General features: G+C 36.7%; 2 protein-coding genes and 2 pseudogenes across 8 annotated transcripts; 1 reads left to right on the top strand and 3 right to left on the bottom strand.

The window, feature by feature from the left end:
* Window positions 1–2,608: 2,608 nt before the first annotated feature.
* LOC119536952 lies at window positions 2,609–3,527 on the bottom strand (annotated as a pseudogene).
* Window positions 3,528–8,212: 4,685 nt separating this feature from the next.
* PRMT3 (protein arginine methyltransferase 3) lies at window positions 8,213–194,626 on the bottom strand. 5 transcript variants are annotated; one of them, XM_037839241.1, is made up of 16 exons: window positions 194,404–194,626; window positions 193,991–194,126; window positions 192,260–192,342; window positions 190,936–190,985; window positions 190,128–190,230; window positions 152,382–152,541; window positions 150,852–150,996; window positions 146,746–146,811; window positions 138,798–138,919; window positions 126,683–126,782; window positions 89,335–89,413; window positions 77,887–78,074; window positions 76,021–76,107; window positions 35,244–35,294; window positions 34,959–35,046; window positions 8,213–9,983 (listed from the first exon to the last, which is right to left on the bottom strand). In XM_037839241.1, exons 1-16 carry the CDS (start codon window positions 194,429–194,431, stop codon window positions 9,874–9,876), a joined length of 1,596 nt encoding a protein of 531 aa, XP_037695169.1. In that variant the 5' UTR covers window positions 194,432–194,626; the 3' UTR covers window positions 8,213–9,873. The 5 variants fall into 5 exon arrangements, 4 of the variants coding, with proteins under 4 accessions (XP_037695169.1, XP_037695170.1, XP_037695167.1 ...); XM_037839242.1 differs by lacking the exon at window positions 194,404–194,626 and adding an exon at window positions 194,271–194,399; XR_005217397.1 differs by lacking the exon at window positions 8,213–9,983 and adding an exon at window positions 37,076–37,247 and having other exon boundaries at window positions 34,962–35,046; window positions 194,404–194,594.
* Window positions 194,627–198,297: 3,671 nt separating this feature from the next.
* On the bottom strand, window positions 198,298–217,838 carry HTATIP2 (HIV-1 Tat interactive protein 2). 3 transcript variants are annotated; one of them, XM_037840227.1, is made up of 6 exons: window positions 217,780–217,838; window positions 217,099–217,294; window positions 215,195–215,302; window positions 206,780–206,917; window positions 199,335–199,396; window positions 198,298–199,012 (listed from the first exon to the last, which is right to left on the bottom strand). In XM_037840227.1, the coding sequence occupies exons 2-6, from the start codon at window positions 217,291–217,293 to the stop codon at window positions 198,802–198,804; spliced, it is 714 nt and encodes a 237-aa protein (XP_037696155.1). In that variant the 5' UTR covers window position 217,294; window positions 217,780–217,838; the 3' UTR covers window positions 198,298–198,801. The 3 variants fall into 3 exon arrangements, with proteins under 3 accessions (XP_037696155.1, XP_037696154.1, XP_037696152.1); XM_037840226.1 differs by having other exon boundaries at window positions 217,708–217,835; XM_037840224.1 differs by lacking the exon at window positions 217,780–217,838 and adding an exon at window positions 217,573–217,712.
* On the top strand, window positions 201,084–203,233 carry LOC119537684 (annotated as a pseudogene).
* Window positions 217,839–288,358: the final 70,520 nt, after the last annotated feature.

Below are 288,358 nucleotides of genomic sequence, written 5' to 3' on the forward strand. Positions count from 1 at the left end.
TGAACAACAAAAAAAAGATCCAGTGTTGTGTTTTGACCTTTGAATGGATATTGTAACATTCTGCATTGGGGGGGGGGGATATTAGTTTACTGAGTTATGTAGACCTTACAAATATCAAAAAAGTCCCATTTGTTGTTACTACCTCTAATCTCAAGTCTCTAAGGATTGGGAAGCCCTCAGACTCATGCTAGTAAATACACATTTTCCAAAACTCTAATTTCTGCTTGAAAGCTTGAATTTTATCATTAGCAACAACTACTGTCAGCTGTTTTACTTGAAGTGCTACGCTCACTTTGTTCTTTTGCAAGAAAACGTCTGCCATGGTTTGGGCTAGTCACTCTTTCAAGTAAAAATGATGTCCATGGAAAAGTGGCTAGTCCATATCACAACTCAAGTGCACAAGTGCTTTTCCTTGAGATAAACATTGTTTTTCGGTATGTGGCATAAGTGCTTTATCTTACTGAATATTAAGAAAACATGTATTCAGTGGTTAAGATTTAGTAAAATTAATATTTCTTTTCATTGTATGCGATAGTGAAAAATACAGCAACCACCAGCTTGGTTTGTTGCCACGACGTTGATTCGTGCTAAAGGGCCAGCGGTTTTACCTGCCATTGCTTTCCCACAATCAGTGAAAATGTCAATGCAGTGAAAAAGACAAACAGTGTGTTAGTATTATTACCAAAATAGTTTTGATCTTGTGGAAGGTCTGCAGGGGCTTTGGGGGAACAGTAGGGGTCTGGGGACCACACTTTGAGAACCAGTGATCTCAGTAAAAAAATGAAGCTAGTTTGGATCAGAGAGGCAGTAGAGGAGATAGTGAGAAATGCTTTGGTTCTGGATGTATTTTGTAGGTAGATCTCATGGGATTTTGCTGACCAGCTTGGATGTGGGTTGAGAAAGAAAGGGGTTAAGGATAACTTCAAGGTTTCTGGCCCAAATGACTGAAAATTGAGGTACTGTCAAGAGAGATGGAGGAAGACAGCAGAAAGAGGGCTTTGGGGGTCAGATGTGAAATTCAGTTTGAACATGTAAGGTTTGAAATGCCTGTTAAGACATCCAAGTAGAGATGTCATGTAGGCAGTTGGATCTGGGAGCCTGGGGTGGAAGGTACATGGGTGGGGACACACATTTAGGAGTCAGCATTATCTAGGTATTTAAAATCATAAGACCAGAAGAAATCAGCAAGGGAGATGGCAGAAAAGAGATCCCAGAAGAAAGGAGCCAACATTTAAAAGCTGAGGAGATGAGGCAGAACCAGCAAAGGAAGTGTGGAGTGGCCAAGGAGGGAGGAGGAGAGTGGGGAGAGCCGAGACGAGAGAGCGGTTCAAGAGAGTGAGCGTCATCACCAAATGCTTCTGGTAGGTCAGGTGAAATGAGGGCTGAAAAGTGATCACTGGAATCAGCAATATGTAGTTCACTGGTGAGCTTGATACAAACAATTTCAAAGGCGTGGCAGAGGCAAAAGCCGAATGAGAATGGACTCATGAAAGAATTGAAAACAAATGTTCCTACCAGACCAAACCTGGAGATACCCCCAAGTCCACTAATAGGTGAACAGATAAACAAGTGAGTAGTATTCCATTTATAAAGTGGAAAAATATCCAGTAATAATAGAGAATGGACTACTGATACACAAACAACATGGATGAATCTCAAAAATAAAAATAAAAAAAAATTTTTTTTAAAGCATTGTGCTGGGAGAAGCCAGAAAGAAAAGAGTACATACTATATGATTCCATTTATATGAAGTTTGAAAACAGGCAAAATAAATTCATTGTGAAGGAAATCAGATGAGAGGTTGCCTGGGGGTAAGGGTTGACTGCAGAGTGGCACAAGGAAACTTTTTGGTGTGAAGGAAATGTTCTAAATATGGATAGGGATGATGGTTACATGGGTGTGTATACATCTGTCAAACTCATCAAACTGTATTCTTAAAATGTGTATTGTATATAAATTATACCTCAGAGCTGCTTAAAAAAATACTTGGAGAAAATACAAAAACAGTGTATATAGACAACTCTTTTTGAGGGTTTCAACGTAAAGGGAAAGCTAGAATTGTGGCAATAGCAAGAGGGAGAAATGGAGTCAAGGTAACTTTTTTTTTTTTTTGGGGGGGGGGACTACCATTTTATTTGATTTTGCCCAAAGGAAAGTAACCAATTGACTAAGCCGTTCTACAATGGTCAGTGTTTGTTAATCAAGAAGGAAATGCGGTCAGAAGGCAAACTTTTCATTTCCTCCCAGACATGTATTCCAAGTAATCATAGAACCTCACAGCCACACATACAGAGCCCAAGCAAGAAGGCTGAAAGATCCACAGGGTGACTAGGGGCAGTGTTCCAGGAAGCTTTAATCCATCCCACGCTGTCACCCGTTGCTCACCGGGTCCCCTTCCACATTTACCTTGTGAAGTTTATTGCCCTTTGTCAGATTCAAGTCCAAGCATCTCCACTCCTGCTCCACCCCCCCGCCTCCACACACATTTCAGGCCCATCACTTCTTGCTATTCCAAGGTGGCTAATCCATAAATAGAAATACAGGCAGCTCCAAACACACACTTGTCCAGCTGTGTTTCACACGGCGTCTCCACAAGTGAGGCCTGGGCTCAAATTCTGTATAGGAAGTTCCCATTACTGTCAAAGAATTCTGCTTCCCCTTTGTATGATTTTTTGCTGCTGAAGTTCTGATCACCTAGTTCCCGCTTCCAGTTCCTCCTGCTTCTCATCACTTGGCAATCCATCACTGTCAGTTCCTCCAGGGCCCTCACAGTGGCCAGTGGTGACCTAGGGCTGCAGCTCCAGGCACAAAGCTCTCTTTCTCCAGGACTTACATTCCTTTATTCTTTTCTGACTCCTTGGTGTGTTTCTGCTGCAAGTATTTGACCCTATCATTTTTGGAGCTGTGCTATGACTCTGGTCTTTGGATGAGGCTTATTCCTGTGGACTCAACAAAGAGCTGGATGCAGAGGCCTGCAGACAACAGTTTCTAGGTATTTCCAGAGGCCTGGAACTGCTGGAGCAAAGGGGCAAACTCAGCTTTCTTAAGGGCTTTTTCAGTTTCTTGCTTCAGTTTCTGCTCCAGTGTGGGTACAAGCTTTTCAGAGTCCTTCATATGGCATTGATGCTGTTATTGACACCTTCAGCCAATCTGGGAACTGACCAGGACTGCAAATTTCCTTTCTTAAATACCGCATCCGCTCCCTGGCTTCCTGTCAGGGTCTTAGGCAGGGCATCTGGTGACTTATTGGCCTCTGAATTTTCTGGAACTGGATTGCTTTTTGCTGTTGGTTCAGGGCTCTGTGGATTAGAACCAGTGGCAGAGGCCAGACGTGGAAGCAAGATGGGTTGTTGAAGGACCTTGGATTAACCCACAGAGGCCCAGACACTTTCTCTTTTTCTTCAGTGGCAATCAGGCCAGATCTGCATGCTTAGACTTGTTTGGCACAGCACCTCCAGAAATCTAACACCTAGGACAATTGTAAGCGTGCTGAACTCTCTAAATAAGTCAATAATGAGGGAACCCATGGTTCCAAGGGAGCGGAGCTGCTGCCCCAGAACCCCTAAAAGGAGAGATGAACCAAAGGCTGCAGATACCTGGGGGGTCGCCTGGTGGCCAAGGGGGCACGGCAGGGAGCAGGGGTATGAGTCCCTGACTGAGGCGCAGGAACGGAAGCCGTACCTCTCCACCTCCTAAGACCCACGCGCCATCCCTGGGTGGTGAACCCACAGCGAGTGACACAGCCCCCCAGCAAGAGTCAGGGCACCTACCAACCAGGAAAACAGCCTTCTGGCCAGAACTTGTTTTTTCTCTTTCTTTAAGATAGGATAGATAGTAGCTTAATTGTGTGCTAATTGGAGAGCTGTACAAATCTGATGATGTGGTGGAAGGGGAGAAATGCTGAAGCAACATCTTTGAGTGATTGAGGGAGTGGGGGCCCAGGGAGGGGATGGCCTGGGCTAGAAGCATGGCAAGTTCTCCCCAGTCATGGGTGGGAAAGCAGAGGGTATGGACATAGATAAAGGTTGGTTGGGGAGTGTGGTGTGAGAACCTGTGGAAGTTTGCTTTTACTTGGTTTTATTTTCTTGGTGACACAGAAAACAAGGTCTTCAGCTGAGAGTAAGAATGTGGGAGGAAGTGTTGGAGGCTTGAGGAGAAATAGTATGAAATAGGCATTGAGGAGGGAGAGAGTGAATGGACCAGAGAAATAAGGAGTGACTTCTAGACAGCATATGAGATTCTAGACCCACTTGAGATTAGGGGTCATGAATTTGACCAAACCAATCAGCATGGTTGAGTGTTTTCCTCCAGCATCACTGAGCTGCACAGGTGTAGTCATGGAGCTGCATTTAACCAGGATTGTGGTTTAGCCAAGAGTACAGAAAAGTGAAAGAGAGGCAAGGAAGCTGAAGATCTATGAAAGGGAATGTTTATAATGATGGACTATGGGCTTTAGCTGGGTTAGGAGGGAGGTGCCAACATGAAGAGGTGAGGGACAGTGAAAATGTGATGAGTCAATGGATTTTGGTCTTGGTGGAGTTGACAGAGTCCTGGAATTGGGATACTAGATGAGATGAAAAGGTAGGTTGTTGGAATGATACTTAAAATTGAGATTATGCAGGAGACAGAATTCTGGGTTATGGTCAGTGCTAGAGAATGGTCATGGGAATGAGTGGCTAAGGTAAGGTAGAGGACAAGATCATTGGATGAGAAGTCAATGAGCCAAAAGTTCAGGATATAAAAGGTTAAACTACATGAGACATTGAAGTCACCAGTAAAACAGTAGTCAGGGAGCAGTGAGTTAGGAGCTGAAGTTTTTAAGGAATGAGGGAGAGTGATCTGGAGTGGGAAGATGATTGTAACAAGGTAAGGTGGTTGGTGTTACAGTCTTGATGACAGATTAAAAGCTGTGGAGAGAGGGGGGCAGAGAGGTTTGGGAATGAAGAGGAGAGAATGGTCTGTAAGTGGGGAGAAAAAGAAAAAAAAAAAAAAAAAAAAAAGGCAAGGAAGACATCTATTTCACATCCCAGCCTAAGGGTATGAATGGTGTGTGGGAAAGCAGTCACCATTTGAGAGGCCGCAGGGGAACCAATGTCCTCAGGAGAGAACAAAGCAATTTGGATAGAAAAGGGGAGTTTGCAGAACTGCATGGAGATTAGAGATGGGAAATTCCAGTGACTGACATGAACAGGAATAGAGGGCATTGTGAAATTAGTTCTGATGGTCCCAAAGCAATGGTTTTAAGGCTGTGGGTTTGGCAGAGAGCGAGGGTCAGGTCCTGCCAGAAGCATGCGGAGTCCTTGGGCTCCCGTACAGCCTAAGCTGACGGCCTGGCCTGGTGGGCACACATCTAGGATCAAGATTTTGCAAAAAAGTATTTCAACCATTCAGTTTGGTGCATTTTTAAAGGCATATTTTAAAAACTTATTGAAAGTATGTAACATTACAGAAAGTAGCTATTAGATGAAAAAGTCACCCTTGAGTTATCTTGCCTTTTTACCTGGCGTTTTTATCATGAGTTTTCCATGCTGCCACAAGGTCTTGAAAATAATTTTTGAGTGCATAACATTACATGAAGTGAATATATTGTAATTTACTTAATTGCCTCCTTTCCTATGGTTGATTAACTTTATTTTAAAACAATTACAACTAACTCGGTGATAAGACATTTTTGTGCATATTTAGCTACACTTGAGAACTAGATGGATGTTAACTGCTCCACATTAGCCAAGGAGATAGTGGGGCAATATAGGCAAACTACTTCTTTTGTAGTTTTTTTTTTCTTTTCTCCCAAACTTTATTGGAAAGGTCAAATGGATTACTTCTAAGACATTTTAAAAGTGCTTTGCTTATTCATCATTCTGTTTGGAAGCTCACCCTAACTTTATAGTAAGGAAATAGAATCATGAAGAGACTTAAACAGATGACCTCCAAGCTGATACGGCCTCTTGATAGCTGAGCTGCCAGGCAGGGACTGTACACATCTTCCCACGATACCTAACAGGACTGCCAGGGGACAGGGACAGGGAGGGCACTGAGGAGCCCTAAGGCACATTGAAAACTGCTGATATAAAGCAAGGTCCTGGCTCTGTCTTCTGTTAGGGAAGTTAGTTTTGAATCTAGAGGCCACTCAATGGCTCACAGGTTAGTGAGGACATTGCAAATCCTTTCTTTTAGGCTCAGAAATTATTCATTAGCCATTAATTTGTAGTTCATGGGTGAAGTTCAAGCACCTCTAGCTTTGAAAAGTTTTGTTTGCACATTTCTTCTGGTTTTATTAAAACTTTCTAAATGAAGTTAATAACCGGTACAAAGTTGCAGTTTACTGATTCCCTGGGCACTAAATGTTACAGTTTAAGACATTGGCTTCATATATGTAAATACTGTATCTTTTGAGGAAATTTAGGTTAAGTCTTGGTCAATATTCCAAGTCTTCATAAATGGAGTACCTGCAGTTGCTTAGCTCCATATTAGTTTTTAAACATAGTCCTTGTAATCTGTGTGTATCCCCAGCATGGCAATTAATGAGTTGTATAACATTCTCTGTGGTACTAGCCATCTTTGCCCCACATGGTAGCTGTTCATTCTTGGCTGCAACTCAAAGTAGATTTATTACTTTTCCTGAGTAGGTTTTCTATAAATACTACAACTTTTATCTAAATTTATTTCACTCAGAAATCACTTCCCTATCATTGCCTTACTCTTAGTGAGATGAAACATATTCTAATTACCACAGTTGATTAACTCATTAGCTTTAAAAGTCTGAAAGGGCCAGTTACAAGCTATGCAATAGACCAGGAGATGGAAACTTTTTCTGTAAAGGGCCAGACAGTAAATAGGCTTTGATAGCCACATGACCTCTGCTGCAACTACTCAACTCTGCTCTGGTAGTGTGAAAGCAGCCATACATGTAAATGAATGTGTGGCTGTGCTCCAAAAATTCTACAAGCAGGATGGGTTTGATCTGGGGGCTGAAGTTTGCCATACCTGCAATAAATAGACAATGCTTGACCTCAGGTATCTCACCAGTCTTACCTTTCATAACAAATTGGTCTATCTTGAAGGATTGAGAGAGCAAGTATACAGTGAATTTGTAAATTATTTTCAGTTTTTGCAAATGATTTATGTGGCTGAAACTCCATGACAGTGCTGCAAACTTGACATATTTTTGTGCTATTCTGCTACATGGAAAATCTGAATACCTGGATGATTTGGGCACATTCTGCAGCCCAGCAGCTTAAATAACTTTTGGCATGGCTATAATGGTATATTATCCTGTTTTAATCTCTCCTACTGAATGCTCTTAGCAGTATTGTGTTACTCCACTCCCTCCACTTGATAGAATGATTGGTGAAATTAGTATGATCTGATCTCAAATTGGTAACGCCACACAGTACATTTTAGATATTCCATTTTAAGAAGTCAGAGTGGTAGCATGCTAAAGGACACAGGTAGAACACATTGGTTTATCTAATTAAGTGATGAGAAATTAAACAACTATATGAGATTAGAATTTTTTCCCCTAAACAGGGATAATTTTAAAGGTTAAGTTGCCCGATATTTTTAAAGTGTTCTACAGTTATGGCTGCCTATTGGACTACTTTGTGCCATGCTGTATATACTCGAGTTGTTTACTTGCAACAATCCTTGCAAGGTGCTCACTTCAGAAGTAACTGTTCTATATACATGATTGTCGTACGTAGGATGAACCCCACACATTACAACATAGAAATGTTAGTTTTCACAAAGGAAAATTGTAAAAAGATGTATTTTCCTAATGGAAATAGAATCAAATCCCTGGAACAGAGCAAATTGCTATCCATAAACCCCATCTGCCACAGCATGAAAAGGTATTGTTTTATCATTGTCAAGGGTAATGAAATACTTATTTTTCACAGCAATTTAAAAAGCAGAAATTTCAAGGAAGGCTAACATTTGGGCTCTGATGTTCTCATAAAATGTTTAGTACACAAATTAGAATGTCTCAGCTGCAAAGGCTAACTGAAAAGAACAGAGATTCGCCAACTATGGCTGGGTGAATTAAAATCAACAGAAGAAAATCAAAAGAGCCATTGGGCAGAAACTCATGAAAATCATAAGCTTTTTGAAAAATAAAAATTTTAAATAGTAGGAAATATTTTTTATGCATTTAAAAAAGGAAAAACAAAGCAAATTTGATGATTTTATTCACTTAGAAAATCCCTTAAATCTTCTGGGCCTCCTTATTTAATCACTCTAACCTATTCAAATTTGTACATGAAGCCTTTCAAGACAAAATTTAAAGTACTTTGAGCTGTAATATCAGTGTCACTCATTTCCAATAACAGTATGAATTCAAATCCATGGTGAAAACAAGTGGTCTCAATACATCATTTGAAGGGGTTATTTTTCCTATTACTAAAAGTCCATTTTTCTAATAAAGACCAAAAGGATTATTTCTTTTTGATACAGATTTTGCAATTTTAAGTATTAATTTCCTTTGTAATCATCTCACCCATCCATATACTAAGGTAGTAATTACTATGTGAAGGTTGACAATTCTCAAACTGATTTGCGAATCCGCTATAATGTAGCTGCCACATATTCTTTGGAAGGCGTCTTTGAATGTACGACGATGTTACTGCCACCTACATTTGTTGTTTTCTGTGTGCCAGGCACTGTTCCAAGTACTTGAAATGCATTGTGGTATGAACTGGCATACCGCATTAATGAACGTGACTGAGATCTACAGCAAGTAAGAGGTGGAAGTGGGGTGTGCATGTAGGCACTGACCCCAGAGTTCATGCTTCTCAATGGTGTGCTGTGCTGCCTTGTGTATGTTTTGTCTTGACAAAGAACCAGCTGCTGAACTTTAAAGAGGCCTGTGATCCACCTCTCCTTAAAATTCTTTCTTAAAAAGATTCCTTTATAAGATTTGTTAAATGCTTCTGATTTTACAAAAGGCTTATTAATATATTGAAACATCATTTTGTAACACCAATGGTTGTTTCGCATTTTATTGAATGTTTTTCATTCTGCATTTTATAGTGAGTCAGTAATTGTGACATAGTTTTATAGTTATATAAGTATATTAACAGTTGTCTTTAACCTTTGCACATAAATTCAGTTTGAAAAAGATATTATATAAGCACATATTTATCTAGATCTTTAAAAAATTTTATGAAACATAGGATACATGTATTGAAATTAGATTTCCTGGGCAGTACTAGAAAACTACCTCACTCAAGAATATTTGCAGAGGGGAAAAAGCTACAAAGTGAGAACTAAAGATACACCAGACAGGGTCAATTAAGCTGTCTTCAAACATGACTTATATGAGGAAGTTGATGCTGTCTTTTCCATATTTTAGTCCCTTATGCTGTTTTAAATCTACCATACACTGATATTCAGGCAAATAATACAAATTAAAAACTACTCTTCCTCAGAGAGGAATCTACAATAAAATGAACAATGCCTTGTGTATGGTTACTAATTTAATAAAACTTTAGCCAAATAGCTAATCAATTATTATTGTTTAAAATTTATAGTAAGAAACTTATTAAAAACAAAAGACTGTATGTGTTCCCAATCTAGGCCAATTCAAATGAGTTTTCAATACAGCTAAACACAATGGAGGGGTTGTGCTTGGTTAAATTTGGTAACCAGACCTATTTGATTAATAGGCAGACCTCTAGGATCAGTTGATACCCTTCCTTAGTGGAATTCTACCAGATTTCTGCCATGTTTTCCCCTTACTAAGGAGACTCTTGAGCAAAGGATCCATTGTTCTTGCACTTATATAAAATCACCCTCCCTAGAATCCTATCCCCCCACCCCCACCCACCTCCAACCCCCACTAAAAAACTGCAAGTCAGTTGTGCTTTGGTGGCTTTTTCACTGGAGACCGTAAGTTTGAGTTGAATTATTCAATGTGAGGTTCACAATAAGGGAACGTGGATCTTTCTTATTCTTCTGAACTGCAATCTTTCCTTTCAAGGTTTCACCTATAAAAGACAGGCAAAAAATGTATTTAAGAACTGAAGGACTAGAGTCTAGTAGAGAAGTAACTAATGTTTACCTAGCATTTCTTTTTATTGTTGTTTTGAAAATGTTTCATTAATTGTTGAATGAAGCAATAACCAATCTACACAGCACAAGTGTCACATCACCTTGTGAAAGAGTGAGCAGAACTACAGGTCATGGAGGGCTGGGAGGGCAGTTTTATCAAATTCCTGAATTTGAGGCCCCAAGATGGATCTTGAGAATACAGAAAACAACCAGACAGAGTCCCTACCCTCAAAGAGTTCTTGGTCAAGGGTGAAGAGACATAGTTACACCAACAATTACACAACAGGCATGGTCTAAAGTGTGCTGGGATGAGGACTGGGGATGGTTGGAAGGCAATAAAAGGGAAGGTTTGACAAGAACTAATGAAGTATTTGAGGACTAAAGTCTTGGTTAAGCAGGTTGAAGGAGTGTACATATGATGACATTTACACAGAGTCTTCAGGGCATGGAACAGTAAGGAAATGAACATTACACTTGGGAAAACAAAATGAATTTCTATTTTATGGAGGCACATGACAAGGACCCTAGCCTTTAAGGTACTGACACTGTAAGTGGAAAACTGAATTTACACAGGTGAAACTGAACACAAAACCCTACTTTTCTGTTTATAGGCAAATACTGATTTCCTAAGAATTTATTCAGCATTCTCCAAATTTTATTTTATTCCAGAATGGAACTATGTACTTTTCTGATTATAAATATTTCTCATTTAAATTTTTTCCAAGTGTAAATTTAAAAATAACGAAAGAGATTGCTGAGATATTATTGGTCACCATTCCTAGCTTTAAATACCAAGAGTAAGAGTACACCAAATAGCATCAGGTGTTTAACAATCTGGATTGATACAATGAGACTCCATATAGAAATGATGACTCAAGAATCCATGTAAAACTATCCAAATACTAAAATACTAGTATTAGTATTTTATATTTAGAAATATTAAAATATTTATTATTTTTAAAAATGCAAAGCCCCCATATCCAGTCATAATGAATCTAAATGCTTTTCAATAAGATAGTGAAATAGCACAAGCAAAACATAACAAAACAACCTAACAGTGTATTTATTTTCAGAGTATAAAGATTGCATTATTGATATTCTATATAACGTTGTCAAAAAGTAAGACATATAGTTTAATACAAAATTAAGGTATTAGAGTAATGAAGAGAGAATGTGGCACAAGGTATACCACATTGAGCAAAACATAATGACTGTTTTGTGACTGTATATGTTAACGTATATGTTTGGCTTCGGCTTTTATACCTGACCTATTCTTTATTTTCAAGAAAATAAGCTACTTCACATGCCATGCTCATGAATAGCCTTACATGACAAAGATTACCAGAGAGTTCTACAAACTATAAGAGTTCAGGTTAATCATTAGATAATAACACTTGCCAATATTATTTAACATTTATTTTATACTACGGCCTATTCTAACACCTTTATATGATTTACCTCACTTAATGCTCACAGAAAAATCACTGTGAGGTAAGTGCATTTTCCTAACTTTGCAGATGAGAAATAACCTAAGGTTCAGAGAGGACAGGTAATTTGCCCAAGATCATACTGCCAGTTAGCAGAAGAACCAGGATTTTAAGCACAGAAGTTTGATTCCAGAGTCCATGCTCTTCCACACTACACTCTAGTGCTGCCTTCCCTATTTCTAGCTGAAAAAATGATTATTATAGTTTAAATTATGCCATGATGGACATGAAATGCCCTAAACTCTACTACCGTATGACAATTTTTTGTAAAAATATTTAGCCACTTACAAAAATATTTTATTAACATTTAAATTTATATAATAATTATTATTCTATAGTAACCTTAATATGTTACCTTGTCTATTAAGGCATTATGGGGAAGAAATAAAAGGTTGTTAGTATCTTAAACAAATTAAGAGATGCTTCCATTTTGAATATGTAGGCAATATCATGACATTTTCAAGCTTCTATCTTATACCAACCATCATACCCCAAATTTATCACTTGCTGATAATGAAACTGGAAATGAGCAGCCACTTACAATAAATTGTGATCACTGTTATGAGTAAATGACATAGAATAGTCATTAACAACCTAGCTATGAGATTTAAATTACTGATATTGAATTACTAACACTGAAGTCAACAACTATTTTTACAAATTAGTGGCTGCTGGCTCCTTCCCACTTAAAAGCAATGTGTCTGAGTGTAAATTACTTAATTTAATTGCTGCTATAAAGTAGTTCAAATGTATGAAGACATACATTATGCATATTTTAGATCCAAAAATAAAACGATCTCCACAGACCTAACATTAAGCCTAGAAGCTTACCAATACCAGTGACGTCCCCTATTACATCCCTCTAATCACATCCCTCTTTTTCCCACCCTCCAGTGATAACCAAAATTCTGACTTTTTGTTTATGATTATCTTTTCAAAATAGTTAAGGTGTATCCTTATCTATATACTGCTTAACTTTTGTAAATTTGAAAACTTTACAAATACTGCATTTTACATTTTACAAGTATAAAATTGTATTAACAGACCAGTATTTATTTATCCATTCTTCCATTAAACTGTTGCAGATTTTTTTTATTTCAAATGATGGTGCTATGACTTATGTGTATGTGTCTCTTGGGGCTCATACTACAAGAATTTCTCTAGGATGTAAACTGCTAGGTTGTAGCATATACACATGCTCAAATTATTAGATAATGACAAGTGGACCTTTAATAAACATAAAAATCTATTCAATAAGATAACTCCAAACCCTCTTATTAATATTAATATAAAAATAGAGTAATATCTTTATTTTTTATCAAAATTTGAGAGTAAACATATTTAAAAGGCAAACATAGCATTTCAAGTGAGAACAGCAAAAAATGCCAGTATCACTATATTATTTAACATTTTTCTTGATAATGTTCTATCCAATGTAATATGACAGGAAATAGAAATAACAGCATAGATACAGTGTTGGGGGAAAAAAAAGACGGAATTACTTTTCAGAGAAATAGTTCCAGAAATCCCCACTGAGTCCTCTTGTCACTTTGGCTGAATACTAACCTGTGTGAGGTGTACTGTGAAACCCCATGATTCTGGGCAAAGAATAACTCCTAGGGAACAATTAGCTGAACGATTCCCAGAGCTCACATGGGTCTCAGAGATGTCTGAATTCCATGCAGCCAGAGTAAAAGGAACTTGTTGAACACTCAGGTGTTCCGTAGTGACACCAGACAGATAATGCTTTAGCATTAATCTATCCCAACAGCAAAGGCTACTCTAAATGCTCCCTAAAAAAAGCTTAAAACCAGCTCTGTAAAGATCAAGGTAATATACAAGTAATGAAACTGCCTGCCCAAACTTCAATACTTCTGAAAGGAAGATAAAGTCCAAAGATTCAGCAACATAACATTTGCAATGTCTGTCATCCAATTAAAAAATAGTAGTTATGCAAAAGAGCAGCAAATTGAGCCCTATAACCAGAAGAAAAGTCAGTTAGTAGAAAAAGACTGAGAGAAAACATAATCATAATGAGAAGAAAAATAAAAAATAGAGGAGAACCAAATGGAACTTACAAAGCTGAAAAATATTTGAACTGAAAAAATCTACTAGAAAGACTTAACAGATTACACTATAAAGAAAAGAAAAGTGAATTTGAACAAATAGCACTAGAAATTAATCAAACTAGAAACAAACCAAACTGAACAGGAGAGAAATAAAAAAAAAAAATTAACTCGGACTCAGTAGCCTATGGAAAAGATCACAGTCCAACATAAGTGTAACTGGAAAATTAGGAAGAGAAGCAAAAGAGATGGGAACAGAAAAAATGTATGAAGAAATAATGCTCAAAATATGCCAATTTTCATAAAACTATAAACCAAAGATAGAAAAAGTTCAACAAACTTTAAGCTGGATGAACAGCCACAGCAACAACAAAACCACATCAAGAGTGGAGAGGCAAGATGGTGGCATAGAGAGATGTGGAATTTAGTTAGTTCCCTGGAGCAACTAATAAACAACCAGCAACAACTAGTAAATAATCTGGAACAACTGCTGGGGGACAACCATGACTGTCCACACATCGTACACCAACCTGGAATGGGTGTAATGGCTGAGATCACAGCATAAAATCTATAAGTAAAAACTGCGGACCTGTGCTGGGAGCCCCCTCCCCGCACGGCAGGCTGAGCTGTGAGACCTCGCTATGGGAGAAAGCAGAATTCCCAGAGCAAGTGAATATAGCTCAGCCTAGCTCCAATTGGGGTTTTAATTAACAAATGTGGACTGCTGAACAGAAGCTACAAAAGCACAGACATACACTTAACAAGCAGCAAAGTACCCTGAGGTTGCTCCTATTGGAGAGGAGGTAGGGCTGATGGAAAAAAAAAATTTTTTAAAAGGAAGGAAAAATACACAGGCTTTTAGAGATGACTGACCTTAGAGAGCCAGAAAACACCTTGCCATGGGAAAGGGAGTCCAGAAGACCGGATGCTCTCTTTGACCAACGGGCAAAACCAGGGGGCCGTGAACTGGCTCTGAAAAGGGGCTTTCTTTCCCTTTTTCTCTCTCTCAACCTGACTGGCTCAGTGGAGAAAGCCCCAGCCATTCTCAGTTTGCAGCACTCTGACCCAGACAGGAGGGGAGTTAACAGAGTCAGAGAGGCAAAAGAGCAATTCACCTAAGGGTTGTATCTTCCCTAAGAGAAAGGAGGTAGGGCCCAGCTCTAGTGCCTTCGGAAATCAGACCCCAGGGCCTGGGGGAAAACAGTCAAAACAGAAACAACATAAGCTGAGATTTAAAGGGGCCACACCTCTTTACACCAGTGGGGAGTGACAGGCTGACAGGCACCACCTGCTGGGCAGGTTAGGAAAATCACAGTGTCTAGAGGCCTCACAGGAAAGTCAGTCAATCTTCTAAGACACACCCTCAGGTAAATCTGATACTGAATACAGGCCTCTTCTGAGACCTGAGCCCCTTCTGGTCTGGGAAAATCTGACTGGGGTAGTCAAGGAAACCAGATGCCTAGACAGAACTATAGAACACACAGAAAGCTACAAATCACACTAGGAAAAATGAAGATATGGCCCAGTGAAAGGAAAAACTTACACCTCAACTGAGATACACCTGAGATATTTTTCACTTTAATGAAACAATTAATTAAAGATTTTCAAAAAAATATGCTAAATCAATTAAAAAACCAAGTCAGTGAGTTTAGGGAAGATATGGCAAAAAAAGATGCAGGATATAAAGAAAACACTGGGCAAACAAGGTAGGAATCAAAAGTTTGAAAAAACAACTGGCAGAATCTATGGAAATGAAAGGCACAAAACAAGAGATGACAAATACAATGGAGATATACAACAGCAGGTTTCAAGGCAGAATAAACCATTCAGTAACTGGAGAACAAGACACCTGAAATCCTACACACAAAAGAACAGATAGGGAAGAGAATGGAAAAATATGACCAATGTCTCAGGGAACTGAATGACATGATGAAGCTCATAATGTACATGTCATGGGTTTCCCAGAAGAAGAGAAGGGGAAAAAGGGGCAGAAGCAATAATAGAGGAAATAATCACTGAAAATTTCCCATCTCTTAGGAAAGACATAAAATTACATATCCAAGAAGTATAGTGTACCCCAAACAGAATAGATCTGAATAGACCTACACCAAGACACTTAAAAATCAGATTATCAATTGTCAAAGATAAAAAGAGAATCCTGAAAGCAGCAAGAGGAAAGTGATTCATCACATAACAAGGGGAGCTTGATAAGACTGTGCGGATTTCTCAGTAGAAACCATGGAGGCAAGAAGGAACTGCTGTGATATATTTAAGATACTGAAAGAGAAAAACCACCAACCAAGAATCCTATATCTGGAAAAACTGTCCTTCAAATATGAGGGAGAGTTTAAAATATTCTCTGACAAACAGACAATGAGAGTTTGTGAACAAGATACCTGCTCTACTGGAAATACTGAAGGCAGCACTACAGACAGATAGGAAAAGACAGGAATGAAAGGTTTGGAACACAATTTTGGGTGATGGTAGCACAACAATGTAAGTACACTGAACAAAGATGACTGTGAGTATGGCTGAAAGAGGAAGGTTAGAAGCATGTGGGACACCAGAAGGAAAGAGGAAAGATAAAGACTGGGACTGTACAACTCCATGAAACCTAGAGTGCTCAAGAACTGTGATAAAATGTACAAATATGTTTTTACATGAAGGAGAACAAATGAATGTCAACCTTGCAAGGTGTTAAAAATGGGGTGGTACTGGGGAAAAATGCAATCCATGCAAACTAGAGAATATAGTTGGTGGAACCATTGTATTATGCTTCCTTTGATGTGACAGGGGCAATGGAGCAAAGCTGGATGCCTGTGAGAGGGGGATATAAGGGAGGGGTGTGGGACTCTTGGCATTGATGATGTTGTCTGACTCTTAGTATACTTTAATTCTATTTTTATTTTTGTTGCTTTTTAGCTGTCATTTTTTTTCCTTTTTTCTTTTGTCTCTCCACCTTTTACTCTTTATCTTTCTCTGTGGAAAACATGGAAATGTTCTTATATAGATAGTGGTGATGGTGGTGAATACATAAATATGTGATTATGCAGGGAACCATCGATTGCTTACTCAGGATGGAATGTATGGTGTGTGAACAAAACGGTCTTAAAAAAAGGGGGGGTGATGAAAAAACCTTGAGGGCATTATATTGAGTGAAATAAGTCAGACACAAAAGGGCAAATATGGTATGATCTCACTGACATGAACTAATTATACTATGTAAACTCATAGACATGAAGTATAGGTTACCAGGATATAGAAAGAGTCTAGAGAATAAGGAGTGGTTGCTTATTATGAGCAGAATGTTTAACTAGGTTGAACTTAAGTGTTTGGAAATGGACAGAGGTGATGGTAGCACATTATTGTGAGAATAACTAACAGTGCTGAATGGTGTGTGAATGTGGTGGAAAGGGGAAGCTTAGAGTCACGTATGTCAACAGAAGGAAAGTTGGAGGTTAAAAGATGGGAATGTATAAAACAGTGAATCTTGCGGTGACAATGTCTGTGATTAACTGTACAAATATTAGAAATCTCTTTCATGAACTAGAACAAATGTGTGACACTATAGAAGTTAACAATAGACGGGTATATAGGGAAACAATATACCTATTGCAAACTATATACTACAGTTAGTAGTATTTTAACATTCTTTCATCAACAGTAACAAATGTACTATTCCAATACTATGAGTCAATAATGGTGAGGCGTGTTTAGGGGTATGGGAGGATTTGAGTTTTCTTTTTTCTTTTTATTTCTTTTCTGCAGTAATGAAAACATTCTAAAAATTGAAAAAAAATTGTGATGAATGCACAACTATATAATGGTATCATGAACAACTGATCGTACACTTTGGATGATTGTATGGTATGTGAACAACTCCAATACAATTGAATTTAAAAAACAAACAAACAAAAAAAACACATCAAGGCACATCTTAACTTTCTGAAAACCAGAAAAAACTTCCTGAAAAATATAAAAAAAGAGAAAAATCTTTACATCAGCTCATGAAAAAAGACAAATTGCATACAGGGGAACACAGAAAAGAATGATCTCAGACTTTTCATCAGAAACAATGCAAGACAGTGCAATGACATCTTTGAAGTGGTGAAAGAACAAAACCTATCAATTTAAGAATTTGATACCCAGCACAAATCTTTCAAAAATAAGGTGAAGTAGGAACTTCTTCAGAGAAACAAAAGCAGAGGAATTCATTTCCTGCATATCTGCACTACAAAAAAGGTTAAAGGAAGTTTCTCAGGCAGTAGGTATTTGGTACCAACAAGGAACTTGGATCTGCACATAGGACAAAGAAGAATTAGAAACTGAAATTAAAACAAAAAACCAAAAAACCCAGTAGCATTTACGATAACATTAAAAAAGCATTACTTAGAGATAAATGTAACAATATATGTGCAAAATTTATTCACATAAAACTACAGAACACTGAGAGACATTAAAGATGATACAAATAAATGGTATGTTTGTGGATGTCAAGACTCAATAATGTTAAGATGTCATTTGGACTTCATCAGAATTCATTATAAATCCTGTTCTTCAAAAGACACTGAGGAAATGAAGACACAAGCCAGGAATTTGGTTAAAAATATAAGCAACACATGTATCTGACAAATAACTTATATCCATATATGTATAAAGAATTCTTACAACTGAATAATAAGACAAACAACCCAATTAAAAACTGAACAAAATATTTAATATGAACCTCACGAAAAATTGATCTACAAATGGTCAATAAACACATGGAAAGATGCTTAACATCATTAGTGATGAAATTAATGTCAGAAACCAAAAAGAAATGGTTGACAGATTTGACTATACAAGAATGAAGTAATTCTATAAAGCAAGATACTTTAAAGAAAAAGAAAACAATATTACTTTTCATTTCTTAGAATAAAAAAGATTTTTAAAATTTCTGAATTCTGATTTAATTACTTAGAATAGATTATCAAAAGTGGGATTCCTTGGTAAAAGAAATAAATATTTTTTATATATCTGTGTATACAATGAGGAATATATTCCAGTTTTATATTCTAACCATCTTCAACACTGGGTGTTACTAAAAACCAAACCAAACAAAAAACAAAAGCAAACAACAACAATACTTTTGTTATTTAGGAAAAAAACAGAATCTGATTCTTTTGATTTGCATTTCAGTGACTATCAGTAATGGCTATTACAAATGTTTAGACATCCATCTAAAAGAAAAATCTCTTTTGCTCATTTAACCTTAGTGATTTTCTTCTTGATGTATATGAGGTACTGGTACAAAAATTTCTTTTAGTTCATTTTCCCTAATGCTTGCTGCTCTTTGACTTAAGTTGTCTTAGGAGTCTTAAAAAATGTAAGTTGGTTTGCTTACATTGACAGAAAATTGTTCTTTTATTCAATTCTTAATATAAGGTTTAAAATTGAAATGTTCCATGGTGCTTAAAAAGCAGGTTATGAAATTCTTCATTTTAGGACCAAAGGATACACCTATCAGCGTTCCATGTATTCCTCAATTTAGAAATATAGTCCCATTCAAGATGAACTGGTAATGAATACTTCTATTAAATTTTCATGAAAGGAAACAATTTTAAGCATCAGGATTAAATTAGCAAAACCTCTGGCTATTTAAAAAGTCATAACATTAATTGCCTTACATATGTATACAAGTTGACACTGCTATTTTCATATTTGAAAATAAAAATACAAGTAAAATACATATTTCTTAAATAATCTTAATTTCAAATAAGAGGGTACACACACTCATTTAAGTTAATTAAATAGCAAGAAGGGTCACAGTAATAAATTTGTAATTCACACTGCTGAACCCCCTTCAATTGTTCAAGACTGACTAATGTACCAAGGCAGTGGCTATAATCCCAGAATTGATCAGAGTAATTAATCAGTGTCAAATAGATATAAAATGACTGATGTTTTCAAGCATGTGTACTGTGGTGAGAACTGCAAAGGACATTCTCTGTGGAGCTGAGCTCTTTCACCTTGTTTTTATCATAGGCAGATGGCTATTAGTATACCACAAAGCAAGTGTTCCACTTCAGTCAAGAAAAAAATTGATCATTTCAATCCTGTTATATTGTTTTTTTAAAATACATTTGTTCCAGAGCCATGAATTTCATCTCTCCAGAAGAAAAAACACAAATCATTATTATTGCTATTAAAGCTTATAGCTAAAAGAAAGAAACAGATTTGCCACAACACATAAAAGCTTTAATGTAACACAAAGCTTAAATGTGTATGTAGAGAAAGAGAAAAAAAATAGCCTGATCTCAGTCATACTTTCAAAGCTAAATCACATGAAAAAGATCTGGATTTTTAAAGTAAAAACAGCTATATAAGGTTGTACAATAGAATAATGCCCTTATTTTTAAAAAGGAAAAAAACCACATATACCTGAATTTAAAGTGGAGCATATGATAGGCTAATCTGGGGAAGCGGTAGGGTGGGGTTGGAAATAGGGATGAAAAATAATGGTCAGTTTGTAATGGGCTTTGGTGTTCTAGTTTCCTGGCTACTAAAACAAATACCATACAGTGGGTTGGCTTAAACAATGGGCATTTATTGGCTCAGTCCAAAAGTCGAGGCATCAGCAAGGGATGCTTTGTTCCTGAACACTGTAGCATTCTGAGGCTGACTGCCAGCAATCTTTGGTCCCTGGCTTTTCTGTCATATGATAGCAACTTCTCCTTTCTCTTCTGGGTTCCACTGACTTCAAGTTATTGGCTGCTCCCTGTGGCTTCTCCTTCCAAGACCAATTTTCCTTTGCATATAAGGACTTCAGCCATATTAGATTAAAGCCCACCCTCCTTCAGTTTGGGCACACCTTAACTAATAACATCTTCAAAGGTCCTATTTACAAATGGGTTCACACCCCCAGGATCAGGGGTTGGGACCTGAACATGCTTTTTGTGGGGTAAATGAATCAATCCCAAACACATGGAAAGGAATTTGGCTTTTAACCTGGAGATATTGACTATCCAGTGAAGGTTAAAAAAAAATTTACTGGGGTATTATTTACATACACTAATATATACATTTTAAGTGTACAGTGTGATTAATTTTGATGTCATTTTCATAAACTTTTGTCTAGCCCAAGCTCTCAAAGATTATCTCATTATTTCTTAGAAGTTTTAAAAATTTATCTTTTATATTTAGGCCCATGATTGATTTAGAGCTAGTTCTTGTGTATGATGTGAGATTTCCTTTATTTCCCATATGACTATTTAGTTATAAACACCATTTATCTGACAAATACACTAGTTTAAAACACTATCCTTTTCTCATTGAATTATTACATTGGCTCATTGTAAAAATTAACTGACCATAAGTGTGGGTCTATTTCTGGATTCTCTATTTGTTATATTGATCTGTATGTCCATCCTATACCAATACTATATTGTCTAGATTAATGCAATTTTTTTTAGTAAGTTTGGAAATCACAAACCATAAGGATTCCAATATGGTTCTTTCTCAAAATTGTTTTGGGTGCTCTAGATTTTTTGTATTCCATATAAACTTTAGAATAAACCTGTCAATTTCTAAAAAACTAGGATTTTGATTATGATGGCACTGAATTAATAGATGAAATTTGGAAGAAGGAACACCTTAACAATATTGAGTGTTCAATCCACAAAGTATTTCTCTCCGTTTATTTAAGTCTTGAATTTCAAATCTTTAGGAGTATTCTGTCATTTTGAATGCAAAGGTTTTTGCAAGTTTTGTTAATTTTATCCTTGAGATTTTATTGTAAATGGTACTGTGCTTTAAAATTTTCAAATCCAATTATTCATTGCTAGTGTGTAGAAATACAACTGATTTTGGTATTTTGATTTTGTATCCTAGACCTTGCAAAATTCATTTATTAGTTCTATAGCTTTTTGTAGATTCCTTAGAATTTTTCTATCTATGTGATCATGTTATCTGAAAATAACAATGGTCTTATTTCTTCCTTCCCAATCTGTATTTCTTTTACTTTTTTTGTTCCTAATTACTGCCCGGTTAAGACTTACATTACAATAGAATAGGAGTGGTGAGAGTGGACATCCTTGCCTTGTCCTAAACTTAGGGGGAAAGCAGCATTCAGTCTTTCTCCATGAAGTGTGATGCTGGCTCTGGAGTTCATGTGGATGCCTTTTTATCAGGTTGAGGAAATTCTAGAGTTTCTAGTTTGCTTTGAGTATTTATCATGAGTGGATGTTGAATTTTGTCAAACATGTTTCCTGCATCCACTTATGTGACCATGTGGTTTTTCTTTAGATTGTTAAAATGATGGGTTACATTAAATTATTTTAAAATATTGAATCAGCCTTGCATTCCTAGAATAAAGCCCACTTGGTCATGATGTATTCTTCTTATATATTGATAGATTCAATTTGCTAATACTTTGTTGAAAGTTTTTGTATCTATATTCATGAGGGACACTGATCTCTGGCTTAATTTTCTTTTACTATCTTAGTCTAGTTTGGGTATTGAGGTAATACTGGCCTCATAAAATTAGTTCCCTTCTCTTCTATTTTCTGGAAGAGACTGCAAGATTGGTGGTCTTTAAGTGGTTGGGAGAATTTGACAGTGAAGCAGTCTGGGCCGGGAGATTTATTCTTTGGAAGGCTTTTAAGACGCTGGCTTCCTGTTTTGTAAATAAAGTTTAATTGGAACACAGCAATGCCCATTCATTTACCTACTGTCTGAGTTTTCAGTGTCTGCAGGTCCCCACTGTTGCCAGTGTTGCTGTGGCCACCACTCTGGGATTATCTGGGAGATGGGATATGAGAGGATATAGAAAAGAAAAAAATAGTAAAAAAGAAAAATGGGGACTTCCCCTACTTTGGGAATTATGAGCCTCCCTTCCTTACTGGAGCTAGAATTTGAGTATTCTTCCTGGACCTCTTTCTGTCTGTGCTGATGCCCACTTCGGGGTTTTGGGCAATCTGGAGTCCAGGTTGGGGGATACTGAAGGAAAAAAAAATTATAAGCTCACCACCAGTTTGGTGGTGCCTTGAATTCCTGTCTTTTTCACAAAATCTAGCTGCTATTATTTACTAATTTTTTGTTTTGTTTTTAATTAGAGAAGTTGTAAAATCATGCATAAAATACAGGTTCCCATATACCACCCCATTATTGAAACACCTCGCATTAGTGTGGTACATTTGTTGCAATTCACGCAAGGATTTTTTGTAACTGTATGAGTAACTATAGTCCATCATTTTTAATAGAGTCCTATGTTTTTTAAACAATTTTATCCTAGTAACATATACAACCTTAAATTTCCCCTTTAAACCACATTCATGTATTTAATTCAATGTGGTTAATTACTTTCACAATGTTGTGTTACCATCACCACCCTCATAACTAAACTTTATGATAAATTTAAAAAATTTTAAATTTTAATGTTAATAAGTGTGTATCAATATTTTCATTCAAGGTAAGATTTTGGGGGCTTTGCATACCACCTCCCCTATCTTGAGGTCATAAAAATATTTTCCTAAAATTTTTAAATAGATTTTACAAATCATTAATGGCTGTGACTTACAGTTTGAAGAACACTAAACTTCATTATAATAGCATTATAAGTCTTTAGTAGGTTTTTAAAATAGTAGCCATTCTAGTGGGTATGAAATGGTATCTCACTGTGGTTCTGAACTGCATTTTCCTAATAGCTAATTATACTGACCATCTTTTCATGTGCTTTTGGGCTATTTGTATATCTTTTTCCTGGAGAAGTATCTATTCAAGTCTTCTGTCCATTTTTAAATTGGGTTGTTTGTTTTTTTTTGTTGTAGAGCTGAAGGATTTCTTTATATAATCTGGATATTAAACCCTTATCAGATATGTGGTTTCTAAATATTTTCTCCCATTGTGTAGGCTGTTGTTTTATAAAGTCCTTTGAGGCACAAAAGCTTTTAATTTTGAGGCCCCATTTATCTATCTTTTTCTTTTTTTGCTTGTGCTTTGGTTGTAAAGTCTAAGAAACCATTGCCTAACACAAGGCCCTGAAGATGCTTCCCTACATTTTCTTCAAGGAGTTTTATAGCTCTGGCTCTTATATTTAGGTCTTTGATCCATTTTGAGTGAATTTTTTAAGGTATGGGGTCTACCTTCATTCTTTTGCATATGGAGATCCAGTTTTCTCAGCACCATTTGTGGAAAAGTCTATTTTTTCCAAATTGAGTGGTATCTGCTCCCTTGTCAAAAAGCAGTTGGTCACTGACTCTTAAAGACGATTGTAGGGCAATGTAGATTACAAGGGTGACAGTGTGATTGTGAAAGCCTTGTGGTTCACCCTCCCTTTAACCACTATACGGATGGTGAGTAGAAAAATGGGGACAAAAACCGGGTGAAAAATAGGGTGGGTGGGGGGATGATTTGGGTGTTCTTTTTTACTTTTGTTTTTTATTCTTGCTTTTCCTGTTATAAGGAAAATGTTCAAAAAATAGATCAGGGTGATGAATGAACAGCTATATGATGGTACTGTGAACAGTTTATTGTACACCACGGATGACTGTATGATATGTGAATATATCTCAATAAAACTGAATTGAAGAAAAAAAAAAAGCTCTGCTAGACCATTAAAAAAATAAAAAAACAGTTGGCCATAACTGTGAGGGTTAATTTCGGAAACCTCAAGTCTGATTCCATTGTTCTATATATCTGTACTTGTGCCAGTACCATGCTGTTTTGACCACTATAATTTTGTACCAGGATTTAAAGTCAGGAAGTATGAGTCCTCCAACTTCATTCTTCTTTTTCAAGATGGTTTTGGCAATTCAGGGTGCCTTAACCTTCCATATAAATTTAATAATTGGCTTTTCCATTTATGCAAAGGAAGTTGGAATTTTGATTGGGATTGCTTTGAATCTATATATCAATCTGTGTAGAATTGACATCTTAACAATATTTAGTCCTCCAATTCATGAGCATGAATGTACTTCCATTTATTTAGGTCTTCTTTATTTTTTTTATAGTTTTTCTGCATATAAATCCTTGACATCATTGGTTACAGTTATTCCTGGATATCAGATTCTTTTAATTGCTATTGTAAATGGAATTTTTTTCTTGATTTTCTCCTCAGATTGCTAATTACTAATGTATAGAAACACTACTGATTTTTGTATGTTGATCTTGTACCCTGCCACTTTACTGAATTCATTTATTAGCTCTAGGAGCTTTTTTGTGGATTTTTCAGGATTTTCTGATTATAGGATCATGTTATCTGCAAATAGGGAAAGTTTTACTTTTTCCTTTACAATATGGATGCCTTTTATTTCATTTTCTTGCCTAATTGCTTTGGCTAGAACTTCCGGTACAATGCTGAATAACAGTGGGCATCCTTGTCTTGTTCCTGATTTTACAGGGAAAATTTTTAGTCCTTCACCATTGAGTAGGCTATTAGCTATGGGTTTTTCATATATACCCTTTATCATGATGAGGAAGTTTCTTTCTATTCCTAGTGTTTTAAGTGTTTTTATCAAGAAGGGGTGCTGGATTTTGTCAAATACCTGTTCTGTATCAGTTGAGATGATCACGGGGTTTTCTACCCTTCATTCTGTTAGTGTGGTATATTACATTAATTGATTTTGTTATGTTGACCCACCCTTGGACACCAGGGAGAAATCCCACTTGATCATGGTACATAATTATTTTAATGTGCTGTTGGATTTGGTTTGCTAGCATTTTGTTTGGGATTTTTGTATCTGTGTTCTTAACAGATATTGGGAGAGGCGGGGCAAGATGGCGGACTGGTGAGCTGTATGTTTTAGTTACTCCTCCAGGAAAGTAGGTAGAAAGCCAGGAACTGCGTGGACTGGACACCACAGAGCAATCTGACTTTGGGCATACTTCATACAACACTCATGAAAATGTGGAACTGCTGAGATCAGCGAAATCTGTAAGTTTTTGTGGCCAGGGGACCTGCACCCCTCCCTGCCAGGCTCAGTCCCGTGGGAGGAGGGGCTGTCAGCTCCGGGAAGCAGAAGGGAGAACTGCAGTGGCAGCCCTTATCAGAAACTCATTCTACTGATCCAAACTCCAACCACAGATAGACTGAGACCAGACACCAGAGAATCTGAGAGCAGCCAGCCCAGCAGAGAGGAGACAGGCATAGAAAAAAACAACACGAAAAACTCCAAAATAAAAGCAGAGGATTTTTGGAGTTCTGGTGAACATAGAAAGGGGAAGGGCAGAGCTCAGGCCCTGAGGCTCATATGCAAATCCCGAAGAAAAGCTGATCTCTCTGCCCTGTGGACCTTTCCTTAATGGCCCTAATTGCTTTGTCTCTTAGCATTTCAATAGCCCATTAGATCTCTGAGGAGGGCCCTTTTTTTTAATCCTTTTTTCTTTTTCTAAAACAATTACTCTAAGAAGCCCAATACAGAAAGCTTCAAAGACTTGCAATTTGGGCAGGTCAAGACAAGAGCAGAACTAAGAGAGCTCTGAGAGAAAAGGCAATAATCCAGTGGCTGAGAAAATTCACTAAACACCACAACTTCCGAAGAAAAGGGGGGTGTCCGCTCACAGCCAGCATCCTGGTGGACAGGAAACACTCCTGCCCATCGCCAGCCCCATAGCCCAGAGCTGCCCCAGACAACCCAGTGTGACGGAAGCGCTTCAAATAACAGGCACACACCACAAAACTGGGCGTGGACATTAGCCTTCCCTGCAACCTCAGCTGATTGTCCCAGAGTTGGGAAGGTGGAGCAGTGTGAATTAACAAAGCCCCATTCACTCATCATTTCAGCAGACTGGGAGCCTCCCTACACAGCCCAGCAGCCCAGAACTGCCCTGGGGGGACGGCACTCACCTGTGACATAGAGAGGACCCGGGGTGCACAGCCTGGAAGAGGGGCCCATTTGCAAGTCTCAGGAGCCATACGCCAATACCAAGGACTTGTGGGTCAGTGGCAGAGACAAACTGTGGCAGGACTGAACTGAAGGATTAGACTATTGCAGCAGCTTTAAAACTCTAGGATCACCAGGGAGATTTGATTCTTAGAGCCACCCCCCCTCCCTGACTGCCCAGAAACACACCCCATATACAGGGCAGGCAACACCAACTACACACGCAAGCTTAGTACACCAATTGGACCCCACAAGACTCACTCCCCCACTCACCAAAAAGGCTAAGCAGGGGAGAACTGGCTTGTGGAGAACAGGTGGCTCGTGGACGCCACCTGCTGGTTAGTTAGAGAAAGTGTACTCCACGAAGCTGTAGATCTGATAAATTAGAGATAAGGACTTCAATTGGTCTACAAATCCTAAAAGAACCCTATCAAGTTCAGCAAATGCCAAGAGGCCAAAAACAACAGAAAATTATAAAGCATATGAAAAAACCAGACGATATGGATAACCCAAGCCCAAGCACCCAAATCAAAAGCTCAGAAGAGACACAGCACCTAGAGCAGCTACTCAAAGAACTAAAGATGAACAATGAAACCATAGTACGGGATACAAAGGATATCAAGAAGACCCTAGAAGAGCATAAAGAAGACATTGCAAGACTACATAAAAAAATGGATCTTATGGAAATTAAAGAAACTGTTCACCAAATTAAAAAGATTCTGGACACTCATAGTACAAGACTAGAGGAAGTTGAACGACGAATCAGTGACCTGGAAGATGACAGAATGGAAAATGAAAGCATAAAAGAAAGAATGGGGAAAAAAATTGAAAAAATCGAAACGGACCTCAGGGATATGATAGATAATATGAAACGTCCGAATATAAGACTCATTGGTGTTCCAGAAGGGGAAGAAAAGGGTAAAGGTCTAGGAAGAGTATTCAAAGAAATTGTTGGGGAAAACTTCCCAAATCTTCTAAACAACATAAATACACAAATCATAAATGCTCAGCGAACTCCAAATAGAATAAATCCAAATAAACCAACTCCGAGACATATTCTGATCACACGGTCAAACACAGAAGAGAAGGAGCAAGTTCTGAAAGCAGCAAGAGAAAAGCAATTCACCACATACAAAGGAAACAGCATAAGACTAAGTAGTGACTACTCAGCAGCCACCATGGAGGCAAGAAGGCAGTGGCACGATATATTTAAAATTCTGAGTGAGAAAAATTTCCAGCCAAGAATACTTTATCCAGCAAAGCTCTCCTTCAAATTTGAGGGAGAGCTTAAATTTTTCACAGACAAACAAATGCTGAGAGAATTTGCTAACAAGAGACCTGCCCTACTGGAGATACTAAAGGGAGCCCTACACACAGAGAAACAAAGAAAGGACAGAGACACTTGGAGAAAGGTTCAGTACTAAAGAGATTCGGTATGGGTACAATAAAGGATATTAATAGAGAGAGGGGAAAAATATGGCAAACATAAACCAAAGGATAAGATGGCCGATTCAAGAAATGCCTTCACGGTTATAACGTTGAATGTAAATGGATTAAACTCCCCAATTAAAAGATATAGATTCGCAGAATGGATCAAAAAAAATGAACCATCCATATGTTGCATACAAGAGACTCATCTTAGACACAGGGACACAAAGAAACTGAAAGTGAAAGGATGGAAAAAAATATTTCATGCAAGCTACAGCCAAAAGAAAGCAGGTGTAGCAATATTAATCTCAGATAAAATAGACTTTAAATGCAGGGATGTTTTGAGAGACAAAGAAGGCCACTACATACTAATCAAAGGGGCAATTCAACAAGAAGAAATAACAATCGTAAATGTCTATGCACCCAATCAAGGTGCCACAAAATACATGAGAGAAACACTGGCAAAACTAAAGGAAGCAATTGCTGTTTCCACAATAATTGTGGGAGACTTCAACACATCACTCTCTCCTATAGACAGATCAACCAGACAGAAGACCAATAAGGAAATTGAAAACCTAAACAATCTGATAAATGAATTAGATTTAACAGACATATACAGGACATTACATCCCAAATCACCAGGATACACATACTTTTCTAGTGCTCATGGAACTTTCTCCACAATAGATCAAATAAATTTAAAAAGATTGAAATTATTCAAAGCACATTCTCTGACCACAATGGAATACAATTAGAAGTCAATAACCATCAGAGACTTAGAAAATTCACAAATACCTGGAGGTTAAACAACACACTCCTAAACAATCAGTGGGTTAACGAAGAAATAGCAAGAGAAATTGCTAAATATATAGAGACGAATGAAAATGAGAACACAGCATACCAAAACCTATGGGATGCAGCAAAAGCAGTGCTAAGGGGGAAATTTATAGCACTAAACGCATATATTAAAAAGGAAGAAATCAAAAAAAAAAAAGCCAAAATCAAAGAACTAAGGGATCAACTGAAGAAGCTAGAAAATGAACAGCAAACCAATCCTAAACCAAGTAGAAGAAAAGAAATAACAAGGATTAAAGCAGAAATAAATGACATAGAGAACAAAAAAACAATAGAGAGGATAAATATCACCAAAAGTTGGTTCTTTGAGAAGATCAACAAGATTGACAAGCCCCTAGCTAGACTGACAAAATCAAAAAGAGAGAAGACCCATATAAACAAAATAATGAATGAAAAAGGTGACATAACTGCACATCCTGAACAAATTAAAAAAATTATAAGAGGATATTATGAACAACTGTACGGCAACAAACTGGATAATGTAGAAGAAATGGACAATTTCCTGGAAACATATGAACAACCTAGACTGACCAGAGAAGAAATAGAAGACCTCAACCAACCCATCACAAGCAAAGAGATCCAATCAGTCATCAGAAATCTTCCCACAAATAAATGCCCAGAGCCAGACGGCTTCACAGGGGAATTCTACCAAAGTTTCCAGAAACAACTGACACCAAACTTACTCAAACTCTTTCAAAACATTGAAGAAAATGGAACACTACCTAACTCATTTTATGAAGCTAACATCAATCTAATACCAAAACCAGGCAAAGATGCTACAAAAAAGGAAAACTACCAGCCAATCTCCCTGATGAATATAGATGCAAAAATCCTCAACAAAATACTTGCAAATCGAATCCAAAGACACATTAAAAAAATCATACACCATGACCAAGTGGGGTTCATTCCAGGCATGCAAGGATGGTTCAACATAAGAAAATGAATCAATGTATTACAACACATTAACAAGTCAAAAGGGAAAAATCAATTGATCATCTCAATAGATGCTGAAAAAGCATTTGACAAAATCCAACATCCGTTTTTGATAAAAACACTTCAAAAGGTAGGAATTGAAGGAAACTTCCTCAACATGATAAAGAGCATATATGAAAAACCCACAGCCAGCATAGTACTCAATGGTGAGAGACTGAAAGCCTTTCCTCTAAGATCAGGAACAAGACAAGGATGCCCGCTGTCACCACTGTTATTCAACATTGTGCTGGAAGTGCTAGCCAGGGCAATCCGGCAAGACAAAGAAATAAAAGGCATCCAAATTGGAAAAGAAGAAGTAAAACTGTCCTTGTTTGCAGATGATATGATCTTATATCTAGAAAACCCTGAGAAATCAACGATACACCTACTAGAGCTAATAAACAAATTTAGCAAAGTAGCGGGATACAAGATTAATGCACATAAGTCAGTAATGTTTCTATATGCTAGAAATGAACAAACTGAAGAGACACTCAAGAAAAAGATACCATTTTCAATAGCAACTAAAAAAATCAAGTACCTAGGAATAAACTTAACCAAAGATGTAAAAGACCTATACAAAGAAAACTACATAACTCTACTAAAAGAAATAGAAGGGGACCTTAAAAGATGGAAAAATATTCCATGTTCATGGATAGGAAGACTAAATGTCATTAAGATGTCAATTCTACCCAAACTCATCTACAGATTCAATGCAATCCCAATCAAAATTCCAACAACCTACTTTGCAGACTTGGAAAAGCTAGTTATCAAATTTATTTGGAAAGGGAAGATGCCTCGAATTGCTAAAGACACTCTAAAAAAGAAAAACGAAGTGGGAGGACTTACACTCCCTGACTTTGAAGCTTATTATAAAGCCACAGTTGCCAAAACAGCATGGTATTGGCACAAAGATAGACATATAGATCAATGGAATCGAATTGAGAATTCAGAGATAGACCCTCAGATCTATGGCTGACTGATCTTTGATAAGGCCCCCAAAGTCACTGAACTGAGCCATAATGGTCTTTTCAACAAATGGGGCTGGGAGAGTTGGATATCCATATCCAAAAGAATGAAAGAGGACCCCTACCTCACCCCCTACACAAAAATTAACTCAAAATGGACCAAAGATCTCAATATAAAAGAAAGTACCATAAAACTCCTAGAAGATAATGTAGGAAAACATCTTCAAGACCTTGTATTAGGCGGCCACTTCCTAGACTTTACACCCAAAGCACAAGCAACAAAAGAGAAAATAGATAAATGGGAACTCCTCAAGCTTAGAAGTTTCTGCACCTCAAAGGAATTTCTCAAAAAGGTAAAGAGGCAGCCAACTCAATGGGAAAAAATTTTTGGAAACCATGTATCTGACAAAAGACTGATATCTTGCATATACAAAGAAATCCTACAACTCAATGACAATAGTACAGACAGCCCAATTACAAAATGGGCAAAAGATATGAAAAGACAGTTCTCTGAAGAGGAAATACAAATGGCCAAGAAACACAGGAAAAAATGCTCAGCTTCACTAGCTATTAGAGAGATGCAAATTAAGACCACAATGAGATACCATCTAACACCGGTTAGAATGGCTGCCATTAAACAAACAGGAAACTACAAATGCTGGAGGGGATGTGGAGAAATTGGAACTCTTATTCATTGTTGGTGGGACTGTATAATGGTTCAGCCACTCTGGAAGTCAGTCTGGCAGTTCCTTAGAAAACTAGATATAGAGTTGCCCCTCGATCCAGCAATTGCACTTCTTGGTATATACCCGGAAGACCGGAAAGCAGTGACACGAACAGATATCTGCATGCCAATGTTCATAGCAGCATTATCCACAATTGCCAAGAGATGGAAACAACCCAAATGTCCTTCAACAGATGAGTGGATAAATAAAATGTGGTATATACACACGATGGAATAGTACGTGGCAGTAAGAAGGAATGATCTCGCGAAACATATGACAACATGGATGAACCTTGAAGACATAATGCTGAGCGAAATAAGTCAGGCACAAAAAGAGAAATATTATATGCTACCACTAATGTGAACTTTGAAAAATGTAAAACAAATGGTTTATAATGTAGAATGTAGGGGAACTAGCAATAGAGAGCAATTAAAGAAGGGGGAACAATAATCCAAGAAGAACAGATAAGCTATTTAACGTTCTGGGGATGCCCAGGAATGACTATGGTCTGTTAATTTCTAATGGATATAGTAGGAACAAGTTCACAGAAATGTTGCTATATTAGGTAACTTTCTTGGGGTAAAGTAGGAACATGTTGGAAGTTAAGCAGTTATCTTAGGTTAGTTGTCTTTTTCTTACTCCTTGTTATGGTCTCTTTGAAATGTTCTTTTATTGTATGTTTGTTTTCTTTTTAACTTTTTTTTCATACAGTTGATTTAAAAAAGAAGGGAAAGTTAAAAAAAAAAAAAAAAAAAGAAAAACAAGGAAAAAAAAGATGTAGTGCCCCCTTGAGGAGCCTGTGGAGAATGCAGGGGTATTGGCCTACCCCAGCTCGATGGTTGCTAACATGACCACAGACATAGGGGACTGGTGGTTTGATGGGTTGAGCCCTCTACCACAGGTTTTACCCTTGGGAAGACGGTTGCTGCAAAGGAGAGGCTAGGCCTCCCTATGGTTGTGCCTAAGAGCCTCCTCCTGAATGCCTCTTTGTTGCTCAGATGTGGCCCTCTCTCTCTGGCTAAGCCAACTTGAAAGGTGAAATCACTGCCCTCCCCCCTACGTGGGATCAGACACCCAGGGGAGTGAATCTCCCTGGCAACGTGGAATATGACTCCCGGGGAGGAATGTAGACCTGGCATCATGGGACGGAAAACATCTTCTTGACCAAAAGGGGGATGTGAAAGGAAATGAAATAAGCTTCAGTAGCAGAGAGATTCCAAAAGGAGCTGAGAGGTCACTCTGGTGGGCACTCTTACGCACACTTTAGACAACCCTTTTTAGGTTCTAAAGAATTGGGGTAGCTGGTGGATACCTGAAACTATCAAACTATAACCCAGAACCCATGAATCTCGAAGACAGCTGTATAAAAATGTAGCTTATGAGGGGTGACAATGTGATTTGGAAAGCCAAAAGGACCACACTCCACTTTGTCTAGTTTATGGATGGATGAGTAGAAAAATAGGGGAAGGAAACAAACAGACAAAGGTACCCAGTGTTCTTTTTTACTTCAATTGCTCTTTTTCACTCTAATTATTATTCTTGTTATTTTTGTGTGTGTGCTAATGAAGGTGTCAGGGATTGATTTAGGGGATGAATGTACAACTATGTAATAGTACTGTGAACAATCAAAAGTACGATTTGTTTTGTATGACTGCGTGGTATGTGAGTATATCTCAATAAAATGAAGATTAAAAAAAAAAAACAGATATTGGAATGCAATTTTCTTTTCTTGTGTTATCTTTATCCGACTTTCATAGGAGGGTGATAATGGCCTCACAGAATTAGGTAGGGAGTATTCCCTTCTCTTTAATTTTTTGTAAGAGTTTGAGCAGGATTGATGTTTATTCTTTGAATGTATGGTAAAATGCCCCTGTTGAAGCCATCTGGTCCTGCGCTTTTCTTTTTTGGGAGGTTTTTGATTATGGATTCAATCTCTTTACTAGTTATTGGTTTATTGAGATCTTCTATTTCTTCCTGAGTCAGTGTAATTTGTGTTATTAGGTAATTTGTGTCTAGGAATTTGTCTAGTTATCTAATTTGGCATAGAGTTGTACATAGAATTCTCTTATGGTCCTTTTTATTTCAGTGGGGTCTGCAGTCAATATCCCTCTTTTCATATCCGATTTTAGTTATTTGTGTCCCCTCTCTTTTTTCTTTGTTAGTTTAGCTAAAAGTTGGTCTGTCTTATTGATCTTTCCAAAGAAACTACTTTTAGTTTAGTTATTTTATATATTTTTACATTCTCTATTTCATCTCAATTTTTGTTATTTCTTTCTTTCTGCTTGCTGTAGGCTTAGTTTAGCTTCTTTGTCTAGTTCTTTCAGCTTTGATGTTAGGTCTCTGATTTGAAATCTTTCTTCTTTTGTAATGTGAATATTTAGAGCTGTAAATTTCCCTCTCAGCATTGCCTTTGCTGCATCCAATAAATTCCACCTTGAACAGGGCCTGAAACCCACAAAGGGAGCACTGAGCAGCTCCAATTTGCCCTGGGTAGGGGATGAGGGAGTGGCCAGGAAGGGCACCAAGAGGTTCTTCCACAGCTCCCCAAAGCTGCACTCTCTTGAACCTACCCAGCAAGTGCAGCCCTTCAACTGTACTCCACAGCTCTGAAGAAGCTTAATGTCTTTAGGTCTCCTCTGCTGCCTTTGTCCGGGGTGGGTTGGAACAATGGTCACCCTCAGAGATGGGCCCCTGGTGATCCGAAGTAGCTAACCAAAAGCAGTGATCAGGGCTCTGACTGGACAGACACACACACACACACACGAATCTTAGGGAACTGGGTTTTTACATCCCTTTCCGGCACCAGTTAACTACGCCAGGGGCCAGACCCTACTGCTGCCTGCCATGAGAGTGAGCAATGGGAAATGGTAACCAGCATGCAGAGAGAGCAATTTACTGGTATTTATTGTAATTTACCATCTTTTTCCTCTCTTCCCTGGATGCTGTACAGTGTTGTGCTGGACTCGGGAGTTTTATAATAGTGGAGTCAGACAGTTCCTGCCTGTTTAATAGTTGTTCTGGTAGAGGGACTGATTCCTGAAGCTTCCTACTTTGCTATCTTCCTACAATTCCCCTCATAAATATTTGGCTTCTTAATTTTAGGCATTTCCTTAATTTATTTAATACACTCAGCAAGCAATGCTACTGCTACATCTTTCTTAAATAGATTTGATTAGTGTTTCCCCTAACTTTCTACTCTCTCAAATCTTACACAGTGTTCAAGGATTGATTTGTATTCTACATAGCTTGGTTTTACACTTCATTGATTACTTATATGAATACCTGTAGTTCTTACATGTCTACACTCTGAGCTTGAAAAGTTAAACTTTGGTTATGGAATCTTTTATTTTAACTTTATTTTTAATTGGCAGAAATAATATTTAGACACATTTTTCTTCTTTAATGATATGCCATCTAGAATTTATGTAGATGGTAAACTCTAAGAACATCTTATCTTAGCATCTGTTATACTGTCTCAAGCACAGTGAACATATAAAAGGTGGATGTCGAATGAATGAATAAGATACTTTTCCCTCCTACTTTTTTTCCTCACCTGCTTTAACTGAAAATGGCTTTTCCAGTAGAAATATCGTTTGTTTCCAGTGTGTTTTGGTTCTCTGGGGACCCGTAGAGAACATGACCTGTATTGGTAGAGTTCAAAAATATCTGATGAAGTACAAGATTTTTAATATCATGCTACATTAATCTACTACATCAAATACATGCTCCAATTGCTTACAACAGCAAAATGCTTATGATCAAACACCTTGGGGCACAAAAATAAAATACAATATACATTGCATAATTAGTTCTCATGAGATAACTCATGAGTACTTACCCTATTTCGGCAATTCCTCTCAAAATATATATCAAAGTAACCAGCAATTGCCTGTTAAAAAAGAAAAGGAATAAAAACAATTATTAAACTCATCACACAGGCAAAAATTGGTTATACGGTCTTTTAAGACACAGCAAATGAAAACCCATTTCAAAGATTAGATACCTCTAAAACTTACGACAGTTTACTACTTTTCCTAGAAAAGATGGTATAAGTAAAAATCAAGTAATGTGACCTGGTTTTCCCCACAGAAATAACATAATAATAAGGATAACAGAGTTAAACAAATAATCAATATCTGGGTTTATTACAGGAATGGTCACGGCTAGACTAGTGAATGGTAAGAGACAATGTGCAGAGACAACCAGCCAGCCCACAGCCAATCCAGACTTGCCAACTGAGGTGCCAATATGCATGTTAAGCCTTCTTGGACCCTCCTCTAGCTCTAGTCAAGATAACTGCAGCTGCATGAGAGACCTCGGAGAGATCAGCAGAAAACCTATTCAGATAAGCCAGTCCAGATTACAGAATCAAGAACAAATAAATATGAATGACTGACTTGAAACCACTAAGTTTTAGGGTAGTTTGTTAACACAGCAATTAATAACTGAAACATACTCTTATACGCTAGCTCACTTCATTTCTTCTAATCTCATGCATCCAAGTTTAAAGCAAAGTACTACAAATATTTTTGTGTTGGGATCAAAGAAAAGAATTTTTAAGTGTTACATAATTTTTCTGAAAATAAAATAAAAACCAGTACTATATAAGGTAGTCATATAAATCAATTGTACTATGATCAGTGTTTTCATTTCAGCAAAGCCATCCAATCAACTATGTCAGCTGATATGGAGACAAAACTATTTATTTTGTCAGCAGAACATAAACATGCCACTACTTTTCAATTAGAGTTATTACCATAACTTTAACAGGCCATGTCTACATCTTTTAAATGTTAATTTCAATGAACTTCACTCTGTCAGTCATTCAAATATGGGAATAAACAACAAAACACAGGAAATTGAAGAAGGATGACTAATAGGCAATGGTAACAAAAAACTGGTTAGAAGGCCTGACCACAGAATAAAATTCTCTTTTGTTCCATATTTATATTCTGTCAGGGTCAAGGAGAACTGCTCAGGAAAAGAAAAATGCATTAAAAGCAAGGAGGAGATGAGTTAATCTGCAAAGAAAATTTACAAATTATACAAATAGTCAGAAAATTTTTAGATATAGAGCCCCTTAGACTGAAAGAAGGGAGAATGGGTGATAATTAATAATAATAGTAATTAATAATAATAAATGATGTAAGAAAAGAGAATAAAAGGAAAATACATGCAAATAATGAACTTATGGGATAGTTTGACCACTCTTTCAATTTGGTAAGAATCCTTCACAATTACATTGATGCACATAGGAAAATAACAGTGGCATGTAGCTTTATTGTGCATTTGAAATATTCCAAAGCATTAGAAGACAGTTTTAGAAAAAGCTGCTCGTATCTTCTTTGTGAATTTCACAAAAAGGAAGAAAATAATACATAACATTTACAAATTGGATCATTAAAAATCTGTTATAAACCTCATTTTGCTTGTTTATCCTATACATATATAGGTCAATACAGTTCATCATATACATGATCATTTGAAGAACAATGACTTGGAATAAAAATGAATTACTTTCTCATGTATTTTGGTGTGATGTACATAATAAGTATTTCTTTTAAAAGGACACATCATGTATGTATTCAACAGGATGGCAGCCAACGAAGTAAGAGCAGACTAGACCTTATGAGGAAGAGGGAAATTAAAAATTATCATTATCACTATCACCTGCAGGGAGTAATTTATCATTTCTGCTCTTCACTTGTATCATGTTCCAACAGCATGTGGTTACAGCAGATACAATTAGGCAGCTGGCCACAGGAGTAGGAGGATAATGTGCTTTTGATAGAGTTTATCCAAGCATGGAGATACAGTGCTTGTAATCCATGCAGCAGAATCACTGTAACAAAAATACAATTCATTTTTGGGTGGAGTATTTCTTTCAAAACCTTAATATGGAATTCAAAAGCCAACTGAGGATGAGTCTGAAGCAAACAAAGAAAGAGTAAGTAAATGATGCATACAAATAATTATTATAGCTTACATCATTGTATATAAACCAACCAGATGAAAATACAAACATAAGCTATATAAGCTCTTCCAAGTGGAGCATGAACCTTGCTAGTGATAACTGATCTTTAAACTAAGAAGACAATCAACAAATATGAAAATTATGTACAATGATTTTTTCCCAATACTAACTATATATTAAATTATGGACTCTTCCTCCTTCAATTAATTTTCTATTTTATCCCAAAAGAAAATTTGCATATTTTCTTTCTTTAATGCTTCCTCTAGGAAATAATACTCATTAAGTGTCATATACCTCTCAAGGGATACTGCTAGACTGAGTGGTGTTTAGAAATAGACCAACCAATATGGGAAGTAGCAAAACAGACAAAGGTCCAAAATAATATTTTTTTAAAAGGCACTTTTTACTGAAAAATGTGATATAATCAATTTTTGATCTACTTAAAGTTTCCTAGATTATAAATGAAACTCCTTTTAAATTTATTTAGACTCCCTTGTAATTCCAAAATTGCTTATTTAAGTGATTTTTTTCGGTGGGGGGGGGCAAAAGGGATCATCTGTTCACAGCCTACAACACAAGTACTAATTGCCCTACATTTCTTCCTAGATATAAACATATTATTGTTTTATAAAGTTAAAAAATTCAGTGATAAATACCCATATGTTTATCACTTTGTAAAACTGTTTTTTAAAAGCATAACATACATGCAGAAAAGTGTCTGTTGGTGAATTTTTCAGGCCAAATACACTGTGAAACCATCACTCAGATCTAGAAACAGAACCTCGCAGCACCTTAGAACCCCTTGGGAACCTAGCCAATCTTAGGCAACCCCTCCTCCTGGTTTCTAAAAGTACAGATTAGTTTTCCCTATTAATATACTTTAACATAGTCATACAACATGTAGTCTTTTGTGTCTGGCTTGTTTTGCTTAACATTATTTGTGAGATTTGTCTATATTGTTGCATGTCGTAGATCATTGATTTTCATGGCTGTATGGTACTACAATATGCAAATGAACAATTTATTCAGTCTACCGTTGACAGGAGTAGATTTAAGTTGAGGCTTTTATGAACAGGGCTGCTAAGAACATTCTAAGTCCATGTCTTTTGGTTAAAATATGTGCTCGTTGTTGGATATTACCTAGTAGCAGAACTGCTGGTATGCACATTTACCACTTTTGTAATCTATTCCTTCCTGTAATTCTGGCCTTCCATGTAGGCTCATTTCCTGTTTGACTGAAAAACCTTAATACCTTTACTAAAGTAAAGGGTTTGCTGAGGCAAATTCTCTCTCTCTCTCTCTCTGGGTCATATGAAAATATCTTTATTTCAGCTTCACTCTTAAAAGATATTTTAGTCGGATAGAATCCAGGGTTGGCAGTTATTTTCTTTCAGCACACTGAGGATGTTACTCAATTGTTTTGTCTTCTCCATTTCATTGTTTCTACTGAAAAATCATCTAAGAGTCTACTAATTGTTTTTTTGAAGATTATCCCAACTCCCCACCCCTAGCCTCACTAGCTGCTTTTAAGATTTTCTCTTAGGTTTCTGTAATTTTAAGGAGATGTGTTTAAGTATAGATTTCTTCTTTTTTTAAATTGAGATGTAATTCACATACCTTAAAATCAACTTATTTAAAATGAACAATTTAAAGTTTTTTTGGGATATTCACAAAGTTGTACAACTACCACCATAATCTAATTTTAGAATATTTTCATCATCCCCCAAAGAAATCCTGTATCCATTAGCAGTCATTCTCCATTCCCCCGTTATCCCAGCTCCTGTTTATAGATTTGACTATCTAGACACTTCATATAAATGGAATCATACAATATGTGGTCTTTTGTGTGTGGCTTCTTTCACTTAGCATATTGTTTTCAAGGTTTATCTATGTTGTAGCATGTATGAGTGCTTCATTTCCTTTTATTGCTGTATAGGATTCTATTGTATGGGTATACAGTATTTTGTTTATCATTTCTCCAGGTAATGAATATTTGGATTTGTTTCTGTTTTATAGCTATTATGAACAACGCTACCATGAACATTTGTGTACTAGTTTTTGTGTTGGCATGTTTTCATTTCTCTTGGGCATATACCGAAACATGGATGGATTTTTAAATTTATCCTGTTCAGGATATATTGTGCTTCCTGAATTGCAGTTCGATGTCCTTCATCTGTTTTAGAAAATTCTCAGCTGTTACCACTTCAAATGCTGTTTGAAATATTCTCACCCTCCTTTCTTTATGGAACTTCCATTTAAATATACATTAGAACTTCTCTTGTATCTTCTATTGTCTCTTGCCCTTTCTTCTGCCTTTCATCCTTGTATCAATCTGTGTTTCCTCTTGGATATTTTCTTCTGACCTAAAGGACAGTTCCCTAATTCTCTCTACACCAGTAATACAAGTTGTTAAAATCATTTTTAGTTCCATTTTAGAATGTCTATTTGGTTCTTTTTCAAATTTGCTGTATCATTAAAAAACGTTTCTGGTTCTTTTGTTTGAAATTTGAAATCTCTTTCTTCTTGAACTTAGTAAGTGCAGTTATTTTAAAGTCCATGCTTGATACATCTAATACCTGGAACATCTGGAGCTCTGTTTTTATTGCCTACTGTTTCAGCTGATTCTTGATCCATGTTGTCTTGTGTCCTTGCATGACTGATTACCTTTGATTATGTTCTGAACATTGCATTTGAAAAACCACTCGTGGAAATGGTTTGAGTGCTATAATAATTTTCTTCTAGAAAGAATTGTTTATTTCTGCAAGGAACCTGGGACACAAGCAAAACAATATCATCTTACTCCAACATCCGAATCTGAGAAATTCCTGGGCCACACAGGTGACTTGAGACTCTGCTGCAGTCCATACAAGGACTCACTGAATCTGGTTTTACTCTGTTTTTGGGTACAGTTCTTCAGGGTTCTAATACAAAAAACACTGGGGGATTGCAAAGGCCCCCTTTTTGTCTTTTTAGCCAATGTGAAGCTATCAAAAGGGCTCCTCAAGTCTTCAAGCTGCTTCCTCTAAATTGGCAAATGCCTTTAGGGTAGTAGTCCCAAATGTTAGTTTCATTTCTTTGGATTTCCTTCTTTTTGAGTCTTGTCTTGGTAATGCTCTACTAAGCTGTTCTCTCTCTAATGCCTTTAAACAGATCATATATATTTTCTCAGCTTTTGTAGTTCTTCTCAGTGAAAGGATTGTTCCAATTTATGTAGACCATCATTACAGGAGGCAAATTCTTCAAATTGCATTGTTTTTTCCTTCCTAAGGCCGTATTTCTGTAACACTCCTCTCTCTCATTCTTTATTAACTCCTCCTTACTTGTTATGTCTCAGTTTAAATGTTACTTCCTTTGGGCAGCCTTCCCTAATCCCATAGAGTAGATTACAATACATCCTTTAAATGTCCCTGCATTCCCTGTAATAACACTCCCCATACTCATAATGCTTTTGTTCAATGTCTGTAGACTAGTAAAGCCTTTAGGGCAGTCTCTCCACATCTGCGACCACCTCTATATCCTCACTGCCTAAGCACAATGCCTGGGCATTCTATCTAAACAGTGAAAACAACTGTGCAATGTTACTGAGGCATGAAATTGCCTGGTATGCTCAGAGACGCTCATCTTTTAATAGTAGCAAACTACAGGAAATCAATAAAGATTTGTTAATTGAGTGAACCAATAAATGAATGACAATGGAATATAATATGTTCAACTCCTACCAACCTTTGGGAAAAGGAAATCATGATGCCTTTTCTTCTCTTGTAACTTCCTACTTTTTCTTCAGAACTGAGGTTAGCCTCGAGACATCAGCACAAACAATTACTTACTCTTCACTAAAATAATGCATATGACATTAGGAAGGCTTTCTGGAAGAATTCATGCCTAAAGTGAAACCTTAAAGATGAGAAGGATTATTGAGGAAGAGAGTAAAAGTGTGCCAGACCAAGGTATATGCTCCTACTGTTAAATTTTATTACAGAACACTGTATTATAATTATCTATTTATATGTTGGTCTCTCCTACTAAATGAAGACCTTTGGGACCAGGGCTTATGTTTTGTTCTTTGCTGCATTTACAGTGCCTAGCACAGAACCTAACACACAGTATTAGTATTCAATACATTTTGCTTGAGTGAAAAGTGGTTTTGAAGGTATTTTGTGTGTGTGTGCTTGTCACTTGTGTTTTTCCAGATTTCTGTTTCCTCCTGCTTCCTTATACATCATAAGTTTTCTCCCTACTTGATAGCAATGTTTATTGTTCCCTTATATTCCACTTTTCATGCAGCATTCCAATGTACCTAAAAATGATCCATGTAAGGGCTCTATGCTCCATTGCTCCTTAAAGGGCAGAAATTCTATCAATGGTGTGCAAACTTTGTTTTTAACTTTCAGAAAACACATTTACCTGAACAAAATAGCAGATAACTTAAAAATCATATAAGAACAAAAAAATAAACCTCTAAAGAAGTCACAAAACTGATTTAAGACAGAAAACTATTAAAACCACTTCTGTGGGTGGGTAATCAAGCTCTACCAAATGCTACATGTCTTTATGAGCATTTAGAAGAGATGAAATATTGAAAGAAACTCTTTAATGGACAGGGAAAAGGGGGCAGGTTGGAAGTAGAAGATGTGATCCACCTTACATTCCAGAAGTGAAAAGAATTTTTTTTTCTCTTTTGAAAAGTGAGGTAAAAAGATGTTCAGCTTTTACCCCACCTTGAGCCCCTCTATTAAGTATCCAACATCTGGGGTGGAAACTAAAAATCTGGTAGTCATTTGTTTATGATTTTCACTTAGAAGCTACAATTTTTCAAAGGCAATTCTATTAGTTACCAAAAATTCTGGCTTTCTGTTTGTAATTTTCAAGTGTTTGCATGATGTAAATGCTGGACACCATTAGGAGACACAATGACTTGCATCTCTGGGACCACTGGATTCAGTTTGACTTATCCCATATCCATAGGTTTGGATGCTGGATGAAAAGAAGAGGATGAAAAGAGGAAAAAAATCAGAATGAATAGTATGAAAACAAAACAAAACAAAACAAAAATCAGCCCTTATGGACAGCCAGGACTTCACTTGTTGAAGAAAAGGGTTATTTTGTCATAGTTCCGTCTGTTGCAGTGATCTAAAAATTACAAATGTTACTCTGCAAAACTGTTGGTAGAAAGGATACGTTTTTGCTTTGAGAAGCAGTTAACTTGCATAAATGGAGCATTCTGAAAGATCTTGCTTCTTAAATACATTAAATATTCAGGTATATGGATAGAGGTTTCATTGCACACCTTTGCCTGTAAAGAAACTGGTCTTTGAGGTGGTACTTAAACTCGAATCAGTTAGGCCTATCCAATCCTGATAGAAGGAGTAAATCGTATCTTTGAAATTATTACATAATCCTAAATCCCTATAAACAAAGAGATAAGTTAAAACACAACAAAACAAACAAACCCCCCCCCCCAAAAAAAACCCTTTAAGAATGCAGCAAGATAGGAAAGTGAATAGAAATAGCAATTGGATTGACTGAGCATTTTTTATGTGCCAAAGTACTAAATGTTTATATGCATTATCTCATTTAGCACTCAAAATAATACCCACAGGTAAGTACTGGCATTACCTCAACTTTTGAGATTAAGAGACTTAACTCAGGTTCATCAGGTCTAAAGCTTTAGCTTCTAGCCATAATGCTACATTATCAAGGTAAATACTTTCCTCTTGGATTTAATTTTCATCTGTCTGAAGAGAACTGATTTTTTTAAAAACCCCTCATTTCTTTTTTTTTTTAATCTTCATTTTATTGAGATATATTCACATACCATGCAGTCATACAAAACAAATCGTACATTCGATTGTTCACAGTACCATTACGTAGTTGTACATTCATCACCTAAATCAATCCCTGACACCTTCATTAGCACACACACAAAAATAACAAGAATAATAATTAAAGTAAAAAAGAGCAATTGAAGTAAAAAAAGAACACTGGGTACCTTTGTCTGTTTGTTTGTTTGTTTCCTTCCCCTATTTTTCTACTCATCCATCCATAAACTAGACAAAGGGGAGTGTGGTCCTTATGGTTTTCCCAATCCCATTGTCACCCCTCATAAGCTACATTTTTATACAATTGTCTTCGAGATTCATAGGTTCTGGGTTGTAGTTTGATAGTTTCAGGTATCTACCACCAGCTACCCCAATTCTTTAGAACCTAAAAAGGGTTGTCTAAATTGTGCGTAAGAATGCCCACCAGAGTGACCTCTCGGCTCCTTTTGGAATCTCTCTGCTACTGAAGCTTATTTCATTTCCTTTCACATCCCCCTTTTGGTCAAGAAGATGTTCTCCGTCCCACGATGCCAGGTCTACATTCCTCCCCGGGAGTCATATTCCACGTTGCCAGGGAGATTCACTCCCCTGGAAAAACCCCTCATTTCAAGTTTGGTCTTTTCTCATTCAGTTTTCTAAAAAAGAGAGTGATGGACTGATGTGGAAAAATACTAAAGTAAGTCCTGAGCCATCTGGTGTATACAACAAAAACTTATTTTTCCAATTCTTGACTCATCTTTCTGTGAGAACTGAACCCTCTTGCTAACACATACATATACATCAGATGTCTGGAACCATTAGGTCTTTAGGATTTTTATAAGGTCTGAATGCCAATATTCATGACGGTTTCTGGCAGGGCATAAGTCAAAGGAAATCTCAACTAGGAAGATTACTTCCTTATGGGCCATTACTTCAAGATGATTGCCTGAATCCAAGAGGAAAATATCTGGTCAAACACATTTATTATCACAATCTAATAATGCTAAATTGGCAGTCTCTGTAATAAATCTGGGGTCTCTCCTGACATTTCTAAACAAGTGTCTATTACTATCTGATAACTAAAAAAAAAAAACAAACATTTTTATGCTTATTGGGGTCCTTGAGAAAGAAATTTTAATGATTCTCTCTCCCCTGAACTTATTCTGATCCTCCACATTGTGGATTTCCAGCATAACCCTATACTTATCTACAATTAAATTATGACTGTAATGTAACTTAAGAATTTCAACATTCTATTCAAATTGTCTTTCAGAATAATTTGATGCTGATGTGCTTTTATAATATAATTCAATCAGAGATTTTAGAATTAGTGTTAATGAAATTTTTTAAATGCAGAATTATTGAAAAATTACAGTCATTATTTGCAGTATGGCTTTCAAAAGGTGATCAGAAGCATAAATCACTATTTTGACTCTGTGGACAAATTATTTTACTCAACTTCAGGGTTCCTCATTTTGCAGATTTTTGCATTCTCCCTGACTAGGTTTAAATAATGGTTCAATTATGCAGGTGACTCCTCCCTCTATTCTACTCAATGAACATATGCCTCTAAGTTAAAATAAGATAGGAAACATGACTGTCTTTTTAAAAGTTAAGCTTTTCTTAATGGTATGATTCCAAGGAGAGAGTATGAAGGTAGACAGAAGAGTAAACATGAAGAATGAGTTGGAGTCCAGATTTTTAAAAAAGCTAAAAAACCTTTGGGGTCCAGTCAAGAAAGCTTCGGGATCGGGACGAATGAACAAGAGGGGATAAAGGAGAAATGACTAAAATTTTGTAGGCAATGAATAAGGTGCACCTAAACTTCAATAAAATATTAAACTATGAGGACGAACTCTGAAAATCAATGACACTGTGAACATCTTGCTTTTGGACTTCAATGAAAACTGGAAGAGGAGCAAGTTTAGAGAATTGGCATGTTGGAGGTGAAATGCTTTGAGATATGCAAGTAGTGACAGCCAGAAGGAAACTGTGAGAAAATGAATTTCTGTTGTTTTAAGCCATCCAGTATGTGGCAATTTGCTGCAGCAGCCCTAGGAAACTAATACACCTGATATCTAGTGACACTGCTAAATTTACTTACTAATTATGTAGATTCTTTTGGGTTTCCTTCGTACACAGTATTGTCATCTGTGAATAATGGCATTATTCATTACTAATTCTCATAAATTTTCTTTTTTCTAGCCTTATTGTACTGGCTAGAATTTCCAATAAAATGAAGTAAAATAAATGAAGAGAAGTAGTGCAGTGGACACATCTTTGTCTTATTCCTGATCACTGGTAGAAAGCAGCTTTTAATATTTTACCTTTAAATACAATGTTTGCTATAGTTTTTATTTATTTTTAAGATAGTCCCTCCTAGATTAAGGAAGTTCCTTTATATTTCTAGTTTGCTGTGAGAGTTTATCATGAACTGATGTTGAATTTTATCAAATGCTGTTTTTTTGGTACCTATCGAGATGATCATATGATTTTCCTCCTTTGTTTTCCAAAGTGGTGATTTATCTTTACTTTCTAATGTTAAACCAAACTTGATCCCTGAAATAAACTCAATTTCTTTGTGACAATTTTTTTTTTTTTTTTATTTTGCTGGATTCAATTTGCTACACAGCAGGCTCTCAGAGATTCCGTATTTGCAAATCTGCCCACTTGCTAAAATTTGTTACCCCCAAATCAATACTTATAGTGCATTTGCAGCCAATTGCAGGCATTAGCCATTTGAGTCATTTGACATGCATTTTCCCATCTGAGGTGGAAAAAGTTACTCATCTATTAGTTCTCATACTGTGAACAAGTAAAGTATCCTTTTCATGGTATATTTAGTGCCAAGGTTTTTGCATTTTTGTGCTTTTTATTGGTGATTTCATTGTTTTAAATGATCCCCAAGTGTAATGCTAAAGTGCTGTCTAGTGTTCCTAAGCACAGTAAAGCTGTTATGCACCTCTGGAGAAAATATGTATGTTAGATAACCTTTGTTGAGTACTATGTATAGTGCTGTTGGCTGTGAGTTCAATGTTAATGAATCAACAATACATATTAAATAAGGTGTCTTTAAACTGAAAAACACATAAAACAAGGTTATGTATTGGTGGGCTGACAAAAATACTGTGACCAGGGGCTTGCATGGACCTAACCCTGTATTTCCCCTAGGAACAATGGTTCAGTATTTGCTAATCCAGTGTTCCTGGCAACTTCATAGAACATAACTACCACAAATAATGAGAACTGATTGTATTTTGTTTAGAAGTTTGCATCTTTGTTGATGAGTGATAGTGGCCTGTAATTTTCTGTTCTTTAATTATTCTTGTCAGATCTTGGTATCAAGATAGTGTAGGTCCCATAAAAGGAATGGCAAATGTTATCTATTTTTCTAGTCCGTAGGAGAATCTGTAGAAGAATGGTGTTATTTCTTCCCTAAATATCTAGAAGAATTTACCAGTGAAGCTACTTGGGTATGAAACATCCTTTATTGGGAGGCTTAAATTACAGATTTAATTTCTTAAATACTTACAGGCTATCTCAGGGCTTCTCTTTTCTCTTGAGGCAGCTTTGATAATTTGTTTTTTAAGAAATGTATTTAATTCAATATTTTCAAATATATTGCCATAATGTTATACATAAATATCCTCTAATTTTTTACAGTCTGTAACATCTGTAGGAATATTCCACTTTCATTTCTGATATTGGCAATTTATTTGTGCCTTATCTCTTTTTCCTTTAATAGTCTTTCTAGAAGCATAGCACTTCTATCAGACATTTCAAGGAACCATATTTTAGCTTTATTGACTTTCTTTATTATACATTTGTTTTCTATTTCACTGATAGTTCTTTTCTTATTTTTTTCTTTTACTTTCTTTGAGTTTGATATGCTTTTCTTTTTCTAGATTCCAGAGATGGGTACTTAGGTCACTGTTTTTTAGCCTTTCTTTTTGAATACTTGCCATCAAGGCTAAAACTTTTCCTTTAAGTTTAGCTTTAGCTTACTTCCACAAATTGTAACATGTTTATTACCACTGAATTAAGAAATCTTTCTAAAACCACTGCGATTTCTTCCTAGGTTATTTAGAAATGCACTGATGAATTTCCAAATCTTTGGGAATTTCCTTGTGGTCAAAACATACTGTGTGATTTCAGTCTTCTCAAATTTGTTGAGAATTGCTTTACAGCCAAGAATGTGGTTTACTTCAGTCAACATTTCATGTGTTCATGGAAAAGAATGTGTATTGTGTGGGCACTGGGTACAATATGTAAACATTAAAAAGGTCAAGTTGATTAATACATTGTTTAAATCTCCTATATCTTCACTGACTTTCTTGTTTGATTGGTTACTAAATTAAATCTGGAACTCTGATTATGGACTTCCCCATTTCTCCTTTTGACTCTTGAGTTTTTGCTTTGTACATTTGGAGGTTATGTTATGAGATACTTATGAATTTAAGGTTGTTATATTTTCCTGTTGTTTCCACCCTTTTGTTTCTTGCCTTAAAGTCTATTTTATCTGATGTTAATATATTATACCAGCTTTCTTTGGTTACTATTTATATAGTGTATACTTTCCAAAAGCTTTTGCTTCCAACCTCTTTGTGGTCTTACATTGAAAGTGTGTCTCTTTTAAGCAGCCTATATTTTGTTTCCATCTAGGCTGACAACCTTCTACTTTTTAACTATTTAGTCTATTTACATTTAATGTTATGGACTGATACATTTGGGTTTGAATCTAGAATCTTACTACTTATCTATTTTCTATTTACCTTTTTTCCCTTCTCCCCCTGGATCAGTCAAGTACTTTCTATTATTCAGTTCTCCTTTCTCTTAGCTTTGTAATTATACATTTAAAAATTATTCTTTTGGGGACTGTCCCAGAGATTACAACAGGAATCTCTGACATTAGAATCTACCATTATTTAGCCCTTTAAACTATTTCTTGGCCAATGCAAAGGTGTCAGAAAACTTTTCTATTTTCACATTCTTTACTCCTGGCTTTCTGTGCTAATGTTGTCATGTAGTTTATTCTGACACATATTTAAAAGCCCTCAAGGTAATATTATTAATTACATTTACCCTCATAGTTGCCCTTTCCAGTGCTCTTCCCTTCCCTCCTGCATTACCATACTTCAATCTGGGATGACTTTTCCTCTCCCTAAAGAACTCCTTTCAGTATTTATTTTTACAGCTTGTCTGCTGGTGATAAACTCTCCCAATTTTTATTTTACCTCAATTTTAGAATAATTTAGCTGGGTTTAAAATTCTAAGGTGGTGAGTTTTTTTGTTTTTTTGTTTTTTTTACTTTAAAAATGTCATTCCACTGTTAAGTTTTTATCATTTCTATTAAAGTCAGCAACGAGTACATACTATGAGGGTGGTATGTACTCTTTTCTTTAGCTGCATTTAAACTTCTCTCTTCTCTCACAGTTTGTTATGTGCATCTAAATGTAGTTTTCTTTTTATCTTGTTGGGGTTCCTTGGCCTTCATTTATCTCTGCTCTATGGCTTAATGTCTTTATCTCCAAATCATGCTTCTATCCCACTCTTTCTTCTGGTTCTAGAACTCTAATTAGATAGGCTAGATCTTGCAGCATGACCCATATATTACATTCCTCTGTATTTTCCATGCATTTTATTCCTTCTGTGCTTCAGTCCAGATATATTCTACTGATTTATTTTCTAATTCACAAATCTTCTCTGCTATATGTAACCTGTTATTATGTCCACTATAATTTTTTATTTAATTACTATAATTCCCAGTTGTGATAACTCACATATCTTGATCACCTGTGTTTATATTGTGTTTTTTTCCTTTTTGGTTTTCAGTCATTTGGTAGTATTTCCTCATATCACTGGTAATTTTTTATGAATGCTGGACTTTATGGATTAAAATTTACAAGTGTTTCAATGTTATCTTATTCCAGAAAGGATCTAATATTTTCCTGTCTGGTTGTCTGAACAGGAGCAGATCACTTCTGTTCAGTCAGAGATGGAAGACAAGCTTATAAGCTTTGTAGGCATTGGTGTTCTATTTATGCTTTGCCCTTATTCGTAGACATTGCCCCTTGGGATCTTAACTGAAAACATGGTGTTTTTACCTAAGCACTTTCTTTTTTGCAGATCTTAATCTCCAGTTTTGTCTTTTGAGAGTCCTGAAGCCATTATATTAATTTTTGACCTCTTAGCAGATGTATTCTGCTTAGTTTATTTGCCTTCTGCTTCTTGTACATTCAGCTTAAGATTCAGCAAATGACTTGAGAACAAAAGCTAAGCAAAAGGTTGACATCAGTTCTTGGCTGTTTTCTCTTCTCCAGGGTCTTTGTCCTAAGTCCTGACTGCCTGTACTCCAGTTTTTGCCTCTAACTCAGTGTGACTGCCAGAAATGTTAGCCCACTGCTTTTTGTTTGGTATCTATACCTGTGCAACAAATTGGCATATGCTTCCAGGACAATACATGTGGTGAACTGAAAACTCACCCCAATGCATTTCTCTCCTCTCTGGGATCTTGACCTCTCATGATCTACTTGGTTTGGTTATTTTCTGATACCTTTAAATAGCTTTTTAAAATTATTTTTGTATGTGTATTTGATCCAGTTTTCATAACTGTCTTTGGCAAGAGGCTTAAACTAACACAAGCTACTCTATCACAGCTGGAAGTGCAAGTCCATCAAGTTTTGTGATGTGGCTTTTGAATGGGCTTCTGTTCTCTGCCTGGAATGTATGATTCTCCCTCTCGCAGATCAAGACCCGGTTCCTCTGTTCTCAAATAATTATCCCCTTACTTCAGAGCATTTATCACTGCAACTATACCTCTGTAAAATGCAATTTATTGTCTTTCCCGCTGATGCGGTATATTTTTACTGAAATAAAATACTATAAGTAGGAGCACATTTCTGCCTATATAGGCATAACTATATATGCCAAGTTGTATAAAAATAGTTTTATCTCAGTGCAATACCTTTATCTCATTGCTCTTGTGCACTTCTTAGAATACAGTCATTAGTGTGATTCTTTAAAAAGTCCTACTATGAAAAATTTCAAGCATACACACATTAGTGAAGCCATGAATACCTATCACCTATATTCAGTAGTTATCAAAATTTGTCACACTTATTTTATCTGTTCTACTTATAATCCATTTTTGCTGATCTATTTAGAAGCAAATGCCAGAAATCAGGTCATTTCTTCTCCATGTACCTCAATTTGAATCTCTAAAACATACGGACGTTCTCTTATATACTACTTTGCCTTTATCACACATAACCAAATTCTCAATAATTCTTTGGTATCACCTAATTCCTTATAGTGAATTTTAATATCTGTCTTCTCCATTATAAAATTGTTTTGGTTTATTACTATATTCCTAGTGCCTTGCATCTCTTAACTACTACTCAAAAAAAAAAAAAAAAAAAAAAGTCTTAAGAATAAATGGGATATAAGCATTCTTACTGCCATTCTAGCCCACCTTCAAAGATTCAGTTTCCGAGAAGAGTAAAACATTCTGGACTGTGCTTTAGATCATATGGTCATTCACACAAGGAGAAACCTAAAACTGTAAAGATGGAATCGCATAATTAGAGACACTCTCCCTTCTAAGACATAAAATTTACTTAATGAAGCCTATTAAAATATATACCAGATGTCCCACTAAAATCTATTCTGAAAGTTCAAGACAAATCTTAGTATCTCTACACAGCACAGATGTGTTTTAATAATTAGGTTTCTTTAGGTGATCAGCTTTGCAAGGTCAAAATTAGGTCAATTTACACCCCAAAGTACTAAGAACTGATTTAATACCAAGGAATGAGTCTAGAACTAGCAGGTTTTTACTATCAGAATTTTTTCAAAAGCCCTGAAAGAGGATTTAAAGAACACAATTGTAAAGAAAATGGGCTCTATTTGATGTCTTTTTCTTAAGCCATTAGAAAAATTTAAGGCTTAATTTAAAAATAAAGTGAAAGAGTACTATGACTAAGGAGTTGGTAAAGTTTGAATTCGTAAACATATTAAAGTTTCTTTAATAGCATTTGCATTAGCCTCTAAAAACTACCTTGTTAAGTATTCTCTCTCTGAGATGCTACTAAGATTGTCAAGGCAGTGGTCTCCCTTACTATAGTAAACTATAAACTCAGCTTTGTTTTATTTTAGTGGTCTTTTTGGAAGTTGGCAGGAAGAAGAGGCCTGATTCCCATATTCAAGACAATGGAAACTAAGTGAATGGGAACCCAGCCCTGACCAGCTCAACTCCTGATTACACTGTAGTCCATAACACTCTTATACAATGTCTAGAATAAACTTATGAAATACAAAGAGAAAAAGGAAAATTTAACCCATAATCAAAAGGAAAAAAGCAATAGAAGCAGAATCATAAAACAGCTCAGGGATTAGCAAATAGACTTTAAATTATAATTATGCATGTTAAGGAATTTAAATAAAAGATTGGGCAAATTGGTTTAAAAGATGAAAAATGAAAACTCTAAAAATAAGTTAGAAATTCTAGAACTAAAAAATTCAATGACTGAAAATGAGATTATTTGACTATTCATCAGCAGAAAGAACACAAATGAAGAAAGGATCCATGAACTAAAAAATAGAAATTATTCAAAAATGAACTCATAAATGCCTAACACACATTATACTTTTTCCTTCAATCTTTTTATCATTGGAAATTGAATACCCTTCCTCATTTAAAATAAAATCTTTTTTGGAGAGGAATAAGTTTCTTTTCTTCCTCATGGAATCTTGGCTATAAAAATAACTGTAACTTCTCCTCCAGAAAACATGTCTTTTCTCTGCATCTAGTTCCAGGCCACCCTGGGCACATCTCTATATTCACATCTTTCCATTCCTACTGAATAGTACTTGCCTCCTCTCACGTAAATATACTCTCCTCAGGGAAGGAAACACACTTTCCTTTTGTGTGTGAGTTGTGAACGCGCGCGTGTCCATAGATTATAAAAAAGAACCAGGTACAGTCAGCATTTAATATTTGCTTAATGAACTGAAACAGATTTATGTAGTTTGATGAAATCCAAAATAAGGACTTTAAGAGGTTAAGCAAAAATACAAGAAAATCTGCTGTTTCCACTTCAATCCATTAGCTCACCTTTAATTTAACAGCAGTAAAAAAAAATGCCTAGGGAAAAAAAAATACTCTATTAATAAGGTATAGAGTTATTAAGGAAAATTTGTACAGACTGAAAATTGCTATACCAGTCATTATCCCAGTGTATGCGAATAGAAAGGCAGAAGAAAAGAAAAGAAAATACTATGAAATTAAAATATAAAATGACTATTTTAAGGGAACATGATGTATCAAAAAATTTTTACCTGTCAAAGATAAGCACATAAAGTGGTTTTATCAGATTACAATGAGCACATACACTAAGGATTTTCACTTTTAAGGTAAATAAGTTGTTATACAAAAAGTATTATTAAAAGCCATTTCATGTAAACTTAGCATTATGCAAAAGAATTCTAGTTGACAACTTTGAATTTTTCTAGAGCCCTCTGTTTCTGGAAAACAGCAATGGTGAAACAAATCCCCTACCCTTTGTGTTCCAGGAAAGCGCTTACTGAAAAGAAATACCTCTCCCCATACGACATGGATAACTCCTGACAAGGCTAGACATGCAAATTCCTCTTCTTTACCTCATAAATGATTAGCTGAACTACTTGTCCCCAGTGATCAATGGGAACAAAATTCTTATTAATCCAACTTGGCTAAGATTTTCTCCTTTCCCACCAGGCCCCTGTACTTTGGCCCTCAGCCTGAGCCAGCATACAACGATCCTTAACAGCACCTCCTGAGAAAAGGGATAGCCTCAGGATAAAATATTCTGATCTGCTAGAGATCACACCACCCTTTTCACCCTATTTCCCCATAACTGATTCTTTCCAGTTTTGATTCCTGCCCCCTATAAAGGAAAAACCCTTTTGCCTAACCCTGTGAAGCTTGCAGATCTCATGGTTGGATTAATAACCACTCTACTCCTATTGCAACACTCCCTTTCCCCTCTCTTACAATAATCCTTTCAAATAAAGTCTCTCCTTACCAAGTCTGCATTTATTTTATATTTGACACAGTCTTATACCTGTAAGGAGTTTATCAACAGATGTCAATATAAATACTGCTGAGACAAAGAGTTAGAGAACATTATACAATTATACATAAGATTAAAAATAAACTAGAGCTAAGATGGCATAGAGAGGAGTGGAAGCTAGTTAGCCTCCCTGGAACAACCAATAAACAGGAATAACTAGTAAATAATCTGGAATTACTGCGGGGGAACAGACATGACTGTCCACTCATCATACACCAAGCTGGATTGGGAGGAATGCCTGAGATGGCAGCATAAAATCAGTAAGTAAATAAACTGCGGATCCAAGGCGGGAGCCCCCTCCCCCCACAGCCTGAACTGCAAAGCCTCGTGGTGCTAGAGAGAAACTCTCTCCCAGCAAGAGAATATCGTTCAGCTGAGCTCCAGCTGGGGTTTTAATTAACAAGTGTGGACTGCTTACTACAAGCTATGAATCCCCAACAAGTAGACAGAGGCTTTGGGTGATGATTAACCTTGGAGAACCAGAGGGTGGCTGTGGACTGGCCCTGTAGGGGGTTTTCTGTCCCTGTTTTGGCTCAGTGGAAAAGACAGACATTTTCAGTTCACAACACTCTGACCCAGACAGGGTGGAGATAGCACAGGTGGAGTTTATTCAAACGCTAATGACCTCTCCCTAGGGGCTTATTTTCCCTAAGAGGAAAGAGGTGGGGCCCAGCTCTACTACCTGCCTCCCATTCAAAACCAGACCCCAGAGCCTGGGGGAAAACAGCCATGGGCCACACCTCCTTACACCAGTCTGGAGTTACAGTCTGACAGGTACCACCTGCTGGGCATAAAAGCTCAGTGACCTGGGGCATCAAAGGGTGTACCGATTTTCTAAGACACACCAATAGCAAAACCGGATACAGAATATTTCTTCCTTCTGGGACCTGAGCCCGTTCTGGTCTGGGAAAACCTGATTGGGGTAACCAAGGAAACCATGCCTAGATAACAGAAAACTACAATCTACTCTAAGAAAAATGAAGTTACGGCCCAGTCAAAGGAACAAACTTACACTTCAACTGAGATACAGAAATTGAAACAACTAATAATAAAGTCAATTCAAAAAGTTTAGGGAAAATATGGCGAAAGAGATGAACCGTATAATGAAAACACTTCTACATAAGGTAGAAATTGAAAGTTCAAAAAACCAACTTGCAAAATCTATGGAAATGAAAGCCACAACACAAGAGATGAAAGACACAATGGAAACATACAACAGCAGATCTCAAGAGGCAGAAGAAAACACTCAGGAACTGGAGAACAAGGCACCTGAAAGCCTACATACAAAAGAACAGATAGAGAAAAGAATGGAAAAATACGAGCAACGTCTCCAGAACTTAAGGACAAAATGAAAAGCAAGAATGTACATGTCATTGGTGTTCCAGAAGGAGAAGAGAAGGGAAAAGGGGCAGAAGCAATAATAGAGGAAATAATTAATGAAAACTTCCTATCTCTTATGAAAGACATAAAATTACAGATCCAAGAAGTGCAGCGTACCCCAAACAGAATAGATGTGAATAGGCCTATGCCAAGACACACTTAATCATCAGATTATCAAATGTCAAAGATAAAGAGAGAATCCTGAAAGCAGCAAGAGAAAAGTGATCCATCACATACAGAGGAAGCTTGATAAGACTATGTGCGGATTTCTCAATAGAAACCATGGAGGCAGGAAGGAAGTGGGGTGATATATTAAAGATACTGAAAGAGAAAAACCACCAACCAAGAGTCCTATGTCTGGCAAAACTATCCTTCAAATATGAGGGAGAGCTTAAAATATTCTCTGACAGAGACAATGACAGAGTTTGTGAACAAGATACTGCTCTACAGGAAACACTAAAGGAAGCACTGCAGACAGAAACGAAAAGACAGGAGTGAGAGATCTGAAAAACAATTTTGGGAGACAGTAGCACTGCAATGTAAGTACACTGAATAAAGATGACTGTGAGTATGGTTGAAAGAGGAAGGCTGGGACCATGTGGGATACCAGAACAAAAGACAAAGGATAAAGACTGGGACTGTGTAACTCAGGGAAACCTAGGGTGCTCAACGATTGTAATAAAAGGTACAAATATGTTTTTACATTAGGTAGAACAAATGAATGTCAACACTGCAAGGTGTTAAAAATAGCATGGGATTGGGGGGAAAATACAATCAACAGAAACGGGAGACTATAATGTAACAAAGGCAATATACCAAAGCTAAACGCATATGGGGGGTTGCAGAATAAAGGAAGAGTATGGGACTCCTAACATTGGTGATGTTGTTTGACTTGTTATTCTACTTTAGGTTCATGCTATCTTTCCTTTTGTTGCTTTTTGCTTTCTAGCTATTAAGTTTTGTTTTGTTTTATTTTTTGTTTGTTTTTTCTCTTTTTCTTTTTCTTTTGTCTTTCTGCTGCCTTTGACTCTTCCTCCTTCTTTGTGGAAGAAATGGAGATGTCCTTATATCGATAGTGGCAATGGTGCCGAATACATAAATATGTGACTATATAGGGAACCAATGATTGTTTACTTAGGATGGAATGTATGGTGTGTGAATAAAACTATCTTAAAAGAAATGGGTTGATGAAGAAACTTGAGGGCACTATATTGAGTGAAATAAGACAGACACATAAGGACAACTATTGCAGGGTCTCATTGATACGAACTAATTATAATATGTAAACTCATGGACATGAAATATAAGTTACCAAGATATAGAATGAGGCTGAAGAATGGGGAGTGTTTGCTTATTATGAGCAGAATGTTCAATTAGGGTGAACTTAAACATTTGGAAATGGACAGGGGTGATGATAGCATTCTGTGAGAATAACTAACAGTGCTGAAAGATGTGTGAAGGTGGTGGAAAGGGTACACTCAGAGTCATGTATGTCACCAGAAGGAAAGGTAGAGGTTAAAAGAAGGGAATGTATAAAACAAACAGTGAATCTTGTGGTGGACAATGTCCATGATTAACTGTACAAACATTAGAAATCTCTCTCACAGACCAGAACAAATGTATGACCCAATAACTAGAAGTTAATAATAGAGAGGCATATAGGAAAAAATACATACCTATTGCAAACTATGTACTACAGTTAGTAGTATTTTAACATTCTTTCAGCAACAGTAACAAATGTACTATACCAAAACTATGAATCAGTAACGGAGCGGGGTGTGGTTAGTGGTATGGGAGGATTTGAGTTCCCTTTTTTTGTCTTCATTTCTTTTCCAGAGTAACGAAAATGCTCTAAAAATTGAAAAAAAAATTGCGTTGATGGATGCACAGCTGTATGATGGTGTCATGGGCAAGTGATTTACAATTTGGATCTCTGGATAGTTGTATGGTATGTGAACAATCTTGATAAAATACATACATATACATATATATATATATATATATATATATATATATATATATATAAACTAGAACTCAGAAGACAAAACATATTAGTTCAAAATTTTATAGCCTTAAACCATCTGCTTTTTTTTTTTAAGAAACAAATGGTGTATGGATTGGAAGAGTCAACATAGTATTGTCAGTTCTCCCCAAATAGATCCACAGGTCCAATGCAACTCCCATCAAAATTCTGTGAAGACTTTTGCAGACAAAGACAAGCTTATCCCAACACCTATTTGGAGAGGCACAGGCCCTAGAATAGCCAAAACAATCTTTTAAAAAGATAATCCTGCAGAAGTCATGCTGTGCTATTCTTTTTTTCTTTTCCTGTGAATATGTTCCTATAATACCCCCCAGAAATTAACAAACCGTAGTTATTCCTGAGCATTCCCAGAACATTAAGTTTAGCCTCCATACTTATCTGTTCTTATTAGATTATCGTTCCCCCTTCACTATTTGCTGTCTATCACTACATTCTACAACATAAACCATTTATTTTACATTTTCACAGTGTTTACATTAGAGGTAACATACAATATTTCTCTTTTTGTGCCTGGCTTATTTCACTCATTATGTCAAGGTTCATCCATGTTGTCGTATATTTCACATCGTTCCTTCTTACTGCCACGTAGTATTCCATTGTGTGTATATAGCATATTTTGTTTATCCACTCATCTGTTGAAGGACATTTGGATTGTTTCCATCTCTTGGCAATTGTGAATATTCCTGCTATGAACACTGGCGTGCAGATATCTGTTTGTGTCATTGTTTTCAGATCTTCTGGGTATATACCAAGAAGTGCAATTGCTGGATCAAAGAGTAACTCTATATCTAGTTTTCTAAGGAACAGCCAGACTGTCTTCCAGAGTGGCTGTACCATTATACAGTCCCACAAACAATGAAGAAGAGTTCCAATTTCTCCACATCCTCTCCAGCATTTGCAGTTTCCTCTGTGTTTAAGGGCACCCATTCTAATTGGTGTGAGGTATCTCATAGTCTTAATTTGTGTCTCCCTAATACCTAATGAAGGTAAACATTTTCTCATGTGTTTTTTGGCCATTTGTATTTCTTCTTCAGAGAAATGTCTTTTCATATCTTTTTCCCATTTTATAATTGGGCTGTCTGTATTATTTTCATTGAGTTGTAGGACTTCTTTATATATGCAAGACATCAGTCTTTTGTCAGATACATGGTTTCCAAATATTTTTTCCCATTGTGTTGGCTGCCTCTTCACCTTTTTGACAAATTCCTTTGAGGTACAGAAGCTTTTAAGTTTGAGGAGTTCCCATTTATCTATTTTTTCTTTTGTTGCTTGTGCCTTGGGTGTGACATCTAGGAAGTGACCTCCTAATACAAGGTCTTGAAGATGTTTCCCTACATTATTTTCTAGGAGTTTTATGGTACTGTTTCTTATATTGAGGTCTTTAATCCATTTTGAGTTAATTTTTGCGTAGGGTGTGAGGAAGGGGTCCTCTTTCATTCTTTTGGATATGGACATCCAACTTTCCCAGCCTCATTTGTTAAATAGACTGTTATGTCCCAGTTCAGTGGTTTTGGGGGCCTCATCAAAGATCAGTCAACCACAGATCTGGTGGTCTATCTCCGAATCCTCAATTCAATTCCATTGATCAATATGTCTATCTTTGTGCCAGTACCATGCTGTTTTGACTACTATGGCTTTACAGTAAGCTTCAAAGTCAGGAAGTGTAAGTCCTCTTGCTTCATTTTTCTTTTTTTAGAATGTTTTTAGCAATTCGAAGCATCTCCCCCCTGCAAATAAATTTGATAACTAGCTTTTCCAAGTCTGCAAAGTAGGTTTTTGGAATCCTGACAGGAACCGCAGATGAGTTTGGGTAGAATTGACATCTTAATGACATTTAGCCTTCCTATCCATGAACATGGAATATTTTTCCATCTTTTAGGTCCCCTTCTATTTCCTTTAGTAAAGTTACATAGTTTTCTATGTATAGGTCTTTTACATTCTTGGTTAAGTTTATTCTTAGGAACTTGAATTTTTTAGTTGCTATTGAGAATGGTATCTTTTTCTTGAGTGTCTCTTCGGTTAGGTCATTTCTAGTGTATAGGAACATTATTGACTTATGTGTATTAATCTTATATCCTGCCACTTTGCTAAATTTGTTTATTAGCTCAAGTAGCTGTGTTGTCGATTTCTCAGGGTTTTCCAGATATAAGATCATATCATCTGCAAATAATGACAGTTTTACTTCTTCCTTTCCCATTTGGATGCCTGTCATTTCTTTGTCTTGCCTGATTGCTCTGGCTAGAACTTCTAGCACAATGTTGAATAACAGTGTTGACAGTGGGCATCCTTGTCTCATTCCCGATCTTAGAGGGAAGGCTTTCAGTCTCTTGCCATTGAATACTATGCTGGCTGTGGGTTTTTCATATATGCCCTTTATCATATTGAGGAAGTTTCCTTCAATTCCTACCTTTTGAAGTGTTTTTCATCAAAAAAGGATGCTGGATTTTGTTGAATGCTTTTTCAGCATCTATTGAGGTGATCATTTTAATTTTTTGCTTTGGATTTGTTAATGTGGTGTATTACACTGACTGATTTTCTTATGTTCAGCCATCCTTGCATGCCTAGAATGAACCCCACTTGGTCATGGTGTATGATTTTTTTTTTTTTAATGTGTCTTTGGATTCTATTTGCAAGTATTTTGTTGAGAAATTTTGCATCTATATTCATTAGTGAGATTGGCCTGTAGTTTTCCTTTCTTATGACATCATTACCTGGTTTTGGTATTAGAGTGATGTTAGCTTCATAAAATGACTTAGGTAGTGTTCCATTTTCTTCAATGTTTTGAAAGAGTTTAAGTAAGATTTGTGTCAGTTCTTTTTGGAAAGTTTGGTAGAATTCCCCTGTGCAGCCATCTGGCCCTGGGCATTTATTTGTGGGAAGCTTTTTGATGACTGATTGGATGTCTTTGCTTATGATTGGTTAGTTGAGCTCTTCTATTTCTTCTCTGGTCAGTCTATGTTGTTCATGTGCTTCCAGGAAATTGTCTACTCCCTCTACATTATCTAGTATGCTGGCATATAGTTGTTCATAGTATCCTCTTATAATTTTTAAAATTCATTCAGGATCCACAGTAATGTCACCTCTTTCATTTATTATTTTATTTGAGTCTGCTCTCTTTTTGATTTTTGTCATTCTAGCTAGGGGCTTGTCAATCTTGCTGAACTTCTCATGGAACTAACTTTTGGTGTTATTTATTCTCTCTATGGTTTTTTTTTTTTTTGTTCTCTCCCATTTATTTCTGCTTTAATCCTTGTTATTTTTCTTCCACCTCCTTTAGGATTAGTTTGCTGTTCATTTTCTAGCTTCTTCAGTTGTTCCACTGGTTCTTTGCTTTTAGCTCTCTCTTCCTTTTTAACGTATGCATTTCGAGATAAATTTCCCCCTCAATACCGCCTTTGCTGCATCCCATAAGTTTTGATATGTTGTGCTCTCATTTTCATTTGTCTCTACATATTCAGCAATTTCTCTTGCTATTTCTTCTTTAGCCCAATGATTGTTTAGGAGTGTGCTGTTTAGCCTACAGAAATCTGTGAATTTTCTAAGTCTCTGATGATTACTGACTTCTAATTCCATTACACTGTGATCAGAGAACGTGCTTTGAATATTTTCAGTGTTTTAAAACTTATTGGGCTTGTTTTATGGCCCAGCACATGATCTATCTTGGAGAAAGTTCCGTGATCACTAGAGAAGAATCTGTATCCTGGTGATTTGGGGTGTAATGTTTTATATATGTCTGTTAATTCCAATTCGTTTACCAGATTGTTTAGGCTTTCAATTTCCTTATTGATCTTCTGTCTGGTTGATCTATCAATAGAAGTGACTGATGTATTCAAGTCTCCCACAATTATTGTGGAAGCATCTATTGCTTCCTTCAGTTTTGCCAATTTTTGTCTCATGTATTTTGGGGCACCTTGATTGGGTACATAGACATTTATGACTGTTATTTCTTCTTGTTGTATTATCCCTTTTATTACTATATAGTGACCTTTTTTGTCTCTTATAACATCCTTGCATTTAAAGTCTATTTTATCTGAGATTAATATTGCTACTCCTGCTTTCTTTTGGTTGTAGCTTGCATGGAATACTTTTTTTCCATCCTTTCACTTTCAATTTCTTTGTGTTTCTGTGTCTAAGATGAGTCTCTTGTAAGCAACATATTGATGGTTCATATTTTTTAATCCATTCTACCAATTTATATCTTTTAATTGGGGAGTTTAATCCACTCACATTCAATGCTATTACTGTAAAGGTATTTCTTGAATCAGCCACCCTATCCTTTGGTTTTTGTTTGTCAAATCTATTTTTTCTCCCTCTCTCTTTATTTCCTTAGCGTACCATTACTAACCTCTTTAGTTCTGAACCCTTTTCCATTCCTCTCGGTCCTTTCTTTGTTTCTCTGCCTGTAGGGCTCCATTTAGTATGTCAAGTAGGGAAGGTCTCTTGTTAGCAAATTCTCTCAGCATTTGTCTGTGGAAAATTTAAGCTCTCCCTCAAATTTGAAGGACAGCATTGCTGGATAAAGAATTCTTGGTTGTCAGTTTTTCTCTTTCAAAATTTAAATATGTCATGTATGTCATGCAGCTGCCTTCTCGCCTCCATGGTGGCCACTGAGTAGACACTGAAGTCTTATGATGTTGTTTCCCTTATATGAAGTGAATTGCTTCTCTCTTGCTGCTTTCAGAACTTGCTCCTTCTCTTTAGCATTTGACAATCTGATCAGAATATGTCTCAGAGTGGGTTTATTTGGATTTGTTCTGTTTTGACTTCATTGGGCATCTATGATTTGTGAATTTATGTTGTTTAGAAGGGTTGGGAAGTTTTCCCCAACAATTTCTTTGAATATTCTTCCTAGACCTTTACCCTTCTCTTCCCCTTCTGGAATACCAATGATTCTTATATTTGTATGTGTTACGTTGTCCATTATTTCCCTGAGATACATTTAGAATTTTTTTATTTTTTCTCCATTCTTTCTTTGGTACTTTCACTTTCCATTCTGCACTCTTCCAGTTTGCTTATTCTTTCCTCAGCTTCCTCTATTCTAGTACTGGGTGTATCCAGAATCTTTTAAATTTGATCAACAGTTTGTTTTATTTCCATAAGATAGTCTATTTTTTTTTTTTTATTTACTCTTGCAAATTCTTCTTTATGCTCTTCTAGGGGCTTCTTCATGTCCTTTATATCCTGTGCTATGATGCTATTGTTTGTGATTATTTCTTTGGTTAACTGCTCCAAGTACTGTGTCTCCACTGATTTTTTTGATTTGTGTGTTTGGGTTTGGGTTATCCCTATCTTCTGGTTTCTTCATACGCTTTAAAATTTTCTTTTGTTTTTGGCTTCTTGGCATTTGCTTATTCTTATAGGGTTCTTTTAGGATATGCAGACTTATTTGAACAATTATTTATAATTTGTTAGAACTACAGCTTGGTGGAGTGCACTTTCCCTGTCTTACCAGCAGATGGTGCCCCTGAGCCACCTATTACCCTCAAACCAATTCTCCCCAACTTTGTCTAACCGGCGAGTGGGGGCCCGAATCTTGTGGGGGCCCAATCAGTGTACCAAATTTCCGTGTGTAGTTGGCATTGCCAGCCCTGAAGGTGGTGGGTGTGCCCTGTGCAGTCAGGGAGGGAAGGCAACTTTAAGACTCAAATCTCACAGCTGTTCCTGGAGACTTAAAGGTGTTACATGGGTCCAATCCTTTGGCTCAGACTCCCCAGTCTCTCTGCCGTGGGCCCACAAATCCCTGGGCTTGGTATAGGGCCCCTGGGACTTCTGTGTGGGACCCCACCTCCAAGCCATGCTCTCCGCGGGCTTCCGCAGAGGGAAGACTGTGCTTTGTCACAGGCGAGCGGAATCCCCTAGGGAAGCTCTTGGCTGCTGTGCTGCACAGGGGCGTTCCCGGCCCACTGAGAAGATGGCTGTACAGGGCATGGTAATTGCTCACTTCCACAGAACTCTGCCCTTCCAGCTCTGGGACAATTAGCTATGGGTGTGCGAAAAGCTATCGTCCACACCAGATACGGAGGTGGGTGCCCAGGGCGTGGAAGGCACTCCCCACAGCATAGCTCTCGCTGTTGGATCCACAGCTGCTTTTGGGGTTTTTAAACTAATCCAGTTTCTCCCCAGCAGTCTCACTCACTCCTTTCCAAATGAAGATTCTCAGTTTCACTGAGTGCACAGTCCCTGTGGATTTAGCGGACCTTGTCCAGCCGACAGAGTGCTGGAACTGGTATTCTGGAGCACTTTCTGTCTTGCTCTGTCTCTCCTAATCTGCCATCTTGGATTCTTTCTCCAACCATTTGCTTTTAAATATATATAAACTTTCCATTAAAGTAATGGACTTTATTATTCATTTATTGCAAGATCAGTTAGGCTGACATAATAGATGGAACATCAGCTGCTAACTAAAACTTCACTCTCCATCATTATATAAAGGCAATTTTATCTTAACTGTCAACAAAATCACGTAACAGAGTAAAAAATACTCAGAAAATTGCTATGTATGTCTCTTACTGGAATTCATTGGAAAATGATCCTTCAACCATTATAGGCAGTCAACACTCTAGGCACTTACAACACTCTAGGCACTTACAACACTCTAAGCACTCTAGGCACTTAAATATCTCATGTTAAATTCTAAAAACAAAGTTTGAAAATGCAAAATTAAACACAAAATGTTATCAAATTTCTTTTGTGTGGGGTATGTGTGTCTGGGTGTGGTGGTGGTAGTGACTCAAAGAAGAGAGACGCTTTTACAATAAAGGTTCTAACAATCTTGAGAGAGCCATCTAAAAAACCACTATCAGTTTATATCATACCTGCCACTGAAATTAAATGCAAAGGGGTTGTGCTGGTTTGAATGTATCATGCCCCCCAGAAAAGGCCATATTCTTTGATGCAATCTTGTGGGGCAGACATACTAGTGGGGATTACGTTGGAACATTTGGATTAGGTTGTTTGCATGGAAATGTGCCCCACCCAACTGTAGGTGATAACTGATGAGATATTTCCATGGAGGCGTGGCCCCACCCATTCAGGGCAGGCCTTGATCAGTGGAGCCATATAAATGAGCTGACGGGCAGAGGGAACTCAGTGCAGCTGTGAGTGACATTTTGAAGAGGAGCTACAGTCAAAAGGGACACTCTGAAGAAAGCATAGAAACTGCAGACGGGAGACAGTTTGAAGATGGCCGTTGAAAGCAGACTTTTGCTCCAGAGAAGCTAAGAGAGGAAAAACACTCCAAGAGCAACTAAGAGTGACATTTTTGAGGAACTGCAGCCTAAAGAGGAACATCCTTGGAGAAAGCCATTTTGAAACCAGAACTTTGGAGCAGACACCAGCCACGTGCCTTCCCAGCTAACAGAGGTTTCCCGGACGCTATTGGCCATCCTCCAGTGAAGGTACCCGATTGTTGATGTGTTACCTCAGACACTTTATGGCCTTAAGACTGTAACTGTTTAACCAAATAAAACCCCTTTTATAAAAGCCAATCCATATCTGGTGTTTTGCAGTCCAGCAGCATTAGCAAACTAGAACAGGGGTGTTCGTAACATTCTGTTAATTTCAAAAATCCAATTTACCCTAATTTTTTAATTAGATCACAAATTTAGAACCTCATTAAGGGAAAAATGGCAATGCATAAATTTAAAATGGGCTTAACCAGTCAGAGAAATTGTCCATTTTAGTTTTTAGCTATGCACTCAAGTTTCAAGCACAAGAGTAAAAAGCATTTTAATATAACTGAAGGTTTGTACTTAGTACAAAACTGGATACTTTTCTCTGCACTCTATCTAAAAAGCCAAGCCTCTTCCTCTTACTCAGCAAAGTTAATTTTTCTCTATCCCTGAACCAAGCACTGCTTTTTCTTTTTCAGTGTCTTCACTAATTCTTCTGACTGTACAAAGGTGAAAAAAGTTCCATTTAGGTTTAAGGAGCCACTGGCATAACAGCACCAGACTATTGGTAGGAGAGGAGCAGAAGGAGTTGGCACCTCCCAAAGAGCAAAAGATAGCTGGAGTAGAGATGGGTACAGAGTCAGGACTCACAGATAATGAAAAGCTAATAAAAGCATCAGGCCAAGACATGAAAGGACAAATATTGTATGATTCCACTTAAATGAAATATCTAGAATAGGCAAAGAAATGGAGATAGAAAGTAGACTAGAGGTTACCAGGGACTAGGGTGAGGAGGAAATGGAAAGTTACTGTTCAGTAGATACAGAGCTTCTGTTTAGAGCAACAAAAAAATTTGGAAATAGTGTTGATTGCATAACATTGTAACATTGTGAACATAATTAATGCCAATGAACAGTACAGTTAATGGTTAAAATAGCAAGTTTTGTTATAGTTACACTTTTACTACAATAAAAAAATAAAAAACCCATAAAAAATTAGGCCATAAAATTGTAATCATGTCAGGCTTAGTATGCTAGGTAGGAAAGCATGTTTCCAAGAAATGTAGATGCTTAGCCAAACAACCATAAGCTAACTCTGAGAAAGGATGAAGAGAATGTTTCAAAGATTTTATTTCTGCTACTATAAGTTGATGGGATATGTGACTTATTTTTTTCATATAAATCTGTCTGTCCTGTCTCTCAGGAAGACACTATTTTGATTTCACATCTCCCTCCCAACAACTGTGGGACTATTGGCCAAAATAATTTTATAAAACTCTTTCAAACATTTAGCCTGGTTCCTTCTATACCTGTAGTAGCTTATTCATACCTTTTTTTTTTTTTTTTAACTATGTTTTGTGAACAGTTTGTGCAATTCCACAAAGGTTTTTTGAGGAAAGAGGAGGGGTATTTTATTTCACAAGTAAAACATTACAGTGATTTTTTTTTTCTTAACCTGTAAAATGGGAATAATATTAGTACCCACTTCAAGTGGTTATTGTGGGGACTAAATGAAATAATGCTTGCAAAGTGATTGTACATTGCCTGACATGCAAGTGTTCAAAGACTGTGCGATATTAACATTACAGGAAGACAATTTATTTAAAGGGCAGTCAACAGAATAATCTCAGAAAAGTTAACATTCAATGCTAAGTGCTAACATGTGTCTCTCTAGTATCTGGCATATATCCAGTAAATATGGTTTGAAACAACAGATTCCTCTGGTAGTGAGTTATAGAAATATGTTATTCAGCAGTGACCACACATATACAAGTCCACTCCAACCTCCTACCATCTTCCTCCTGAACCCTAGGCTTGCCTCTGTCCAAAACAGATGACTTTTATATGAAAACCATTCAGACAAGTTGAGAATAAAAATGTAAATCTAAAAGGTACTTTATAGATAATGTAAAAGTTTATTTTTAATTCATTTTTCTTACGGAAATCTGATTATATAGGGACAAATGCAGCAAGGACTTATTTGAGAGTTACGTTATTCTTTACACTCTTTGGATTACACAGACTTTACCAGTTTTTTTGTGTGTTTGCTGTTTTACTCTTATAGGTAAACTGAATAAAACTAAGATCATAAAGGATTAATACAGTATTTTCTAAGACAAAGCTTCTTGCACTCTACATCATATAATAGTAAGTAGAAAACAATTCTGTATATGTTTTATGAAACTCTTTCTGTAGCATAAAACTACTGTAGCTAAACCTATTTTCCAAGACTTACTGACAACTACGGTTCCATATGACCTAGGTTCAGCCAAGCAGATACACCAAATGAAGATATGGAAAGAGGAAATGACCAACAAAGTGGGCCAGAAGCACTAGGGTCTATAAGGCCTGTGGTGGTACAAGCAGCTTTAAAGCAGGCCAGTTCAAAGGTGTGATTTCAAAAGCTGTTTTTCAGAAGTTCAAAATATGGTCTGCTCCCTCAGCTCTCTCCATGTCTGTGGAAATCTTCTTCCCTTTAATAAATTCCTTTCTGCTTAAAGCTGACTTGGATTCTGTTACCTGAAACTAGGAACCTTGACCACTTATCCAGAAAATAAAGAACAAGCACAGTGTGCTGGTTTGAAGCTGTTATGTACCACAGATTTTAATCCATTCTTGTGGGTGCAGACATATTGTGGGTAGGACCTTTTGATTAGGTTCTTTAAACTGAGATGTGACTCTCCCAACTCAAGGTGGGTCTTAATCCTTTACAGGAGTCCTTTATGAGGATAAAAGAAAAAAGCTGAGAGAGCTGAGAGACAAACACCCAGAGAAGCTTAGAGGAAAGCCCCCAGAGGAGGTGAGAAAGCCACTGAAGCCAGGAGCGGAAAGCAATGAAACTCAGGAGAGAAGGACCAGCAAATGCCAGGCACATGCCAATGGCCTTTCTTCAGAGAAGGTATCGCCCTATTGGTACCTTAATCTGGACATTTTCATGGCCTTAAAACTGTAAATTTGTAAGCTAATAAATCCTTATTGTAGGCAACTTCCAGGAAGATGGCAGAGTAGGTGAGGCAGAAGGGCTTCTCCTGCATCATAGTAAGTAGAAAGGGGCTGGAGGAAACCAGGGACTGTGGTTCTGGGTATGACTGGCTATAGAGGATCCCCCACAGAACATGGAGGGGATACCAACAAAAACAGAGGAAAGATGGTGGTTGGAGGGATGTGGTGAGTGTTCCCTGCCTAGACTGTCCACCCATCCCCATCCCCTTGGCTGGCAGCAGGAAAACTGTGACCAGGCAAGGGAGTGAGCAGTGGCTCTCCTCTCTGTCCATCTACCTTGACAATTTGTTGGGAGGTGATCTTACACAGCCAGACAGCAGAGAGCTCCCATGAGGGAAAGCAGCAGGCAGTGATGGCTCTCCTCCCAGGGAAGTCCAGCAGGGGGTGGGGGTGAGACGGCAAGAAGCAGGGAAGGGAGAGGTGCCATACTGGTGATTGGGAGCCAAACCCTTCCCCCCCCACACACACCCCAGAGAATCATGGGTGCAAGGCAGGCAGAGTAGTGAAAGGCAGGGTCCACGTCCCACCTGCGGGGTGCCCTTGATCAGGCTCCCTGACTACCTGCTCTGGCCAATGTTGTAGCCCTAGGACCAGTTTTACCCAGAGCACAGGAGATTCATGCACTGATTGGTAAGCCATCAGGTTTGGACTCTGCCCACCGCACAGAAGTCTGGGGAAGACCTACTTGAGAGTGCCACCTGCTGGTAGGTTAGGGAAATTGCACTCCAGGAAACCAAATTATATATGAATGCTCAATTAAGTCTGCACTTCCCAAAATAACCCTATCAAGACAAGTAAATGCCCCGAAGCCAGCAGAAAATTACAAAGTGAAGGATATAGAAGATATGGGCAAGCAAAAACAACAAATTAAAAAGCAAAAAAGACACAAAATTTGGAGCAATTAATCAAAGAGGTAACACAAACATCAATATTATGGCTTAGGATATAAAGGACATGAAGACCCTAGAAGAGCCTAAAGAAGAATCTGCAAGAGTAAATAAAGAAATATCAGATATTATGCAAATAAAAGATACTGTTGATCAAATTAAAAAGATTGAGACACATAACAGCAGATTTGAAGATGTAGAGGATCAAATTAGTAAATGCGAAGATAAGTAAACTCGAAGATACAGTGATAGAAAGTGAAAGCACAAAAGAACGAATGGTGAAAAAAATCAAAAAATTTGAAACGGATCTCAGGGAAATGATGAATAACATGAAGTACACAAATATAAGAACAATTGGTGTTTCAGAGGGGGGATAGAAGAGTAAAGAGCTAGAAGAGTATTCGAAGAAATTGTTGGGGAAAACTTCCCAACCCTTCTAAATGATGTAAATATGCAAATCAGAGAAGCCCAAAGAACTCCAATAGAATAAATACAAATGGACCCACTCTGAGACACATACACATCAGACTGTAGAATGCTGAAGAGAAGGAGAAAGTCCTGAGAAGCAATTCACCACACACAAGGGAAACCACATAAGACCAAGTACTAACTACTCAGTGTGCACCATGGAGGTGAGAAGGCAGTGGTATGACATATTGATGATTATGAAAGAGAAAAACTGCCAGCCAAGAATTCTTTATCTAGCAAAGCTCACCTTCAAAATTGAGGGAGAGTTTAAAATTTTCATAGACAAACAAATGCTGAGAGAATTTGTTAACAACAGACTTGCCCTGCAAGAAATACTAAAGGGAGCTCTACCAGCTGAGAAAAAAGGAAAGGAGAGGGAGGTCTGGAGAAGAGCACAGAACTGAAGAGTTATTAGTAAGGGTAACTTAAAAGGAAAAAAAGAAGGGGGAAAAATAGACCTAACAACTAAAAACCAAAGGATAAGAAGCCTGGTTCAAGAACTCCCTTCACAGTAATAACTTTGAATATGAATGGATTAAACTCTCCAATTAAAAGATACAGATTGGTAGATGAATTAAAATATATGACCCAGCAACATGCTGGTTACAAGAGACTCATCTTGGACCTTGTGACACAAAGAGACTAAAAGTGAAAGGATGGAAAAAACATATTCCATGCAAACTGCAGTCAAAAGAAAACTGGGATAGCTATACTAATATCAAACAAAATAGTTTTTAAATGCAAAGATATCGTAAGACATAAAGGACACTAAATATTAATAAAAGGGATAATTCACCAAGAAGAAATAACAATTATAAATGTTTATGCTCCCAATCAAGTAGCTCCAAAATACATGAGATAAATATTGGCTAAACAGAAGGGAGCAATAGACACATCTACAATAATAGTGGGAGACTTCAATACACCACTTTCTCCTATAGATAGAACTAGACAGAGGACCAATAAGAAAACTGAAAACCTAAACAATATGATAAATGAATTAGACTTAACAGACATACATAGATCGTTATATCCCAAAGTACCAGGATATACATTCTTCTCTAGTGCCCATGGAATGTTTTCCAGGATAGATTATAAGGTGGGGCACAAAACAAGTCTTAATAAATTTAAAAAGATGGAAATTATTCAAAGCACATTCTCTGACCACAATGGAATGCAACTAGAAATCAACAACCACCAAAGAACTAGATCTTTCACAAATATATGGAGGTTAAACAACACACTCCTAAACAACCAGTGGGTCAATGAGAACACAACATATCAAAACTGTGGGATGCAGTGAAGGCAGTGCTGAGAGGGAAATTTATAGCTCTAAATGCATATATCAAAAACCAAGAAAGAGCTAAAACTAAAGACCTAACTGAACAACTGAAGATGCTAGAGAATGATCAGCAAACCAACCCTAAAGGAAGTAGACAAAAAGAAATAAGGGTAGACAAAAAGAAAACAAAAACAAACAAAAGATTAAAGCAGAAATAAATGAGCTGGAGAACAACAACAACAAGAACAACAGAGAGAAAAAATAAAAAGTTGATTTTTTGAGATCAACAAGATTGACAGACCCTTACTGACAAAGTCAAAAAGAGAGAAGACCCAAATAAACAAAAATGAGAAGGGGATAATTACTACAGATCCTGAAGAAATAAATATATATATATATATATATATATATACACACGAGGATACTATGAACAACTGTATGCCAACAAGGCAGACAATTTAGTGGAAATGGAGAATTCATGGAAACGCATGAACAACCTAGACCAACCCAAGAAGAAACAGAAGACCTCAAGAAACCAATCACAAGCAAAGAGATCCAGTCATCAAAAGTCTACTTACAAATAAAAGCCCAGGGCCAGATGGCTTCACAGGGTAATTTTATCAAACTTTCCAAAAAGAATTGACACCATTCCTGCTCAAACTCTTGCAAAAAAAAAAAATGAAGAAAAAGGAATACTACCTAACTCATTTTCTGAAGCTAATATCACTCTGATACCAAAACCAGATAAAGACACTAGAAAAAAGGAAAACTATAGGACAATCACCCTTATGAATATAGATGCAAAAACCCTAAACAAAATACTTTCAAATAGAATCCAAAGGAACATTAAAACAATTATACACCATGACCAAGTGGGGTTTGTTCCTGACATGCAAGGGTGGTTCAAAATAAAAAAATCAATTAATATAATTCAATACGTTAACAAATCAAAAGGGAAAAATCAAATGATCATCTCAATAGAAGCTGAAAAAGCATTGGACAAAATTCAACATCCCTTTTTGATAAAAACACTTCAAAAGGTAGGAATTGAAGGAAACTTCCTCAATATGATAAAGGGTACATATGAAAAACCCACAGCCAGCATAGTACTCAATGGTGAGAGGCTGAAAGCCTTTGCTCTAAGACCAGGAAAGAGACAAGGATGCTCATTGTCACCTCTATTATTAAACATTGTGCCAGAAATTCTAGCCAGAGCAATTCGCCAAGACAAAGATATAAAAGCTATCCAAATTGGAAAGGAAGATGTAAAACTCTCATTTGCAGATGATATGATCTTATATTTGGAAAATCCTGAGAATTCAACCACAAAGCTACTTGAGCTAATAACCAAATTCAGCAAAGTGGCAGTATATAAGATTAATGCACTTAAGTCAGTAATGTTCCTATACCCTAGTAATGACCTAACTGAAAAGCAATTAAAAAAAAAAAAAAAATTCCATTCACAATAGCAACTAAAAAAATCAAGTACCTAGGAATAAACTTAACAAATGATGAAAAGACCTCTGCACAGAAAATTACAAAATTTTACTTAAAGAAATAAAAATGGACCTCAATAGGTGGGAAAATATTCCATGAGCATGGACAGGAAGACTAAATATTGTTAAGACGTAAATTCTACCCAAACTGATCTACAGGTTCAACATAATCCCAATAGAAATTCCAACAACCTACCTTCCAGACTTGGAAAAGCTAGTTATCAAATTTATTTGGAAGGGAAAGGGGTCTTGAAAAGCCAAAAACATCTTTAAAAAGAAGAATGAAGTGGGAGGTATTATACTTCCTGACTTTAAAGCGACTATAAAGCTATAGTGGTCAAAACAGCATGGTACTTGCATGAAGACAGACATATTGATCAATGGAATGGAATTGCAAGTTTGGAAATAGACGCCCAGATATACGGTCGATGGATTTTTGATAAGGTCCCCAAATCCACTAAAGTGGGACGAACAGTCCCTTCAACGAATAGGGCTGGGAGAACTGGATAGCCATAACAAAAAGAATGAAAGAGGACCTCTACCTCACACCTTATAAAAAAATTAACTCAAAGTGGATCAGAGACCTCAATATAAGACAGTACCATAAAACTACTAGAAGATAATGTAGGGAAACATCTTCAAGACCTCCTAATGCTTAGACCTTATACCCAAAGCACAAGCAATGAAAGAAAAAACAGATAAATGGGAACTCCTCAAAATCAAAAGCTCTGTACCTCATAGGAATTTGTCAGAAAGGTGAAGAGGCAGCCAGCGCAATGGGAGAACATATTTGGAAACCATGTATCTGATAAAAGACTGATATCTTGCATATATAAAGAAATCCTAGAACTCCATGATAATAGTACAAATAGCCCAACTATAAAATAGGTAAAAGATATGAAAAGACATTTCTCTGAAGAGGAAATAGAAATGGCTAAAAAACACATGAAAAAATGTTCATCTTCACTACCTAATAGGGAGATGCAAATCAAGACCACAATGAGATATCATCTCATACCAATAAGAATGATTGCCATCAAACAAACAGGAAACTATAAATGCTGGAGAGGATGTGAAGAAATTGGAACTCTTATTCACTGCTGGTGGGACTGTACAATGGTACAGCCACTCTGGAAGACAGTTCGGTGGTTTCTCAGAAAATAGATATTGTATTACCCTACGATCTGGCAATTCCACTTCTCGGTATATACCCAGAAGATTTGAAAGCAGTGACATGAACAGACAATTGTACACTGCTGTTCATAGCAGCATTGTTCACAATTGCCAAGAGATGAAAATAATCTAAGTGTCCTAAACAGACTAGTGGATAAACAAAATGTGGTATATACATACTATGGAATACTATGCAGCAATGAGAAGCAATACGGTGCTGAAACATATGGCAACATGGATGAACCTTGAAGATATAACTTTGAGTGAAATAACTCAGACACAAAAGGAGAGATATTGTATGTCACCACTTCTATGAACGATCTGAACAATGTAAAATCAATGTCTTATAAGAATACTGGGGACCTAGTGGGAGACAGTAGCTAGTGAAGGGGAATGATAATCTAATATGCTCAAGTATGTTAATGATGGTGAATTCAAAGGTATGGTAATGCATAGGGGTGACTACTGTTTGTTTATGAATTATAAGTATCAGAGCTGTACTGAAAGCAAATATGATTGAAAGGTGTTGTTTAAAGGCATGTTTCCCACAGATCAGCACCACAAATATAGATAGATGCTTGCCATGACATACTTTTAAGGTATGACACTAGCACAGAGTTGATAACAGAAGGGTATATGGGAAAAATCTACATATTGCTTACTTGGGACTATAATTAATAGGAATACCATACTAGTAATTACACAAATACTAGGGACAAATAATTATGGGCTGACAAGATGTTTTGGGTCATGAGAATTGTTTAAAATGGAGAGTGATGAGGACTGTACAACTAAGTGATGATAATGTGAGATATGGATGGATTATCATGGACATAACATACGCTATGTGAACTTAGGTACCCCCTACTTTGTAAGTCAAGCCCTTGATATTCACTTATGGTTGCAAAGAGGAGGCTAAGGCCACCTGTAATTATGCCTAGGATTCACCTCAAGAGAACCTCTTTTGTTGCTCAAATGTGGACTTTCTCTCTCTAAGCCCAACTCTGCAAATAAATTCATCACCCTCCCCCTGATGTGGGACAAGATCCCCAAGATAAATGAGCCCTTCTGGTGATGTTGGACATGGATTCCAGGAATGAGCCTGACCCTGGCATCAAGGAATTGAGAATGCGTTTTTGATCAAAAGGGGGAAAAGGAAGGCAACAAAATGTGGTTTTAGTGGCTAAGAGAATTCAAATAAAAGTCAGGAGGTTGTCCTGGAGGTTACTCCTATCCAAGCTTCACCTAGATATGCCAAATGACCACAATGATAAGCCCAAGTCAACAGTAGTACTGAAAACCTTAAAGAATACCCAGATCCCTATCTGAGAATCTATGAAAGTTTCACTCAGTATGTTTATTCATCAGAAACTTAAATCCTTCAGAGTGCTCCTATGCCAGCTAAGTCCCCAAACCCAGAAGCAATAGCCTCTTCAAGAACATCAACTAGATGAGTCCCCTTTGCTTGTAAGGCTGACACTCCTTTGCAGCATGGACAGGTTGGGGTGGTCATTGCATGGACATCCCTGATGACTGGGAAAGTGACAACTAGAGGAAGAGGTAGCAACAGAGAAGACGGAATTTAACAGAGGATTATGAATGCTGAATCTTTATATAATTTTCTTTTTCTTAATTGCTAGGGTGTTGGAATAGTTAGAAGGAAAGAATGAAATGGTGGTACTCTAACTCATAGTATCCTTTGAAATTAGTTCTATAGCTACTTGTTAATATTGTAATTTGAAAGCTATACCTTTTTGTGTATATGCTATATTCCACAATAAGGAAATAACTGAAACTAGGTACTATAACTCATAATAACTTTGAAAATTTCTACTTATTAAAGCATACTTTGAAAGATATTACCTTTTTGTAAATATATTTCAAAATAAGGAAATAACTGAAACTGGAATTGTGACTTATGATATTCTTTGAAATTTGCTCTCTACTTGTTAAATTGCAGTTGGAAAGTTAAAACTTTTATGTATATATGTTATATTCTACAATTAAAAAACACAATTAAAAACAAACAAACAAAAAAATTAAAATCCCTAGTGTAAAAGCCAACCCATTTGTGGTATACTGCATTTTGGCAGCTTTTGCAAACTGAAACACACAGTTTTTGAGGTTTTTGTGAGAATTTGACACCTGCTCTACTTTGATTTATTTGAAGATCATTGAAAGAAGATTTGAAATAATGTTATTTAATGATACTATTCATATAACCAATAATTCCTATCTAAGAAATCCCCTAGACATTGATCAGTTTTTATTAATCAAGATGGTTTTTTTTCAACTTTCAAGGATTAGAAATATCAAAATACAGAGGAAGTCTGGGGGTTAAAGCCTTTAGCCTGTAATTTCAATTGACCAAATAATTTCAATTCTAAAAAGCAGAAGCAGAAAATGTTGGGGAAATGAATGAGGAGAACAAAAATTTGCTTTTCATTAGTAAAATAAATGAATATAATAGGTGCTCCAAAATCACAAATCTGGAATCTAGGTTTCTGACTTTTAAAAATTATACAAACAACTTCACTAAAAGAATTCCTCAAAACATAAAAGCACACTGTTTGTTAAACTCATTTGTACATAAAATTACTGGATCAAAAGGAATTGTAACAATTTAAAAGAAGCTATAAAGTCTTTTGTAAGTCAACCTGAACAAAACATTTAAAAGAATCATGATGAAAAAGTCAAAGTTAACATGACTATAATCTGCTTTCCACAGTTTCTTACAAAATTTTCATAATCTTAACTTTCGAAAGTATCAGTATTTTAAAAACTAATTTTTAAATAATATTCATAAAATAGTCCACCTAGGTAAGTTCATACCGAATAAAGACCTATATTTTATTAGCATTCTAAGTCTCCTGATAAAGGTAAACACTTGTCTTAAGATAAACATATATTTAGAAACTCTTTAAAAAAACAAAATTTATTTTTTAATAACCTAATATTTCTGGCTATATTGTGATTATACATCAATCTGTAAATGAGTGTAGTAAAGAATAGTAAAGAATTATTTTCATTTTACTTAAAGCACAATTGAACAATCTCAGTCACAGATTACTTAGGTAACTTGAACAACATAACAAACTAGTAAGTCGAATAACCAAATCTGAATCCAAATCTGCCTAACTTTTCTATAGCTTTTCTCTATGCTTTTTTAACACTACCAGGTTGATTGTTTAAACAAAAGTAAATCACTATCAATGTTTAATTATTTTTCCTACACAATTATAAAATATTTTACCAAATAAACATTTCTTATTTCCATCTAAATTAAGTGGTAAGAGTTACTGGGAGAGGTAAGATATGAACTTCTGTCTTTGAAGACAAAGTTGAGTGGTCTCAATTATGTAATAGGCATTAATGGAGAATCTATAAAGAAAAATCATTATGTAAACATGGTTTCTCTCCCAACTAAGCTAACTTTTTTGAGGTTTACTGAATTATTAAAACAGATCTGTTAAATGATCTAGTAAAGGCAAAGATGGGACTGTCAAAGATAATAGTCTTTTTCATTTATCACAAGCCTGGTAATTAATGTATTAGCCTGCCAATGAGCTGCACTGGTAGTGAAATTACAAAAGTAGAATGAAATAGCTTACCGTGCATATGGATGTCTTTGTGATTTTCAGGGTAAAATCTGAAGAAAACTCCAAATCTGAGATAGAAGTTGTATGGCAATCTATGCGCTACCCATTAAAAAGAGGGAGAGAAGAGTCTAGTTAAAACAGTGGAAAACATGGCTCTGATATGCTACTCAACACACACTAAAGACATAATAGCATGAATTCAAATAAAAAAATGCTTTTCTATGCTTTTCATTTTGTACGTCAGTATTGAATACCTGCCACAATTTAGGGGAACATTTATAAATTATGTGTGAAAACAGTCAATATTTTCATAGGAACAGTCCACTTGAAAACATGCTAATGAAAAGGATGGATCAATTTCTTTTAGAATTCATATGTGCAACTGCATTTAGAGATAAACTTGTTAGATACTAAGAAAAACCACAATTTGGAAAGAACAAAGAGTAAAACTAACCATAAAATTCAACTAAGGAAAAAAATGGCCAAATATTTTTATTCTGTCCCGGTTAAAAACCTCCGTTTCACTTTGGAGAGTGGATGAAATTAACAGGAGCCTGATCAGAAGTACACTGTAAAAGTTGGCATTAGTTGATTTGCTATGAATAGATATAATACAGTAAACATAATTCACACACCAATATATGACTATACACATGAGGCACTACACTATTTAAAATAGTTAGACCAATTTTTTTTTTAAGTTACAAAACTTTTATTTGTAGGACAATTGGGGAACACAGAACAATCCATATTTAAACAAAAAGAACTGATTAATGTTAAAAAAAGAAAACATATATTATTTTTTAAACAACTTATATTTTTAGTCCTAGCAGTTTTCAGAGAGAAATTATCCCTTCCTCCCCATCTGCAGCTTTCTCCTCAACCTCAAGGCTTAGTTGGCTCTAACTTTACTTTCATAATCTGAGCCAGAGTCCAAATAAATCCCTGAACACTCACTAACACTGTCTCGGAGCCCCGAATGGCCCTATAAGCATCAAGCTGGCTGCACTTTTCTTTCCTTAAAAGCTGAATCCAATTTTAATTAGTTTGCTTTTGTTTAGAGACATTACATGTCTGTAAATCTATGCTAATTTTACACTTTAGCCATTTAAGAAAATTAATAGGAATTTACTGAATATCTACATTGTGCAGAGAATATTGATTATGAAAGTAATCATGTGACTAAAAAGAGGAGACACTATCCTGAACCTAGGAGGGAACCATATTTATTTGTCTAGCTAAAACAGATGAATTAAGGAGTTTTAAGAAAGCAATATGACTTTTCATTGCAAAAGTTATTGCACGTAAATTCAACACAGCAAAATTCACAATAAAACTCGAGATTAACATGGTTAAGAGTAAGATAATAAAACACAAAAGGGGTTAAGAGTAAGATAATAAAACACAAAAGGGTTAACCAAGAAATTTGAACACAGTAGGCCTTTAGCTCCTTGAGCAGAATCACTGTAATTATAATTACTTAATTTGAAAAGGCTGGGAGCAATCTGAATGAGAGAAGTTAAAATGTGTGGTATATATGATATCAATCTGGCTATAAATGAGAGGCTAGAATAAAGCCAGGGAGTAGTGATGAAGCAGAAATGACAATATAGCAGGACTTTTGCCTTAACTAAATCAAAATAAATGATTCAATCTATTTAGAGTTAGATTTTAAGGATTATGAAAGTGAGAAGAAGGAATTTCAATATAGAAGAAGTGCTTGTAAAGGAGTAATATAGAAAAGTGGTATTATGACCTCAGGGTATTTTAGACTGTTTTGAAGGCCCATATATAAAATCAGTATATTAATTTCAAATACTGAAATTACAAGGAAAACTAAGAAAAAATGGCAAAAAATAAAATTGGTACAATACCTACCTTAATACCACAAGGGTCTGAAATCAGAGTCTTTGAATCTACAACTTCCACAACAGCTTCTGGAATAACTGCTTTCTTCATGCAGGACATGTTGAAGCCATAGACATCATCCCAAAAGGCAATTCTATCAGCATGTTTATTCATATCACTCACTGCCACAAGGCTGATGGTGCAAATGTCAGGGTACACTGTAACAAATAAAATACCCAATAAGTTAGCACTATCTCCCTTTATCATAGAACAGTTAGTAACAGTTAAATAAAGGCTAAATACACTAGGATATCTACAGCTACTAGCAATAGGGGAGAAAAATTTCCCCCAAATTAATGAAGGTGTAAACCAAGGAAAACAACCAAATTCTATTTCGAGTCCTCTTTAAAAAAATATACATATCTATTATGATGGTAATAAAATACGAATTCTAATTAGGGGTACCTATTACAGTAAGTATAACAGGATGATATAACTAAAGAAATCCTGAAGTGAACATATTAATATTAAAATTCACATTATGCTGACTTGTTAAAAAAAAGTACTTAATTCTTTTGAAACATGCAGAAAGAGTCATGCAGAAAATTGTTAAAAAAGATAGCTAATGTAAAAAATCATGTGATGGAATTCTACAGTTGTGTAGAATGGTTTGCATTATGTTCTCCAACTTTTAAAAGGAAAGCTTTATGAGCATCAAATATAGGCCAGAAAAGCAGTTTTAATTTATAGATGTGGATAAGACACATCTCTTCACTCAAGAAACTTGTATGTAGACAATTTGGACAAATAAATGGGCAAAGTGCTATGAAAAGGGAAGTACAGAGTACTACAGGAGCTCACAACAAAAACAGCTAATTCAGACTGTCTAGAGCAGGGAACAGGGATATGATGTAAGACAAGAAACAGTTCTCAAGTTATTTAGGAGTTGGGAGAGAAAGTACATGCCAGGGAGCAGCATGCATAAAAGGTCACAAATAATAGATGGCATGGTTCATATATACTCTAGTTTGAGAGAAACAGTATCTCTGAGATAATAAGCCTAGAGGGGAAGGCAGTGAACAAAGAACACATGGCAGGGTAAGCTACATTAATAATTTGGGACTTTATTCTAAGAATAATGATAATACAAATGAAAAATTTTATATAAGGTAGCAATATGACCAAATTTCCAAAGACCACCTGGAGTGAAATATGAGAATGAATGGCAGTATCAGAAACTGAAACAGACAAATTAAGAGATAGTTGTTAATCTAGGTGACTTGAACTAGGGTAATGGCTGTGGGAATGGAAAGAAGAAATCTTCAAGGGATATTTGGGAGGTATAACTCATGGTACTTTGAGACTGGCTGGCTGAGAGGGTGAGGAAGAGGGAAAGTCAAGAATCAAGTTTTACCTTTAGCAAACGGAAGACTGTGGTACTAAGCCTTACAACAGGGAGTAAATAAGGGCAGATTCAAGAGGAATATGAGCGCTTAATGCTTATGGGGCAAACAAGTAAAACTTTCTGATTAGGCAGCTGAATATACAGGTCTGAAACTCAGAAGAGGTATCTGGGTTGAAGCTATACCTCAAGGGACCATGATCATAGAAAAGATCTCCTAGGGAGAGTATGATGAACACCAGAATTTAAGAGATGCACAGAAAAGGAGGCTGAGAAACTAGGGCAACAGAGTAAAAAGAAAACCAAGAATAAGTGTTAGGAAAGCCAGGGGAAAAGAGAATAATATTGATTTTCTTTCTTTCTTTTTTTTTTTGACTAGTAAATAAAATTAACTTGTCCTTCAAATATTGCAAATTCAACACTTTGGGATTCATGAATTAAAAAATAAACCACATTTTCCCGTATCAGTAAATTGAGAGCAAGCATAAATGTGCTGAAAATAATTCTAACTAGCTAAGGCAGGATTAATACAAAATAAATAATCCCATGATTATTAACTTATCTTCAGACTTAAACATTAGGGAAATTATCCTCTCCTTCCTCCAAACTTTTTCCTTCCTCCAAACTTTTTCCTTCTATGGCCTTGTGCGGGTAGCTGAGCTTGTGCCTCGACTTGCCAGGCCTGGGCCAGGGGACCTGATATCACCCCCTGGGGAGGGTAGTAGGTACGGGCGTGAGTGCCCTCTGCAGCCCCCCCGAGCCTGGGGAGCGAGGTCGGGGCAGCTCCCTTTTCCTCACCCAAAATGCCACTGGCAGGGGAGGCTTGCCGGAGGAAACCGCCTTTCTCCCAACTGCCCTTTCCCCACTTCCTTATCTCACCCACACACTCCCTGGTGCCAAGGCCACTCCTGCCACCGCCAGCGCGCATGCACCGTGGTCAGAACAACCCCCGCCCCGCTGCAACGGCTCCTGGATTCCTCTCAGAACCAATCCTAGCCCCTCTCCCTTCAATATTGCCATTTAAGGCTGCTTCACCTCCTTTCCAGCCCTGCCCTTCTTACCAGCCTATATAACCTGTAACCCCCCTAAATAAACTCTCTCTCTTTGGCGCATACTCCTACTGGATGAAGAGTGTTTTTGTCCTTATCGCCGCCCTCCACACCTTGCACGCCTCTCGCCGAGGACCCTGGCCACGTCCTCCGCCTCGCCCTCGCCTCCGGGAAAGAGCCCCCGCCGCCGGTACCCTTTAAGCAGCCCCGAGAGCTGAGGGCTCGGCTACCGGCCGCCACTCCCCCTAGAAGCAGTAACCCCGACCGCAGCCTTGGAAATTTTATTATTCAGTAACAGAAGCAAGGCTGAAATTCCACTAAACTGTCCTCCAAATTAGCCCATGATAAGATCTGTTGGCATCAAAGCAATTGCTTCTTCCAAATCTGACTTGTGAGATTCCCAGAAAAAAACAACTATGCCACATGCAAGAATTTTCTTAAGTCTCCCCTAATGACACATGTGAGGAAGGTGTGGGCTAACTGCACTGGGCTAGTCCCTTGCTGTTCAAACTGATGTACTTCTACTCTCCTCTTCCTCCACAAACAAGTTAAACCTTTTGTGTTTAAATTTTCTGATGTATAAAAATTCTTCAGATTTGATTTGTTATTGAAAATGCTTACAGAGCAAGAATATTGCTATAGGAAAGAACGTTTACTTTCTTGAACTAAGGTGAAAAACAGAAGAAACAAAATTCTGAAGCAAATTTAGATATCTGAATAGCTTCTTGATAAATCTTTTTAAGTAGATTTAATTTGACAATCATAGAAGTGTTTCTCACATTATGCCCTGTAATTTCATCCTTAAAGAGGAATGTGATATGGGTATACAGCTCAGGGGTCAGCAAACATTTTCTGCACAGTTAAATATTTTAGGCTTTGAAGACCATATGATCTTTCTTGAAACTACTCAACACCGCTGTTGCTGCATGAAAGCAGACACAGACAATAGGGAAAAAAATTAGCGTGGCTGTGTGCCAATAAAACTTTATCTACAAAAACAGGCGGCAGGCAAGATACAGACACCCGATACAGATGAGGGAGAAATGGATGAGGTCATTATCAAGGCCACCACACTGTACTGCTTCAGGGCTTGCCATTCATACTAGTCTCTGGGAATTGAATATCCTCCAGAGTTGAGCAGTGCACAGGCAAGTTACTTAACCGAGTTCATAAAATTATTCCATTTTAGAATGTTATTAAAAATATTAGGGGAATTTTTAAATTGCCATTAGTTTCTATATCAGGGTTACAGCCCATGTATGTAAAATCCAGCCTGCTGCCTGTTTTTATAAATAAAGTTTAACTGGAACACTCCACACTCATTAATTCACATATTGTCTATGGCTGCTTTGGTTATAAGACCAGAATGGAGAAGTTGGGACAGACTGTAGTATGGCCCACAAAGCAGAAAGTATTTACTATCTGGCCTTTTCCAGTAAAATTTTGCTGACCTCCGCTCTACCTCAAGCAATCTGATACACTAGTCATACTAATAAGAAAAAAGGATAACTTTTTTAAAAGGAAAAACTACAACCTAATGAAATGAATAAAAAAAGCAATTTGGAAAATATGATGGCAATAAGAAACTGAATTGGAATATGATTTTACTTTTTCTATGGTTGAGGTCTATTTTTAAGCTAATTATATTTCCCAAAGATACAGAATATCGTGGTTTTTGTATTTGCTAGAACTTAGAAATGATTTTTTTTTATTCTTTAGTAGGATCTATAAATATTCATAAAGGATTTATATCAGTGTTGTAAGTCAATCTTGTTCTATTTCTACCTTTACAAAGCTGGCTAAAATTTTGGGCTACCTGCCAGAATCTTCACATCACTCGTAACACATTTGTTATTTGATTTTTGTCAGATAGAAGCTATAACTGAATAATTATTCTTTCTTGTAAGTCAAATTAACAAAGCACTGATTGGACAAAAGCACCCTCTTAATGGATCATTTATAAATTCATGACTTCGACATCTGTGTCCTTCTCGATTCACTGCCCAGAATTCATCTGTCACTAGAACAATTCACATGGTGAACAAAGATGGGAAATACTTTATCCCTTAGAAATACCTACAAACTTCTGGATAAAAGGATAAGACTTTGATAAATCTAGAAACAATTCTTGGGAAACATAAGCATCACTAGTTGTATACAAATTAGCAGAGATAAAAGGTTTAGAACAAAAGGAGATAAATGAGTCAAAATGATGTTTCTTCACAATATATGGTTTTATCTTACAAGCATTAGAAAAAGGTTTACCAATCACGAACATACCAACAACACAGAGAAAGAGCTTAATGAAATAACTGTCAATACTAGCAAATGCTTGATATGCATAAAGGGAAATGTACATCAAATCAGCAGATGTTTTGAAGTTAAATAAGAGTAAAAATTGATTTCCAACTTATACAGTAATGGTGTCTTAAAAATTAATTATATACTTATTTGGAAACTGGACATATTTTCTCATTGTTAACTTATAAATAGTGAATAAGTTCCCAGGTGAGCCCACTAAAGCTTAGCTACGCTAAAATGTAGCTAAAATATGTATTAAAAATTTATGTGCAAAATAAAAGCAGAAAATGATACTATTTCAATAACACTGAATAAAACTAAAATAATAAATGTGAAGAAGAAGATGTGATTAGAAGATGAGAAAGTAGACAGTGATATATGGGAACATTAAAGGAAACCTCTAAGCACTATGAACTGGAATCAGTGGCTGATTATACTGAGATAATCTATGAAAAAGTGTAAAAAAGAAAGTGAAGGCAGGTGTTAATACCATGATGCTTAAATTAATTCCAAAGCTTTTATAAGATACAAATAAGCCAAACACAAATTTCATATTTCCAGCTATGACTCAGGAGGGGAATTAACATTTATTAAGCAACTACTTTATGGCCAAACATCTCATTTAGGCTTTTGAATGATTCTATAAAGCTTGATTATAATGATCATTTTACAGATGAGGAAATGAAGATCAGAAAAGTAAAGTAACTTGCCCAAATTACTGGTCTTCTTCAGCTACCTTATATAACTAGCCAGCTGATGAAGCTCATATTCAACTGAAGGTTTAACTGCAAAATCCATATGCTTTCCATCATGTCATGATGCCACACCTTATATTTTTTAAATGGAAGAAAGGGAAAGAGAGTAAATCTTTTTAAGGCAAATGGGCACTTGGAAGAGAAAGAGGAAGGAAAAAAGGGCTTGAGACATACGGAAGAGAAATTAACAGAAATAGACCCACACATACATGGTCAATTAATTTTCAACAAAGATCCCAACCAATTCAATGAGAAAGGATTGTCATTTCGACAAAGGATGCTGGAACATACAGATATCTCTATGGAAAAAATTAGCCTCTACCCTTACCTCGCACCATACACAAACATTTAATTTACTTGAAACGGATTGTAAGACCTAAATGTAAAAGCTAAAACTTCAAGAAAGAAATACAGAAAAAAAGATGTGTACATTCTTGAGTAAGGGAAAGATTTATGATAGGACATTTTTCTTAATATGAGAGAGAATGAGCACATGTTTAAGAAGGAACTGTTATTTCCTTTTCTTTGAACTGTCATTCATATTTTTTGCCTAATTTTCTATTGAGTTCCTGTTCTGTTTATTTGTAGGAGCTATTTATATGTTCAAGAGATTAACTTTTTTGTTGATGAAAGGAAATTGAAAATATTTTTTTAAAGTCTGTAGTTTCTCTTTTGACATTGCTTATGGTGTATTCTGTTACTCAGAAGTTTATAGATGTAATAAATTTATAATCTTTTCCTGTAGGACCTCTCCCTTTATTTAAAAATTCCCCACCCATCCACTCACCCATGAAGATAAAGAATTCAATTATTTCCTTCTAGTACTTTACTGTTTTGCTTTTTTTGCATCTAACCTTTGATTCATTTGAAATTTGCAGTGTACAGTTCATCATGTACATTAAACTTTACTTTTTTTTTTTTTTTTGCACAGAATGTTATCTAGTTGTCTCAACACAATGTACTACACGTAAATCATTTCCTCAAATATCTGAGATGCCGTATACAGTTGGGTCCATACCCGGGATTTTCTATTCTGTTCAACTCATCTGTCCATTCAAGAACCAATAATATACAGTTTTAATTACTGAGGAGTTATAATGTGTTTTAGTATTTGGTAGGACTATTCCCTTCCTCAGTGTCCTTCTACTTCAGAGTTTTCCTTGCCATTCCTGTTCATTTCCTTTCCATATAAACTTTAGAATCAGTCTTATTTAATTTTTTAAAATACCTGTTGGTATGGACTACATTACCTTTAGAAACTTTGTCCTATAAAAAATTTCAAACACATAAAAAATCATATATTTATCATCTGGCATCAACAATTGTCAAATGTTTTTCACTGCACTAAATTTTAAATTAACTTTGAGAGAACTGACATCTTTATGGCACTGAGTCTCTATACAAGAACACAGTTATGTCTATTTATTTAAATCTTTTTGTATCCTTTAGCAGTAAAGTTGAATTCATAAAATCTTCCTTATTTCTTATTATGTTATTTTTGTACCTCTATAATGCCCAAGTTCTTTTATTATTTGTGGTCATTTTTCAGTTGATTCCCTTGAAGTTTACATGTTCAAATAATACGGTTTACCAATATGGTTATATCACTCCCTTTTAAATTTTTAATCTTCCAAATTATTTCTCTTTTCTAATTCATTGTATAGTACCTCTGGTAAAATGTTTTGTATAGTGGCCATCAATATCTTGTTTTTAGTGTTTCCCCATTAAACATGATACACACTCCAGTTGAGAAAAATGTAATTTATCATATAAGACAGTATCCAACTATTCTTATCTTTTGAGCCCCCCCCCCCCCACCTCTAAGAATGTAAGCTGTATTTCACTATCCATGGAGCTGGGCATATGGTTTAGCTTCTTATCCTATTAATATGACTAACTACACAATATTTAGGCCCAAATTACCCTTGTATGTTTTAATATCTATAATCATGACTGCCTATTTTCTTTTTGCTTGGATTTGCCTGAATATCTTTATTCAGACTCTTAAGTTTAATTTTTCTGTATTATTTTGTTTTAGGTTTATCTTTAAAAAGTGCACAGTACTGGGTTTTCTTTTGTGATCCAATCTGAATTTTTCTTTTAATAGGTAAGTTTAAACCATTTACATTCATTGATACAATATTTTTTTCTGTATCTTTTCTGTATCTATAGTATTTCTTTTCTTTTTTCTAAGTAGTTTATTACATGGTCTTTTTGCTTTTTTCTGAGTATTAGTTATACTAGTGGCTAACTTTTTAATTAAAACCTTATATAATACCTTTAGTTTTCCATTTTCAACACTATTTACTAATCTTCTATCATAACTAATGATGAAATTATGGTATTTCATTGTCCCTCATCTTCCCTTCCCTCTTTTTAATCAACCAATTATTTTTTAATTAAAAAGATATTGTACTGATAATAATAACAACAGATACGGAGGTGAGGATAGAGTTAGTACACAGCTTTAACATATTTTTCAGTAAAGTTAGGAATCATATCTTGTCATATAATTCATTTGACCTGAAGGAGCAGGGAACTGCTACTTCCTTTTTTCTTAAAAGTAACATTTATTGAGGTTTAATTTACATGCATTAAAATTCATCCTTTTCGGTGTCTAGTTCTGTGTGTTTTGATAAATACATATAGTCCCATGTCATCAGCACCACTATCAGGATATAGATGGGATCTAATCAATAGTATCATATAATGATTACCTTTATAGTGCTAAATGCACATAATTTTTATTATTTGATTTGTCGGCTTTAAATGATATTCTCTAATTACCTGCTATTAAAGTAACTGAAGTACAAATACTTCCTCCCAACTGCCTTCTACCTTCCCTTGCTAATTTTTATGAGATAACATTTAACACTGTTAGGATATAAAGCATTTACATTCTATGTTTTCATCCTAAAACATGAATTTGTTTTAGTCTTAATTTTAGTTATAAAAACACCCATTGCTCATGACCAAATATTTTCCTAGCTTTTTTCATCATGTCTCGGTTGGTTGAACGTAAAACAGTTCGATTCATGACATGTGATTAGCGCTTAATATCTCTTACCGAGAAGAAGTAGTTCTTAGGAAACTCACTTTCATAAACTTTACAAAATTATTTTTATTGGTAGTAAAAGTAGTAGAAGGGTGTCTCTAAAGTATTGTGTAACTGCACAATGATAACGGGGGGGATTCATATCTATGTTTTCTATTATGTATCTGTTTTATAAAGCCTTTACTCCATGCCATTATATAGTGAGACATACATCTAACCAAAACTCACATAAAAATGAATACCGGTCCCATCATGCATATATGGCTCTTCAACACTTATGTTCTCTTATAATGCAATCAGTCTTTCTATACTTTTACACTATAAATTGCTTAGTAAATTTTTCCTTCAGAAAAACACAAAGGAAAACTTTGCTTTGTAATAAAAGAATGAACATCTAGATGATTAGCGATATTCACCAAGGCATACTCAAATATGGAAATAGGCTAAATCACTTCATGTTACTCTTTTTTCTGACTTTTCCTTCTTTTATCTCGCTTGTAAAAATAAGTAGTTAAATGCTGGCCTCTCTCAAACGCACCTCCAGATTATCTTAACACCAATATTATCCATATAAAAATTTATGAAAAGAGCTAGACTTACGAGCCTTCACTTTATCCTTCTGATGACGAGAAATGACTCCACCATTGTTTCATCATCTATAGCCTCATTATTCTTACTGCTATAGTTTCTAAATGAATTTCACCAACAATTTGATTTAAATGTATTAAGATGCTGTCAGTCCTTCAGTAAGATCAATGAATACAATTCAGAGAGGTGTGGAAACAATTTTCTAAACATCCACTATGTTCTGGTTTGCTAATGCTGCCGGAATGCAAAACACCAGAGATGGATTGGCTTTTATAAAAGGGGGTTTATTTGGTTACACAGTTACAGTCTTAAGGCCATGAAGTGTCCAAGGTAATGCATGAACAATCCTTCACTAGAGGATGGCCACTGGCAACCAGAAAACCTCTGTTAGCTGGGAAGGCACGTGGCTGGAGTTGTTCCAGAGTTCTGGTTTCGAAATGGCTTTCTCCCAGGATATTCCTCTCTAGGCTTCAGCTTCTCTCCACAATGTCACTCTCAATTGCTCTTGGGGCATCTGTCCTCTCTTAGCTCCTCTGGAGCAAGAGTCTGCTTTCAACGGCTGTCTTCAAACTGTCTCTCATCTGCAGCTACTCAGCTCTCAGCTTCTGTGCATTCTTCAAAGTGTCCCTCTTGGCTGTAGCTCCTCTTCAAAATGTCACTCTCAGCTGCACTGAATTCCTTCTGTTTGTCAGTTCATTTATATGGCTCCACTGCTTTAATTTAGACCCACCCTGAATGGGTGGGGTAACACCTCCATGGAAATTATCCAATCAGAGTCATCAGCCACAGTTGGGTGGGGTGCATCTCCATGGAAACACTCAAAGAATTACAATCTAATCAACACTGATACCTCTGCCCACACAAGACTGCATCAAAGAACATGGTTTTTTCTGGGGAACATAACACATTCAAACCATCACACACTAGAACAACTTAAAGGCAAAAATCAGGGTTCCATAAAATGCACTTTAGTAAGGAAACAACAGTGTATAGTGAAAAGACTATGAATACTGGAGCAGGCAGATCTGAGTTTAAAAAAAAAATCAAGGATTGGTTACTTAATAAGTACGACTCAGGATGTTTTGAGTATTAAATGTAACAAGATAAATAACGGCCAAGTCAATTACTTGGTAATTATTATTACTACAAATAGTAGATAACAGTAATTATTAAACATTAAGTATAGTAGTCAAAAATGTCATTGCAATTATGGAAAGATATAACTAATTGCTGTGGGGTTAAACATATCTAAAAGAATTCTAGTCAGGTTCATGTCAGAGATCAGGAAGATATCTTGAAAAGGTTGTGGAAAATATAATCAAAAATAAGCATATTTTTAAAAAGAAAGTCAATTTATTTAAATGCTATTAAAAAAACAAAGTCTATTGTTATGGAGATTTTTCTCTGCCCTTTATGTCTTGGTCTTCTTGAATTTTACCTGTGCCATAACTGCTACAGTAATTTCACAGAATATGGATGGGCAGGAGGAATAATCATGATTAAGGGCTTTATGTCATGAGTTCAAAATATCTCCCTTTTCATTCACTTTCACAGAACAGTTTATCAACTGTACTCTGACCATGGACCCTTATGTTGATTATGAAGCTCTGAGAAAGGGAAAGTGCAGAGTTGAGTGAAGGAGGACAGATGTTATTCAATTCAGTTTTAATGATACAATTCAATAAACATTTATGATGCTTAATCTATGCTGTAGGAGGTACAAAGCATATCAAAGAGACAAAGATGATCAAAACATAATTCTTGCCCTGAAGGAGAACATTTTGTTTGCATACAACTGTTCACAGCAGAAAGCCTGTAAAAAGCACAATCTTATGCTGAGAATACAAAGTTAATATGGTTAAACCCTTTCCAGACACATGAAAACAAAGAATCCTAAATTTATTGGAATTCATTTTAGGTATGTTACACTTAAAGTCATGGAAAATTTGCCATTAAAATGAATAATCTCCATCTTAGTATGAAATATTCTATGGGAAAAAAGGAACTAAATGACAGGATTAAAACCAAAAGAAAAAGAGTACCTGTTAGATTTTTTATTTGAATATCAAAAGCTTCCAAAGCCTAGTCCTTGTTATTTTTATAAAAAGTGTTACTGAGAATACCATTAACTTGGAGCCCTGCATGTCTTACATAATGTTTCATTATCAACAATATAGTAAATGAACGTCTTACTGCTTGTTCTAATGGTAACATCTTTCACTTCTACTGGGAACTTTCCCAGCCATGCATAGTTTATTTGAAATCCAAAGGTTCATTTGGTTCCACCAGACTGAAATAAGAATATTAAAATCAGAATTTTATACTCACCTGAACCTCCTTTTGCCAAGTATTTGTTCTTTGCATAAAGGACAGAATCTAACATTGATTCAAAAAGAAGAAAATAACCCTGAATAAAAAAGGAAAAAATGGATTTTAGAAATGAGCTATAGCTTCATAAGCAAATAAATTTAAATTTCTGGGCTACTCTTTTAATATAAGATATATTTTTGTCTCTGCCATATAACATTCTGTAAAGTATGAAATTATTTTTTCACAGTAATTTCTTTACATAATAGCTATTAGAAAATCATGCCAGGGTATAAAGTGGACTCAAAGAATTTATTACAGTAGAATGTATTGAATGTTTTTTACCTGTCTTTCCACTTTTCAGACTACTGTTTGTCCTTCATTAAAAGGAAAATTTCAAACAGTCTACATAACTGACTGTAATATCGCAATATTAATCTAGAGCAGTGGTTCTCAACTGGGTGAGATTTTGCTTTCTGGGGGACATCTGGCAATGTCTAGAGACACTTGATTCTTACAACTGGGGATGGAGGTGCAATTCACATGCAGTGGGTAGAGGCCAGGGATGCTGCTAAACAGCCTACAAGGCACAGGACAATTCACAACAGTAACTGTCAACAGTGCTGAGGTTGACAGCACCTATTCTAGAGCACCATTTCTCAAACTGTATCCTGTCCAGGGATTTCTCCCTGGCAAAAATAACAATAAAATAATCAAATAAAATAAAGAGTTCCTTATTCAAATGGACTTGAGATTCATAATACACATTAACATTAGCACATGAAAAGTTCTGAGAAGTAGTATTGTGGTAAAGAGAACTGTTGAATATATTTTAACCTGGTATTGCCCACTTTTTAACTACAAAACTTTTTTTTTCCTATTTAATATCTATCAATACCTTGCAGCACTAGTGCTGCTTTAAATCCAGTTTGTGAAATTCTGCCCTCATATACTCTAGCTTTTAGAGTATAGTCATGAATCCTCTACCAAGAAAGGCTAATATAATAAGCACAGCACGAATGAAAGGAGAATTTGCCACTATTGGTGTCACAAACACAGTACATTCTAATAGTATGCCACACAGTTTACTAAAGAAATGATGAAGTATAGAAATTAATGCTGGCCTGTCCATTCGTTCTCCTTCTAGGCCTCCTTCCAACCCCGAACAACAGGCAAAGTAAAGTATTCAACACAGTTCTCTGCACATAATATACCTTATTACTGCTTAAGGTGAACCAATAAGAATTTGATACTAACGTTAGCATTCTAAAACATAAATGTTCTCACTCACTTGATTTGTGTAAAAAAATCCGACTTGTGGGATAAATAAAATATTCTTTAACCACATAAATAAAAATTCTTAAAAGCTTCTCCAGAACAAGAAAAACCTGCAAACTCAGAATGGATAATCTTCACAAGACATTTGCAGCAAATTTAAATGTATAGAAAACACAGCTCTCATGCTTGAATCACTTATAGAACCTAGTTAAATTGCTGCTAGCAATTTTGTATTGGAATATACCTAGTCCCCATCCCATCATACTAATTCATGGATAAGAAAATAATTGCTTACAAAGGACAGCAACAAAGCTCTTTTATTAATTTGCTTACGTTAGGAAAATGAAGGATTTGTGGAAATCGCTTTTCCAGGTAAAGTACTTCACAGCGGTATGTCAAACTCTCACAAGTTAGTTCATCATTGATATCAGCTGTGCATTCAAAAAACAAGGGACTTTTGGAATTCAACCAAGAAATCTGCACCAATCTTACATAATTCATGCAGATCTAAATATACAAAAAATGCCTACAAATAGGTATTCCTCCTAATAAAAGAGGAATTATTAAAAGAGTCTATTTACCTTCTGGGAAAGAAAAGCTGGCTAGTGAAATATCTAACAGATCAGTGGGAATTTAAATGGTCCCTATTTGCAAGACTGTTGCATGTTAAGACAACATTAAAAGTGTAAAGTTTACCCTTTAATACAAATTAAGTATTCCTTATAATCCATTGTCTTTTGGAAGAGGACAAAAAAAAAAACTTGTTTTGATTTGGCACTGTGTCAAATAGTTTTTTGTTTTCACCAAAATAACTAGCTAAGTCTTAAGCATTTTACTTCGTATGCTTAAATTCCATCTTAATAATATGTACTAAAAACAAGCCAAAAATCAACTGAAATTAGCCCCCTCTAGCAACATGCTCATTTACTGCATTTAATACTAAGTTATTATTAGCCAGTCATCAGAGATCAAATTATACCACATTTATAGAGGTACTAGTCAAAACCAATAGTATAGTAGTTAAGAGAATGGACTCCTGGATTTGAAGTCCAGCTGAACTCCTTATCTCTAAGTGACCTTGGACAAATTAAATTAAGATCATCAAGCCTCAGTTTCCTCATCTGTGAAGCAGCAATAATAATGCTATATACTTCAGAGGGTTGTTGTGAGGATCAAACATTAACATACATGTAAAAGGGTTTGGAACACTCAGCTAAGTTTAGCAGAAAAAGAACTATTTAAAAAATATTTCTGAAGGGCTATTTGGAATTTTTAAATCATGTTTAATAAATTAGAAAATACAGGCTTTCCAAACTGTCCATCACATAACGTTTATTTAATGAATGGTCCTATATTACAACCCATGAGTCAGGACTAAAATTCCTATTTTTTTTCAGGGTTCTATCAGAATACATTTTCTTATGTCATTTGTTTCTACAGACCAGCCAAGACTATGTGTGTGCAAATAAAAAATATAAAACCACTCAAAATTGTTTGATCAAATTGGCCAAATTAGTGATAATTCCAACTTGAAGGTTCTTCATGCAAGTTAATCACAGGGATTTTTTTTTTGCCCACTGGGCAAAAAAACTCAATCTTACTTAATACTTTGAACTTTGATATTTACAGTTAAGACTTTCCCAGATCTACTTCCTTTTAAAATAACAAACACTTCCACATAACCTATGATGACTCACTTTTGATAAGATTATCATTATCAGTAATTATTATTTGATAATTATTATCAGACAATGAGAGATAGTTCCTAAGATTATAACTATTTAAACTATTAAAAAGTTTTATTAAAAAATTTAAAAACATGTTTTAATTTGTATATGAAGGAAATCAGTCCTAAAGATGTTAAAGTGACTTATTTAAGTAATGCAGCTGGATAAACAGTATTAGACAATTTTTAGCTCCCCTTACAAAGCACTGCCTTTAAGATTCAATTCCAACTACTGCTGAAGTTAACAGTGAGAGAGCATGCAAACAAGTGAGAGAAAGAAGATACTCATCCCTAACAACAAAAACATCCTTCCAGAAATGCCATGTCTTTGCTTCCCAGTTTTTTAGCCAGTCATGAAGAATCTCCCAAAGCAAATGATTAAAGCTTTTCTGGCTATATGTCAAGGATTTAGAACAGTGCCTGGCACATAGTTAAGACAAAAAACTCAGGAAACACCACATCACATGACTTTTTAACTTGAGGGAAGTAACCATACAGGTTTGGCTACTGTAGGGTACAAATGGGGCTAAAGTGGATAGAAGCAGAAAGCTAAAGCAAGTCTTTCTTCTTTCACCTTTTTCTATTATCTATCTCTTTTTGCTCTCTTCATTGGTGTGGGATTAAAAACAGTACCCTCCTCTCTATTTTTGATAATATCTTTTTCATTCCAGTACCAAGTTTTGCTTACTTAAGTATACTATGAGGTTCTATTCAGTAAAAGTGGTTTCTGAACCTCTTCTGAACTACCAAATCAGTAGGAAAGTATCCTTGCAAAACAGGGATAGATAATACATTTCTTCATATTTAGGAAATAAAATTATTTAAGACTCATAATGAAGACTGACAATTCTTTTGGTCATTCATTTCATTTGTTATTCAGATTCTGCTCAACTATTAAACCTCCTTAAAAATGACTTCTCTGATGACCCTATGTCATCCTTGACCAAACTCCATCTCTTTACCCTACGTGTTGTGTTTCTTCACAGAACTTACAAATAAAATTAATAATGTTGGGTTTTTTTTTTTTGTCTCTTTACTACAATGTAAGCTCCAAGAAGAGGAAGAATTTTGTCCAGATTAGAAACCTGTGTAACTGAATAAATGAAAAAGTTATTAATACTATGTACATGTATCATTATATATTGTTAAAATGAAAACACTGCTATTTTTCTGGTACAAGTTAAAATTCGCTATTTTAAAATATGGTTACATTTTCTAAAATTAAAATTCCCAAGTAGTAATAATGTTGATAATTGTTAAAATTCATTGTAATAAGTGTCTTTACCAGGATTATCTAATTATTTCTTAGGAAACCCCCCAAAGCACATTTTATTGCTTTTCCTGTGTAACTGATAAGGAAACTGAGACTTAGAAATGTTAAAGAACTTAAAATAATATGACCTGAAAAGTAACTCGTAGTCACAAAAACAGTTGAATGAATGAGCCAGAATTTGAAACTTGTTCTGCTTAATTGCAGAGGTCAAGTTCTGAAACACTGCTCCATGTGCTCCTTAAACTGTTTTGCCTGATTGAAAATAAGATTTAGCAGTATACTACATTTGTGATTAAGAACCCATGAGTTCCTAAATGAAAAATTTCCCTTAGAGCATATTAAACATCAGAATTTATAATAAGTATATGATTCGTAATATTTCAGAGTTACAGCTTAGCTGGCATCTAGCTCTTAGCCACATGTAGTGAAAATATTAGTTTTTAAAAAAACAATGCACCTATTAGAATATATGCAGTACTGATATATGACATTTGTGAGATAAATTTATATACTTAGTTAAAAATATTAGCAGATGAAAAGATTCACTTAAAATATTCCGAATGATATTGTCCTTTCTCTCAACTTTCCACTTTGCTAAACATCATTTTACTACTGGTTCCCTATGTGACAGAGCAGCCTTTAAGTTCCAGAATTGTCGTTGGTTCTGAACCAAGTCATTTATTACTGATATCTGAAGGCTTTGATCCAACTGCCCTGCGCATCTGTAGCATAACACAGACTGTAATTTCACAGTCTGCTGCCTCACCTGTAGGGGTGCCATCTGGAAGGAGAATTATACCCGACATTTTCTCCCATGATGCTCATGGAGCCTCTTTTTTTTTTCCAAACTGATATTTACTTTATAAAATTAAATCTTACACTTACCACTTCAAAAATTAATTACTACAAAAGGAACATATTAAATTAAATCTGGGAACAGATTATTAAAAATATTCATTGAAATGCGAAACTTGTTTTTGAAGTGCATGCTCATGGTATCTTCCTGGAATAGATACATTTGTGATATAAGAGACTTGTGGTACCCTCAATATAAGGCACTTCTCTAATTTTTTAAAATTCAAATGACTGAATTACTGATACATCCTTAGGTAAAACTTAACAATTTAAAAACATGAAGGAAAGGAAAGCTAAAAATAAAATGAAGAGTTAATCTGTAAAAAAAAAATCTGGTGACAGTCAATAATACGGAATTATTTAAAGATAAATTAAAAGATAACCTGTGACAAATATGCAGGCCTATATAAGCTAATCAAAATTTCAAAGTAGTTTATCTCTGAAGCAATAATAAATATTTGAGGGCATATTTTCCCAATACTACTCTCAATTCTGTAAGATTTATGTAGATAGAAATTTACCTAATATGATTGGGGCTGGTCATCAACTGTTAACTGAAAATGATACATTTTAAAGTAAAAACATACAAATTTATATTCATTTACCAATACTCTTAGAAGAGGGGACCACTGATTGGAATCTTTATCATCTTTGCATAAATTATACTCACAATGGATTATAAATAATTTCCAGATTTGGTTACTTTAAAATAGAAGAGGAACCTAAGGACACTTGCAGGGTGGAGAATCCATCTCAAATTTGGTAATTCCCATCATCTCACCCCTAGTCTTTCACAATTATTTTACTTATCTACAGCAATTTTTTTTTTAGTGATTTGCCCTTACTGAGTTTTTCTAACACAATTTAGTTTTCATACAAAAAACCAACTAGAACCTTTTTGCAATCTTGCTCAACTGTTTATGTTACTATTTAATTGATTTTACATAAATAAACAAGCAAGCCAACAGCTCTTGGTAAACATGCAACTCAACTGTTGGGAGCATTAACAGTGGAAGGACTCTGCAAGTAGCTTCTTAGTTGTAAGTGTTCAGGGAGTCACAGGAATCTAGCAGTGTGTTACACAAAACTAATGCACAACACTTGTTAATCTGGTGAGTTAGTTAAATGCAGGTTGGTTAAGGGAGCTTTTATTGTATAGCCATGTGACAATATATCCTGCAATGATGTCACCGCCTCAGGAAACTCTTGAAGTCTCAGACTCAGGTGGCTTTTATTATACTCACTCAGTGTATAATGTAGTTTTCCTTTATAACAACCATATTTCAATTGAGCAATTATCTTTTTAAAACTTGTGTAGGAGAGGCAGGGCAAGATGGTGGCATAGGGAGGTGTGAAATTTAGTTAGACCCCTAGAACACATAGCAAATAGCCAGAAACAACTAGTAAATAATCTGGAACAAATGTTAGGGGGACTTCTGTGACCGGACAATGTTGTACACCAGTCAGGAATGGGAGGAACAGCTGAGATCGCAGCACAGAACTGTAAGTAAAGCTCCTCAAACTGCAAAGCTGGCACCCCTCCCCCATCAGCTCGGCTTGCTGATTTGGAACGTGGGGAAAAGAAGCAGTCCTTGCCAGGAGCATGGGAATATAGCTCAGTCAAACTCCAACTGTGGTATTAATTAACAAATCTGGACTTCCTAATATAACCTATGAGCACAGCAAAACCTGCAGCAAACAGGAAAGGACCCTGTGGGGCTAATGGAAAAAAATACATAAATAAATAAAAAGAGGCTTTTAGAGTTGGCTGAGCTCAGAATACTGGGAAAGGGCTGTGTCCCAAGAAAAGGGGCACAGAGAACCGTGTACCAACACCGGTCAACCAATGAAACTGTGGAGCTGAGGACTGGCTCTGAAGAGCAGACTTCTTTCTTTTTTCCTATTTTTTCCTCTCATTTTAAGTAGCTCGTTACAGAAACCCTTAGGTATTCAATTGTCAGCAATGACCCAGGCAAGGGTAAAGTTAAGATAGTCAGCAAGTCAAAGGAAAAACTCAAGTGTAGGAGACAATTCCGTAAAGGGATTATTTTCCCTAAGAAAAGGGAGGGCAGGGCCCAGCTAAAGCAGCTGCCCTCCCTCAGAGAACTCAGACCCCAGGGCCTGGGGGAAAAAAAAAATAAACAGAAACAGTTTAAGCTTGGCTTCTGACACCCTCGGCCCCTTGCCAGGACAGGGTCCACTGAGAATTAAAGGCACTGCACTTCTTTAGGCCAGCGGGGAGCTGCGAGCTGAAAAGCGCCACCTGCTGGGCAGGGTAAGAAAAGCACTGAGTCTAGAGGCCTCACAGTACAGTATGACAACCTACTGGGTTTCATCCTCAGGGAAACCTGATACAGATTATGCCCTCCTGAGACCAGGGTCCCTCGGGTCTGTGAAAATCTTACTGTGGTAATCAAGGAAACCAGATGCCTAGACAATAAGAAATTATGAATCACACTTGGAAAAATGAAGGTGTGGCCCAGTCAAAGGAACAAACTTACACTTAAAATGAGATACAGGAGTTGAAACAACTAATTAAATATCTTCAAACAAACATGCTACATTAATTCAAAAATCAAATCAACGAGTTGAGGGGAGATATGGCAAAAGAGATGAAGGCTATAAAGACGACACTGGGCAAACATAAGGAAGAGCTCAAAAGTTTGAAAAAAACAATTGACAGAACTTATGGAAATGAAAGGTACAATAGAAGAGATGAAAAAACACAATGGAGACATACAACAGCAGATTTAAAGAGGCAGAAGAAAGGATTCAGGAACTAGAGGACAGGACATCCAAAATCCTACTCAAAAAAGAACAGATAGGGAAAAGAATGGGAAAATATGAGCAGGGGCTCTGGAAACTGAATGACAACATGAAGTGCATGAATATAAGTGTCATGGGTGTCCCAGAAGGAGAAAAGAAGGGGAAAGGGGCAGAAAGAATAATGGAGAAAATAATCATTGAAAATTTCCCATCTCTTAGGAAAGACATAAAATTATAAATTCAAGAAACGCAGCGTACCCTAAACAGAATAGATTCGCGTAGACAGACTCCAAGACACTTAATAATCAGATTTACAAATGTCAAAGACGAGAGGATTCTGAAAGCAGCAAGAGAAAAGCAATCCACCACATATAAAGGAAGCTTGACAAGACTATGTGTGCCTTTCTCAGTAGAAACCACGGAGGCAAGAAGGCAGTGGTATGATTTATTTAAGATACTGAAAAAGAAAAGCTGCCAAGAAAGAATTCTATATCTTGCAAAACTCTCCTTCAAAAACGAGGGAGAGTTTAAAATATTTTCAGACCAACAGTCACTGAGAGAGTTTGTCAACAAGATACCTGAGCTACAAGAAATACTAACGGGGGGAACTACAGGCAGATAGGAAAAGACAGGAGAGAGAGGTTTGGAAAAGAGAGTAGAAATGAAAAATATCAGTAAGGGTAAAAAGAGAGAGAAAGGAAAAAAAAATAAAAATAAAAGTAAAAGAAGATATGACATATAAAATCCAAAAGACAAAATGGTAGACAGTAGATATATGTTAAGTGAAATTAGCCAGAAACAAAAGGACAGATACTGTATGGTCTCACTAATAGGAACCAATATTGATGAGCGAAATTTGAGAGCTGAGATCACAGGTTATCAGGAGGCAGAAAGAGGTTAGGGATCAGGCATTTGATGGTGAAGGAGTACAGAAGGTTCAACAGGACTGACTATATAGATCCAGAAATGGAACAGATAGCATAATAGTGTGTGACAGCAGCACAATATTGTAAGTACTCTGAACAAAGATGAGTGTGAGTATGGTTCAAAGAGGAAGCCTAGGGCCATGTATGACACCAGAAGGAAAGATAGGAAATAAAGACTGGAATTGTATAACTTAGGAAAACCTAGAATGGTCAATGGCAACGATTAAATATATGAATGTTTTTAAATGAGGGAGAACAAATGAATGTCAACATTGCAAAGTGTTGAAAATTGGATGGTATAGGGGAAAAATACAATCAATGCAAACTAGAGTCTATAGTTAGTGGTAACACAGTATGAAGCTTCCATTAATTGTAACAAAGGCAGTACAACAAAACTAAATATCTATAAGTGGGGGATATAAGGGAGAGATATGGGATTCTTGACGGTGCTTGTGTTGTCTGACCTTTTCACTGCATTTTATTTTTATTTTGTTCTTTTATATTTTTACTCTTCATTTTGTTTTCTCCTTTTCCTCTTTCTTTGCAGAAGAAATGGAAATGTCCTCATATAGACTATGGTGGTGAATACATAATTATGTGATTATACCAGGAATCACTGATTGTTTACTTAGGATGGATTGTATGGTGTGTGAATAAAACTGTTTAAAAAATAAACAGAGGGATATAAGTGCTGGAAAAAATGTGGAGAGAAGTATGTACTTATTCACTGTTGGTAGGGAAGTAGAATGATGCAGCCCATCTGGAGGGCAGTGTGGTGGTTCCACAGGAAGCTAACTATGGGGTTGCCATATGGTCCTGCAACCCCATTACTGGGTATATACTTGGAAGAACTGAAGGCATGAACATGAATGGACATTGCACACTGGTGTTTACGGTGGCAGTATACATGATTTGCAATGGATGGAGGTGACCTAAGGGTACATCAAACGATAAACAGAATGGTGAACTGTGGTGTATATATTTAATGGAATATTGAGCAGTGGCTAGAAGAAATGAAGTTGGGAGGTATGCAACTAGATGAATGGACTCAAGGACAGTATGTTGAATGAAAGAAGCCAGAGAATCAAAAAGATAAAACATTATAATGCCTCACTAATACGGATTAACTATAATGTGCAAACTCTGAGAATTGAATCTGAGAGCACAGGTTATCAAGGGAAGGCTTATGGTAAAGGTTCCTAGATTGTAAGCTCTTACAGCAGTCACATCTATTCATGAATTCTAATGGTTATCTCTAAATTCTGTGATGCTGAGCTGTTTTGTGTATAACCCGGTCTGTTCCTGGAACTTTGGTTATCTGTATGACATCTGAGACTCAGCCAAAGTTCAGCAGCTATGAATGTCAGTATTACCCAATAAAGCAAATGTTAAAGAGGGTGAAAAAGAGCTCAGACTTCAGTTAGAAAAATGAATGAAATGGACATGATTAGAATTAAGGTAAAACAGACTGGATGATATTGACTATGTTCTAAAACCTCAACTTCCGTGTGAGACCAAAGTAAGAGATGTTTATTTGGTGCAAAATTTATATTTCCTGTAGCATGCTATATAATTTAAATTGCACGGTCAGTTTATTCAAACACCATACTTACATGGAATCTTGAATAGGAAGTGAGACCTGGTTAGTTTTTACAGGTTAGTGTGAAACTCCAGTACATCCCGGAGTAATTTGGGCAGAGAATAAAAAGTACTTGCAAAGGCCCCTTGAGGGACTGGAGAAAATGTGGAAATATTAAACTTCCTCACTTGGGGAATACATAATATTCTCACAAGCATTGGGGACTACCATTGAAGTACGCCAAGCCTTCGATCCTGGGGCTTGCCCTTACGAAGCTTGTTACTGCCTACTTATATTATAAGCCTATTTATAATTGTGCCTAAGAGTCACTCCCAGAGAACCTCTTTATTGTTATTCAGATGTGGAGTCTCTCTAAGCCCACTCAGCAGGTAAACTCACTGCCCTCCCTACTGCGAGGGACATGACTCCCAGGGGTGTAAATCTCCCTGGCAACACGAGACATGACTCCTAGGGATGAGCCTCGACCTGATATGGTGGGGTTGATAAAGCCTTCTTGGACAAAAAGGGGAAAGAGAAATGAAACAAAGTTTCAGTGGCTGACAGATTTCAACTGGAGTCGAGAGGTCTTTCTGGAGGTTATTCTTATACATTTTATAGATATCCCTTTTTAGTTTTTAGTGTATTAGAATAGCTGGAAAGAAATATCTGAAACTGCTGAACTGCAACCCAGTATCCTTGATTCTTGAAGATGATCATATAACTATATAGCTTATATGGTGTGGCTGTGTGATTGTGAAAACCTTGTGACTCACACTCCCTTTATCCAGTGTACGGACAGATGAGTAAAAAAAAGGGGGACAGAAAGTAAATGAGTCATAGAGGGGAAAAAGGAGTATGAGATGATTTGGGTGTTTCTTTTTGCTTTTATTTTTATTCTTATTTTTATTTTTTGGAGTAACGAAAATGTTCAAAAAATTGATTGTGGTGATGACTGCACAAGTGTATGATGATGCTGTGAACCACTGATTTTACACTTTGGATGACTGTATGGTACGTGAATATATCTCTATAAATTTGCATTAAAAAAACCCACAAAAAAACAAACAAGCAAAACTGTGTAATATCTGTCTCTGCCACTAAGTAAGTTCCATGAAGGCAGGGGAGAAATACATCTGTGATTTTTATTGTTGTATACTCAGTGCCTAGCACACTCTAGCTAAGTTCAATAAAGATTTACTAAGCACAGAAATTCCTGTAATATTCAGAATAGTGAGATAATATGAACTAAAGTTATTATCAATGCATGAGATCATTAAAGCAGGGTTTCTCAACTTTGGCACTTTGGGCAAAATTCAGATGACTCTGGAAAAGTTTGGCATTATCTAGTAATGTGGAAGAGAGGCATACTCTCTGATAAGCAGTTTTACTCCTAAACAGACACCTGGAAATGCATGCTTAAGTGTAATAGCATACACATATGAGAATACTAAAGCATTATTATTTTTGTCATGGTAAAAAAACTGAAATGACTCAGTACCCATCAAAAGTAGAATGAATACACATTGTGGTATATTCATACAATGTCCTATACAGAAATTAAAATGAACAAATGATCCTTCCAGGCAATACTGATGAATGCTATAAACATGACTGAATGAAGAAAGCAAGAAGCTAGACACAAGAGGCTACTTAAATTTTGATCCCAAACATTTCAAAAACAGACAAAATAAAACCTCTCTGTTAAGGGATGTAAATATAAGTGGTGAAACTATAAAGAAATGTAAGGAAATGATTAACATAAAAGGACAGTGGTCCCTCTCTGTGGTAGGGAGTTGTGACTGAGAAAAGGTATTTAAGCTATTTATATATTTCAATCTTGCTCATGATTACATAGGTTTTCATTATATAACTATTTGTTACACTGCACTTATAAGTTCATGTGATTTTCTGCGTTTGTTATGTTTCACATTTTAAAGGGTTATAAAAGGTATTTAATTTCTTTCAGCCATGTTTTGTAGTTTTCAGTCTTTCACCTCCTTGGTTAAATTTATTCCTAGGTATATTATTTTATTCTTGTAGATGCTATTGTAAATGGAATGGTTTTCTTGATTTTCTTTTCATATTGTTCATTACTGATGTATAGAAACCCAACTGTCTTCTGAGCATTTGTCTTGTATCCTACAATTTTGCTGAATATATTTATTAGATCTAATAGCTTTCCTGGGGATTCTATGGGATTTTCTATACACATAATCATGTCATCTGTGAACAGCAATAATTTGACTTCTTCCTTTCCACTTTAGATGTCTTTTAATTTCTTTCTCTTGCCTGTTGCTCTGGCTAGAACTTCCAATACAGTTTGAGCAACAGCCATGACAGTGGGCATTCTTGTTTTGTTTCTGATCTTACGGGAAAGCTTTCAGTCTTTTACCATTGAGTATGTTTTTTGCTGTAGGCTTTTCATAAATGTCCTGTATCATGTTGAGAAAGTACCCTTCTCTTTGTAGTTTTCATCATGAAAGGATATGGATTTTGTCAAATGCCCTGTTTTTGCGTCAATTGCGTGATCATGCAGTGTTTTCCATTCCTATTAATGTGATGTTTTACTTGGACTGATTTTCTTATGTTGAAACATCCTTGCATTCCTGGAATAAACGCTACTTGGTCATGGAGTGTACTTCTTTTAATATATTGTTGGATTCAGTTTGCCAGTATTTTGTTGGGGATTTTTGCATCTGTATTCATAAGTGATATTGGTCTATAACTTTCTCATATTTGGTATCTTTATCTGGCTTTGGTATCAGAATAATGCTGGCTTCATAGAATGAGCCAGGAAGTAATCCCACCTCTTCTCTTTTTTGGAAGAGTATGAGGAGGATTAATATTAAATCTTCTTTAAATGACAGTCCATATTCATGGATTGGAAAACTTAATATTGTTAAGATGTCACTACTGCCTAAGGCGATTTACAGATTCGATGCAAGCCCTATCAAAATTCCAGCTGTCTTTTTTGCAGAAATGGAAAAGCTGATCCTTAAATTCATATGGAATTGCAAGGAGCCCTGACGAGCCCAAACAATCTTGAAGAAACAGAACAAAGTTGGAGGACTCACACTTCCTGACTTCAAATCTTACTACAAAGTTAAAGTAATTAAAACAGTGTGGAGCTAGCATAAGGATAGACATGTAGACCAATTGAATAAAATTGAGAGTCCAGAGATAAATCCACACATCTTTGACCAGTTTATTTTTGACAAAGGTGCCAAGTCTACTCAATGGGGAAAGAATCGCCTCTTCAACAAATGGTACTGGGACAACTGGAAATCCACATGCAAAAGAACAAATGTGGACCCTGACCTCTCACCATATACAAGAATTAATTCAAAATGGAACAATGACCTAAATATGAGAGCTAATACTATAACTCTTATAAGAAATCATAGGGAAATATCTTCAGGACCTTGTAGTAGGCCATGGAGTTTCAGATTTCACACTAAAGGCAAAGGCAACAACAACAACAACAAAATAGATAAATTGGACTAAAAATTAAAAGCTTTTGTGCATTAAAGAACATTATAAAAAAAGTGAAAAGACAACCTACAGAATGGGAGGAAATATTTGGAAACCATATATCTGATAAGGGTTTATATCTAGAATACATAAAGAACTCCTGTAACTCAACAACAAAAAGATAAACAACCCAATTGAAAAATGCACCAAGGATTTGAATAGACATTTCTCCAAAGAAGATATTCAAATGGCCAGTAAGTATATGAAAAGATGCTCAACATCATTAGCCACTGGAGAAATGTAAACTAAAATTACAATGGGATACTACTTTCACACCCTCCAGAATGGCTATTTTAAAAAAAACAACAAAAAACAAAACAGAAACAGAAAATAACAAGTGTTGGTGAGGATGCAGAGAAATAGGAACCTTCATACATTGTTGGTGGAAATGTAAAATGGTGCAGCTACTGTGGAAAACAGTTCAGAGATTCCTCAAAAAGTTAAACAGAATTATCATGACATGGCAATTCTACTCCTAGGCAATAACCTGAAGTACTGAAAGCAGGGATTTGGACAGATATTTATACAGCAATGTTCACAACAACCAAAAGGTGGAAGCAACCCAAGTGTCCATCAACAGATGAATGGACAAAGTGTGATCTATCCATTCAATGGAATATCTTTCAGCCGAAAAAAAATGAAGTGCTAGTGCATGCTATAAGATGGACAAACCTTGAGTGAAATTCGCCAGACATAAAAGGATGAATGTTGTTTGATTTCTCTTATATTATTTACTTAGAATAAGCAAATCCATAGAGATAGAAAGCAGAATAGTGGTTGCCAAGTGTGGGAGAAGAGAGAATGTAGAATGATTACTAAATGAGTATGGATTTTGGTTTGGGATGATGAAAACAGTCTGGAAACAGTAGTGAAAGTTGTACAGTATTGTCAATGTACTTAATGTCAAAGAATTGTCCACTTAAAATGGCTAAAATGATTTTTATGGTATATATATTTTACAACTAAAAATAAAATTTTATAAAACTTACTAATAAGAAAAAAAAGGTTATAAACTGAAGGTTTAATGACTACTGTATATAATATGCAATGATCTGGGTGAAGCAGGAAGAACACACATGAATACATATTTATACATGTTTAGAACATCTTTGGAAGAGCTCACAATTAAGGAGAATAATGACTGCATCTGTGCAGCAGAATATAGTGGCAGGTATATAGGTATTGGAGTAGGACTTATTCTACTACTTTGGAAAAGTCTGGTTTATCTAGTAATGTGGAAGATACTCGTTTGTATCTTTTGACTTCCGTATTGTGTATGTATTATTTAGTCATAAAATTAAACAAAAAGTGAATAATCACACGCTAAAAAATCACCTCACAGTCACCCCTTCTTTATCTCGGAAAGAAAAAGTGCAAGTTATTTTTTTAAAAATTAGCATTAAGAGCATATGAAACAAATAATAAACAACATGTGATAAAAATTAGCAATACTTCTAATTCTTTTAGAGGACCCTCAATCAAGAGTTCACAAATTCAGTTTCTCCATGAAAATCAAACAAAAATTCATTACTCATTTAAGGAAAAGCTGAAAACTCACCAATTTGTATTTTTAAGCACCCAGCCAGCCTTCTTTTCCCCTTTATACCAGTGTATTATAAAATATTTCCTCTCTTTGCCACTTGACAATTTTTTAGCCATGGCAGGCAAACCAGTTCTAGGTGCTCTGCAGCAGAACTGAGCCATGAGATCAGTCCAAGAATTATTAAAGCTTCCTTCAGTTTTATAGGCTTGTGGTGGGTCAACAGCTATCCTTTTAGGTTTACTCCAACTGCCACACCCAGAGATTCTTCATAAAGCTACACCCGTAAGTTATACTGAAATCCACTTTGGCTGTATGAGACTAATATGTGGAATTATTCTCTTGCTGTAAACCACTAGGAAACTATCTAAATATAGGAAAAATGACATTTAAAGGCACTGGACATCAGACAGCAAAAGACTATGATATCTGAGGGACGGGAAGCAAACAAGGTGAGTGCTAGAATTGTCCAGGTTTCTGCCCTAGACGGAATTTCTGGACTGCGGAACAGGCAGGGGCATCCCAAACAGATTCTGGCGATCTCACTGAGATGAGGAAACAACAGAGATCAGAGTTCAGAGTGGCTGAGGTGGCTAGAGTTTACAGGACAGAGTATCCAAGAGGAAGGAAGTACACAGAGAAAGAGATCCAGAAAACTGCATATAGCAGCCTTAAGTTTTTGGCTAAATGCCAAATTATGCACACATCAGGTGAAATACCTGAAGTCGGGGCAAGAAAAACTTAAACAAAGACTGTGAAATTGTAAGAGGAACAATTTCTAGAGCCTACCTCGGTCTGGGAATTGTTCAAGTTCCTAACAGCCAGGGTGAGGGTAGAAAGAACCACTGAATACATTGGTTATCTAGGGGAGATCCTGGACAGGCCCAAATGAGACTTAAGAGTAAAACCTCTCTAAACCTGCATTAAAGAGCTTTAGCATAAGGAACAAAACTGATCCAAAGGTGACTTAACTACTGGCCAGAAGAAAGCTCTACATTCTTTAAAGAAATAATAATTTAAAAATCTGGCAGTCAACATTGTAAGGTGCACAATACCACACACTGAATAAAAAATAACTAGGCATATGAAGCAGAAATATGTGACCCAAAATCAGGAAAAGAAACAAAACTGTAAATAAAAACAGATAAAGAAAGAGAAGACATGATGGAATTAGCAGGCAAGAGAGTAAAAACAGTTGTCATGAATATGCTCCATATGATCAAAAATGCAAGGAAAACATCACCTTAAAGAGGAAAATAGTGAAAGGTATTAAAATTTTTAAAAGGCAACTATTACCTCTGGAGAAGAAAAATATACTATCTGAAATGAAATTTTCACTGACTGGATTTTATAGCACATTAGACACAGCAAAGGAAAAGATCAGTGAGATTAAAAAGTAAACATAAAGTCTCTCTGCAGAACACCTAAGTGGCCATTCAGTCCTGTTTTGTAATGTTCCAGGGACAAGGAATTCACTACATCCTCCACCCCGTCAATCCTAAAGTGACCTCTTTCATTCTTCACAACATTGAGTCAATTTCTGACACTAATGAAAACAATCAAAGTTTATTTTTTATGGAATTCACAAATTACACAGAATAAAAATGTTTTCTCAAATTAGGGCCATTTGCCTGCAAAATTACTAACCAATTCAATCAGCAGCTGTTCTTTGGTATGATTTATTTTTAATTTCCATAAAAGGTATTCTAACATATCTAATCTTTTGCAACCTTCTTCCTTCACTTAATATGCAATACTATCCCAATAAATATCTCCTGTTTTAAACCAGGAAAAAAAAAAAGGTAAACAGATCCCAGTGACAGGAAGAAAAGAGGGAACATATCCTATAGACATAAAAAGGTTAATAAAGGAATATTATGAACAACTTTATGCCAATAAATTCTATAATTTACATGAAAGGCACAAAATCTTGAAAGAAACAAATTACTAAGGTTGACTCAAAAAAAGTCTGATTGGCCCAATATCTATTAAAGAAAATAAATTTGGAATAATATGCCTTCCCATAAGAGGTCTAGGTGGGCCCAAGTGGTTTTAACTGGTGCATTCTAGCAAACACTTAAATAATACCAATTCTACACAAACTGTTTCAAAAAAAAAAAACAGAAGATGAGAGAACATTTCCTAACTCATTTTATAAAGGTAGCATTACCCTAATACCAAAACAAGGCAAAAACAATTTTAAAAATCTACAGGTCAATAGCCCTCATGAACAAAGTTTCATATACCTTAAATAAATGATAGCAAATTTAATCCCATAATATTACCACATGAGGTTTATCCCAGGAATGTAAGGTTGGTTTAACATTTGAAAACCAGTAAATTCACTATGATTCTATTAATAGATACAGAAAAAAATGACAAAATTTAACACCCATTCAAGATTAAAAAAAAAAAAAAAAAAAAAAAACCCACTGTAAACTAGAAATAGAAGGACATCTCCGCAACCTGATAAAAGCTATATAAGGGAAACCTATAACTAAAATCATACTTAGTGGTGGAATGGTGAATGTTTCCCCCATAACACCAAAAATAAGCTAAGGATGCATTGTCTCACCATTTCTCTTCAACACTGTAATGGAGGTCCTAACCAGTGCAATGGGTTAAGAAAAATAAGTAAATGATATACTGTTTGGAAAGAAAAAAGTAAAAAGCTTTATTTGCTATATATAAAATCCTAAGGAAGCTTCAGAAAAGCCAAAAGACATAATAAGTGAGTTTAACAGGTTTGCAGAATACAGTGGCAGTGTACAAAAATAATCTATATTATCAGGATATATATCCTAGTATTAAGTAGCTAGGAAATTAAATGTTAAAATACCACATAAAATAGTATCCTAAAATACAAAATCATTAGGAATAAATTCAATAAAATATTTGCAAGACTTCATGATTTATACATGTAAGGCAATTCCAATCAAAATCTCAGCAGGTTCTCATTTATGGAAATTGAAAAGCTGACTATAAAGTTAATGTGGAAATGCTAAGGCCTTGGAATAGCCAAAACAATTTTGAGAAAGATGAACAAAGGTGAACTTACACGTCATGATTTCAAATCAGAAACCTGTAATTATCAAGACACTTAGGTAATGACATTACTTATACTGGCATATAAGGACAGACATACAGATGAATGAAACAGAAAGGAACTCCAGAAATAAGCCCATATATTTATGGTCAATTCTTGAGAAAGGTACGAAGATATTCATTGGGAAAGAACAGATTTTTCAAAAAATGGCACCAGAACACCATTTATGGAAATAAATTAGCACTCACACTTACTTTACACCATACATAAAAATGAACACAAACTGAACCATAGACCTAAATGTAAATGCTGGAACTATAAAAATTCTACAATAAAATGTAGGAGACAATCTTCAAAACCTTCAGGTAGTGACTCCCAGAGATGAGCCTGGCCCTGGCATCGTGGGATTGAGAATGCCTTCTTGACCAAAAGGGGGAATATAAATGTAACAAAATAAAGTTTCAGTGGCTAAGAGACTTCACATAGAGTCAAAAGGTCATTCTGGAGGTTACTCTTATGCATTATATAGATATTCCTATTTTATTTTCTAGTGTATTAAATAGCTAGAAGGAAATACCTGAAACTGTTGAACCGTAATACAGTAGCCTTGACTCTCGATGATGACTGTATAACTATATAGCTTTTATCATGTGACCATGTGATTGCGAAAACCTTGTGACTGATACTCCCTGGATCCAATGTATGGGCAGATGAGTAATAAAATAAAGACAAAAAAAAATGTATAAATAGTGTGTGTGGGGGGGGGGGTATTTGGGATGATTTGGGTGTTCTTTTTAATTTTTATTTATTTTTATTATTTTTTTGGGGGGGAACAATGACAATGTTCTAAAATTGATGGTGGTGATGAATGCATAACTATATGATGATACTGTGAGCCACTGATTGTATTCTTTAGAAGGATTATATGGTATGTGAATATATCTCAATAAAATTGCATTTTAAAAAAAAACCTTTGGGAGGCCAAAATATCATTGATAAAATGCCAAAAGCATGAATCATAAAGGAAAAAAATGAAAAACAGTATCTCAAAATTTAAAAAATTGCTCAAGAGATACTATGAGGAACACAAAAAGCAATGAAAGATGATATTGTCATTAAAAAGAAGAAGGAAGCTCTATGCACTGATAAGAAATGATCTCCAAAATATATTGTTACACAAAGGAAAAAGCAAGGTGTAGAACGGTGTAGAGAATATGGATACCTAATACTAAATATCAGTCCTGAAGGGCAGGGCTTATCAACTACCACTGCTTAATCCTGCCTAGAAGAGGAGGCACATAATTGCACACAATATTGTTAAAAGTGTGAGGATATACACATATTAAAATAGATTAAAATATTTCAGGAAGGATATACTAGAAACTGGTAACAGGAACCCTGTTGGAGAAAGGGTGTCTTAAGTGGTAGGGTAAGACAAGGAAGGGATGAAATTTATAACATTTGCATGTATTATCACATAGTCAAAAAATAACAAAAATTTACATGTATATCACAATCTTCTAAAGCTTGAAAAACTTTATATCAAGTTTAAAGGTAAACACTATTATTAGTTTAAAAGCCTCTCCCCCACTAGAGGGCACTCTTGCTTAATCAAGAAAAGACAATTTGGTCCTCTTCCTCAAACTGCAGAAAAATGTCCAATAAGAAAGTCTATCAAAAGAAAAAGTGAATCATCTCAGGATCTTCCCAAAAGCACATGAAGGCCTTACTCTAGACCTACAGAATCAGTTTCCAAAGATGAGAATAGAGGATGCATGCGTATTTCTACAACAATATTCCCAATCCCCCATACCGGTTGACAAAAATAATTAATTACCATTGGATATTCCATTCTTAAAAATATAATAAAAAAACTATCTAGTACTTTTATTAAAGAAAATTATATTAAATTTATATGACAATGATTCTATATTATTTATTTATAGATTTAAGGCTATAGAAAATTTTAACTCTAAAACAGCATGACTTGGGGTCTTAAAGATCCCAACCATTTCCAGCTCTACTGATGCCTCTGCTGGGTACAACAAATATGCTAGAAGGAAAAAACAGAACATCATCTTAGCTGTATTGATAATACGGCTGTCACCTTTAGAGCACGTGCTAAACATGGGGAAACAGGAGAAAAAGTCCACAGTCCAGGCAAGGTGAGGAATATAAGATGAAACTGCCCAAGTAACAAATTGAGGACAATCAAATGTATCCACAGAGCAAATGTAAATTAAAAATTTCACCTGCTGCCCTTTTCCCCTGAGTTTAGGACCTTGGTGATGAGTAGTCATAAACAACACTCCTTCCTCTCCCTACCACACCTCCAATAATTTGTATAATGAGTCAGGCCTCACAAAAATTTATATCCCTAAATCACAATACTTGGGTGGCAGAAAACATCAAGACAAAAATTTAAAGTGATTTTGCAACATTTGCTTTTGGTAAGATTGCATACATGCATTAAACCTTTGAGCCATCAATCCCACCAAAAAGAATATGATATGAAGCATACAAAAGAATATTCAAAACATTATTATTTGTAATAGCGAAAGACTGTAAGTAACTCAAATGAGTGATAACTGTGTAGATAAAATCTGTATATAATGGATTACTACAGTCCTCAAAAGGAATGAGAAATACTTCTGTAAACTAATAGAGTGACCTCCAAGATATAATTTTAAATTAAAAAAACAAAGTATAGAATAATATACAGAGGATAACTTTTGCATAAAACAGGGGTAAACTATGAATATATACAAAGTTAACATTTCCGAAATAAACCAAAAGCTAAAAAAAAAAAAAAAAAGCTATGAGAACAAGAGAGGGAATGAAATTATGTAAATGTGTGGCATAATTAAAAGGCAAAGGGAAAAAAGGAGCAGTCACCTCAAAGTTGGAAAGAAACTAAAACAAATAAATCTGATTATAGGTCAAGCTGATTACAAAATCAGAGAAAATAACTGCTTCAGGTGACTTAAAAAAAAAGTATTTTGATTGTACATTTCTCATGGGATATATCCTCATGACAAAAGAAGTGGAAAATTCACAAATATGTGGAAATTAATGCAGTCTTAACCAATGGGCCAAAGAAGAAATTACAAGGGAAAGTAGGAAATATTTTGAAGGAAATAAAAATAAAAACAAGATGTGCCAAAATTTCTGGGATGGAGCAAAGGCAGTGCTGATAGGGAAATTTACTGCTCTAAGTTTTTACATTAACAAAAAAAAAAAATTCATATCAGAGACCTGATCTCCCAAATGGAGGAACTAGAAAAATAAGAGCAAACTAAACAAAAAGCAAGCAGAAGGAAAGAAATAACAAAAATAAGTGAGGAGATACAGAATAAAAAAACCATAGAATCAACAAAACCAAAAGTTGGTTCTTAGAAAAGATTAATAAAACCAACAAACCCTTAGCTAAACTGACAAAAAAAGAAAGGAAGCAAATAACTAAAATCGGAAATGAAATGGGGGCAATTACTACCAACCCCACAGAAATAAAAATGATAAGAGCACACTATGAAAACCTGTATGCCAACAATTAGGTAAATTAGAGAAACAGACAAATCCCCAGAAACATACAAACTACCATCACTAACTCAAGAAGAAACAGAACATCGTAACAAGTAGCGATCAAATCCGTAATCAAAAACCTCCCAAAAAAGAAATGCCTAGGGCCAGACGGTTTCACTAGTGAGTGGTATCAAACATTCCAAGAAGAATTAACACCAACTCTGCTCAAACTCTTCCTTAATACCAAAGCCAGATAAATAAAAACACCACAAGAAAAGAAAATTACAGACCAATATCCCTTATAAATACAGATGCAAAAATCTGGAACAAAATACTAGCAAACTATATCCAACAGCACATTAAAGGAATTATACACCATGGTCAAGTGGGATTTATCCCAGTTATTCAAAGGTGGTTCAACCTAAGAAAATCAATTAATGTAATATACCACATTAAAAGAATGAAGAATAAAAAACCGCATGATCATCTCGATTGATGCAGAAAGGCACTTGACAAAATCCAGGACCCCTTCTTGATTAAAAAAAAAAAAACACTTAGAAGAATAGGAGTACAAGGAAATTTACTCAACATGGTCAAGGGCATATATGAAAAACCCACAGCTACCATCATACTTAATGTTCAAAGAATAAAAGCTTTCTCTCTAAGATCAGAAACAAGACAAGAATGCTCACTGTCACAACAGATTCCCAGTGTTATTCAACACTGTATGGAAGTTATAGTCAGAGCAACTAGGCAAGAAAAAGAAACGCACCCAAATTGGAAAGAAAAATTTTCCTTATTTGCAGATGTGATATGAACCTATAAAAATAAAATCCTGAAAAATGTACAAAAAGTTACTAAAGCTAATAAATTCAGCAACATGCAAAAATCTGTAGTGTTTCTATACACTAGCAATGAACAATCTGAAGAAAAAAAATTCCATTTACTACAGTAACTAGAAGAATCAAACATCTAAGAATAAATTTACCCAAGGATGTAAAGGACTCATACATGAAAAACTACAAAATGCTGCTAAAAGAAATGAAAGAAGTCATATATAACTGGAAAGACATTCTGTGATCATGGAGTGGAACATTAAATATTGTTAAAATGTTAATTCTACTCAAAGCGATTCAGAGTCAACACAAGCCCAATCAAAATTCTAACAGCATTTTTTGCTGAAATGAGAAAGCCAATCATCAAATTTATATGGAAGGGCAAGAGTCCCCAAATAACCAAAGCCATCTTGAAAATGAAGAGTAAAGTTGGAGAACTCACACTAACCAATTTTAAAATTTATTAAAAAGCTCTAGTGATCAAAACAGCATGGTACTGTGTCAGGGAAGTCACAGACATGTACAGCAGCCATCTCCCTGCCTGTGCCTAACCTCTTCTTGTTTCCTCTTGCTTCTTTGTGTGCATGTTTTGATGTTTCCATTTTTTTATCATGGATGAGACATTAAGTCCCAACAATAAAAAACAAGCGAACCCAGAAACAATGACCTGACTGTCCTTTGAACTCAAAACTCGGGAAAGCAGCCCCAGGTGCTTGCCAGGATAGGGAATCTGCACAAGGGTTGCTTGATACATGCTTTTTGCCCAGTGGCAGGGCACATGTGCCTGAGGGTGTATAAATACTCAACTTCAGGCAGCACAGATTGTTCACCTTCAATGTGAAGGGGGTATATGGAACCACCATTCACTGACCATGACTGGAGAGCTGGCATCTCAGAAGACTGGCTATGATAGAACCTTCTTCCCCTGTTCTTTTGGATCCTTTGTGCCGTTTAAGTAATAAAGTAGTCGTCTGTTGAGAATCTCTGTTGTGCCTGGGCCTGTGTTGCCAAGACACACCATACAGCAACTCATTTCACATACTCACACAAGGACGTATAGACCAACGGAATCAGATTAAGATTTCAGAAATAAACCCTCACATCTATGGCTAACTGCGTTTTGACAAAGTTGCCAAGTCCACTCAACAGGAAAAGAATAGACTCTTCAACAGACGATACTGAGAAAACCGGATATCCACATGCAAAAGAATGAAGGTGCACCCCTACCTCATACCATATACAAAAATTAACTCAAAATGGATCAAAGACCTAAACATAAGAATCCAAATTATAAAACTCCTAAAAGAACAATAGGAAAACAAGTTCAGGATCTTGTGTTAAGCAACAAGTTTTTAGACTTTACACCCAAAGCATGAGTAATAAAATTAAAAATAGATAAATGGGAGTTCATTAAAATTAAAAACTTTTGGCAAAGGACTTCCTCATGAGAATAAAAAGACAAAATGGGAGAAAATATTTGCAAACAACATATCTGATACGGTGTCAATATCCAGAATATATAAAGAAATCCTATAACTCAACAATATAAAGACATATTACCCAATTAAAAACTGAGCAAAAGACTTGAAGAGACATTTCTCCAGAGAAGACATACAAATGGCCAAGAAAACAAGAAAAGATGCTTAACATCAGCCATTAGAAAAATGCAAATAAAAAACCACAATAAGATACCATTTCACACTCACTAGAAAGGCTATTACTAAAATGGAAAATTAAAGTGTTGGAAAGGATGTGGAAAAATAGGAACACGTGTTCACTTCTGGTGGGAATGTAAAATGGTGCAATGTGTGGAAGACAGTTTGATGGTTCCTCAGGAAGTTAAATATAGAATCACCCTATGATCCAGCAATCCCACTCCTAGATAGATACTCAAAAGAACTGAAAGCAGAGACTCAGATATTTGCACACAGATGTTCATAGTGGCATTGTGTGCCAGTTTGAATGTATTATGTCCCCAAAAATGCCATTATCTTTGATGCAATCTTGTGTGGGCAGACCTATCAGTGTTGATTAGATTGTAATTCCTTGATTAAGTGTTTTCATGGAGATGTGACCCACCCAACTGTAGGTGATAACTCTGGATAATTTCCATGGAGGCGTGGCCCCACCCATTCAGCCTGGACCTTGATTAGTTTGCTGGAGCATTATATAATCTCAGACAGGAGGAGTGAGCTTCCTACAGCCAAGAGGGACACTTTGAAGGATGCACAGGAGCTGAGAGAGGAGCTGCAGATGAGAGACAGTTTGAAGACAGCTGCTGAAAGCAGACTCTTGCTCTGGAGAATCTAGGAGAGGACAAATGCCCCAAGAGCAACTGAGAGTGACATTCTGAAGAGGAGCTGTGGCCTAGAGAGGAACGTCCTGGGAGAAAGCCATTTTGAACCAGAACTTGGGGGAGACACCAGCCACGTGCCTTCCCAGCTAACAGAGGTTTTCCGGACACCATTGGCCATCCTCCAGTGAAGGTACCTGATTGTCGATGTGTTCCCTTGGACATTTTATGGCCTTAAGACTGTAACTGTGTAACCAAATAAACCCCCTTTATAGAAGCCAATCCATTTCTGGTATTTCTGCGAAAAGGCAGCATTAGCAAACTGGAACATATTGTTCACAATTGCCAAAAGTGTCCAACAACCAATGAATGGATACACAAAATGTGGTATATTCACACAATGGAATATCTCTCAATACTAAAAAGGAATGAAGTTCTGTTACCAGCGACAACATGGATAAACTTTAAAGATATCATGTTTAGGGAAAGAAGCCAGACACAAATGGACAAATACTGTATGCTCTCAGTGATATGAAATAATTAGAATAAGCAAAGTCACGGAGTCAGAATCTATAATACAGGTTATGATGGGACACATTCAGAGTAGGGAATGGGGAGTTATGGCTTAAAAGGTACAAAGTTTCTATTTGCGATGATAGAAAAGACTGGGCAATGGATGGTGGTGACAGTAGAACAACACTGTGAAGGTAATTAATAGTACTGAATTATATACTTGAATATGGCTAAAAGAAGAAATTTTAGGTTGTATATATGGTACTAGAATAAATGTCTTTTAAAACTTGGCTATAGTTTTAAAAAAGAACCACTTAAAACTAATTATTACAATAATTATGACTTAGCCAACTCAGTTACATAGGACAATCTGTGTGTGTATGAGATAAATGAGCCATCTGTTTGCTAATACAAACTGTAAATTTTAAAAGCTTGTCTTCACCCCCATGCAGAAGTAGTAAAAGATATCACTGACAAAATACTTATAAATTTTCATACAACTTTAGAGCTTGAAATAAAAATTAATAAATGTTTCATTTTCTCTGACTAGATTAATTGAAAATTTTCATAAGGGTAGCTGATTCATGTGCTTGAATAACTTATACCTTCTACCTTGATAACCAGAATAATTTATAACTACTGGAACAAAATTATATTTAAAAAGTAGATCCAGCAGGACTTAAAAGCACAAACAGAATGCTGTACGGCAAATGGAATTAAGGAAGGTAAAAAATCCAGTCAAACCAATCACATATGATGTACTGAATCTCTTGGCAAAGGCAACTTACAGAAATTTGATGGAAGAGATAAAACACAATATATTCCATTTTAAAACAAAAATTCACCAATAACACATAATTGTTTTAGTTAATTTAAGCAGCTTTTCTTAGATTACTAAATATTTTCATTTAGATTTGGTTTCAAACAGAAAATAATAGACTAAATTTACATAAAGATACATGTTACTATACTTTTAATTGTACCTGCAACCTATGAAACAACCTCAAATCCACTTTAAGGATTTCTCAAAATGTTACTTATTTCCTACAGACACCAAGATCCTACTATTAAAAAACATTCTCCTTGCTACAGCAGGAAATATAATAGGCTATAAAGTGATGTGAACATTAATTTAAACAAATATTAAATAAAGGAGAGGCTGGGGAGGGGTTAAGAGCATAGAAGAGAACAAAATAAACATCAAAAAACCTAAATAATCATACAAAAGGAACCTATTTTAAATTAGATTATTTTTCCCTTTGTTTTAATTTTATCCTTGATTCAGATACCAGCAAATCTCTGAAAAAAATCTTTTCAAACACAATTTCCCTTCATTGTCCAACTACTATAAATATTTCCCTATTAAAATTTATAGTATTCAGAAATATTACTTTGAAATCTGCATTTTTACTTTATCTAAATTTATTAGGTATTATTATTGCCTAAAAATTGTTTACAAAAAAATTGCTTGAAACATACATATATGAACCAAAATACATATAATACATTTTAATTGAGCTAGTGTGAAGAAAGTACTGAAAATGCTCCCAGTCCCATTAAGTCACATCCAATAAACAATTTTTTTATGTCTTTCCATTAATTAAAGGCAATTAGTAAATGCTAGAGGTGGAAATATAGGGTCTTCTGCTTTTACAAAGGGCTATAAGCTAAGGGAAAGCCCTAAGAACAGTCTTCCCCCAAGAAATAATATTCTTTACTTACAATATATTGCCATTTTCAACTTTTATTTATTGAATAATTTCTTCTAGCATTCAGTAGCATACAGAATGCTTTAAAGTTTGTACAGGGAACTTCTGAGGAAGACAGTGGATTAAGGAGCTTCAGGACTCACTCCTTCCTCCAAAATAGCTACTAAACAAGCAAGAACTATCTGAAACAATTATTCTGGGGCTCCGGAGGACAGAAGAACACTGTATAGCATCCAGGTAAGAGCCGGAGAAAGAGATTGATAAATGGCAGTAAAGTAGGTCTCTGCGTGGTGGTTGCTGGTGCACAGCCCCCAATCTCACCTGTAGATAGGACTCCTGACTAGCTGCTGCTGCTGTCAGAAAGGGACATAAAAATCCTCCTCCCCAAGAACAGGGAAGGGGGATGGGGATGGCCGAGCACCGATCATGGCTCTGGATTAGCCTATTTGGATCACTGGATCCAGGCTCCAAGCTACTGTTTCAACCCACAGCTAACTCTTCATACTCAATGATTAAAGTCTGAATGCTTTCCCTCTAAAACACGGAACAAGACCAGAATGCCCACTGTCACCACTGTTATTCAACATTGTGCCAGAAGTTCTAGTTGGAGCAATTAGGTACCAAAAAGAAATAAAAGGCATCCAAATTGAAAAGGAAGAGGTAAAACTTTCACTCTTTGCAGATGACACGATCCTATATATAGAAAGTTCTGAAAAACTACAACAAAGCCACTAGAGCTAATATATGAGTTCAGTAAAGTGACAGGATACAAGATCAACAAGCAAAAATCAGTAATGTTTCCATTCACTAGTAATGAGCAATTTGAAGAGGAAATCAAGAAAAAAATACCATTTACAGTAGTAACTTAAAGAATAAAATATCTAGGAATAAATTTAACCAAGGAGTTGTACATGCAACTATAAAACACTGCTAAAAGGAGTCAAAGATGACCTAAAGAAATGGAAGGACATTCTGCGTTCATGGATTGGAAGACTATCGCTAAGATGTCAATTCTACCCAAATTGATTTACAGATTCAATGCAATCCCAATCAAAATTCCAACAGCCTAACTTGCAGAAATGAAAAAGCCAATTATCAAATTTATTTGCAAGGGTAACGGGTCCAGAATAGCCAAAAATATCTCAAACTAAAAAAAAAAAAAGAATAAAGAAAAAAACACTGAAGAACAAAGTTGAAGGATTCAACCCTTCCTGACTTTAAAGCATATTACAAAGCAACAGTGGTTAAAACAGCATGGTACTGGCATAAAGACAGATATATTTACTAATGGAACTGAACTGAAATAGACCCTCATGTTTATGGCCAATTGGTATCTGACAAGGCTGCCAAGTCCACTCAACTGGGAAAGAATAGTCTCTTCAACAAATGGTGCTAGAACTGGACAGCCATATGCAAAAGAATGAAACCTCACCCCATATACAAATAATAACTCAAAATGGATCATACACATCCCAAAGTAATTTGGGCAGAGAATAAAAATACATATGCAGGCCCCCCCACCCCACCCCGAGGAGCTGGGGGAAAATGCAGAGGTGTTGGACTTCTTCACCTGGATTGTTGCTGATGTTCTCACAAACATTGAGGACTGGTGGTTTGGTATGCCAAGCCCTCTATCTTGCGACCTGCCCTTATGAAGCTCATCACTGCAAAGGAGAGGCTAAACCTGCTTATAATTGTGCCTAAGAGTCTCCCCCTGAGTGCCTCTTTGTTGCTCAGATGTGGCCCTCTCTCTCTAGCTAACCCAACTTGGCAGGTGACCTCACTGCCCTCCCCACTACATGGGATCTGACTCCCAGGGGTATAAATCTCCCTGGCAATGCAGGATATGACTCCCAGGGATGAATCTGGACCTAGCATTGTGGGATTGAGAACATCTTCTTGACCAAAAGGGGGAAGTGAAATGAACCAAAATAAAGTTTCAGTTGCTGAGAGATTCCAAAGAGTCTAGAGGTCACTCTGGTGGGCATTCTTACACAGTATATAGATAACTCATTTTAGCTTTTAATGCACTGGAATAGCTAGAAGTAAATACCTGCAACTATCAAACTGCAACCGAGCAGCCTTGACTCTTGAAGACAATTGTACAGCAATGCAGCTTACAAGGGGTGACAGCGTGACCACAAAAGCCTTGTGGATCACACTCCCTTTATCCACAGTATGGATGGATGAGTAAAAAAAATGGGGACAAAAGCTAAGTAAAAAATAGGGTGGGAGGGGGGGATGATTTGGGTATTCCTTAGTTTACTTTTATTGTTTATTCTTATTTTTACTTTTTCTAGTATAAGGAAAATGTTCAAAAAATAGATTGGGGTGATGAATGCACAACTATATGATAGTAGTGTGAAGAGGTGATTGTACACCATGGATGATTGTATGATATGTGAATATATCTCAATACAACTGAATTTTTTATAAAAATGGATCACAGACCTATATAAAAGAGCCAGGACCATAAAACTCCTAGAAGAAAATGTAGGGAAGCAGCTTCAAGATCTTGGTGTAGGCAATGGTTTCTTGGATTTTATAGACAAAGCACAAAGCAACGAAAGAAAAAAAGATGAATTGGACCTTCTCAAAATTAAAAACTTTTGCATGTCAAAGGACTTTGTCAAGAAAGTGAAGACAATCTACTCAACGGGAGAAAATATTTGGAAACCACATATCTGATAAGGGTTTAATACCCAGAATATAGAAATAAATCCTACAACTCAACAATAAAGACAAACAACCCAACTTAAAAAATGGGCAAGAGACTTGAACAGACATTTCTCCTAAGAGGAAATATAATTGACTAAAAAACACATGAAAAGAAGCTCGATATCACTAGCTATTAGGGAAATGCATCTCAAAACTATGAGATATCATTTCACACCTACTAGAATGGCCACTATTTAAAAAAAGATAAAAATAAAAATGAAAACAGAAAACTACAAGTGTTGGAGAAAAAGATGTGGAGAAATAAGAACACTCATGCATTGCTGGTGCGAATGTAAAATGGTGGAGCCGCTATGGAAGACAATTTGGCAGTTACTTATGAAGCTAAGTACAGAACTGCCATATGATCTGTCCATCCTGCTAATAGGTATCTACCCAGAAGAACTGAATGCAGGGACTCGAACAGACATTTGCACAGCAATGTTCATAGCAGTATTATTCACAATTGCCAAGAGATGGAAACCCAAGTATCTACCAACCAATGAATGGATAAACAAAATGTGATATATATATACAATGTAATATTACTCAACTACAAAAAGGAATGAAGTCCGATGCATGTGATGGCACAGATGAACACTGAGGTCATTATGTTGAATGAAATAAGCCAAACACAAAAGGACAAATATTGCATGATCTCACTGTTATGAACCAATTATAATAAGCAAGCTCATAGAGTTAAAATCTAGAATACAGGTTACCAGCAGATAGACTAGGGTTAGAGAATGGGGGGTTGATGATTAATTGTGGTAATGGTAAAGGTTTGCAAATGAATTGTGGTGATGTAGCAAATTGAGTATAATCAACAACACTGAATTGTACATGTGCATGCGGCTAAACGAGGAAACTTCTGGATGTATATATTACTAAAATAAAAATTAAAAGATAAAACATAGGACTGTACAGGGCAGTGAACCCTATTGTAGACTGACTATAGTTAATAGTATAAGTGTAAGAATGTTCTTTCATGGGTTATAACAAATATATGATACTAATACAAGGTGGTAAAAATACAGTGGTATATGGGAAAAAAGATATACCTAATATAAATAATGGATGATAGAACTATTTTAATCATCCTTCATCAATTGTAACAAAGGTAACTACGTTTTTAAAAATAGTACAATTATTTAAAGAGTGCTATCATCAATGATAACAAATATTCCACACCAATTCACAGTGTTGGTGGTAAGGTGGTGTACAGAAATCTTATATTTTATGCATGATTGTTTTGTAAACACAACTTCTCTAATTAAAAAAATAAAAAAAGGTGTAGAACTTTCAAAAACTGAACAGCTAATTGAGATCTTACTATGTGTCAGAAATTGTTCCAAGAAATTTACATGTATTAACTCATTTAACCGTCACAAAAACCTCATAAGGTTATGATGTAAGTAATACTATTATCTTTATCTTCACTACAGTTATCACTAGGCACAAAGAGGTTCAGTAACATGTCCAAGGTTAACAAAGACAGTAAGTGGCAAAACAGGGCCAAGAACCCAGATAGTCTGACTTTGGAACTATTATTCTTAACCCCATCATTTACTACTGCCTATGTTCATGTGCCGTACAGAAAATTATAAATAACATCATGTCTGTGGTCAGTGAATTTCTTCCTAGGTATGTTCTCTTGTACATTATATCTTCATTTATTAAGGCTAAACCCAATGACAGAATCTGGCTATATCAAATACATTCTGGTTCTCAGCCTCTGGAAAATGGAAAGAGGTTCATGAACAATTAACTATAATATGATATGAAAAGTCATAATAAAAACTTAAACTACAGTGCAGAAGGGAACTCAGGGAAAGGAGAGATTTTATGTATCTTCAAGGTGCACATTAAGAGAAACATGGCCAATTTCTAACACATACTTTGCACCAAGAAATTGTGACTTCCACTGATGTTACTTGTAATATGAACAGTAACTTAGGGTCAAAATATTTCTGCCAAAAATCTACTACTGAAAACATGACTATAAAGTAGAAATAAAAGGCATTAAAACAACATCAATATTTGTCATCAAAATAATTTTTAAAGTTAATTTTATGTAACTCCTATTATTTGTTTTTCTTAAAATAGAAGAAAATCCTGAATTATGAAGTGAAAATATATATTCTCTGATTGGACAACAGTGGAATGAGGAATTCAAGAAAGAAATGGAAAGAGGTACAGAGTTGGGAGAAAGAATGACTTATACTTCCTTGTCTAGAACCATTAGACATGTGACATTTAAAAAACTGTATTTTAATTATACAAAGCAATATATAGCACACATGTGTAATTTTATCATTTAAAATTTTAGAGTAATGCATGCAAAAGAAAAAATATAAGTTTAAAAAGATATTCTTATACATGGGTTATAATCTTATTTCTTGTCACAAGAGAGTAAAGAAAGGCAAAAATGTATCTTTACAACTGAAAATTTAAGTTTCAATTAATCTTCCATATCTCTTTTGACTCCAAGATTAACTCTGTTTATCTTATTTTTATTCTATCATTTGAGGCAGAAAATAGATCAAGAATGGCCACCTACTCTCATGGCAGCTGGCTTAAATGGCATGGCTTCATGGCCTAACCAAAATAAAATTAACAAAAATATCTCAACACTCACAAGTTTAAAATTTTACCCGTGACAGGCTTCCTGGCCAGTTTCTTGGAATGTTGATAAGCCAAACTACAAACCATAAAGGCTTTGATAAAGTTCCTAAAATCTGTTTACCAACAACAAATATTAAATACGAACATGACTGTGGGTATGGGTGTGTGCATGCATGTACTTACACACACAGATACACTTAACTGGTGAAGATGGGATAGAAAAGTCAATTCTTAAGTTTCAAGGAAAAATTCACAATATTCGAAGAAAGAGAAAGAAACATTGCTTTTTAGGTCACTTCTGTGAAATGCACGCAAAGACTGAAACATTATAACACAGGACTATAGACAATTTGAATGTGAATCACAAGAGAGCATGACAATGAAACATAAAGGTCACTATAATTTTGCTGATGGTCCTGTTGACAGAAAATATTACAGGTGCAAACCAAAAACCATCTCTGGCAATCATATCACAGGTTGCCAGAATCTTGTCTATGTACACTGTAAGGTCATGCTGAAAACAAAAAGAGAAAAAACTGCAACCCCCAATGGGCCAATCTGGCTTGCAAGAACCAGAATTGGTGGTGTTTACTTTGAACAGTTTTATTAAGCAATCAGATGTAAGAATTCACAAAGAACTGGCTTTCAAAATGGGAACATCTGCTAGACAATAATGTCTAATGGACATTCCATTACATAAAAATGAAAATGTAAAATTAAAAGCAAGGCTGAATGTGGAAACTCTTAAATGTAAAAGGCAAATGACAGTTTATTAAATATGATGCTAAGAACGATTATTTGGCTTGTAATATTATATTCTTACCTAAGAACATCTTCCAAAATAAAGGCAAAGTTCAGACAGAATCTAGATAGACAGAAAATATATCTAATTAAGACATAGAGTAGTTAGTGGAACATAATAGAAGAAAATTGATGTTTAGCTCTATAATATTTAATACCTAGAATAATATCTCTGTCCAATATTGGAGGGTATATTCCTCTCTTGTTCTTTATTGAAAATGATTTTTTAAAAGGGGGGTAAAATGCAGAAGATCTGAAAGCAGGGAAACAAACAGATATTTGCACATCAATGTTCATAGAGACATTATTCAGTTGCCAAAAGATGGAAACAACCCACATGTCCATCAACAGATGAATGGATAAACAAAATGTGGTATATACGTATGATGGAATATTATTCAGCAGTAAGAAGAAATGAAGTCCCGAAGAATGTGACAACATGGATGAAATAAGTCAGATACAAAAGGACAAACACTGTATGATCTCACTGATATGAACTAATTATACTATGTAAACTCATAGACATAAAATCTATAATATAGGTTACCAGGATATAGAATGAGGCTAAAGAATGGGGAGTAGTTGCTTATTATGTGCAGAATGTATAAATAGGTTGAACTTAAATGTTTGGAAATGGACAAAGGGGACAGTAGCATGTTACTGTGAGAATAATTAGCAGTGCTAAATGGTGTGTGAATGTGGTGGAAAGGGGAAGTTTAGAGTCATGTATGTCACCAGAAGGAAAGTTGGAGGTTAAAACATGGGAATGTATAACACAGTGAATCTTGTGGTGGACAATGTCCGTGACTAACTGTATAAATATAAAAAAGTTCTTCATGAACTAGAACAAATGTACAACACTATTACATGGAGTTAATAATGAGGCATACATGGGAAAAAATGTACCTATTGCAAACTATGGACTACAGTTAACAGTAATATTTTAATACTCTTTCATCAACAGTAACAAATGTACTACACCAATATTATGGGTCAATAAAAGAGGGTGATTAGGGGTATGGGAGGATTTGAGTTTTCTTTTTAATTTCTATTTCTTTTCTGGAGTAAAGAAAATATTCTAAAATTGATTATGGGGTTGTAAGTACAACTATGTGGTGATACTGTGAGCCAGTGATTGTATACATTGGATGGTTTGCATGGTGTGTGAATATCTCAATAAAACTGCATTAAAAAGGGGGGCGGTATACAATGTTTTCTATTGCTAAAGAAGTTTCACTCTAGATTTTTTGCTTACTATGCTGTATATTAAAATATCTTTCAAAGATAGAGGATTTTATGCATTATATTTTGAAATGCTGGTTCACGAAAATGTGATTGTAAATTTAAAATAGTCAGCTATTTACCGGCTGCCCTTTGTTTCAGCCCAAGTAGGAATGCCTGAAAAATGTTGCATGTATTTTAGAAAACACACCTGCCCCTTATTTAATTATATAATTGGTGTTTTTCACTTTTTCAGCTTAGAAATCCTAATGGAAGTACCAAAATTAGGAGACTAACAGTATTTAGAAGATACCATAAATGATATTTACACTCTACAAAGATGACTCAAAACTTTTTAATAAAGCCTGCTTAACGCCTCAAATGCAAATTTCATTAGAGAAATAAGGCCATCGAGAGCTGACTGTTTTAGAATTGCTGCCATATATCACAGAGTCTAATAATCCTTCTGGAACATTTCATAGGATCTTGTAGACTTCAACTCCACTGAGGCCTACAAGGAAAAGCAAACTGTAAGATAATGCAGACACTTAAGTTTTACCTTTGTGGTGAGGAAGAAAGAAGTTATCATTTCCTGGCACCTGAAATGTGTTTCCCTTTAGTGACATGCTCCTGAAAGCACCTTGGGTTTTAAACAACTGGCTCTTTTCATTGCAGGCTCCAGTGATTCAGTATTATTTATGTTACAATGCCTTCCTGATAACGGCAGAGATCATATCCATTATCTGACTGGCACTCCAAAATGAAAAGTACCTTTTGTATCAGAGTGCAACCAATGGAGACTATTTGAAACAGAGGAAAATTAATACATGAGGTTGATTATAGAGAGGATAAAACATTTGAGAAGTCATCAAGAGGTCAGTAAGTCAACCCAGATACTAAGAATGCCAGCAAGCAGTTGCCACCCTAGGGCTAAAGAGACAAGGGGAAGAAGTACCACTACAAGAGCCCAGAGCCAGGATCACACAATGGATTCTAGAACTGTTAACAGGCCTGGTCCAGTGGCAACTGGAGCCACAAACGACACCACCACAAGTAAAGAGGGGAAGAAATGCCCTGGCTTCTCTCCTTAAATCTCCCATTAGTGCTTCCCATTGTTCAAACCCTGGAGTCAAGGAAAGGCAGCCTACCGAGTTAGCCCTGCTCTAACACAGAGGAAAGCAAGGGAAAGGTGCGAAATAGCTGAGAGCAAACAAGCCCAAGACCAGCACACCTTTCAATAAAGTTTACATTATGAAGATAATCCATAAATTCACTCAATCCAGCTAATTTCTTATTTCAGTCATTTCATGGACTGGTTATAAGACTTCAATTGTACATTAATACTTCTAGAACACCTTTCAGATTTTAGGATGAAAATTAAAATAGCAATATCCAGAAACAAAATTCTGCTAGGCAAACAGTTTTTGTAAGCAGATATGTAAAAATGCTCAACTAAGGTGAGAAGTTTGCTAAAGTTTGCCTATAAACATCTAAATCTGGGGCAATTTAAATGATGCATTTTTCAAGAAAAAGAAAATATTCCCTAGAGAAATGAAGATGTCAGCCAACACTGAGCATAAACTATTTAAAACCATTGGAAAATAAGTGCTTTCTCCAAATCATCTTTTCCTAGTCTTTAGAGAGATGCTGGATTTTTAATCATAGATGAGAAAATTCCTATCCTCCCATTCAATTGATAAGAAAACACAAAGTGCTGACACAATTTTTTTGGCATGGGAAGACTAACCATACTGTCATTAGGGACTGTTTAAAAGATATCCTAGCATGAAAAACATCAATGCACTGCTTCACATACAAACAACAATAACACCAACAAGAATGACTTGCACCGGCTCTAGGCTGGAACCTATTATTACACTAAATCTGAAATTTTCCAAAGCTCCTTGAAATTCCTGCTATTTTGCTAGAACTATTACTATGGTTATTTAAAATTTATAGGGAATTCAAAGCAAAATTCATTTCCAAAATTTTTTAATAAATTTCATTTAATGAAAAAATATGTATCAATGTATTTTTTAAAAAACAAGCTTTCTAAATGTTAGGGAAATCCTTGTTTATCTAGAGATATTTTAACTTTTCATTTTAATTGGCCTATCAACAGTCTCATCAGTTGTCAAATACCATTAATTTTACTTTATATACATTTTTAAATAAAAACACTGTCTTGACTCTTATGATTTCAATGGGAAACTATAAAGCTATAAAATATACCTTAATCTCATTATTATACAGTACCAATAAAGATAGGAATTTCAGTATGACAGTAATAGGGACAGCATCATGTCAATTTTGATGGAATAGTCTAAAAAAGTCTTTTAGGAAGTTTTTAGGCAACATAGTTAGGTCTATAATTTTAGAGAGTAGAAAATTAATACACTATCATGATTTTAAAGGTAAAACCTAATTTACTCTCTTTTTAAAAAAATTTTAAATAGCCATTAAACTACCAAATAAAGATTGCAGCTGTTTTTAAAATAACGCCACCATTCTGTCACTTCTATATAATTAAATGCAAAAAAAAAAGCTATGACATCTTTTGCTTTTTATTTTTATTTTACCAATAAAACTAATTTTTTTTTCTGTAAAGACTTACCATCCATTCAGATATAATAACATCCACTTTTTCTACAGGAAGATGAACTTCTTCAATCTTTCCTTTAATTAGTATAATAATATCTTCAAGTTTATTTAGTCTGAAAAATCATAATGAGTTAAATTAGTAAATAGGATCTGAAAGCTAGTCAAATAATGTGTTTCTCACTAACTTTTCATATTGTTTTGTAGAACTCAAAAGTAAGTTCAAAGTTTATTTATCCCCTGACCACTATATTTTTTAGTCATTCTATGAATGCCCAATGTTTCTGGTAAATACGGCAATACACTAAGCCTAAATTTAAAACTGCAGCCTGAAAAGAAACCTGAATTTATCAAGAATACGTATCAATAAAGTTACTGATCTTTAAAAAAAAAACAGAGAGAAGGGGGAAGAGACAGACCAGACACACAGAAAACAAAATTACGTTTTAAAGGGAAGTAGTGTGCCACCATGGAGAGACAATTAGAAACCAGAAGCCCTTGGAATCCCAGCTCCTCTAGTACTTGTCAGTCATGTGATCCACACCAAATCATTTAATAACCTCTCGAAGCCTGTGTGTGAAGCTATGTATATACCCTTAAGTACCATATAAAAATGATATTATAGTGACTAACAGAATTTGTATAAAACTTGAAATTCTACACCACACAATTTTTTCTTTCACTTTGTCCAATGGCATTCACTAGATAGTTTTAAATGCTTGATTGTAAGATTGGTATATTTTTCAACCATCCTTACTTTTTTTTAATTTTGAAACTACTTAAAGAGATAATTTCAGAAAGCTAAAAGCAAGCTCCTGTTTAAGTATGTATCTAATTAAATAGTCAATATTCAGAAGATGTAAATTTAAATTACAACAAATTTTTCCTGCAACAAAGGAAGGATTTTTTCCTCCAATTCTGAGGCCCTATTTAGATAATGGAATCCAATGAAATGTATTCATTTTAAGGATAAAGTTTGTTGAATTTCAAAAACAGAGATTCCCAGGGGACATAACCAAAATCAATACATAGAACTTTTCTATTTCCCACCAAAAGAAAATGAGTGCCCCTTTTCAGAAAATCCCCCCAATTCTGACAGTCACTGATTTTCTTTCTTTCAGTACAAATTAGATTTATATTTTGTAGAATTTCATAGAAATAGAATCCTGTTGAACATAGTCTTCTGTCTGGCCTCATTCACTGAGCATAATCTTTTTTAGATTTTTGTATGTTTCTGTGTATATCAGTAGTCTGGTTCTATTTATTGCTGAACAGCATTCTACTATACGGATATTTTTGTTTGTCTATTCAACTGTGGATGGAAATTTGGATTGTTTCCAGCTTTGCACTGTAATGAATAAAGCTGTTATAAATATGGTAGTATATACCTAACTTTTTAAAGAAACTGCCGAGCTGTTTTAGAAAAAGGATATACAATTTTATATTCCCATCAGCAATGTACAAGCATTTCTATTATCTAACTCTTGTCAAAACTTAATATTGTCAATCTTTTAAATTTTGACTGTGTAGTGAGAGTTAATTTTGGTTATATTGCATTTTCTTGATGACTAAGCAGTTTTTCATGTGCTTACTGGCCATATTACCATATCATCTTTTGTGTAAATTATCTGTTCAAATTTTTTGCCCATTAAAAAAAAATGGGGTTAGTTGTATTCTTATTATAAAGCTGTAAGAGTTGCTTTTAAGTTTTTAACGTATAATGTATCATTCCATTTATATAAAGATCAAAGTTAAGTAAACTAATCTATTTTACTTAGGGATACCCAGTTATGTAGTTAAATTATAAAGCAAAGCAAGGAGATGATAATCATGAAAACTCAGGATCAGAGAGGAGGCAGGAAAGGCTTCTGACTGAGAAAGGGCAAGCAGAGGTAGGTAGGATTTTGGGGGGCTGGCAGTGTTCTACTTCTTGTTCTGGATGATGGTTACAAAGGTGTTTAATTTGCTATTTATGCATATTTATGCATACTAACCATGGCTGTTTTACATACTTTTTATACATATGTTATATTTCACACAAAAAAGTTGAAAAGGATGCTTATATCCTATTTGGGTTCTTTCAAAAGGGTATTTAATAAATTTCTGATGAAATATGTGTTGTTTACTGTAATATTTATTAAGGCTTTAATAACCACAAACACTTTAAAGGAAACAAAGAGCAAACTTTAAAATAACAAAATGTACCCACTGCCTAGAAATATCTTCAGAACAGTTACGCCGAAACAAGATCTGTGTTCTGTAAGAGGCCATCTGCTCAAACTGTTTATTGTCTGCTACAAGTCATAACCCTATTTGCATCAGTAATTACTTGTTGTTCAAATATGAATGTAACAGGAAAGATTATGATTTCAGGGAATACACTGGGAAAAAGACAAAGCCCCATAATTCCCAGTAATTCTGTATTAAAACAGCTCAACACAGATATTGTTCAGGCAGTTAACCTTTCATTAGACTGTTAATCTTCATTACCACCTGATTTTCCATTCATGAAAAAATAAATCATAGATTTTATTTACTTTGTTCATGTGGCTACTCACTAAACCTTTCCTTAGCAATAAAGCATTCCAAATGAATTCTATCTCTGAAAACATCTGCTCAAAAACCAGCATAGCTTTAATCTATAAAAATATTACATTGTAATAAAAAGGGTATTTTTAGTAATTTTCTTACTCGAATAAGCACTGAAATTATCAACCTTTCTTAAGTGAGAATTTCGTTAGAACACAACACTCTTTCCAATCTTAATGTGGAAATTTAACGTTTATTTCATGATAAAGGAACATCATCCTGATTAACTTATCTTGTACTGGACACATGGAGATAAAAGAAAGAATATGGTCTAAGGTAAAGAGAATAGTAAACAGCATAGAGCACCACAGGAGCTAAGATGATAAACACCCAACCAAGTAAGTGACATCTGAGCCTAGGAAAAGTTGGATCAACCACAAAGATGTGGCTATGGGGGTGGGAGAGGGTCATGTTTTGTGCACAACTGCCTATGTGTATATATGGGAGAGAAATGGCAAATCTGAAAAATTTAGGTTAGTATGACTACAACAACAAAAGGTAGTGTGTAGTGACAGCATTGGAGGTAAACAGAGGTGATGCTAAGAAGTCTAGAGTTTACTTAAAGACAATGAAGAGTCATTATAGGATTTTTAGAATGGGAAACACAAGATCAAATTTATAATCTACTTTGCCATATATGATTTAGATAAAAAACATGGTCCATATTCTAAGGAAGAACATGGTCTAGTAGGGAAACAGACAAACAAGCCTAAGGTACCATGGAGGTTCAAAATTTAACACGTAATCAAGTAGGTGACATCTATGTACGTGACAAAACAATTCTAAAGTTCACCCTGAAGAATACATGGGTAACAATAACTTTTTTTAAAAAAAAAAAAAGCAAATGGGCTAGGGACGAAGGGGAGGCCCTACCATATACAAAAATATACAAGGTATAATATTACTTGCTTTTAGATCAATGTAACTTACAAGTGCACTTAATTATTTCTCTTCTGTTCCCCAAACCCAATGAACAATAAAGTAATAAAAAATGTAATAAATTCTTAAGTACATGGAGATTTTAGGAGGGAATATCAAAGAATCAAAGATTATGATAATTTAAGGGAGAAAGAGGAAATGAATCATATTGGCAAATCCATGAAAAAAGACTCTACTCAGTGCACACTTAATCAGAGAAGACTGTAGTGGAGGTGGAAGCCATTCCTCATAATGCAAACCTCTGTAATCAGGGGATATAAAAAGGAGAGTAAGAAAGTAAATGAAAATTTTTAGCAGAATGGTACCCAGACCAGCTTTTCCCTCCCCTACCCTCAGAGAGAAAACCCATACCAATAAGCTTTATTAGAGAATTTAGTTCATTTATAAAAGTAAACAAAAATCAAGAATCCTTGACCATTTGAGGTGGAAAGAGATTAAGTCCCACAGAAAATAAATCCTACCAGCGAGATTATTTCAAATGTGGGGACACTGGAATCAGAATAAGGCCATTCCATGTACTGTCCCATTCTCAAATGTATCTCTTGTATTTACAGGTGTGTAATAATGGAATTACTAGCATTGAAATTAGGAATAACTCAGCTTCTGACAGAGTGGGGGAAAAGTGATGAAAAGAATATGATTCGAGCAGAGAAATGGGTTTTCAGTCTTTGGTAATGAATGATTTACCTGTTTTTGAACATTTGATATCCTAGGTCTTAAAGATTCATTCATTCATTTGTTGAATAAGTATTTATATTGAATATCTACTATTTGCCAGGTATCCTTCTATGTACTTGCAGCAGGCACACCAGTGAACAAAGAAGAGAAAAATCCCTGCCTAACCTTGGGAAGCTGATATTCTAGTGAAGTTTTACATTTCTTATGGATTTCATCTCCTGTAGAACTTAAGACTTTAGGACTTGATAGTGATTTCTGATAGTAGGATCATAGGTATATTTTTTAGTTTTTTCTTTATCCTTTCTTATGTTTTCCCAATGCAAAAAACATTTTTGTTCCCTTTCTTCCTTCTTTCCTTAAAGGGAAGGAGGATTTGGTGGGGAAATCAACCTGGCTACACAATGCAGAATACATAGAGGAGAGCAGAGTCAAGGACAAAGACAAAATACAACCTGGCCCAGTTACATGGAGATGCACTAATTCATGTGCCAGATATAAGACCATAAATTAAGGCACTTGTTAGCAGAGGAACAGATTTGAGAAACATCATGGATCTTCAGTTAACAGGACTGTGTTCTCCAGTAGCATACATTCAGTAAAGGAAAGAAGGTCAAGGATGAATCTCAGGTTTCCAATTTCGACCTGAGAGGAAGAAGTTAATGCAGTAAATCTGATTTACTCAGTTCTCATATCCATGGCAATGATCCTTGATCAAACTCTGAGAACAAAACTCCTGGAAATATTCACATGGTTACTGCATAATAATGTTACTCCAAATGCCCAAAGTGGCAGGTCAAGATAAACCACACTGATAGTATGTTTAAAGTAAACATGAGGATTCATGATGTTCACCTGCTGCCTGGTTTGGGGTCTGGACCGTGACTGGTCACATGGCAGGTATGCGACTATATGACCAGATTCCTTCAAGAATTATGGACTCTAAGACTCAGGCAAATTTCCTGGGTAGAAACATCTCATATATGTCTCTATGGTTCAGAGCTGGACAAAAAAGTGTGTCTTGTATGACTCTTGCAGAGAGTGAGGGAGAACTTGGAAGTCTGTACTTGACCTCTATAGACTTTGCCTATGGTTATGTTTTTCCTGCTATTCTGAATGCACTGTATAGCCATTGTGGTAATAAATCTTAGTCCTGAGTACAACTTTATATTAAGTGTGTGAGTTCTTCAGTAAATCACTGAACTAGTGGGTGGTTGGGTGACCCCTAAGACAGGACCACTGAACAGACAGGAAATTAAGGGATTTGGGGATAGGTTTTGAAGTTTTGAGGGAGGAACTAAATTCAGTCTGCTTGTAAGGTGTCTTCATCACCACACTCAACGTCTTCATCAGAGTTATACGGCTTTTCAGCGTATAATACAAGAAAGGATAAAGAAGAAACTAAAAAATATACCCATGATCCTACTATCAGAAATCGCTATCAAGTCCTAAAGCCTTAAGTTCTATCGGAGATGAAATCCATTAAAAATGTAAACTTCACTAGAGTATCAGCTTCCCAAGGTTAGGTAGTTTTTTTTAGCGGTTCAAAATCCTCTTTAGCTTTACCTCACCCGTCGATGTTATTTCTATTAAATTCAGCAACAAAATATGAAGGAACATCCCTTATTTCAAGAAATTTTGCTGGTATACTTTGTGATCTTACTCCAAATCTCAGGTATATTGCCACTATATTCAAAATAATTACTTTAGGATACTTCAGGTCTGCTCAAAAACCTTTACTAAGCTCCTGCCAGTATCAGACACTGCCAGACAGGATAAAAAGATGAAGATAAAGCTCCTGTCCTAGAGTCTAGAGAAGGACACTTACAGAAACATGACAACAGATCAAAATATTCTCCAGGCTTTCTTAATGCTTCATTTCTAACAGCATTCCAGACACCAGCAATATAAGAGATTGCATCTTTAATGTCATTCTAAGATTTAAAGTACTGTGTTATGCCTGTATGATGGATCAACCTTCTCATGAAAACTCTTCTGCAATAACATCCAAAAGTCTGAATAATGAGCTATTCTGTGGCTGAGTGAATGAGAAAAGAAAGGCAGCCCGGGTAATGCTAAAAATATTACCAGAAGCTACCTCTGTTTCCAGAGGGTGAATACAGTATACAATTGGCTGGCAACTGAATAGCTTTGCTATCCTTAGGTAAGTTTATGTTTCTAAATCATCAGTCACTGAGGGTTCAAAGTATGAAAGCAACAATAAGAAATAATTTTTCATTCCTTCCGTGTATGGCTTTGAGTTCTATTTGTCCCTGCTAATAAAACATCCTTGAAAATTTGGGTTTTACTTTATTCATGTCTGCAATCTCAGAATAGCCACCTGACCTTCTTCTAAACCCTACCATATATATATTTGTCAGTTTACTTCAACAACCAAAACATACTCCATTTTAAACTTGTTTCTTTAGAAACATTATATCTCTTTTTTAAGTAAAGAAAAGAGACAAATCACCTTATTTTGCCATTATTTTGAACACAATTCAAGGACTGAATGTTGAATATATAAAAAATAACAACAGAACATGTGTTTGAAAAGTATCCATCTTTTAGGATTTACGATTTAAAGTAGCTTCACAGATGTAACCTTATGGACTTTACAGATGAAATTCTAATGTGTACAGCAGATTTCTGACAGAGACAAGAGCTTCAGGAATGCTAAGATGCAGTCTATAAAGACAGACTATTTTCACTGACTGATAACAGTTATAAAAAGCTTCAATATGCAAGAATAGACAAGCATAGAAGTTGAAAGTGGAGTTCAAGAGAGGTGGCTGAACAACAAATAACACTAGCTAGAGCTTGAAGCTTTATGTTGTAAGATAATACAGACTGAAATGGAATAACAAAAAGAAAGATATATTTTGATACCTGTAATGAATGATCATTTTAGATAACCATTCAGATGTAAAGTATTATTGGAGGCATTGATGACAAGCTAAAGATAACACTATTAATAATATTATAATTATAGCTAACATTTAGTAAACAGTTATATCCCACCCACTTTGGCAAAGCACCATAAACAGATTTAATCCTTTATGAGATAAATACTATGGTCAACCTCATTTTATATATTACGAAACAAAGCATTTTAACAATATAAAAGAGCCAAAGGAGGAACATTCCTGAAGAAAAGTACAACGTTGGCTTAGTCTAAACAAAAAGACTTGCTTTTCAAATTCTCTTTAGGTTCTAAGTAAAGTAAACCATTGAATGCAATCAATACATATTCTGTAGATGGCTAAATGGGGATGTAGCATAGCAAATTAACTGGCTCTGAGGTTAGACTATAGAGCCAGACTGCTGGGTTCTAACCCTGGCTCCACTTCTAATAAGGAGAATTATGTAATTTCTGTGCCTCAGTTTCTTAATCTCTATAACAAAAGGTAATAAAATACTGTAATTATATTATACTTCATATAAAACTCAATAGAAAGTACTAAATTAATAGAAAGTACTAAATTAATGTTAGCATTTTTTATTATTAAATTGGAGTAACTGAAGACTGAGTGCTAAGTAGTTTTCAATAAATGCTCTCATGCACAAAATTCCTGTCTCTAGCCCCAAGCTCCAAAGAAAGAAAAAGAAAAGAAAAGAAAAAAGAAAAGAAAAGAAAAGAAAAGAAAAAACACTAAAATATATTGAAAGACACATTTACTGGTATGATGTACAGGACTGACTTTAAAATAACCAAAGGGGGGGAAAAGAATGCTAAAATGTTGATAATTATTGAAGCTGAGTGATATGCACACAGGGATCTATACTAGTCTCTCTTCTGTTGTGTGGCTGAAAATAACTGCTATTTAAAATTATATATTAAGAGACAAAATATATCCAGTAGTGTAAGGACACAGACCACATAACTGTTCTGGGGAAAACATTTTTATTTTATAATTTAGCAAAATATATGTAAAGAACAATTATTCACCTCTGCACTAATCACCATGTCAATGGTAGTCGACTGACAAAAATCATGCCTATAATGGGTTTTGAACCTGGGCCTTTAACATGAGGTCAGACAAAGGTCTACATGAATACCATCATATTTTGCTAATAACAACCACAAACTTTTCTAGTTTCCATCTGAGAAAAAAAATTAGGAATTGAATGACAAGGTATTCAACAAAGCAACCAGATGAATAACCCTGGTCATTAGTACTAAAAACTGAAAAAATGATAAATCTGCTTCCTTGGCCTTCTACGTATATTTTCTTGCTTAGTTTCTACACTGTATAAAGGGGACAGGAACGGGGGTAAGCATTATAGATAATTAGAGAAACAGCTCTTACTTGTATGCAATTAGTTTTGTTAAGTAAAACTTACTACAAAGTCACAATACAAAGCTATTCCCTTTGAATCAACAGTAAAGTTTCTAGAGAAAAAAGTTAAATAATACTTTTTCTTCACTAAGTTACCCAGCATACACTTTCATGTGCAATGTATTATAGAAACATCTTTTGCCAAAGTTTATGTAAGTAAATAATACTTATATAAATATTATGTAAGTATTATATAATATACTTATATTAAAACATATATAAGTAAGTTCATTTAGCTAAACAGGTATTTTTACTGAATATAAACTTCAGTTTTAGTAATTTTGTTATACTCTCAATTCTCAGTAGAAATCTTTGCTACAAGTACAATTTCCCTAGCAACTAATGTTAGAGAAAACAAAATAATTATTTGAAGTAGTGAAATTGATTTTGGTTTCTTCACTATACTTCGTATCTATGCTATGTCTTACAAATATCTGATACTTCAGCAAATATTTCAGGTATGCTTTCTAGACAACAGGGAATCTCATTAAAATTATACCTTAGAAGACTGAGTAGACCAACACTGATAAGGATGAAAGACCATTTGACACAGTAAATCTTACAGCAAAGAATAGTTTGAAATATTCACTTTATACTCTACATTAAAATTAGGGTTCCATAGTAAAAAATTTTTGAATGGAACATGATCAAACTCCCTTTACAAAAATACACACAGAAAGTATAAAAACAAGTGCTCTGGCTCAACAGTGACTAGAGAGGGGAGTCCTTGTTCAAATAAGCCAGGTGTCTCTAACTATTCTAACTAATCTATCTCATGCCAAAAGTTTGTCAGAGTTCAAGTTTTAGGTCCTAGTTCTATTGCTTGTCCTAAGACTTTTTTTTTTCTTTATATATATATTTTATTTTTTTTAATCATCATTTTATTGAGATATATTCACATACCACACAGTCATACAAAACAAATCGTACTTTCGATTGTTTACAGTACCATTACATAGTTGTACATTCATCACCTAAATCAATCCCTGACACCTTCATTAGCACACACACAAAAATAACAAGAATAATAATTAGAGTGAAAAAGAGCAATTGAAGTAAAAAAGAACACTGGGTACCTTTGTCTGTTTGTTTCCTTCCCCTGTTTTTCTACTCATCCATCCATAAACTAGACAAAGTGGAGTGTGGTCCTTATGGCTTTCCCAATCCCCTTGTCACCCCTCATAAGCTACATTTTTATACAACTGTCTTCGAGATTCATGGGTTCTGGGTTGTAGTTTGATAGTTTCAGGTATCCACCACCAGCTACCCCAATTCTTTAGAACCTAAAAAGGGTTGTCTAAAGTGTGCGTAAGAGTGCCCTCCAGAGTGACCTCTCGGCTCGTTTTGGAATCTCTCTGCCACTGAAGCTTATTTCATTTCCTTTCACATCCCCCTTTTGGTCAAGAAGATGTTCTCCGTCCCACGATGCCGGGTCTACATTCCTCCCCGGGAGTCATATTCTACGTTGCCAGGGAGATTCACTCCCCTGGTGCCTAAGACTTTTAATGAAATATACCATGCTACATTGCTATGTTGAAACCTCACTATCACTGTATAAATATCTTGTTATATTCTTTTTCTTTCAAAGTTAAAAAACTATGTGCTGCACCTAGACTGTAAGCTCTTACAACAGTCACATCTGTTCCTGAGTTGTAATGGTAATCTTCAAATTCTGAGATGCTTTGTGTATGACCTGGTCAGTCTCCGGAACGTTGGGTATCTGTGTGACACCTTAAACTCAGAGCTAGAGCTCGGTAGCTGTGAATGTCGGTATTACCTCAAACAGCAGTTGTTTAAAAAGCTGAAAAAGATTTCAGACCTCAATTAGAGATATGAATAAAGCAGATCTGATTAGGACTAAGGCAAATTAGGCCAAAGGGTAAAGGACGATATTGACTGTGTTTTAAAACTTCAACTTTTGTGTGAGACCAAGGAAAGAGATGGTTATTTGGTGCAGGATCTTTATTTTCTGCAGCACACTAAATAATTTAACTTGAATGGTCAGCTTATTCAAACACCATAATTACATGGAACTTGAACAGGAAGTGAGATCTGGTAGGTTTGTACAGGTTAGTGCGAAATCCTGATACATCCCAAAGTAATTTGGGCAGAGAATAAAAAATACATTTGCAGGACCCCCCTGAGGAACTGGGGACAAATGCAGAAATGTTGGACTTCCCCACCTGGGTTATTACTGATACTCTCACAAACAATGAGGACTAACAATTTAGTAGGACGAGCCCTCGATCTTGGGCTTGCCCTTATGAAGCTTGTTACTGCAAAGGAGAGGCTAAGCCTACTTATAATTGTGCCTAAGAGTCTCCCCCAGAGAACCTCTTTGTTGCTCAGATGTGGCCTCTCTCTAAGCCCACTGGGCAGGTGAACTCATTGTCCTCCCCCCTTACATGGGACATGACTCCCAGGGGTGTAAATCTCCCTGGCAACGTGGGTCATGACTCCCAGGGATGAGCCTGGACCCAGCATCATGGGATAAGAAAACCTTCTTGACCAAAAGTGGGAAGCAAAATGAAACTATTAAATAAAGTTTCAGTGGCTGAGAAATTTCAAATGGAGTCAAGAGGTCACTCTGGGGGGCATTCTTATGCGGTAGACAGATATCCCTTTTTAGTTTTTAGTGTACTGGAACAGCTAGAAGGAAATACCCGAAACTGTCAAACTGCAACCCAGTAGCCTTGATTCTTGAAGACGACTGCGTAACTATGTAGCTTACATGGCGTGACTGTATGATTATGAAAACCCTATGGCTCATACTCCCTGTATGCAGTGTATGGACAGGTGAGTAGAAAAATGGAGACAAAAACTAAATGAAAAATAGGGTGGGATAGAAGATGGAACACTTTGAGTGTTCTTTTTTACTTTTATTTTTATTCCTATTTTTATTCTTTTTAGATTAAGGAAATGTTCAAAAATTGGGGTAATGAATGCAAATCTACATGATGGAACTGTGAACAGTTTATTGTACACTGTGGATGAATGTATGGTATGTGAACAGATCTCAGTGAAACTGAATTTTAAAAAAAAATTCAGAAGAGTAAGACTACAAATGTGAAGAAGTTTTAGAAATACCGTAGTCAATTTGTTTCATTTAAATGTTCTTTGTAATATATACACAAGAGTGATATACAATAAAAATCCATTTCTAAATAAAAAAAGAAAGCTATGTGCTCACATAGCGAGGATAATTAACTTATATCAGAAACATGTTTGTGGAGAATCCTGTGACTATTGCTGTATCTCTATAGCTCTGGATTTAAAAGTGAAAGATAAGAAGGAAGGAGCAATTTTTTTATCTTTACATGGATGGAAAAGCATTCTCTTATGACTACAGTTTTCATTTGCTGAAGCGAGGTCCATACATCTCTTTTGGATTTCTGCCCACTGGTGCAGAAGCAAGGTGATATTTTTACAGAAGGAATACCAGTACTGCTTTGGGACTGCTACTCAAACAAATAAAAAACAAATAAAGTTTGAGTAGCATTAGATAGCTATTAATGACAAGAAAACCTCTTAAATAAACAACTGTCAAATTGAAAAATAATCTTAAATCAAGCCTTAAAATGCATCTACCTTATGATATCCATTGCCTGGTAAAGTATTTCTGATTGATCAACTCCAAGAACTTTCTTTGCACCAGCTTTAGCAGCAAACATAGAGAGAATTCCAGTTCCACAACCAACATCCAAAACAACCTGATGTAATTTAAAAAAAAAAAAGACGTTATTTGAAAGGCATGCTATTTTAAATTCAATTGTTACAGTGTTTTTGGCTAGGGATAGATAAAATGTGGTCATTTCTACTTGCTAAAATTGGAGGTATTATTACCATAAGTTGTTTTGTTGGCCACAATCTGTTGCAATAATGACCAACAATACTAAATTTAAGAATTGTTTTATATGAAATAAGTGATTTCCATTGACTTCTTAGTAGGGAATTATTTTGTGCTTTTTTATTTCCCTATTGTATGCATGGTCTAATTTGGGCTCAGTGATTCTAAATTTTAACAAAAATAAACTTTCTAAAGTTTGAGTAGCAGGAAGTAGTTTAAGCAACATAGGTTGATCTAATACAATTTAAAAATTGCTATAAAGGAATCAAAGATGAAGAATATCACCGTATCCCCTTCATCATCCAAATAGAATATTCACCTCTTTTTAATAATACAAGTAAAATATAAACAGCTCCTAGAATTGTGTAATTTGAGAACTTAAGTTGTGAAATATTCAAATACTGGTAAAGAAAATTAATCAGAAGAACCAAAGTTTTAGATGATAACTGGGAACAGGGGAATAATTATTTCTAAATCAGCAATTTCATTTGGCTCTTCTCAGGAATGGTATAGTAAAACCTGCTCAGTTCATACTAAAAACAAAAACAAATCACCAAGGAAACCCATTAAGCAAAGCACTTGGAGGTACCCTGAGAAATTATTGAACAGTTTAGTGTTTTAAATCTTTCATGTCCATGATCTAAAATTCTATATACTTGTCCCAAAATATGAAGTTACTTCAGTTATCCTCCTATTATAAGTATTCAGTGAAAACCACTAAGTGCCAGGCATTGACCCAGGTGATGGGAACAGCAATAAACAAGACCCTGTCCTCATGCAGCTGAAAAGTTTGAGGCAGAGGCAATGAATAAACAAAGAACAGAAAATAATGTCAAGCAGTGGTAAGTGTTATAAAGAAAAATAGAGCAGAACACAAGTTAGAGTTGGGGAGAGAATATATACCCTTTTAGATTTCCAGGTAAGTCTGAGAAAACTTCTCTAACACATATGAGCAGAGAAATGAATGAAGTGAAAAAGTGTGCAAGGCAAAGATCTGGACGTGCATTCTAGCCATGGAAGATATTAAATGCAAGGCACAAGATTCCAGGCAAGAAAGATGGCTGATGAGAATAGATACTTCACTTAAAAACTGAGAGCTGAGTGAGAAAAAAAGAGGTTGCTTAGAGGTAAGCTCATGGTTAGGCAGGGGTCAGATCACAAAGAGTTCTTTGATTTTATTCTCAGAATGAGATCTAGGAATCTATTACACTGTTTAACAATTATTTTATTATTTTATTTTTTGACTAGGCAATAAATATACTCATATAGTTTAAATACCAAAAGGTCTGTTTCTTATTTATCCTTCCAGAGAATATTTATGTCTATATAGTCCACTATAATATGTCTTTGTTTCCCTTTTTTACAAATGGTAGCATATTATACCCACTAGCTAAGCATTACTTATTTTATTTAGCGATGTAATTTGGAGATCTTTCCATATCCATTTAAAGAGCTTCTTCCCTTTATTGTAGCTGTATAGGATTCCATATTATGGCTGTACCATAATCTATTGATAGACATTTGGATAGTTATAGACTATATACCACCCAGATCATGCACTTCTTGACCCAGGGAGTCCACTGTTAGGGATTTATTCTGTAATTGTACTCTCTCATATATAAAAAATTTTTTATATTACATATTACTGTATGCAGTATTTTTTTCCAATTAAAAAAAACAGAAACAATCTATGGACATCTCTATATTAGATATTAGAGCCATTAGAAGAATGTTAATAATGAATGATTTCCAAGATTTATTGATGAGTGAAGAAAGCTAAGTACAGAAGGACATGCACAGTATACTCCAATTAGCTATGTGGTCTTTTTTAAACAGTATACAAGAACACACACATACACACACAAACACAAAAAATTTATATAAATATACACATACGTGTAATTCTTATTTAATCCTCATTTTCCAAAAGATGAGAGTTTCAGAGTGGATAAGTAATGTGTCCAGGCTCATAGAGCTGATAAATCATAGAGCTAGCATTTAAACATAGGTCTACTGCTTATAAAGTCTGTATTTTAATTATATTTTAATTGTGTATTAATTACTTATTACATGTAGCTCAGAATAAGGTGATCAGGCAGATAAACCAACACTTACTAGAATGAAGAAAAAGGTGTAAATGATATAAAAATAACTAACATTTTATAAAATAATGAAGGAATTTGATTCATTTTCCTAAAAAGAAAAGGAAAAAGAAAAAAAGTGATTTTTTACACTTTTACAGTTATTATAAGGGTAGATAATAAGCAAAAGCATAAAGAAGGCACCTAATGGGATTTTTTTAAATGGACTACAAATAGAAATTAATTGAGTGGTGATAACAAGATTAAATGCTACCCAGAGTTCAATTAAATCTGAGAAACCATATGGCTTCCACAGGAGCTTTGCGAACTGAAACAATATTAAGAAAGGAAGGAAAGAAAGGAGGCAAGGAGAGAGGGACTGAGGGAGAAGGGAAGGAGAAGGGAAAAAAGTAAGGAAGGAAAAGATGTTTAATGTAAGTATCCTTTTGAAAAATGAACTTCCACTGTGTGCTACATATTATGGTATATAAACTAATGTTGTGATATAGTTTTTCTACAGGATAAAAACTAAAAGAAACAATGAAAATTTACGGAAAGACTGCTATTTTATATATTTTTTAAAAGAATTATATTTCAATAATTTCAGGAATATACTTTGTTATGGCACACAGAAATCATATGATCCACAGGATGAAAAATAGAGTAAGTTAATATGTAAATAATGGATCCCACTCTAATTACTTATTCTATATTAACATAATGGTGCTCAAAATATAGTGGCATAGGGTTAAGGGCACTAGGGTAGGAGGAAAAAGCCCTAGATACTTTATAAATACACACACACACACACACACACACACACACACACACACACTGTTGTTAGCTGGGTGCTCGAGGCAAGTTAATTAACCTTTGGTTTCAAGCTTCCTCATGTGTAAAATGGAGATAAATACTTGCCCTGACTACTGACAGGTATATTGTATAGTGACAATGGGACAACATGTTTGAAAGAAATCTGTAAATTATCAAATGCTATTTAGATATATAGTTTTATATTTTCTAAATCTGAGGACAGAGTGAGATACAAAAAAGTATTCCAATCACTTAAAAATATAAAAGCTGTAGATTATCTAATATTGTTAATTATAGAAAATTATGCTCTGCATGTGTTTAAGGGGTTAAAATTAATGCCTATAATTTTTTATACTACAGTGTATTTCTGAATAACCAGAAATGCCAAGCACAACTAATTACAAATTGATAAGCTAAAGGCAAATATCTTAGGCAAAGTACCAAAGTACCAATTATAAATAAGCCTTTTTTGACTTTGGCAGATTTAATCTCTTCAATAAGAAGAGTAAGTGGGACACAAAAAAATTACACATTATGTTTTCCATGGTCTTGTACTTGGTGTGAAAAGGTATAATATAATACATACAACATTTCTATAATACTGTTACAATAAAAAAGTTAGAAGTAGAAAGTGATTGTGTATAAGTCTATGAACTAAATAACCTTGCTCCATTTATACAGAAATATTTACAATTACTTAATTTTTTGTTTATTAATTCTATGATTACTAATACTTGAGTCTTTTCAGTATTTTCTCACTTCTTTAAGATAGAAGTCTATTCAGGGGCTTAGTGAAGAAGGAATCTCTTAATTTCACCTAACAAATTCTTATGGTATTCATATAAAGTATTAAGAGAACATGGCTTAGAGAAAACCAATGATAGTGCTTTCAAATAATAGAAATAAAAGAATTTTAGAAGCAAAGGGGATTTTACAGATGAGGTCCAAAGAGATTCAATGGCTTGCCCAAAAGTACATAGCTGGTTCCTGATAAGCCAGGATAGTGATTCCAAGACTAGTACATGCCTAATTCCTATATAACATATTAGGGAGAAAAGTAAAATAAAATTAAAATCTGGGCGTTATCAAACTAAAATTATAAAGTAACATTTTTTAATAATAACAGAATTTGCTTCACTGGAAACCAAGTATTTTCTTAAACATAGAGAGTAAAGTAATTAAAGTCCCCAGCACTTGAAGGCAAATATAAAAATTAACTATGAAATAATCTTAGGCTACAATAGCATATAAAAAGCACACAAACAATGGAATACTGAGCAACTACAAGAAGGAGTGAAGCTGTGACACGCCACAAGGTGGATGGATCCTTTAGACAGCATTCCGAGTGAAGTACACCAGAAACCAAGGCAAACACTATAATGCCTCACCAATATGACTAACTACAATGTATCAACTCAGAATTGAATCTTAGAACATAGTCTAACAGGGAAGCGATTATTGCAATGGTCCCTAGATTGTAAGCTCTTACAGCAGTCAAATCTATTCCTGAATTGTAATGGCTGTCTCCAAACTCTGCGATGCTGATGCCTTTGTATATAACCTGATTGGTCCCTGGAACACTGGGTATCTGTGTGACAAATGAAACTCAGAGCTACAGCTCAGCAGATATGAATGCCAGTATTAAAGCATACAGCAGCTGTTAAAAAAAAAAAAAAAAAGAAAAAAAAAAGCTGAAAAAGAGCCCAGACTTCAATTAGACATATGAAAGAAGCAGATCTGCTTAAGACTAAGGCAAACTGGGCCAAAGGGTAAAGGTTGAAACTGACCTTGTGTTAAAACTTCAACTTCCATGTGAGATCAAGGGAAGAGATGTTTATTTGGTGTAGGATCTATGTTTTCCAAACAATATAACTTCTACACTCAATTTGTTCAAATACCACAATTACATGGAACTTTCAATAGGAAGTAAGACATGGTAGGTTTGTATAGGTTAGAGGGAAATAACAACACATCCCAAAGTAATTTGGGCAGAGAATAAAAATACATATGCAGGGCCCCTCTGAGGAGCTGCGGGAAAATGTGAAGTGTTGGACTTCCTTGCCTGGATTGTTGCTGATCTTCTCAGAACATTGAGGACTGATGGCTTGGTATGCTGAGCCCTCTGTCTTGGGGCTTGACCCTACAAAGCTTGTTACTGCAAAGGAGAGGCTAAACCTGCTCATAATTGTACCTAAGAGTCTCCCCCTGAGTGCCTCTTTGTTGCTCAGATGTGGCCCTCTCTCTCTAACTAAGCCAACTTGGCAGGTGAACTCACTGCCCTCCCCTCTATGTGGGCCCTTACTCCCAGGGGCATAAATCTCTCTAGCAACACAGAATATTACTCCCGCGGATGAATCCAGACCCAGCATCATGGGGTTGAGAACATCTTCTTGACCAAAAAGGGGATGTGAAATGAAACGAAATAAAGCTTCAGTGGCTGAGAGATTTCAAATGAAGTCGAGAGGTCACTCAGGTGGGCATTCTTATGCACTATACAGAAAACAGTTTTTGGGTTTTAATATATTGGAATAGCTAGAAGTAAATACCTGAAATTATCAAACTCCAACCCAGTAGCCTTGACTCCTGAAGACAATTGTATAACAATGTAGTTTACAAGGGATGGCAGTGTGATTGTGAAAACTTTGTGGATCGCACTCCCTTTATACAGTGTATGGATGGACGAGTAGAAGAATGGGGACAAAGACTGAAAGAAAAATATGGTGGGATGGGGGGATGGTTTGGGTGCTCTTTTTTACTTTTATTCTTATTCTTATTCTGATTCTTTCTGGTGTAAGGAAAGTGGTCAAAAATAGACTGGGGTGATGAAGGCATAACTATATGATGGTACTGTGAACAGTTTACTGTACACAATAGATGATTGTATGGTATGTGAATATATCTCAATAACACCGAATTTAATTAAAAAAAGATGAATGTGAAAACTAAATTAGCAATGGCATTCATTTTAAATGTCTCATATTGAGCTGATTTTAAAACTACATATTATTAAACTCACTTAACATATAACAATCAGTTCAATATTTAAAAATTCATACCTAAACTGTTAAAATAATTATATTTACAATATATGCGTTTTAAAAAAATCCCCAAGCACACATTTATTGTTATGGTTAAATAAAATAACTTAAATGTCAAAAAAAAAAAAATTAGCAGACGAACTTCCTCTACTTTAAAAAAAAAAAAGCATATAAAAAGCTAAGTACAAAGAGCTGATAATATGTATGATTAAAAAAACAAAATAATTTCTTGGTAATGGGGAGATCAGCAAAATAAACAAACACCATTGTAATGGTTTGAAACAGTATGTACCCCAAGAAAACATTTCTTAAATTTAATCCTTTTGGTGAGTGTGAACCCATTATAAGAAGGACCTTTTGTTGCGGCTACTTCAGTTAAGGTTTGGCCCACCTCAGTCAAGGTGGGTCTTGATCCTATTACTATACTGCTTTATAAACTGAATGAAATTCAGACAAAAAAGGTCATAGGAAGTAAGAAACTGAAATCGATGAAACTGTAAGAGAACGGAGAGGCCAGGAGAGGCCACCATGTGCACTGCCATGTGACAGAGAAGCTAAGGACCAAGGCTGCCCCAGAATACCCCAGTCTTTGGGAAGAAAGCATTACCTTAATGATGCCCTGATTTGGACATTTTCCCAGCCTCTTTCTAACCCAACCCATTTCATGGTATTTGCTTGAGCAGCCTAGGAAACTAAAACATACCATCATAAACCTTTCATGAATAGGCAATGTTTGGGCCAAAGGCTTTCAGAGCACCCAGAGAACAGTCCAACTGGGCTAAGTCACAATGAAACACTGCTTTTAGGTAAGAGGCATGGAAAATGAAAAGCCAATCTAGGTTATATTCAAAACAGTATAAAACTTAGGAAAGGGATTTTTCAAAATATATAGGTTTTGAGCCATTGCTGCAATAGCATACAAAGCCCATGAAATACCATTTAAAAGGTACCTTTTAAAATAGAAGTGAAAGGGAAATTAAAACCTGATCCGTTATCACTAAACATAACGGATCTTTCTTATGAAAGGAGAAAAATCCCCAAGCAAAGATTATAAATGGCAGGGAGGATAACATTATTGAATAAATTAGTGGACTAATTCCCAATAAGAAGGAAAGAGGAAGAGAGGGAGGGAGGAGGGGAGGGACAAAGAAATAAGAATGAAAATATTTGTAAGTAAAGGGAAGAAAGCAAATGACACAAATTAAATACACACACACAGTGGAAGACAATCTCTGAAATAACTAAGTATTAAGACTAATTGTAAAATATAGTGTCCCATAAAAAAGATAGATAAATGAGGTCTTTAAAGAAAGCATATAAAATAAATTCCACTTTATAATATTTGACCCTACTCATAAAAAATAAAGTCTTTAAATTATTAATTTTTAACTGATTAATACAAACTAGAATATAAATAAAATAGTGTGCTTTGGTATGGGCTTATCTAATACATTTGAAATTCACTGGAATTACTGTAAATCAAAAATACAGTATACACAAAATTATGTGGATAAGAAAAGTTTAACTACACTGTCACTGTAATTAATGAACTTCAATGTGAAAAAACAAAAGAATATATTGAATGACAGCACCAATCAACATTTCTGCTATCAGTATTGTGCACCACAGAGCAGCATCATAAAAGTCTTCCATGAAGTAAAGCCAGGGTAGATTAAATCAACTGCTACCATTATGATGACCCAAGACAGGATTTCTACTGCCCAAGAACAATAAGAAATGTAGCCTATGCTACTCACCTTGTCTTTGAAGATATGTGGATTTTGGTATATAAAATCTCGGTAACTTTCTGTTCGTACTTTGTCCTAGGGTAGAAAGAATAAAAATCATCCTGTTTAAAGGATAGTCTGAAAAATGCATTTTTTTTTTAAGGTAGATATTTGCTATCTTGTTACACATCGCTATTTTTCCACAGATAAGTTTTGCCTGGAAAACAAAGCTTTTTTTTTTTCCTGAAAGAAAATAATAAGAAACAGAAATGGCAACAACGTACAAAGGAAATTTTTATTTTTCAGAACATCACTGAGTCAAGTAAGACCCACCTAAGTTCTTATTAATGTACACCTTTTCTTCCTTAAACTCATCGTCACTATAAGATTTCAACTGATAATTAAAGTTAATATAAGAGACTGTGTTGTTTAGCTCCTAGAAATAGGGCCTGGAATCTAAAGCCTAACTCCCTGTAGTAAAGCTACATTAATAAAATAAGGGAGAAAAAAAAAAATACATGTAACAGTTACAGTTACGTATGAAAAATGAAGCTAAACTAAGTAGGCTTTTCTCAGAAAGTCATTGATCAGCACCTGATTTAAAATACTGTTCTGTTTCTAGAAATTTCTGTAGTGGGAAATGATATTTAAAAGCCTATAAAGCTTAGAAGTAAATTACTTGAGCCCTGTATTACAAGATTCTTATATTTTAGAGCCTCACAATGACCTGTGATGAAGGAAGGCATTCAACTCCAACAGTTGTGTGCGTTCATGAACAGAGTGATTTCCTTTTAAATAATCTAAATTGTGGCACATACTAACAGCAAATTAAACATTAAGGTACTCTGCTGCCAAGGCACTAAAATATGAGTATGATTAAATATCACACAATGAGAATTCTAGTTTTGGGTTTTACACTAGATAAAAAGAAAATGGTTAATAGCAAATGCTACAATATCAAAACGTTATACAATCCATTGTGTGCCTCCCCTCCCCCCCCAAATAAAAACATTTCTACATCAATACTAGAATTTTTTTAAAAGGCATATAAGGGAGATCTTTATTCAAAAGCAAGTGTTTCCACTTAATTACTGTACCTCAAAAGGGAAAATATCCATAATTAATTTCCTGCATTCTATGATTATTTCTAGTACTTTATAAAAAAAATTTTAAATCTTCCCCTAAAAGTTATTTCTGAGAATTACTAAAAGAATCTAATATTTAAATAAATGTGTGTGTATACATAAGACTAATTAAATTCTAAAACTGTCCTTTTTAAAGCATATCATTTTCATAAATTTGTACCTATTTGATGGTGCTCTTATACCATAAGCAGTGATTTTTGCTGAAACAACAAAACCTACAAAGGGCGAGTATCAGTCAAGAAAGCAGTCACTTGGAAAGCTATCACCAATCATCGCTTCACCACCGCTCCAACGTAATCAGCAGAATCCCAACTGCTGTCCTAACTCCATTCCCTCCTTGACTGAACCAAATCCTTCATTCTGGCTCTTGCTATATTCATCCGTTTTCTTTCATGTGCTAACCCCGAAGCAATGAAATCCAAAGTATACTGAACATAATGCCTTGTTCATAGCAGAAATTCAATAATTGAATCTTTGAAAGAAAAACTCCCTAAACATACAAAAAAGTAAGCAAATGAAAGACTAGTCCTTTCATAATCATTCCTAAAAATTTATTCTTACAAAAGATTAATACAATACAAAACAAGGTAGTAAACACAAATAGAAAATTAATATTTTGTACCAACCTATTAAAACTAAGAAACTGCAATACTAAGCAACAAGATAGTTTAAGATTTGTAAAGTGTCATGGAATTCATCCTATAAATATATTTCCTAATACAAAAAAAAAATTATGAAAATGAGGCTAAGGACAATAGAAAAGTGACATACTATAAATTTTACATCTACAAATAATACTGTTTTTAATTTATGTGTTCATGAAGGTAGACAGAAATGAGTTGGCTGCAGATACAATGAGGGGTATGCAGTGATTCCAAATTACTAAATGACACTGTGATCAGTCATAAATGATTTGGAAAACAAAAAAGAGAACGGTGCATCTCAGATCTATAATATTAGCCAACAAAAGTCATCTTCAGAAAGATAAAGTGAGCAGGAATTTTCATTCCTGTAACCTACTCCTCTATCAGTTGTATCTCTGGAATTCAAGAAACTTACTTTCATCTTAACTACAGAAAATAAGATCCCAAGCTACCTTTATTTGCAATTTTAATCAAAATGTTATGCCAAAAGAGAGTCAATAAAATATCTGAGACCAGGCAACAAAATATCCAAATCCTATTCCTATAAAAGCAAGGCCAATTGTAAATAAAAGTAATTCTTGTAAATATGGTTTAATTTTAAACTATTTATAAAAATTTGGTGAAATTCCAGTAATAGCACAATCTTGAACAGTTTATGTGTACCAAGAATTGTTTTCATAAGAATTAGAAGAAATATAGCTGGATATAATGCACACTGTATATAACTTAGCAAAATATAAAATGGATTGATTGAAATATATCCATATTTCCTAATTCAGGTCATCTCCAAGGAGAATTACACTGTGCAACAGCTAAGAGAAACTAAAACATGAAGAATGACATTAATAAAAATTTTTAAGTAATTCTCTGAAAGAGAAAAGATGGCACTGGAAACTTCAAGCTGGAGCTTCTTAAAACTATGAACATCAAAAGGACTTAAAGATGGTTAGGTATGAAGAATTTCTAGTTCTTGATTTTCTTTGTTAGCTGAAAAGTGTCCAGAGATTTATAAACGATAAGTACAAAAACTGGTTTTTCCTGATAATTGTACTGACAACACTAATATGCATTAACTATGCATATAGATAAGCGAGTCTCAGTGATGTTTACCTATCTGAAAAACCCAACACAATTTTCAAACCAAAGACAGTACAAATTCATGGCATTAAAATTGACGGGATGATTTAAAATGACTTAGATAAACTCCCTTAAAGAAAATATTCTGGACACAATGAAATTAATTTTAACAAAGAAAATGGAGTAGTCAATTTCTTTTAAGCAAATTCAGTCTGGAATTAATATAATTTATTACTTTTAAAAAGATATCTGTTATGTGTAATGCTATATACCATTACCCAAATGTCAACAAAAAGCACAACCAACTGTGACATATCATTAGAAAGTAATGATATGACATTGCTTTAAAAGACCCCATGTAATTACATTTACTATGAATCAGCAAACCTCCACTTTGTGATCCTGGAAAATAGTCTCAATAAAATACATATATGTTATTAAACAACTTTGGATTTTAAATATACAGGCTTCCAGTAGAGTTAGTCTTAGGTTTCCATGAAATAAATCCTTTTGAAGAAGGATTTATGAAGGAATTTTTTGCTTGTTTTAACAAAAGAAAAGGTAACAATGGTATATAAAATTCACATAAACATTCAAAATTTTCAATTTTTTTAAAACCAACTTTTTTTTACTCTAGTTAGACATTTCTGGTTTCACTGAGTTAATTACATTTTGCTATTTTAAAATCTATAGCATACTTTGATGAAATGTATAACTATCAAACAGAACTAGAAACCTAGATTTTAAACAGACATTAACATTATAAAAATTAAAACTAACTAGATTTAAATAGTTGGTTTGATCAATTTAGGAAACACTTCTATATCAATGATACCAAATGTAAAAAAAAAAAAAATACACCATAACAACTGTGAGAATTATTTATAATTAAATTTTATCAAAGAATCATTATTTATCCAAACTATAATCAGTACTGCTATTTAAAACATAAAAATTAATCATTTCCTTTGAACATTAAAAGGCAAATGTGTAATTTAATTATTCCTATTTAATAGTTGCTCTTGAGAAGACTAAAATCACCAGTTGTTTTTTCCAATGCTTTATTTTAATCAAAAAGTGATTCTATAATAAAGATTAATAATGATTTTAAATAGAATTTACAATTACTTTGATGCCTCTTTTCTACCCAAAAGGAGCTATCAAGAACCAGAGGTTTAAAGAGCAGTTCTCCTACAGCATATGTAGGAAGAACCCGTTTTATTCTATTTCTGATTCAGATGGATTTGGCACATTTGTGTTCTTTTCTAACCTTTAGCATTTCTTCATGTATCCCATAATGCCCGTATGAGCTGAAATAAACACCATCCTCATCCTCCTGGAGGTCCGCAATGGCAGCAGTAGATGACGAGCAGGTTCTGACATCTGCGTTCATCACAAAATCCTGAGCAAATTGTCTGTAATCAATTTGAAATATACCCTTGAGACAGGTTTACTGGACCATGAAAAAAGGAAAGGCTAGAGGCTTAAGAAGAGGAAGGGGGAAGGAGAGGAGTGTGATGAGCCTTTTAAATCATATTCTATCTTAAGCAAGCGAAAGCTCCCCCTGCTGGATCTTAAGCAACAGCCTATTTAAACCCAGTTGAAGGCATTTTCTCTGCAAAACACAGCACTGCCAGCTGCAGATTATAGCACTTTATATCTTTCAACTGAACAAAACAGGCACATTACCTTTATTTAACTTTATTATTCTATTGTTCCAAAATCTTTTTTAGCAGGTAAATCAACATAGCATCTTTTAACTATATTAATATTCTTTAAAACCGTATTATCTCATGGGAGGGTTAGAGAGGCAAAAAGTAGACCCAAATTGAGAATTAATTATTTACGTATACCCACTCCAGCTCTAAAACTCATTTCCCACTCTCAAAATGACACATTAAGACTCTATAAGAAATGCATGGGGGAGGAGTGCAAAGGAGCAGATAGCAAAGTTGGTGCTGCTTACACCATATAAACTCTTAGAATCAGGATTTTACAAAGACAATTGGTTAATACAATTGGTTACTACCTTTGCTGCTGGACATTTTGGCAAACCATCAAATGGGTATTTGGGCAGGAGTAACCAGCTTAAAATCCATCTCATAAAGCTGTGAGGTATACCCCTGCCTTACTGCTTGAAGTCTGGTCTGCACACCAGAGGCACTGGCTGCACTTGGGAGCTTGATAGAAATGCAGAATCTCAAGCCCTACTCCAGAACATGTGAATTAAAAATCTACATTTTAACAAGATCCGCAGGTGATCTGTACACACCTTAAACTTTCAGAAGTACTACACCAGAAGAATGCTAATTTATTCACAGGAGAAAACTCTCCCAATTTTATCTGGTCTCCTGATTAAATGCTGTATCACAATTGTATTTTGATCTTTTAAAAACAAAAATTTCAATCTTGTACTTTATCCAAACCTACAAAATGTTAATCTGTCCACTTTAAAAACCTAGGATAGAAAATATAAAATGGACAAGTCTATTGGAAACAAGAAAATTTAAAGGAAGACAATATCAATGAACAAAAATGCTCACGAGAACACTCAGAACAATTCCCATTAGTGTAAAAATAATTATGAAGAAAAATATCACAAAAGCTAAAAGCATAAAATTTTATATTAATCAACTATACCCACAATGTATAAAAATGCTACATCTCTTTGATACTGCTAAAATTAAACATTTACACTGTGCTTTCTATATATGAAATGTTTTACCATATTCTATTTTGTTATTAGATGTATGATTTTTGGCATCTAAATAATTAATTTTCTATAAGACTGATAAATTACTTCATTCTTTGCAGATCTTCTTGCGCTCTAGCTAATGAAGCTTCAGCAGACACTGCCCTGGCTTCCATGTGTTTCAGTTTTTCAACAACAGATGTATTTTCACTGAGTCCATTAGGATACGAAAATGAGACTGACATTGGCTCATAAAGATCTTCTATATCTAAAGAAATAAATGGAAATTATTATCAGGCTATGTTATAACAATGAAACAAGTATAAATACATTAGAAATAAGTATATACTAAATGTCTATTATGTGCACAATTGAGAAAAATTAAAGTATTTTTAATTAAGTAAACATTTAACATCCAAATTGTTTCTACTTGAATTCAAAGAGCATGCTGTTAGTCTGAGTTTTTCATTAGTTAGCTACAATGATCATGTATCTAAGTATTAATTATATTGAACCAAACCCAGGAAGAAAAGGTTTGTTAGAGAACAAAAAACCTAACATTTAATGATCATCAGATATTTTTCAAGTACATGCATTACATGCTCAAAACAAACCTAAGATGTAAATATTTATCCCTATTTTGACATGGAAAATAAATTTCAGGGAAATTAAGTGACTGACCCAAAATCATAAAGCAGTTCAGTGGAGAAGCTAAGATTCAAACCTAGGCCTGTATTTCTAATCCATGTTCTTGCCACTACCCAAGGCTACCTCTGAGCCTCCAGACCCTTCCTTATCTGTTAGAACAAGAGGTAGTTATTTAGTTGTTCCTCAAGGATGGTACCTAGATAAAGAATTCTGTAATTCCTAACTTTTTCTTTCTGGGCAAGAAGGAATGGAATCTATAAACTAATGTCTTGTTCACTCAAAATTCCTGAAGTAAACTTAACTGATAATATATAAATCATTAACTTCTTCTGTAGAATGAATAACTCTGCAAACAGAAGTTGATATGGTTAGTGAGTTTTTAAAAAACCCCAATGTCCATTTTCTAGTTATTTAACTCTCATATAAACATAAAGAAATAAAAGTGCAGATATTATATTTTCTCCTCAGTATCACACTGGAGGAAATACAACATCTTGTTTTTTGATACTATTTAGTTTTTAGCTGTGACACTTCTGAAGAAACTTCTTCAAACTTTGGACAAAATAGGTAAGCTAATAAACATGATGATATTATTAGAGCTTAACTTGGAACCTCTTGTTATAAAAACAGTGTAGAGCCTCTAACCTCTATACTCATCACTACTCAATATGAATTATGTAATTAAAATTACTCTGGCAGAATGTTGAGCCATTGTTCAAAAACACTGTAATTCATTCACTATTTAATTCATCAATAATTAATGAGAGAGGAAAAAAATAATTTCCAAATTATTTAGGGCCAATGGACCATATTTTCTACTTCCTTACAAGCCTCATTTTGCACTATGCTTTCAAAATTCTTCAACTGTTTACAAACCATCTTGCTAGTTTAAGTTCTGAATTAGAATTGAAAAAGAAAATTGGTTTCTTTGCTTTGGCAAGTTTCTTTGTTTTGCTTTCTGCTGCAATAAAAATTACTTAATAAAAACTTTTAACATTAATAATATGCAGATAATCATATATTAAAGGCTAAACTCATGCTTTGGAAAAGGAGAAAGGATTCAGTAAACATTTAAGATTCAGAACTACTATTTATGAAAACAGTCTAATTCAAAGTTCTAACTCATATTCAGAAAGATGAATCCCCAATCCACATTCAAATTACCTATATACTTCATTTAGGGAGCTGAGAACTACCACAAACTCTGGTGACAGCACCAGAACATATACAAAAAGATCAGTTCTCTTAGCCTCATTACTAATCTAAAAGCAACAGGGCAAAATACAGAATTTCAGATAGATCATAAAAACAGAGCCCCAGAGACAATGCCTTGGCAAAACACAGCTTCCGTGTCTACTACTTCTGGTTTCATTTTCCTTGGCTGTTAAATGGGTATTATAATACTTTCCTCAAAGAATTATTCTGAAGACCAAAACATAGACATCTACATAATAATACCTGGCACTGTCTAGCACTTCTTATGTGTTCAAAAGATACTCATTCTCCCTCCACTGAAAAAAAAAAAAAAAAGGAATCAAAGAAAAAATATTTCCCACAGAGAATTTTGCCAGATACTTTTATTTTACATAGAATAAACTTGGCTATGTAGAAAATAAAAGAAATCTGAGGGTAGCTCCTGAGGAGTTGCTTTGTTTCAAAAGATAGGAGCTATAGGATCATATTTACAAGCTAAAGAAAAAGAGCAGTGAGAGGTTTAAAAACCAACTGAGGCTAATATGAACTAACATTAATGAACAAACTTTGAGAGTTAAAGCTGAGAACACAGGTTATCAGGAGATAGAAAGATGGTAAAGATCAGGCATTTGATGTTCAAGGATTATAGAATTTCAACAGGATTGACTGTGTAGATCCAGAAATGTAGAGTGCAGTGCCATGTGATGGTAGTACAGTATTGCAGGTGCACTGACCAAGGATGTCTGTGAGTTAAGTTGAAAGAGGAGGGCTGGGGGCATGTATGATACCAGAGGGAAGTATGGATGTTAAAGACTGTGTAACTTCATGAAACCTAGAGAGGTCAGTGATGGTGACAAAATATAAAATGAAAAATGTTTTTACATGTGGGAGAACAAATGAATGTTAACCTTGCAAGTTGTTGAAAAAGGGATGGTATTGGGGAAAAAAATGTAATCAATGCAACTGGAGTTTAGGGTTAACAGTAACATTGTAATATGCTTCCATTACATGTAACAAAGGCAATATACCAAAGCTAAACGTCTGTGAGAGAGGGGGGTAAGGGAGGGGTACGGGATTCTTGGTAGCGGTGTTGTTGTCTGAACTTCTTGCTGTATTTTATTTTACTTTTACTTTTATCCTTTTTACTATTCTTTTGTTTCCATTTTTTTTTTTTTTTTTGAGTAATGAATATGTGTAAGTGCTAACTGTGGTGATGAATGCACAACTATATGATGATACTGTAAACTGATTGTGCACTGTGGGTGATTGTATGGTATTTAAATATAACCCTATAAAATTGGAGGGAAAAAATAAACAAAGGGACACAAGTGCTGAAGAGAACCTGGAGAGATTTATGCATTCACTGTTAGTGGGGAAGTAGAATGGTATAGCCTATCTGGAGGACAGTATAGTGGTTCCACAAGAAGTTAAGTATGTGGGTGTCATAAGGTCCTGCAACCTCATTATGGGGTTTATATTTGGAAGATCTGAGAGCAGGGACACAAATGGACATTTGCACACTGGTGTTTATGGTGAGTATTCACAATTTGCTATGGACAGAGGTGGCCTAAGGGTACACTTACTGATGAACAGAATGGTGAACTGTGCTGTATGTATACACAGAATATTGAGCAGCTACAAGAAGGAATGAAACTGTGACACATGCAACTAGGTGAATAGATCTTGAGTACAGAATTTTGAGTGAAGTATGCCAGAAACGAGAGGACAAACATAATGCCTCTCTAATATGGACTAATTATAATGTGTAAACTCTGAGAACTGAATCTCAGAGCACAGTTTATCAGGGGAACACTTATTATAATGGTCCCTAGATTATAAGCTCTTATAGTAGTCACATCTATTCCTGAGTTGTAATGGTTATCTCTAAATCCTGTGATGCTGAGCTCCTTGTGTATAACCTGATTGGTCTCGGGAACTTTGGGTATCTGTGTGACACCCGAGACTTGGAGCTAGAGCTTAGCAGCTATGAACGTCAGTATTGCCCCACACAACAACTGTTGAAAGGGCTGAAAAAGAGTTCAGACTTCAAATAGAGATACAAAGTAGATCTGGTTAGGACTAAAGCAAATCAGGCCAAAAGGTAAAGGACAATACTGACTGGGTTTTAAAACTACAACTTTTTTGCAAGACCAAGGGAGAAGCTGTTTATTTGGTACAGGATCTACATTTTCTGTAGCACATTAGATAATTTAACTTGCATGATCAGTTTGTTTGAACACCATAGGTGCATGGAGCTTTGAATGGGAATGGGATTTGGTGAGTTTGTACAGGCTGGGGTGAAATCCCAATACATCCCAGAATGATAAGGGCAGAGGGTAAAAGTGTATTTGAGGGGCCCCCCGAGGAACTGGGGAAAAATGCGGAAATGTTGAGTACCCACCTGGGTTATTGCTGATTTTCTTGCGAACACTGAGGACTGCCAATTTGGTGGGCCAAACCCTCTATCCAGGGGCTTTCCCTTGTGAGGCTTGTTGCCGCAAAGGAGAGGCTAAGCCCACTTAAAACTGTGCCTAAGAGTGTCCCCCAGAGAGCCTCTTTGTTGCTCAGACGCGGCCCCCCTCTCTCTCTAAGCCTACTTGGCAGGTGAACTCACTATCCTCCCCCAACATGGTACATGACTCCCAGGGCTTCGAATCCCCTGGCAATATGGAAAATGACTTCTGGGGATGAGCCTAGACCCAGCACTGTGGCATTGAGAAAATCTTCTTGACCAGAAGGGTGAAGAGAGATGAAACAAAATAAGGCTGAGAGATGTCAAACGGAGTCGAGAGGTCACTCTGGAGGGTATTCTTATGCGCTATATAGACACCACTTTTTAGTTTTTAGTGTGTTGGAATGGCTAGAGAGAAATACCTGAAGCTGTCAAACTGCAACCTAGTGACCTTGATTCTTGAACCTACATAGATGGTAGCTTGCACTGTGTGACTGTGAAAACCTTTTGGCTCGCACTCCCTTTATCCAGTGTATGGACAGATAAGTGGGAAAATAGGGACAAAAATTAGATGAAGAATAGGGTGGGATGAGGGGATGGAAAGATTCAGGTGTTCTTTTTTGCTTTTATTTGTATTTTGAAGTAAGGAAAAGGTTCAAAAATTGATTCGGGTGATGAACGCACAACTGTATGATGGCGCTGCAAGTAACTGACTGTACACTGTGGATGACTGTAGGGTGTGTGAATATATCTTAATTAAACTATATTTAAAAAAAGTAAATGAACAATGGGGGGAGGAGGGGAATGGGATGTTTCGGATGTTCTTTTTTATTTTTATTTTTATTTTATTTTTTTTGGAGTAATGAAAATGTTCAAAGTTTGACTGTAGGGATGAAAGCACAACTATATGACAATACTGTGAACAACTGACTGTACACTTTGAGTGATGGTGTGTTATCTGATTATATCTCAATTATACATAAAAAAAGATTATAGTAAGGTTAGAATACCAGGCTGCTTATAGGAGGCATCATTTAGGTGAAGTTTCAAGCCTAACAGCATATGATACTAATACCATCACCCGCCATTACATTGTAAGTTAAAAGGGGGCCAAACCTATTTCCAATGATAAAAGTATTGCAATTAAAAAAAAAAAAACTGTATCAAAAAAATAAATAAATGAACAATGGGGAGGTGGGATGTTTTGGATGTTCTTTTTTATTTTAATTTTTATTTTATTTTCTGGAGTAGTGAAAATGCTCAAAGATTGATTGTGAATGCACAACTATATGACGATCCTGTGAACTGACTGTACACTCTGAAAGACTGTATGTTATGTGAATACATCTCAATAAAATTGCATTAAAAAAAAGCAAGTGAGAAAGGATAACTAATAAAGCAGGGGGATAGAAGAGGCAAAATGGGGAGTTTCTGAACACACAACTAAAGGAAATTACCTAAAACACAAAGAGTAGGAGATTAAAAACATCAAACAATTAGGGAAAACAATAGACAATGTTCACAACATAGTTACAAAGGATAACTTCTTAGGACACTTAACTCCCATAAATCAATAAGAAAAGGACCAAATCAAAAGAAAAATGGGCAAACAACATGAAACATCCTAAACAAGATGAAATACCAATGGCCAGCATGTTTTTTTTAATGCTCAATCTCACTGGTACTCAAAAAAAGGCAAATTAAAACAAAGACATCATATTGACAAACTTAAAAAGTTCTATACAACCAAATTTGGTAAGGGGTTGGTGAGATGGGTACTCATACATTACAGGGTTTCCATGAAAATAAGTACAGTTACTATGGGAGACATATTGGCAACATCTTCTAGTTCAATCTATGTATATCCAATGACTACACCTCTTGGTAGTTCCTACCTGCATACAAGGGGACTTACACAAGAATGTATACTACAATAATAATTTAAAACCATCTACAAATTGATAAAAGAAATGGCTAAATTATGATATATTCATACTATTGCAGCATATGAAAAAGACTAGGACTAGCTAAATTTTCTAACTTGAAACTATCTGAAAGACAGGTCACTGCACAGGAGAATAAAGCTGGAAAATGGTATATACAATATAACATATATGTAAAAAACAATATTAATAGTTCTTCACTTTTGCATAAATATATGTAAAAGCATAGGGCAAAATAAAAAATTAAATACTAAAATAATTACCACTGGAGAGAGGACTGGCATTAAGAGTGTTGGGTAAGGGGTTATATATATATATATATCTTTATCTTAATGTTTGTTTGTCTTTTAAAAGTAATATGTATAACTTTGCAAATAAAATTTAATAGCTTTTTTTTTGCCTTTCTTTTACAGTTAACTTATTCAAGGCCACAAAAAGACCTAGCAATTGTTCTTTCTGAAACTGTACTCTAGTGTTGTATATAAATGTTAAATGGCAATATGGGGCGGGGGGTTATAAGAAGGACGTTAGGAAGTTTGACAGAGTTAATTCTTAATGATCTCATTTTCTCTGATGTAGGCTCAAAGATTATCTGGTTTGCATACAGCTGGACATAAAAACAAAAACAAAACAAAACTACATGAAGACACAGGAGAGATACTAAAAAAAGAGGTTTTGGAGGGCAGCCAACATTTGGAAAAAGGGAAACGTATTTCTCATTTTCATATCTTCTAGCCCAAAGGCAGGTTGCAAGTTGCAGGCAGCACCTAGTAGGGTGGTTAAAACAGCGATAGAAAACCTATAGTATTTATGGCCTGAGGAACTAGAGCACAGAGTTCGAAGACACTCAATTTCAAAGGCAATCCAAAAAGTAAAGAGCCAGAGGTGGGGAGCCCAAATTCTGTTTTCAAATTCAGACCAAATCTTTGATCCCCATGCACACATAAGGCAAACTCTAGACAGTTTAGCTAAGACTAAAAGAACTAAATTGAGTTTAAGCTATCACCCAAGAGACAGAGCATGAAGTTTAAATCCAACCAAGTTACTGACCAGGAAAAAAAAGCAAAGAAAATCTCTTCTCAGGACAAATATAACAGAATTCAGTCTCCACAATGTAAATTCAAACATTCAAAATGTCTATGATACAATTCAAAATCATATGGCATGCTGAGAAACAGGAAAATATATAACCCATTCTCAGAAAAAATAAAAAGAGAGCAAGACTAACCCCAAACTGCTGGAATTAGCAGGCAAGATATTAAAGCAGCTTTTAAAAACTATGATCAACAAGATTAAAAAAAAAAAAAATGCTTCTATGGATAAGATGAAAGATGTTGGTAGTTTGAAGCTCTATGTACCCCAGAAAACCATGTTCTTAAACCTTATTCATTCCTGTGAATGAGAACCCATTATAAGATGGACCTTTTGATTATAAAATGGACCCTTTGATGACTTACTTGAGTTAAGGTGTGGCCTGCCTCAATCAGGATGGGACTTAATCCTATCACTACTATCCTTTATAAGCAGAATGAAATTCAGACAGAAGAAGAGAAAGCCACAGAAGGAGCAGCCAAAAGCTGAACACCTCTGGAATCTGGACGAGTAGGAAGAGACCAGGGGATGTCATGTGATAAACCTTGCCATGTGATAAGCTAAGAACCAAGGATCACCAGCGGTCAGCCCCAAAACATCAGTCTTTAGGAAAAAGCAACAAATGGACGATGACTTGATTTTCACTTTCTTTCAACCTCATAACTGAGAGTAACTGAATTCCCACTGTTTAAGTCATACCATTGCATAACATTTGCTTGAGCAGTCAAGGGAGCTAAAACAATAGACAATCCAACAGACATAGATACTGTGAAACATAACCAAAAAAGAAATCCTAGAACTGAAGAACAGACTATCTGAAGTAGAAAAATTCACAGAAAGGACACATCCTAGTCAAACTGCTGAAAACCAATGACAAAGAGAATAACCAACCAGAGAAAATGACATATTATCACAAAGTGAACACTGATTTGAAATACTGCTGAATTCATATCAGAAACTAGAGGCCAAAAGACAGTGGAAATATCCAGTGAAAATACTCAGTAGAGCCCCACTACAAGATATGATGAAGGAGTTTCTAAAGGCTAAAAGGAACTGATACCAGATAAAAACGTTGATCTCTCTAATGGAATGAAGAGAATAGAAAATGATAAATATCTGTAAAATATAAATATATTTTTTCTTCTCATTTTAAAAAAAACAGACATAACTGTTTAAAACAAAAAAAAATAACATTATATGGTAGGACTTATACATAGATGCAATACCATCAAAACTATAAGATAAAGGATGAGGGGAGGGTATGTGTAAATAGACCTAAAGAGTTGCAATGTTTACACATTCAATATGAAGTGGTACAATGTTAATTCTAAGCAGTCTGTGAAAAGTTAAAGATGTATAACATAATTCTTAGAGTAAAACAAAAATAAAAAGGAAAACAATAAAGCTATAAAGTCAATAGGTAAACTGAAATAGAATGCAAAAAAAAATTTTTTAAATCCTTCCCCACCCCAGAAAGAAAGGCTGGAAAGGTGGAACAGAGAAACAAAAAACAGAGAGGAAAAACAGAAAACAACAGAATGGAAGACTTACAAGCTACTATAGCAATAATTATATTAATTATTAATGGACTAAGAACTTCAATTAAAAGGCAGAAACTATTAGAATGAATAAAAGGCAAGCTATAACTATATACTGTCTACAAGACATGCACCTTAAATCAACATATAGATAGGCTGAAAGTAAGTGGATGTAAAAAAATATATACCATGCAAACTGTAAGTAGGCATAAAACTGGAGAAGCTATATTAACATTGGAGAGAATAGGTTTCAAACGCAGAGCATAAGAAAGGGACATTCCATAACGATCAAAAGTTCAATTTATCAGTAAGACATAATTATAAATGTGCATAAGCATATCAAAGAGCTCCAAAATACACGACACAAAAGCCAAAAGAATTAAAGGCAAAAAAGGACAATCCTTCAATCACAAACGAAGATTTAAACACAGCCAAACTGATTTTTAAAATATCCGAAAAGACATAAAGGATCTGAACAACATTCTTCAGTACCCTGACCAAATGATATTTACAGAACACTGCAAATAACTAGAGAATACATTCTTTTCAATTGTACATAATATATTCACCAAGAAAGACTGTATGCTGGGCCATAAAACAAACCTCAATAAATTGTGAAGGACTGCAACTGCAGGGAATATGATCTTACATTACAGTGGAATCTAGTCATAAATCACTAATAAGATGCTTAGAAAAAAACCCAAGTATTTACAATTGAAAAACACATCCCTATATATCCCATGAGTCAAAAAAAAAAAAAAAAAAGAAAAGAAAGAAAGAAAGAAAGAAAAAAATTACAAGGGATTTAAAATATTTTGAACTAAGTCATAATGAAAATACAACCTACTAAAATTTGGGGGATGCAGCTAAAGCAGTGATAAGAAAGACATGGATAGCTTTAAATGTTTACATTATAAAAAGTCTAAAACAAAATACATAAAGTTTTACTATAAGACACTAGAAAACCAACAAAAAAAAACCCACAAATAGACAAAGAAAATACAAAGGATGAGTAGAAATCAATGAAATACAAAATAAACTGAGAAAAAATAATAGTTAAAACCTGTCTCACTGAAAAAGATGTTTCACTGAAAAGATGAACCAACTGATAAACAGACCAAGAAGAGAGAAGACAAATTACTAATATCGTGAATGAATGCAGCATTATCAATACATATCCTACAAATGATAAAACAAGAGAATATTATGAAAAACATTATTTAAATAAGTCCAATAATGTGGATAAAATGGACAAATTCCATGAAAAATGCAACTTACCAAAACCAACACAATATGAAAAAGAAAATCCTAAGAGAACTCTCTTTCAAGGAAACTAAATATTGTTATCAAAAAACTTCACGCAGATCAACATGGTTATGTAAGACAGCCCCTGGAAAAGTCTTTCCTCAGAATCAGCTAAAAAAAGGAGAAATTTTACTTGCTTAGAACTTTGGAAGAAGATACAGACTGGAAAACTCCACAAACGCTGAACTGAAGAAAAAGAAAAATAATCTACAAAGGTAGGTAGGAAATATCTGTCCTGAAATCACCAGTCCTTTCCACTCCCGCCTCATTCGGTCACATGCAGCTTGAATCTTACAGAGGCCTGGGTCCGTCTCACTACAGACACAGACTATAGAGCCACTCACAGCAGCAAGACAGATCACTACATGTATCCAGGCACAGGGACCCAGGGCCACAGAGATCAAGGATAGAACACAAGCTGCTAATTCATGCTGACTACAAAAGGGGCCCTGGGGATTGGGGGGAGAAATAGAACATAGAAGTGTTGAAAAGTGGTGTGCTTACAAAATCGTTTCTGTTGGATGGACCACCTAAACACAAAATGGACTTTTCTGGAGTGACCCAATCTAACCCCCTAGGGTGGGATACCCTAATGGAAGAAAATGGGCAGAAAAGCCTCACAGAAAAACAAAAAAGGGAGAAGGCATGAGGGTGTTAAACTGAATTGCTGTAAGACAGGCGGGTCACAGAACTGAAAAGTGTCAGAAAAAGGGGGCACTGAATGAGGGAGAGAATTTAAACCAATCATAGGAGCTGGGGAGAAAATTCTGTACAAAAATAAACAGATCAAGAGTTGTGGAGAAGAAACAGAAGAAAGGATGCTTTCTCCTGGAGGTAAAACAACTGCACAAAAAGTACAATCTTAAAAATTGTACCACATATTAAAACTTCAGAGGAGACACAGAATTTGAAAAAACCAATTGAAGAACTTCAAATAAATATCCAAAATCAATTCAAAGAGATGAAGGAAAATATGGACAAAGAGCTAAAGGATATTAAGAAGACAATGTGTAAGTATAAAGAAGAATCTGAAAGTGTAAAAAGAAACAACAGAAATTATGGGCATGAAAGACACAATAACAGAGATTAAAAAATGCACTAGAGACATACAGCAGCAGATTTGAACAGGCAGAAGAAAGAATCAGCGAACCAGGACAATCAAAATTATACAGGCAGAATAACTATAGATAGAGAAAAGAATAGAAAAAATTGAGCAGTGTCTCAGGAATTTGAGTGACAGCACAAAGCACAAAAACATATGTGTTCTGGGTGTCCAGAAGGAGAAAAGAAGGGAAAAAAGGCAGAAAGAATATTTGAGGAAATAATAACCAAAAATTTCTCAACTCTTATGAAAGCTATAAATGCATATGTCAAAGAAGTGCAACATATTCCAAACAGAATAAATCCAAACAAACCTACTCTGAGACATACTAATCAGAATGTCAAATGCCAAAGACAGAGAATATTGAAGGCTGCAAGAGGTGAGTGATTCGTCATATACAAAGGATCCTCAATGAGAATAAGTTCCGATTTCTCATCATGGAGGTGAGAAGACAGTGGTATGATACATTTAAGGTACTGAAAGAGAAAAACTGTCAGCCCTAAACTCTTTATCCATCAAAACTGTCCTTCAAAAATGAGGGAGAGTTTAAAATATTCACAGATAAAGAGAACCGGAGAGAGTCCATCAACAAAAGATGTAACAAGAATTACTAAAGGGATTTCTGCAGGTTGAAAGGAAAAGACAGGCTAGTGGACTCGAGTAGTGTAAAGAAATAATGATTGTGCCAGTTTGAATGTATTGTGTCCCCCAAACGCCATTATCTCTGATGTAGTCTTGTGGGGCAGACATTTTGATGCTGATTAGATTTGCTTGGAATGTGCCCCACCCAGCTGTGGGTGATGACTCTGATGATATATTCCCTTGGAGGCATGCCCCACCCATTCAGGGTGGGACTTGATCGGTGGAGCCATATAAATGAGCTGACTCAAAGAGAAGGAACTCAGTGCAGCTGTGAGTGACGTTTTGAAGAGGAGCAAGCTTGCTAGAGAGGAATGTCCTGGGAGAAAGCCATTTTGAAACCAGAACTTTGGAGCAGATGCCAGCCATGTGCCTTCCCAGCTAACAGAGGTTTCCCAGACGCCATTGGCCATCCTCCAGTGAAACATTAGCAAGCCAGAACAATGATCTTCAGTAAAGATAACTTAGAGGATAAATACAAAACCCGGTAGTAGTGTATACTCAATATACAACTCTACTCTCTACTTCTATAAAAATCAGAATACAATTCAACAAGAAACAGGCATATTTCCTGATAATGGACATGCACGATATAAAGTAGCAATGTGGTACAAAAACAACATGAAGAGGGGAAACAGGTTTGTGGGAACAGAGAATGTGTATGCTATTGAAGCTAAGATGGTATCTTCTCAAATTAGTAGTTATAGATATATGTTACATAATATAAACCACAGGGTAACCACAAAGAAAGTATTTTAAAAATATACGTCAGAAAGGAATCAGTCAGATAAATCACAAAAGACAATTATAATGAAAAGGAGGTTGCAATAAAGGAAAAGAGAGACCAACAAGAAAAAGATACGACATATAAAAACAAAAGGACAAAATGGCTGACAGTAATAACACTGAATTTTGATGAATTAAACTCCCCAATCACAGACAAAGATTGGTAGAGAGAATAAAAAAGCATGATCTAACAATATGATGTCTACAAGAGATTCATCTTAGACCCAAAGACACAAATAGGTTGTAAGGAAAGGTTGAAAAAAGATATTCTATGCAACAGTAATGAAAAAAAAGCTAGAGTACCTATACAAAATAGTCAAACAAAATAGACTTTAAATGCAAAACTGTTAGAGGACAAAGAAGGACACTGTATATTAATAAAAGGGGCAATCCACCAAGAATAAATAACAATCATAAATACCATGCACCTAACCATGGTGCCCCAAAATACATAAGGCAAACACTGGAAAAACCAAAGGGAGAAATAGACACCTCTACAGTAATAGTTGGAGCCTTCAATAAACCACTGTCATTAATAAACAGAACGTCTAGACAGAGGATCAGTAAAGGAACACAGAACCTGAATAATTCAATAAATGAACCAGACTTAATAGACATATAAAGAACAATGCACCACAAAACAATGGATATACATTCTTCTAGAGTGCACACAGATCATTCTCCACAATAGGCCACATGTTGGGTCACAAAACAAGTCTCAATAAATTTAAAAAGACTGAAGTTACACAAAGCATCTTCTCTGACCACAATCGGATGAAGCTGGAAATCAATAACAAGCAGAGAACTGGAAAGTATGCAAATATAACGAAGTTAAATAACACAACCTTAAATAATCAATGGGTCAAAAAACTGCAAAAAAGGAGAAGCTAAACCTGCTTATAATCGTGCCTAAGAGTCTCCCCCTAAGTGCCTCTTTGTTACTCAGATGTGGCCCTCTCTCTCTAGCTAACCCAACTTAGCAGGTGAGCTCACTGCCCTCCCTACTACAGAGTACCTGACTCCCAGGGGTGTAAATCTCCCTGGCAACACAAGATATGACTCCCAGGGATGAATCTGGACCTGGCATCATTGGATTGAGAACATTTTCTTGACCAAAAGGGGGATGTGAAATGAAACAAAATAAAGTTTCACTGGCTGAGAGATTTCAAATGGAGTCGAGAGGTTGCTCTGGTAGACATTTTTACATACTATATAGATTTCCCTTTTTAGGTTTTAATGTATTGGAATAGCTAGAAGTAAATACCTGAAACTATCAAACTGCAACCCAGTAGCCTTGACTCTTGAAGACGATTATATAACAATGTAGCTTACAAGAGGTGACAGTGTGATTGTAAAAACCTTGTGGATCGCACTCCCTTTATCCAGTGTATGGATGGATGAGTAGATAAATGGGGACAAAAACTAAATGAAAAATAGGGTGGGATGGGGGGATAATTTGGGTGTTCTTTTTTACTTTTATTTTTATTCTTATTCTTTCTGGTGTAAGGAAAATGTTCAAAAATAGACTGGAATGATGAACGTGTAACTATATGATGGTACTATGAACAGTTGATTGTACACCATGGATGATTATATGGTATGTGAATATATCTCAATAAAACTGAATTTAATTTAAAAAATTGTAAGAGAAATCAGTAAATCTTAAGATAAACGAAAACGAGAACACAATCTGTCTCAGCAGCAAAGGCAGGCTGAGAGGGAAGTTTATAGCTGTAAATGCTTAAATTAAGAAAAGAAGAAACAGCTAAACTGAAGACCTAATAAGCACACCTGCAGGAACTAGAAAAAGAACAGTAAACTAAACCCAAAGAAAGCGGAAGAAAAAAAAAAAAGATTAGAGCAAAAATAATTGAAATTGAGAATAACATAATAGGAAGCATTAACAATACCAAAAGTTGATTCTCTGAAAAAATCAATAAAATTGGCAAACCCTTAGCCAGTCTGACAAGGAAAAAAAAGAGAGAAAACATAAATAAATAAAATCAGAAATGGGGAGGGGGGCATTACTACTGACTCCATAGAAATACAAAGGATCATAAGACGATACTATGAACAATTGTATGCCAACAAATTAGGCAAGCTAGATGAAATGGATAAATTCTTAGAAATGCACAAACAACCTACAGTGACTCTAGAAGAAACAGAAAATCTCAACACACCAATTAGAAAGAAAGAGATTGAATTAGTTATCAAAAACCTCCCAAGGCTCTCTTTCCTCCATCAATGTCCCCCAGTTATATCAGCTGACATCCCTAGGATAAGTGGCTATAAATTTATATTGTGCCTCATTCTGTGCATCAGCCTCTGGATTTCCTTTATTGCTCTCACTCTGGAGATCAGATGTGATGATGTGGTGCCATTGACAACTGTAAACTACATCAGGAATGGAAGTTGGGAGTAAAGGATGTGGACTTTATCCAAAAGCCACTGCAAAAGGGGACCCCATCTCCCATGAAGTGTTTGTAGCATCAAATCAAAACAACTCAAATGCCCAAGTGATACAGTTTAACTTTTAAAGGAAAAGTTAGTATGAAAATATTTTCAGTGGAAAATAAAGCAAAGAATAAATTACTATTTACATCAATATTCAATTTATAATGACTTAAATTGTCTGTGTATCTATGAAATAAGCCAGTACCCTATTCTAAGCAAACTTTTAATAGTGGTCATTTCTCAGTGGTTGCATATTAAATAATCTTAATTTTATTACTTCTGCACATTCGTATATCTGAAAAACTATAATAAATATGTACTGCATTAGAAATAAGAAAAAAAAAACAAGCATTTGTTTTATAATAGTAGCTTGGTCATTATTGTTTATGGACCTTAACTATGAGTGTGCATTCTGTGTGTGTGTGTGTATGTATGGAGTACAGATATGTATGTCCCTTTAGTGGACACAATACATTGCTTAAAATGACTTTATTCAAAATTAAAAAAAAAAAAAAAAACCTCCCAAGAACTGATTTTTGATAAGGCCCCCAAATCCACTGACCTGGGACAGAGCAGTCTCTTCAAAAAACGGGGCTGGGAGAACTGGATACCCATATCCAAAAGAATGAAAGAGGACCCCTACATCACACCCTCTAAAAAAAGTAACTCAAAGTGGATCAAAGACCTCAATATAAGAGATAGCACAATAAAACTCTTAGAAGACAATATAGGAAAACATCTTCAAGACCCAGTAATAGGAGGTAGCTTCTTAGACCTTACAACCAAAGCACAAGCAACAGAAGAAATAGATAGATGGTGTGCCGGTTTGAATGTATTATGTCCCCCCAAATGCCATTAACTTTGATGTAATCTTGTGTGGGCAGACTTATCAGTGTTAATTAGATTGGAATTCTTCGAGTGTTTCCATGGAGATGCACCCCACCCAACTGTGGGTGATAACTCTGATTGGATAATTTCCATGGAGGTGTAACCCCACCAATTCAGGGTGGGTCTAAATTCAATCACTGGAGCCATATAAATGAGCTGGCAAACAAAAGGAACTCAGTGCAGCTGTGAGTGACATTTTGAAGGGGAGCTACAGGGAAGAGGGACACTTTGAAGAAAGCACAGGAGCTGCAGATGAGAGACAGTTTGAAGACAGCCGTTGAAAGCAGACTCTTGCTCCAGAGAAGCTGAGAGAGGACAAATACCCCAAGTGCAACTAAGAGTGACATTTTTGAGGAACTGCAGCCTAGAGAGGAATGTCCTGAGAGAAAGCCATTTTGAAAACAGAACTTTGGAGCAGACACCAGCCACGTGCCTTCCCAGCTAACAGAGGTTTTCCGGACACCATTGTCCATCCTCCAGTGAAGGTACCGGATTGCTAATGTGTTACCCTGGACACTCGATGGCCTTAAGACTGTAACTGTGTAACCAAATAAATGCCCTTTTACAAAAGCCAATCCATCTCCGGTGTTTTGCATTCTGCAGCATTAGCAAACTAGAACAGATGGGAACTTCTCAAAATCAAAAGCTTCTGTAACTCCAGAGACTCTGTCAAAAAAGGTGAAGAGGCAAGCAACTCAATGGGAGAAAATACTTGGAAACCATGTATCTGATAAGAGACTTATATCCTGCATACATAAAGAAATCCTACAACTCAACAATAAAAACATCCCAATTGTAAAATGGGCAAAAGATATGAAAAGGCATTTTTTCCCAAGAGGAAATACAAATGGCTAAAAAACACATGAAAAAATGTACATCTTCACCAGCTATTAGGGAAATGCAAATCAAAACCACAATGAGATACCATGCCACACCAATAAGACTGGCCATCATTAAACAAACAGGAAACAAATGTTGGAGAGGAAATGAAGAAACTGGAACTCTTATTCATTGCTGGTGGGAATGTATAATGGTACCGTCACTGTGGAAGACACTTTGGCGTTTCCTCAGGAAACTAGATATCAAATTACCCTACAATCTGGCAATTCCACTTCTCGGTATATACCCAGAAGATTGGAAAACAGTGACACAAACAGACATTTATACACTGATGTTTATAACAGCATTGTTCACAATTGCCAAGAGACGGAAACAATCCAAGTGTCCTTCGACAGACAAGTGGATAAACAAAATGTGGTATACACATACGATGGAATACTATGCAGCAGTAAAAAGGACCAAGGTCCTGAAACATAGGCAACATGGATGATCACTGAAGATATAATGCTGAATGAAATAAGTCAGACACAAAAGGAGAGATATTGCATGTTACTACTTCTTTGAACTCTCTGAACAATGTAAAATCAATGTCTTATACTGTAGAATATTGGGGACCTAGAGATAGACAGAAGCTAGTGAAGGGGAAATGATAACCTAATATGTTCTGATATATTAATGAGGGTGAATTTAAAGGTATGGGAATGGATAGGAGTGATGACTGTTTGTTTATGGGATTATAAGTATCAGAGCTGCATGGAAGGTGAACAGAATTGTAAGGGGTTGTTTAAAGGCACATATCCCACAGATCAGCACTGCAAATATAGATAGTTGCTTGCATGATATACTTCTAAGGTATGACTCTGTATAGAGAGTTGACAACAGAGTGGTTGTGGGAAAAATCTACCTATTGTATACTAGGAATTATAATTAATAGGAATACCTTACTAGTACCACACAAACACTAGGGACAAGTAATTAAGGGCTGAAAAGAGCTATGGGGTGTTTTGGGTCATGAGAATTGTTTAAAACGGAGAGTGATGTGGCATGTATAATTAAGTGATAATAATGTGAGATATTAATTGATCATTGTGGATAGAACATACGTATGTGAACTTAGGAACCCCCTACTTTATAAGTCAGGCCCTCAATCTTGAAGCTTACTCTTAGGAATCTTATGGTTGTAAAGGGGAGGCTAAGCCCACCTATAATTATGCCTAGGAGTCATCTCCAGAGAACCTCTTTTGTTGCTCAAATGTGGACTTTGTCTCTCCAAGCCCAACTCTGCCAATAAATTCATCACCCTCCACCTGACGTGGGACAGGACTCCCCCAGGTGAGTGAGTCTCCCTGGCGATGTGGGACATGGATGCCTGACCCTGGCATCGAGGGGCTGAGAATGACTCTTTGACCAAAAGGGGGAAAAGAAAGGCAACAAAATAAGGTTTTAGTGGCTAAGAGATTTCAGAGACATGAGATGGTCCTAGAGGTTACTCCTATGCAAACTTCAGCTAGATAGGCCAAATGGCCATAGTATGATAAATCCAAGTCAACAAAGTCCTGAAAACCCTAAAGAATACCCAGTTCCCCCATATGTGACTCCATAAACATTTCACTCAGTAAGTTTATTCTTCAGAAACTTAAATCCTCCAGAGAGCTCCTATGGCAGCTAAGTCCCAAAACCCAGAGGCAACAGCTTCTTCAAGAACATCAACCAATTGTGTCCCCTTTTCCCCTCAAGTCGACACCCCTATTCAACATGAACGAGTTAGGATGGTCACTGCCTAGACATCCCTCAAGATCGGGAAAGTGATTAAACTAAAGGAAGGGGTAAAAACAGAAAAGACAGAATTTAATAAAGGACTATGAATACCGAATCTCTAATTTTCTTTTTCTTAGTTGCTAGGGTAATAGAAAAGCTAGAAGAAAAGAACTGATGGTGGAACTGCAACCCGTAACATTCTTTGAAATTTGCTCTATAGCTACTTGTTTAACTGTAGTTTGAAAGTTACCACCTTTTTGTATGTATGTTATATTTCACAACAAGGAAACAACTGAAACCATGGAACTGTAACCCATAACATTCTTTGACATTTACTCTCTAACTACTTGTTAAATTCCACTTGGAAAGTTATCACTTCTATGTAAATATGTTATATTCCACAATAAAAAAACAAACAAAAACACACACACACACACAAAAACCCAAACAAAAAAAACACCTCCCAAGAAAGAAAAGCCCAGGACCAAATGGCTTCATAGGTAAATTCTACCACTCATTCCAAGAAAAATTAATACCAATCCTGCACAAACTCTTCCAAAAATTGAAGAGTACAGAACACTAATTCTATGAGGCTATGAGGCCAACATCACCCTACTACCAAAGCCAGATAAAGATACTACAACAAAAGAATATTAGAGACCAATTTCTGTAATGAATATAGATGCAAAAATACTCAACAAAATACTTGCAAACTGAATCCATAAGCACAATTGTACACCATGATCAAGTGGGTTTTATCCCAGGTATGCAAAGGTGGTTCAACACAAGAAAATCAATTAATGTAATATACCACATTAAAAATAGAAGGGGGAAAACCATATATCATCCCAATTGATGCAGAAAAGGCATTTCACTAAATCCTGCATCTTTTCTTGATAAAAACACATCAAAAAATAGAAACAAAAGGAAATTTCCTCAACACGATAAAGAACATATATAAAAAACTCACAGCTAACATCATACTCAATGGTTAAAGACTGTAAGCTTTCCCTCTAAGATATGGAACAAGGCAAGGATACCCACTGTCACTACTGCTATTCAGCATTCTGCTGGAAGTTCTAACTAGAGCAGTTAGGCAAGAGAAAGAAAAAAAGGCATACAAATTGGAAAGGAAGAAGCAAAACGTTCACTCTTTGCAGATGACATGACATGATCCTATATGGAGAAAGTCCCAAAAAAATCTCCAACAAAGCTATGAGAGTTAATAAATGAATTCAGCAAAGTGGTGGAGTACAAGATAAACACGCAAAGATCAGTACTGTTTCCATACACTAGTAATGCTCAAACTGAGGAGGAAATCAAGAAAAAAAAAATTCCATTTACAATAGTAACTAAAAGAATCAAATAAGAATAAATCTAAACCAAGGATGTAAAGCACTTGTACACAGAAAACTACAAAACACTGCTAAAAGAAATCAAAGAATACCTAAAGAAATGGAAGGCCATTCCATATTCACAGACTGGAAGACTAAATACCATTAAGATGTCAATTTTATCCAAATTGGTTTATGGATTCAACACAATCCCAATCAAAATTCAACAGCACATTTTGTAGAAATTGAAATGCCAATTATCAAGTTTATTTGGAAGGATGAGGGGCCCTGAATAGCTAAAAACATCTTGAAAAAGAAGAACGAATTGGGAGGACTCACACTTCCTAACATAAAAGCATATTACAAAGCTACAGTGGTCAAAACAGCATGGTACTGGCATAAGAAAAAATATACTGACCAATGGATTTCAACTGAGAATCCAGAAATAGAGCCTCACATCTTTGGCCAATTGATATTTGGCAAGGCTGCCAAATCCACTCAACTGGGAAAGAATAGTATCTTCAACAAATGGTGCTGGGATAACTGCAAAAAAATGAAAGGGAACCCCTATTTCACCCCACATACAAAAATTAACTCAGAAGGGACCAAAGACCTAAACATAATAATCCAAACTATAAAACTCCTTGAAGAAAACATAAGCAAGCATCCTTAGGTTCTTGTGTTTGGCAGTGGTTTCTTACTTTACACCCAAAGCAAAAGCAACAAAAGAAAAATTAGATGAATGTGACCTCATTAAAATTAAAAACTTATGTGCATCAAAGGACTTTATCATGAAAGTTAAAAGACAACCTACTCAAGGGTAGAAAATACTTAGAAACTACATATCTTACAAGGTTTCAGTATTCAGAATAATCTTACAACCCAACAATAAAAAGAGAACCCAATTAAAAATGGGCAAAAGACTAGAATAGACATTTCTCCAAAGAGGACATAAAAATGGCCAAAAAGCACAAAAAAAGATGCTCAACCTTACTAGCTATTTGAGAAATGCAAATCAAAACCAGAATTAGATACCATTTTACACCCTCCATAATAGCTACTATTAAAAAAAAAACAGAAAATTACAAGTGTTGGAGTTTATGTGGAGAAATAAGAACACTCATGCATTGCTGGTGGGAATGTAAAATGGTGGAGCAGCTGTGGAAGACAGTTTTGCAGTTCCTCAGAAAGCTAAATATAGAATTACCATATAACCAGGCAATCCCTGTAAATACCCAAAAGAATTGAAAGCAGGGACTTGAAAAGATACTTTCACACTGATATTTGTAGTGGTATTATTCACAGTTGTTAAGAGATGGAGCAACCCAAGTGTCTAGCAACCGGTGAACGGATAAACAAAAGGTGGTACACACATACAATAAAACACTATTCAGCTGTAAAATGGAATGAAATCCTGATACATGCAACAACATGGATGAACGCTGAAGATATGCTGAGTGAAACAAGCCAGACACAAAAGGATAAACACTATATGATCTCACTGATATGAAACAATTAATATAAGCAAATTTATAGAATTAGAATCTAGAATATAGGTTACCGGGACCTGGGTTTGGGGGAGAGAATGGGGAGTTTATGTTTAATTTGTACAGAATTTCCATTTAGGTTGACTGCAAAGTTTTTTATATGGATAGTGGTGTTAGTAGCACATTATTCTGAGTGTAATTAACAGCACTGAATTGTATATGTGAATGTGGATAAAAGAAGTAATGTTCTTTCATGAATTATAACAAATGTAGTACACTAATACAAGGTGCTAATAATAGCACGGTATGCTGGTTTGAATCTAACATGTATCCCATAAAAGCCATGATCTTTTAATCCAATCTTGTGGGGGTAGACCTATTGTGGGTAGAACCTTTTGATTAGATTGCTTCCATGGAGATGTGACACCACCCATTCAAGGTGGGTCTTGATCCTTTACCAGAGTCCTTGAAGATAGCACACAGAGAAAGCAAGCTCACAGAAGCTGAGAGAGACATTCTGGAGAGAAGTTAAGATATGTAATCCACAGTCTGCCCCAGGGAGAAGCCAAAAGGACCCAAAGGAGCTGAAAAAGACACTTCAGACAGAAATGCCTCGAGAGAAACAAGAAGAGAGCCGAGAGAAGCTGAGACAGAAGCCCAGAGACATTTTGGAGAAAGCCATGGAAACCAGAAGCTAAACCTGGAAGAGGATCAGCAGACGCCAGCCATGTGCCTTCCCACGTGACAGAGGAACCCCAGATGCCATCGCCCTTTCCTCAGAGAAGGTATCTTGCTCTTGATGCCTTAACTGGGACACTTTCATGGCCTTAAAACTGTAAATTTGTGAACTAATAAACCACCATGTAAAAGTCAATCCATTTCTAGTATTTAGCATTCTGGCAGCTTTAGCAAACCAAAACACATGGTACATGAGGAAAATATAAACTGAATGTAAACTGTGGACTATGGTAAATAACACAATTTTAATATTCTTTCATCTCTTGTAACAAAGGTACCACATTAATGCAAAGTGCCAACAATAGAGGATGTATAGGAACACTGTAATTTTTACATGGTTTTTCCGTAAACCTACAACTTCTCTAATTATAACAAATCAGAATAGACCATAAAAGAGCTAAAAGGAAGCAGAAGTTTTATTCTGGAGAAAAAAAATAATAATAACTTCACAGAAATTAAAGCCCAGGCTTCAATGGTAAATTCTATAAACATTTAAGCAAGAAATCTTAAATTCCTATAGGAAACAAATGAAGAATTAACACTTCCCAACTGATTTTACAAGGCCAGCATTAATTCTAAAACACAAACTTAACAATGACTATAAAAAAAAAGGGGGGGGGGAATTGTTGACCAGTAACTATCATGAATCTAAAAAAAAATCTTTACCAAGATGCTAACAAACTGAATCTAAAAATATATAGGCATATCTCGAAGATACTGCAGATTGAAATGTCTTGAAAGCATGAAAGCAAGTTGTTCTAGTTTGCTAATGCTGTGGAATGCAATACACCAGAGACGGATTGGCTTTTATAAAAAGGGGGTTTATTTGGCTACACAGTTACCGTCTTAAGGCCATAAAGTGTCCAGGGTAACACATCAGTAATCGGGTACCTTCACTGGAGGATGGCCAATGGCGTCCGGAAAACCTCTGTTAGCTGGAAAGGCACGTGGCTGGCGTCTGCTCCAAAGTTCTGGTTTCAAAATGGCTTTCTCCCAGGACGTTCCTCTCTAGCAAGTTTGCTCCTCTTCAAAACGTTACTCACAGCTGCACTGAGTTCCCTCTCTTTCAGTCAGCACATTTATATGGCTCCACTGATCAAGGCCCACCCCAAACGGGTGGGGCCACGCCTCCATGGAAATATCCCATCAGTTATCATCTACAGTTGGGTGGGGCGCATCTCCATGCAAACAACCTAATCCAAACGTTCCAACTTAATCCCCACTATTATGTCTGCCCCACAAGATTGCATCAAAGAATATGGCCTTCTCTGGGGCACATAATACATTCAAACCGGCACACAGGTATTGCAATAAAGCAAGTGTTCTGGTTTGCTAATGCTGCCATTAAGCAAAATACCAGAAATGGATTGGCTTTTATAAAGGGGGTTTATTTGGTTACAAAGGTACAGTCTGAAGGCCATAAAGTGTCCAAGGTAAAGCATCAACAATTGGGTACCTCCACTGAAGAATGGCCACTGATGTCTGGAAAACCTCTGTTAGCTCGGAAGGCACATGGCTGGTGTCTGCTTGTTCCCAGGTTGCATTTCAAAATGGTGTTCTCCCAAATGTAGCTCTTGGGGCATTTTGTCTTCTCTTAGCTGCAGCTCCTCTTCAAAATGTCACTCTCAGTTGCTCTCCAAAATGTCACTCACAGTTCCTCTGTGAAGTCCTTTATATGACTCCAGTGATCCAATTAACACCCACCCTGAATGGGTGGGGTAATACCTCCATGAAAATTATCCAATCAAACGTTTCACTCACAGTTGATTGAATCACATCTCCATGGAAACACTCAATCAAAGAATTCCAATCTAATCAACACTAATACATCTTCCCCCCCAAGACTGCGTCAAAGATAATGGGGTTTTGGAGGACATAATACATCCAAACTGGCACAGCGAGTCACACAAATTTTATAGTTTCCCAGTACATACAAAAGTTATGTTTACATTATACTGTAGTATATTAAGTGTTCAATAGCATTGTCTAAAAAAAAAGTACATATCTTAATTTAAAAATACTTTATTGCTAAAAAATCTAACCATCATCTGAGCCTTCATAATCTTTTTGCTGGTGAAGGGTATTACCTTGATGTTGATGGCTATTGACTGATCAGGGTGGTGGTTGCTGAAGTTTGGGGTGGCTGTGGCAATTTCTTAAAATAAGACAAGGAAGTCTGTCACATCAGTTAACTCCTTCTTTCACAAAAGATTTCTCTGTAGCATGTTATGCTGTATAATAGCATTGTACACACAGAACTTCCTTCAAAATTGCAATTAGTCCTCTCAAACTCTGCTGCTGCTTTATCAACTAAGTTTATGTCATATTCCAAATCTTTTGTTGTCATTTCAACAATGTTCACAGTATTTTCACCAGGAGTAGATTCCATCTCAAGAAATCACCTTTTGCTCATCCATAAGAAGCAACTCCTCATCCGTTCAAGTTTTATCATGAGACTGCAACAATTCAGTTACATCTTCATCTTATAATTCTAGTTCTCCTGCTATTTCCACCATATCTGCAGTTACTTCCTGTACTTAAGTCTTGAACCCCTCAAAGTCATCCATAAGGGTTGGAATCAACTTCTTCTAAACTCCTGTTAATGTTGACATTTGACCTCCTTCCATGAATCACAACTGTTCTTAATGGCATCTAGAATGATGAATCCTTTCCAGGTTTTCAACTTACTTTGCCGAGATCCATCAGAGTAATAACTATCCATGGCAGCTATAGCCTTATGAAAGGTATTTCTTAAATAATAAGACTTTAAAGTTAAAATTACTCCTGGATTAACAGGCTGGAGAATGGATATTGTGTTAGCAGGCATGAAAACAACATTAATCTCCCTATATATCTCCATCAGAGTTCTTTGGTGACTAGATGCACTGTCAATGAGCAGTGATATTTTAAAAGGATTCTTTTTTTCTGAGGAGGTCTCAACAATGGGGGTAAAATATTTAGAAAACCATGCTGCAAACAGATATGCTTTCATCCAGGTTTTGTTGTTACATTTATAGAGCACAGGCAGAGTAGATTTAGCATAACTCTAAAGGACCCTAGGATTTTCAGAATGGTAAATGAGCACTGGCTTCATCTTAAAGTCACCAGGTGAATTAACTTCTAATAAGACAATCAGGAGGATCTAAGATGGCAGCATAGAGAGGAGTGGAAGCTAAGTAGTCCCCCCTGGAACAACTGAAAAAAAAAAACCAGAAACAACAAGTAAATAATCTGGAATAACTGCAGGGGGACAAACGTGACTGTCCACTCATCATACACTAACCTGATTTGGGAGGAACGCCTGAGATTACAGCATAAAATCCATAAGTAAGAACTGCAGATCCAAATGGGGAGACCCCTCCCCCACAGCCCAAGCTACAAAGCCTTGTGGTGCCAGAGAGAAGCTCTCTCCCAGCAAGCTAATATAGCTCAGCTGAGCTCCAACTGAGGTTTTAATTAGAAAGTGTGAGCTGCTCACTATGAAGTACAAATCCCCAACAAGTAGACAGAGGCTTTGGGTGACGACTGACCTTGGAGAGCCAGAGGGTTGCCTCGGACTAGCCCTGTTCCTTTTTCAACTCAATGGAGAAAGCCATTTTCAGTTCCCAGTTTTGTGACCCAGACAGGGGTGTGGCACAGGCAGAGAGAGACCATTGAAGTGCTAATGACCTCCCCCTAAGGCTTCTATCTTCTCTAAGAGGAAAGGGGTGGGGTCCAGCTCTACTATCTGCCTTTCATTCAGAACTTACACCAGTCAAGAATTATAGGCTAATCTTTGCATCAGGCAGAGTGCACCCCTGCACGGCCCGGCAGCCCGGGGCTTCCCTTGAGAGACGACGCGCACTAGTGACGTAGCACAGCCTTCCCTCAGCAGAAGTCCTGGAAGATCACAGCTGAGAAGGGGGGCCCGCTCGGAAAACCCAGGGACGCTACGACAATGCCGTGGTTTGTGGGTCAGCAACAGAGAGGGTCTAGGGCAGAACTGAAATGCTTAAGACTCTTGCAGTGGCCTTGAATCTCCGGGAACACCTGAGAGGTTTGAATATTAAAGCGGCCCTGCCTCCCTGACCACCCAGACACATGCACCACGTTCAGGGCAGACAGCTCCAACAACAAACCCAAACTGAGTTCACCAACTGAACCCAACAAAAATCATTTCCCCACACACCACAAAGACAGAGTTGGGGAGAACTGACTTGAGGGGTATAGGTGACTCGCAGGCACCATCTGCTGGTTAAATGGAGAAAGTGTATGCCACCAACTTGTATTTCTGAAAAATTAGATTGGTATTCTTTTTTTTTACAACTTGAAAGAGCCCTATCAAGAAAAGCAAATGCCAAGAGGCCAAAAACAACATAAAATCTTAATGCATATGATAAAACCAGACAATATGGAGAACCCGATCCCAAACACCCAAATCAAAATATCAGAAGAGATACAGTACTTGGCACAATTAATCAAACAATCACAATCGAGGAATGAAAACATGGCACAGGATATAAAAGACATGAAGAAGACCATGGAACAGGATAAAAGGGACATAAAGAAGACCCTAGAAGAGCATAAGGAAGAAATTGCAAGAGTAAAAAAAATAGAAGATCTTATGGAAATAAAAGAAATTGTTGGCCAAATTAAAGACTCTGTATACTCATAATAAAAGATTAGAGGAAGTTGAACAACGACTCAGTGTCCTAGAGGTTCAAAGAACAGAAAATGAAAGAACAAAAGAAAGAATGGAGGAAAAAATAAAAAAAATCGAAAAGGATCTCAGGGATACGATAGATAAAATAAAACGTCCAACTTTAAGACTCATTGGTGTCCCAGAAGGGGAAGAGGAGGGTAAAGGTCTAGAAGGAGTATTCAAAGAAATTGTTGGGGAAAACTTCCCCAACCTTCTACACAATATAAATACACAAAGCATAAATGCCCAGCGAACTCCAAATAGAATAAATCCAAATAAACCCAATCCGAGGCATATTCTGATCAGACTCTCAAACACTGAAGAGAAGGAGCAAGTTTTGAAAGCAGCAAGAGAAAAGCAATTCACCACATACAAAGGAAACAACATAAGACTAAGTTGTGACTACTCAGTGGCCACCATGGAGGCGAGGAGGCAGTGTTATGACATATTTAAAACTCTGAGAGAGAAAAATTTCCAACAAAGAATACTTTATCCAGCAAAACTCTCCTCCAAATTTGAGGGAGAGTTTAAATTTTTCACAGACAAACAAATGCTGAGAGAGTTTGCCAATAAAAGACCTGCTCTACTTCAGATACTAAAGGGAGCCCTACCAACAGAGAAACAAAGAAAGAAAGACATATAGAGAATTTTAACAGACATATATAGAACCTTACATCCCAAATCACCAGGACACTCATTTTTCTCTAGTGATCACGGATCTTTCTCCAGAATGGACCATAAGCTGGGACATAAAACAAGCCTCAATAAATTAAAAAACAAAAACAACAACAACAACAAAAAAAAAACTGAACATATTCAAAGCACAATGTCTGACCACAATGGAATACAAACAGAAGTCAATAATTTTTTAATTGTAACTCCACTATTTACTTCCTACATGATGTAAAATACACAAACTCTAATGACAAATCAGTGGTTTTGAACTTAATGTAAAATATGTAATTTTTGACAAGAACTATATAAAGGTGGGGGAATGGAGGAGTATAGATACATAGTTTATGTGTCCTATTGAAATTAAGTTGGTATCAAAGAAAAACAAGATTGTTATGGATTTAAGAGTTTACTTTTAAGCCCCACAATAAACACAAAGAAATTATCAGAGAATATGACCATAGAAATAAAAAGTAGAGTATGGGTTAAGAGAAATGGGGGAAGGGGCAATGGGGAGTTAAGAAATGAGTGTAGGGTTGCTGTTTGAGGTGAAGGGAACTTTCTAGTAATGGATGGTGGGAAGGTGATAGCATTACAACATTCTAAATGTGATTAATCCCACTAATGGAATGCTAGGGAGGGGGTCGAATGGGAAGATTTAGGCTGTATATATGTTTCCACAATTGAGAAAAAAAAAAAAAAAAAGACAGTCTAAATAGATGACAATTGAATGCCAAGGATGACCCTGGATGGGATCTGAGGATGGAGGACAGGAGGCTCAAAGGGACACAGTTGAGACATAAGGAAAAAAAAAAAAGGGAAATACAGAATGTAAACTTTATAGCATTGTTGAATCTCTTGTACTTCTTAGCTGCGCTTAATGGGATTGCATAAAAGAATGTTCTTGTTCATGGGAATTGTATACGTGAATTATAGTGTTTGTTCAAGGATGTGTGCAGTTAGCTCTCATATGTTCAGAAGACAGAGCAATAGATGATGGATGATAGATAGGGAGACAGGGAGGAAGGGAGGGAAGGAGGGAGAGAAAGAAACAGCGGTCTGACAACCTGTTAAAGTTAGTGGATTGAGGTATCGGGGGGGGGTCAGGGAATGCTGGAGTTCTGTGTATGGGGTTTGTATTGTTTTTGCAACTGTTCCTGTAACTTTGAATTTATTTCAAAATAAAATGCAAAAAAATAATAATAATAATAATGACAATCAGCCCATCCTTTGAAGCTACAAAGCCAGGCATTGACTTCTCTTCTCCAGGTATGAAAGTCCAAGATGGCATCTTCTTCCAATATAAGGCTGTTTCATACACACAGAATATCTGTTGTTTAGTGTAGCCACCTTCATCAATTATCTTAGCTAGATCTTGTGAATAATTTGTTGCAGCTTCATCTTGCACTCTTTTTAATGTTATGGATATGGGTTCTTTCCTTAAACCTCAAGGCAATACCAACTGAAATGCCAACAACTTACTTTGCAGAAACAGAAAAACCAAAAACCAACTTTACTTGGAAGGCCAAGGTGCCCCGAATAGCCAAAAATACCTTGAGAAAGAGAAATGAAGTGGGAGGTCTCACATTACCTGACTGAAACATAGTACAAAGCTAAAGTGCTCAAAACAGCCTGGTACTGGCATAAGGACAGAGATACCAACCAATGGAATCAAATTGAGTTTTCAGAAATAGACTCTCGCATCTACGGACAATCTATCTTTGATAAGGCAGTCAAGCCAAAGCAACTAGGGACAGAGCAGCCTCTTCAATAAATGGTGTTTGGAGAACTGCATATACATTTCCAAAAGAATGAAAGAGGACTCCTACCTCACACCTTGTACAAAAATTAACTCCAACTGGATTAGACCTAAACATAAGCGTTAAGACCATAAGAGTCTTAGAAGAAAACATAGGGCAACATCTTAAAGACCTTCTGATAGGAGACGGTTTCCCAGACCTTACACCCAAAGCGCGAGCAACCAAAGAACAAATAGACAAATGGGATCTCCTCAAAATCAAACACTTTTGTGCATCAAAGGACTTTGTTAAAAAACTAAAATGGCAGCCTACACAATGGAAGACAATATTTGGAAACCACATATCAGATAACGGTTTAATATCCCAAACACATAAAGCGATTCTACAACGCAACAACAGAAAGACAAACAATCAAATTTAAAAATGGGCAAAAGACATGGACAGACACTTTTCTGAAGAGGAAATACAAATGTCTCAAAAACATATGAAAAAAATCCTCAACTTCACTGGCTATTAGGGAAATGTGTATCAAAACCACAATGAGATATCATCTCACACCTACTAGAATGGCCATTTTCCAAAAAACACCAGAAAATTACAAGTGCTGAAGAGGATGTGGAAAAAGAGGCACAATTATTCATTGCTGATGGGAATGTAGAGTGATGCAACCACTCTGGAAGACAGTGTGGAGGTTCCTCAGAAAGCTAAGTATAGATTTGCCATATGACCCAGCTATTCCACTGCTAGGTACATACTCAAAGGAATTGAAAGTTAAGACACAAACGGACATTTGTAAACCGATGTTTACTGCGGCATTATTCATGATTGCCAAGAGGTGGAAGCAGCCCAAATGTCCAACAATGGACAAGTGGATAAACAAACTGTGGTGTATACACATGATGGAATATTATGCAGCTGTAAGACAGAACAAAGACATGGAACATATAACGCAGATGAACCTTGAGGACATTAAGTTGAGTGAAGTTAGCCAGAAACAAAAGGACAAATACTGTATGGTCTCACTAATACAAACTAACATTAATGAGCAAACTTTGAGAGTTAAAAGCTGATAACACAGGCTACCAGGAGATATAAAGAGGGTAGAGATCAGACATTTGATGCTGAAGAATGCTCAGCAGGATTGATTGTATAAATTCTGAAATAAATAGGATAATAGTGTGTGATGGTAGCACAATATTGTAAGTACACTAAACAACGATGTCTGTAAGTAAAGCTGAAAAAGTTGGGATAGGGAAACGACACCAGAGGTAAAGATAGATGATGAAGACTGGGACTGTATAACTTGGCAAAAACTGGAGTAGCCAATGACTGTCACTTTATGTACAAATATAAAAATGTTCTCACATGTGGAAGAACAAATGAATGTCAACCATGCAGAGTGTTGAAAAAAGGGATCGTATTTGGGAAAAAACATAATCAAAGCAAACTGGACTCTATGGTCAACAGTAACACTGTAATATGCTTCCATTAAATGTAACAAAGGCAATATACCAAAGTTAAATGTGTATGAGAGGGGGATATAAGGGAGAGATATGGGATAGTTGGTAGTGATGTTGTTTTCTTTCCTCACTATTATATTGAATTGTATGACATTTTATTTTTCTTTTTATTATCTTTTTTATTATTCACAAAAACAAAAAATAAACACTTTTTCATAGTAATCAATATGCTCAAGTGCTGACTGTGGTGGTAAATGTACAACTATATAATGATACCATGAATAACTGATTATACACTGCAGATAATTCTATGTTATGTGAATATACCTCTATAAAATTGTAGGAAAAAATATAAATAGGGGTAAAAGTGCTGGAGAAAACATAGAGAGAAGGATGTACCTATTTACTGTTGATGAGGAAGCAGAATGGTGTTGACTTTCTGGAGGTCACTGTGGTGGTTCCACAAAAAGTCAAGTATGTGGGGGCCATAAGGTCTTGCAACCTCATTATGGGGTATGTACTTGGAAGATCTGAGAGCAGACATGAATGGACATTTGCACATTGGTGTTTATGGAGGCAGTATTCATGATTTGCAGTGGGTGGAGGTGGCCTAAGGACACACTGACTGAGGAACAAAATGGTAAACTGTGGTGCATGCATACAATGGAATACTGAGCAACTACGAGAAGGAGTGAAGTTGTGAGACACGCAACAAAGAGGTGAACGGATCCTGTAGACAGCATTTTGAGTGAAGTATGCCAGAAACAAAGGCAAACACTGTAATGCCTCACCAATATGGACTAACTACAATGTGTAAACTCAGAATTGAATCTTAGAGCACAGCCTAACAGGGAAATGATTATTGTAGTGGTCCCTAGATTGTAAGCTCTTACAGCAGTCAATCTATTCCTGAATTGTAACAGCTATTTCCAAACTCTTGAGATGTTGATCCCTTTGTGTATAACCTGATTGGTCTCTGGAACATTGGGTATCTGTGTGACAGCTGAAACTCAGAGCTAGAGCACGGCAGATATGAATGTCAGTATTAATGCATAGAGCAACTGTTTAAAAAAAAAAAAAAAAAAAGAAGAAGAAGAAGAAAGAAAAAGCTGAAAAAGAGCCCAGACTTCAATTAGAGATATGAAAGAAGCAGATCTGGTTAAGACTAGGGCAAATCGGACCAAAGGGTAAAGGCTGAAACTAACTGTGTGTTAAAACTTCAACTTCCATGTGAGACCAAGGGAAGAGATGTTTATTTGGTGTAGGATCTATAGTTCCTAAACAATATTTTTCTAAACAATATAACTTCTACACTCAGTGTGTTCAAACACCACAATTACATGGAACTTTGAATAGGAAGTACAGTCTGTATAGGTTAGAGTGAAATAGCAACACACTCTAAAGTAATTTGGGCAGAGAATAAAATTACATATTTTGGGGCCCCCCTGAAGAGCTGGGGGAGGATGTGGAGGTGTTGGACTTCCTCACCTGGATTGTTGCTGATGTTCTCACAAACACTGGGGACTGACAGCTTGATATGCTGAACCCTCTGTCTTGGGGCTTGCCCCTATGAAGCTTGTTACTGCAAAGTAGAGGCTAAACCTGCTTATAATTGTGCCTAAGAATCTCCCCTTGAGTCCCTCTTTGTTGCTCAGATGTGGCCCTCTCTCTCTAACCTAGCAACCTTAGCAGGTGATCTCACTGCCCTCTCCCCCTAGGTGGGACCTGACTTCCAGGGATATAAATCTCCCTGGCAACGCACGATATGACTCCCAGGGAAGAATCTGGAGCTGGCATCATAGAATTGAGAACATCTTGTTGACCAAGAGGGGGATGTGAAATGAAACAAAATAAAGTTTCACTGGCTGAGAGATTTCAAATGGAGTCGAGATGTCACTCTGGTGGACATTCTTACGCACTATATAAATTCCTTTTTTAGGTTTTAATGTATTGGAATAGCTAGAAATAAATACCTGAAACTACCAAACTCCAACACAGTAGCCTTGACTCTTGAAGGAGACTGTATAACAATGTAGATTACAAGGGGTGACAGTGTGATTGTGAAAACCTTGTGGATCGTACTCCCTTTTCCAGTGTATGGATGGATGAGTAGAAAAATGGGGACAAAAACTAAATGAAAAATAGAGTGGGACGTAGGGGATGATTTGGGTGTTCTTTTCTACTTTTATTTTTTATTCTTATTCTGATTCTTTCTGGTGTAAGGTAAATGCTCAAAAATAGATTGGGGTGATAAATGCACAACTATATGATGGTACTGTGAACAGTCGATTGTACACCATGGATGACTGTATGGTATGTGAATATATCACAATAAAACTGAATTATAAAAAAAAAAAAAAAAACAAAACAGGATCCACAGCAACTGTTTAGAGCTTAGACCAACACAAGATTTCTTTGAGGAGAAACAGTTTATCATGGATGTTTTTAACATTTCTAGCACATGGATATAATAAAAAGCAGAAAAGCAGAAAAAATATAGATTGGTGTGATGAATGCACAACTATATGATGGTACTGTGAATAGCTGATTGTACACCATGGATGACTGTATGGTATGTGAATATATCTCAATAAAACTGAATTTTTTAAAAAAGAGAGGCTATTGTAAGGTTATTAATTGGCCTAATATCAATATTGCTGTGTTTCAGAGAATAGAGAGGCCCAAGGAAAGGGGGAGAGATGGAGGAATGGCCAGTTGGTGGAGCAGTATGAATACACACAACATTTATTAATTATATATGCCATCTTATATGGGTGTGGTTGATGGTACCCCACAATTATAATAGTAACATCAAAGATCACCATAACATATCTAATGATGAAAAAGTTTGAAATATTGTGAAAATTACCAAAGTATGACACAGTCACACAAAGTGAGCACAAGCTGTTAGAAAATGGCAGCAACATACTTGCTTGATACAGGGTCCTCACAAACCTTTTGTTTGTAAAAAACACAATATCTGCAAAATGCAATAAAGCAAAATAAAAAGCATAGTGCATTAGAACCAAGTGGAGTTTATCCCAGGATTGCAAAGTTGGTTTAAGAGTCAACAGTCAATCAGTGCATTGCCCCAAACAAGAGATGTATAGAAAGTATCTGGGAGCTCTTATGCTTTGGCCTAGAACCATTCTCCAAATTCATTGTATAGATAAGCCCTGAAGTAGAGCACTCACACAAGTCAATCTGCAAAGACTAGGAAAAGTGTTTTCTTTTTTTCATTCTTTTTGTTGTTGTTAGCTTTTCACATTCAAGGACAGCTCTGTTATTAACACTAGCTGGGTACAAGCTTAAGGAACAGATGCCTTGGAATCTAAATTCCAGCAATAAAATACTCAAATATCAAAACTTCCAGGTTTCAAAAGATGACAAAACATATAAAGAAACATAATTATACGGAACTTTGAAGAGGAAGTGAAATGTGGTGGATTTGTACAGGTTAGGGTGAAATAGCAATACATCCCAAAGTAATTTGGGCAGAGAATAAAAATATATTTGCAGGGCACCCTAAGGAGCTGGGGGAAAATGCAGAAATGTTGGACGTCCCCACCTGGGGTCCCCACCTGGGTTATTGCTAATATTCTCACAAACATTAAGGACTGACAAGTTTGTATGCTGGGCCCTCAATCGTGGGGCTTGCCCTTATGAAGCTTGTTACTGCAAAGGAAAGGCTAAACCTACTTGTAATTGTGCCTGAGTCTCCCCACTCAGAGAACCTCTTTGTTGCTCAGATGTGGCCCTCTCTCTCCAGCTAACCCAACTCGGCAGGTGAACTCACTGCCCTCCTCCCTACATAGGGCATGACTGCCAGGGGTGTAAATCTCCCTGGCAATGCAGGATATGACTCCCAGGAATGAGCCCAGACCCAGCATCATGAGACTGAGAAAATCTTCTCGACCAAAAGGGAAACGAAAACGAAACAAAATAAAGTGTCAGTGGCTGAGATTTCAAGTGGAGTCGAGAGGTCACTCCGGAGGGTATTCTTACATGCTACACAGATATCCCTCTTTAGGTTTTAATGTACTGGAATAGCTAGAAGGAAACACCTGAAACTGTCAAACTGCAACCCAGTAGCCTTGATTCTTGAAGATGACTGTATAACTATATAGCTTACATGGTGTGACTGTGTGATTGTGAAAACCTTGTGGACCACACTCCTTTTATCCAGTGTATGGATGGATGAGTAGAAAAATGGGGACAAAAACTAAATGAAAAATAGGATGGGATGGAGGGATGGAATGATTTGGGTGTTCTTTTTTATTTTTTATTCTTATTTTTATTCTTATTTTTATTCTTTTTGGTGTTCGGAAAATGTTCAAAAATTGAACGGGGTGATGAATGCACAACTATATGATAGCACTGTGAACAGCTGATTGTATGCTATGGATAACTGTATGGTACATGAATATATCTCAATAAAACTGAAATTTAAAAAAATCCTTCAGCTACTACACACAGAAAAAAAGTACATATATAGTTTTATTAGGTATTTTCAAATTTCACTCCAGATGAGCTGTACCAATTTGCATTCCTACCAGCAATGTTTGCAAGTGCCTGTCTCTTCACAGCATCACAGGAGAATGTGTTGTCACACTTTCTAAATTTTTGCCAGTCTGATAGGTGAGAAATCTCAGTGTTGTTTTAATTTGCATTTTTCTTAGTTAATTTGAACACATTTTCATATGTTTGAGGGTTACTTATACATCTTTTTTGGCAGCTGTACGTTCATTTATTTTTCTATCAAATTTTTGGTCCTCTGCCCTCAATTTTTAAGTTGTTTATACACAAAGCAAATTAACCCTTTTTAGAATATGTTCCAAATATTACACTGTAATTTTTTAATTAACTAAACTCCTTACTTTATTCAGATTTCATTAATTTTCCCCTAATATCCTTTTTCTGCTCTAAGATCCCAATCAGGATACATTACAATTAGTTGTCATGTCTCCTTAAGCTCCTCTGGGCTGTGAGTTTCTCAGGCTTTCCTTGTTTTTGATGACCTTGGCAGATTTGAGAAGCACTGGTCAGGTATTTTGTAGATGCTGCTTAACTGGACTTGGATGTTTTTCTCATGATTAACTGGGGTTATTGGCTTGGGGGAGGAAGATCACAGAGCTAAAGTGCCATTCTCATTTCAAGCGTGTGTGCAATCAGGACTTATCACTGATGATGTTAACCTTGATTATCTGGCTAAAGTAGCATTTACCAGGTTTCTCCAATACTTTTTCCCCATTACACTATACTTTCATTGCCTATTTTCTTGGTCCTCTTCTTTATTAACTTAGTCATCTTTATATCTTCAAAGCCTAACACTTAGTAGATGCTCAATAAATATTTACTGACAGAGAGTAGAAGTGAAAAGGTCAGGAATCAAGCCTGGAGCCAGAAGAATGATGGCCTTCTCTTCCATCTCTCTCTATCAATGGCCAGGAGCACAGCTTATGTGAGAGAACATGGGCAATATACTGAACAGCATGCCCAGTTACAGTCCCACTTCCTATATTAGGCCTTTAGATCTGTTCTAGATCTCAGTCATGACTTCCTCCAGAAGTTTTTATTTACTAGTAGCATCAAACTCTAGTTTATTTAGCATTTACCGTATGGCAGGTACTGTGCTAACATATATTATTCCTGCAACAATCTTAACAAGGTAAGTGCTGTTAATACTTTTTACAAATTAAAATTAAGACTGAAAGAGATTAAGTTTAAATAACTTTGGAGTGTTAGAATTCAATACTGATCTGTATGCACAGTACAGTACACAGCACTTAACCTCTGTTGTTGTTCTGAGTAATCTCTTCCTCTCTGAACTGTACAATCTTTTCTGTATCCCATGGAACTTATTATATTCTACCTTGTATTATAAAACAGGAGAGATTAAAAAACAAAACACTTCTATTGGACTGCAGACTCCCTGTGGAATGAAATGTGATATTCATTTCTTCATGTTGCTAAAGCATTTAACACACTACATTCACCCTGTGAGCATTCAGTAAATGATTCTGAATTTAGGAAGTCATGAAGATCACCTACTGGGAATTTTGTCATTCATCAGCGAAATCAACTTGGTCACTCGGAGGAAATGCAATTAAAGAGAGGTGGGAAAATGGGAAAGACAACTTGGGAATTACAAAATTTTAGAGCTAGAAAGAATCTCAGAAATCTGAACTTCATTCCTTATTTTACAGATGCAAAGACTTAAATCCAGAAAGTTTACATGCTTTGTCCAAAGTCACACAGATCCTGATCACTCCATTACTGTTCTTACTACTAAAAATGATGTACGTAATGATGGTACTTCTCAAGGAAATCAATAGTTGTCCATAGCTCACCAATCAAAAAATAGCTCAAATACACATGTTCAAACTATTATCCGTTAAGATATATGTCTCTTTAGAATGGTTTTGCTGATCTGAAGAGAGCAAACACTCTATCTCACAAAATAAGGTATAAATAGGAAAAGAATAAATAATTTAACTCCTACAAATCAGATCTATAAAGTATCTACAAAAGGCCAGCAGAATTTTCACAAAATCCCTGTTCAATAATGAAGGAATCAAACCACAGAACAAGTAACTAAAGAAGCAAGTTATAGTCCAGAAATCAGAATGACCTGCCAAAAGGGAAACTTAAGAGTTAATGTGTGAGGGTAAACTCATAAAACTTTTAGTGGAATTCATTCAGGATGAAAACAAAATCTCAACAAATTGTCTTAAGAAAAGTCAATTACCTGATCTGAATATATGAGACAAACATAGTAAACATTAAATCTACTTAGAAGTTTTTTTAAATCAGAGTCTAACAACTAAAAATTATTCTCTCAAGTCTTTCTATGTTTCAAAACATAATATACAAAATGTTTAAACAAGCTCATATCTCTAAATTCCTGCCTGGTAATTGTAGTATAACTGTCAGTTTCTTAAGTGACTCAGCTTTCAATCAAAATCAACTACGTGATAAGGTCTTTGGAGAATTAAAGAGATGATACGTTTTCCAAGCCAGTTAACCACCATTTTGCCACAATAGCTCTATATTAAGTAAATATATACGGTAAATTCATCTTACCAAATTGAAGTAAAAGATCATCTTCTAATACTGGCTTCAAATATTCTTCTTTCTCCCAAGGCACTGGGATATGTATGGAATTCATATACTCAACTGTAGGGTTCTGGATGTAAAATAAATTGCATGGTTTTTCATTGCATTTCACACAAAATCCCCTTAATAAAAACTAGGGAAATGAAACAAAGAAGGAAATCATGCCTGCATTACACAAAATCAATATGTTTCTATTAAAAAATATGTATTCACCTGTCTTCACTAACTCAAATGGATTACTGCTTAATTAATGGTTTCAGTGCAAAGTATTATATTGTTTGGATTTAAGTAAAGTGGCAATAAGACATTCAAGTGAATAAAACAAAAAAGAACAAAGTACTAGAAATCACACTAGAAATTATTTCTGATTTCATAAACATACTATCAGTAGTTCCCTTTTTTAAAAAAATCAGATTCTAAGTCCTTCTGTTTACTGTGGACTTGTGTTCTAAGTTTGTTAAGACATTGTTTTTTTTTTTTATTTGATCCATGTAAAAGCAAAGGATAGGTATCTGACACTGAAATACTTTTTTACATAACACTGATTCATTTCTTAAACACAGTGATACTGCTAAAAGCAACACTCGTTAAGTACTGTGTACATACATTTATTTGCTGCTTTATGTTGTACTAGTACCTAATGCCTATGATTCCTCCAAAAGGATGAGTTCCAAATATAAACAGTTCCTTCTTTTATATTCTTTTAAATATCAGTGCATTGCTAGTCACTGTGGTATCTTAGTTTCTAAATAAAATTATTAAGTTACTAACTTACCTTAAGTCTAATAAAATTTATTAGCTTAACATATCCATAAAATTCAAGTCCTAAAAGGGAAAAAAAAACATAATTCACCTATTTTGACACAATGTGAGTTTGTTTAATTGACCTGTTCTATAGTGGTTTCTCTGGTTAGGCAAAAAAATTATTTCTGTCTTCTAAACCACTACTTATAAGATTGTAAATGTCTTACTAAAAACTAGAAACAGTAACTTTGATACTTCTGAGAATTTTAATTGAGAAAAATCCATAAATGACAAAAATTTTTAATGATTTTCTTGTATTTCTAAAAAATGGAAAGGTAATTTTTAGAATTCTATTCATTTGTCAGAACAATACAAATCGGGAAAATTTATATCTTGCAGTTGATACTAGAGCTGAAAGTTCTAAATCCCCAATTTTTCTGGTGTCTACCAAATTATAATTTTTCCAGGACAAAGAATATAGAAATTATACTAGCTTTTACATGAAGTTCAATGATACAAATTAAAAAACGTGGCTAAGTCATTCGTACATGTTAGAAAAGTAGATGCAGTTGAACTTATGATCTATGAACATATTATACATTTACCTGAGGCCTGACTACTATTTACTGTTCTTCAATAATATTCCATCTAGTTGTTAGCAACTAGAGGGACCAAAGAACCAATTCTGTACTTAGTTACTTTTAGTGGAATAGTGTGGCTCTTCTGTATCCATTTAAAGTAAGAAGTGGAAGGCTGTAATTGTTATAGTGAAGTGGGTTTAAATATATGTTTCAATGGAAACATCACCTGAAAATTCTGCGTACTACCTTAATGTCATCACTACCTTTTTCCACACCCTCTTACCAAACTTCTTATAGATCTCAATCTTGTAGACACTGCCTTACAAGTTTAATTGTCTACAATTGCCTCTTCTTTACCTTTCTGTTTTTTTCCTACTCATTTTTCTTCTACTAAGTAAAAGAAAAAATTATCTGTCAAAATAAAAGAAACGCAGGCCTTGAATTCCACACTGGGCTTTGACTTAATAATTGAGTTGCCTTTTTTTTTCTCATAATGACCACCTCCTCTTCTGAAGCCCACCTCTACCCTTGCTCTCTCATTCCCTAATTCTAATATAATAAAATGTAAATTATATGTCAAGTTTTTTTAAGTCAACATAAGCTTACATACAATAAATCTTGTTTAGAACAATCTTATTATTAATTGTTTCTCAAAGGCCACTTGTCATAGACTACCTTATTTCCATAAGACAAGATGTTGCCACGTATCTTATACTGTAAAGCATGAACTTAAATTTCACAACTAAAATTTTCTTTATTCCAACAAATACTTACCATGTTTATGGACCATGTCATCAATATTAAATTGATGTTCAGACTTACAATGTGAAAATGTTTCTTCAGCAGATGTGAATAACCTGAAAAATTAAGCAATAATTTCATGGAATAGTTCCCAAAGAAGTCTAAATATTTGTTCCCTCATAAAAAACATATTTTTTTTCTGCTGATTTCCAGTTTCATTTTCAATTAAGAAAAAACAAACACACTTATGGATGAGAGGAAGAGAACCTAGCATTTCTCAGGGGACTTAGTACTTCTGAAACCCATTTTATACTGAAAGCAAATTAACTATACTTTAAATGTAAAATTTTATTTATTTGCCAAATAATTCATCAAAAGGCTTTTAAGAGAGAGGATTCTCTTTGTTATTTTATGTTTTCTCCCAGGTCATGAAAACACCCTACTTGAAATGCTTTTCTCCTCTATGTGTCAACTCTGCTTTCAAAGGCTTTGAACTGGCACAGCTCAAACTACTTTTTAGAAATAAAGCATAAAATGTAGTTTTACACCTGGACATTCCCAAAGTGCCATTTCAAAAGTGATCTCATAGTGTTTCAAAAATGATCTTACAGTGTTCCCAAACTTCTTACATTACAGACAATGCAAGAACCAAACCTCTTTATTACATGACCTGCAAAACTGAAGGACACAAAAAAACAGGAACACACAGCCAAGGAGCTGTATACCTCTTCCATATGCCTAGTAAATATGCAGTAATTTCCAACAAATGTTTGTTGAGACGGGTTATTTGCAGTATTTATGGAGCCTATTCACAAGGCACTCTACCCCTTGTGCTCAATAAACATTATTTTATAAAGTATAAAAATGTAGACTTATTATCTACCAAATGAGGCTACACATGAGAACACTGAGGAACCAAGTGAAGCTAATATACCATCTATCAGCACCCTGCTCAGCTAAAGGGGACACTGGAAAAGTGTTCATTAAAGTAACACTGGCCAATACCAACCAGGTCTCTTTCATGCCCACTGGCTCAGGACAGCAGCCAAAGTCAAAGCTTCTTGAGGCTAAGATGCATAATTTTAAGTGGAAAGAGCAAGGATTTGAGAATAAGACAAATCACACCTTTGTGACCTTAACAAGGTACCGATATCGCAGTCTTTCACAATTCTTACCCTTCAATAGGTGAGAAGTCCCTAAGAATGTGGAACTAAGAGACTTTATGGCACTAGCTTCAAATGAGAATTTGGGGTAAGAAATTTTAAAGAAGCTCTCTACCGGAATAGAATGGTAAAGCTGGGAGGGTCCTTTGAGATCATCTGGTTCAGTGACTCTCAAACTGTGAGTCTCAATTCTGTTACTCATTAGAATCACTTAACATAAGACTCTAAAAATGAAGGATTCCTGGGTCCCACCTCTTCAGAAGGACTGAGGAGCAGAGTTCAGCATCTGTATTTTTTTTAAAGTTCTCAGGTGATCTGGGTGCACAACCACATTTGGGAACCACAGATCCAGTCCAAGCCTCACATTTTACAGGTGAAACTGTGGCCCATCTAAGGAAGTGGTATCACCTGGATTCCAGTTCATGGCTCCTTCCTCTACATCGCTTTCTTCTCAGCAACCCCTCACCCCAAACCACTGGTTTGAGAATTGAAGGACAGGACACCCTAGCTTGACTCCAGACCAGTCGTTCCTGGACAAACGACACTGACCGCACGTCGCCCGGACACTTTAGGGCTGGGCCAGGCGCTGAGACGGACGAACCTGTCACAGAACAGGCAGGGGGTCTGCTGCTTGTCGTGGGGGAGATCAGCATCGTCCTCATCCTCCCAGGCGGCCTCGTCACCGCTGTCCGACAGCTCGGGCAGGTCCTCCTGATCCTCCACAGCGCCCCGGCCGCCTAGAACAAGCACAACTCTCAGCTCTGTCTCAGATGCCAGTGCAAAGAAGCAGCACCGGGAACAGGGTGTGGGGAGGATTCTCCCCTGGGCGAATGCTCCCCCTTACCCTCACCTCACCCCTTCCACCCAGCTCCCCCTCCTACCTCCCTGCAGGTCCCACAGCCCTGGCTCCACGTCCCAGAGGGCGCCGGGAAGGGCGGGGTCTTTCACCCGCCCCACGGTAGCGCGGCCCTTGGGGCTGGGCGAGGCGGGTGCTGAGGGGCCAGAGGTACCCACCGGTAGCGCCCGACGCTAACGAGCACATGTTGTGGTGCACTAGGAGCCGGGCGTGACTGGGGGCGGGGACCAGGCTGGGCAGCCCTTGCGCGCGCAGCCAACGCCGAACTCTCTCGACCCGGGAACCCCGGAAACGAGCGGTGACACACCACGGGGTGGAGCCTTGAGAAGAGCCAGGACTTAGGGAACGCTGCCAACGCCTAGAAACGCGAGAGCGCGCGCGTTGGCTGGGAGCGCTTCCTGCCTCGAGGCTTCGTGTTGATCACGTGAGCCGGGGTGGGTGGGGTGAGCCGGGGTGGGCGGGGCGAAAGCTTGGGCCCTGTTCCTGCCGCAGTGCTGGGGCAGTGCGCGCCGAGTGAGCGTTGTAGGAAGTGTTAATTTCCCCAGTTAGGACGTGACTTTTGACTCCTGTAGACCCACAGGGCTTAGCGGGAGGTCTCCGCCGGCGACCCCGAGTTCAAGGCGGAGAGACGCCATGGCGGTTTTCTTGTCGGCGTCGCGTCCTCATCGGTAGGCGAGCGGTTAGTGGAGGGACAGTCGGCCCGTGCGCGCCCTCTGGTGGCAGAGGAGGCCGAACGCAGCAAGAGCCACGGGACGGCTGTGGTCCCCGCAAGGCGCTAGTGGGGACAGAGAACTGCACGAGCCAGTTGAGGTGTACTGTAGAAACCAGACGCGGCAAAGCCTTCGGGCTGTTTTAAGGATTTTAGTCCTTAAAATACAGTGGTTAAGAGAGTGAATGGACTATGGAGTTAGCCTGCCTCTGTTTAAAGAATCTTAGTCCCGCCACTTTCTAACTATATGATGATGAGCAAGTTACTTGACTTCTCTGTGCCTCAACTCCCTCAACTACAAAATGGGGGCTGTTCCCTGCTGGAGAAACACGAAGAGTCTATTTATATGTGCATTTTATGGCACAGTTTAGCACTTCAAAAATGTATACCTGCCTTTGTTAGTTTTCTTGGTGTTTAAGATTGTTGTCACTTTCCATGTTTGCTGGAAAACTCAAAATTCAAATTCTGTTTTCCACCACTCAAAAACTAAAATCTCCATTTGGAGTACTCTGTCACAGTTCAATTCAATTCTACAAATACTTTTAATTATCCAAAAAATGCCAAGCACTGTGCCAACTCTGGGACTAGAAGCAGAAGATACATACAATACTTTGATTTCATTCATGCAATCTCAACTGGAATTCATGTTTTACCTCAGCTCTGGAGTGCTATAAATAAAATAAAATGTCCACTATTAACCCGAAAAAAGGGGGGGGGGGGGCATGGGCAGCAGTCATTGTAGCAGGTAGAGTTACAAGATCCAGTCTGAGTTCAGCACTGGCTTGGCACGTTTGTCCAGTCAACTTACCTACCTCGGCCTCCCAGGCCCTACGTAATCCTTCCTAGCATTCCAGCTCTACTTAACCCTTCACCCAGCTCCATCCTCAAGCCTTTAGTTGGTGCTCATCATTTTCTCACTTCAAGGCCTTTGCCAAATGCTGTATAAATAGTAGGTCCTCCTGTTAGTATCAGCCAGAAAGGCCTTTCCCAGGCCACCTTTTCTAAAGTAGTTTCACTTATTCCAGCAGCAACCTGTTAATTTCTTTCTATTAGCACCTACCATTTGCTTGCTTTTCTTTTTTTTTCCTTTTTTGGGGGTCTTACCCACTACTCTGTTTGCCCCATGAGAATAGGGCAAGGTCTCCTTACTTTCATTTCCCTGGCCTGTAGTACAGAGCCTGGCCCAGAGTAGCTTCTCAATAAATTTAATTAATAAAATGCCTTATATTATTGCTAAACACTTCTGTGTATTCCTCTTCAACTGTAAACTCCTAGAGGATAGCACCCATCGAATACAAGTTTTGAAGCTTCCTTACATCCTAGGACAATGGTTTGCCAGAATATTTGTTGACTCCTTTTGGTTAGACTTGCTTTTCACTGAGTATTGTCATTGGCCTGTGTGCCCAGTGGCACATAAGGGGTACTCAGTAAGCATTTGCTGAATGAATTAATGAATTCAAGATCTTGCATTACGAGAGCCTACCAAACTTTTCCTTTCATTTTTCCAATGTGAACCCTTTCTCTCTCCAGTGAGGCCATCTTCTCGTTGTCTGTATAACATCTGAGGGGAAACCTGCTGGATCCCTTAGTAATACCCAAACTAGGTAAGCACCCAATATTGACAGTAAAAGAGGTAGCACACATATTGGAGGGGTGACTGGACTAGAATTGTGTCCCTTGCAGTTCTCTCCCCACCATAATGCTGGGTTCAGGAGAGGGCTGCTTTTGTCTCTATTTAAGGATGAACACAGACCCTTCCCCATCATCCTACTTCACAATGAGACCAGAATAGAATGTTGAACAAAACCTGCCTTAAGGTTTGTGAGTAAGGAAATAATATAGAGAAAATAACTTAAAACTGGCCACTGGGTTTAGCTGCTTCCAGAACCTTTGGGCCTCAGCATACCCTCATGGGGTTCTCCCAAAGGGCTGCCTTACTACTTGGAGTCCACGTTTGTTACCACCAAAACACACGTAGCCTCCCCAGAGTTCAGCCCCAAGAGAGCCCCACCTGGCAGGAAGAAGATGTTCCATCTTTTTCCTATTCCAAGATCCCACCCTGCCCTAAAATATGCCTCTTTCCTGCGTGACTGATATTGGGAGCATCCACTTCCTTCAAAGGATATTGTTATGTGGTGAACTGTGCCCCCCAAAAAGATAGGTTCAAGTCCTAACCCAAGGTTTTGTGAATGTTACCTTATTTGGAAATTGGGTCTTTGAAGATGTGATTAACTAAGAGGAGGCCAAAACTGGATTAGGATGGGCCCTAATCCAGTATGACTGGTGTCTTTATAAGAAGAGGAAATTTGGACATAGACACCAGAGAGAAGGCCATGTGAAGGTGGAGGAGCAGGGACTGAAGTAATGCATCTATAAGCCAAAGAATGCCAAGGATTTCCAGCCAACACCATAAGCCAGAAGAAGCAAGAAAAGATTCTCTCTACAGGTTAGAGATGGCACATGACCCTGCTGACACCTTGATTTCAGACTTCTACCCTCTAGATCTATAAAAATAAATTTCTGTTGTCATATGCCAGCCAGGTTTTTTTAATTTCTTACAGCAGCCCTAGGAAACTAAGACAGACATGACCCTGTATTAAAGGGTGTAGACTTTATTCTTCAGTGTCCAATGATTCTCTGAATGTACTTGGCATAAGTAGACCCTGTAAAAATTGAATCAAATAACTTTGCTCCCCCCCCCATAGAAGTTAATACGAGTTTCACCACTATCCTTTATGATGGAAATGAGCATTGTGTGGTCCTCTTGACTTTGATCCTTTGAATGTTCCTTTCCTTTTCTGTGGTTTTTACAGGGCAGCACCTTGAGCCCTTAAAGGTTATTGGCTATGTAGACATTTTGTGGTTAGTCATTATAAGGAACCTAGGCTGATGGAGAAACCCAAATATTTCAATTTTATTCATCTACAATTAACTGGAACTCCCTAAAAATATACAGATACAGGATGCTCCTGCAGAGTGGTTTAAAAAAAAATACAAACCATGGGATCAGGCAGAGCTGGGTTAGAATTCCGACTCTGACACTTCTAGTTCATGTCTTCAGCTTTGGGCCTTTAGGCAACACGCTTAACCACAATGAACCTCAGTTTGCCGATCCACAATATGGAGATAATGAGCATAACACCTTATAAAGATTGTTTAGAGGGTAAAAGGACAGATAACACATGTGCTGGCACTTAGCAAGCGCTTGATAAACATTAGCTGCCATTATTATCATCCCACTGGCCTTTCAGACTTGAGCATTTTCGAACAATCTAAAAGGTACCCAAGACTTGTCCATTTATTTTTGTTCCCCTCTTTAATTCTCCTCATAAATTATATAATCTCGGTTGTGAAAGTTCATTTTTATTATATATAGTCTAAAGAATTAGTAAAGGCACAATGTTCATTTGTACAATTACAGTTAGCATTGGGTAACTTAGAGCTCATATGCATAGTATCGAAGGTACATAAGATGCAGACAAGTATTAACAAAGTTGGTGGCATCAGAACCACCAAGGGAGCATTAAAAACAAACAAACAAGAAGGGAAAAAAAACAATTCCTGTTGCCCACACCCCAAAAATTCTTATACAAAAGGTCTGAGGGTAGGGCCTATGAATCTCCATTTTTCTAAAGCTCCCTGGGTGATCTACATGCACAACCAGGCTCTGAACCACTGATGCAGAGTACAGTAACTTCATCATTGGATCTGGATGGCTGAGAATAGTGAAACAACAAGGTTAAAGCAGGCTGACTTCCCTTAAACCTGAAATTATTAATTTGATGACGGGTATTGAGGTTTACAATAAAAAGCATTTCTCCACTGTGCTCATGGCTTTAGAGAGCCATCACTGGGCTTTCCCCAGAGTGTAGATAGCCTTGTGTTCCAGCAGTTCCATCTTCGTGGTGCTGGGCCTCACTGCGTTGTTCAGCATTGCTCTAACCACGGTCACCACGGGCACCGAGTATTCACTGGCCCAAGATTCTGGTAGGCAGCCAAAGAATTTCCTAATTACCCATTCACCTGGGCGAGATTCTTGCCTATCACATAAGAGAACTCTAAAGAGAGAAAGAAAAACGGGAGGAGATGATAAATTGCCATTAGACTACAATAGGTATAAGGTTTTATTTGGTAGAAAAGGAGAGTTTGAAAAAAGAAGGCAGCAAATACTACCCAGGAAGTTCAAGACTATTCTTAAGCTAGTACCACCAGCTGTCTAACCCTTTTATCAAAGCCAAGAGGTGGGTCCTTCAGAGAAGCAAGTTACCTCCATCCAACTTCTTACATATCATGTATCTTAATTGTCTGCCTCTTCAAGTGAAAAACTGTCTTCTAAGGAATAATCAACAGTGGTGTATTCTTAAGCAGATGAATACTTACCCAGGTCTAAATACAGAGAAACGATCAAATTTTAATTCTTCAACCCTGGCTTCCACTTCTCCCTGTTAACAAAAAACACATGTTCAGTATTTAATCTTGACCAATTTACTGTAAAGCTTAAGAGAATAATTTGGAGTTTTGAAGGTTAATCTACTTCTGCAGGTCTTAATACTCTTAAATCTTCTTATTTAGATTTTAGATTCCAAAGAGACTAGGAAGTTAAGAAAGAGATCATTTAACTTTGAAACATGGTATGTAATTGGAAAAAACTAGCTACTGAATGAGTAAATGACTGCATAATCAGTTAAGTCCTCTCATTTTACAGATATTAAAACAGATCCACATTAGATATTTCTTTTCAGTTTCTAGTGTATCAGAATAGCCATAAGGAAATACCTGAAACTGTTAAACTGTAATCCAGTAGAGCTGATCTTTGATAATGATTGTAAAACTATATAGCTTTTATCATGTGACCATGTGACTATAAAAACCTTGTGACTGACACTCCCTTTATCCAGTGTATGGGTGGATGAGTAATAAAATAAAGACAGGCAAGAATAAAATAAAAGATTCTATAAACATACAAATAAAAAATAATAATAAAAAAATTTAACAATAGGAAAAAAAACAGATCCAGAGTGGATAATTAACATGTCAGGAGTTCACCAATAAAAAGAACAACCTCCCTTTAGTCCAGAACTAATGTTACAGGCTAGTAGACGTGAACCTTTCTGGGTTTACAGTTAGTTCCAGTGGGTGAAAAGACCCACAAGATCATCTACATTACTTTCTGTTTTTGTTTTTTTTTTAATAATTCAATTTTATTGAGATACATTCACATACCATGCAGTCATACAAAACGTACAATCGTTCACAATACCGCCATATAGTTGTGCATCCATCACCAAAATTAATTTTTGAACATGTTCATTACCACACACACAAAAGTAATATGAATAAAAATTAAAGTGAAAAAGAACAATTAGAGTAAAAAAGAACACTGGGTGCTTTTTTTTTTTTGCCCCCGTTTTTCTACACATCCATCCATACACTGGACAAAGGGGAGTGTGATCCACATGGCTTTCCCAATCACATTGTGAACCCTCATAAGCTACATATTTTCAAGGTTCACCCTTACTATAGCATGTATCAGTACTTCATTCCTTTTTATGGTTAAATAATACTCCATTGTATGAATATACTACATTTTATTCATCCATTCATCAGTTGATGGACGTCTGGGTGGTTCCACTTTTCAGTTATTATAAATAGTGCTGCTCTGAACACTCATGTAAAGGTTTTCATGTGGGCCTAAGTTTCTTAGTTTTTACAAAGATGTATCTTGTCTCTATTAGCAAATGTTCAGAAAAAAATGTAACATAGCAGGCAGGCCTGAAACTGCAATCCTTAGAAAGGCTGCTTGCAAGGTTGGCCCTTGGCTGGCATATGGGAACTTGGGTTTCAAGAGAAGTTCAGGACCACGGCGCACAGACCTGCCTGCGGGAGCGGCCGCCCGCGGGTTGCCCGAGGTGGCCGCTGCTGCAGCTTCGCGGAGTACCCGGGACCCGCCAGCCCGCAGGAGAAATGCTGCTGCAGTGCTGCTGAGAGGGCCAGAGATGCAAGGATTTGGGACACATTGAACCTTAATGCTGTCTGACACTGACCTCCTTTCATTATTAATAAAGAAGAAGCAGGAGCTTAGGATGTATTAACACCAACTCATTAATGTACTAACTGGACCATGTTCTGAAAACAATTCTACATTATAAAGAACTGAATTGGGACAAAATAAAATAATTTCATATTTTACTCAGCTTATAATATGACTCGATGGAGGAAAATTTGATAAGCATGAGGGAAGACCATTCTTTTCATGTTCGTTACAGAATGGAAGCTTCTTGCCTAAAACTGGCCTTGGAAGGGGAACGTCTGTAAATCAGGAGACTGTCGCACTGGTGTGTCATTCTTTGAAGCTGCAGTGCAAGTTGGAACTGAAGACCTAAAAACACTCAGTACTATATACAGCCAACTGGGCAATGCTTACTTCTATTTGCATGATTATGCAAAAGCATTAGAATACCATCATCATGATTTAACTCTCACAAGGACCACTGGAGACCAGTTGGGAGAAGCCAAAGCTAGTGGTAACCTGGGAAACACCTTAAAAGTTCTTGGGAATTTTGAGGAAGCTGTAGTTTGTTGTCAGCGACACCTAGATATTTCCAGAGAGCTTAATGACAAGGTGGGAGAAGCAAGAGCACTTTACAATCTTGGAAATGTGTATCATGCCAAAGGGAAAAGTTTTGGTTGTCCTGGTCCTCAAGATGCAGGAGAATTTCCAGAAGTGAGAAATGCTCTGCATGCAGCTGTGGATTATTATGAGGAAAACCTATCATTAGTGACTGCTTTGGGTGATTGAGCAGCTCAAGGATGTGCCTTTGGAAATCTTGGAAACACACATTACCTTCTTGGCAACTTAAGGGATGCAATTATAGCTCATGAACAGCGTCTCCTTATTGCAAAAGAATTTGGAGATAAAGCAGCTGAAAGAAGAGCATATAGCAACCTTGGAAATGCATATATATTTCTTGGTGAATTTGACACTGCCTCTGATTACTACAAGAAGACACTACTTTTGGCTCGACAGCTTAAAGACAGAGCTGTAGAAGCACAGTCTTGTTACAGTCTTGGAAACACATATACTTTACTTCAAAACTATGAAAAGGCCATTGATTATCATCTGAAGCACCTCGCAATTGCTCAAGAGCTAAATGATCAAGTTGGTGAAGGAAGAGCATGTTGGAGCTTAGGAAATGTGTACACAGCACTAGGAAATCATTATCAAGCAATGCACTTTGCTGAAAAGCACTTGGAAATTTCAAGAGAGGTTGGGGATAGAAGTGGTGAACTAACAGCACAACTGAATCTCTCAGATCTTCAAATGGTTCTTGGTCTGAGCTACAGCACAAATCATTCCATCATGTCTGAAGCTAGTGAAATCAATAACAGTTTGCATGGTGCTCGCCCCAAGTTAGGATGCCGCCACGGTATGGAAAACATGGAACTTATGAAGTTAACACCACAAAAGGTTCAGACCTGGAATAGTGAAATTCTTGCTAAACAAAAACCTCTTATTGGCAAACCTTCTGCAGAGCTACTCTTTGTCAACAGACTGAAGGGGAAAAAATAAAAGACTAATTCCTCCACTAAAGTTCTCCAAGATGCCAGTAATTTCATTGACCACCAAATTCCAAATTCTCAGAGGAAAATCAGTGCAGATGCTATTGGAGATGAAAGTTTCTTTGACTTATTAAGCCAATTTCAAAGCAATAGGATGGATGATCAGAGGTGTTGCTTACAAGAAAAGAACTGCCGAACAGCTTCAACAGTAACTTCTTCCATTCCCCCCAAAATGATGCTAAAAGCACCATCTGTTTCTGTGGTATCCCCCAATACAGATGAGTTTTTGGATCTTCTTGGCAGCTCACAGTCGCCGTCTGGATGACCAGAGAGCCAGTTTCAGTAATTTGCCAGGACTTCATCTGATGCAAAACAATAACCAATCAGTGCTTGGCCACCTGATGACTAATGACAACAAAGAGCCTGATGAAGACTTCTTTGACATCCTTGTAAAATGTTAGGGGTCCAGATTAGATGACCAAAGGTGCACACCACCACCGGCTGCCACAAAAGGACCAACAGTACCAGATGAGGACTTTTTAGCCTTATTTTACGATCTCAGGCAAAAAGAATGGATGAACAGAGAGTTCTTTTACAAAGAGATCAAAACAGAGACACTGAATTTGGGCTAAAAGAACTTTTGCAAAGCAATGCTTTGTTGGAATTTAAAAATTCAGAACAAAAATCAGCAAACCACTAGTTACTATGGATTTTTTTTTTAAGTGACTGTATTTCCTTTCAGAACACTGCCAGGAAATTCAACTTACTACTTTTGTCCTTAAAAGGAGAATTTATAGCACTATAATACAGCTTAAGATGTTTTTAGAATGATGTAAATATTTTAACCTTGACTAGTATAGGATTAAGGAATTAACATTCCTCTGGACACTCATTTCAGGGTGAAGGTGTCTTTGTAAGGTGCTTCGTCAATTTTTGTAATTACTGCTTGGAATTGTGGGTTTTGGCAACTTTATAAGATTCCTTTACTTAAGTGTTTGTAAAGCAGAAGTTGAATCCTAGATTAGAATTTAATTCTCTTGCTGAGATAATTTTAAAGGAGCTTAGTAATTGACAGTGGCACTTTTTAAATACTTAACCATGGATGTAGTAGAGACTCATGCTGTTTAGTAAAAATAATGTACTTGACCAACCTAAAGATGTTATATAAAAGTTTTTTTCCTCTTAAAAAAAAAAACAAAAAAACAAGAGTAGTTCACTGTGCCTAACTGTATGTACAAACAATGCGGTTTATGCTGAACACTTACTTTCCTTCTGGGAGTCTGCAGTTTTGGTATGTACAAGGCAGAGAATGCCTACATGACTGACCCCCATAAAAACTGGACTCCCAGGTTCTGGCAGGCTTCCAGTAGACAACATTTCAGCTGTGTTGTCTCAGCTCATTGCTGGAGAATTCAGGGAGTCCTGTGTGACTCCACTGGAAAAGAACTGGGAATCTTGTACCCAGTTTCCTCTGGATATCATCCCATGCACCTTTTCCCTTTGCTGAATTTGCTTTATATCCTTTTGCTGTGATAAATCATAGCCATGAATATGACTTTATGTTGAGTACTGTGAGTCCTTCTGAACCTGGAGGGTGCTCTTGGGGATCCCAACAAAAGCAGATTATTAACTCTTGGAGGGTAAGGACCATCCCCAATAATAAAATATCATATACTCTGGGAAGTGGTATTTTCCCCCATTTAACATAAATGGAAATTGAAGCTCAAAGAAACCGGAACAGTCTAGTGCTCAGTGCTCCACAAACCACAACACCTAGCAGAATGCCCTCAAAAGTAAGCAACTGAACGGGGCCCCCACAGCAGGCCCATAATGAATGCAGAGTGAAATGTCATCGAGAAGAATAAATGTTTCTAACCAACAAAGGAGTTTCTAAGATTGGGGTTAGGGTGGGGAGAAGTTCACATACAAGGGGGCAGAGAATACAAGCAATATTAGCTAGGTTACACAGTAGATTAAAGGATTATTAAAGAAAGATCATCCTTCCAAATTCTACAAGCAACTACATTGTTCAACATCATTCTATGGTGGATCATTTGTTTGTCCTTTCTGTCCTTTTAATTAATCTAATTTATAATCTCATTCTGCAGATAATATACATTGACTCCAGTGAACTTGGAATTCTCTTTCAATCTTGTTGGCATTTACTAATATTTGCTAAGGCTTGTCATGGGCCAGGCACTATGCTGGATTCTTCTGCAGGTATTAGCAACAGAGGCTCTAGCTCTTATCAGACTGCCTGGGTTCAAAGCTCAGCTCTGCCACTTACTTGCTGGTGATCTTAATATCACTATACCCAGTTTCCACATAAATACACAGAACGATGCCTGGCTTAATAGATGTTAGCTATTATTGTTTTATCTGATTTCATCATTACCATAACCCAAAGAGTTGGTATTAGTGCCTTTATCCTTAAAGATGAGGAAATATAATTTTTTCTTACACAAAAGGTATAAACTTTTATCATCTTCTTTTGAGGATTGTTCTAAACTCCTAACAATGAAACTGAAACACTACCATTATCAATTGGTAAAGTAAAGCAATAATGTCACCTAACAAGTATGCATATGGATCTTCTCTCATGAATTAATGTCCTCAATTCAATGTTAGGTATGTAGTTAATGTTCTCAATCCAAGGTTAGGTATGTAGTAGGTTCTCAATAAAGTCTCAATAAAGACTTTTCCAGCCTTATTTTCTGTACATTAGCCATTTGACACTCACATACGAGATACACGATGAAGGCCATATGCCATTCATTGCTCAAGCCATTTCTTCTACCTTGAATGTCTATTGCTAATACTATGACCAATTCTTTAGGATTTTTCCTTTATCTATGTTCCTTTTGCACTTCAAATGTAGTACTTTTAGAGCACATACCATAACGAATTATGGCTGTTTCTTTATAGGTCTGTTTATCCCCTCAAGAATGGGACTTCATCTCATTCATCTTTGTATTCCCAAAACTTAACACAGAACCCACCATGAGGTAGGTCTTCAAAAGATGCTTAAGATATGAATAACTAATTTCAACCTCATTGGTGGCAAACTAATCTTCATTTGGTTCAAAATACTATTTTTGGATAGGGGAGATGTGGCTCAATTGTAAACAATGTGAAAAAGATCTGGGAATTTTCATTATGAAAAGCTGATCATGAACAAATAAAATGATAAAGATGGTTACTAAAATGTTTTAGGTTTCATTTTTTTTAAAAGTAGCATGAAAAGGAGTAGTTTCACTGCAATTCTGGCATGACACTATTGTAAAGTTCATCTTTAACAAAGTGAGCAGGATGGTAAAAAGGCTACAGACAGGAACTAGTAAAGAATGGGGCACAGACTTAAAGGTGATAAGCCTGGAAAAAATATAATTAATGCAACCATAATCCCCAAATTAATTTAAAAAGCTACAATGCAAAAGAAGAAGTAGACTTGTTTTTGTTATTTTTAAAAGGCAGAATTGAAAACAGCTACCATTTACATAGCAATACATTTCATCTCAATATTAGAACTTTTTTAACAAGTGGATCTGACCAAAAATAGAAAGGATTGGCTAAAGAGATAGTAAACTCCCTAGGGCTGGAGGTATTCAAGCAGAATAAGAGCGCACTAGAAAGGTCTTCCAATGACCTCTGAATGACCTCTAAGGCCATGCTTCTTAAACCATGGGAGCCTGGAGACGCCATCAGGAGGTGCAAAAAGCTATGAGCACACATGTGCCACCTTGCTGCAGCAACAATCCTACTTAAGGTAAGTAAATGGAAATTTTTTTTTTGTTAAAATAAATAAGGATATATATATAGTCCTGACAATAGGAAAATGTGCATGACCTTTTTAAAGATAAAAGACAAGACTTCTATGAAGGTTGAGCTTGTAGCTAGCAGACTGCTTCAGGCTAGATATCTCCAAGTGCCCAGAGAAGCAAAAGCTCATTCTCCTCAGCCATTACAGAAACTTTTGAGGGAAAGGTATACGAATCACTGCCTGAAAGTTTCCAATGGTAAGATTCCATGCTGATATTCAAGGCCACAGCCACCACATCTCATTTCATTGATTATTGAATAATCAGTAGGAGGTAAGACATTGGAAATTATCTCTCAAATCACTCCTGTGTCCTAAAAATATCTCTGCAAAAACAGTTCCTGTAGCTATAAAAAGTACATAATATAATGCACTCAATGTAACTTTACTATTTGGTACTGCCAATTTCCAGACTTCTCCAAAGCATATAAAAGAAATGTGCACAAACCTTAATTTGCAGATATAAAAAATTGCTAGACTTATCAGCTCCTTTAGAGGACACCAAGTTGAAATGTTTGCACCCTCCAGCTTTTGCCAGCTCTGCAGACTTCAGCACATAATCTCGGTCAACACGAACATAACCTGCCTGAGGGGGAAAAGGAAGTGAGTTATTTCCAAAAAGCTGTAAGTTCATCTTAAAGATTACTACTTAGTCTGAGGGGCAGGCTAGGAGGCCTGGAAGGATGGGGAATCTAAGGGAAACGCATGCAAGCAATACATGAATGCCAAGCTTAGACCCTGGGAAATGCTCCAAGTATGGTCCTCACGATAGACATAACATCTTTAGCAGCAAGGCTGAAAGGCAAAGAATAAACAAGGATGGGGACACTGAAATCCAGACACACAACAAATCCATAAGGAACAAAGGGAACAATGAAATCAGGCTGGGAAACTTTTTAATTACGTTTCTCTTTTAATAACTTTGCAACTTTGCACACCCCTCCTCTGTTTCTTTATTTTTCTGTGTCAACTCAAATATGGTAGGGTTTGAAAGCATGACACTATAATAAGAAAGTCTAGAGCAGATGCCCACTATTTTAATTTCCAATTTTTGTGTATGTTTTACAAAATATCTTACATATTAGCTAGTAGTATATCCTGAAGGGTGCATAATCAAAAATGTTTAGAGACCCTTATACTAAGGGGTAGACCAATCTAGTAAGGGTAGTGGCTGGTCTTTCTTCTTATTTTACATCTCAGCATCTGCACATGGCCAGCAAATATTGGCTCAAAAAATTTAAATGAATGAATAAAGGTGCAATAATAGAGAAAAGACCAATGCAGTCAGAAAAAAAGGGACTAAGTAACAATAGAAAGGGAGGGGAGAGGATAATGCAAATACAATATAGGCTCATTTCAGAATCTAACTGAAGGACATGTGCCTTTACCCAGAAAAGGGAATTCCATGTAGTAACAGCTTCTTAGGACCACCATAAATTCTGGCATACTCAAACCCCAGACAACTGAAGACAAGTTTATATTCTGTTCAAGTAAAAATTCATAGACACAATTAAATAGTGAGGTCTTATAATGAAGATTCCAAATCTGAAGACTGGGTTACTGCACCAGTACTTTTTTATTATTATTAAAAATTTGCTCTATGGTAGTTATTGATCCTAAATGTTTTATTTGGTGTGGAGATGTGTATCTTTTATAGAATGTTAGAAGAGACCTTAGGAAATATTGCATCCAACACCCTCATTTTGTACATTTGAGAATAAGACCCCACTGAACTGCTGGCTCAGTGAGAGCTAAGAATGGAGCACAGATTCCTGACTCTCTCATCAGTATTATTTCCACTGTGCAGGAGTTGCCTTGTATCCCATACTCCCTGTAAGTGATGAAAATGACTAATTTGTAATTGTGGTAGGAAGAATAATGGCCCCGCAAAGATATCAACGTTCTAATCCCCATACCTGCAAATGTGTTAGGTTACATAGCAAAGGAGAATTAAGGTTGCTGGTCAGCTGACCTTAAAATAGGGAGCTTATTCTAGATTATCTAAGTGGGTCCAATGAAATCACAAGGGTCCTTAACAGCAGAAGAGGAAGGCAGAAGAGGTAGTTGGTGTAATGTGACGGTCTTACTGATGGTGAAAGGGTCCCTGAGCCAAGGAATGCAGGCAGCCTCCACGAGCCAAAGAGGACAAGGACACCGGTTCTCCCCTAGAGCCTCCAGAGGGAACTCAGCTCTGCCTACACTGTGATTTCAGCCCTGTGTAACCCATGTTGGACTTCTAACCTACAGAATAGAAGATAATAAATCTGTGCTAAGACACTAAAGTTGAAGCAATTTGTTATGGCAGCAATAGGAAACTAATGCAGAATTCAATTTTAAATTGAAGTATATCATAAAGGAAAAATAAACATGTCAGTAGAGAATAGCCTGTTGAATTTTCATAAACTGAAAATGCCTCTGTAACTGGCTCCTAGATCAAGAAGTAGAACTTTACCAGGACCTCAAAAGTCTCCCTTGTACTCCCTTCTCATTACTCACAAGAGCATTTTAACTACATCCACTATGTGCAGGGAAGTGTGATTTTTCTGTTTTACTTCACATAACATAAGTTTCTCTTCAGCCATGAATCATCACCATCTCCTTTTGTGTTGTATACTTTTGACATGCAATACTAAACATCTAACTACTAACCTGCCTTACATGTAATTGAAAATCCTACTGTTGCTTTTTAAAATCAGGGTGAAACAAACCAATTTTAAAACTCAGCATATCTCTATCAGGGATGGTTTTCCTCAAAACCATCCTCCGAAATGAGATTTTATATATGCTGAAAGTTTTCCAGGAAAAACAATCCAAAACTATGTAGAAAACTCTACAACACTGAATTTGTTTTTCTTCCACTTCTATTTCTTCCCTTCACTCAAATTCACCAGAACCCTGATTTTAATGAGGTTCATTATTCACAATAAAATTACATAGTTGACTAGTGAAATAAATTCCTTTTTTTTTGAATTATTGCTTAGAAGGATTATTATAGTTGCCTCTGTTAAAATGCTTTTTCTTTCATCAGCATCTTTAAAAAAAGAGAAAGATTCAGCCAATCGCACGTCTCTAGACTGACGCTGCCTCTCTCACTTAATCCAGGGCCAGTAAAGGGGTAATTTGATTAAACTGAGACCCTAATTTATTTGGCTTTAGTTCTGGGGATCAACCTCTCCTTAATAGAGTGCTGTCTTCTCCAATTGTTTGATGGAAATTAAAGTGACATAAATACCATGGGACTTTTTCAATCTGGTTAGTCAGCTAAGGCACATCAATGCCACCCCAGCCATCAGAGGCTGGCGTCCTTCCTTTCACTGGCCCCGCTAACAAATGACAACTGCTCCTTGAAGGACGAGCACCCACGCTGTTGCAGAGACCCCCACACTCAGCCCATCATCCCTGCTCAATGGGCCCTGTTGACAAGGTGCCCATACCTCTCTCCATTGCTGTTCTCTGGACAAAGCTAAATACTGTTTTATTAGCAATCAATGGCTGTTAATCCAAAACGATTTCACAAATCCTCTGAGCCCTCAAGCTGATTATAAATACGCAGTTTTTCCAAGCTCACTAAATTTTGAATTTCACTTCCCCCACCCTAATGCGTGGCCTTTCAGTGGGTGAATGAAACTTAAAAGCAAAGGGGGTCAACAGTTTTTAAGGGCTTCAAAATTAAACCTAAATGTCAAGCCTGGCAGCTGACTCAGAGATGTCAACACACACCTATTCTCTTTGGGGCAGGGAAGACCTGGATAGAAAAATAAAATCAAACAGATAATGAGGATCCCTAGATCAATCTGTATGTTCGCCCAAACTTTTTTTCCACTTAAAGCATTCTTTTCTCTTTATTTTCATAGAGCCAAAGAATTTTGCAGTTGGCAGGGACCCCAGTGGTCACCTCCCTTTCAGTATAGACAAGGAAGTGGTGGCCCACAGAAGCTAACTGGCATATCCAAGGTCACACCACAGCTACTGGGTATCCAAAGAAGGCCTATGATGTGGGTATGCTGAACCATCTAGTCACAAGGCCCCTTCTAGACATCAAATTATAGAACAGGGATCAGCAAACTTTTCCTGTAAAGAATTACATAGCAAAATATTTGTAGCTTTGCAGGCCATAGGCCTCTGCAGCTACTCAGCTCTGCCATTATAGTACAAAAGCAGCCATATAATATATCAAGCAACGAATGTGGTTGTGTTCCAATAAAGCTTTGTTTATGGGCAAAGAAATTTGCATTTCTTATATTTTCGTGTGTCATGAACTCTTCTTTTGATTATTTTTAACCATTTAAAAATATAAAAACAGTAGAAGGCTATATTTGGCCTGCAGGTCTTAGTTTGCAAAACCCTTGATTAGAAAAGTATACCATTAGAATCAGAAGCCATGAGATTCTAATGATGCCTAATTAATGTTACAACAGCCACATTAATTACATTAATGACATCATCCACTCCACAGAATCCAAAAACCTGGACTGCAGGGGCCTACTCCCAACAGGTGAGAAGACAAATGAAGAGATGAAACCACATTAAACCACACAGACTCATGAACCAAATCTGTCTTGTAATACAAATAAGGAGAGTGCACTATTCTCAGTGGCATCTGTGTGTGTTTGCTCTTCACTCAAAGTCACTGTAGATCAACCCTCACTTGTACTCAAGTGGTTCACTAAGGTAAGGAAAGAACCAGCAACAACAGGTAAAGAGGACTAATAAATCCCAATGCTTCCTGAAAGCAGATCCAACAAGAGCAGGATTGACTACATCAGAATCTCCAGGGAGCCACCTAAAACTACAGATTCTGAGCTTCCGATCTCAGAGATTCTGATCCAGTAGATATGGATCAGGGCCAAATTGGGGAACCACTGCATTGATTAGTTAACTGTGGCCCGTGAATGTGAAAAGGAAGATTAGCATCTCTTCTGGTTTGCTAATGCTGCCAGGATCCAAAACTCCAGAAATGGATTGGCTAGTATAAAACAGGGTTTATTTGCTTACACAGTTACAGTCTTAAGGCGATAAAGTGTCCAAGGTAAGTCATCAACAATCAGGTACCTTCACTGGAGGATGGCCAATGGTGTCCAGAAAACCTCTGTTATGCTGGGAAGGCATGTGGCTGGCGTCTGCTCCATAGTTCTGGTTTCAAAATGGTTTTCTCCCAGGATGTTCCTCTCTAGGCTGCAGTTCATCAAAAATATCACTCTCAGTTGCTCTTGGGGCATTTGTCCTCTCTTAGCTTCTCTGGAAGCCAAAGTCTGCTTTCAAAGGCTGTCTCCAAAATGTCTCCATAAGCTGTAGCTTCTCTCTCAGCTCCATAAACCGTAGCTTCTCTCTCAGCTTCTCTCAGTGCATTCATCAAAGTGTCCCTCTCGGCTGTAGCAAGCTCGCTCCTTCTGTCTGAGCTTATATAGTGCTCCAGTGAACTAATCAAGGCCCATGCTGAATGGGCGGGGCCACATCTCCATGGAAATTATCCAATGAAAGATCTCACCCATAGTTGAGTGATCGCATCTCCATGGAAACATCCAATCAAAAGTCTCCAACCCAATCAATACCAATACATTTCCTGCCCACACAAGACTGCATCAAAGATAATGGCGTTTTGGGGGATATAATACATCGAAACCAGCACAGCATCTAACCAGCTAACCCTAAAAGAAATGGTTTTCCAAACAGCTGAGCAAAGCTAACCCATCTATCCCTAGCACCAGTTTCAGCAGCAGAAACCTGGTGTTTTAATTTCCTTGGCTTTCAAGCAAATACCATGCAATGGGTTGGCTTAAACAATGGGAATTTATTAGCTCATGGTTTTGAGGCTAAGAGAAAGTCCAAATCAAGGCATCATCAAGGCAATGCTTTTTTCCCCAAGACTGGTGTTCTGGGGCTGGCTGCCAGTGATCCTTGATGTTGGGCTCTTCTATCCCATGGCAGTGTATATGGCAGCCTCTCCTGGACTCTCCCTTCTCTCCCGGATTCCTTCAACTTTTTGCTCCCCATGGGTTTCTCTCTATCTGAATTTCATTCCACTTATAAAGAACTCCAGTAATAGGATTAAGACCCATCCTGCTTAAATTGGGTCACACCTTAACTGAAGTAACCTCATCAAAAAAAGGTCCTACTTAACCATGGATTCACACCCACAGGAATGGATTAAGTTTAAGAACATGTTTTTCTGGGGTACATATAGCTCCAAACCACATCTGGGTAGACTGAGGATCATAGCATAATAAGCTGGCTGCTCTGAGGATTTCAAAACTGAGACAGAAAGCCGTAAGTTCTAAGATTCAAGGTTGCTAAAGCAAAAAAGTGAGGTGTTTCAGTTACAGAGTAGGCACAAAATGACACCAGGCTTGCCACCAGTTTTTTACTATCCATCTGGTAAACCAGCCAGTGAACTCCCTCTTTCACAGAGGACTGCTAACCCACAACACCATCTAAGGAAGTCGGAAATTCATGACCCCTTCAAATAACTAGTTACTTAGTAACTTGTAAATTGTCACCTCTTTTAAATTGCCTAAAATTTTAATAACCTCCAAACTTTATACTGCACCCAATGTAAATTAGTTTCAGATTAAAAAAGAGAGACCTTGTTTGTAAGAAAAGTCCACGCACTTTCTGATCCTCTTAAACCATTTAAGCGTGAATTCATTTCTGATATTATATTTGATTTATAAGTCTTTTCCCTTGTTTTCTCATTAATTATCTTTGCTTTTTCAAGCGGAATTTGAAGGAGAACAAAAAGATATTCAGTTGCCTGAGGAATGGAAAGCAAACCCTGTTTAAAAATATAGGTATATTCTGGGTAGTGAAGACATCCGATTCCTCTGATTACAAGAGTATCACACAATCTGAACGCAGCAAAGCGAATTGGACCTTTCCCTGGAGCATCCTAGAATGCAATTTGCCTTATGTCATGAAAACTGACTGCTCTATGCCTAATGCAGAGTTTTTATTTGCTGAGTCACCACCAACATCAGGCTGGCATCTGAGACAGTGAAACCTGCAGTGGTTTAGAATAAAAGTTTTTCAATGCTTTTGAAGGGCACACTGCTTATCCCTGGGTCAGAAAAGACTGCACTAGTTGCCGAGCAGGAAAATGATCCTTTTTAGGAGAGATTATGAGCCAGTTTCAGGGAGAGTCAAACTTTTCTATAATCTATCTTCCCAGCACAGAACTCAACGCCCAGCTGTATTCCAGGGTGGGCATGTAGACCTGCAGATGATTTGGAAATGGGTCCCTACTGGAAGCGTAAATAGAATCTTTCAATCACCATGAATGGACAAGGAGGCACAGAGAAATGCATCTAGGCTTATTATCCCTTGGTATAAACCAGTAGCTCTTTTCTTTTCAAGTTTTTTTCTTTTTTTTTTTTAATGACACACAAAGGAAGAAACTCTGAACACACTCCACTACTGGAACATAGCAAATATCTTTAATTGGGGAGGTCTCTTCCAGTCCTCATCCATACATATATAGTGGCAATCATAAGGCAGATGCCAGCTGGAATCTGCTTTTTGTAGTCATCACTCCTCAGACATCTCCACGCTGCTGTACAATCTTTAAAATTATACTTTTGAATAAATACAGGACATCCCATGAAGCAATGAGGGACTTTCAACAGCAGTGTTTTTCTTTGACAAATGACAACTTAGAGCACAATGCAGGATTCACATAAAGTTTGGGTTCCACTCTCAATGGACTTATCGCATGGATTGCTAATTATTAATAAAAATAAAACCACTGGAAAAGAGCCTAAACAATTCTGTTTCCAAAAATGCCTCTGATCCGTTTTCAAGAACAACCTATTTTTCTCAACTTCAGAAGTTTTTCAGTTTCATTAGGGGACAAAATCTCTGTTTTGATTCCTTACCTTGAATCTGATGACTCATTATGAACTGGCTTTACTTTGCAGATTGATTGTAGTAAATTTCAAGAGTCACACAAAAGAGCACTACTAGCACCAGCTGGCATGGGGGATGGGACACACCAGCATTTTTATAAATGTCCCTGCTGCTTTGAACCAACTGCAGGTCCAGCAAATAAACCAGTAGTTCTTAACCTTGGGCTTCTCTAATGAGTTTGACACATAAGGCTCGTTTATAAATTCCGGGTAGCCTCCATGGCAGAATAGAAGTCCTGCATATTTAACAGACATGTTCAGCCACAGCAAATAATTTCTGTCAAGAGAGATAAACTATAGCCAAGGTATAATTAAATAAGATCTATTAACACTTGCCCAGGATATACGTGATAAACCATGATTTTTAACTATGTAGTCAACTATGACTTCTGGACAGGGGCCAATTCAATTTAGAACATCATTATTAAGAAAATAAAATGTTTAAGTTAAAACAGTTCTACGTCAGTTAAGGCTGAATCATTACTGGGACTGAATCATCACTAGAGGCTGAGTCATTGCCGGAGGCTGGCTGTATCGTGCCTCTGTGTTCTGATGTTCTATCCCAGAAGTTTAAAGTTTGGCATTGAAAATAGGTTGAAGCAAATCACTCAAGTGAGAAAGAACACCTCAAGTTTAAAACATTTATAAGAAAAAAGAATAGCTTACTGCTAAGAGCATAAGTCAGCTACTTTTACTCAGAACTAATGTTTTGCCATAGGGGATGTAGGTGACAGCAATATTTACAAGAGGGAAGATCCTGTAAACACTTAGTTCAAGAATTAATCTGATGTAAAATGAACAAACTTATCTGCATTATTAGAAGTAAAGCAAAGTCTAGGGCAGTATGTGGACTCTTAAACGATAAGAGCTTATTTACATTTAAGCACTGCAGCAAGCATACACACCCAAAAGAACCAGGACATTACTGGCCAGGAAGAAGGAAAAAGGGTACATTCCTTCCTTACCGCCCCAGCTTTCTGTCTGGTGGTACCCAGGCAACAGAATCCCACATCATGACCTTGAAAGGCAGAAGCGTAGTCATCCAACTTTTCAAAATCCACCACTTCTTGTTTCTAGACAAGGACAAAGTTGTATATAATTTGATGTTACAAAAAAAAAAAAAAAAAGTACCTCTAGATTTGAAGAATAAATTATAGAACATTATCCAAGGGTCTGCCCACTTAACATCAAATTGTGCAAACTCATTTTCTCCCACCAAGAGGCAATTAATCTGAATTCAAAATCAGCATTGCATTTATTTGCCCATGGGAAACATACTTGGACTAGGGGTGATCTAGATTTCTAAAGTCAGCTTCAATTTTAAATTTCTCTCTGGAAAAAGAAAAGAACTTTCTGTATCTTACCAGAAAGGAACCAATGAATTGTAATGAGGGGGCAGGGGATAGGGTTTGGAATGTCAAAGACTGGGATCAAATTTGGCACTGCTACTTAGTATTCATGCAATTGTGGTCAAGTTATTTATAATATGCCTCAGTTTTTTCAGCTATAAAATGTGGATGATAATCTTTCCTTCAATCCAATAAAGGGACCATGCATCACAATCAACCAGGGGGTGCTTGATAAAAAGGCATATTCTTGGGTCCTATTGCAATACTTCTGAATCAGAATCTGCACTTTTAACAAGCATCCCAGGTAATTCTCATTTACACTGAAACTCAAGAACATCCACCTAACTTCACAAGCTTGATGTGAGAATTAAATTAAAAAGTTGACAAGAAGTTCCCATCATCCAGGAGTTAAAATAAAATGTTGCTTTCCTTCCCAACCATCAAATCTTTCACAAGAATTTTCCTGGAACTGTATACAACATTGAAGAAAACAGGTTTTCACAAAGTGCACAGTCAAAAGATGTGCCACCAAAACCTGACTATCAAAGCACAGAACTCATTTTGGTATCTACTTATCAGGAGTATCTGGCACCTCTCATAAAGCCAGATTATGAAGACAAGGTATCTCTTGCCTAAGCCTGCCTAAGTCTAACAGTTGCATATTACCTGAGCAAAGATGTTCATTGTAAACAAATAAGTCCTAATGGACCACAGACATATGAAAAATTATATGAATGTGGAACTGCAGGAATCGAGAACGTTTATTTGCAGTACCACTTGTTATTCAGATGTCCCTCCTCTGAAACCTGTGGGACTGAGCTCTGTAGTTGTGGTGTCTCAGGTACAAACTATATAGTTTAATTTGCTACAGGTCACAGATAATTCAGTTTAAATGGAGAAAAGAATCTACAATGAAGCTCAGACCAGATATTTTGAAGGCTCTCACCAGATTGAAGTCTGATATATCATTTGCTTAACCATATACATTTTCTTAACCATATATTCCATTTCTAGGCACAAGCCTGCAGTCCTGGGAAGTCAGGCAGGGCAAATTATTGTAAGTGAACCACCTTACCTTTCACTGTCATAATCTTTTCCACTCTACAAAGCATTTTCAGATTCACCAGCAACAGAAGTGTGGAGGGCAGGTACTCAAAACAAAGTGGTTGGGAAAACTGCCCAAGGTCACACCGGACTGGCTGTACAACCCAGATTGTATGGCTCTTCTCTGTCTCCCCAGCTCTCATTACCAGTAGGCCCTGCTTTCGAGGGGTCAATTCGGGAAGAAGGGTTTTCCCCAAGGCCACACAGCGAGGGAGAGGCAGAGCTGAGCCTACAACCTAGGACTCAGGAAGCGGGGTGGGGGGGCGGAGTCTCACAGACCAATCTTGGCCAAATGCTGACCATCATTAGCTGCCTCCACCAGTGGCCCAGCATTGTGCAGCCTTTAGGCCCGCAATACGTTTACTCCGCAGAATCACTGGGGAAACATTGTTTTGAGTCCCAGTTCAAACACCTACCACGTTTTTATAAGCTTCCTCTTTGAAGGTGAGCTTCCTCCGGCCAATGAGCGTGACTTTGGAAAACAGGCTCTGTGCCAGGATTTCTTTTAAGAGCACTTTGCCGGTTTCCCCGCTGGCGCCCAGAATAAAGACAGACTTATTCTGCATCCTGAAGTCTTCCCGAAGCTTAGGCAGCGCCTCTGTCTCTGCCATGCTGAGGAAATAACGTCGACAGGTGCTGGTCTTAGCATGTTAAAGGATGACCGGTCCTCACCCTGGGGAACAGGGGCTGTTTATCTTGTTCGGGCGGAGGATGATGTTATCCTCTGCAATTTGAGCTCAAGGGAAAGTGCCGAGTCACGGCTTGCAGGGCGAAGCGCCCTGATACCTGAGCCAACCGGCCCAACGAAAGGGGCCGGGGCAGGAGGGTGCGCCCGGGTGCCACAAAGGGTGTGGGGAGGCCGAGCCCAGTCCCCTGCGCGGAGGGGTTACCTGAAGCCGGCCCCCGGCCCCACGCCCTCCCGCCGCAGCAGGAGCAGGGCTGCCACCAGCGCCGCCACCGCCGACGCCGCGCCCAGTGCCGCGGCCCCAGGCATCCAGGCGGCGCGCGTTCCCTGGGGTCCTCACCCCTCGCACACGACGCCGGGCGCCCCTCCCCAGGGCTGCCCAGGGGTCACAGGCGGCAACGCCTGCGCCTACCAGGTCTGGTCTTCCGGGCTACTGAGCGGCCCGGCCGCCTCGCCCGGCCGTCTCGCTCCGCCCCCTTGGGCGGGGCCTGGGGAACGTTGCGCCTGGGCTAGGCCCGACTTGGCGTGTGGGCGCGAGTGCAAGTACCCTATGCTGGGCTGTATGCAAAGCTGAGAGACCTTTCAAATGTTGGGAATCACCAGGACCCTACCCCCGGCGTTCTTCCTACTCATCATGGATATGCACTCACCCATGTCCCAGGCCTCAGCCAATGGGCATCCCAGACTTGACCTTCGCGGCCCCACCCACGCCCCTGTCCAAGACCTGTATTTTCAATTGCGTACTGGACATCTTCACCCTTAACTCACCATGTCAAAACCTTAGTCCCCAACCCATTCACCAACCACCAAATAGGTCAGAAACAATACCTGACCGTTGCTTCTCCCTGGTATCAGTGTACCTACACACGTGTACACACACACACACACACACACACACACACACACACACACACACAAACACCTCTCTCAAGTCAGAAATCTGACTGTCCGCTTTGACCTTGTTTCAGATTCCAGATTAGTCATCACCTCTTATCATTCCATCTGCCTTCCAAATATTTTTCTCATGCATGTCTTCATTTGTGTGTCCACAGCCACTACTGTAAATGGAGAGCTCACTGTATCTCACCAGTATAACCAGTCTCCTAGCCCAGACCCTGATTGTTTTAGTTTCTCAGGCTGTAACAAAGTACCACAGATTAGTTGGCTTAAACAACAGAAACATACTGTCTCACAGTTTTGGAGGCCAAAAGCCCCAAATGAAGGTGTTGGCAGAATCATACTTTCTCTAAGGTCTGTAGTGCTCTGGTGGTGGCTTGCAGGCAATCTGTAACTCAATTGCTACCTCTATCACATGGCCATCTTTTTCTGTCTCCTACTCTTCCAACTCTGTTTCCAAATTTCCTCTGCTTCTAAGGACTCCAGTAATATTAGATTAAGGCCCACCCTGATTCAGTTTTGCCTCACTTAACTAATAGGATCTTTGAAAATCCTATTTACAAATGAGTTCACATCCACAGAACTGGGGTTTATTGTGGAGGACATGATTCAATCCATAACACTGGCCACTTCAGCATCCTAGATATTTGGGCCAGGGTGACCTTCCTCATTTGATCTGGTTGTTCATTCTCCATAGTCCAAAGCAGTGGTGTCTAACATAACTATCTAAACTGGGCTTTGTCCTGGACCTTGCAAGTTCTGGACAGGGGTTAGAATCACAAGCAGGAATCTGAACAGAGGTAGACTGTGTTATGAACACTGGTCATTTTTGGCTGCCCAGCATTCAAACACTAGTCTTATTTTAGGGAATTCCAAAGTAAGTGAGAGACAGGGCCCCACCTCCCACTCTGAAAGCCAGTAAGGACATATATTCCCTCTCCCAACTCCTTGGGAGTTATTATATGGAGCATGACCTAGGCTCAGCTAATCAGACACTCTCACCCAAGTTTTTCACTTTTAGGAAAGTAATAAAAAGGTACAGTGAAAGCCTGAGTTAGAGTTTAACAGTGTGAGACAAGGGTATGGGATGATGGCATCCTAAAGTGGTGATCTGATGGTGTATTCTTCTCTGTATTTTGCAGCCCTTAATTCCTGCCTATTTTCAGAGGCTATTCTGTGTTCTCCCTGATATTCTTCCAGTAAATTCCTTTTTGCTTAATTTAACCAGAGCTGGTTCCTGTTGCTTGCAATCAAGAACCTTGACTGACACAGAGCAGAGTGGTTCATTTCCTACTGCCCTATCACAAACCTTGAACTTTCGTTTTTGAACTCCTTAAGCTTTTCTACTAAAATGCAATTTAAAACCTTTGACACTGTCTGAGGAATTCATTCATCAAATTTATTGAAAAGAATGTTAATTGTACCCCACCATCCATTCTCATTTCTTTTAAAAAAAATCATGTCATAATTTAATATTCAATAAAATGTATAATTCTAAAGATTCAGTTCCATTATTTACACATTTATATATCCACCATCTAAAACAAGATATAGAACATTTCTATAATCCCAAAGAATCCCATCATTCTTTTCTCCAGACAATCCCTCCCTGCTTTATGATTTCTATAAACATAGATTGGTTTTGACATTTGATTTAAATAGTATCATATAGTATGTACTTTTTTGTATCTGTGTTTTTTGCTCACCGTAATTTTTTAAGATTCTTCCCTGTTGTTGTTAGGGCTGCATTATGAATTTTGTGGGCCCCAGGCACTTTTGCCTACATGGGCCCCTTCCTCCATTAAAAAAAATATATATATTTACTTTAATGTATTTATTAAAATTATAACTATATAAAGATGTATAGTATAAAGATGTATATATCAATACTATATTCAAAAATTTTTTCTCCTACCTAAAAGTTCACTTTTTTCTTCTGATTTTAAAAGAAATTAAAATGTTTTTGTGGGTCCGAGGCACTATGCCCACTGTGCCAATGGATGTCATCCCTGGTTGTTTCATGCGTCAGTAGTACCTTCCTTTTTCTTGCTGAGTAGCATTCCATTGTACGAATATACCACAGCATGTTTAACCATCCTCCTGTTGATAGGAGTAAGGAGGAATAAGGCTCCTATGAACATGCTTGTCCACAGAAAGACACATTCTCAGGTAAATATCTAGGAAAAAAATGACCTAATAGTTCTTCAAGTCAGATGTCCCATTTTATACTCCCACCAGCAACACTTGGTTTCATCAGTATTTTTAATTTTAGCAATTCCACTGAGTGTGAAATGGTTCCTCATCTTTCACCAATATCACCCTGTTTTACCAGGCTGCTTTTTAGATTCTATATTTCCCAGAATCACCTGCAAGTTGGAGTGTCCATGTGACAAAGGTTTAGCTAATGGACTGTAAGCAGAGGTAATATGTGCAAATTTGGACCACACTTTTATAAGGATGCTGTTTTCCCTTCACTTTCCTTTTCCTCCTTCTCTTATGCCAGAATATGGATGAGTATGGATGAGCCAGCTCTGACCATGAAAAGAAAACTACTGTAGGGAATGACAGAGCAAGAAGTTGGAACATGAGTCCCTAGATGAGCAGAGCTACCTACCCAACCTGGACTGCCTGCCCACCTCTGGGCAGTGGGAGAGAAATAAACTTCCATCATAATGGAGCCACTGATTTTTGTTACTACAGCTTAGCCAGTATTTTATCTAATATAAGATCCTCTGAGTAAATCTTATCTATGGGTATTTATGATTATTTAGATGCTGTGCTAGGCCCTATAGGTTTTCCAAAGTGAATCATACAGATAAGATCATTCTCACCTGGGATGATAAGTCATAAATACTTGGGAAGATAAAAGAGAGCATAAGTTAAACAACACTATAAAAATCTTTCCCAAACTTTCATTGAGCAGGACAAGCTAAATGCCAAATGAGTATACAGATACCCAATGGTAATCAGAGAAAGAAGCCCATGGCTTTCCTGCTTTGACAGCTGGCCAGCAGCAAGGCCCTGAGAGGATGTGACATAGCCTAGGCTCCTCAGGTAAAAGGGCTCCCAAAAATCAGGGACAAAGGGAACAAGGAAAGTATACGGCAGGAGGAAAAGGGAATACAAGGCAGTTGGCATTGTATGGAAAGATCCTGGGCAAGAAGACCTGCATCCCAAATCTAGGTTTGACATTACTTTTCTGATGTTGATGAAGTCTTTTCATACATCTTGGTCACCATTTCCCATCCACAAAACGAAAACTTTTATTATGTTCTTTTTGCTCTAAGGAACAGAGATTGCCTTGAGGAAAGGAAGATAGTGAACATTGTAAGGATACATATCAAATATAAGGAAGACAGAATCTCACAGAAATCTAAAAATAATAATTCCCCTTGTTCCTAGCTGATCATTCTATATTTGTTTTATTATTCGATTCTCTAGCACTCCTGAGGGTCTTCTTACACTGATCTATGATAAGGGAATAACCTGTGCAAAGGCACTGTGGGGGGTGGAACCTTGGACCATGGATGATTTTGATTGACTGAAAAACCAGTACGGCTTGAGTGGAGGGATAGTAGCATAGACGAAAAATGGGGAGAAGACTGGAGAGGCAGGTAGAGTCCCAGCCTTGCAGAGCCCTATCAGATAAACTCCACTTATAATTATGATTTGATTTTAATTTTTTTATAAGCTTAATAAACTTGTATTCTTTCCAACATATTTAATTTTTATGGTTTTCTTCTACTTCAGGTAGTGACATATTATCTTCATTTCTAGTAATAATTTATTAGTACTTATTACTATTAATAAAGTTCATAAAATTGAGGAAATTTAAAGAAAAATATTGAGTATATATATGCGTATAGTACACATGGGATATGACAAATATATGAAGGTGGTATTTGAATGTGTAAAGCTTGGAAAATACTGGTGTGTTGGCCATTTTTCATTTGCCCCTCCAGATCTACTTGCCACCCTCTGCACCCTTCCCTATGATCTTTATGGCCAGTATCACCCAGTCTCCCTAGTTCTCTGACTTCTGGTTGTGTTTGGTTAAGGGGAGGCACTGGCAAGGGATTGAAGTGTAGAGAGAATATTAGGTTAGGGTATTTATTCCACTGCCTCCCTCCCTACAGGGCTGCTGAAGGTAGGCCCCTGTCTTTATCAAAGGTCACAGTTTCTGTCCTGCAGCCCTTCCTGACAGCTACAGTTAGTCTCCCCAAGTTCCAGGAAGCACCTCTTCAGCTCCTCCCTTTGGACCTTGGTATGGCAATGGCTTCCCACTGTAGCTAGCCTGGGACACAGCACCACCTCTTGTGTTGGGTTGTCCTTCCCACACCATTGTAAATCATCCCCTTATTAAACTCTCTTCAGTTATCTCGTTTGCAGGATCCTGACCTATATACCTGGTGTGGTGGAAAACATGAATTTTAAAGTTAAGACAGGTGGATTTGAATCCTGGCCAATCCATTTAATGGCTGTGTGGCCATCAATGCAGGAAAACTCTACTCTGTGAGGTCAGACACTGCATCTATCTCACTGGAATAGCCCCAGTTTCCTGAGGCAATGTTTGGCATATAGTAGGTTGTAAAGAACAATGGCTGGGTTCCTATCTGAGGGGAAACCTGCGGGTCTTGGGTGATTGCCCTGTGTGGTAAAAATGACTCATCACTCCTGATTGGTCGCAAAGGAAAGTGATTTAATAGCTGGTGAATACTGGAGATGTCCCAGTCTCAAATCTGTCTCACCAAAGGATTGCAAGAACTAGGTTTATATACTTCATTGGGATCAAAGAAAGTTAGGGAGGAACAGGAAAATGATTAGGAAGGAACGAAGTAAAAATGGAGATGACGGCGATGACAATGAGGCATGAGAATGATTAGGGAATACAATTTAGTTCCATTTTGGGTTAACAAAATTGCTTAGATGTGACTAAAATGTAAACATTTGGTCTGGAGACCATTTGGTCATGTGGTCAAGGCTTGGAAGTCTGTTTATTGTTTGGGTTGACCGACTCTGCCTTTGTCAGAAAGACTGGGAAAAATTAAGATTTAACTCAATCTTATTGACATAACTGGGAACTAAGAAACTTAATTGCAAGGGGTTTTTACAAAGAATAACAAAGAATAATGCCATGTTCCCATCACCAGGGATGAGAACTGAAAGACCTAGTCACAGGGGCTTTTTCAAATTCCACCCTGATTTTAACATCCACCAATCTTGGAAGTAAGGGGCAAAGATTGCTCTCACTAATTCCTGCTGATCAAGGGCATTGAAAAGGGGTTGAGGAATGGAACAGGTTGTTGTTCTTGGAGAAACTGGTATCTCTGGGTCATAAGGCTTAACTGGCACAGGAACACTCCAGAGGCTTTAAGTCTCTGAAAAATAAACTTAATAAGTAAATTGAAAAATACAGGTTTCAGTACAAGGAATAAGAGGAGGTGATTGATAACTATGTTGCATTGGGGAAATAACTTAACAGATTTTAGATAGAACCTGTGTTTTCAGGAATAGTGTTGACAGTAGCTGGCTGGGATCTGCATATCACTAACCTCCAGAATGACCTCCCAACTCTTAGCCATTGAAACTTTATTTTATTTCTTTTCCCCCTTTAGATCATGAATCCATTGCTAATCCCATGGTGTAAGAGAGGTTACCTCTGGAAGTCATGTTCCACAGTGTCAGGGAAACTTACCCCTGGAAGTCATGTCCCACAGAGAAGGGAGGGTAGTATTTTTCTTTGCAGAGTTTGGCTTAGAGAAAGAGAGGCCACATCTGAGCAACAAAAGAGGTTTTCAGGGGGTGATTCTTAGGCATTAATTATAATTAGCCTTAACTTTGTCTTTACATAGATAAGCTTCACAAGGGCAAGCTTCAAGACTAAGGCCTTGACTTATTAAATTGTGAATCCCTACTGCTTGAGAGAATAGCAGGAATTCCCTAGCTGGGGAAGTTTAATAGTTCCATGCTTTCTTTCCCTAGTCCCTCAAAGGGCCTTGCAAATACCTTTTCATTTTATGCCCCCAAAACTCTGAATTGCATCAGAGTAATACAGCAACTAGTACAGAATACTAAGATCTCATTTCTTATTCTAGGTATTATGTCAAATAAAGCTGAATTCGGTTGTCTATAAGTAAACTGATGAAACAGGTTAAATCAGATAGTGTGCTGCAGAAAATTTAAATTTTGGACAAAATAAATCCTCCTTTGGTCTCACACAGAAATTTCAGTCTTAAAATACAGACAATATCTTTTTTACACTGTCTTCTGACTTACCTTAGTCCTAACTAGATCAGCATCCCTAACTGAAGTCTGATCTTTTTACTGCTTCTTTAACAGTTGCTGTATGGGGTAATGTTGCTCTTTTAGTACTTCCAAAATTGGAAAACTATGAGTTTGAGTCTCAGATGTTACGCAGAAACCTAAAGTTCCAGGGAGCTACCAGGTTATACACACAAAGAGCAAAGCAGTTCAGAACTGAGAAATAACAGTTACAACTCAGAAATAAATATGACTCCTATAAGAGCTCACAATCTAGGCCTTAATTTTCTTATAAGCATTTTCTAAATGAAGCTACTTCTAGAAATAAAAAATTTGGCAATTGACTTATCTTGGGGTCATCAACCACAAACCATAGCAGAAGTTTTGTCTTGTTTCACCTTTACACATTTACCAGGGTTATGTTAATTAACAGGAAGAACATAATTTACATATTTGCTTTGCTTCTTGTGTAAAGTTCTCTTTTTGTTGTTGTTGAAGATGAAGCTTTGACCTGAAGTTGAACATAAGCACTTTCAAAGATGCCTTGGAGTAAAACAATGTAACTAATAAGGAAAGTGACATATAACATCTTTAAAATAATTGAAACCATGACCAGCAACACTATTATTGTCTCATATTATACATATCAGTATCAGGACATAACATGGACAGTGAGAACATTATCAGGTCTCTAGGAATTTTATATAACCTTTAAAAATATTTATATGAACATTTTATCCATACAAATTTAACCACAGAAGGTTAGAAAATCTCTTTCAATTTTTGTAACATTTTATAAACATTTCCTATGCAACCTGTAACATATCAAATGAACTTAACTATTTGAGCACTTTATTTTTAACAAGGTAAAAGAATAAATCCTTTGCAAATGTTTGAAATGAAAAGATATCCTTTAGGGTTTGATTTTTTTAAATTCAGTTTTATTGAGATACAGTCACATACCATACAATCATCCACAGGGTACAATCAATTGTTCACAGTACCATCATACGGTTGTGCTTCATCACCACAATCAATTTTTGAACATTTTCATTACTCCAACAAAATAAAAATAAAAAAGAACACCTAAAACATTCCATCTACCCCACCCCACCCTATTTTTAAATTAATTTTTGTCCCCATTTTTCTACTCATCTGTCCATACATTGGATAAAGGGAGTGTGAGCCACAAAGTTTTCACAATCACACAGTCACACCATGTAAGATACATAGTTACACAGTCATCTTCAACAATCAAGTCTACTGGGTTACATTTGACAGTTTCAGGTATTTTCTTCAGCTATTCCAATGCCCTAAAAACTACAAAGGGATATCTATACAGTGGCTAAGAATGCCCTCCAGAATGACCTCTTGACTCCATTTGAGATCTCTCAGCCACTGATTCTTTATTTTGTTTCATTTCACTTCCCCCTTTAGGTCAAAAAGACTTTCTCAATCCCATGATGCTGGGTCCAGGCTCATCCCTGTGAGTCATGTCAGGCGTTGCCAGGGAGATTTACACTCCAGAGAGTCATGTCCCATGTAGGGGGGCGGGCAGTGAGTTTACCTGCCAAGTGGACTTAGGGAGAGAGAAGTCACATCTAACCAAAAGAGGTTCTTTGGGGGAGACTCGTGGGCACAATTACAAGTAGGTTTAGCCCCTCCTTTGCAGTAACAAGCTTCATAAAGACAAGCCCCAAGATCAAGGGCTTGGTCTACTAAATTGGTAGTCCTCAATGCTTGTGAGAATATCAGTAATTCCCCCAGTGTGGAAGTTTAATATTTCTACATTTCCCCCCAGTTCCTCAGGGGGCCCTGCAAAAACATTTTTATTCTCTGCCCAAATTACTTTGGGATGTATCAGTTTCACACTAAAGGGTTTGATTGTGAGAAAGCAAAATGTTAAAACTTGTCAGGTTCGAACATTATGTGAAACAGGAAAATGGGTTATTGTGAAACAATATTTGTTTCTTATTTAACTAAAGTTAAAGAAAAGACAGTTCTTTTAAAAGTGAGAAGCCTTGATTTTCATAAGCAACTAAGGACATGATAAAGTCAACATAAAATACAAGAAGTTATTCTGATAACACACAGACTTTCTGCCTTTTACATTGATTATTCAGAAAAAAAAAAACCTTTTATAACTTCTTACTAAAAACAAACCAATAATCAAAGAAAACTTTAACAGAAAACTAAATTTTAGTTTTGCATCAGTATATTATCTTACACTAAGGCTTTAAAAATTTTAGAGATGGACCCATCAAATCTTATCCAACTTTTTCCTTTTCCATGAACCTTCTGCAACTTTTTGTATCATTCAGGTTTTGTCCTACATTTTCCTTTTTCTCATTCTGTAACAGCCAGTCATTTAGGATAAAATCACTCTCTTTTTCTTTTAATAAAAACACATCCTTTATACCTTACATACTTAAGTTATCAAAATGATTCTGGAAACTGTTTTTAAGCAAGCATCTTACAACATACAATTACTGTCAAAATCAAACTTGTCAGAGTAATGACTCAATTTGGTTAAATGCAAACATAATTTTTCTTCCTTTTAAGTACTTAGTAAGATGCAATACAAGCTCATTTGATCAGTATATCTAAATAAATTTAGGGAGAACATACTCAAGTAAAACAAAATTGTAGGCTTGTATTGTACTTAGCTCATAGGGGATGTTTTTCAGAAATATTGCTTTTTTCAGTTTACCGTTTTATCAGTATTTCAGTGAGATATATTATGAAACGTTTACAAGGACACACTTATGAAACAGCTTTCTGGAGGCAAGTTGGGTGGGAATGGGAGGGCTGGTTACTGGAGCCATGACTTAATTGCAGGCTTACAAAAGCAGCCAGTGTTTTCTATCCTATTCTTTTTAATAGAGTTATTTGGTTCAAAAGTTACTAAACTTTAATAGCACCAATTCTATTATTGTGATTATCCCAATAACATGGATACAGAGCAGAAAACATTAATGTTGTTATGCCTGGCTTGAAGTTTTTACTAATATTCCTTGTTCTTTCTAAATAATATAGTGAAATTATGCAAATGAAACTATATAAAACATGTTTTGCACAAGCATATTTGTCCAAATATTTAAAATACCTTAGTCAATGCATTTTTGAAACAGTAATATACAATCTTTTAACAAAGATTAATGGCACATATAGGTATTATTACACCGTCCCTTAAAAGAAACAATGTATTGTATATGATTTAATTTTATATGAATTTTGAAACCTATGAAGGTATTTTATCTTCACAGTTTTGTTTATTCAGATTTCTGCATGACCTTCACCAGCAGTCCTGTAAATTAATTGGTAAAGGTCTGAGTATCCGGGCTTGAATGATAAGACTGAATTTCTGCAAGACTCACTGAATCTCCAGTAGTATCTGGGAAATCTTATCACTATAGAAGGAGAGTTAGGCTAAGCCAAAAAACACAGAGGGAGAAGACAGGAAAATTTTAAAGAACACCAGAAGCTCGGCTTTTTCCGGGTCTCTGGGAATAATAATTTACACACACACACACAAATACTTATTTATCTTTAAGCAATTTGAATAGAGCTCTCTTAAGAATTTTATTTGTTAATTTGGTATTACCATCTGAAGGTAGGAAAATACGCATTAAACAAACAGACACAAACAGAAAGTCAGATACAAAACACAGAAGCAGAGAAATATAAAACTCACTAGTTTTAACCAAAATTTTGCACCCTTTTCTGCATCTTATTCTGATACAAAGACACAAAATATTGAACACATGGGATTGCATCCCATTTTTCTTTTTTTTTTTATAATATAAGTCTAATTGTAATACAGCATTATATTCCAACAATCCTTTCTGAACATCTAAATCATACAATGGCCACATATTTTTACATAGAGATATCATTCTTTTCTTAGTCATAGGCTCATAACCAAATTGTTCCAAATATTTAAGAATACAATCAAGAGGACAGCATTTTTCTTTCATTTCAGAGCTCTGTTTTCCATAACGATTTCCTTAGGCAGAAAATTCCAAACGTATTTTTATCCTGGGCACCAAGTGGTGGGGTCTCCTTTACCAAGGGGCAGCTCCCTTCAAACAAAAGACCAAAACCAAAACCAAGAGCAGACTCTGCCACTTACAACTTTGGCAGGAGATTTAAATCTTCACTTCCAAATCCAAATCAAATCAAAATACAGTTGCACTTACCAAGGATGCAGAAGGAATGGATCCAGTTTGATCAGTTTCCTTTTGTAAACTGCCACTTATCAAGTGTTGACGCTCAAGGTGGAGAAACCCAAAACCAGCTATCAGAGTCAAAAGGCTCTGGCAGCTTCAGAGCTATAAATTAGGAATATCCTACCTGAAAAGGCTGATGAGTCCACCAGGCAGCATCTTACACCAAAGCTGCAGGTCCCATCTGGGTTGCCAAATTGAAGGGGAACCCTGCGGGTCTTGGGTCCTTGGCTGGTGTGACAAGAATGACTCATCACACCAGTTTAGTCACAAAGGAAAGTGATTTAATAGCTGGTAGATACAGGAGATGTCCAGTCTCAAATCTGGCTCCTGGGAGTTCTGCAAGAAGTAGGTTTATATACATCATTGGGATCGAAGAAAGTTAGGGAGGAATAGAAAGATGATTAGGGAGGAACAACAGAAAAACAGGGAGATGACAATGGATTCTTCGGGAAATGAGAACAGTTAGGGAGTATCTAGTTCCATTTGGGTTAACAAAATTGCTTAGATGTGACTAAAATGTAAACATTTGGTCTGGAGAACATTTGGTTATTTGGTCAAGGCTTGGAAGTCTGTTTATTGTTTGGGTTGACCAACTCTGCCTTTGACAGAAAGATTGGCATGACTGGGAAAGAGTAAGATTTAACTCAGTCTTATCAGCATAGCTGGGAACTAAGAAACTTAATTGCAAGGGGTTTTTGTTGTTGTTTTGTGTGTGTGTGTTTACAAAGAATAAGAAAGAATAATGCCATGTTCCCATCATCAATGACGGGAACTGAGGGACCTAATTGCAGGGCTTTTTCATCTGTACATTTCACATTAGACCTAGAAGGAGAGGAAAGATTGACCTGTCAAACATTATTTTACAGGTGATGCCCAAGGATAAGGCATGACTCTTCCTGGCTCTTTTTTCTTCTTCTTTTCCTTTCTTTTTAAATTACAACCTTTATTTTTACAGCATTTCTAGGTTTACAGAAAAACTTGCACAGAAAGTACAGCATTTCCATATAATCCCACACATACTGAGTTTCCCCTATTATTAGCATCTTGCATTAGTGTGGTAAATTTGTTATCATTAATGAATCCATATTGATACATTATTAGTAACTAAAGTCCATAGTTTACCTTAGGGTTTACATTTTGTGTATACAGTTCTATGGGTTTTGACACCTATGGAATATCACGTATCTACCATTACAGTATCACACAGACGAATAGTGTCACTGTCCTAAAAATGCTGTGCGCTCCACCTATTCATCCCTTCCCTGCAACCATGGCTATGCTTGATCTTTTTACTGTCTCTATAGTTTTGCCTTCTTCACAATGTCATATAGTTGTAATGAGAGTTGCAGCCTTTTCAGACTGGCTTCTTTCAGTTAGCTATAGGTATTCAAGGTTCCTCCATGTTTTTTTCACAGAAGATGTGCTCCTTAATGGAGACAACACAGGCAGAAAATGAGGCCAGTAAAAATAGGAGAAATCATGGCAAGCAACTCACTGGCCAAGGGTACCCTTCCTATGCCACTCTCATAAGCGTGAAGAGCTCCTCTCCTTCCCCAGCATCACCCACCTCAAACACAGTACCCTTCTGAGGGGGAATTCTGTTGAGATATCATGTCTTTCCCATGAAGGGGAAGCAGCATGAAGGATGGCACATGAAAGATACCTGAAGGAGCAACCATATAGGGCAGAGGATTTATGCAAGACCTAGAGCTGGATAAGCAGAGAACCCCTAGATGTCATGAGATCTGAGAATTAAGAAGAGATGATGAGATGGCTAATAGGAAAAATGTTAGTCAAATTTTGAGTTAAAAAATTCAATGATGAACTCTCTATATTAGGGATGATGATTAGTCTGGAATTAGTGTGCAGAGAAGGGATAAAGGGCTAAAGATAAGAGAAGGCTTCCAGTGGAAGCTCTTGCAGTAGTAACTGGATGATTGCATGGGCCAAAGCAGCTGCTGAGGAAAGAGGAGTTACAAAATAACTGTCAGCCTTGGTTACTTGAAGTTCTTGGCAACAATATGAAAGAGCATGGGATTTCAAGTTTTAAGATCCAGATGTAAGCCCCAACTTGAACAATTACTAACTGTGTTCATTTGGTCAAGTCTTCAGTTTTATTTTCCTCATCCATAAATTGGAGGTAATGGCAAAACCTACTTTCTGCAGAGGCAAAGTTCAAATTAGACCCTTACAGGAAGGAGTTATAAATAAGGTGGTAGCTAAGTGTACAGGCCATGGCACCAGTCCACCTGACTTAAAATTTCAGCTCTGCTACTCTCTAGCTCAGTGACTTTGGGAAAGTTCCTTAACTTCTCTATCCTATAGTTCCCCACCTGTAAGGTATGAATAATAATGATTACCTAACTCACAGAGTTGTTGGGAGGATTAATTGATATAATTCAAATTAAATAATTAGTATCTAGTATATAGCAAGTGCTGAACAAATATTAGTAATTATTTTGTTATGGGAAAGAATACTGTAAATTTTAAAGTGCTTTGACAACAAATTGCAATTCTGGCTACATATGAACATCTTCTTGAAGCTTTAGAAAAATAAAGATATCTGGGCTCTGCCCTAGAAATACTGAATCAGTATCAGCAGTTTTTAGAGCTCTGCAGGTGATTTTGCTGCACAAAAGAGAGTTTCATCATGGAAGTATATGTTATTAGGATCCATTTCCTAATAACATCCATAAAGAGACTAGCCATAGTCGTCACATTAGAGATAACATCCAGTGGCCTGAAGCAAACTCAGCTCCAACTCTTTTTTTAAAATACTTATAGTAGCATTTAATATATGCTCAGTACTGTTAAGCACTTTATATATACTAATTCTGAAGCAGGAATCATTATTATTGAAGATAAGACGGCTAAGGCACAGAGAGGTTAAGCACCTCATTGAAAGTCACACAGTTAAAATGTGTTCTCTCAAAGACAAAGTGTTTGGAAGCACTTAACCTCTATGAACCTCAGCCTCCTTATCTGTAAAATGAGGATTATTACATTACTTACTTCATAGGAGGCTTGTGAAGATTGAGATGATGCAGGTAAAGCAATGAGCTCTGAATTTAGTACATACTAAGCACTAAATGACATTCATCCATTGTTATTAATAATTTTAATATTACCATTAATTATTCAGTTTCAAGGAAATATAATGAAGGCTCCAGCTAAAGTCTAACAATCTGAACTCTCTGAGCCTGGTTTATCCAGCTGTTGGAACAGGCCACCCAAAGTCTATTTGCAGGGCTCTGAGGAACTTTTTGGAAGAAAACGCATCCAAAGAAAAGAAGGATTCAGGTATGGCAAATTTAACCCACTAAGAAAGATTTAGTCATTAGAGGGGAGAGTGATTCAAAGACAATGTGGTATCTGTCACTTGCATTTACCTTCTGGCCCTGTATTAGTTATTAGTTTCTAATGGTTGTTTGTAAGAATCCTGTGGTAAGCAGGGGAGACCCAAAAATTTGAAAGGCCTTTTTCACTGAGGAGCAAACAAAAGGCTTTACAAGACATTGGGTGACAAGCATCATGGTTTAGAGGGCCACTGTAAGTAAAGGAAAGATAAAAGAGGAGTGGGTGTGCTTTCTTCTTCCAAAGAGAAATTCCTGCAGCTCAAACCTCAGGAAGACAGAAAGATAGATGTGTGTGCGTGTGTGTGTATGTGAAAGAGAGAGAAAGAGGCCAGTGAGAGAAGTTTTGCCAAATAACACTTCCAAAAATATTAGATAATATTCACATAAGTGAATATTATAGGAGAGTTGTGTGAGTCTGTAAGAGCAAGAACCAGAAGAAATTCAAGCTAAGAGAAATTACAGGCTAGAGAAGATTGGGAAAACCCTGGAAACAGAGTATTTTACAATCCCTTTTATGAACATTGATTAGAGAAACACTGCAGAGAGGGAAAACTAAAGTTTGGTCTATAAGTATGTGTGTGTTTACCTGCGTGCGTGCGTGCGTGCGTGCGTGTGTGTGTGTGTGTGTGCGCGCGCGCGCAATGCAGAAAATCCAGATTCCGTTTCACATTCCTCTCGGGAGCATCAGAACTCTTGATCAGTTATGGTTACATAGCACTAGAGGGCGCCAGAGAAGGTGGAAATGTTTTCTTTTCACCAGAAACCATGCAGTGTTGGAAAATCCCCTGTGGTCTTTATGTCTAAGGATGCTTATTAGTTCTCGTGATTTTTTTAAAAAATGGAATGGCTACATGAGTAAGTTGATTGGCTAATACTTTGGGGAGGGATAGTTCACAAATGAAAAAGCTAAAATAAATAAGCAATGTTGGAGAATGCAGAAAGTAAAAAAGATGGCTAGTGACTGATGCATTTATTTACCAGACACGTATTAGTCTCTTTCTGTGTGCCTGGTAATGTGTTAGAGGCTGTGAGCACAAAGATAAACAAATGCACAATTTTCACTGAACCCATTAGTAACTTCAGGAAGTCAAAATTTTCATAATACTTTTTATTTTTTGAAACTCTGCTTATCCTTTTCACCTATTCACCCATTGGCCTCTTCAGAAGAACTATGTGTAATAGTTAAGTGCAAAGGCTTTGGAATAAGATAGCTAGGTTCAATTCCCAGTTATGCCACTTTCTAGATTTTAACCTCCTTATTTCTTAGTTTCCTTGTCTGTAAAATGGAATAATAATAGTACCTACCTCATTGGGGGTTGTGAAGATTAAATGAGATAATACATATATAGTGTTTGGAATTATGTCATATATAAGTGCTCAGTATTCATTAATTCTTATTCAGATACTATCCATCCTTGGGAGTCTAACTGGAATCATAGACTTAAGCACAGAGCTGGAAAGGAAATTACAGCTAATCTAACCCCTCATTTTATAAATAAGAAAACAAAATTCTGCCACTTGCTAGCTGTGTAATCTTGGAAAAGGATTTTAACCTTTCAAAACCTGGAAAAGGGATCTAATAACTATACCTCTCAGGGCTGCTGAGAGAAATTAAATGAGGCAACGAGCATAAAGCTCCAAATATTACACAAAGCCAGGGCTTGGTTCCTCCAGCTATAGTGTGGCAGATTGAATTGTGTACCCCAATTTAGACATGTTCTTCATCTTAATCCACATCCCTGTGGGTGTGAACCCATTGTAAACAGAACCTTTTGGAAATGTTATTTTTAGCTGAAGCAAGTGGACCTTTATCCAGATCCCTGGAGGACTGTAAAGAGAAGAAACCAGAAGCCAGAGTCAGAGAAGGCCAAAGGGATACGTAGGAAGTCAGCAGGAACCCGGGAACCTGGAGGAGAAAGAAGAGGACATCACCATGTGACAAGAAAGCCAAGGTACCCCAAGGATTGCCAACAGCCAGCATCAGAATTCTACAGTCTTTGAGGAGAAAGGAAGCTTGCTAATACCTAGATTTTTTATTTCTCTTAGCCTCAAAACCATGAGCCCATAAATTCCTGTTGTTTACACCAACCCATTGTGTGGTATTTGTGATAGCAGCTCAGGCAAACTAAGACATATAATATGGTTAAAAGCAATGTGCTCCATCAAACTATAACCCTGGGCTTGCAGGAAAAGATGGTAGAGTAGTTCCAGATTTTTAATCATCCACTTCACTAAATCAAGCAAATGACAAGACTATGCCAGCAGCATTCACACAAAGGAAGAAACACCCCCTCATATCTCAGAACTTCAAAGTGATGGCTGGAGACAGAAGAGCCTGAATCAACACACATGCCCAACACCTCCCTTCCTATGACAAAGAAAGGAAACTAGGCAGCCAGGAGGAAAAGACAGGGGATATACCTTGAGCTTATATTTGTCTCAGCCATAAATAAGAAGAGCTAATAAACAAAATTTTGTTTTTCTGGTTGAAAAGAAAGTTGGAGAGAGTACCTGAGTTATGAATGTCCATAGCCAATTGTCTCTGATGAGCAGAAGCTTGGGTGAGTGTGGATGAACATCCCCCCTAAAATACAAACTCTATGAAGAAAGGACTTTTCATCTCTTTGTTTCACTACTGTTATCTCTGTCACCTGGATTAGTGCTTGGCACTTAGTAGACGCTCGACAAATATTATGTGAACATACAGAAACATTCCTAATGCAGAGAGAAGTGCAAGCCTATCCTTGGAGCATGGGCTGCCACAAACAAGAAATGTCTATGAAATCACATATATTGCCCTAAAAATTCATGCAAATTTTGTACTCTGCACCATCAATAATCAATATTTATTTTCATATAAATTAATGATAGCCAGCTGCTGTTTTTACTTCCCAGCATCTGTTCACACTTTCTCTCTGACACACCTCTCCTCATTCCCTGTCCAGTAGGTACCTCTAGCATCCACTGCACCTTCACCTCCAAGGGTGGACATGTGATACACTTATGGCTAATCTGAATGCTTCCTCCCTCTGGCCAAAGTGACTGTTTTAGAGATGGGCACATGATTAATCAGAGCTCATGAGTTATAATTCCTGAATTTGACTGAAACTAATGAAAAAAGTGTAGTGTCTTCCTTACTGGACCTGGAGTTATGAGGACATTTGACTAATACAAGCCAACACACCACCTTGGAAAGGGAATCTGCCCGTAAATGAAGCCAGAAAAGAAGTAGAGCAGAGTCACGCGACAGAGGGGGGTGGGGGGTGGAGATAGGGTCTTAAGGCATTGTTTCATTCAATTATGCAGGCTAATAAATTCTTTTTTTCGCTTCAATCACTTGCAACTGAAAAAATCCTGACTGCCACAACAGCTAAATTTATGAATTTCTAACTCTGTGCCAGTTACTGTGCCAAATGCTTTCTATATCTTCATTTATCTTATCTTCTAATTCTCATTATAGCTCTATGAGATAAAAATGAAATAGATATTGATATTACTCCCATTTTACATATGGAGAAAATGAAGGTAAAAACTGCTAAATAACTTGTCTAAGATCACACAGCTAGTAAAAGGATGAATCAGGATTTGAATTCAGTGCCCATCTTACTCTTGTTATTCCCAGAAGTGAAACAAATAAATAACAAATATATATGAAGTGACCACTGCCAAAGTGATATTCCCAGAAGTGACACAAATACCCTGACATAACAGGTTTAAAAATTTTAACCTTGGTCGGTTGTGGCTCCATGTAACAGTAGTGCATTTCTACACCACTCAAGCCCTCATTGACCTGTCCTTTCCCTGAGCATTGGTCAAGGTCACTATTGTCATAGCCATCAAATTTATCTGTCAATTACGTACCAGGCTATACTATTAAGTGTCTCTTACTAGAATGAAACCTCTATGAAGGCATGGACTTCTTTTTGTTCACTGTTATATCCCCACTACCTGGAATGGGTCTGGCACAGCATGGGCACTAAATACATATTTGTTGAATGAAGAAATGAAGAAATGTGGGTTAGTTTTCCTTGACTACAGTGGACAGCTTGGAGAGCAGGAGAACACTTGGAACTCTAGTCAGAAATCCTCTTTTGTTGGTTGGTTTATTCCATATCTTCATATTGGACAGATATGTCCAACTCTACCCTTAAAAGGAACTTACTTCCTTCAGGTTCCATAGCAGGATTCTGTGCGCATCAGGTTAGTACATTGAAACTGAGTGTGAATGTCCCCAGACCCATTCTAGGCTCCTTCCTAAGTGCAATGCAGGGTCTACACTTCTGGTAGAGTTGTGATCGAATTGGCCCCAGCATAGGAGGGCCCTAACAAAAGATCTGGGGTCTCATCCTAGCTTTGCCACTCACCAGCTCTGTGGACATGGGCAAGTCCTTTAGTCTTGCTGGACCTCTGTTTCCTCTGGTGTAAAATAGAAATAATAATCCTGACCAAGTTATCTCCCAGCTTTTTGTGAGGATCAAATTGTATGGGTACGGAAAGCCTTTGAAAACCTATAGTAGCAAGCTATATAAGGAAAGGCAAATACACTGGATTCATACTACTTCTGGATAAATGATGTTTAAAAATCTCATTTTGATGATTGAACTCCTTATATTGATTGGTTGTGTGGGTAGCATGGGATTTGGCCAAATGCAAATTGGAAACAATTTAGCCAAATATGATTTGGTAGAAGGCAATTTGGTTGAAATTAAGTTGACCTATAATGCAATTTGGTCAAAATAAAAGTTTGGTGAAGAAAATCTAATTTTCTCAGTTGTTGATTATATAAGAATTGGTTATTTTGGTTTACTCTGGTGGGGGGGCTGTCTTTCTCCGTCTTTCGCATTTTTGTCATTCTAAAGAATTCCTCGGAGTTTTTCTTTTCCTGTCTAAGTCATTTTAAGGATGGATTTGAGTCAGGTTTCTCATCAATTTGACAATTTGTCAATTGTGGGTCCTCTCAGGAGAACTCATTAACATCAATTAATTATCTATAACTGGGAATTCATAATTGAGTAATTATTAAAATGAATTACCAGAACACATTTAACTTCCCAACTCTATAAATATTGCAGTTTTCCTTTCAAACATTTGAGCTCTAGGAAACTGGCTGCTTTTGGTTCTTTTTACCACTTTGATGTAATTTACTGTTGAACAGAGCAATGAAGGGGAGAAAATCTCCAGCGCGAGGGAGGAGGCTTTCAGGATTCCAGCGTGGACAAAGACACCATTATCTGCTAAGAGCCTTCTAAAACCTCCATTTAAATTTAAAACTAGTGGGCAAGTTCAACTGTTGAAGTAGAAGACTTCACTTGGGAGGAAGGCAGTGAGGGGATTTTAATCAATTCCAGTTTGATGCGGTAAATTCGGTCCAAAGCACAAGAGGGCAGTGTAGTGCTAAATATCCCAGCACCAACAAGTTAGAAATCTTATACATTGACTTGCATCTAAACATGACATTAAAATTTCAAAGCTCTGGGATAAGGATTATAGCATCTAATTATGCGGCTATTAACAAAGTACAATTCAAGTCTTTTTTTTTTTTTTAGGTCTTTTATTATGAAAAAGTAGCAAGAATCATACATTGAATTCCCATAACCATCACCCAGTTAAAAGTTAAGGTTTTGCCATAAGTGCTTCACCTTTCCTTTCTTCTCTTTCCAAACTTTTTCTGAAGTATTTAAAATCAGTTCCCAGACATCATGTTACTTTACCTGTACCTACTTCAGTCTGCATCCCTACAAAAATATGGAGACTTTATTTTATGCTCAATAAAATTCCTTGTTATTATCTAATACCTAATACATCAGGTTAGCACATCGAAACTGGGTGTGAATGTATTCCAATTATCTCAAAAAGTTCATTTTACAAGTTTAGTTTGAATCAGTAACCAAACAAGGTCAACAAATTATATTCAGTTATGTCCCTTAAGTCTCTTTTAATCTGGATAGAACAGTCTCTCCATCCCTCCCTCCACCCCCTGACCCTCACACTTGTTACTGGTGCCACTGACTTGCTGAAGGAAGACCCAAATTCTGGATTTGCCTGTTTGCTTCCTCATGGTGTTTACAAGCAGCTTAAATTTTTTTTTTCCTTAAACAAGAATAAATAAACATGGTATTCTTAATGAGCCATTTAGAATCATTAGAGCATTCAGATTGCAGTTCTTGGCTTTATATGGTTTCACTCTCAGACTAAAAAATGTATGCTCTGGAGCCAGAGAGATCAGTGTTCAAATCCAAGCTCAGCCACTTACGGCTGGTTATCTTTGGCTAAAATTAAGTCTCAAATGAGTCCCAATTTCTTTATCTATATAATGGACATCTTGGGATACAGAATTATTGGGAGGATTAAATGAGGCAATGTACAGAAAGAGCCTGGTACTTAATAGCTGCATAATTTATAACTATTATTATTGCAAATTTTTATTTTCATAATACCATCTCTGAACAAGGCAAGTAATACACAATCTGATGGCAACAGCCGTCAGTTCTAATTATGGGTGAAAAGTGTGATTAGCACCACATTCATTCAATCTATTTAATGACTATGGAAATCAGTGTAATATAATTCATTAGAATACAGAAACTGGAGTTCCTGAAAAGTCACAGCATATGAAAAAGTCCTACTATGTGGAAGATGACATTAAAGGAAGGTTTATGAGTAGAGCCCAGCAAGCCAAGAATTCATAATCCTATTTTTCTTGTCAAATCCCAGTACCAATTCAATAACAACTGTAAAAATAATGATAGCTCTAATTTTGCCAATTAACAAGACTTACAAGCCTTGCTGAAAAGAATTGATCCGAGCATCTGTCAATCATAACAAATCACCGAGCTATGGATGAATCACTCAGCAAATAAAGAAAAAGACAACAAGGCCTGGAAGGAGTCACAGAAGCTTCTTGGTCCATTAGAGTTTATTGCATGAGAATATACCATTTAACAGCAGTAAATATTCTGCAGGTTCAGAAAGATTTCTACCACCACTACTAGCCTGAAAGAATTCTGTCTGAATCAAGAACTCACTTGGGAATTGAAGAGTGGAAAGACTTAAATGTATTTCCATGAAGAGAATGGAGAAAAAAAAGAGAGTGAAATTAGCTGCTAGTATTTTAAGTTTCTTTGTTGACCTGAAATCATCTATTTTCATGCATTTTTTAAAATTAAGCATTATGATTAAATTATAGTATTCTGCCTTACATCATTTTTGGTACAAATCTAGCTACATAAAAATGAATGTAGTGAAATGAAAATGTGGTAATTAAATTTTAAAACAAACATATGCTTGTATTAAAATACTTTTATATGCTTATTAAGAAAAAACATCCAACACACTTACATTTATTTCAAGATAATGTAATTTTGACAATAGCTTTGTTGTGCTAATACAATAAAAAATAACCTTCTTATGCCCATGTTACATTGGAGACGACTTACCATCTTCTCTAGTGACTTCAGAAGTATCTGCTTTAATTAGCTCTGCTTATAACAAAATCATCATCCAGTTTTCTAATGTGCTATAAAACTTGATATCAAAATTACTGGCTTAAAATGTATTGTGTTTTTGTAGGGAAATGCATGCTGCAAGTATCTGAGTTGCAAGGACTGTGTATTAAGACTGTACAATGAAAAACAAAAACATGTCCTTTGTAGGTAAACTTGTTCAGGCTCAGTTTTTCTAAATGGTGATTTAAATCAAATCTAGTCTAATCCAAAGAGAGGAACAGTTATTAACTGCACAACTGTGATCAGTAGCCACATGAATGATTTCATCTGCAAACCAAATTCCTTAATTAAAAATTGGATGGCCCTGTCCCTTGAAATTGCATGGAGGAGAATGCACACTTCCAGAAGGGCCAACATGAACTCATTTAGTTGGTATTAATCTCTTTCCCAGGGCAAGATGAGCTGCCAAGAGAACATTAGTTCCTTCTGTGGTCATGGCGCAACAGTGGGTCTAAGAGTTAGGAAAACATGCTAATTGTCAGAAACGGATGCTTTAAGATAGGTAAGTCATAAGAAACAATGTAGCCAACATTTTTGGAATTATCTTCCCTTCGCTGGATTCTGAATTCTGGAATTTCAGAACTTCAGATTTGGAGAAGCCTTTAGTCATTTATAGTCATTTAGCTCTTCATCCATCCTCTGTGCAGATTAATCTTAGAAACTCTTAGGATCTTGTAAAATTCACCAAGGGTGGAGATTCCATTCCTATCTTACTAATTGATTCTAAGTGCTTACTAACACAGATGTCCAAGTTCCTTCCTAGAGCCAAAAGTGGATCTGATATTTCTGTAGTGCTCCTATAAATTCCAAAATGTATACACCATGTTCCTGTAGAAAGCACAGTGACCTTGGAATCAGAAGTCCTTGGTTTGACACTATTTGACCTTTGGCAAGTCCTTTTTCCTTTCTGGGGTTCAGTTCCCTTGTTTATAAAATGAAGCTAATCATTATTACCTCCTTTGAAAGAGGTTGTGAGAATCGAATGAGCTGATGTATGTGAAAAAAATGCAATAATTATAAAGTTACAGAATTTTATCTTATAAGCCTTATGATATTTAGAAAGAAATAAAGATTTAGGGCTTAGGTCTTAAATAATTATGCTAGCAGGAATTTTCGTTATGACGGTTGTTAGTCTACAGTAGACATACCACACCCTCAGGAGTCTGACACCTAGGCCTAAAACTGACATAATTCCAACATCCATCCATTACTCTTAGAACCTTTAAAAGCATTTTGTGAACTTCAAAGCATATAAATTAAGTTGTTACAAAAATGAGACGTGCTATTATACCACAAGTCAGTGAGCCACCTGTTTCAGAAAAGCCTGAGGCTAGATTATCTAATAAGGGCTGGCTGAGGAGTTTTTTCTTGGAACCTATAAGGCATATCTTTTATGAGTAAATTTAGTTTTCAAAGAACTTGACCACCCAGAGAACAAGCTCCTAACATTTTAGTTAGCATCCCCAAACTCAAACTACATTGACAAGCAAAGTAGCAAGGAGACTATCTATCATTTGCACAGTGCTTTGCAGTTTTCTAAGCCCTATATATATTACAAACCAAATGTGTAAGAGGACCATCAGTAATTTGAGATGTAGCAATAAAAAAAGAAAGTACATGTTATAAGTTAAACCTTTTAAACATCTTAGAACAAAACTATAAGATAGATTCAATACACAGACGTATAATGGCTCAAAACTGAGCAATGATAATAATATCAACCAGAATAGAAGGCTGTACTGTCTATACAATGTAGTGGAGATTTGTGACTACTCAGTATACATATCCCTTTTGCCATTCCCTGTTTTCCTTTGGGAAAACATTTCATTCATTGTCGAGCATCTATGTTCTTTGGGTGGTGTTTTGGTTTGCTAAAGCAGCTGAAATGCAATATACCAGAAATGGATTGGCTTTTACATTGGGGGTTTATTAGTTCAAAAATTTACAGTTCGAAGGCCATGAAAATGTCCAAATTAAGGCATCAACAAGACGATACCTTCTCTGAAGAAAGGCCAGTAGCATCTGGGGTTCCTTTGTCCCATGGGAAGGCATATGGCTGGAGTTTGCTGGTCCTTTCCCAGGTTTCGCTTCTAGTGTCTGTGGCTTTCTCCAAAATGTCCTGGGCTTCTGTCTTAACTTCTCTCAGTTCCTGTGGGTCCTCCTTGCTTCTCCCAGGGGCAACCTCTGGATTACTTATCTTAGCTTCTCTCCAAAATGTCTCTCTCAGCTTCTCTGAGCTCTCTCTCTCTCTGTCTGAGCTCTGTTAAAGGACTCCAGTAAAGAAACAAGACCCACCTTGAATGGGTGGGGTCACATCTCCATGGAAACAATCCAATCAAAAGGTCCCACCCATAATAGGTCTGCCCCCACAAGAGTGGACCAAAAGAACACAGTCCTTTATGGGTACATAACAGTTTCAAACCAGCACAGGTGGTATTGACCTGGGGTGGGCCCTGAGTGCTCTAGGCCAAAATGAATAAACTTGAACTCTTTGTCATTAATGAGGAGTGGTCCAACCACATTGAAAGGTAGAACTTCTGTTTGATGAATGTGGAAAGTATCTTCTCCAGATGTGAATGAGAAAGTCTCAGCCTAGCCTGCTGCTGGCAGCCATCATGAGGCTCCAAGTGAAGCCAACCTGATGATACATGCATCCACAAAAGTGAGTAAAGAGGTGGGGCCTCTGGACTTTTCAGTTATGAAAGCCAATACGTTCTCTATTTATTTAAGCTTTTCTGAAATTTTCTATTACTTGCAGTTGAAACCAATCCAAATGAAATCTTTAATGTATAAAGTACTTTTGCATCATGTATTGCATAAAGAGACATTCACAATTACTTTGTGGACTAGGTTTTGGTATTATTCCCATTTTACGAAGAGGAAATAGAATCAGATGTTCCAGCTGTAAAAGCAACTGCTTTGTGCTCTACCTTGCTACACTTGAAAGTTCCAAGTTAAGCACAGATTTCTGGGCTTTCATGACCTAGGCTGCATATAAGATTTTTTAATTATTAATATTATTAAAACATGGTAGGCACATGTTACAAAATTTAAAATCTCATTCTTTAGTTATAAGCAGTGGTTGGATTCCTTAATGGTTTTAAAATCTTTTTTACCATATGGACCCTGGGCTGTGGCATGAACCAAATGTAACTTTTACTGAATTCTGCAGTTCTAGTTCTGTACTAGAACTAGTCAGCAGCGTTGATCTTGAGTTATTTGAAAGCTGAGATTATAAAACTCTCATGGTTAGTCCTGCTAACCCCGATGTTAAGTGTCTCCAGTGGAAATCTTCAAATTGCTACCAATTTCAAAGCAATAATCTTTGAAGGCAAGATTAGACCCTGTATTAACCTATTGTTGTTGTTTGTTTTAGTGTTTCAATAAAAATTCCATTCTCAGATAGATGCCAGATGTGGAGTTCCATTGTAATAGAAAGGCAGTCACTCTAAGGGCGCAACTGATATTCATTCAGTTATCTGGAAAACATTTACTGAGCACAAACTATGTGTTAGAAATAACTAGAATCCAGAGTTACACATATGAATAACCACAGTTCATTCTACCATTAGCTTTATCTGTCCTTTTGTGGGTTTTTTAAAATATTTTTATTGTCAAATATAACATATATACATAGAAGTGATAACTTTCCAAGTACAATTTAACAAGTAGCTAGAGAGCAAATTTAAAAAAATATTATAGATTACAGTTCCACAGTTCCAGTTATTTCCTTGTTATGAAATATAACATATATACAAAAAGGTAATATCTTTCAAAGTATGATTTAACAAGTAGATATATAGGAAATTTCCAAAATTGTTATGAGTTTTAACACCATAGTTTCAGTTATTTCCTTATTGTGAAATATAACATATATACAAAAAGGGGCTTTCAAAGTACATTTAACAAGTAGCTATGGAACAAATTTCAAAGGATGCTATATATATTACAGTTCTACCATTTCAAGTCTTTTCTTTTAGCTATTCCAGTACCCTAGCAACTAAGAAAAAAAAATTATATAAAGATTCAGTATTCATAATCCTTTGTTAAATTCCATCTTGTCTGTTGTTACCCCTTCCTCTAGTTTAATCACTTTCCAATCTTCAGGGATGTCTAGGCAGTGACCACCCTTACCTGTTCATGTTGTGTCCTTTTGTTTTAATTCAATCAATAATTAGAAATTATTAATTAAGCACCTTATAGAGGAATATGAGGGATACAAGATGTGATCTTTTTCTTCAAGGATCTAATAGTAGAGTTGAAGAAATAAAAAGATACACTGAAACATTAAACTATTCAAGGGCAATTAAATTATATCTATGTAACACTGATTGTTTCCAATCAGTCTTATCAGGAAGTGATACATAGGGAATATCAACGTAGGCCATGGTTTTCAGAAAAAGGCTTTAGGAAAGTGGTAGAACAAACCCATTAAGAAAATAGGGTCAAGAATCCTATTTTCCTCAATGAAGAATCACTATATCTCCTCAACAATACCTATTTCCACCAATCTGGCTCTAATTATACTTGTTTCAAGCAAAGATCCTTGCTGTTTCCGCTGGTGTCTTTATCTATAAAATGGGAATAAAACTAAAACTTCCTTCATGTTGTGATTATTTAATTATATGATGCATGAAATTAAAGTATTTTTATATCAGCTAGGAAGCTTTCAGTTGCAAGTAACAGAAAATCAATTTGAGTTTTGGCTTAAGTGATACAAATAATACAAGGAATTTAGTGTCTTTCTTAAATCCATAGGTGGCTCAGGCATGGCTTGACTGGGGCTCTTACCTGTGATTCTCTGTGGATTTCTCTAATTTTACCTTCTTTGTGTGATGGCGTTATCTCCAAACTGGCTTCCAATGTTTTTCAAAGTATGGTCCTTTGACCACCCTCATCAAACTCTCCTATGGAATGAGAATCCAGGAGAGGGTGTCCATGAGTTAGTGTGTTTTAATAATATTCCAGGTGATTCTTAGGCACACTAAGGATTAGGAACCACTGGATAGCCCTGAAAGGCTAGGAGGACATAATCTAGGTTTTCAAATGACATGCCTGTAATGATTTAACCGTTATAGGGCTTTAGCTAACTAGCTTTGAAGCACAAGTACCTGCTCTCTTAATCCAAAGGCACTTAGAAATACAAGTCTGAGACTATTTTATAACACAATGTATAACTCGATTCTCTTTTGCCCGTATCCTTCCCTTCAGACATTTGACACATACACCATTGTCTTCACAGGGGAATCTATAGAGGGAGAGGTGGATGGAAGGTGAACTTGCAAAGAGTATCATTAAAATTTTTTATTGCAGCAACAAACACAGACTCTGGTATATTAGGAAAAGAAAAAGAGTTCAGTAGATAGATATTAAATGCTCACAGAATTGACAGGAGGCTGATGGACTAGATTTGGAGTCAATGAAGGAAGCAGAAGAGACCAGGAGGGTTTAGCAGCAGGAACTACTGAACAAGCCCAGCCACACCAGCAGTTTGGGCCAAAGTCTGCTCTGCAGTGCAGATGACTTTCAACTCTCCCAAATTCTTGCACTACTTGGACAATATTTAAAGTCTGGGAGAAGATGTCTGATTTACCGAATGGAAGTCACTTGTACATTCCCAGTCTGCACAGAGGATGGAGAGTATAAGATCTGGCACTTTCGGCTTCTGGGATGAGAGTGAATTACTACTTCCTTCCAAGACTACAACAAAAAGGGGAGTCTCCAGAAAGGAAATAAGAAGTAGGACTAGATGATGCCTAGCCAAATAATGACAAATGTCCACTACAGGGACAGAGCATTTTCTGAGAAACACTGACTGGGTCTGCCATCTGGGAAGGACTTCCCAGGGAATGAAAGGTGGCAGAGGTGGGCAGCCGGATAGCACCAATGACCACAGAAAAAGAATTAAATGAAGTTTGTAGTTCTCATTCTGCTCATTTATATAACATACAGAGTGTCTGTTGAGCAGGCCAAACCTCTACATTCAGGCAAAGTCCTGATGTTTGTACTTCCCTAGAGTATTTATTTATGTGATTCACATTTATTTCCAATAAGACTTAACATCAGAACTTAGTTTTCATAGACTCTTAGGAACCTAAATCTGTAAAAGTTATTAGAAATCAAATAGTACACTGGTTTAAAAATATTTTTGCTTCAGATGCCCTTCTTCAAAAGGAAGACCACACATAAGCCTAATATGTAAAGCAGATAAAAGTTTTGCTGATCTGGTTGAAGTGGGATGGGGTCCTGAGCCACTTGTCAAACCTCTCCAACTTCACCCATGCCCCCCCCGAACCCCAAGTAAGTCCCTTGAGAGACCTGTACAACATTCTTACTATTCATTTATTGCTGCAATAAAGCTACATAATAAAAGCACTCCAAAACCTACAGCAAATGACATTTATTTTATCTGTTTTGGTTTGCAGGAATGCATTGGGCTATGGTCTTATCATAGAATAGGTGAAGGACGGCTAAAGAGGAGCCAACCAGGTCCTGTTGTCTTAATATATATTGCAAACCCTTCCATTGAAGACACCTTCCTTTGGGTTCTCTTCCTCCACTTCTATTTTCAATCAATAAATTTATGGACTGCCTACTCTGTGCTTGACTCTACCGTGGGCACTTGAGAGACAAAGAAACAAAAAACATCTTTTAAAATTCAACCTATAGTGGGGAGCTTTGGACACTAATTTATATCAAAGTGTGAGTGACTTATTGGATCTGTTCACCACATGACTATAGGAGTTGTAACCACAGGAGATTACAGATGTCCAGATGTGTGGAGAAAAGAGGACCCTGCTGGGGAGAAGAAGGGCAGAACAGGAATAGGGTTGCTGAGGGATGCTCAGCCAACTTTGCAGAGATCTACATCTGTCATTTAAAAAATATTTCCCAAGATCCCTAAAACAGAGCTGGCTATTCAGTTCATGCTCAGTAAATACTTTGTTCATTTGTTCATTCAATAAGTGTTAATGCATCTGCTATCTCCCAGGCAGCAGGTACTTGTCAAGTGATTGATCAAAATAGCGAAACAGAAATTCCAAGGGGTCATCATCATTTTTCTTCACTCACTACTTCCCACAGACCCATCGAGACAGGCGTTATGGCCAGGCTTTGTGAAATATAGAGTGCTGTGCAAATGTCAGGGATTTCTATTATCAATACCATTAAGGAGCGGAGATGAGGGACATAAAATATGATCTTTGCCTTCAGATTTCAGGACAATGGAGCCCAGTGTAATGAAGAAGGAACTCCAAAAAATGTCTTTTAAAAATAAATTACTGTGTACCATTTACTATGGTAGGTGCTTGGGAAATTGCAGTGAACAAGATGTACACAATCTGTGCCCTAATAGAACTTACAATCCAGTGGACTGAGAGTTTAGGAACACGTGGTAATTATAATTTCTTAGAGTCGATCTTTACTGAATGATTTTTCTGTGTCAGGCTATGTGCTAGGGATACAAACAAACAAGCAAATGAACAAACAAACAATGACAACAACAAAAAACCATCCTTGCTTGCAGAGTACTCATAGACACAAAAAGAACAACTAGAATGACATGTCAAAATTCCTATCATCCAAACAAAATAAAGTTTCAGTGCCTGACAGATCTCAAATAGAGTCAAGAGGTCAATCTGTAGGTTATTCTTATGCATTATGTAAATATTCCTTTTTAGTTCCTAGTGTATTAGAGTAGCTAGAAGGAAATACCTGAATCTATTGAGCTTAATCCAATACATCTTGATGATGATTGTATAACTATACAGCTTTTATCATGTGACCATGTGATTGTGAAAACCTGGTGATTGACACTCCCTTTAACCAGTATATGGGCAGATGAATAATAAAATAATGACTATATATATATAAAATGGGGGGGATAAGGGGTATAAGATGGTTTGGGTGTTCTTTTTAGTTATTTATTTATTTATTCTTTATTTTGGAGTAATGAAAATGTTCTAAAATTGTGGCGATGAATGAACAAACTAAATGATGATATTGTGAGCCATTGATTGTATACTTTGGATGGATTATATGGTGTGTGAATATATCTCAATAAGCTTGCATTAAAAAAAGATTTCTATCATCCAAAAAGCACATGTAGAGCTCTGAGGGCACAGATGAGGCTACTGTCACTTCCAATTGGGGGGATGGGGATGTGGGTAAATCAGAAACAGCCACAAGATAACAATGACATGAGCTGAGCTTGGAAGGCCAGGATAGAACTCACTAGACAGACCTGTGAATGCTGGACTAAGGTTAACATTTGACCATACAAAATACACAGCTCTGGTAAACACCCAAACAGAAACCAACACAACAAAGTAGATTTAGACTTATTCTAGCTTACTTGCAAGCACAATTATTTAAAAATTAGCAATCCCCCTGATTTTGTTAAAATGTTCTCAAAGAGACCTTGTCTTCAGTCATATACCACTCTGGATACCAGGTGTTTGGGGTTTGTGGTGTGGCTGGTGAACACACTTTCCCATTTATTTCCCTATTTTAACTTTATCTCTCTTAGATACTGTTTACCAGCCGGAACAATGACAAACTGAAAGAAAACAGAAAGGAGGGAGGGAGGAAGGAAGGAAGAAGAAAAGGAAAGAAGGAAAGGAGGGAGGGATGGAGCAAATTGGGGGGAGCACATTCATCTGGAAATTAAAAGTGAGTGCAAAAGAGATACCCAGTTCTAAGAAGGAACAGCATAGTCTGACACCAAATGAAGTATGAGACAGGCATGTTCAAAAAGTCAAAAGAATAATGACCAAAGTAAGTAACTTAAAAAGCCACAGAAGATATGTCAGGAAAAAAAGGTGATGAAGCAGCACTCAGGGGAGATGACCTAATTACAAAACAAGCAAAGAGACCTAGGCTGTTGCTCTTCTTAGTAGGAAAAAGGGTAAAAAGCTCATGAAATTTCACCCTCTTACATGCAATTACCTAAAAATAAAAATTGTATCAGCTGAGGGAAAGTAGTTAAAAATTGGCAGTTTACAGAGAGAAAATTAAAATTTCCTATCCTGTGTGAACTGAGAAGGCTGAAAATTGCCCCCCAAGGCCAGCAGAAATTGTGCTCTGACGGATGTTGGCTTTCAAAGGACTACGAGGGTAGTTTCCTGCCCCTCTAGTGAGCCTTGGGCCCAGAGCAATTAGGAATTGATTTGATATGATTCCTGTTTGTCACTAGCTATGGTTCCATTAAAAAATCTTCAACTCTTTTGCAAGAGAATAGTTGCAATAGGCTCTGGGGAAGATGACAAAGCCATTCTGTTTCTGATTGCTATGGCTGAATCCTAGAAAGTTCCATTCCTTGAAAACGTTTGGATCCCAGGCAGCTGCATGGGACTTGATTTTCAAATAGAGTCCCCAGACTCTCATTTCCCAGGGGCTTTACTTTTAAGCTGCAGAGCGACAGGCATCAAATGATACCCATCTTCCGCCACCAGTAAGCCTGGGGAGAATTTTTACATTTCGCAGCTGAACCAAACTTCACAATGCGCCAGGGAAGAATTGGTAAAAGGTTGAGCCAGAGCTACGGTCTTCAAATTGGAATACTAATGATGGCCTTTAATGAAGCCTGACAGTACAATCTGTTTCTCATTGTTGCTTAAGTGCCGGCTCCCAAGCACACCCTGGCTTTCAGGGCAGGGACAGACTAGGATAAATGGGCCCTGCTGGTGAGCAGGACTGAGCACAGCTGATCCTTCAGTTGGGATTAAATTAATTAAAGTGATTCTCTTGGTCAAAGAATTAGCCTTTTTATCTATCATTATTATATCGTGTATTAATCTCCAAAGGAGGCTAATTGGTACCTGAGCTTTTGGGGACAAGGGATCTTGGAGTGATTGGGATGAAATTGTCCTCATTTGGAAAAGGGAAAAGAGGAAAGGTTGTCTTAATTCTAGTTGTGAAATGAGCTTGTTAATTTAAGACCTTCATCAAAAGACTACAACAGCCCAAGGCAAGAATAGTCAGGCAAAATGGAAGGTTTTGCTGTGTTGGCTTTGCCCCAGATTATCAGTCAATATAATAGTCACCAAGAAACCTGCTACCCGAAAAGCATTGTGCCAGGCAATTAGAGAAATCCATCCATTCATATGTCATGGCTCCTCAAATAGGGTGCACTCTCTTAAAGAGATGTCTGGGTCCTACGCCTCAGAAGAACCTGGAAAAAACTTGACTACTCACCCAGTTCAAACTCTCAATTTAACAGAAAATAAGGAAATTGATGTCAATAGTGACGATGTGTATCAAAGCAAGAGTATTTCTTAGGGTGGGAGAAAGGTTCCAGGCCAGGCTTGGAATAACAAGATGTTAGATGAGAACAAAGGCAATACAGTCTCCCTTTTAAGTCGGCTTTTAGTTTTACTTCCAAGGCTGGAGTAAACTTGGAAAGATGGTCCATGATCCATGCTTGGGGCTACAGAAGATATGGCAAGGGTATTTACCCAAGGCATCTTGAGACAACCTAGTCAGGAAAAGAGGAAACTGACATTCTGTTTGGATTACTAAAGACATTTTAGGTTTCAAGTGACAGAAACTCCATTGTTCCTTGCCTTCTGCCATCATGGCCACTCTGGGGAGGACTTTTCTGGGTGGAGTCCTATTCTGAAGGCTATGCTGCTTTGACAGTTCTTTCATTATTGGTTTGAATGCTGGGGTCTGGGGATGGCTTAAGAAGTTGATCAATTAATTATAAGATGTTATTTTGCAAACTTGGGGCTCCAGCTCTTAAAACGACAGTAGGCTGCTAGTCTGTATTCTGGGCAGTAACCGTGGTCTAATGTCCAAAGCCAGAAAATTTGGCCTTGATCCTTGAATGCAGACTCCATCCTTGTGGTTTCTGCCTCTTAGCAACAGTCTTGCTACTCTGCCCATTTCCCAAAGTTGCAAGTCATTAGGTGTCATCTCATTATGCTAAGCAAAGTAATAGCCTAAAGTGCGAGGCACAGCTGATGTTTCTCTTGCCTCTAGGCTGTATCCCAGAGGATGGCTACTACAGTCAAGATAACACTACCTTTGTTAGAGAGGAACACACAACAATAGGTGTTAGGGAAGAAGAGAGAAGATCAGGCTTCCTCAGATCCATGGTTACACCAGTTTCCAATATTATTTTCAAGATACAAACTTCTTGAATCCCTGGCCACATCAGAATGGGTATCTCCATAATGTCCTTTGTTGCTGGTGCTCTCCTGGTACATGTGTGAGTCAGGCGGGCTCTGCCCTGTGTTGGCCACCTCCAGTGTGCTAATGTGGGAGAGGTGAGCCCCTTCATTGATGGAGCTCACCTGGTGGAGAGTGGGGAGAATCTCAAGGGCTTTGCCTCCCAGGGGCCACTTCTGTTGCTGATGCTGCTGCCACTCATGGGGAAGGACCTGCTGTTTTCTTGCTGGCTCTCATCTGGAGTAAATCAGGGAAAATCAAAAGACCTCCTCTGTCCTGCAGGACTCCCCCTCCAAGATCTCTGGGTAGAGAGCATGAGATTTTCTTAAATTTTTTTCTGCCTGCACAAGAGCCCAAGACAGTTTATATAGAAGCCCAGGAAATGTACTGCTGGGTTGTCCCTCAAATACTGAGCTCCCTACCCAGTGTGCTCATTCTTAGCTATCTTCCAGAGTCCTCTGATAGTTGCTTCATGTGCATTTTGCCCAGTTTTTAGTTGTAGTTAGTGGAAGCAATGGTTGTAGTGTGCTTATTTGATCTTGACCCAAATGGGAACTCTTCTGTGTTTGTGTCTTTTTTTAACATGTCTCCATTATTCTTTGAACACATCCTTGCTTTCAGATTCAACAAGATGTTTCAAGACCATTTTAAACTTTCCCTGCCCCTGCCCTGCAATCAGCCATTTCTCAAAGGAACTCTGGTTCCTTTTCAGTGGAGAATGGTATTCAGGATCCAAGCAAGGTATGGGCACTAGGTGGGCTCATTTCTATTGGGTTTTGCTTCTTATAGTTCCTTTCACTGCTCCCAAGCCCTCTCAATGATTGGACCTTAAAAGAGCAGCCAGGGTGCCACAGATAGTAGTGCTACCTGGCAATTTAGATTTATTAAAGTTAAATAAAAATTAAAAATTCAAGTCCTCAGATGCACTAGCTGCATTTCAAGTGCTCAATAGCTACATTTGACTATATTCTGTGTTCTCTATATTATTTTGCTTCTAAAAACAAAGCATGAAGCCTTGGTCAAATTTTCTGTAGATGGACTTTGAGGGGGGAATCCTGCAGGACAGAAGTCCATCTATTCCAAAATATATCCACATATTTAATAAATATCTATTTATGAAAGTAAATATATACCATAACATATAACAGGTACACATACAACCCAGGAAGTACTTTAAAGTAAAAGGATGGTCAATACCTTCAAACATTCAAATAGCTGTTCAGTTGGCAGTTTATCTACCTAAGTCAGCTTTAGCTCTTAAGAAGACCAGAGATTATAACTGAGAAACTTTTCAAGAATACAGAATTCAAGGATGTGGTACCACCCAAAATGAGAAGTTTTTTATTTGCATTCTCCATGTGTATTTTTTTTCACTGAACTAGTGGGAACAAAAACAGAGTAATGACATTGTTGACTGTGGAAGGCAGATCCTAGCAGTAAAATCCATAGAGTCCTTCTTCTCTAGAGGAACATGGAGCCTTCGATGTCTTGATGAGAACTCCCAAGAGGATAACATAGTTTTTACTTCTTCAGCACTATTACTTAAGCATCAAATGTCTAGACCTGCTGACAGTGATTGGCTAAAGAAAGAGAGGGAAAGAAATTATCTCAAAATTGTGTCAGAAGTAAAGAAAAGGGAAATTAACCAGAGAAATATAAGCTAAAAAGATTGATAAATAACTGCTATAGTAATCACTGTTAATTATCTTCACAGGGGTGTTTGGGAAAGAACACACCGTAATTTTTCTTAAAAGTAAGAATTAACATTGTGCTAGTCACCTTTTTGTCAGGCTTACCAAATGTATCTTCCTATTTTAACATCTTCTAATAAACATGAAAGCTATCAGATAGACCAACCATTGGTTTAAGAACCTAAGTATCAATTAAGGTACTATCAACTAATTTCATATACTTGCTTAATTTAAGAAAAGAAGAGACATTAGGAAAGTATGTACTGTCTACAGAATCCTGGAACAACAATTTCAAATTCTGGACTCAACTTTATTTAAGGAACTTTCTTGACACAGGCATCCCATAGGCACTGTGCTGGATATCCTGTTGCCCAGGTTTTGACCTCTAATTATATTCTCTACCCAAAGTAATCAGGCTCCTTGAACAGTGCCGATTTCATGTATTGGAACAAACAAATTCAGATGGACTTTATACAGCTAGTGACTGCAAGAGAAGATAGATGCTTTTAGAGGCAAATGGGTAGTCAATCCGTGAAAATGTAAGCATTAAAAAGGGGAACAAATAACTGTAGTCAATTTGAACTAGTTAAGTCTGTTGAAAGACTCACAGACCATGACAATGCTAAGGAAAGGGTACAGAGTATACTAAAAGGTAACTACATTTTAGGGAAAAACTTTGTAGATATAAAAGATCCATATAGTTATTAAAATTGGCCTGTAAATTTAGTTCTAAGCTTCCTGGAGCCAGAGTAAAAAAGAAACTGTCATTTACACACATGAATTCCTAATATTATTTATAAAAGATGTCTATATATTAATCAACTCAAATTACGTGAATCCAAGCCGGAGCTTTGTAAACCAACAGGCTATAAATCATAGAGTAGTGCTTCTTTCTATAGAGACTGCAATTTCAGAAAGACACATGTAAAAAGAAAAAAAAATTGAAAGTAGAATGATGTTAAATGCTTTTTGGTCAAAGAAATGTTCAGTGGGCAAATATTAAACAGGAAAAACATCTATTATATTGGAGGAGGCAAAAGTATAGAGGTATTAAAAAAGTATTAAAGGTAAAGAGAGAAAGTTTTAAAAGGTATTAAAAAGGTATAAAAAGATATTAAAAGTAAAGGGAGAAGATAAATACAAGTTTAAAAAGGGGAGAGGTGTTTTTTAAACAAATGTAAATCCAAAAGTGAATTCCTTTTCAAAAGAAGAGGAAAAAGTTAGAAAATTAAAGGAAATAAAGAGGGAAAATGGGAAATAAAGGTATGAAGCAGAAACTGGCAAAAAAAAACACATTAATATGCTCAAAATTAAAATTCCATAATTAAGCAGTTAGCAATCAGAGGAAAAAATCAGCCCTCCCCCATCCCCAAAAGTCCAAGGGCAGAAAATGAAAAGATGATTTAATACTAACTGATATCCATAAGATACAAGAGAAATAAAAGGCTGGGCTTTGATAATAGAAGCAATTAGATTAGGATTTATCATCAAAGAAGGAATGCACAGATGTCAAGCAAGGTGACCTATTTTAGGGCACAAACAATTCCCTGTGTAACCTGGAAGACACTGGGAAAGGAAACAAAGGGAGAAGAGAGAGGTTGTGGTTTAAAATAAATATGTAATTTCAAGAATGCTTCTTAGGGAATGTTTGGGATTCTACAGATCTTTGCTTCTCCTTTGCTTAGAGAATAAGTCATGTGGTTGCTTACACACATTGCCTTGTCACTCTAATAATTAATTAACATAGCTGGGAAGGAAAGTGGATTGTAAAAAGTCAGAGAATCTGTCTCCTGGGGTCCCACATGAGCAGGACTGGGATTGGGACAATCTAGATAGGCTATTGCTTCTTAGATTGTTCTCCCAGCTCTTCCTGTCACTTTGAAGGGTGTAGAAAAGGTAGTAAAAAATGTGTTAAGAAGAAACTACAATCCTTTTGTAAGAGATATGAGACTACCTACATAAATGGAAGTATGGAATAATGATTATTGCCAAATGTCTATATTCTCTCTAATAAATGAATAAGATTAATGTAGGTCCAATCAAATTTCTGTTGAGGACTTTCTTGGAGGTCTTAAAGTTAATTTATAAAAGTGAACTAGAAAAATAGAAAAAACTCTGAAAATGAAGTTAAATGGCAGGGAAAGTAGCCTTTTTTTCAGAATTACATTATTTGTGAAAGTGTAACATGGAGTAAAAAGCAAGTGGAATGATCAATAATATAGAACAACTGGCCCAGAAATAGCTTCTAGGATATATAAGAATGTAATGTATGACAGAGTGGTGTCATGTAATAAAGTTTCTAGTAGATTGACTATGATGTGCCTAGGTGTGGTTTTCTTTGTATTTACCCTGTATGGAGTTCACTTCATTTTACCAGTTATCTGTGGATAGATGTCTTTTATTACATTTGAAAAGTTCTTGATCATTATTTCCTCAAATATTGTTTTTACTCCATTATTTCTCTCACCTTTCCTTCTGGGACTCCAATTACATGTACGCTAAACCTTTTTAAGTGTGCCTCCTCTCTCTTATCCCCTTCTCTTCTTTCCATTCTTTTTATCTTCTGTGATTAAATATAAATGCTTTTATATTTATTTGTCTTTGAGTTTACTGCTCCTGACTCTTGCTGTTAAACACATTTATTGAATTCTTAATTTCATATACTTGCTTTTGCAGGCCTAGGGGGTATATTTGATTTTTTATATAGATTCTAATCTCTATTGCAATACTCCCTCTTTTTATCCATTTAGTCTATATTTCCTCTATTTTCCATAAAAATGTTAATCATAGTTATTTTGAAGTCCTTATCTGCTCACTCAAATAGGTAGGTTATCTCTCAATATGCTTCTGTGACTGTATTATCTGCTGATTATTGATCAGCTTTCCTGCTTCTTTCTGCTTAGTAATTTTTTAATGTATGCTATGTTTCCTGGATAAGGCATTGTTATTGGTTCTGCACAGTGTAATTATTCTCCAAAAGTGTTGAGGTTTAAAATGGCAGGCAGTTAAATTACCAAAAAACCACCTTGATCCCACTGAAGCCTTTTTTGGGGAGCTTTATTAGAGTGGTTCTATTTCAGTTTTGTCCTTATTTTCAGGCCATAGCCTTCACAACTATAGTGTAGTCCCTATTCCTAGGGCTGGCCTTTCTGGGTTCTCATCTGAAATACATTGTATTGTTTAATTCTATTTTACTTTTTTAATCATTACAAATAGCAATGATATTTTCATTTTTTAAAAAAACTATATAATGTGCCAAAATTTTCACCATGTATGACTATGGGTGACTTCTTCTTCCTTCTACTTTCCTGCACCTTCTGATTTTCTATACTGAGCAGGTACTAGATTCATAATTAGGGAAATCCATCACATAGAAGAAAAAGTTATTCAAGAGTTGATTTCAAATGGTATTCTTTTTGTAAAGAGAGAATGCATGGGGTGGTGGTGATTGTATATAAGTTCAACACTGTGCTTGGCCAAGATGGTATAAAACAATGCCAATGCATGGGTTCTTTATGCTCTCATATATTTCTAAATTACTTATAAAATATTTTCTTATTTTAACACCTTCAAAGTATCTAGAAAAAAACAGCAAGTATTCTCTACAAGTTGAAATGAGAAGTTAAATAGTATGGTGAAGGTCAATTTAAGCAGAATGGTCAAGAGAGTGGATTCTGGGAGATCAGGGACCAAACTGTGCTCCTTATATGGACTAGCTGTATGTCCTCTGGCAAGCCACTTGTCGTAGTTTGCCAGGATTGCTATAACAAATACCACAGAGTGGTTAGCCTAAACAACAGAATTTATTATCTCACATTTTGGAGGGCTAGGAATCCAAAGTAAAGGTATCAACAGGCAATACTTTCTCTGAAGTCTGTAGTGTCCTGGTGGTGGCTTACCAGCAATCCTCCATCACATGGCATTCTGTCTCTTCCTTCTCCTACTACTCCTGCTCAGTCCTCTGTGTCTCTATCTAGATTTCCTCTTCTTATAAGGTCTCCAGCCATAGTGGATTAAGACCAACCCTGATTCAATTTGGCCTCATCTAAATGGTAAAAACAGGAAACTATTGGCTCACAGTTTTGGAGACTAGAAGTCCAAAATCAAGGTGTCAGCAAAGCCATGCTTCCTCCAAAGTCTGCTTGTTCTGGGGATGGCTTGCTGGCAATCCTTGGCATTCCTTGACTTATAGAAGTATCTCTGCCTCTGTCACATGGCAATTTGTTTTCTGGCATCTCTTCCTTTGGCTTCTGCTGACTGACGGTGTCAGAATTTCCTGTGCCTATAAAGACTTCAGTCTCATTGGATTAAGGCTTACCCTGATTAATTTTAGCCTCAATTTTTTTTTTCTGATTCAATCATTATTTTAATTATCAGATACCAAATAGGATCCTTGAAGATCCTATTTACAAATGAGTTCACACCAACAGGGCAAGGATTAAGATTTGAACATGACTTTGTGGGGTACATGATTCAATCTATAATACCACTTAAACTCTTTGAGCATCACTTTAAACAATCTGAAAAAAAGAATTAAAAATAGTATTTATCTCATAGGACTGTTGTAAGAATTAAATGAGATAATGCACATACATGGGTTAACATAAGACTTAGCACAGGTAGTGAGCCCTCATTATACTTTAGCTATTCTTTTAGTATATATTTACCCTTTTCACTACTTTTTTTAAAATGGAAGTTTAGTTTCTGAGTACAAGTATACTCCTACTACTACCCCTGGCTAGTAGTAATTCCATAACCATATGGCAGCCATTTTGATAGGCACTCTGCATTCATTATCTCATTTAAGATTCAGAACAACCTAATGAGGTGGGTGCCATTATCCCACTAAGCTCCAGGGAAATTAAGGATCTTGCCCAAGATCACATAGCTCATACAAAGTAGAGACATTTTGTATAGGTAGTCTGGTTCTACAGTCAGGAGTCTTAATCATTGTGTAAGAAAGTCCACAACCAATTGCAAGATACTTTCACACCAATTTACCGCATGGAAAAGTTCAGAAAACACTGATCCCAAACTGTGAAGCCTTGTATATAGTAAGACACATTCTAAAATTCTAAGACCTAGTTAGAAGAGAGGTCGGTGACATCGACTCAAAAAAAATAATGATGATAAGAATAGCAAACATATATAGTGCTTACTTTGTGCCAGACACTGTTTAAGTGCTTTATATATACGAACCAATTAAATTTCCATGGCAACTCTGTGAGGTAAGCACTATTATTATACCCACTGTTCAGTAGAGTAAACTAGACAGAGTGGTTCAGTGACTCATGTAACAGTATACAAAACTAGTAACACACAACTAGTAAGTGTTGGAACTTGTATTTGAACTCAGTTTGTCTGATTCCAGAGTACATGCTTCTACCTACTACATTATATTGTCTCAAATTTGCCATCACACAGCTGGGTGTTACTGATTGCTGAAGAAGTGATCCAACCATAACTTCTACCACCACAATAAACATTACAAATTCCCAAAAATTGAAGCTAAAATAAGTCTTGAGCCTTAACTTAAGAAGAGTATATAATTAGAAATTTTTAAATAGTAAATCCAATTTCTGTAGTTTTACTATTCCTATAGTCTACTTGAATTCTTATTTTCCACCAATCCCTTTCCATATTTTCTTGTTATGTCTTTATCATTCACATAAATACATTCACACACACACACACACACACACACACACACACACACACACACACACAGCTCCTTTGGAAAACTCAATCATTATGTTTATCTTTCTGAATTATTCTGACCCTTCACACTTGAGGCTTATAGCTCCTTGAGTTGCAATATGCCTGAAACAAAAGAGGAGATCAGTTGAAAAACTTGAGTGGATTTTCTTAGAAAATCACATGCCTCTATCACAAGGGCTGTTGTGAGGATCAAAGTGAGAATGTGCATGACTCTGCTTTGAAATCTCTGAAGGCCTACACAAGTGCAAGGGATTGTTACTGTCACCATACTAAAAACAAAACACCAAGCCCTCTCCTCCACCCCTCAAATAATTCACCCAAACACAAAAATCAATGGGAAAGCAGGGTTTGTGGTTCACAGCTTTTCTTTATAATGTATCAGACTTGAGGGTTTTGTTTTGTTTTTCATTGTTGTTAGTCTTTGTTTCACTGGGGTTGCAGGAGGTCGAACAAAACTTGCACAAGCTCATGCAGACTTTGCAATAAGATTCATTTATGAAATGGCCAACAGAAGACATATTTTTCAGAGAAATCTGAAAATCTGCATTTCTCATTGAAATAACTGAATTCACTTCTCAACACAGGAGTAATTCCCTAAGCCTCAAAGAGGTCTTTGTGTTGTGTTTAGGATTAAGAGTATTTCTTTCTGTTAAATCAAGGCACATTCTGCCTGAAACCAGTTCCTTTTTGAGGCACAAAAAAGTAAGTTGTTAAAAAGATACTAAGATGATCTTCCAGATGTGATGACCTCAGTTCAACCAACTTGCCAGGTAGCCTCAGAAGAGTCATAAAATTTCTCTGGAACTTGGTTTTCCTACCTACAAATGGGGAGGATGGACTTGAACTTCGTGATCCTTTGAGACTTGAATATTTTATAAATCTGTGATTATCCCCTTCTGAGGTCTTCAAAAGATTAAATGAGGTACATGCAGGCCCTTACAATGGATAAGCCTTAAGGCTCCGGATTGAAATGTGAGACTTCATCTGACCTTCATTAGAATAGAAAATATGTACAACTTACTTTATAGTTAAAAGAGTGTTTCTCATATATTATTTCATTTGATCCCTACATACACTTTCTAAGTAGTGATTTTTATTCCCTTTAAAGTTGATGAAACTAAGACTTAGAATGGTTAAATGTCTTTTGCAAATTCTCACATCTAATAAATGGTGAGTCCAGGAATTTAAAAGGAAGGGTGTGGAGTAGTATAATTTCTATAACTCCATGATGCCCAACAATTTATTATGGGGGGAGATTTTTACTCCTTCTTTGTGAATTGGAAATGCTAGTAATGAAAACTTTGTTGATGACCCATTACAGTCCCTCAAGAAACAGTAAGAAGCTGGTTGGACAAGAAAGTTTTAAATTTTATTGAGCCTATGTTTATAATCATTGTGAAAACAAAAGTCTCATGAAAAATTAAATGTTATATCATAACATTCATTCATTCAGCCATTCATGAATTCAGCACATATTTGCCAAGAGCGTATTATTGCTAGGCCCTGTGTAGGTGATGAGGCATTGAATAAGGCAAGTTCCTGCTCTCATAAAATGTATAGTCTAACAGAAAAAAAACAGACAAATAGGAAGCATTATGAGTATTATGCCAGAAAATGTTAAGGGTGCTGTTTTAGTTTCTTAGGCTGCTTAAAGCATGAATGAGTTGGCTTTAACAATGGGAATTTATTAACTTACAGTTTGAGGCCAAGAAAATGTCAATATCAAGGTATCATGAAAGTGAAATTTCCTTCCCGAAGACTGGCTGCCCGCAATCCTTGGCTCCTCTGCCACGTGGCAAAGCACATGGCATCGTCTGCTAGTCTCTTCTGTCTCTTCCAGGTTTCATTACTTTCAGCTTCTTGCTTCCATGACTCTCTCTCTCTTTCTCTGTATTCATTCCATTGATAAAGGACTCTAGTAAGAGAATTAAGACCCACCCTGAATGACGTGGGTCACACCTTAACCGAAGTAGCCTCATGAAAAGGTCCTTCTTACAACAGGTCCACATCCACAGGAATGGATTAAATTTAAGAACATGTTTTTCTGGGGCACATACAGCTTCAAACCACCACAGGTGCTATATGGAGGATAGCAAAAAAGCACCTAACTGCTTGGGAAGTTAGAAAAGGCTTTCCAAAGGACATGGTGTTTAAACTGAGAACTGGAGGAGGAGGAGGCAATGCCTGGTAACGTAAAAGGAGAGGGAGATATTCTGTGTAGAAAGAAGAATCTGTGTCAAGACAATCTTGCTTTTACTTTTGTAAAGTTTTTGTGCCTTTTAAAATAAGTTCCTCAAATTTTTAAAGTAATAAGAACATGTTTTGTCAAATGAAATAATACAAAGGTGATTAAGGATAAACTGATATTCTATTTCCACTTTTCCTTCCATTTCTACCTAACCAATATTAATAGCTTTTGTGTAGATCCTCCTCCCTGTCACACTGTTATGAAGTAGTTAATTTGTTTAAAAATGCATGAACCCAGATAGAGTGATATAATATTTTTTGTTAGTTGAAGTCACACCCAAGAGCAATTAAGTCATCCTAATCCAAAAATGCCTACTTCAGCTGCTTCAGCAATTTCCATCATTGATCAAAACAAGAACACTCTGCTGGTTAATATAGTGAATGTCAGAAATGGTGAAATTAGTAGCTTGTTAGCACAAAAGATGTTTAAAATGGGCTTTCACTGGTGAAATTGGTGGTATTAATATACATGGCATATCTAAACTCCTAGAGAGACACTCCACTCCCTTGAATGAATAAGGTTAAGATTCAGTAAGTTCTGTAGCCTGCATCCTTAGGGATGGTGCCTGAGACTTGATCCTACAGGTCCTGTGTCCAGTTTGTTTTGGAGGATTTCCAATGGCCTGATGCAGTTCCTAAGGAGAACAGAACTCTGCCTCTGCAATATTGTCATATCTGGCTCAGGTAAATCTGTCACGGTACATAGAGCAACCAAATGGACAGAGCTGGACTTAGCTTTCAGAATTGGTGGTGTGTCCTCTGTGTGCTTGCTTGCTAATGAATGTCTGTATATGCAGCAGAATTGAGTCTGGGACTTCCTTTATTACAATCTGGTAATGAGATTATAGGAGGTAGGTAACCTTCACCCACTTAAAGCTTTTTGGAGGTTAACTTTATTTAGCAAGTCTTAGTTCCCTGGCTGCTAAAACAAATGCCATACAATGATTTGGCTTAAACAAAGGGAATTTATTGGTTCACAGTTTCGGAGGCTAGAAGGCTTGCTACCTCCTAGGGTGTGTATCTTTTGGCTGGCTGGCTCCTTGCTTTCCATCACACGGCAATACACATGGTGGCAGCTTCTTCTTCTTCCAGGCTCTGTTGACTTCCAGCTCTGGCTATTCTCCACTGCTTCTCTCTCCATCTGACTTTCACTCTGTTTATAAAGGACTCTAGTAATCCAGATAAAAGCTCAACCTGATTTAGCTGGACCACACATTAACTAAAGTTACATCTTAAAGGGATTTTATTTACAATAGGTCCACACACACCAGAATAAAGGACCAAGAACAAGTTCAAACTGGGGTACACAATTCACTCCACCTTTGACCCTAAGAGTTATGCATGACTAAATTGGTTTAGATAAGTTCACAGTATACTTAGATATAAACACAGATACACACACTCACACACACATTTGTAAAGTTCAAAAAAATAAAAATGTATCATACCAAAATCATTTCTTTATTTTTTTTCACTTAATAAATACATCATGGCCACTCTGTGTTAATACATAATGAATTAACCTGTTTAGAGACTGAGTAATATTTTATAACCTGAATAAACTAATTTATTTAACCATTTCCTTATTAATGAATACTTGAGATTTATTTTATTTTTATTTTATGATTATAAACATTGCTATAATAAGGATCCTTGAATTTGTTAACAACGGATGAACACAAAGAGAACATCAACAGAGAGATGGAAATTATTAAAAGGAAACAAATAGGGCTGAAGACCACAGTAACAGAAACTAAAAATTCCCTAGAGGGGTTCAACAACAGATTGAAACTGGTAGAAGAAAGAATTAGAGAACTTGAAGATAAGACAATTGAAATAATTCGATTTGAGGAGCAGAAAGAGGAAAGAATGAATGAAAGTGAGAAGAGCCTGAGGAACCTGTGGGCCACCATCAAGCAAACTAACATATGCATTGTGGGAGTCCCAGAAGGAGAAGAAAGAGAGAAAGGGGCGGAGAATATTCAAAGAAATAATAGTTGAAAACTTCACAAATTTAACAAATGGCATGAATATAAGCATCCAAGACACTCAAAGAACTCCAAACAGGATTAACCTAAGTAGACCCACATCACAGCATATTATAATCAGACTGTAGAATGTCAAAGATAAGGAGAGAATACAAAAGCAGCAAAAGAGAAGCACTTTGTCATGTACAAGGCAGCATCAACAAGTTCAAATGCCGATCTCTCATTGGAAACCATAGACACAAGAAGGCAATGGGAAGACATATTCAAAGTGCTGAAAGAAAACAACTGTCCACCAAGAATTTATATCTGGCAAGACTTTCTCTCAAAAATGAGAGAGTGATCAAGACATTTGCAGATAAACAAAAGCTGAGGAATTTATTCATCTCTAGACTGGTCCTACGAGAAATACTAAAGGGAGTTCTGCAGGTTGAAAAGAAAGGACAATAGACATAGATCAAAGCTTCATGAAGAAATAAAGACCCTCGGTAAGGGTAATGACATGCATATATATAAATGCCAGTATTTTTGGTGTATAACTCCACTTTTTACTTCCCACAATCTAAAGGGCAAATGCATAAAATTAAATGACAAATCAGAGGTTATGGACTAATAATGTATAAATGTAATTTTTGACAAGAACTACATAAAGTAGGGGGAGAGTTGTAGGAACATAATCTGTATATACTATTAAAGTTAAACCAGTATCAAAGCAAACAAGATTGTTATAGATTCAGAACGTTAAATTTAAGCCCCATGGTAACTACAAAGGAAATATCAGAGGATCTTCAAGCTCATGGAGACAGAAATTAGAGTAAAGGTTCCAGGGGTGGGGGTCAGGGGGAATGGGGAGTTAATGCATAATGGGTGTAAAGTTTCTTTTTGCAGAGAAGGAATAGTTTTAGTAATGGAAGATGGTGAGGGTACCACAATATTGTGAATGTGATTAATCCCATTGAATAGTATCCTTGGTTGTAGCTGAGTGGGAAAGTTTATGGTGTGTATCTGTTCCCACAATGAAAAAGAAGACCCACTAAAGAGACAATGACAATTAAATGTAATACATGATACTGGATGGATAAGTTCTAGCAAAGGAGGAGAAAAGACTCAAAGAGATATTGTTGGGACATATGAAAAAATGGAATATAGATTGTAAGCTTTATATCATTGTTAAATTTCTTAAACTTGATAACGGCACTTAATGTGGTTATGTATGTGAATATCCTTGTTCTTGGGAAATGCATGACAGTATTAAGTGCTCAAGGAGCATGATGTATACAACCTACACTAAAGTGTTCAGAAAATGGATTAATGCATAGACAGATACATAGATAGAATGATACGGCAAATGTAGTAAAATTTTTAAATTGGTAGATCTGGGTATCAAGGGGATATCTAGGGGGTAGGGGTATGCCAGAGTTCTCTGTATGGGGCCTGTATTATTTTTGTAATTGTCCTGTGAGTTTGAAAATATTTCAAAATAAGAAGTTAAAAACATGGGTTAATCAAGTGAAAGCAAATAATTTAAATTAAAAAGTGTATTAGTCAAATGAAAAAACAAATGGGAAAAGGCAATAAATCAGTTCACTTAACTGAACAACTTTGGAAAAGTCCTTTACTTTCCTTAGTTTGTTTCCTCATCTATAAAATGAGGATGATAATTGTCTTCTACCCCACAAGTTTCTTGAGAGGAGCTAAAGAAATAAGACACATAAAACAGTTTGTAAACTCTAAAGTGTGTTACAAATGTCAGTTATTATTCACGTTCATTGTGATATGTTAGGCACCTCATTTCTTTTCTTTGTGGAATATGTTTGGATACATAAGCATGATGACATTTTACAAAATGTCACGAGCCTGATTTTGTTTCCCTCCACTTGAAATACAGGAATGTCTGCAAGGCATTAAAATCTCATGACTTTTCCAAGCTTTGGCCGGCTAATTGAGAGGAACTATAGAAAACAAATGGCTGTGATGAACAATGTAGTGTAGAAAAGCTGCCTCACCAAATCCCCAGACTAAATAGAATTAAGCATCATACGTTGTGGCAGACTGGTAAAGGGTGAAAGGTTAACAGCCCAATACCAGGACAAGGTGTTGCCCCAAATTAGGTATTTAGAACATTTGCCAAGGGACTTAGTCAACTGGGTTATTTATTTCCAACAGCAAAAGTATTTAGGGAACAGAAAAGACCTTTGTGTGGAAGAATTCTAGAAATCTAGTTAGTACCTCTCTTTTCCAAGGGAACTGAAAAGGTTAAAAATTTTCCCCCTATTTCAAGGAAACAATTATAGATGAAAATCACTGAAGCTTGTTTTGTATTCTGAGAACAAACATCATATTGTAAGGCAACCTGCTCAGTAACTTTCATTTGTAATTACTCTTCCAGAGAGACTAAAATGAACTGCCAAGAAGTATATATGGTACCTGGTAGTCTGGCATTTAAATACTTCTAATATCTTTTTTATTTTTCAGAGAAATGTATTATCTAGTGAAATCTAAGCTTGGGGCAGAGGTAAGAAAAAGGAGATAACCGTAGGGTTTGAAGAAAGTATAACTGGACACATGACCCCACTCCCTAGTGCCCCACCCCCCGCCCCCAAAGACAGAAAATTTTTCTTCCTTCAAGTTGCAAAGTACTCAAGCACTAGCTTTTGGCTTTTTTGCTATCCAAAGATGGAATTCTATAGCAATGAGATCATGGACATGGAAATGGCATTTTTGAAGGGAGAGAAAAGGAACTCTTTTGACATTTGGACAACAAATTCTGTAAAAGCCCTGATCAACTTTATCTAAGGCCAGAACTCTCATATGACCTTTCTGAATTCTGGAGACATTGACTTAGATAGAATGCAAGATCAAACATTAGCAAATCCACATGAAACTGGCATCAATCAAATATGAATTTGCTCTGATTTTGCAATGACAAGCCAGAAAACAAATTAGAATTAGTGTAACCTCTTGTTTTACTTAACTTCTCTGCAAATTGGAGATAATATCTGCTTTATTGGGTAATTATAAGACTTAATAAGATAAAGCATGTTACAACATCTAGCAGTCTCTGACATATAGTAGGAACTCAATAATATTCATCATTTTTCTCCCTGTCCTAATGAAAAATAAGGGTGGAATATGAAATGAATTCTTTGGTATGATGACAGCTATGTAATAATTATGTATGCTTGTGGACAAGGATTGAAAGATACAATGAAAAAATGATAAAAATGTGTGTGTGTGTTTGTGTAAAAGGGGATTAGAAGTTGTTTGCTTTTGTCTTTGTTCTGTATGGTCACAATATTTCTTGGGAAATAAATAAATAAACTTATAAAAATCCAACCTATCTTAAGGATGTCCCTAAGAGAATAAGGGGTACCCCTTACCATAAGAAGAGATACTTTATGGAAAATCAAGTCATAGCATGTAACGACTTCTTTTCACTAACAAGAGTTTTCTTTCTATTTGTGGCAAATATCACTTGCATTTCATACCAGAAATCGTTGACCTGTAATCTAGTAGCCCTGATTTTTTATAATGATTGTACAGCTATATAGCAAAAAAAAAAAAGAGTCGGTTGTCCATGTTTGTATGAATCTACTTCTGGATGTTCTATTCTATTCCACTGATCTATATATATATATATATATATATATATATATATATATATATATCCATGATAATACTACACTGTCTTAGTTAACCTACCTTTATTGCAATACTAGGGGTCAATAATGGAGGGTGGGGGTTAAGGGGTATGGGATGTTTGGGGTTTTCTTTTCTCTTTTTGTTTCTTTTTCTGGAGTAATGCAAATGTATAAAATTCATGGTGATGAATGCACAACTATGTGATGATACTGTGAACCACTGACTGTATACTTTGGATGGATTGCATGGTGTGTGAATTTATCTTAATAAAGTTACATTTAAAAAAAAAGATCACTTGTATTTCAAAGGCCCACAGGCCAAAAGGGAACCTCACAGAGGGTCTAAGTCCCCAGTTTTGCCCAGCTAAGAAAGTGTACTCTCTGGTGAAGTCCTCACTATCTCTCTCAAGATTCTCAAGGTCACACATTCATAGGGGCCAGGCAGGTAGCATAAATCAGGAGGAATGTAAGACAAAAGGGAATGGTGGGACTTGGGACAAGCCAGCACTCAAATTCCAAACTTTTAAAAACACAGTGCCAGCTAAACAAAACTCCTGGATTTGGTCTCTGAGTCATTAGTCTTTGGCCCCTGGACAAATCTGACTACAGATCCCAGGGATCAAAGTGATCTTTCTAAATTGCAGATTGGATCAGATCATGACCCTGCTTAAAGACGTCCTATGGCTCCTGGATGCCCACAGAGTAAATACAAACTCTTAGACTTGCAAACAAGGTTTCTGCCTGCTTCTGTGGCTTCACAGTCTATCCCTTCCCCTCGGAAAAACATTTACTATCTATTAATTCATTGTAAACTAACAATAAACACTTCATATGTTAACATAAATAACATGTTAATAAAAAATAAATATTTTCCAAACCAAAATATATTTAGTAAGAAAAGTGGCATTTGTTTTCTACATTTTTGCAAATTCCCTTTGGTGAGTGGCTTAATAGAAAACAGCTGATTCTCATATCTCTGCATTCAAACTTCTGTGACATGTTATTTTGGTTGAAGTGTATGAAGAAAATGGGGCCTCACAGATCTACTGTTGGAGAAGGAAAGAGTATTTTGATAGCCATTTCAGATAATTGTGGTATTCTTTGACACTACACCCAAACTTGATGAGCAGTAATTTCTTAAAGGCTAATTTCAATCTGGAATATGACATCATTCTGTGAACTTTTCATACTTTGCTACATTAAAATCCCTTGGTCTACCTGGCTCTTTGAATGGATACCCATGCCTGATTTTGTAACATCATTCACTGGTCATTTGGAAAATTCTGATTCACCAAGTTAGGCAGATCTTTCAAATGTTGACACATTTCATCATACAACATCACAATGGCACTTTTGTTAATATCATTGCTGATCTCACTGAAAAATTCTTCATAATAGGAAGATAAGTTTACAATGGTGAGTGAATTATACAGTTTTCTAAAATTTTAATATTTGCTTGAAATCTCAAATTTTTTTATTGGCAACAAATAGTGTTTGTTATTTTCCTTAAAGTGACAGGCTCACTTCATTCAAATCAATAAAATGTCAAATACCCAAGTCTGAATAAGCATAGCTTGTCTGGAAGTTGTTCTTTCAAGCAAAAAACGGTATCCACAAAAAAGCAGCTAGTTCAGTTTATGAGTCTAATAATCTCAAAAGTGCCTTACCTTGAGAGTCAATATAAAGCACTTCTCCTGTGTATTAAAGCATCAAGCCATCACACAGAATATTACAAAGATATGTATTTGAGGAACAAGAGTAAATCAAGCTAATAATGTTTACTGCATTCTCAAGGAAATTCTTAGGAGAAACTGGAATTACTGCAAGCGTGCAGTGGTGAAGAACATGAAGACTACAGAGTGGTACCCTGCCTTGATTTCTGCTAAGGCTTCAATTTGACCACCATTGCTTTTGCACCATCAATGCCTATTCAGCACAGTGAAAAAAGGAAAATAGCAGCTTAGTATAATGTGAAACTAGTTCTGACTTCAAGGACCCCTTTGAGATCTACTACACTGGACTGTAAGTAATGTGAGGGCAAGACCTATGTCCAGTGGTGTGCGAAAGTCAGCATATACCAGCTTGTGAGAGCTGATTGTTAACTTTCCAGGAATTTAATGAAATTGTTGGCATCACACTGACTGTCTGATATCATGGTAGGGGAGTGTATACTCCAAAGAAATCAGCAGATGCTACAAATCCGCGTCTTCCCCCCATCTTACCCCAGATGATTGTTAAACATCTACCAACATACCATCGTCTATGTCTTTACCTCTTTATGAATCAGCACCTTACATTCTGCCTGCCACATAAAGGCACTTAACGAATATTTGTTAAACAATTAAAAGGTGAATGAATAAGTTCATTTATTGATGCTACATTTTCCAGGTGGTATCCTCTGGCTTTCAGGGCACAGTCAATCTCTCCTCCGTGCTCTTAATATTTGACAGTCTAAACACTGATTATATTGAATTGTAATTATTTTACTAGTCATTTTTCCCCATCAGTCTGAGAACCTCTCAGGACTGGCAAGAAAGTCAAATAGTTCAGAACAAACACTTTAGTGCTAAATTGCCACCTTGGCAACATACTAGCTGTGTGACTTGGGAAATACGTTTGGTCTCTTTGGATTTTACAAGCAGAGAAAGGATCACAGTAGCTCTTCCTTCCAAGGATTTTTGGGAAGATTAAACAGGTTAACAAACATATATTAATTAGAACATGACCTGCGACAGTAAATACTCAATAAATGTTAACTACTTTTATTTCATCCATTTCTATACTCCTAGCATTTGGCAAACAGTAGATATCATTAAATATTCTGTCCATAAATTCCATATTTCTAGCACTGTACTAGTTGCTATTGGAGACACACAGATAAATTAAGCCTGGAATTGTACTCTCAAGATATTTATAGGCAGAATCACATATAAACAATAACAGGAAAAGAAGAAAGTAGAAAGCTCCACAAGATGGTACAATTGAAATGATGAAGGCAATATTCTCAGGAAAATCAGAATCATGCAAAAGAAAATGAAAATAGTTAATTGACTGGCATGAGAAAATGGTGAGGCATATTAACTTGCAGAAACCAATTATTAGTAACACACTTGACCAATGTTTCTGCTATATTATCTGAGGGGAAGGGGAGAGATGAAAGCGTTCTGGGTACAAGAATGGGGAATACTATTGTGAGATAAAATTTATTACATTTTCCCTAAGCCTGGAAGAAATAGCTCTCAAAATACTTGTAGGATATTGGGTAGATTACTTTATCTCTTTGAACCTTAGTTTCTTCATTTGTAATATGGGAATCAAAATAGCACCTATTTGGAATGGTTTTGTGGGCATTAAATAAGACAGTGTTTGTAAAGCCTGGTATATAGTAAATACTTCACAAATATTAGCTAGTTTTGTGTCTGTTCAAATTATTCTATGCTTACCTCGTAACTTCTGATTAATACTTTGCTTTTCCGGGTACCTTTATAACTAGAAAGGGGTTAATCTGTTACCAGTATCCTAGTCAACTGAAAAATTCTCTCTCCTTTTGTTAGAAGGATATATATAAAGTAGTTTTTGGTGAGACAGGCTCCTAGTACTTGATTGCTTCTGGGTGAACTGATGATTTGGCTCCATAATTCCTTTCCTAAAATCCTTGGTCCAGATAAATTTCTGAATTCAGATCTTTGTTTTTTTTTTAATTTGAGAACGATAATATTGAACAAATGCCATACATTAAATAAAATCCTCAACAGTGTCTATAACAGCAGCTCATAATCAGACCTATTAATATTTCTACAACAAAATGTATAATACTAACAGTAAATAGGATATAAACATTGTCAGTTAGAAGTCTCATATCAGGTCATGCCAGGTTTTGCTGCCAAATGAGTTATAAATGAAACCTTTGGTTTTCTGAGCTTTTGGGACTTCAGAATTGCAGAGGAATGTAGGCCTGTATTGGACTTTGGGCTAGAAGAGCTTGGGACCTGACCCTGTCCAATGCTGACCTCACCAAGGAAATGGCCCAGTGGAAGCCAGTCGGCCTCTCCTAACACCTCCCTTCAGCTGCCCTTTCTGCAGACAGGATGTACAGGGTTCAGCGTCTATAGGCTGGAAACCAAGTGAAAGCCTCAAGTCACAAGAAAAAAAAAAAGATGGTGGGCGAAGTGAGAAAGTATTGGTCTGGTGGAGTCTGGAAAGGCCGCATTAAGTGGTGAATAATGTTGAATAAAATGCCCTCTTATTGCTCCACGGCAGTTTCTCAGGCCCTTCCCTTGAGAGAAAAAAGGCCCCTACCCACTCTCATGTTGCAGTGTATGCCTAAACACCCAATGGCCGGATTTGTCAACTTCATATCTTTTAGTGAGGAGTTCATGTCAGACCTACCACAGGCCTAAGAGATGGCTCCTACTGGGCCCCCAACAGGAGGACAAATGGTTAGGCTAAGGGTGCAAGGCAGCATGAATAGGCCTAAATTAGTCTGGGCCTAATAACCCGTTTACTAGCACCTGTATTAGTCCTCTATCACTGGGGGTGAGCTGCTGTCCAACAAGCGGTAATCCCATAAGCTTGTCATTTGCATATCCCTCATTAGCTGATTAAAACTTGAAGAAGGCAGCTTTCTGCAGCTGGTGGGCCCATTCCTCCACACTGCCTGCCTGGGTGGCTTTGGTAATGAAGTCATGTGGGTGGATGTGAGGTTTATATGTATGGAAGGGATTAAGAGTATTAGAATTTGTGTGAGCTGATGTTGCCATATTCTCCCTCCTGGAGCCCAGTAATTGGATGGGAGGAGAAATGGCAGACCCATTAGTTTTGTTTGTTTACTCAGGAGCAGGGTGCTAGAGATTCAATTTTGCTTTCTTTGGCTCCCGTGCCTTTGTGAAACAGGCCTGCTTTGTCTCCTCCGGCCCTGAGCACCTCCAAACAGCAGCCCTGCTAAGGAGATTCGGCCACAAAGAAGAGACGTTGGTGCCTAGGGGCCAGGAAGGAGAAAATGCAGCCCAGACTCAAGTACTACTTGAAGGCAACCCAATCTTGCCTACTCCAATCCTGGGATAGAGAGCAAGAGATAATTGAAATTTATAAACATTTCTGGGTGCTTTTTTTTGATTATTTTATTAGTTCTCCACACTTGGGATTAACAATCCTCAGCATCAAACACACCGCCAGCTCCTTATTTGGGAAATGAATGGTTAGACATTTTGGAGACTTAACAAAGCAAGGTTTGCATAATTTTAATGGACAAAAAATAACAAGAAGAAAAAACCCATTTCCTGTGCTGTTTGTACAGCTGGAGACAGAGCTCTCATGCTTGATGATGTAAGAGATGCGCCATTGTCTCGCCCTCACCCCTACAATGAAGTCCCACTAATGTTGTTAACAAAACCACACTGGGCAATTCTGAAAACTTTGAAGCTGAACATTGTCTCCAAAGTGTATGGGGCAACACAGACAGGATGATGTTTATTCATCAGCAGTGCTGGGGTTTGCAAAGCTGGGAGATGAGGACTCACACCAGCAGAGTGGAGGAAAATGTGGATGGATCACAAGGCCAGAGATTGAAAGTAGAGAAAGAAGGAAAAAACTGTGGATTTGGGCATTTTGTTTTTCTTCCATAAACATATTGGAAAAGCATGGAAGAATGGTGCAACTCACTTAGATCCTCTGAAGGTTCATTTTATATTTGCAATTTGCTTTATTAAATGACACAGCCAAAAAACAATATTCTGATGTGAAATTTACCGTGCAAGTAGGGTATCACTTGCTGAAATATTCCATTTTAATTTGTTTTGCAATTTTAAGTCTCTAATGAAGGAAAAAAAAATTAAAACATCCAACAAATGCAAGTCTGAGTGTCTGAGATAGATCATTTGCAGGTTTTTTTTTGGTGAAATCAAAAGCAAGATTAAGGAATTCAAATGAGACCCCCAGAGTCAATAGAAAGTCATCGTAAATGGTTTCCCACAGCAAAATCAAGATGAAATCTTTAAAAACAAAACAAACAAACAAAAACAAGCAAGCAACAAAACAAAACAATCCCTATAGGCAGCACATTTATTTGTGTGTTACCAATCAATAAAACAAATATTCCCTGCTACTTTTCTATTTCCCTCTGCCTTATAATTATTTTTCCACTCCTGTTAACTTTGTTAGTAAAAGCAATGGAATCCCCTGTGCCTGGTGGTCAATTTGGCCAGCATTTTTGAGCCTCAACCCTGTGCTATGTTTAAGCTACAGTTAGAATGAGGCCCATCCAAAAAAAAAAAGAAAGAATGTAAGATTTCAACCACAACCCAGAATTCCTTATTATATGAAACTAATCAGTGGACATAAAAGGAAATATGGTTAGAAAGACAGAAAGCAAATTCAAATGAGAATAGATGAAAGTCTTATCCTGGCCAATATAATGATTCATGGGGCCAGAGATTCATGGAGTCTCAAGACTAGAAGGAACCTTGAAGATCTTCAAGTTCAACCATGCAAGCAACACTCTAAAAATTACTATACCTATTTACCCTTTTCAAACAATTTGTGACCTATCATGTCCCTAATTTTTTTATTTTTTATTCTTTTTATTATGAACTTTAACATATATGCATAAGTGATAACTTTCAAAGTATGCTTTCACAAGTAGTTAGCAAATTTCAAAGAATGTCATGGATCACAGTTCCACAACTTGAGCCACTTTCATTATTGTAAAATACAACATACATACAGAAAGCTGTCATCTCTCAATGTACAGCTCAACAAGCAGTCATTTAGGTGATTTCAAAAATTGTTATGGGTTACAGTTCCACAGTTTCAGTTCTTTCCTTATTATGCAATAAAAGATATATACAGAAAGATGAAGGCCATCAAGGCACAGTCCAATGAGCAGCTATAGAGCAAATCCCAAAGGATGCTATAGGCTACAGTTCTACCATGTCATTTACCTCCTTCCAGCCATTCCAATACCCCAGCAACCAAATATATATCTATATAAAATTATATAAAGTTTCATTATTCATAGACCGTTGTTAAATATTATCTTGTTTGTTGCTACCCCCTTTGTCTCATTTAATCTCTTTCTCCATCTTCAGGGGTATCTAGGCAGTGAACACCCTAACTTGTTCATATAGAAAGGGGGTGTCAACAATATGGGTAAGGGGGCCAAATCTGATAGTTGATCTTAAAGAGGCTGTTCTGTCTCGGTTTTAGGACTTCTCTGGCATAGGAACACTGGTGGATTTAAGTTTCTGAAAGATAAAACTTAGTGAGTGCATCTTTTATAGAATCTCAGGTAAGGACTACTTTTGGTAAGGGCATGGCATACAGTGGCCATTTGGGATGCCTTGCTGGAGCTTGCATAAGAGAAACCTCCAGGATAGCCTTCGACTCTATTTGGGATCTTTCAGCCACTGTGACCTCAGCTTGTTACCTTTCTTTTTTCCCCTCTTTTGGTCAAGTTAGCCTTTTCAACCCCTCACTGCCACTGCCTGGCTTATTCCTGAGAATCATGTCCCATGTTGCCAGGAAGATTCATTCCCCTGGGAGCCATGTCCCTCATGGAGGGGAAGTTAATGAATTTATTTGCTGAGTTGGGCTTAGAGAGAGAAAGGCCACATCTGAGCAACAAAAGAGGTTTCCTGGAGGTGCCTCTTAGGCATAATTATAGGAGGGCTCAACCTCCTACTTACAACCCTAAATTTCACAAGAACAAGCCTCAAGTTGAGGGTTTAATTTATTTAGTGGGTTCCTAACTTCACTTAATATATATTCTATCCCAAGGTCAGTTTCTTACAATATCTTCACTTAGTTGTACAATCATCATCACTCTCAACTTTAAACAATTATCATAACATAATATATTCCAGAGTTCTTATCAGCCACTAATTATTCATCCTTAGTATTAGTATAGAGTTGATAAGATATTCCTATTAAATATAGTCATTAATACATAATGGGTAGTTATCCATACCACTCTGTTTATAAACCCTCTGCACCAGTGTCATACCTTTTAAGTACATCATGCTAATGCTTATTTAGGTTTGCAGTGTTACCCTGTGGGTTACATGTCTTTAAATAACCATTTACAAACATGTTCACCTTTAATGCATCACTGATACTTACAATCCCATTAACAAGCCACAGTCACACATGACCATTCCCATAACATTAAGATTACCCTCCTTATCATATCTGTACATATTAGATTATTGTTCCCCCTTCACTAACTTCTACCTCTAGGTCCCCTAGACACACTTATTTTACATTTTTCATAGAGTTCACCTTAGTGGTAACATACAACATCTCTTTGTTTTTGTCTGGCTTATTTTACTCAGCATTATCTCTTCAAGGTTCATTCATGTTGTCATATGTTTCATGACCTCATTCTTTCTTACTGCTGCATAGTATTCTATTGTGTGTATATACCACATTTTGTTTCTCCACTCATCTGTTGAAGGACATTGGGATTGTTTCCATCTCTTGGCAATTGTGAACAATGCTGCCATGAACATTGTATTTTCTCTTCAGTGAACTGGCTTTTCATATCTTTTGCCCAGTTTATAATTGGGCTGTCTGTGCTATTGTCCTTGAATTTAGGATTTCTTTATATAAGCAAGATATCAGTCTTTTGTCAGATACATGGTTTCCAAATATTTTTTCCCATTGAGTTGGCTGCCTCTTCACTTTTTGACAAATTCCTTTGAGGTACAGAAGCTTTTAATTTTGAGGAATTCTCATTTATCTAGTTTTTCTTTCATTGCTTGTGCTTTGGGTGTAAGATCTAAGAAGTGACCTCCTAATACAAGGTCTTGAAGATGTTTTCCTACATTATCTTCTAGGATTTTTATGGTGCTGTCTCTTATATTGAGGTCTTTAATCCACTTTGAGTTAATTTGTATAGGGTGTGAGGTAGGGGTCCTCTTTCATTCTTTTGGATATGGAAATCCAGTTCTCCCAGCTCCATTTATTGAAAAGACTGTTATGTCTCAGATCAGTGGTTTGGGGACCTTATCAAAGATCAGTTGACTGTAGATCTGGGGGCCTATCTCTGAATTCTCAATTTGATTCTATTGATCAATATTTCTATCTTTGTGCCAATATCATGCTGTTTTGACTACAGTGGCTTTATAGGAAGCTTCAAAGTCAGGAAGTAAGTCCTCCCACTTTGCTTTTCTTTTTTAGAATTTGTTTTAGCAATTTGAGGCATCTTTCCCTTCCAAATAAATTTGATAACTAGCTTTTCCAAGTCTGCAATATAGGTTATTGGAATTTTGATTGGAATTGCATTGAATCTGTAGATGAGTTTGGGTAGACTTGACATCTTAATGACATTTAGCCTTCCTATGCATGAACATGGAATATTTTTCCATCTTTTTAGGTCCCCTTCTATTTCTTTTAGCAAAGTTATGTAATTTTCTATGTATAGGTCTTTTGCATCTTTGGTTAAGTTTATTCATAGGTACTTGATTGTTTTAGTTGCTATTGAGAATGGAATCTTTTTGTTGAGTGTCTCTTCAGTTAGGTCATTTCAAGTGTATAGGAACATTACTGACATATGTGCATTAATTTTGTTTCCTGCTACTTTGCTAAATTTATTTATTAGCTCAAGTAGCTGTGTTGTTGCTTTCTCAGGGTTTTCCAAGTACAAAATCATATCATCTGCAAATAATGTCAATTTTACTTCTTCCTTTCCAAATTGGATGCCTTTTATTTCTTTGTTTTATCAGATTGTTCTGGCTAGCACTTCTGCCACAATGTTGAATAACAGTGGTGACAGTGGACATCCTTGTCTAGTTCCTGATCTTAGAGGGAAGGCTTTCAGTCTCTCGCCATTGAGTACTATGCTGGCTGTGGCTTTTTCATATATGCCCTTTATCATATTGAGGAAGATTCCTTCAATTTCTACCATTTAAAGTGTTTTTTATCAAAAAAGGATTCTGAAATTTGTCAAATGCTTTTTCAGAAAATTGAGATGATCATTTGATTTTTCCCTTTTGATATGTTAATGTGTTGTATTGCATTGATTGATTTTCCTTGCATGCCTGGAATGAACCCCTCTTGGTCATGGGGTATGATTTTTTTAATGTGTCTTTGCATTCAATTTACAAGTATTTTGTTGAGAATTTTTGCATCTATATTTATTAGGGAGATTGGCCTGTAGTTTCCCTTTCTTGTCACATCTTTATCTGGTTTTAGTATTACAGTGATGTTGACTTCATAAAATGAGTCCAGTAGTGTTCCATTTTCTTCAATTTTTTGAAAGAGTTTAATTAGGACTGGTGTCAGTTCTTTCTGGAAAGTCTGGTAGAATTCCTCGGTAAAGCACCTGGCCCTGGGCTTTTATTTGTAGGAAGCCTTTTGATGACTGATTGGATCTCTTGGCTTGTGATTGGTTTGTTGAGGTCTTCTATTTCTTCTCTGATCAGTCTAGGTTGTTCATGTGTTTCCTGGAAATTATTCATTTTCTCTAAATTAACTAGTTTATGGCATACAGTTGTTTATAGCATCCTCTTACGATTTTTAAAATTTCTTCGGGATCTGCATTAATTTCCCCCTCTCATTTATTATTTTGTTTATTTGGGTCTTCTCTCTTTTTGACTTTGTCAGTCTAGCTAAGGGTCTGTCAATCTTGTTGATCTTCTCAAAAGACAAATTTTTGGTTTTATTTAATCTATTTTTTGTTGTTGTTCTCCATAACATTTATTTCTGTTTAATCTTTGTTATTTATTTTCTTCTATTTGCTTTAGGATTATTTGCTGATCATTTTCCAGCTTCTTCAATTGTTCCATTAATTCTTTGATTTTAGCTCTTTCTTCCTTTTTAATGTATACATTTAAGAGTTATAAATTTCCTCCTCAATACCACCTTTGCTGCATCCCGTAAGTTTTGATGTTGTGTTCTCACGTTCACTCATCTCTAGATATTTAGTAATTTCTCTTGCAACTTCTTTGACCACTGATTATTTAGGAGTGTGTTGTTTAACCTCCACATATTTGTGAATATTCTAGATCTTTGATGGTTATTAAATTCTAGTTGCATTCCATTGTGGTCAGAGAATGTGCTTTGAATAATTTCAATCTTTTTAAATTTATGGAGGCTTGTTTTATACCCTAGCATATGATCTATCCTGGAAACAGTTCCATGAGCACTAGAGAAGAATGTATATCCTGGTAATTTGGGATGTAATGCTCTATATATGCCTGTTAAGGCTAATTCATTTATCACATTGTTTAGGTTCTCAGTTTCCTTATTGGTCCTCTGTCTGGTTGATCTATCTGTAAGAGAGAGTGATGCATTGAAGTGTCCCATAATTATTGTGGAAACATCTATTGCATCACTCCATTTTGCAAATGTTTGTCTCATGTACTTAGGAGCACTATTATTGGGTGCATAAGCATGATTGTTATTTCTTCTCAGTGAATTGTTCCTTTTATTATTATGTAATGTCCTTCTTTGTCTTTTATGACATCCTTCAATGTAAAGTTTATTTTATCTGAAATTAGTATTGCTACCTGTGCCGGTTTGAATGTATTGTGTCCTCCAAATGCCATTATCTTTGTGGTATTGTGGGGCAGACGTTTTGGTGCTGGTTAGATTTGCTTGGAATGTGCCCCACACAGCTGTGGGAGATGATTTTGATGAGATGTTCCCATGGAGGTGTGGCCCCACCCATTCAGGGTGGGCCTTGATCAGTGGAGCCATATAAATGAGCTGACTCAAAGAGAGGGAACTGAGTGCAGCTGTGAGTGATGTTTTGAAGAGGAGCAAGCTTGCTAGAGAGGAACGTCCTGGGAGAAAGCCATTTTGAGGCCAGAGCTTTCGAGCAGATGCCGGCTGCCTTCCTAGCTAGCAGAGGTTTTCTGGATGCCATTGGCCATCCTCCAGTGAAGGTACCCAATTGCTGATGTGTTACCTTGGATATTTTGTGGCCTTAAGACTGTAACTGTGTAGCCAAATAAACCCCCGTTTTATAAAAGCCTATCCATCTCTGGTGTTTTGCATTCTGCAGCATTAGCAAACTAGAACACTACCCCTGCCTTCTTTTGGCTGTAGCTTGCGCAGAATATTTTTTTGCATCCTTTCACTTTCAAATTCTTTGTGTCACTGGGTCTAAGATGAGTCTCTTGTAAACAGTATATTGATGGTTCATATATATATATATATATATGTAATTGAGATTGTTCACATACTATACACCTATCCAAAGATCCAAAGTGTATAATTAATTGCCCATGGTACCATCATATGGCTGTGCATCCATCACCACAATTTTTTTTTCAATTTTTAGAACATTTTCATTACTCCAGAAAAGAAATAAAGAGAAAAAAGGAAACTTGAAACCTCCCATACCCCTAACCACCTCCCTCCATTACTGATTCATAGTTTTGTTATAGTACATTTGTTACTGTTAATGAAAGAATGTTAAAATACTATTAACTGTAGTATAAAGTTTGCAATAGGTATATTTTTTTCTATATGCCTCTTTATTATTAACTTCTAGTTATAGTGTCATACATTTGTTCTAGACTGTGAGAGAGATTTCTAATATTTGTATAGTTAATCATGGACACTGCCCACCACAAGATTCACTGTTTTATACATTCCCATCTTTTAACCTCCAACTTTCCTTCTGGTGACATATGTGACTCGGAGCTTACCCTTTCCACAACCTTCACACACCTTTCAGCACTGTTAGTTATTCTCACAACATGCTACCATCACCCATGTCCATTTCCAGACATTTAAGTTCACCCTAGTTGAACATTCTGCTCATAATAAGCAAACACTCCCCATTCTTTAGCCTCATTCTATATCCTGGTAACTTATATTTCATGTCTATGAGTTTACATATTATAGTTAGTTCATATCAGTGAGACCCTGGAATATCTGCCTTTATGTGTCTGTCTTATTTCACTCCATATAGTGCCCTCAAGATTTCTTCATCAACCCAATTTTTTAAAGACAGTTTTGTTCACACACCATACATTCCATCCTAAGTAAACAATCGTTGGTTCCCTGTATAGTCACGTATTTATGTATTCAGCACCATCACCACTATCTATATTAGGACATCTCCATTTCCTCCACAAAGAAAGAGGAAGAGTCAAAGAAGGCAGAGAGACAAAAGAAAAAGGAGAAAGAGAGAGAGGGAAAAAAGCAAAACATGACAGCTAGAAAGCAACAAAAGGAAAGATACCATTAACCTAAAGTAGAATAAAGAGTCAGACAACATCACCAATGCCAGGAGTCCCATACCCCTCCCCTGTCCTCCCCTCCATATGCATTTAGCTTTAGTATATTGCCTTTGTTATATTAAAGCATAATACAATGTTTCCATAAATTATAGTCTCTAGTTTGCATTGATTGTATTTTCCCCCCAATCCCACTCTATTTTTAACACCTTGCAATGTTGACGTTCATTTGTTCTACCTCATGTAAAAACATATTTGTACCTTTTATTACAATTGTTGAGCACCCTAGGGTTCCCTGAGTTACACAGTCCCAGTCTTTATCCTTCATCTTTTGTTCTGGTGTCCCACATGGTCCCAACCTTCCTCTTTCAACCATACTCACAGTCATCTTTATTCAGTGTACTTAAATTGCTGTGCTACTATCTCCCAAAATAGTTTTCCAAACCTCTCACTCCTGTCTTTTCCTTTCTGTCTGCAGTGCTTCCTTTAGTGTTTTCTGTAAAGCAGGTATCTTGTTCACAAATTCTGTCATTGACTGTCTGTCAGAGAATATTTTAAGCTCTCCCTCATATTTGAAGGACAGTTTTCCCAGATATAGGATTCTTGGTTGGTGGTTTTTCTCTTTCAGTATCTTAAAATATCACCCCCACTTCCTTCTTGCCTCCATTGTTTCTATTAAGAAATCCGTGCATAGTCTTATCAAGCTTCCTCTGCATGTGATGGATCACTTTTCTCTTGCTGCTTTCAGGATTCTCTCTTTATCTTTGACATTTGATAATCTGATTATTAAGTGTCTTGGTGTAGGCCTATTCAGCTCTATTCTGTTTGGGGTACGCTGTGCTTCTTGGAGCTGTAATTTTATATCTTTCATAAGAGATGGGAAATTTTCATTGATTATTTCCTCTATTATTGCTTCTGCCCCTTTTTCTTCTCTTCTCCTTCTGGGACGCCAATTACACATACATTCCTGCTCTTCATTTTGTCCTTAAGTTCCTGGAGATGTTGCTCATATTTTTCCATTCTTTTCTCTATCTGTTCTTTTGTGCTTAGGCTTTCAGGTGCATTGTTCTCCAGTTCCTAAGTGTTTTCTTCTGCCTCTTGAGATCTGCTGTTGTATGTTTCCATTGTGTATTTCATCTCTTGCATTGTGCCTTTCATTTCCATAAATTCTGCCAGTTGCTTTTTCGAACTTTCAATTTCTACCTTATTTACACCCAGTGTTTTCATTATATGCTTCACCTCTTTTGCCACATCTTCCCTAAACTTTTTTAATTGACTTAGTTGTTTCAATTCCTATATCTCAGTTGAAGTGTAAGTTTGTTCCTTTGACTGGGCCATAACTTCATTTTTCTTAGTGTAGGTTGTAGTTTCCTGTTGTCTAGGCATGGTTTCCTTGGTTACCCTATCAGGTTTTCCCAGACCAAAATGGGCTCAGAAGGAAGAACTATTCAGTATCTGGTTTCCCTGATGGTGTGTCTTAGAAAATTGGTACACCCTGTGAGGCCTCAGGTCACTGTGCTTTTCTGTCCAGCAGGTGCCGCCTATCAGCCTGTAACTCCAGACTGGTGGAAGGAGATGTGGCCTGTGGTTATTTTTCCCCCAGGCTCTATGGTCTGGTTCTGAACGGAAGGTGGGTAGTAGAGCTGGGCTCCACCTCTTTCCTCTTAGGGAAGGTAGACCCCTTAGGGAGAGGTCATTAGCATTTGAATAGTCTCTCTCTGACTCTGCTATCTCCACCCTTGTCTGGGTCAGAGTGCTGGGAACTGAAAATGGCCAAGGCTTTCTCCACTGAGCTGAAACAGGGACAGAAAGCCCCCTTCAGAACAGTGACAGCCACCCTCCAGCTCTCCAAGTTCAGTCATCACCCAAAGCCTCTGTCTGCTTGCCGAGGATTCATAGCAGTCCACAAGCAGTCCACGTTTGTTAAGTAAAACCAGTTGGGGCTCAGCTGAGCTGTATTCACTTGCTTGGAGAGAGTGGCTCTCTAGCACCAGGAGGCTTTACAGCTCGGGCCATGGGGGGAGGGGTCTCCTGGCTTGGATCCGCAGTTTTTACTTACAGATTTTATGCTGCAATCTTGGGCATTCCTCCCAATTCACGTTGGTGTATGATGAGGGGATGGTCATGTTTGCCACCCCCCCCCAGCAGTTATTCTGGATTATTTACTAGTTGTTCCTGGTTGTTTATTAATTGTTTGGACTAACTAGCTTCCGCTCCTCTCGATGCCACCATCTTAGATGATCTCCTAATCTGTATCTTTGAATTGGTAAGATTAATCCATTCACATTCAATGTTGCTACTGTGAAGGCAGTTCTTGAATCAGCCCTCTTATCCTTTGGTTTTTATTTGTCAGATGTATTTTCTCCCCTCTCTTTAAGGTACCTTTAATAAAACTCTTCGGTTATGTGCCCTTCTCCAGACTCCTTTCTACTTTCTTTTTTTCTCAGCTGGTAGAGCTCCCTTCAGTATTTCTTGTAGGGCAGGTCTCTTGTTAACAAATTCTCTCAGCATTTGTTTGTCTGTGGAAATTTTAAGTTCTCCCTCAATTTTGTAGGAGAACTTTGCTGGATAAAGAATTCTTGGCTGGCAATTTTTCTCTTTCAGAATTTTAAATATGTCATACCACTGTCTTCTTGCCTCTATGGTGCCTGCTGAGTAGTAAATACTTAGTCGTATGTTGTTTCCCTTGTATGTGGTGAATTGCTTCTTTCTTGCTGCTTTCAGAAGATTCTCTTCAGCATTTTACAATCAGATCAGAATATGTCTCAGAGTGGGATGTATTTATTCTATTTGTGGTTTGTTGAGCATCTTTGATTTGCATATTTATGTCATTTAAAAGGGTTGGGAAATTTTCCCCAACAATTTCTTCAAATACCTTTCCTAGCCCTTACCTCTTCTGTTCTCTTCTGGAACACCAAGGATTCTTATATTTAAGTACTTCCTGTTTTCCATCATTTCCCTGAGATTCATTTCAAATTTTTCAATTTTTTTCACCATTCATTCTTTTGTGCTTTCACTTTTCATCCCCATATCTTCAAGTTCACTAACTCATTCCTCTACTTCTTCAAATCTGGTGCTATGTGTCTCAAGAATCTTTTTAACTTAATCAACAGTATCTTTTATTTCCATAAGATCCACTATTTTTTTTAATTTACTCTTGAAAATTCTTCTTTATGCTGTTTTAGGTACTTCTTCATGTCCTTTATATCCTGAGCCATGATATTGATATTTGTGTGTACTTCTTTGATAATTGCTCCAAGTTCTGTGTCTCCTCTGGCTTTTTAATTTGGACATTTGGGTTATCCATATATTTTGGTCTCTTCGTATGCTTTATAATTTTCTGTTGTTTTTGGCCTCTTGGTATTTGCTTATCTTGATAGGGTTCTTCTAGGATGTGCAAGCTTATTTGAACATTTATCTATAATTTGGCAGAGCTACAGCTTGCTGGAGTGCACGTTCCCCAATCTACTAGCAGATGGTGCTCCCAAGCTACCTCTTACTGTACTGACTGGGGATCCAAACTATGTGGAGGTCCAATTAGTGCACCAATTTTCCATGTGCACTGGGGACTGCCAGTCCTGTGGGTGGGGGACATGCCCTGTGCAGTTTGGCAGGGAGACTGCTCCAGGACACAGTGGTCCTGGCCATTCCCAAGGCTGCAGATGGAGTACTCTGGGGCTGGAGAGCTGCACGTCTCAACTTCCAGCTCCAATGCCCCACAGTCCCTCTCTGCCAGGCGCCCACGAGTCCCCAGAATTGGGGGAGGGCTGTCGGCCCTTTGTGGGGCAATCCTGCCTCTAGATTGTGCACACCAAGGGCTTCCATGGAGGAAGGGTGGACATCATCACAAGCCTGCCAAATTCCAAATTCCCGCAAGGAAGCTTCCAGTTACAGGGCTGTGAAGGGTTGTCTCCCAGCCAGCTGCACAGATGGCTGCATGGGGCATGGAAAGCTACCCACTTCCATGATCATCTGCCTGCTCCAATAGCCAGTCCCTGGCATGGGGGCTCTTGGCCACAGATCTGTGAAGGGTTATCACCCACACCAGGTACTGAGGAGAGTGCCCAGGGCATGGAATGCTACTCCCCTCTGTGCCATCAGCTGGCTCCAGCCGCCCATTCCCTGGCAGTGTTCTGGGCCGAACACTCACCTGTCTCCAAATGCAGCCTCTCTGTTTCTCCAAGTACACACTCACTATGGGTGTAGAAGTCCCTGTCCAGCTGGTAGAACCCTGGAACTGCTGTTCTAGAGCACTTTCTATCCTTTATCTAGTGGTTTTCATGGAGGAGATTTTGCTGTGTCTCCTAATCCACCATCTTGGATCTCCTCCCTAAATTTTTGAAATCCTGATCTACAAGTTGATCTTTCAGTCACATCAGGTTTCTCTGAAGTTTTTCTTTGCATAATATATTCTTCATGGGAAAAGAATTAAACATTTTTGAGAACCTACTTATCATATGCCAGGTGCTAAACATACAATATCCTTTCATCTCATGATTCTGTGGTTTGGCTGGGAGAATATGTTGGTGTGGGCTGGATGGCCTAGGAGGGCCTCACATGTCTGGGCTTCAGCTGGGATGGCTAAGACAGCTGGGCCTATCTCCACATGCCCCTCATCCTCTAGGAGGAAAGTGCTGACTTGTTCACATGGCAGATGCCTTACTTTGAAAGCAAGAACACAGCTGTAAGGCCTGCTGAGGTTTAGGCTCAGGACACATATTCACTTCCCTTGCAATTTTATTGATCACAGCAAGTCACAAGGTCAGTCCAGATTCAAGGGAGGTGGAAAGACTCCACCTCTTAATGGGAGGAGCTGCAAAGAATTTGACCATTTGCAATTGTACACATCATTTGTGACCATAGCCTATGCTCTTAACTGTGGGACTAGACATCTGTGTTTAAATTTGGTTCTGCCAGTTACTAACTGTGATGCCTTGGAAAAGGTAACTAACCTCTTGCTGGCTGTCTCCTTACCTGTAAAATGAGTATAATAACACTACCCTTCTCAAAAAATGGTTATGAAGATTTAAAGTGAGTTGGAATCTGTCCAATGTGTTAGTGATTCTTAATGTTGTTGTTATTATTAATCACTATGTTGCACTGCACACCTTGGTATTTTCTAATACTTACTATGTGCTAGGACCTGGGAAAACAAAACAAAGGAGTTGGGTGGGGGGATTTAAATTTTATTTACCACCTATTTATGTAGGCTCCATGCTGGGTGCTTTACATAGGGTATTCCATTTAATTCTTACACATATGCAGTAAGGTAGGGATTATTCTCCCTAGTTACAGGAAAACTAAAGTGAATGAGACATGGTCTCTTTTCTCAAAAAACTCATACTCTAGTAGGAAAAAAATAATTTTTGGTTTTATTTCATAACATGCTCATATATATTATTAACATACTAGAGCTCAACAGTATTTTTAATCATCCTTTTTAAACAGCTGGAAACACTGAGGAACAGAGAAATTAAGAGTCAGAGAGGTCACACGGTCAGTACAAAGAAGAGCCTGGACTAGGATTGTTGTCTTCAGACACTCTACGATAGGCTTTTCTATGACGCCCCAATGTCTCTCTCACTCATTTAAATCGACATTTGTCATGGGAGGAGGAAAAGGATTCCAGGAAATCGCTAAGAGAAGCTTGATTCAATGAAGGCAGAACAGTCAAAGACATTTTGTGTCTGTCCCTGGTGCATTCCTCATCCTGTCATAACAACCTCTAGTTGTTCGCTGAAATCATTTTGGGATGTGGTATGCTTATTGAGCTGATATGGCCACACCAATGCACCATGGCCTTCTTAGGACTAGAGTTATAGCCCCGTTCATAAAAGTAAACAGTTCCATGGCTGGCTTGATGAGTAATCAGCTCACAGGTGCAAAGCATTAATCAAAAATTGCAATGGTCACTACCAGAATAGCTTTAGAGAAACTGGGGATCCCATACTTGATTCAGGATCACCACGCTCCCAGGCAAGGACAGATTGGCATATGTATGCTTCTTTTGCATGGTGGAAGAGATGCGATGCAATATAAGCCATCAGAAAGAGCAGGGATTGGAGTCAGGTAGACTTTCATTTTGAGGCTGGTGACTTTGCCCCTTACTGGATGTGTTACTTTGGGCATGTTCTTCCCTAAGTGAATCTTGGTTTCCTTATCAGCAATAAGAACAACTTCCTCAGATGACTGTTGTGAGGACTGAATGAGATACTACACTTACTTAGTACAGTGTCTAGCACATGGTAACCCTTGTTATAGCTGAAGGATCAATCGATAGTATTGGAGTGAGGAACCGAAGGATGCCCAAATCCTGCTCTGCAACTATCCCTCCTTTTGAGGGAGCTAAACACATGAAGAACACCACCACATTGGAAATCCAACGCCATTTGGGTATTACCTGATTACAAGTTCTGGAAATGGTGTGGTGGAGAACATGAGACTTAGCTTGAGGACTAAGCAAGGCCTTCTCACTCTCTTCTAACATCTGAAGCTCAGAATCTTCTAACCTCTGGCTGACTTCATGGGGGAAGGAGTTCAAAGAAAAGAGGAAGACCAAGTAGGCCAGATAAAGAAAGCAAAAGAAGGAGAGGAAGAGACAGAGATGGCTGGGCCTACCCAGATACTGTGTAGGTTTGCTCACTACAGGTAGGAGGAAATGGATGCACAGAATGAGGGGCATTTTTTTTAATTGTGCATTTTAACATATATAATAACAGTAATAATTTTCAAAGTATGTGTGCCAGTTTGAATGTATTATGTCCCCCCAAACGCCATTATCTTTGATGTAATCTTGTGTGGGCAGACCTATCAGTGTTAATTAGATTGCAGTTCTTTGAGTGTTTCCATGGAGATGTGCCCCACCCGTTGGTTATAACTCTGATTGGATAATTTCCCTGGAGGTGTTGGCCTGCCCATTCAGGGTGGGACTGAATTAAATTACTGGAGCACTATATAAGATCAGACAGAAGGAGCAAGCTGCTACAGCCAGGAGGGACACTCTGAAAAACGCCCAGAAGCTGAGAGAGGAACTGCAGTTTGAAGACGCCCGTTGAAAGAAGACCCTTGCTCCAGAGAAGCTGAAAGAGGTCAAATACCCCAAGTGCAACTAAGAGTGACATTTTTGAGGAACTGGAGCCTAGAGAGGAATGTCCTGGGAGAAAACCATTTTGAAACCAGAACTTTGGAGCAGACGGCAGCCATGTGCTTTCCCAGCTAACAGAGGTTTTCCAGACACCATTGGCCATCCTCCAGTGAAGGTACCCGATTGCTGATGTGTTACCTTGGACACTTTATGGCCATAAGACTGTAACTGTGTAACCAAATAAACCCCCTTTTATAAAAGCCAATCCATCTCTGGTGTTTTGCATTCCGGCAGCATTAGCAAACTAGAACGGTATGATTTAAAGTAGAGAGCAAACTTCAAAGAATGTTAAGGGTTACACTTCTACAATTTTAGTTATTTCCTTATTGTAAAATATTACCTATATACAGAAAGATGATAACTTTCAAAGTACAACCCAACAAGTAATCATATAAGCAATTTCAAAGAATGTTATGGGTTACAGTTCCACAGTTTCAGGTCTTTCTTTATTGTGAAATACAAGATATAAACATAAAGGTGACAAAGTACAATTTAACGAATAGCCATAGAGCAAATTTCAAAGAATGTTATGGGTTACAGTTCCACCGTTTCAGTTATTTCCTTCTAGCTATTCTAATACTGCAGCAGCTAAAAAAAAAAATTCCTATAAAGATTCAGTATTCATAATCCTTTGTTAAATCCTATCTTGTTTGTTGCTACTTCTTCCTCTTGTTTAATCACTTTCTCGATCTTCAGGGGTTTCTAGGCAGAGACCACCCTAACTTGTTCATATTGAAAAGCAGTATCAACATTATGGGGAAGTGGACTGCATCTGATTGTTGTTCTTAAAGAGGCTGTTGTCTCTGGGTTTTAGGCCTGTCTGGCATAGGAACACACTGGTGGATTTAAGTTTCTGAGAGATAAACTTAGTGAGTGAAACTTTTACAGAATTTCAGATAGGGCCCTAGATTATTTTGGGACTACTGTTGGTTAGGGCATGGCATACTGTGGCTATTTGGGATATCTAGCTGGAGCTTGCATAAGAGTAACCTCCAGAATAGCCTCTAGACTCTATTTGAAATCTGTTAGCCACTATAACCTTATTCTGTTATCTTTCTTTTCCTGCTTTTGGTCAAGAAGGCATTTTCAATCCCTCAATGCCAGGGCCAGGCTCATTCCTAGGAGTCATGTCCCACGTCACCAGGAGATTCACTTCATGAGGCGCTTTTTTTTTTTGTAAAAAAATAAAATTTATTTATTTGTAGGTATTTAAAATTGGAATTCTCTCATCTTCTTACTCATCTGCCCTTCGTTGCGCTCCCTTTTTTTTTTTTTTTTTTTGGTATTTTATTATTTTTTTCAATATTCATTTTATTGAGATATTTTCACATACCACGCAGTCATACAAAACAAGTCGTACATTCGATTGTTCACAGTGTCATTACATAGTTGTACATTCATCACCAAAATCAATCCCTGACACCCTCATTACCACACACACAAAAATAACCAGAATAATAATTAAAGTGAAAAAAGAGCAACTAAAGTAAAAAAGAACACTGGGCGCCCTTGTCTGTCTGTTTGTTTGTTTGTTTCCTTCCCCCACCTTTCCACTCATTCATCCACAAACTAGACAAAGGGGAAACTAGACAAAGGGGAGTGTGATCCCCATGGCCCCCCCAATCCCACTGTCCCCCCTCATAAGCCACATTTTTATACAATTGTCTTCAAGATTCATGGGTTCTGGGTTGTAGTCTGATAGTTTCAGGTATCCACCACCAGCTACCCCAATTCATTAGAACCCAAAAAGGGTTGTCTATATTGTGCATAAGAGTGCCCACCAGAGTGAACTCTCGGCTCCTTTTGGAATCTCTCTGCCACTGAAGCTTATTTCATTTCCTTTCACATCCCCCTTTTGGTCAAGAAGATGTTCTCCATCCCACGATGCCGGGTCTAGATTCCTCCCTGGGAGTCATATTCCTCGTTGCCAGGGAGATTCACTCCCCTGGGTGTCTGATCCCACG

This window comes from Choloepus didactylus, chromosome 6, assembly GCF_015220235.1.
Source record: "Choloepus didactylus isolate mChoDid1 chromosome 6, mChoDid1.pri, whole genome shotgun sequence".
Classification (NCBI taxonomy): domain Eukaryota; kingdom Metazoa; phylum Chordata; class Mammalia; order Pilosa; family Megalonychidae; genus Choloepus; species Choloepus didactylus.

Coding starts and splice junctions, on each gene's coding strand:
- PRMT3 (XM_037839241.1), bottom strand. CDS start 194,431: ATGTGCTCGTTAGCGTCGGGCGCTACCG. Junction 194,127..194,403: donor GTTAGCGTCGGGCGCTACCG/GTGGGTACCTCT, acceptor TGCTTGTTCTAG/GCGGCCGGGGCGCTGTGGAG. Junction 146,812..150,851: donor TACATGAAGAAATGCTAAAG/GTTAGAAAAGAA, acceptor TTTCTACCCTAG/GACAAAGTACGAACAGAAAG.
- HTATIP2 (XM_037840224.1), bottom strand. CDS start 217,676: ATGCCTGGGGCCGCGGCACTGGGCGCGGCGTCGGCGGTGGCGGCGCTG. Junction 215,303..217,098: donor AGGAAGCTTATAAAAACGTG/GTAGGTGTTTGA, acceptor GTCCTTGTCTAG/AAACAAGAAGTGGTGGATTT. Junction 206,918..215,194: donor CCAGACAGAAAGCTGGGGCG/GTAAGGAAGGAA, acceptor TTTCCCCCTCAG/GCAGGTTATGTTCGTGTTGA.